Genomic DNA, 237,912 nt, shown 5'->3' on the forward strand with positions numbered 1-237,912 from the left:
GTCAGATGAGCCCAACTACTCTCCACTTTGCATGGGGAAAGATAATTGGTCTTCAATGTAGGATGTGCCATTTACTAACTGTGGAGCCTTAGATAAACCAGTTCATATCGCTGCACCTCCGCTGTCTCAGTTTTCCCACCTTCAAAATGGGATTAGTAGGATTTACAAACGGGGAATGGATAGGGCAGGGCTCACTGGCAAGAAAGGAAGTATCACAGTCAAAGACTGTCTAGAATTCCACAGGTCCCAGTAAATCCTAGGGGGAAAGCTCCACCCCAAACCTACTGACTCCGAGGGGGGTGGACCCCGGAATCTGTATTTTAACAGCTTTCCAGGTGAGTCAGATGTCTAATCAAGAGGACTCTTTCCAGTCCTCCAGCTCTTTGATCCACTTATTAACTTCCTTCTGGTCCCAGCGATTTCCAGTTCCCGCGAAAAAAAAGGAGCCGACGAAAGAGGGGAGAAAAAGCATATCCAGGGTCGGAGTGGCAGATACCGATCACTTGCCAGCTTCCCTCCTTCCCCGGCGCCAGCCGCCAGGTTACATAACGGGTCCCGGGGCGCGCTCTCGCGAGGTTTCCACCGCCCCCGCCTCGCTCCACGTCAGAGGGAACCGGGCGGAGCGGCCAACATGGCGGAACGCAGGCGACACAAGAAGCGGATTCAGGTAGCAAAGCCGAACCCTGGGGTAGGGGGCTTTGGGCGCTCGGAAGTGGAAGATGCTGGGAAAGCTCCCGGGAAGGGCGAGCGAAATCGAGGACGAGGTGGGGTGGGGTTCCACCGCGAGGCCGCAGGTTGTGGGCTGCGTCGTTGTGAGGGGCCTGAGGAAGGGCGGCGTTGGAGACGGCGGAGACAGGCGGAGGTGCTCGGTCTGCGGCGGAAGGCAGAAGGCGCTGCGCTCGGAATCGGCCGTGGAGGCGCGGCCGTCAGTTCAAGGTTCCGATGGAGGCGCCGGCCTGGGCCTGTGCTGGGAGGTCAGCGCCCTCCAAGCGCAGACATCGACCCTCTCGAGCTCCTCCCCTCCCTTCTCCACCCCATCTTTTCGCCTTAGCTGTCCCGAAATTGAGGCCACGGTAACTAGGGTAGAAGAAGGCGGAGGAGTGATCTAAAGCTGCCTGTTCTTTGTGCGCGGAGAGAAGGACCGTAGGAGGTGGGAGTGAGCGGGGTTTGGTCAGCTGCCCCGAGGCCCAGGCGGCGAACTGCGTATCCGGGTGTTCTTTTGCTTGTACCCTTCTTCCTCCTTTTTATTATTAACGTAAGCGTCCAGCTGAAGCTTTGTGGCTTTCTTTCAGCGACACAATGTAAATAAACAAAACTCTGGGTACGGCAACGAGCGGGTCGCGCCCAGGAACCTTTGACATGGCAGGGTGTCATCCTCATAACCTACATAGCATCCCTCCCTCATTCCACAGGCCTGTCATCTGTGTATTTCTTCCCTACAATTTTCCCCTGTTGTTCATGCTCTCTGCTCAGAGGATTAAATATGTGGAACATCTTCGACTCACGATGTGTCTCTCCTTGTTAGTTTATGTGCCTAGAAACCTTCATATGTCATCATAAATTGGGCATGTTGTAAATTGTTAATATGCTAATCACAAATTGTTACACTCATTTTCTTTCTGTTCCTTACTATTTCATTGCTTAGAATGACTTTTCGTCTGATGTTTTATTTCCCCATTTAAAAAAAGTTTATCACTTAACTTACACCACGGGTGATTTAGGTATATGCAAGTTAAAATTATCCTTAAAAGTCTGAAGTACTAGGGGAAAAAAAGATGCCAGTGATCAGTAAATCTGGAATTTTGTAATAGGGCAGAAATAAGAGAGTAGTTTCAAATAGAGTACAGAACGGGACCAGAAAGAGACAAATCCTGCCCCCTGCCCCAAGTTCAGACAGGCCATAAAACCAAAGCTTAAGATTATTGTGAAAGAAGTTTATAATTATACTGTTCCTAGTCTTTCAAAATTTAATGTTATTGGTCAGTCCTGGATACATAATATTTTCATTAGAATTTGTATTGAAGTTGTCAAATTAGTACTTACTGAATTTCTTATATTTACACATATGGTACATTTTATGGCCCTAAGTAAACTTTTTTTTTTTTTTAATTTCAACTGTTCTTTACTGTGGTCACAAAGGTGATCCTAATTTACTTTGAATAGCTGCTCTATTTCAATTGTGATCTCATATTAAGCAAAAAGATAGATTAAAAACTGGTATAGCAGTGTTAGTGACTGGGAGCTAAAACTTGAGCCATACTGTGCCAGTTGGTACCCCAGTGTCAGTAATTATTAGCTGTGTAACTTTGGTCAAATTACTTAGCTTTTTCCCTCTATTACCAAATCCATAAGAAGGAATATTTACCTTGAAAAGGGATCCTCTTTGGGTTGTGGTGGAAAAAAATAGGTGAGTGGATGACTTGTTATTAAAGGTTATAAAAGCTATGAAAATAGTATTTGGCACATAACTCCTTTTTCCACCTCCCGGAGGATGAAGGGTTTAGGATAATTTTTTTTTGGTTTTTGCTCGGCACTGCTGAAGAAAGATTAACAGTTACCTATTCAGTAAATAAACCTTTGAGTTGTGAGTGCTATAAAAAATTTTTAGTTACTATTGTTTAATTGTGGATTAGCTAAGTATGTAAGGATCTGATTGTTAAAAACCAAGTTGTTATACTGCTAAGTGAAAATAAAGGACACTTCTCAAATCCTCTAACTTTTCTATATAGCTATGCTGTGTGGAATGTTGTAGAGCTCTTGGGCGTGCTACTTGGAGTACTACTATGCAGTCTCAACAAATTAATAAAAATATACAGTAGCTTATCAAGCTCCCTTTTTTTTCCCTCCAGGGAATCAGAAACTGTAATATTGACGTTACTTTAGATAAAAAGATCAAATGTAGTGGCCGTGTTTACAGTTGAAGTTACAGAAAAAATCCTATTGTAAGACTTTTGGACAAGAAGTTCTGTAATATCAACTCTGTTTCCTGTTGTTTGTTACTTGATGTTTCATGTTTACAAAAGATTTTTACCTATAATAGAATTAGTGACCTTGAATGTAATTTGTATGTTGGGGGAAAGGATTGCTACATGTAAGTTAAGGGTTTTAAAAAGTAGTTAATTTGTATACTTTTTCTGGGATAGCCTAATTTTAGATTTCTAGTATTCTATCAAAGTTAGAAGCAAGAGGACTGTTTTGTCACATTTCCTTCTTGGACTCACTTTACTGGCCACTGAAAACCAAAAGTGAGCTATGTGTTCATTGACATTACATTGGGAAGTTTTCTTGTTTGAGATTCCCAAGTGAGAGTGTTCTCAATTCACATTAATAAAATACTTGAAAACAAATAATTGTTAGTTTTCTAAGATATGCAACCATGTAAGTTCAAGAACATACAATAAGTGCTTATAGGTTAACAAAGTGCTGTTTACTAGAAAGGTTAGTTTAAAATCCTGGTACCATCAAATTTGAGTTGAAAAGGAATTTCAAATTGGGTTTTTTGGAAACCTCATACTACTATACTACCGTTATCCCTCATCCTTTAAGCTACTATGTGACTTTAAGCAAATGATTTATTCAAGATCTCTGGCTTTCAGATTTTAAGTTGAAACCTATTTGCATTTTCACAAATATTTTACACTGCTTGTGAAAGTGTTCGTCGCTCAGTCGTGTCTGACTATGTGACCCCATGGGCTGTAGCCCACCAGGTTCCTCTGTCCGTGGGATTCTCCAGACAAAAATACTGGAGTGGGTAGCCATTCCCTTCTCCAAGGGATCTTGCTGATCCAGGGATGGAACCCTCGTCTCCCACATAGCAGGCAAATTCTTTACCATCTGAGACAACACTGCTTGTATAAAAATACAAATTGACAATTGGTGCCCTAATCTATTTCTTTTGCTCAGTTTATTCAACAAACTTATTTTTTACCTAAGATTATTTCTGTTGAATAAATCGATTTTAAAAATTTTTCATCATTTTGAGGGTAGGAGAATGAGGGGGCAGAAATTCTAAGTCAAAAATTCTGTAAGATTGAAGCTCATGGCTTACTGACTCTTGATCTAATTTTTTTTTCTCAAAAAGTTTACCTTAAGTACCAGCTAAAATAATATATAGCTAGAAATGGTAACCCCAGTTTCATTGTAGTATTTTTTAATGTTGATATATTCTGAAATAAAAATAGTATTTGTTAAATAATTTAAAAAGAAAGTTCTGCGCTAACTTTCCATTTTTGTAATTTTGGACTGTGAGTTGCAACCGCTGGCGTCTTGCTGTTTGGGTTGGCAGTCCATCCTCAAAATGTATTGGTTCTTTGCTTGCTCATTCTAAGATATTTGGGCTCATTCATTGAGCTACAGAGTTCTCTTCATTTGAGGGTTAATAAACTGGTTTCTCTTTTTTAGTGGGTGATGCTGTTCCCAAACGGCCTTCAATTTTTTCATTAGATTTCTAGAAAAGTTAGGAAAATATTCTGAAGATTTATTTACATCCAAAGGGAACAAAGAGGGGAGTTACTATAGTCTAATGTATATATAGACTGGAAGAGGATAAGACTGTTTTAGCCTGCAGCAGGGGAGCAGTGAGAATGAAGATTCCATGGCAGACTCTTCTGTATTACTAGCTTCCCAAGTCATGTAATCTTGGTATGCTTCAATAACAATCTTTCTGGCTTCAAAGCCCCAGCAGATGGCACAAATCCTGAACTCTCAGAGGCAGCCTACAATATGTATAAGTTATATGTGGTATAATGAACATGTCATATTTCACAGAAGATAATAGAAGTTTTTTAAGGATTTGAACTTGGAGGAGCAAGGAAGATATCAGTTCTGTTGTACAAATATCTTGTTAAGAATGCTAGTCAGATGTTTTAGGGAAGTTACTGATACTTTAAGCAAGTATCAATGAATAAGGAACTCTGTGTCTAGTTGAGAGAGATTATCCAAGTCCATGTTTTCTGGGCCTTTTCTGTTTATTCATGCTTCAGTTCAGTTCAGTCGCTCAGTCGTGTCCGACTCTTTGCGACCCCGTGAATCTCAGCACAGTAGGCCTCTCTGTCCATCACTTGACTCCTGGAGTTTACTCAAACTCATGTCCATCGAGTGGGTGATGCTATCCAGCCATCTCATCCTCTGTCGTCCCGTTCTCCTCCTGCCCCCAATCCTGTTCATGCTTAGTAGTGCCTTTACCAAGGAGGGGAAGGGAAGGAAGATAGAATGCTTGAGTATGTTTTTGCAGTTGTGGAAAAGAGCCTGGTGAACTTGAAGTTAATTGTTAAAATGAGGTTTTTAAACTGTTGTGGATTCATGTAGAAGCAGATTCCCTACTGTATAATAATAGAGTGAACTTTTCAGTTTCTTTTGTATCCTTATAACATATTTTACATGTGGTGCCTGTATCAGCAGTCAGTAGATTGATACCGTGTTTAGTTAATGGTTTGAGTGTTAGTATGAGTGTAGACTTGTCATGCTTAAGGTTGATGTGATTGTTTCCTCCCCAGAATAACCTTCATCCCGAAGTTCTGTTATTGAAAAACTGTCCTTTTAGTTGATCAGACTAGAAATTTGACATTTTTTACTAAGTAATTTCATTCATCCTTTATCTTTGAGTCCTTCCTATCTGTTCTACATTTGAAATGTTTCAGATATCAAAATCCTTCTTAGTCCAGAGTATCACATCACATCTTACTTGAATACTAACTTGTTTCCCTGCCTTATGCATTTATTCTCCAGTTCATTCTACATGTAGGCTCCAAAACAGTATCTCAGTCATTTTTTTTCTCATTATGTCCTCCTCCTAGTCAAAAACTTTCTGTGACTTACAGGGTAAATTTGAAATTTCTCAGAATGCTTTGAATAAATAGTAATTTAGCCCTATTATACTTACACCTACTTAGCCTCACAATGCTTTCTAACTTGTCTCTAATGAAACCAAATTTTATGCTCATTTTCAGCCACAGTTTTTTTATACTATTCATTCAGCTTATCCTAAATTTGTTCATCTTTCAGAATCTAGGTCCCTCTTCCAGGAGATCTTTCATAGCTCCCATTTTGTGCTCCTAAAATATTTTTTCTGCCACTCATTTGAAAAATAACAGTTGTTGTTTTGGATAGTTGTAACATAATCTAGGTATTGTGCCTTAAGAAATTTTTGGTATTAACTGTAGCACCCAGTGGTATTTTAGGGTAAACAACTCAGTAAGTATATGTTTGAACAATTTACGTTTATCACTTCTCCCCCACATATCATTTTTAATCAAGCATATCCCAGTAACAACTTATCAGTCAACTGGATAAATCTTTAGATTGACAACATATGTATTAACTGAGGGAAAAATTAAACATATATGGCTATGATTATAAAGTAGAATTGGTCTCTATAAAGCCAATTATACTATCTTATTATTTCCAACTATTTATATAGTGTGACTTTTTTGGCTGTAAATGAACATACAGGATATTGTTTACTAATAGATGAGGCTTCTAGAAATTCAGTGTGTTACTCAGGCATAATTAAATGCTATTATTTTACATATACTAATGTATTTTAGTGTGATTTCAAAAACCAAAATACAGAATACTTTTTAGCTTGTGAGAACTATATTTTGTGAAAGTGAAAGTTGCTCAGTCTTGTACGGCTCTTTGCAACCCCATGGACTGTATAGTCCATGGGATTTTCCAGGCCAGGATACTGGAGTGGACTGGACCCCAGATTAAATAATTATGAACACTGTAGATGGTAGTGAACTTAGTAGTGTTAAAGTTTGAATTTACAGTTTTTTAAGATTCTGTTTTTCTGTCATACTTGTTTTTACATATAAAACTAAAGGTCTTTTATTCTTATAAATATTTGGTGTTTATTATAGTCTTCATTTGGATTGAATGTTTGGGGTTTTTAGGTTTTTTTTTAATTTTTATTTTATATTGGAGTATAGTTGATTTACAGTGTGTGGGCTTTTAATTATTGTTGTCACAGATAGTAACCCACAAATGAAATAGTATGAGAGTATAAAAATCGTGCACTGTTAATTGGCTGTTTGAAGCAGAGAAGTTGGGAAATGCAAAGGAAGAAATCCGAGAAGTAGCTGCCTGATGACCCAACAACAAGGGTACAGATTTTCACTTCATCTCACAAATTACTCCTCTTCAGGGTAAAGTTAAAGCTGAGACTTTGTTAGTTGTCCCTTATTTTCCACAAACATAACTGAATTCAGACTTATTTGAAATTTTTGGAAAAACTGACTTAAATACAGATAATGTACATAGTTTATTTTCCCTGTTTTGTATTATTAGAATGTCTTGCCTAAAAGATAAATGTCTTCAGCATTATTTGTTCACAGCAGTCTAGATTCTTAGCAGTTAATTCTTCACTATTATTTGGCACTTTATTCATTTCAAGAAATAGACCTTCATGAAATCATTCACATTTAAATTATACGTTGCTAGAAATATTGCTTGAGTTCTGTATGTGTTGTGCTTAAAAATGTGAAGACAATGCTTTTATTTTGATATTAGTAACTTACAGCAGTAAGACAACTTCTAAAGGTAAAAAATAAGATATATACAAATGTAAGTTGCTCTCATTTTCTTCAGTATATGAGTGGGGAGAATAAGTACACTGCTTTTAACTACTCAAAAGTAGTTCAGGAGGTAAGGAAATAAAACCAAGATGGGAAATGATAAACAATGAAGTGGTGGAAAATTTGGAAGAAGGAATGGGAAAATTTTAGAAAACAAGGAAGGATTAAAGCAGCCTTTTCAAAACTCTTTGTTCACTTCCATTAATTAGTTCTTAAAGTGAAAGTCACTCAGCCATGTCCGACTCTTTGCCACCCCCTGGACTATACAGTCCGTGGAATTCTCCAGGTCAGAATACTGGCGTGGCTAGCCATTCTCTTCTCCAGGGGATCTTCCCAACCCAGGGATCCAACCTAGGTCTTTTACATTGCAGGTGGATTCTTTACCAGCTGAGCCACCAGGGAAGCCCAGTTAGTTTTAAATGAGATTATAATTTACTTGTCTATTGCATTTTTATTTTTGCTTTACCTCTGTTCAGAAAGGAAGAAGAAAGGCAAGGTGAGAAAGGGTTCCCCGACAGTATCTAGAATTTGTAACCCTAAAGGGAAAAGGAATACAAATCTTCAGCATCTCAAGTAGTATCTTGTATCTGGGACCACACTGGGACAGCCATCTTTGGTTAATTTGAGAACTCCTCCTGCAATCTCTAGTCTTTTGTTTAGGGTATGTAACTTTGGCTGTTATTTAACATTTATTTATGGCACCTGTTTCTACTTACTTTGACATTTGGGCACTCACTATTGACAACCTCTTAATGTTTTGAATTATTGTCTTGTAGCTTGTAAAAAGAGACCAGGCAAGGGTAAAGATGAACTGGTACAAAGTGGTTACCATGCTGGAAAAACAACTCAAAATAAATGCCTTGTAGCTGAGGCCAAGAGACAAGCAACTTTGGGCCCTGTCAACTTGTATTTGAAAGATGTGTAATTTTTAGAATCTCCATTCTGTCTTTTGTATAGATTACCAAGTCTGATCTAGAAAAAGCTTGAAAGAAAGGCCTGTAGTACACTTTAAAAGATTTTCAGAAAAGATCTTTAATTTATTCTTCAGTGTATGAATGTCTCAAGTAAATGATTACATTAAATTTAATATTGTTACTTTGCAGGAAGTTGGTGAACCATCTAAAGAAGAGAAGGCTGTAGCCAAGTTTCTTCGATTCAACTGTCCAACAAAGTCCACCAATATGATGGGTCACCGGGTTGATTATTTTATTGGTAGGATTTCATATTTTAAATTACGTTAGTGTACATATTTTATAAAGATATCTAATTTGGGGATAGGCAGATGTTTTAAAAGTGCTTTGCAAGAATGATTGGTGAAGCTAGGTTAGGGGCATATGGCACGTGCTTATCCTATTCTTTCCTTTCATGATTAAAAATGTCAATAGTAAAAGTACTTTTTAATGACATTTGAGATATTTTTATAATAGAATAAGATTTATTTTCAGTATTAATTTTTAATCAGATAGTACATGTACTTAATGATAACTTTTTAAAAAAACTCCAGCATAGAATTCAGTGTGAAACCAGTCTGTTGGAACCAAGTTGGGAGCTGCTTTTGTTCTTCATATAATCTGAACAACTTCATTATAAGCTAATATCATCTGTAATATTGCCCCATAACTTATAAGTCATTAGTTGCTGAGTTTGCCTGTCTGATCAATTAAGATTGAATTGCCATTATCAAGAAGAAATTCCTTTATATTGTCTTTAGTGCTATTATTAGTGATTTTGCTAGTCATTAAAAGTTTGAAAAATAGACATGCTATTCTTTTCAGATCTCATCTATTTAGCTTTTTCTAGTGACAGTAGATTGCTCACAGAACTTATTCCTTGGTGGGTAAAGCTTAGAGACAGAATTTCTCTCACTGTGGTAAAGGATGATTTTTGGTTTGTCCTATATTTTGATTGTTTGATAAAAGTGATATTTACATTTATTTTGAACTTTTTAAAGAACATTTCTCATTTATTATTGCTTGAGTTAATATTTTTGATTTATCATTTATTTCACAGCATTACTTTAAAAAGCTGCTTATCAGTATGTTTCACAAATTGAGCTATTTGTCATGATTGTGTCAGACTTAAAATTTTCTGTTGAACTTGGTTTTATTTTCGAATGCCAGAATGTTGAAATTTGCCTTATAGAATATTATTTCGATAGACTGAAGTTCTGCTGTATACTAAATTTAAAACAATTAATCTCTTCTTTAGCTTCAAAAGCAGTGGATTGCCTCTTGGATTCAAAGTGGGCAAAGGCCAAGAAAGGAGAGGAAGCTTTATTTACAACAAGGGAGTCTGTGGTTGACTACTGCAACAGGTACTCTTTCTTTCTTAGTGAAGGATAATGTGAATAGTAATTTTAAAATGGTCTCCATGGTCTTAAAGCTCCTTCCCTGTTTTCATCATTTAGTTCTGTTACAGCATAGCTCAAGCATGACTTTTATGTGTAACTTGGATATCTTCAGTACCTCAGGAACTGTGTTTATTTGGAGTTAAACCATCATATTTTTATAGTTTTTATTTGTGTTCTGTTAAATTTGTACATTTGCAGGCTGACTGAACTGAGGGATCAGCAATAAAAAAGTCATACACCAGTGCCTATCGGGAACATAAAAGTTCTTTTTTTTCTAGAGAAAACAGGCGGGGAGTCTTTTCCAAAACTTTGTCAGGGATTCCTAATTGACCTGTTGTCCCTGTTGTTTGTGTCTACCCACTGAGCCATTAGCTAGGTACACTCTTCTATTTTGTTTGTGATTGCTATTGTATTCCTTGTGAAATCAAGGCAGCTGTGACATCTATCTTTTCTTGATTCCAAGATGAAGTATAGACAGTTTAGTAACATATCCATGTTTTTTATAGGTACTTCTTCTTTGGAAAAAACTTTTCATGGTGAATGGTGTAAAAAAAATCCATTTTTTGGGAGTCCAGTGGTTAGGACTCTGTGTTTCCACTGCAGGAGTCACAGGTTCGGTCCCTGGTGAGGAATCTAAGATCCCTCATGCCACATGATGTGGGCCCCCCCCCCAAAAAAAAATCACTTTTCTCTTGGAAAGAAGTATGCTGGTTTTGTCCCCCTCCCCAACTTTTTCCCCTTGGTTTATTTACTACTTAAACATATTTATTAAGATGTTAGTAAATCAGATTGTTTCTGTGACAGTGAATTTTATAATTGGTTGGAATTTGAAATTTTAGATTATCTTATATATTTAGTGGGGAGATACACATAGCATTTACTAATATATTGATTAATGACATTTAAAGTGGCAGCCACATTTTAAGTCCTCAGTCACTGAGTTGTGTCTTTGTGACCCCAAGGATGATAGCGTGTCAGGTTCCTTCTGTTGTGGAATTTTCCAGGCAAGAATAGTGAAGTGAGTTGCTATTTCCTTCTCCAGGGAATCTTCCTGATCAAGGGCTCAAACCTGAGTATCCTGCATTGGCAGGCAGGTTCTTTACCATTGAGCCACCTGGGAAGCAGCAGCCACATGAGAACCCTCTTAAAAAACACTGTGAAAAAAAATTTCAGTCTGTCTTCTAAAGCTGTAAAGTTGAAGAATTGTTAAATGTTTCTTAAAATTCTTACCTGCCGAAAAAAAAAAATTCTTACCTGCCAGGAATTCCCTGGTGGTTCAGTGGTCAAGACTCCTACTTTCACTGCCATGGGCCTGGGGTTTGATCCCTGATTGGGGAACTGAGATCCCACAAGCTGTGCTGCACAGCCAAAAAAAAAAAAATTCTTAGCTGCCAAAAACTGGAGTCATTAATGGACCTTTCAGAAACAATGAAAATTTCATTGTTGGGGTAGGAATTAGCTAACAGCATGCAATCACTATTTTCCTTTGTAGCCATCTGTGTATTAGAACTCCAAAGTGCAAATTTCCCTACCGCCTCAAAACAGACTTATTTTTTATACATAGTGTAAAAAGTAGAAGATGGTGTAAATGCACAAACAGAGAAGTTAAATCACTTACCAAAGTCACAAAGCTAGTAAGTGGCAAGCCAAAAGTCTAAATCCAGCCATCTAGCTTTGTAGTATAGTCCATGCTCTTAACCACTGCACTATACTATCTCCTCCAAAATAATGATCCATTTAATGAAGCAAAAATTAAGATGAAGGATTAACCTGTCAGTATTATTTGAATATTAGTGCTCGCTTTGGCAGCACATAACGCTAAAATTTAATATAAAATCTGAGCCCAACTTTCCGAGATAAGCAGCCAGTATTAATACATTTCTCTTGGCCTTTTGGGAGACTTGATACTTTGTTATATGAAAAGCAAAAAAAAACTTGAGTACAGAGATGGTTCTAGCAGTACACTCATATTTTATTGTATATGTTATTCCCATTCGTATCAAGCTTTCTGTGTCCTTTTTGCACTAAGATAGAGAAGCATAAATTTTTCGAAACCACTTCTAATGATAACCATAGAGACCTCATGATGACCAGCCCTCATGGGTTCCTGACTGACTACAGGCAAAACCACAGAGAGGCACTAGTCCCATCTCATTCTCTGAAGTGTGCTTGAGGGAGGTTGAGGAAAAACAAAAGAAAACAGGAAACTGTAGTATGATACACAAAACAGTCTTTTCGAATATGTTCCATGCCTCTTCTTGGCCTGTTTCAAGTACAGACTCTTAAATCTTTTATCTAGTGTCATCCTCACCTTCCTGTGACCTTGCATCTCCAACCCCCCAGTCCACTAATGTCCTTTTCACTCTCATTCATTACCACATTCATTCTCTTTTCTGGTCTTTTTTTGGTAATAACTACCACTTTCCCCACATGGTTCTATCCTGCCTGCCGATAAGTCCCCCACAATTCCATCTCTACCATTTAGTATTCCCCAAGTCCTCTAGCTTACATTAATCTAATATTCTATAGAATTTATAAAGGTAATATCATGCAGTTTGGTCCTTAACTGTTTAAATAGATTTGTTACATGTGTTTTTTTTTTTTTTTTTTTTTTTTAATTTCTTGCCTACTAAATCTGAAGGCAGTTGGAGGACAGTTTTATACTTGACTGTAACTCCACAGCAGTTAGCTCAATGTGGGCATTTAATAAAACCTCACCCTTGTTAGATAAGTTAAAGTCCTAAACACATGTCTGGCATTTAATAAACATTTGTTAAACCTGGGAAAAAATTAAGAGGTGAAGAAAAGTAATAAGCAATTTAGTGACATTTTGCAGGCTGCTTTTAATCCATTTATTTATTCTACAAATACTTATCAGGTATCTATTATAGGCCAGGCCTCAGGAATACAAAGATAACTGTGACTTGGTTCTTGCCTCCAAAGCACATATTGTAGTCTGTTAAAGAAGATTTGTGACTAATTACAATACAGTGTGTTCTGTAAGAAAGAAAGGAGAAAACTTTAAGACTAGCCTCACAGAGAAAATGTTTTAATAGAATTTTGAAACATAAAATAGGTGATTACCCAGCAAACAATAGGATAGTGGACATTTGATCCTGGCAGAGGGCATAGAACATCCTGAGTTAGGAAAGTATGAGTAGTCTGTGAAAATGTCAGTTTATGTAGATGATTTATTCTATACAGTGTGTTTAAAAACTAAATAAATTGAGGCACTGATTTTATTACAATAGTAAGTGTCATCTCATTTTTTGAGGCATATGGTGATTTGAAGTAGACATTCTCTATCAAGGACTAAGTCAATGATTCTACTTATTAATGAATGGAATGAGGGTATAATGTAATGATTTATAAACCAAATGTGTTTTCTCTATTAAATGAAATTAATGATTTCACTACAGCACTAGTGATGGCTAACATTGAGAACATGCATTCCAGGCACCATGGTAAAAATCTGTATGCTTCTCATTTAGTTCTAGAAACCCCTATGAAATAGATACCCCATTTTAGAAATATACTAAAATTAAGTAACTTACCCAATACTGTATAGCTAATTAAGTGGTAGAGGTGATATTTGAACCCATCTACCTGAATGTGAATTTCTCATTACCAATTTGATTGGTTAATAATCTTACTTTTCTTCATGGGGTGGAGCAGCTGTGCAGGAGAAGTAACAGAAGCAGATGTTCCTGCTGGTTCTGTCCTCTTCTGTAACTGCTTGTCAAGGGAAGAATTGTTTTTTCTGCTAAAGTTCTATGGTTTATTTTTTAAATTATTTATTTATTGATTAAGAAAATTTTTTTCACTAAAGCAAAGAAAACTTTGAGAAAGCAAAGAAATTTGAGAAAACTGAAAATGATGCAGAAGAAAATCCAAATTACTAATGATGTTGCCTCAGGAATAATTACATTACCATTTGAGACTATATATTCAAGTATCTATATGTATACACATGTACTCTTAATATATGGAGAGCTATAATATGAACTGTAGTATGAAATGCTGCTCTTCAATTAACATACAGTGAGTAAGATATATTTTCATTTTCATACTAAATTGTAATGAATGATGCTGATAGAAAATCTGGAAATTATATAAGTGAAAAATAAAGAAATTAGAATATTTTCATTATAAATTTTTGTAAGAAAGTGATGTAGAATGAAAATTAAAGATTCCCCCCTCATTCAGATACTCACCACTACTCTTAAATCTCACTTTCTACTCATAAGTAGTTAAATATTAAGGGTCTCATTTCAGATTTTTACTTGTTTACATATATGTGTATACGTAAACAGATAATCACATATGTATGTGTAGTAGATATTAATGCTAGATTCTTTGGGGACATTTCAGACAGTTGCACAATTGTATGCTATATAGCTCTTAATAAGACAAAGTCCAAATGAGGAGACCTAGAAATGAGCTTTTTGGCAGTGTTCATGAGATGGTGCTAATTGGGCAGCAGAAAGAAGCCCAGCCAAGCAGGTCAAAACACAGGTAGGCACAACATAAGGATCAGAAATAAGTGATATTTGGTCAGGAAGGAAGCGTCTAGTTAGCAAGTGATATGTGTTGGAGCAGGCACCAGTAGAGGTAGAAAGGTGGATAGTTACCATTAACAGGCCCAGCTGATGGCAGTGAGACCTAGCTTCTAGGTTGTGTTCTGATAGTTATCCTTTATCAAGACAGTAATGAAGGAACAAATGAGGAACTCTGAAACTGGAACATAAGATTTGAAAAGGTTTTCTTTTAGATGATAAAAATAAGTGTAACCAGTTGCTTGAGTAGGATTAGAAAAGATTGAGTCAACCAAGGTTGACTTAATTTGGTCTCAGCTGAGCTTCTAAACTCATCAGATAAGAAAATGAACAACAGCAACAACAAAAGAACAACAACAAAAGAGAACAAAGCAAGCCTCTCACTCTTAAGTTTATAACAAATATAACATGAATTGTATTAGAAGAAAAAAATGCTGTGGATAGGATAACAGAATTTGTTGAGAGAAACACATAGTGCTGTCTTACCAAATATTTTGTACAGTTTTTATCATGATACTGTGAAGAATTATTTTCAGAAATCTCAGCATATTTAGTTATTCATTATTTAATTGAAGATATTTCATTATAGTGGTAGGCTGAATAGTGAGGTACATGGAGAGAAGAAAATAACATCAAGAAAGACATCTGAAGACACAATTTGACTCAACAGATCATGGGCACATTTTTAATCTATCAACATTTAACTGTTTTATTTATTTTCCCCATATATTTATATTCCACTTATGTCCACTCTTGAATTTGAGACTTAACTTTAAATAAGGCAGAATTTTGATTACTCCTTATGAACCTAAAGAAAAACTTAAGGAATCTCATTAAATTATATAGTTGAAAATTAGATTTCATATAATCAAGTTGACTGCACAAGTTTTCGAATAGACTGTTTTTCCATGTTGTAATTTCCAAGTTGTAATTTTTCTTGTGAATTGCCAATGTATGTCTTTCTTTGTTCACTTTATTCAGGTTTTGATATTTTTGCTTTTCTGTCTACATCTACATAATGGATAGGGAATATAATGTCATACCTTTTTTTTTAAAGGCTTTTAAAGAAGCAGTTTTTTCATCGGGCACTAAAAGTAATGAAAATGAAGTATGAGAAAGACATAAAAAAAGAAAAAGAGAAAGGAAAAGCTGAAAGTGGAAAAGAAGAAGATAAAAAGAGCAAGAAAGAAAATCTAAAGGATGAAAAGACAAAAAAGGAAAAAGAAAAAAAAAAAGATGGTGAAAAGGAAGAATCCAAAAAGGTGATTTCAACTAGAATTAAGTAAAAATAAAAAATTTATTACATGCACATTATCACTACTGGCATATCAAGACCTTTAAAATCTTACGCAGCAGCCACTTAAACCATATTAGGGTTTTTATAAATACCGTGATTGAGAATTTTGATTTCTGTGTCTCATATAGTAAAATTTTTGAGTATATGAATGTCATATTCCTTTTTGCTTGTTTGTAAACACTTTTTCTTCTATTCAACTTGTTTTTTAATAGGAGGAAACTCCTGGAACTCCCAAAAAGAAGGAAACCAAGAAAAAATTCAAGCTTGAGCCCCATGATGATCAAGTTTTTCTGGATGGAAATGAGGTGAGAGTATCTACTTTATAAGTAGAAATCCAATTTTCCATAGGAGTTTTTAGAATTATCTTTGATGCCTTCACTAAGAAAAGAAGTAATTTAGATAAATTTAACCGTGTAGATATAAAATCTACCCTTTTTAAAAATGAATTTCTCTGAATTTAAATTTATAAAAAATTTATTAAATCAGTCAGAAGTATATTCAGTTGTCTATGATAGGTAGAAAACATGAAATAACAGTGACTTAAGATGGATACTTACTTCTCTCTCATTAATGAAACCTGATGGTAAGCAGATACAGCAGCTCCATGGTGGATCTGAAGTTTTCTGCCTGTGTGAGGCAATTAGTAAGGATTATCTCATGGTCCAAAATGACTGCCAGCCTTATGTATGCATCCAAAGGAGGGAAGGAAAGTGAGAGACATGCTTCTTTTTTAAGGATACTATCCAGAAAACTGGCAGTTTCATTTCTGCATGGATTCCATTGGCCAGAACTACTCACATGCTCATGCCTTCCTGCAGTAAAGTCTTAGAAACATGATTTTTATACTGGGTGATCCTTTGCCCAGTAAAATATAGGGCTTCTGTTACAATCAAAAGGAAAAGAAGCAGAATGGTTAATGAGAAACACATACTCGTTTCTACCTCTCACAATCAGACACATTACTATAAGGGTCTAAAATTTTCAACATTACTTGATGCTTTACTCAAAATCATTTTAATGTATTTAATAGAATGTTTTGTGTGGTGGTAGTCTTCCATGAAGACTACTTAATTTAGTCGTTTAACCATTACAAAACGTTTAGTTATATACTAGCCATTGAGTTGTGAATTTCTTGCTATGCTTAATACAAAGGTAGTATAAATTTTAAAAGTAGTGGTTCTTAGAGCTGTGAGCTTGAAATTCTGGTAAGGCTTTTCAGAAAACATGTACACTAGGCTCATTCCAGACATACTTGCATGAGGATCTCTAGGATGGAATCTAGAGTGTGTATGTGTGTGTGTGTTGTATTACATTTCCCTGGGTGATTCTGATGTGAAGCCCTGTTTAAGAACCAATGTAATAGAAGACCACAGGTCTTTCTTCATGTGAAAGCTCAAATGCCTTCAGGTAAACATCAGGTTAACTCTATGCCAAGTCATTTTTACAGGTGCTGGGAATAGCATGATGAAAACATAAAATTCTCTTCTTGAAAACTTTTCTTTTAGTCTAGCAAGCATACAAACCAGACATACTTCATTTTGTTGTGCTTCAGAGATAAAGTGTTTTGGGAGGGGGTTTTGTTTTGGTGTGTGTTTGTTTGTTTCACAAGTTGAAGATTTACAGCAGCCCTACATTGCAGTCTATCGATGGAGTCTATCGACTTCATCTTCGTAACAACATTTGCTCACTTTGTATGGGTCACATTTTGGTGTTTCTCACAATATTTCAAATCCTCTTCCAGCAAAAAAAAATACGACTCACTGAAGGCTCTGATGAAGGTTAGCATTTTTTAGCAATAAAGTATTTTTTACTTAGGGTATGTACATTGCTTTCTAAGACATGATGCTATTGTACACTTAATATTGACTATAGTATAACATAAATGTAACTTACATATGCACTGGGAAAACCAAAAAATAAAAAATTGTATTATTGCAGTATTATTGGAGCTAATCTTGCAATATCTGAAGTATGCCTGTACTGTAGTATGACATGGATAGTATTATGATGGGAGAATACCAATCAGGGATGGTTAATCTAGTCAAAAGAGGTTTAAGAATGGTCTGGAGATCCTGGACACTTGAGCTGAGCCATGAAGGATGACTGGCAGATTGCCAGGTGCACTGCAAAGGAGTTAGAGGCCTATTAAACAAAGGAAGCAGCCTGAGCAAAACCTTAGGTGCTTGCATGCCCAAAAAGGCTAAGGTTTTATTCTGTACAAAGAAGTATGCTTTCAAACTTTTTAAAAATTTTTGTCTATTTTTTAGTTGAAGGATAATTGCTTTACAGAATTTTGTTGTTTTCTGTCAAACCTCAACATGAATCAGTCATCGGTATACATATATCCCCTCCCTTTTGAACCTCCCCCATCTCCCTCCCCATCCCACCCCTCTAGGTTGATGCAGAGCCCCTGTTTGAGCTTCCCATAACAGCAAATTCCCGTTAGCTATCTATTTTACATATGGTGATGTAAGTTCCCATGTTACTCTCCCCGTACGTCTCACCCTCTTTTCCCCTCTCCTCATGTCGATAAGTCTGTTCTCTAGTTCTCTTTCTCTATTGCTGCCCTGCAAATAAATTCTTCGGTACCATCTTTCTAGATTCCGTATATATGCATTAGTATACAATATTTATCTTTCTCTTTCTGACTGACTTTCACTCTGTATAATAGGCTCTAGGTTCATCCACTTTATTAGAACAGACTCAAATGCATTCCTTTTTATGGCTGAGTAATACTCCATTGTGTGTATGTACCACAACTTCTTTATCCACTCATCTGTCGATGGACATCTAGGTTGCTTCCATGTTGTAGCTATTGTAAATAGTGCTGCAACAAATATAGGGGTACATATGTCTTTCTCAGTTTTGGTTTCCTCAGGGTATATGCCTAGGAATGGGATTGCTGGGTCATATGGTGGTTTTATTCCTAGTATTTTAAGGAATCTCCATACTGTCTTCCATAGTGGCTGTACCAATTTACATTCCCACCAACAGTGCACAAGGGTTCCCTTTTCGTCACACCCTCTCCAGCATCTATTTTTTGTAGACTTTTTGATTATGGCTATTCTGACTGGTGTGAAGTGATCCCTCACTGTAGTTTTGATTTGCTTTTCCCTAATAATGAGCAATATTGAGCATGTGTTAGCCATCTGTTTGTCTTCTTTGGAGAAATGTCTGTTTAGCTCTTTTTCCCACTTTTTGATTAGGTTGTTTGTTTTTCTGGTATTGAGTTGTATAAGTTGCTTGTATGTTTTGGAGATTAATCCTTTGTCAGTTGTTTCATTTGCTATTATTTTCTCCCATTCTGAGGGTTGTCTTTTCACCTTGCTTATAGTTTCCTTTGCTGTGCAAAAGCTTTTAAGTTTAATCAGGTCCCACTTGTTTACTTTTGTTTTTATTTCCATTATTCTAGGAGGTGGGTCATAGAAGATCTTGCTTTGATTTGTGTCATCGAGTGTTCTGCCTGTGTTTTCCTCTTAAGAGTTTTATGTTTCTGGTCTTACATTTAGGTCTTTAATCCATTTCAAGTTTATCTTTGTGTATGGTGTTAGGAAGTGTTCTAATTTCATTCTTTTACATGTAGCTGTCCAGTTTTCCCAGCACCACTTATTGAAGGGGCTGTCTTTGCCCCATTGTGTATCCTTGCCACCTTTGTCAAAAATAAGGTACCCACAGGTGCATGGGTTTATTTCTGGGCTTTCTATCTTGTTCCATTGGTCTATATTTCTGTTTTTGTGCCAGTACCATACTGTCTTGATGACTGTAGCTTTGTAGTATAATCTGAAGTCAGGAAGCTTGATTCTTCCAGCTCCATTCTTCTTTGTCAAGACTGCTTTGGCTATTCGAAAATTACTAGAGCTAATCAGTGAATTTAGCAAAGTTGCAGGATACAAAATCAATACACAGAAATCACTTGCGTTCCTATATGCTAACAATGAAAAATCAGAAAGAGAAATTAAGGAATCAATCCCATTCACCATTGCAACAAAAGGAAGAAAATATCCAAGAATAAACCTACCTAAGGGAAACAAGAGACCTATATACAGAAAATTATAAGACACTGATGAAAGAAATAAAAGATGACATAAATATATGAAGAGATATTCCATGTACCTGGGTAGGAAGAATCAATATTGTGTGACTCTACTCCCAGATGCAGTCTACAGATTCAGTGCTATCCTTATCAAGTTACCAATGGCATTTTTTACAGAACTAGAAGAAAAAATTCCACAATTCTTATGGAAACACAAAAGACCCTGAATAGCCAAAGCAGTCTTGAGAAAGAATGGAGCTGGAGGAATCACACTTTTAAAGATGGGAAATGTCTTTTAAAATTTGTTTCTTTAGAGTGCTAAGTGGCAGAAGTGACATCTGTAGATCTGATTTCCAGGATAAATATGCAGAGTTAAAAAAGAGGATTGTTGGAACCAGATCAAAAAGACAGTAGCAAAGAGCTTTGGTCAAAATAGAACCAGGAAATGGAAGAGTACTGTTATTTATAAAAACCAAGAGAATAAAACTAAGAGTTTTATGGTTGATGAACAGAATTTAATTATTCTAAATGAAATTTCTGTTGTATAAAGTAAGCTTTAAAGCAGTGGTTCCCAGCTTTGGGGCTGCAGATCCTCTGTAATAATGACATTGCAGAGAGTCATAGAATCTTTTATGTTCACTGAGCATAATCTTTAATAATGGTCCTTTGTGTCTCATCAGTTGGAGAGAACAGGGTGGAATTGAGAGCTGATGGATCTGTCATAGGGCCTGACTGCAATCTGTCTTAACTGTGCTCTTTGATTGAGTCTACTCTGCTCATGCCTATATACATCATTACCATAGGGACAGAAGGCTGTACAATTTAAGTTGAATAAGTAATGGTTAAGTAATGGTTTGCACCCAGGAGTAACTTGTTAAAAACATGCAAGTACATGGAAGTGTACTTAACTGCATTACCTAACTTATAGTTTTAAAAATAATTTTCTAACTGAATATATACCCAAGAAACCACTGCTACTAAAGAAAAAGTCTTTGAAATTTGTTTAATTTTTAAGTAGTTCTTATGTGTTAATAGGTGGGAACTAACTGTTGATCTGATGTGATCTTAGAACTTTAAGCACTGGAGTTTCTTGATTCTTCTAGGTATTTGTGTGGATCTATGACCCAGTTCACTTTAAAACATTTGTCATGGGATTAATTCTTGGTAAGTACACTCTCTAAAATTTAGAAAGGAAAGTAAACAATACAGAAGTCAGAAAGAAAATGTTTAACATAAAATAGCTATTTTTTAAAAGTACATTTTAAATAAAGCCAGAATATAAATGATAAACTGAGGAAAATATTTGCACTACCTTAAAGCAAAGATCTTTAAGAAATTAACAGCCTGCTAGAAAAATGGTAAAGGTAGCTCACAGATAAAGAAACACAGTGACCAATAATTGTAATACTTTATCACCCTCATGTTAAATACAAATTAAAACAATAGCAGTTATCAAGAGGACTATAAAGTGGAATAGTACCTATTATTAGTGAAGGTCCAACACTTAAGAAAAACCACTACTATGCTCCAGTAGCTGTTGGTATGTTCATTGTTTTATTTTTTATGGAGGGAAGTTTGATTATATCTTTCAAATTTTAAGTGTATACACACTGACCCAAGTGTTCTGTTTCTAGGAATTTATCCCATGGCTGTTCATAGTAATACAGTTGCATAAAGTGTCTGTTCAGAAATATGCATTGACATTTAATTCTAATCCGAATCCTTCAGACTGTAGTTAGAAGGATAATTAGCAAATATCTTTTAAGTTTTAAATGCCTTACTTTGTGACCTAATAGTTAAACTTCAAGGAATTTATCCTGTACCTTAATCAGTTGCACACATGGGCATTGGTAATTGTTGCACTCTTGTCAATAATAGGATAAAGCTAGAAACAATTCAAGTCTCTCAATAGGAGGATGGTGAATAAATTACAGTACAAATACATGCCAGAATATCATGCAGCTTTGAAAGAATTAGATAGGGTGTACTTGCAGAAAGATATCTAGAATATATTAAATGAAAATTGTGAAAGAGAATATTGTAAGCTCGTTTTTGGGGAAAAAAATCTGTGTGACTAGTTTTAATTGTATACAGGCAGTTTCTGGGCATACAAATAAGAAACAATAGTAGTTAACCTCTGGGGAGTGGACCAAGAATTGGGTAAAGACTTCACATTATACTTTTTTGTTTATTTTTAATTGTTTTTTACTTTATTGTTTTATTTATTACCATAGGTGTGTGTTATTCCTATGAATTTGGTTGGGGGTAGGGGTAGAGAATGATTTAACAAGTAGAAAAAAATAGATAGCAGTTGAACAAATGTGATCAATATGTTATCATAGGATCCCATTCAAAATAATAAATCCAACCCTTAGCTTGTAAATTAAATAGCTAGAATTTGAATCCTGGTTTCTCTTGCTCTAAACACCTAAATACCAGTCATTCTTTTGGTTATTCCATGTGGTCCTACTGTACTTAGGGGGAAAAAACTGGAGATGCTTGTATACGGTTTCCCTATCACCAAACATTATCTGTATCAGAATCATCTGGTGAGCTTTTCATTCAGTAGATGTCAGTGTTTCACCCCAGAACCAATCTCCAGGGAGGGATCTTTGGAGTCATTTTTGGTTAGTTTCGTTGGTTGATTATTTCTTTAAGCATCCCTTTTTGGTAGACAGATATCTTATAGTTAAAAATGAAGTTGAAAACAGCAGCAGTTGATCATTTAAGGAGCTAACAATTTCACGTTTTTAGACAGCACTTTTCTAATTATATATAATTTATACTAGAGAAATCTTGACCTAATATGAGAATAGTAGTTAAAATGTTAGGTTGAACTATGCATGATTGATAACTGAGCATTTTATATGTTTCAGTAAGTTTATGTTTTATTCTCCCCCTAGGGGTATGTATATTCACTGTCTTGGCAACTGAGCCATTTAACATTTTAATCTAAGGCTTCTATGTGTAACTTTGCGTTTCTTATTGCAGTGATTGCAGTGATAGCAGCCACCCTCTTCCCTCTTTGGCCGGCAGAAATGAGAGTAGGCGTTTATTACCTCAGTGTGGGTGCAGGCTGTTTTGTAGCCAGCATTCTTCTCCTTGCTGTTGGTAAGTATTGTTACTAGCAAGGCTGACCTCAGCAAGAGGTAGCTGTGGAGCAGTTTGGACTGTAATCTGGAGCTTCAGTAAAACTAAATAGCAAAATTAATGTAGGTGAATTAAGAAGTATATGGTCATATCCTAAAATTGACTCAGGCTTCAAGCAGTATATGTGTTTAATTAGATTTACCCTGTTGTGACAAAAGGCTTTAATATGTCTTAATCTGCAAGTGGGCTTCCCTGGTGCCAATGCAGGAGACGCAGGTTCTATTCCTGGGTTGGGAAGATCCCCAGGAGAAGAAAATGGCAACCCACTCCAGGAAATCCCTGGAAATCCCTGCCTGGAAAATCCCATGGACAACCTGGCAGGCTATATAGTCCATGGGCTTGCAAAAGAGTCAGACACGACTTAGCAACTAAACAAGAGTCTGCAAATAGATATGCTTAAAATTTAGCTGCCATAAGGACTTTAATATTTTTACAGTGATTGGTCATTTAATAAACATAATACTTTCAGTAAACATTTTTTTTTACTTAAGACAAGTGAAACATATTAAACATTTACATTTTATATAATAAATGGTTATAAACAATTGATTTTCCATTTTTAGGAAAAATCAGTTTGTACCATGGACCAAAATAAGTTCTTGATGCACTAACAAGTTTTAAAATCCTTTTTGAAAATCAATAAGAAAATACAAATAAAAAAAAAAGAAAATACAAATAATGTTATTTTACCTTTCTGAATGATTAGGGGCTTTCATAGCTAAAAATAAAGCATTATAAAAATAATCCAATTAAATTCAAAAGAGGAAATTAAAAACAAATGATTAATAAATATATGAAAATTGCTTATCACTAGGTGTCAAATAATTAAGATAATGAAGTCTTTTTGGCTTATATAATTAGGAAGATTTTTTTTTTTTTTTTAATTTTTTTATTAGTTGGAGGCTAATTACTTCACAACATTTCAGTGGGTTTTGTCATACATTGATATGAATCAGCCATAGATTTACACTTATTCCCCATCCCGATCCCCCCTCCCATCTCCCTCTCCACCCGATTCCTCTGGGTCTTCCCAGTGCACCAGGCCCGAGCACTTGTCTCATGCATCCCACCTGGGCTGGTGATCTGTTTCACCATAGATAGTATACATGCTGTTCTTTTGAAACATCCCACCCTCACATTCTCCCACAGAGTTCAAAAGTCTGTTCTGTATTTCTGTGTCTCTTTTTCTGTTTTGCATATAGGGTTATCATTACCATCTTTCTAAATTCCATATATATGTGTTAGTATGCTGTAATGTTCTTTATCTTTCTGACTTACTTCACTCTGTATAAGGGGCTCCAGTTTCATCCATCTCATTAGGACTGGTTCAAATGAATTCTTTTTGACGGCTGAGTAATATTCCATGGTGTATATGTACCACAGCTTCCTTATCCATTCATCTGCTGATGGGCATCTAGGTTGCTTCCATGTCCTGGCTATTATAAACAGTGCTGCGATGAACATTGGGGTGTACGTGTCTCTTTCAGATCTGGTTTCCTCAGTGTGTATGCCCAGAAGTGGTATTGCTGGGTCATATGGCAGTTCTATTTCCAGTTTTTTAAGGAATCTCCACACTGTTTTCCATAGTGGCTGTACTAGTTTGCATTCCCACCAACAGTGTAAGAGGGTTCCCTTTTCTCCACACCCTCTCCAGCATTTATTGCTTGTAGACTTTTGGATAGCAGCCATCCTGACTGGCGTGTAATGGTACCTCATTGTGGTTTTGATTTGCATTTCTCTAATAATGAGTGATGTTGAGCACTTTTTCATGTGTTTGTTAGCCATCTGTATGTCTTCTTTGGAGAAATGTCTGTTTAGTTCTCTGGCCCATTTTTTGATTGGGTCATTTATTTTTCTGGAATTGAGCTGCAGGAGTTGCTTGTATATTTTTGAGATTAATCCTTTGTCTGTTGCTTCATTTGCTATTATATTCTCCCAGTCTGACGGCTGTCTTTTCACCTTACTTATAGTTTCCTTTGTAGTGCAAAAGCTTTTAAGTTTCATTAGATCCCATTTGTTTAGTTTTGCTTTTATTTCCAATATTCTGGGAGGTGGGTCATAGAGGATCTTGCTGTGATTTATGTCGGAGAGTGTTTTGCCTATGTTCTCCTCTAGGAGTTTTATAGTTTCTGGTCTTACATTTAGATCTTTAATCCATTTTGAGTTTATTTTTGTGTATGGTGTTAGAAAGTGTTCTAGTTTCATTCTTTTACAAGTGGTTGACCAGTTTTCCCAGCACCACTTGTTAAAGAGGTTGTCTTTTTTCCATTGTATATCCTTGCCTCCTTTGTCAAAGATAAGGTGTCCATAGGTTCGTGGATTTATCTCTGGGCTTTCTGTTCTGTTCCATTGGTCTATATTTCTGTCTTTGTGCCAGTACCACACTTTCTTGATGACTGTGGCTTTGTAGTAGAGTCTGAAGTCAGGCAGGTTGATTCCTCCAGTTCCATTCTTCTTTCTCAAGATTACTTTGGCTATTCGAGGTTTTTTGTATTTCCATACAAATTGTGAAATTATTTGTTCTAGTTCTGTGAAAAATACTGTTGGTAGCTTGATAGGGATTGCGTTGAATCTATAGATTGCTTTGGGTAGAATAGCCATTTTGACAATATTGATTCTTCCAATCCATGAACACGGTATGTTTCTCCATCTGTTTGTGTCCTCTTTGATTTCTTTCATCAGTGTTTTATAGTTTTCTATGTATAGGTCCTTTGTTTCTTTAGGTAGATATACTCCTAAGTATTTTATTCTTTTTGTTGCAATGGTGAATGGTATTGTTTCCTTAATTTCTCTTTCTGTTTTCTCATTGTTAGTATATAGGAATGCAAGGGATTTCTGTGTGTTAATTTTATATCCTGCAACTTTACTATATTCATTGATTAGTTCTAGTAATTTTCTGGTAGAGTCTTTAGGGTTTTCTATGTAGAGGATCATGTCATCTGCAAACAGTGAGAGTTTCACTTCTTCTTTTCCTATCTGGATTCCTTTTACTTCTTTTTCTGCTCTGATTGCTGTGGCCAAAACTTCCAACACTATGTTGAACAGTAGTGGTGAGAGTGGGCACCCTTGTCTTGTTCCTGATTTCAGGGGAAATGCTTTCAATTTTTCACCATTGAGGGTGATGCTTGCTGTGGGTTTGTCATATATAGCTTTTATTATGTTGAGGTATGTTCCTTCTATTCCTGCTTTCTGGAGAGTTTTAATCATAAATGAGTGTTGAATTTTGTCAAAGGCTTTCTCTGCATCTATTGAGATAATCATATGGTTTTTATCTTTCAATTTGTTAATGTGGTGTATTACATTGATTGATTTGCGGATATTGAAGAATCCTTGCATTCCTGGGATAAAGCCCACTTGGTCGTGGTGTATGATTTTTTTAATATGTTGTTGGATTCTGTTTGCTAGAATTTTGTTAAGGATTTTTGCATCTATGTTCATCAGTGATATTGGCCTGTAGTTTTCTTTTTTTGTGGCATCTTTGTCTGGTTTTGGAATTAGGGTGATGGTGGCCTCATAGAATGAGTTTGGAAGTTTACCTTCTTCTGCAATTTTTTTTGAAATGGAAATACTCAGTGCCAAGAAGGATTTGACTAAAAGGAAATACACCTAAATATATACCTAAATATAAATAAATGGTGGTGGTAGTTATGAGTGATTTTAGGATTCTTATTTACACTTGTCTGTATTTTTCACAATGGCCATGTTATTTAATATGAGGAAAAAAACAAGTATTATTTTGCTTAAAATTCTAGTCTTTGAAGATTTTTTTCCTATTTAGGGTGAACTGGTCTGATTTAGTTTTTCATTTGCGAAATAGCAATGTTTTTCTGCTTTTTTAAGCTGTTTAGTGATTTTTTTTTTTCCTATCATATATAATTCTTTGAATCATTGAGAGCTTATGTTGCTATATAATAACTAAGTTCTGGTTATTTTCCTCAATGATAAATCAGCTTTTCTACCAGAACATATAGGAGTACTTATTTATAAAAAATTTTTAAACGACCAGAATACTGATTTAATATCTGTTTTTAGAGGACAGAATTTGACCAAGATTGTCTGAATGAGATGTGTGTTACTCTGAGATTCTATGATATGTAATGTAGTAGATTATTATGTTTATAAAGCATTACTGCTGTAGCCGTAACCAATAGCCTTAAGCAATTTCCCTCCACCCTGGACATCAAGGGGTCCTGATTTGGTGCTACCATCCATGGACCCAGGGATTCATCAAGTATTTTCATTCAGTTCATCATGTTTATTGGCATCCATTTATGGGGGGAATTTCTGACTCTGTGTGAAACCTTATGAATACATCCACCTTTCAGTTTTTCCTTCCTCTAGCCTATTCACCTTAAAAATAGCCCCTGAAGCTTCTGCATGTAACAGCACATTTGCAGGCCAAAAAATAATTGTCTAAGAGCGTGAAGCAGGTAACTAGTGGTAATGTACTACCTGCACCAAGAATGAGAAGCCATAAAATTTTATCTGCCATTAGATACACTAGTCAAGTTGATGTCTTCTGATTCCCAGAACCCTGAAAATTTAGAAGGTTTTTTAAATTTTTCAGCAAAGGTTAATTTCCACTGAATAGAGTTAACCCACTTGCTTATCTTTCATTTAAACTGATATTCACAATAATTTATGGTTATTATCTTGTTTTGCTCTTTAAAGTATTGTTTCTTTAGTAATTCTTTTTATAATTTTTCATTTTAAATATACTGGGAGTTTAAGTAGCAGTGTATGTTAAACAGCCTTGTCAATCAAATCAGAAAATAAATCCTACATTTTTGTTACTTCTCTTAGAAAATGTTGTTTCCCTTAGACAATTCCAAATATACTATTAAATGGTTTGATCTGTATCCTACTTATAAATTGGAGATTTTATTATATTATCTCATGAAGTATTATTTATTGGTCAAATTAAATTTGGTGTTGCTTTGAACATGTATATTTAGTATTGCCTTTTAAAATAAGACCTTTGGCAATTTTCTGAATATGTCACTTTTAGTACAGAAATGATTCAGTTCAGTCAGTTTAATCACTCAGTCGTGTCCAATATCTTTGCGACCCCATGGACTGCAGCACGCCAGGCCATAGAAATGGTATGACAATACATATCACAGTAGTTTTTCCTCATGATTCTTCTCTTTTTGCCCCTAATAATATACTGCCATATAGAGAAAAACTATTGAAAAAAAAAGAATTCTGCTACACCCAAAGGGATGCGATTTTATTTGCCACTTTAATGTTGCTTTTTCTTGGATTTCAGGCAAGATTTCATATTATGAACTGTTGTATAACCCTTCAAAATCTATTGTAACATCATAATTCTATTTGGAGAAAAAAATATGCAGCCTCCCTAAGAGATGTTCATTACTTCTTTTTATCAGTGGGGTTTATTCACTGATTTATTTCATAATTTCAAGCATTTTTGCCTTTTCTGTTTGTACGCACAAAAGATACTGGTGTGTATACAGTCTTTCAGAATATTTATGTTCTTTTGTGAAAACAGAAATTACTGCTTTATAAAAGTCAAGGCAGCTATAACTATTTTACCTGTCTGAATCTAAATAATGGAAGAAACATAGATGAGCTTTTCTCAGACTTTATTAGAAAACAATGATAGGATTATCTGTAAAGAAAACGAAAACTAAAATGAAACCCAAGAAACCTGTCATAATTAATTAGCTCATAACATTCACATAATCATGACCTTTAAAAAAGTAAAATCCAGACAAATCACTCAGCTCTATATATTTGATAAATTAAAAGAAAGCTATATGAAATACTGGGGTTTATGATAGTTCAATACTATAAACTTTAAAATTCTTAGTTACTTCCATTATCTAACCATTGTTGATCCCATGGACTGTAGCCTGCCAGGCTACTCTGTCCATGGAATTCTCCAGGCAAGAATACTGGAGTGAGTAGCAATTCCCTTCTCCAGGAAATCTTCCCGACCCAGGGATCAAACCATGTCTCCTGCATTGCAGGCAGATTATTTACCATTTGAGCCACCAGGGAAGCCCATAGTTATCATAGTGCTCTAAAAGAGTAACTTCAAACCTATTTGTTAAGCCAATCTGGATTTCATTTGCATTGTATGTTACTTAATATTGGGAAAATGTTGTCCTTAAATAAAAAGAAATTGTGCTTAGGAAAATGTTCTCTTATTGTTCAAAAGTATTTTTACTTAGAAGACTTATCCTTTAGGCAGGGTTAGCACGTGCGTTGAACTCATGATACATTTAGGGACCCATGGAAATAATTTCATTTTCATTTCTTCTAAAATCAAAAGTAACAATATATACACTTCTCTATAATAGTGAACCTGTGCAGGGTTATATTTGTGTTTATACCAGAATGGCTGTAAAAAGCATAATTTTTTATATTTTTTAATGGAGGAATTGTCTTACAAAGGCAAAAGTATCGAGGGAAGTCGTAATGCAGCCCTGCTTTCTCCTTTCTAAGGCTTCTTAAGATCTCATTCATCTCTTGCTTGCATTTATTTCCTTTTTTCTTCTACCATGATTTCACGCATACTTCAGGGTCCAACTGGCAGCTGTGCTTATTGAACTGTAACATAGCAAAGTACATAAATTATAAGTATATCCAAGAAACAGTGCCCAGATTAAAAAAACATAAAAGCACTTTTTTGAATGGCATTGTGGCGTTGTGCCCTCAGGTTCAGAGCAGAATGCTGTGTGCCTGGAATACTCTTGATAGCTGCTAAACTAAGATTTAACTGTTTATATTTAAGGTGCATGTAATATGCAAATAGGAAGACTGAATGTTTTCCCTCTTTTTCATTAACAAATATTCCCTGCTGTCTGAGTCAATGCTTGAATTATTCAATTAGAGAAATTTTTCTCCCACAGCTCGTTGCATTCTGTTTCTCATCATTTGGCTCATAACTGGAGGAAGGCACCACTTTTGGTTCTTGCCAAATCTGACTGCTGACGTGGGCTTCATTGACTCCTTCAGACCTCTGTACACACATGAATACAAAGGACCAAAAGCAGACTTAAAGAAAGATGAGAAATCTGAAACCAAAAAGCAACAGAAGTCCGACAGTGAGGAAAAGTCAGACAGTGAGAAAAAGGAAGATGAGGAGGGGAAAGTAGGACCAGGAAATCATGGAACAGAAGGCTCAGGTGGAGAACGGCATTCAGACACAGACAGTGACAGGAGGGAAGATGACCGATCCCAACACAGTAGTGGAAATGGGAATGATTTCGAAATGATCACAAAAGAGGAACTGGAACAGCAAACAGATGGGGATTGTGAAGAGGAGGAGGAAGAAGACAATGATGGAGAAACAACTAAATCTTCACATGAAAAATCATAATCTGACTAATTTGGGGACTAAATATGTGCAAGAGGTTGGATTTTCTATGTTGGCTGATCATCATAATGTACACATGACATTTGTAGCATTCTTTAAATCCATATACTGAAATGGATTTGACATCTAAGCAGTTATATTCAGTCCTTCATTTCATATAATACTATTGTTGGTACAGTCTAAAGCCATTTATAAATTTTATCTATTTGATAATTTTACAGTAAATAGGTCTCATTTATTTTGACAATTATCAAAGATGCACTTTCCACAATGACATTTAGATTAATGGCATTTTTGATAGTTGTATGGCTTTTTACTGTTAGGCTAATCAGAATAACTAAAAGGGATAAAAATAAACACCAGTATTTCAGATTAAGCATAGTTTTGTAGCCATTTCAGAGTTTCTTTGAGATGAAATGCTTAAACTTATTGTTCTTATTAGTTTAGCTTTTGTTGATTATTAAATTATACCAGAAAACTTCTAAGATTCTAATTTAGCAGGGTTCAAAAACATTTTGTGGAAACAAGCCAACTAGTAATAATGCAGCAACACTTTTAGTTTAGCTACAAATTCTCCTTTTCCAACTTAGGAAATCCAAACTGATTTGTACGCCTGATTCAGAGTAAGATGGTCATCTCCAACAGAGGGAGCAAGCAGAACTGGCTGGAAGGTGATGGTTCCTCCCATTTCCTTGTCGTAAAGTAAAATGTATTCTGTACATAATTTACAAATAAACATTTTATTTTAATTGTTACTTATTATTTAGACATTTTCTCAACACTTAAATTTGTACAATTAAGACCATTTAAGGGTATGTTTTTAGAGAGATGGAAGTTTCAGTAACCCACAGAGCATCTGTGATCTTTCTACAGCAGCTTCAGTTTTGTGCCAACATTCCATGTATTTGAATATGAGTTGAAACGATCTTTATTAAATAAGAGCAGACTTAAAGTAGCTGTTTGTACGCCTTAATGTTCATTTTGATTTATCTTAAGTCTCTACATTCAGAAATGGGGTACTATATTATCAGACCAGGAGAACTGCTATGAAAGATAATTTACTGTTCTAAAATATCAATTTAAAATAAAGAGCATAAAAGAAAACATAAGAGTACTATTGGACTCTAATTGCTTTCAACTAGTTTTGCAGTCTGATTTCATGTCTTGCAAACCTTAGTTGCAAATCTTTAGGAATATCGTGTGTTTACTTATGAGCATAATCATTCCTTGAAGTTATACTCTTACAAAATGATAGTGAATATTGAATTATTTTCCTTCAGTCACAGAGCATTTTGTAGTTGAAATAGGTGGTGTGTATAGTTCTTCATTTTTCTTTAGGCTGTTGCCCATCTAAGTGTTAGACTAAAGATTTAAATTTTTCTAAGTGTGAAAAACTACACTTTCTGTATGCTAACACATTTTGTTAAACATGGCTTGTTTGCTTCTTTATAGTATTCCTTGTAAGTGGACAGAAATGTGGCTATTTGATGTTAATGCAGCTCTCTGAAGGCTGCAATCAGTTTAAGTTTCCTCCTAGCAAATATTCATTGATTTAAGTGCCTGGGTGTTTTTCCCTCACATTTCAGAGCTCTCCTACTTTATTTCCACAATAAGGGATGCATAATTATAACTTCTGAGCTTCTTAATCATCAGTAGCATTAATACCTATTTTGGGATATGATAATGGTACCAAAAGTGTCTTTCAGAAATAAAAATGATTTAACCTTTACTGTTGTAACAATGCCCAGGCACTCAACATTCATCCATAAGCTCTTTATAATGTATGTACTATGTCTCATCTTTAAGGCATTTGAAGCCTGGCAAGAAAGTCAGCTTCTTATTGATATGTATGGATTCTTAGAGAATGTTAGTCCAAATTTTTTGAATATTTGAAGGTCCCTGGGGGAAAATGTCATTCTTACTGTGGCTAGGAAGCAAGTTAGAAATTTCAGCTCTTTTACTATTCAAAGTTATTTACTTTAAACAAAAAATCAAAAGACTGCCACTGTTACATTTCTCAAGAATAATAGATGGCTGTCTTTGTTGACTAACATCAAATATTCTTATGCCAGAGCGTGGGAAATTGGTTACATTAGTCAATGGAATGGTGATTGTTTATTTAAAAAAGACTTCAGATTTGCTATGCTACTGTAAATAGAAGCATAACGCCTTTGGATAATGTAGGATTTATTGTGTAGTGGGTATAAATTGGCCTAACTAATACGCAGGATTGAATTAACCAACTGAGTCCAGATAATAATGCATTTGTGATTGTAAAGTCAATATATTAAGTAGATTGTTTTTGCTTTTCCCTCCCACTGATTTCTTTAATTTTCAAGCTATATGGCCTTCTAGACAACTTTAATTGAAATAATTTGGATTTAGCTTAATACTATCAAAAAGTAATAAATTTTAATATATCATATTAAAATTATGTGCAGGTTTTAATGTTTTCCCCCTTCCTGGTTTTGCGTTTTGAGTGCCACTTAGTTGCTAATATAGAAAAATCTTCGGTGTCTTTTGTAAATTGAATTTTCTTTTTTGAATCTTTATTAGGAACTAGAAAACAGCACATATCATCATCATTCATGGTAATTAGGTTCTGTAAAATCACCGTGTTGCATGCTTGCTAAGTCGCTTCAGTCATGTCCAATTCTTTGCGACCCTGTGGACCGTGAGTACTAGAGTGGGTTGCCGTGTCCTTCTCTAGGGTATCTTTCTGACGCAGGGATCAAACCCACATCTCTTAAATCTCCTGCATTGGCGGGCAGGTTCTTTACCACTAGCGCCACCTGGGAAGCCCATAAAGGTACATACAAAATTAGCAACTACGGAACTGTTGCTCCTAGGGGGAATATTGGGGTTATTCTGTGAGTCCCTGGCCACATGTTTACCAACGAATCAACACATGAACTTGTTTCAGGTGTCTTTCTGCTTTGTTAACTAACGTTGAATTCATGGGTCAACAGCACCATAGCTTCATGCCCAAGCCAAGTTTATCTAATACATGGACTTCCTCCATAAGGTCTATCACTGCCATCTAGTACTTAGACACCTCACAGCATTTCAGCACTTCACTTGGGGGCTATTTTAGGGGCCATTTTAAACAGTAAAACCACCAATTAAAAAAACCAAAACACAAAAATGCAAGAAACAGTGTGCTAAATAGAGCAGAGGATGCTTGTTTGAAATATATGAACTGAATCAAGAACAGAGCATGTCATCTTGTCACCCTCAACTGGGAGCATATGCATTGGACAAGGTCAAACTTTTCACCACTCCATGCATGACTCTGAAAGCACCGCGAAAGTTTTAAACCACAGGCAAATTTACAAATAAGAATCCACAAATAAGGAGGATGAACTGTACTGAACTGTATTATAAAACTGTGACATATCTGTCTGATCTACAGAGTAGAATTTATTGCTGATCCATGCTCCAGTATTTCCATAACATCTTAAGTATCCGTTCTGACTGAAAGTAAATACGTAGTTCCTAATTGCAGTTTCCTTTTACTCTATGTTTCAGTAATATTTCAGTTCTTCGTCCATTCATTCAGTAATACCGAACAGTTAACTTGCTGGAATTTTAGTGGTAGCAGTGGGTTTTTTTTTTTGTTTTTTTTTTTTAATTTTTGCCCTCTTAGACCATCAAATAGTTTGAAAATCATTGTGGTAGAAATTTGCCAAGTGTGCTGGATATCTCTACCTCTTTCAGTTCCACTCTGCTCTCTGTCCCCAAAAGGCTGATGAGTGGGCCACAACAGTGGGCCTCTTCACCTCCTGGCTTCTGGGTAGGTTTGGCTAAGGAGCGTCGTGGCTGGAGATCTGAAGATGGTCAGAGATGGTCTCGGCTCTCCCACAATGAGCTACCTCAATACTCAAAGGTAACTGCTTCCTCTAAACTTTGCTTATTTGTTTAGATTTGCCACTGCTTGTTCTCTTCCCTTCTGGCCAAGGGGTGATGCTAGATCTGCTACTAGCCAGGAGTTGTTGAAGCTATTGTGTTTCCTCTTGTGAAGTCCCCTACACCCCACATCTTTGTTAGTATCTCCTCAAAGTATCATCATTTAAGAACTATCTGCTTCCTGTTGGGAACCAAGACCAGTAAACCAAAGAGAAGTTCCTAGAGAACAATTCTGAGGAGTTCACCTCTGATGGGTCCTTATCAACAAACATTGTTAGAAAGTATCTCACAACCTTACAGAGCATGCCCTAACAGTTTGGATAACTGAAATCCTATTCTAGTGGATACCTATGCAGATAACCACACAAAGAAATGAATTTGTCTTTAGCAAGCTCTTGAGCCAGTGTCTGTGGCATTTAGTTAATGTGTTTTTTAGCCAGACATCCTGGAATGTGAAGTCAAGTAGGCCTTAGGAAGCATCAGTACAAACAAAGCTAGTGGAGGTGATGGAATTCCAGTTGAGCTATTTCAAATCCTAAAAGATGATGCTGTGAAAGTGCCACACTCAATATGTCAGCAAATTTGGGAAACTCAGCAGTGGCCACAGGACTGGAAAAGGTCAGTTTTCATTCCAATCCCAAAGAAAGGCAATGCCAAAGAATGCTCAAACTACTGCACAATTGGACTCATCTCACAGGTGAGCGAAGTAATGCTCAAAATTCTCCAAGCCAGGCTTCAAACGTGAACTGTGAACTTCAGATGTTCAAGCTGGTTTCAGAAAAGGCAGAGGAACCAGAGATCAAATTGCCGACATCCACTGGATCATCGAAAAAGCAAGAGAGTTCCAAAAAACCATCTATTTCTGCTTTATTGACTATGCCAAAGCCTTTGACTGTGTGGATCACAATAAACTGTTGAAAATTCTGAAACAGATGGGAATACCAGACCACCTGACCTACCTCTTGAGAAACCTGTATGCAGGTCAGGAAGCAACAATTAGAACTGGACATGGAACAACAGACTGGTTCCAAATAGGAAAAGGAGTACGTCACAGCCATGTGTTGTCACCCTGCTTATTTAACTTATATGCGGAGTACATCATGAGAAGCGCTGGGCTGGATGAAGCACAAGCTGGAATCAAGATTGCTGGGAGAAATATCAATAACCTCAGATATGCAGATGACACCACCCTTATGGCAGAAAGTGAAGAAGAACTAAAGAGCCTCTTGATGAAAGTGAAAGAGGAGAGTGAAAAAGTTGGCTTAAAGCTCAACATTCAGAAGACTAAGTTCATGGCATCAGGTCCCATCACTTCATGGCAAGTAGATGAGGAAACAGTAGAAACAGTGGCTGACTTTATTTTTCTGGGCTCCAAAATCACTGTAGATGGTGATTGCAGCCATGAAATGAAAAGATGTTTACTCCTGGTCGTAACAGGTAAGTTATGACAAACCTAGACAGCATATTAAAAAGCAGAGACATTACCTTGTCAACAAAGGTCTGTCTAGTCAAGGCTATGGTTTTTCCAGTGGTCATGTATGAATGTGAGAGTTGGACTATAAGGAAGGCTCAGCGCCGAAAAATTGGTGCTTTTGAACTATGGTGTTGGAGAAGACTCTTGAGAGTCCCTTGGACTGCAAGGAGATCCAACCAATCCATCCTAAAAGAGATCAGTCCTGGGTGTTCATTGGAAGGACTGATGCTGAAGCTGAAACTCCAGTACTTCTGGCCACCTGATGTGAAGAGCTGAGTCATTGGAAAAGACCCTGATGCTGGGAAAGATTGAGGGCAAGAGAAGAAGGGGACGACAGAGGATGAGATGGTTAGATGGCATCACCGACTCAATGGACATGAGTTTGGGTAAACTCCGGGAGTTAATGATGGACAGGGAGGCCTGGCGTGCTGTGGTTCATGGGGTCGCAGAGTCAGATATGACTGAGCGACTGAACTGAACTAAACTGAAAAGGCTCATAATCTCTTATCTCAGCCCCACCTTAGAGGTTTTCTGGAGTCAGATCATCATACTTTGGTCTCATCTTGTTTCCAGTGAATGCTAGATCACTTCAACATTTTTGTGCCGTGGATCCTGTCTCAGAATGTTGTTTTTAAGTGCAGAAGTAAAATGCATAGCATTACAGACAAAACCAGTTATGTTGAGGTGTAAGTTATCAAAATGTGTGATAGAGTAATGTATGTGTTCATTTAATAATCAGGTCTAGTAGAGAGCTTAATATCTGCTATGACATTGAGGCAGCAAGAACAATATACTGAGATCTCTGCAACTACAATGTGATATGAAAGGACCTGAATCCTATTAACGACAAAGTCACATTACTGCCTAAAATGTCTCTGGATTATATGCATCTATAATCAAAAGGAATACTTTCAGTTATAGCCTAGTGCAAAAAAAATTTTTTTTCCTAACCAAGTTCACATATCTTCCAAATTCTGACAAATCCCCTTAGAGTTCTGTGGACTCCAGGTTAAAAACCCTTTACCTAGATAATCAGATAACACCAATATCAAGTAGAACTATAACATTATATTCAAAGGTCAGTGATACTTAATTTAGCATAGTTTAGTAGTTAATGTAATTCACAGCTCACATCTACTTCAGTAACACATACTTAGCAAGTTCCAAGTTGGGACAGCCTGTAGGACCAGCCAGCTGGCATGCTGCTGCCATGATAATATCTGTGCACTGCTTCACCTGTAGCAAGATTGTTGGCAACAAGTGGGAGGCCTGCCTGGGGCTGCTGCATCCAGGATACCCTGGATGCTGGCCCAGAAGCACTGCTGCAGCGCTGGCCCAATTGGATCTAACCAAGACGCTGCTCAACTTTGCGACCCTGGAGGAATGATGGTTTGCTTAGAATCTCTTCCTTTGGGGACCACTCCTCCTTCTGTAGCCTCCTCATTCCATTCTAGGGTGACTGACCCCATGGAAGAGCACATGACCCAATGCAGACCAAGTCCTCTCTTCATCGTCTATAATAGAGTTCTAAAGACGAAGTGTACCTGGAGATGCCAATGACTGTGTTTGCTTCAGGTGGACTGCGCCTGCCTAGAAATAAAACCAACATGAAAGCAGCAGAACCAAGGAAGAAAAGACATAATGCCATCATGGAACTCCTAGATCTAGCCTTGTCTAAAGCTCACCCTGGATTTTTCATGAGCAAGCAAATTTCTCATTTTTGCTTAAGCTATTTTGTGAGGCTTCTGTCACTTGGAACTGAAACATGACTGACTGATGCAGGATAGTAAGTATGAACAGTGATACTGAAGTACCTTTGGAGGGAATTGATTCAAAGGAAAGTGTCACAGTCACATTTGCATCTTGGGCTATACTAACCACATGGAAATGGACTGATGACAAGCAAGTCTAGATAGAAGATGTGGCTATTGGAGTGACCATATGAACATTTCTTAATAGTTCTTAAATTTACATGTTCTAACCACAACTTCCCTCTTGCTTTAAAATAATTAGAAATTATTGTCTTAGTACAGAAAAGTCAGAAAATACATAAAAGCAAAAAGAAAACCCCCAAATCTACCCTCCAGAAACAACTATTGTTAAAACATACATTTATATTTCCAAACTGTTAAGAGTATAGCTGTGTTCACTGAGGTGGGAAAATGTATTAAATGAATTCAAGAACCTTGCACTTAAAATATGCAAAAATTGCTGATCTGGAAAAAGAACTTGTGTGAAACTACAGACTTAATATTTTTTCCAGGGGAAAAATTAACCAGCTTATGATTTTAAATTGTATTTCTGTTTACCAACTTCAAGTTTCAAAATGTGTACTTAATGTTAACTTGAGACTTAGTATATATCAAATGCATGTTACAAAGATTTCACATTACAGTGTGTTTGATGATTGACACAAGAGGGGATTGGAAGAGGAAGATTTAGTGATTAATATAACCAAATTTTCACCTCTTACAATTATAGCACTTTGTACTGCAAAGAAAAAGTTTTACTAACAAATTAATCTGAAACTGAGGAAAATAGCAATGAGTATGTAGAAACTTGTCTGCATTTGTATAGTCTATACAATATCTGTCTGACTTCACAACTGGAAAGAGTGATTAGATGCTACACAAGACAGAGCCCTTTTCCATCCCTGCTCTCTAGTTGCATATACTCTACAAGGTTTACAAGACTGAAACTCTAATTCTTAATAACTTTATTCTCACTGTTTAATAAAAGAAATCTCAGGGTTCTCCACTTCTCAGATTCCTATGCATTTGCTTCTGCCTTACCTTCCAGCCTGCCCCCAGCTTAATCTCTTTGCAAAAGTCAGATTGCAAATTTTATTTCTTAAAAATGGCATATGCAAAGACTTCGAAGATGTCTAGTGATTCCCTTAGTCGCCAACCAAAGTGACTTATTAAATAGTGTTGGAGGGGAGCACGGAGTGGTAAAGCTAGTGGAGAGGATGGAATTTTAAATTTAAATTAAAAATCCTAATTTAAAATCCTAAAAGGTTAAAGTGCTGCACTCAATATGTCAGCAAATTTGGAAAACCCAGCAGTAGCCACAGAACTGGAAAAAAGCCAGTCCTTACACCAGTTCCCAAGAAGGGCAGTACTAAAGAATGTTCAAACCACCGGACAGTTGCACTCATCTTCCATGCTGATAAGGTTATGCTCAAAATCTTTCAATCTAGGCTTCAGTAGTACATGAACTGAGACCTTCCAGATGTTCAAGCTGGATTTAGAAAAGGCAGAGGAACCAGAGATCAGCTTGCCAACATTCGCTGGATCACAGAGAAAGCAAGGGAATTCCAGAAAAACATCTACTTCTGTTTCAGTGGCTACACTAAAGCCTTTGACAGTGTGGATCATAAACTCTGGAAAACTCTCAAACAGATGGGAATACCAGACAATGTTACCTCTCTCCTGAGAAACCTGTGTGTGGGTCAAGAAGCAATAGTTAACACAACAGACTGATTCAGTATTGAGAAAGGAGTATGGCAAGGCTGTTTATTGTCACCCTGTTTAATTAACTTACATGCAGAGCACATCATACGAAATGCTGGGCTGGATGAGTTACAAGCTGGAATCAAGATTGCCAGGAGAAATATCAGCTACCTCAGATATGCAGATGATACCACTCTAACGGCAAAAAGCGAAGAGGAACTAAAGAACCTCTTGATGAGGGTGAAGACAAAGTGAAAAAGCTGGCTTAAAACTCAGTATTAAAAAACTAAGATCATGGCATCCAGTTCCATCCCTTCATGGCAAATTGAAGGGGAAAGGTGGAAGCAGTGGCAGATTTCCTCTTCTTGGGCTCTAAAATCACTTCAGATGGTGACTGCAGCCATGAAATTAGGAGACAATTGATTCTTGGCAGGAAAGCTATGACAAACCTAGACAGTGTGTTGAAAAGCAAAGACATCACTTTGCCAACAAAGATCCATATAGTCAAGGCTATGTCTTTCCAGTAGTCATGTATGGATGTGAGAGCTGGACAATAAAGAAGGCAGAGCACCGAAGAACTGATGCTTTCAAACTGATGCTGGAGAAGACTCTTGAGAGTCTCTTGGAAAGCAAGGAGATTGAACTAGTCAATCTTAAATCAACCCTCAATACTCATTGGAATCAGTGATGCTGAAGCTAAAGCTCCAGTACTTTGGCCATCTGATGTGAACAGCCAACTCATTGGAAAAGACCCTGATGCTGGAAAAGATTGAAGGCAGGAAGAGAAGGGGATGACAGAGGATGAGATGGTTAGATGGTATCACTGACTTGATGAGTGAGTTTGAGCAAGCTCTGGGAGTTGGTGATGGACAGGGAAGCCTGGCATACTGCAGTCCATGGGGTCTCAAAGAGTCGGACATGACTGAGCAACTGAACTGAAGCGTGAACTTTCAGCCCCATTGCCTACTCACATTCTTTTTCTTTCTTTCCCTGACCTTGTTGCTTGGCTTGTGAAATCTTAGTTCCTCAACCAGGGATTGAACCCAGGCCACAGCAGTATGCACTGAGTCCTAACCACTGGACCACCAGGGAATTTTCCCAACTCACATTCTTTATTCCAGACTATACACAGGGGTGTGGTGACCAGTAGGGACAGAAGGAATGCCATTTACACTTCCAGTATAGACCATAGAATGCTTTTCCACAAAGCAATTACAGTTTTCTGCAGCACTCAGGAGGTCAGGCAACTGTCGAACCTTGAAACTGGGAGAACTGATCCAGCTTCCTTCTTTTGCTTTGTTCAGTCAACACTTACTGAGCCCCTACAATGTACCAAACAAGGGAAATACAACACGAGGAACCTGTAGTCCCAGCCTCCAAGCAGCTCACAGTCCAGGTTAAGGAGCAAGCCACCAGCCTCTGCCCATACAAGAGCAAACAGTGCAGAAGAAGATCCATCTTCTACCCTAAGAGAATGATCTCTGCCACCTGGAAGTTTCCAGCCTTGTGGGGGAAGATAAGTGAAAGTGTTAGTCACTCAGTCTTGTCTAACTTTTTGCGACCCCATACACTGTAGCTCACCAGGCTCCTCTCTCTGTCCATGGAATTCTCCAGACAAGAATACTGGAGTGGGTTGCCATTCAGGCAACTGCAAAGTTGAACCCTGTGTGCCATAGAGACAAAATATTGATGCTGTGGGGCTTACTTAGATCATGAAAGAGAGACTGGGGAGGCAAAAAAGGAAGGTGAATGTGGTAGCCCTCATGCAGCAAGCAAGGATTTTACCACTGCAATCACTCATTCCCTTTTTACTATCAACAGATGCTTTCCAAAATTGGGAATATTGCCCTCTAGGAATTTACAAATCCAAGTGAAAAATAACCACTAACTGTTGGAATAGAAAAGAAAGGAACAAAAGAATAACTCCCTGATCCTCTGTGAGAGAGACTTCCAGTACAGAGCCTTAACATCTGAGACAATGTCAAATAAACATTCTACTTATTTCTTAATTATCTCGTGCTTATTATAGTCAAAGTTAAACCTGCTTAAAATAAAATCCATCAGGATGCTCGTTTTGTTTACCCTGGGCTACACTACAAAGAGGAAGCAACCCAGGACATTGTTCTTTGCTGCTGAGAACAATTCCATTTCCTTCCTGTTGGCTGATTTTATTTTTCTTGTTATAGCATGTAATCATGGAAATTTTTTTCAAGCAGATTTGTACTATAAAATTCAGTCTCTCCTACAGCAACATAAGATCCTCCTGCAGAGCAAGGCAGCCAAGAACAGTACATTTAGAGAAGGGGGTTTGCTTTAATGTGTGTGATAGACTTCCTGTTGCCTTTTAATGCTCTGTTGCTAGAACAGCTTCATTGGATAATTAATTAAATGAGCACACACACAGGAAATATTTTTAAATAAAATTTTGGAATAAAGTGTGATACACATAAAGAAAAATATACAAATCATGAGTGTGTGGCTTGGTGAGTTGTCGCAAAGTGAACACACCCGTGTGACATCAGCCAGACCTAGAAGTAGAACAGCACCCAGAAGCCTCCGGTGCCCACCCAGCTGCCTGACTCCTCCCTCCCCACCATGCTCACTTCTGCCTGTTTGCAACGTCCTGTAAAATGGGACTAGCTTATGTACTCTTTTATGCTGAACTTTTCAATATTGAGGGAATCCATATTGTGTGTAGCAACAGTTCCTTCACTGTCTTTGCACAGATGATTAATCACATCCTGGATGGGAGAGAGAACCACACAGACGCGTGGAGGTTTCCCTCAGACTAGGACTCCGAGTGCTGCACCATTGCCTTGCTCCCTGACCTAACACTGGATGAACAGACGCACCAGTATCCACCGTGATGGACAGAAGAATTCCCTGAGACTCTCTGACCATTAAACCTCAATCCCTGTTAAGAAGCCTTCTGTTGCCTTCCTTGTGAATTCAACTAGTACTTACTGAGCACCTCCAATGTGTGAATCACTGTGCTGTGTGAGTGCTGCAGGAATCACATTCCCAAGAAGGAGCAATGAGATGAGGACAAAAACAACCATTGTTCAAGGGCTCAATCTGATTAGAAGTGATAAGAGAATACAAAATACACTGGAGTTTTGCAGTCAGAGGAAATCACACTCAGGGAATAGAAAAAGACTGCATAAGTCTTGGGGTCCAGTGGGATCATTAGGTTACATGTTGAGTAAAAACAAATAGAAAACAAAGACAGATAAGAGATACTTTGTGCAGAATAGTAAATGACCCAATTGACTTAATCTTAGGGAATATTAAGAATTTTTTTAAAGTATAATTGGTTTACAGTGTTGTATTAATTACTGTTCTACAGCAAAATGATTCAGTTATACACACACATGCACACACACACACACACACACACACACACACATATATATACATTCTTTTTTTTTAATATTCTTTTCCATTATGGTTTATTAGAGTATACTGAATATAGTTCTCTATACTATACTAAAAGGCAAAATGGTTGTCTGAGGAGGCCTTACAAATATCTGAGAAAAGAAGAGAAGCAAAAGGCAAAGGAGAAAAGGAAAAATATACCCATTTGAATGTGGAGTTCCAAAGAACAGCAAGGAGAGATAAGAAAGCCTTCTTCAGTGATCAGTGCAAAGAAATAGAGGAAAACAATAGAATGGGAAAGACTACACATCTCTTCAAGAAAATTAGAGATACCAAGGGAACATTTCAAGCAAAGATGAGCACAATAAAGGAAGAAATGGAATGGACCTAACAGAAGCAGAAGATACTAAGAAGAGGTGGCAACAGTACACGGAACTATATGAAAAAGATCTTCTCGACACAAATAATCACGATGGTGTGATCACTCACCTAGAGCCAGACATCCTGAAATGTGAAGTCAAGTGGGCCTTAGGAAGCATCACTACGAACAAAGCTAGTGGAGGTGATGGAATTCCAGCTGAGCTATTTCAAATCCTAAAAGATAATGCTGTTAAAGTGCTGCACTCAATATACCAGCAAATTTGGAAAACTCAGCAGTGGCCACAGGACTAGAAAAGGTCAGTTTCCATTCCAGTCCCCAAGAAAGGCAATGCCAAAGAATGTTTCAACTATTGCACAATTGCACTCATCTCACACGCTAGCAAAGTAATGCTCAAAATCCTCCAAGCCAGGCTTCAACAGTATGTGAACTGTGAACTTCCAGATATTCAAGCCGGTTTTAGAAAAGCCAGAGGAACCAGAGATCAAATTGCCAACATCTGTTAGATCATCAAAAAAGCAAGAGAGTTCCAGAAAAACATCTGCATTATTGACTACACCAAAGTCTTTGACTGTGTGGATCACAACAAACTATGAAAAGTTCTTCAAGAGATGGGAATACCAGACCACCTGACCTGCCTTCTGAGAAATCTGTATGCAGGTCAAGAAGCAACAGTTAGAACTGGACATGGAACAACAGACAGTTCCAAATTGGGAAAGGAGTACGCCAAGGCTGTATATTGTTACCCTGCTTATTTAACTTATGCAGAGTTAAATGTGAAATGTGAAATGCCAGGCTGGATGAATCACAAGCTGGAATCAAGATTGCCAGGAGAAATATCAATAACCTCAGATATGCAGATGAAAGCCCCCTTATGGCAGAAAGCAAAGAACTAAAAAGCCTCTTGATGAAAGTGAAAGAGGAGAGTGAAAAAGTTGGCTTAAAGCTCAACATTCAGAAAACTAAGATCATGGCATCTGGTCCCATCACTTCATGGCAAGTAGATGGGGAAACAATGGAAGCGGTAACAGACTTTATGTTTTTGGGCTCCAAAATCACTGCAAATGGTGACTGCAGCCATGAAATTAAAAGACACTTGCTCCTTGGAAGAAAAGCTACGACCAACCTAGACAGCATATTAAAAAGCAGAGACATTACTTTGCCAACAAAGGTCCGTCTAGTCAAAGCTTTGGTTTTTCCAGTGGTCATGTATGGATGTGAGAGGTGGACTATAAAGAAAGCTGAGCACCAAAGAATTGATGCTTTTGAACTGTGGTATTGGAGAAGACTCTTGAGAGTCCCTTGGACTGCAAGGAGATCCAACCAGTCCATCCAAAAAGAAATGAGTCCTGAATATTCACTGGAAGGACTGATGCTGAAGTTGAAACTCCAATACTTGGCCACCTGATGTGAAGAACTGACTCATTGGAAAAGACCCTGATGCTGGGGAACGTTGAAGGCAGGAGAAGGGGACGACAGAGGATGAGATGGTTGGATGGCGTCACCAACTCAATGGACATGAGTTTGAGCAAGCTCTAGGTGTTGGTGATGGACAGGGAAGCCTGGCATGCTGCAGTCCATCAGGTTGCAGAGTTGGACATGACTGAGCTACTGAACTGAACTGAACTGATATTATACAGTAAGGCCTTGTTGGCAATTTCCTTGAAAGCCAGATGGAAATCATTTTGCAGGAGACCTTAGATGTCAAGAAAAGGAAGGAATTTATTCCAGTGGCTTTTTCCCACTGGCTTCTGCCCTTTAGCCTACAAATGGACTCAGACCTCCTTTTTCTTCCTTTCTTCCCTACTTTCTTATATATTTTTGCTGTGCTAGGTGCCTGTTGCTGTGCATGGCAAGCTGGGGCTACTCTTCATTACGGTGCGCAGCCTTCTCATCATGGTGGCCTCTCTTGTTGGGGACCATGGGCTCTAGAGCACTCAGCCTTCAGTAGTTGTGGCATATGGATTTAGTTGCCCTGAGGCATGTGGGATCTTCCCAGGGATCAAACCCAAATCCCCTGCACTGGCAGGCAGATTCTCAACCACTTGACCACCAGGGAAGTCCCTCCCTTTTCCAACAACTTCTGTCCACTTTTCCCTCCTAAGTACCTTTATTCTTCCCTTCATTCCTTGTCCTTTTTAAGAGTTTTATTCTCCACTGAAGTTTAACGCACTGGCAGTTGGTCTCTTTACCCAACATTTTTCCAAAATTGCTACTACTGAGAACTCTATATGTCTCGGAGGTCCTGGTTGTAAAGAACTGAACCAGCGCTGGCTTGAGGAAGGAGAAATGGGATTTACAGGGAAGGATACTGAATAGTACCCAAGATTAAGGAGAAAACTGGAAAAGTACACTTAGAAAACAGGAAGGAACCAAGAAATATCTGGCATCCTAGAACCCTGCCCCCAGATCAGGCTACTCAGATCTCCATATCATTGAATCCTCCTATCACACCTCTCCTTGACTGACCTGGCTGCCCCAGCTCTTTGCATTACTCTTTTAAGGGTCAAGGTCCTGGGTGGGAGCATCCTTCTGGCTGACCTTGAGTCAGGGGCCTAGCCTCTCACCTAGGGATCAAGGAGGAGAACTATTTACCTTTATCAGCTTTTTTAGTGATAGGTAGAGTTCCCAACATAGTAAGCTATTTGAATAAGAACAACCTCTCCCAACTGCTAAGTCAAATAACTTCTTTTAAGCAGTCATTGCACTTTATCTCTGGATCATTCATCACCATCTGCCACCAGTCCTCTACCTTCCTGCTTCTTAAACTTTCCTCTTCTCTCAGCATCCAGGATGTGGCTTTTGCTTGGTTCGTCTCTTCTTCTGGCCACCCCTCCAGTTGTCTCTCCAATGTTGGGGCTTCCAAAATTCCTTCTTTGATCCTTGCTCATTATATACTCTCCCTCGGGAGATTACATTTATATCTTTGTTTCCAAATGTGATTCTAAAAGTTCTGCACCACCCTTGATTCCCACTCTGGGCTTAAGTCCCACGGACACCTCAACATCAGAGTGTCCCAAATGGAACTTACTCCCCATCCCTGCAAGGCTGCACCCGCTAGTGACTTCAAGTCACAGCTGGCCCAGTTGGAAATTTGGTCACTCACAGACCCCATGTATAACCAGCCAGCCACCAAATTCTATTAAATCTATTTCATAAGTGTCTGTTTACTTACTGAAGTATTTGAGAGGTCTCTTGACTGCTATTATGCTTCCCGATTTGCCTGAAAGAGAGGGACTGGGTTTGACAGATGGAGCCACAACCTAGAAAGACAGGGAGAAAATTGAGTCCTACATCGGGGCTCATGAGTTTCTATACTTCAAGGTCTTCCAGAGCATCTTTTTCTTCTCTGGTCTTTTTTAAGTTTAATTTTGTATTATATTCACCTGGTTCAAAAATCATAAGTTAGGAGAGGTGTACAAAATCTCCCTTTTAACTTTGCATCTGCTCAGTTTCTCCTCCCACTCCACCCCTCCCCTATAGATATCCTTCCCACATTTCTTTTTGCATATATAATAAAGTACAAGTCAAAGTTCTTATTTTCACTCCCTCCCTCCTACCTTTTGTTTTTACCCCAAAGGCAACGCTATTCTATTCTGTATCTTACTTTTTTTTTACCACTTAACAACATGGGTTAGTAAAACTTTGCATATCATTGAAGAGAGCTGCCTTTTTAAAAAATTTTTTATTTTACATTGGAGTATAATTTATTTACAATGTTATGTTATTGTTATTGTTCAGTCACTCAGTCATTTCCAACTCTGCGACCCTGTGAACTGCAGCACGCCAGGCTTTCCTGTTCTTCACCATCTCCCAGAGCTTGCTCAAACTCATATCCATTGAGTCGGTGATGCCATCCAACCATCTCATCCTCTGGTGTCCCCTTCTCCTCCTGCCTTCAACCTTTCCCAGCATCAGGGTCTTTTCTAATGTTAGTTTTGAGTATGCAGCAAAGTGATTCAGTTATACATGTATCTATTCTTTTTCAGATGATTTTCCCATGTAGCTTATTACAGAGTATTGAGCAGAGTCCCCTGAGCTATATGTTAGGTCCTTGCTGGTTATCTATTTTATATAAAGTTGTGTGTATATGTCAATCCCAATCTCTCAGCGTGTTCCTCCCTCCCACCTTTCCCCTTCAATAACCATAAGTCCATTCTCTAAATATGTGTCTGTTTCTGTTTTGAATTTAAATTGATTTGTATAATTTTTTTTAGATTCCTCATGTAAGCGATATTATATGATATCTGTCTTTTTTTTTTTTATGATATCTGTCTTTTCTGATTTATTTCGCTTGGTATGAAAAGCCAGGCCATCCATGTTGCTACAGGTGACATCATCATTATTATTTTTAAAGGCTGAGTAATATCCCAGACTCAATGGACATGAATCTGAGCAAAGTGCAGGAGATAACTGAAGGACAGGGGAGCTTGGCATGCTGCAGTCCACGGGGCTGCAAAGATTTGGACACTACTTAGTGACTGATCAACAGCAAATATATGTACCTCATCTTCTTTATCCATTCATCTGTCAATGGACATTTAGGTTGTTTGCATATCTTGTTGTTCAGTCATTCAGTCATTCCATGTCTTAGCTATTGTGAATAGTTCTGCTATGAACATTGGGCTGCATGTATCTTTTTAAGTTATGATTTTGTCCAGATATGTGCCCAAGAATAATATTGCTGGATCATATGGTAACTCTAGTTTTGGTTTTTTTAGAAACCTTCACACTGTTTTCCATAGTGGCTGTACCAACTTACATTCCCACCACCAAGTAGAAGTGTTCCTTTTCCTCCACACCCTCTCCAGCATTTGTGATTGGTAGACTTTTTAATGATCACCATTCTGACCAAAGTGTGGTGGTACCTTACTGTACTTTTGATTTGCATTTCTCTAATAACTAAAAGATATTGATGATCTTTTCACGTGCCTGTTGGTCATCTGTATGTCTTCTTTGGAGAAATGTTTATTTAGGTCTTCTACCCATTTTTCTATTGGGTTGTTTTTTTATTGTTGAGTTGTATGAGTTGTTCATATATTAAAATAGCACTTGGTGGTTGCATCCTTTGCAAATATTTTCTCTCATTATATAAGTTGTCTTTTAATTTTGTTTATGGTTTCCTTTGCTGTACAAAAGCTTGTAAGTTTGATTAGGCCCCATTTGTTTATTTTTACTTTTATTTCTATTGCTTTGGGAGACTGAACTAAGAAAACAGTGATATGATTTATGTCAGAGAATGTTTTGTCTATGTTCTCTTCTAATAATTTTATGGTGTCATGTCTTTCATTTAAGTCTTTAAGCCATTTTGAGTTTATGATATGGTATGAGGGTACATTCTAACCTCATTGATTTACATGCACTTGTCCAACTTTCCCAGCACTTCTTGCTGAAGAGATGTCATTTCTCAGTTGTATATCCTTTATTTTATTTTTTTTTTAAGTTTTCTTAATAATAGAGGCTTTTTACAAAGTATGTAGACTTTGGTTCAGTAATTCCAAATCTAAGGTATAATCTAAGGCTGTAGTGTAAATGTTTAACAGTTGGATGTCTGGAGAAAAGTTGTATATCCTTTAACCATTTTATTTTTTGAGTACACCCAGTTTGACAGCAATTTGCTGGAAAAATTAAGCAGTTCTCATCTCTTCTGTATTCCAAATCAGCTATAAGAATAACTGAAATTTAAACACACATCAAAGATTATTACTCCACATGACAAAAAAGGATGCTTCCACTTTTCAGAATAAATGCCTTTGGGGGTAGAGTGGAAAAAGTGTAGAGAAATCTGTTTGGGGGTTAACAGCAGGAAATCAACAGTCGAACAAAGCTGATAGTGGTCAGAAACAGGAATCTGGAGGACTGGGATGGGACAGCCAGTTCAGGGGTAGCAAAAGGAAAATGTCACCACCAGCTGAAGACAATGCAGAGGGGTGTCTGGTGCTCTCCAGAAGTGAAGCACTCTACAGGGTAACTCCCTCTCACCTCCTGGATTGATGACCGGAAGTGACTGACTTGCAATGGAAGAAGCAGAAACAAACTACAAAGAGAAGAAATTTTTCCAAATCTAATAAAGAGTATCTACAAAAATTTATTACAAACATGACATTTAAGGATGAATTACTGAAAACTCTACCACTAGGATTGGGGATGAAACAAGAGGGCGTCCTATTCAATATCATACTAGAAGTACCAGCTGATGCAGTACAGAAAGAAAAAGGAACAAAAAGCATAAGACTTGGAAAGAAATTGTATGACATGATTATATACAGGGAAAATACAGAAGAATTTACAGACAAGTCACTGGAACTAGGAAAGCTATTGGATAAAGGTTAACATATATAAGCTTAAAAACTGAATAGTATTAATATTTCTACATACAAACAACAAACAAGTAGAAATTAAAATACTACCATTTACAATAGCATCAAAAAATATAAAACACCTAGGATTAAGTCTGGCAAAATGTGCAAGCAATGTTACTGTGCTGAAATAACACTCGTCTACACTGAAAACTGAAAAATATTAAGATAAACTAACACATATTAAGACATAAACAAATGGATTAATATATAACATGTTCCTGAATTGTGACAATATTATAAAGATTTCATTTCTCCTCAAATTGATGTATATGTTAAATTAAATTCTAATTAATATCCCAACAGGGATTTCTTTAATGAAAAATGTTAGGCTGATTCTAAAATGTAGATAGAAATATATACAAAAATAAGACCAAAAATAGCCGATAGCCTTGAAAAAGATTAATACTCACATGTTCATATTCACTTGATTTAAAATAAATATGATACTCCAGTCTTGTGGGGAGTGAATGTGAGTATGTGGACAAAAGTACCTATATGGAAAAAAAATCTTGACCTCTACATCCTATCATACACAAAAATGAATTCCAGATGACTAAATATCTAAACATGAAATGTAGAATAATAAAGCTTTATAAAAAAAGAGAGGAGTATATTTTCATGACCATGAGCATGTAAAGATTTCTTAAATGGGTCACCAAAATCATGCAGACCATAAAGGGGGAAAAAATGATAAATTTAGCTATGGTAATAGTAAGAACTTCTGTTTACCAAAAAACACTATTAAGAAGGTGAAAAGATAAGACTTGGAGTAAGTGAAGATATATATAATACTTATATCTGATTTGTATCCAGAACTCTTACAAATCAGTAAGAAAAAAACAGAAACCCAAATAAAGAATAAGCAAAAGATTTGAACCCCCAGCATCCCCCAAGCAAGCATCTGAAATGTTTCTCAAATAAACATGTGCAAACATCCTCAATATCAATAGTCATCAAAGTAAAACCACAGTGTGACACCACTACATAACCACTAGAATGGCTAAAATAAAAGAAAATTCAAGTGTTGGTGAAGATGTGAAGCAAATGGAATTTTCATGCCTTGTCAGCAGGAGAATAAATTGATGTAATAATTTCAGAAAACTGTTTGGTAATATCTACTAAAGCCCAACACATACCAGTTTTATGATCCAACCATTCCACTCCTAGGAATATACCAAACAGAAATGCATTAAAAGATGTTTATAGATTCTTTTTTAAGATGAGTCCAAGCAGCATTAATGTGATAGCTAAACACTGGAACCAACACAAATGCCTATCAACAGTGGATTGCATATACACGTTGTGAAATATTCGTACAGGTGAACACTGTCCAACAGTGAGAATGAATGAACTGAAACTACATGCAACAATATGGGTGAATCTTATGAACATAATGGTTGAGAGAAAGAAACCAGACACAAAAGAGTACGTAAAATATGATTCCATTCGTGTTTCCAAAACAAGCAACACTAAGCTATGCTGTTTGAAGTCAGAATAGCCGTCCCCTTGAGGGACAGTGGCGGAAGGGTGGGGGATTCGAGGAGGTCTTCTTTGGTTCTTGTAGTGTTCTGTTTCTCAAACTGTGTGCTGGTTACCCTAGGGTAATCAGTTTATGCAAATTCATTGATTTGTGCATTTATGGGCTTCCCTGGTGGCTCAGTCAATAAAGAATCTGCCTGCAGTGCAGGAAATGCAGGTTCAATCCCTGGGTTGGCAAGATCCCCTGGAGAAGAAAATGACAACCCACTCCAGTATTCTTGCCTGGAAAATCTCATGAACAGAGGAACATATGTACACTTTTCTACGTGTAGATTATAATTCAATAAAAAGTAAAGCAAAGACAAAAACTGTGGAGTGTTAGAGAATATGAGAAAAGTCTTTTCATTGAAACACAATTGATTTGCCATGTTGTGTTCATTGCTGCTATGCAGCAAAGTGGCTCAGTTATACATGTGTATGCATCCTTTTTTCTTATATTCTTTTCCATTATGGTTTGTCATAGGATACTGAATACAGTTCTCTGTGCTATGCAGTAGGACCTTGTTGTTTATCCATGCCATATGTAATAGCTTACATCTGCTAAACCCAACTTCCCATTCCAGCCCCCTCCCCCTTGGCATCCTCCAGTCCACTCTCTATGCCTGTGAGTCTGCTTCTGTTTCATAGAAAAGTTCATTTGTGTCATATTTTAGATTCCACATGTAAGTGATATTATATGGTATTTGTCTTTCTCTTCCTGACTTACTTAGTATGATGATCTCTAGTTGCATCCATATTGCTGCAAATGACATTATTTCATTCTTTTCTATGGCTAAGTACTCCATTGTATATAACTGAGCCACTTTGCTGCATATGTACCTCATTTTCTTTATCTATTCATCTGTCAGTGGACATTTAGTTTATTTCCATGTATTGTCTATTGTGAATAGTGCTGCCATGAACATAGGGTGCGTGTATCTGAGAAAAGAACGCTTTAGTCAAAGTAGATGTGGGCTATTTACTTTGATATATTTTATGTACTTTGAGATAATTGAGAAAAGACTGGACTGTTCCTTTCTTGAAGGTACTGGGCTCTAGATCATGCATCAGGTGCTGGTAGAAGAGAACATTTGTAGGCCTCCTTATCCTTAAAGATATTCTTGCCTATGGCTTAGACCAGTGTGCTACTCAAAGTATGATCTGAGGAGTGGTGCTGGGCCATGACTGTCTTATTACAAGATCTTATTAAACATCTTATTAAACAAGATCTTATTAAACATCTTATTAAACATTAAAATAAGATTTAAGATCTTATTAAAACAAAGCTTGTACAAGAATGTAATCAACATACTGCTTACTTCATCAAGAAAATCTTGATCTGAAAAAAAAAAATCAGGAACTAAACAATGTGTTTAGTGATACAGTTGATTTACATTCCGTTGGAAACCTCATCTGATTGCAGACCAATAGCAGCCACAACAAAAAGCCATAATATTATTTGAAAGTACACTGTGTTAATTTAAAAATATATATAGTAAATTTTAGGGCAACCACCAAAATTTTTTAAAGATGCATAGTTAATAAGTCTAGTAAAGATTAAATAAAAACATAATAAATACTCAATTGACAGATTAAAAGGCAGGAAAAGAAGGGAAAATGAATTAAAAGATCAAACAAACAGAAAGCCACTAGAAGGATGGTAGATTTAGGGCTAACACTAAGAGTAAATGGTCTAAATACCCCCCGAGTAAAAGGCAGAGGTTGCCAGATTGGATAAAACTAAAAGCATAGATAGGCTAAAAAAAAAAGGATGGAAAAAGATGTACCATGCCAGTGCAATCAAAAGAAAGCTCAAGTGGCTTTGTTGATGTCAAAGTGGACAAAGCAGGACATTGCATGATGATAAAGGCATTAATTCATTAAGAAAACGTAACTGAATATGCATGCACCTAAGAATACAGTTTAAAAATAAAAGAAGCAAAAACTATTAGAACTGATAGGGGAAATAGAGACTGTTCTACAAATATATTAGAGACTTTAATGTTATTGTCTCAGGACAAGTAGACAGAAAAATCAGAAAGGATATAAAAGTGAATTACACTATCAACCTACTTTACCTAATTTCCATTTATAGAACATGCTGCTTAATGACATCAGAATACATATCCTTTTCAAGTACACATGAAACATTCACTAGGATAGACCATATCCTAGGCAATAAGAAATGTTCTACAGAATTGAATTTGTAGAATTTGTTCTACAAAATTTTCTAATCACAACAGAATTAAAACAGAAATATAAAATAGAAGGTATCTGGTAAATCCTCAAATGTTTGGAAATTAGACAACATACTTATAAATAACTGATCAGCCTAAGAGGGTATCAAAAGGACAATTAGCAAATGTTTTGAATCAAATGAAAATAAAGATAAAACATACAGGAGTTTCGGGCATATAACCAAAGTGGTGCTTAGGGAGAAATTTATAGCACTAAATGTTTATATTAGAAAAAGAAGTTTTGAAATCAAGTGCCTAAGCTTCTATTTTAAGAAATAGAAGCAAATAAATTAAATAAATTTATTTTTTGTTTTGTGTAAAGAGAATCACAAATTTTTTGTTTTGAAAAAATACATTTTTCATAAAAACACCTTATTTATGTTAACCTATAATCTGTTTCACTGTTGTTTTTACATTAATGAAGAATAGCTTTTTTTAAAAAAAGAATGGCTTTTTAAAATTTTTACTTTTTTGGTTGCAGTAAAATATTGACAGAAATAATTCACAAAAACAGAAACTTTTAGCATCCTCAATAGTTATTAAAACAGCATTTAGGGAGTCCAGAGATCAAAACATGTAAGAGCAGCTTAGCTTTTAAAAGATCTGGACAAAGGTGAGTGAAAATAAGGAGGGTTTGATGACACAGAGTCCTGTGGTTTAGGAAAAAAGATAAAGGACTTTAGAAACAGAGGCAGACAGAATAAGACCAGAAAACTCAAGTTTGGAGAGTTACACAAAATGGAAGAGGGGTGAAAGCTCTGAGGAGACTGTCTCTGGGGTGTAAATCATTTACCTACTCAGCATGGACCAGCTGCACCTGGCAAACAGAACAGACAGGCAGCTTGGGCGATTAGTTTTTTGAGACGCAGGTATGCATGCAGACTGTGACTGCATTTGATAACAATACCACTTAAACTGCATCTGGCGAATAGGGGCACTGCCCAAGTCCCAGTGGCATCATCATTAGCAGCTACCTTTCTGCCATCCTGTGTCCATTTTCGTTATGAAGAAATTGCAAACTTGCAGAAGGAAGAATAGGGGACTTTGGATTCAGAGGATTCAAATCCTGTCTAATTTAGCCTTCACTTAGAAATTACTGTGTGATCTTAACCATTTCAGGCTTGCTGTGCTGAAGGTGTGTGCCTTGGAAACAAAGCAGAATTGCTGTGACTTCGGCCCTTGCTCTGACATGTGGTTTCTCTGGCTACAGCTCAGTATTTGAACCTGATTCTCCAGCTTCACGCATAAGTCTCAGAGTCACTCAGACTTTAACAATAACTTCATCTTCTTCTTATAAATGAGGGTTCTAGTTTGCCACATCCTCCTTAATACTTGTTACTGTCCATCTTTTTTATTATGGCCATCCTAGCCCAAGTTGGTTGATTTCTATTGTTTGCTGCTAAAATGACTGTGGATAATCTCAAAATGAATTAAATCATAAATACTTCCTAGAAAACCCTCATGTGTAACACTTCATCTTCCAAGTTGAGAGATTACTTTTGACTTGTGTGAGGACAGAGCAGGAAGAAGTCAACACTATATAACCCTGGAAGGCAAGTAGCATTGGTGCATGAGCCCATAGGGAACTTCCCACACTTTTGGAATGAATACTTCCTGAACATCTTTAGGCCCAACTACCAGGTACCAACTCTTGCATAGTTTCTCTCTGGCTCCCAGAGTCCACATATGAGTCAGGCCACAAGTTCCAGGGAATTAATGTATCTCGGGAGCAGCTTTCAACCAATGACTGCTGGGAACTGGCAGATCAACATTCCAGATCCCTCCTTCCTTGAGCAGCAGAGTATTTTTTAATTTTATGTCTCATTTTTTTATTGAGATACAGTTTACATGCCATACAACTCATACTTAAAAAGTATACAATTAACAGTTTTTAGTATATTCATACAGTTGTGCAACCATCACTCCTATTCAATTCCAGAATGTTCTTATTACTCCAAAAAGAAACCCAGTAGTAGTCACTCCCCATCCCACCCTCTCTCCAGCCCCTAGCAACCACTAACCTACTTTTGGTCTCTACAGATGTGTCCTTTGGGGAATTTCATATAAGTGGGATCATACAATGTGTAGCCTTTTGTGACTGTCTTCTTTCACTTATGTTATCAAGATTTCATTCAGGTTATAGTATGTATCAGTACTTCATTCTTTTAATTGCTAAATAATATTCCATTTTATGGGTGTACCACATTTTGTTTATCCATTTATCAACTGATGGATATTTGGGTTGTTTTCACTTTTGCTACTATGGATAATGTTGCATTCATGTTGTTTTTTTTTTTTTACCACGCCTTAATCCTCACTTTCTCCTTTGTTGTTGTTTAGTCGCTAAGTCAGGTCCGACGCTTTTGCGACCCCAAGGACCGAAGGCCACCCGGTTCCTCTGTCCATGGGATTTCTCAGGCAAGAATATTGGAGTGGATTGCCATTTCCTTCTCCATGCATTCATGTTTTTGTGTGGACATATAAATTTGATTTTCTTGAGTAAATATCTAGGATTGGAATTACTGGATCATATGATAACTCTATGCTTAACTTTTTGAAGAACTGGAAAACTGTTTTCCAAAGCAGCTACACCAAAATTTTCACCAGCATTGTATGAGAATTTCAGTTTCTCTAACACTTGTTATTGTCCATCTTTTTTATCATTAGCCATTCTAGTGGGTGTGAAGTGGTATCTCATTGCTATTTTGATTTGCATTTCCTTAATGCCTAATGATGTTGCTATGGACTGAATGTGTTCCCCAGAATCCATATATTGAAGGCTTCATATGATGGTATTTGGAGGTGGGGACTTTGGGATGTAATAAGGTCATGAGCGTGGGGTCCCTTGATGGGCTTAATATCCTTATTGGAAGAGAAAGAGAGATAGCCCTCCCTGTCTCCTTCATATGCGATACAAGAAGAGACTCACCTGTAGATCAGGAAGAGAGTCTTCCCCAAGAATCTGACCATGCTGGCACCCTGATCCTGGGCGTCCAGCCTCTAGACCTATGAAAAATAGATGTCTGTTGTTTAAGCCACCCAGTCAATAGTATTCCGTCAGAGCAGCTGGGACAGACTAAGACAGATGTTAAACATCTTTTCTTGTACTGTACTGGCCCTTTGCATGTATTTTTTGGAGAAATATCTATCCTTGTCCATTTTAAAATCGTGTTGTCCTTTTGTTGTTGGGTTGTATCTGGCAGGATAATTCTGAGTTCTATACTGTCTGCAGAGTTCTCTCTCCATTTGGGATTAAGGTATATTTGGTCACACTGGTAACTTGCTAGATAACACATTTTTATTGGGACTTTCCCTTCTGTGTTAGTCTTCTAGGACTGTAATAAAGTTCCGCAGGTTGGGTGGCTTGAACAGAAATGTATTGCCTCATAGTTCTGGAGGCTAGAAGTGTAACATCAAAATGTCAGCACTGTGGGTTCCTTCTAAAGGCTGTGAGGGGAAAAAAAAATTATGTCCCTTCCCTTTATCCCAGACTCTGGTGGTTTGCTTGCCATCTTTGGTGTTCCTTTACTTATAGAAGTATCACCCCAATCTCTGCTTTCATGTTCACATGGGATTCTACCTGTGTGTGTGTGTGTGTGTTTCTGTGTCCAAATTTCCCCTTTTGATAAGCACATTAGTTATTTTGGTTTAGGGCCCACTCTACTCCATGTAACCTCATCCTAACTTAACTAATACATGTGCAATATCCTAGTCCCAAATAAGGATACATTTTTTTTTAAGTTAGTCAACTTTTTTTTTTTTGGCTGTAGTGGTCTTCATTGTGCTCATGGGATTTCTCTAATTGTGGCAAGCAGGGGCTACTCTTCTTTGTGGTACATGGGCTTCTGATTTCGGAGACTTTTCTTGTCATGGAGCCTGGACTCTAGGAGTGGGGGCTTCAGTAGTTGCAGTGCATGGGCTTTAGAGTGTGGGTTTGGTAGTTGTGGTGATGGCCTTAGTTGCTCCAAAGTATGTGGGATCTTCCAAGACCAGGGATTGAACCTGTGTCCCTTGTATTACAAGGTGATTATCACTGGACTCACCAGGGAAGCCCAAGGGTACATTCTGAGGTATGAGGGGTTAGGACTTCAACGTATGAATTTGGGGGAAATACAATTCAACCCATAGCACCTTCCTTGTCTCACTTTCCTATTCCCCAGTTGGTGTTTCCTGAGATCACTGCCCAGTAAGCTGCTGTGCTGTACTTAGTCGCTCAGTCATGTCCCACCCTTTGTGACCCCATGGACTGTAGCCCACCAGGCTCCTCTGTCCATGGAATTCTCCAGGCAAGAATACTGGAGTGGGTTGCCATGCCTTCCTCCAGGGGATCTTCCCAACCCAGGAATTGAACTGGGGTCTCCTGCATTGCAGGTGGATTCTTTACCAGCTGAGCTCCTGGAGAAGCCCACCCAAAGGCTACATATACTCAAATCCTTATCTCAAGGCCTGATTCCAGGGGAGCCAAAGCCAAGGCAGAAAAACAGTCAGGGCCTTAGTAGGTTTAAAGGCAAACATCTCTCCCAGGTCCAATGGAATGGAAACTTCCATTGACACTCTCCCTTTCAAAAAGGACCAAGGGTTTGGATTAGAAATATGAACCCATCGCCTACTCTTCCTAAAGACTTAGTACAACTTGTTTACCCTGGAGGTGTCAGTCTTTTCCAGTCAAGCTTTTGTAGTTTATTTGGTGACATTTTCAACTCATAAAAAGAATTTAAGTGAGGTATGTAGATAAGAAGGAAAGATTTTTGCCCAAACTGTGGAATTGGGTATGGATGCTATCTAAAATTCTGGATAAAAATTGGGCACATCACTGTTTTCTTCCCATAATGCCCACCGCACATGCTTCTGATGAACTGGAGTTTGGGATTTCCCTAAACACACCAAGCTTTCATCTATTCTCATGTCTTTGAGCTATTTCCTCTGTCCCACCAAAAAACTCATAAGTTCTCACAGTTCCTTTAAGTTCCAGCTGAAATTGTCACTTTTTATTTTAAGACACTCCCCACTGAATCCAATAGGACCTGTGTGGCAGCTATTAGAGCAGATTGGCTAAGGGCCTGGGGCCCCTGGCACCATCTTGGCAGCAAGGAGTGGAGATGAGCAGACCAGAGAGATGGAGAGAAGCTTAGTCCTGGGGACATCACTGAACTCCTGGATCAAACTGTGCCAGCCCCTGCCAATCCCTGGGCATTTCAGTGTCGTGTGCCAAAATATTTCATCTTGCTTAACTCAACTTGAGCTGGTTATTTGATTTTTTTTAATGAATCCAGAGATTTAAGATTTTTTCAATGAATTATACATGAGATATGACTTCCAAGACATGGGCAGGGCAACTATGGGGACTCAGCCCTCTGCTTCACCTTAGCAGGGCTCCTAGAATGACACAATATCTAACTCCTGTGCCAAATCTCTTCTGGGTGGAACACTTTGTTAACTAAGTCACATCATTTGGAAGTCCCTTTTGTATTATAACCTTGCAAACAATATTCCCCACTGGTTTAACCAAGAAATTTGGAGACTCAAACATTTTCACAGTCTCTTGCACTTAGTGGATATTCAATTAAAATCTCCAGATTATGGTTTTTCTACTCCTTAGAAGAATCTAGAATTATAGGACTAGAGGAGATTTTTTTTTTTATTTTAAAATTATTTTATTTTTGGCTCTGTTGGGTCTTCATTGCCGCACAGGCTTTTTCTCCAGTTGCAGTGAGCAGGGGCTACTCTCTAGTTGTGTGCATGGGCTGCTCATTGCTGTGGCTTCTCTTGTCGCGGAGCACAGGCTCTATGCCGCGCAAGCTTCAGTAGTTATGGTTCCCAGACTTTAGAGCGCAGGCTCGATAGTTGTGGCACACAAGCTTAGTTGCTCCTCAGTATGTGGGTCTTCTTGGATCAGATATCACACCCATGTCTCCTGCATTGGCAGGCAGATTCTTTACCATTGAGCCACCAGGGAAGCCCTAGAGAAGATTTTAAACAAACAGAACCTGCTCTTCTCATTTTACACATGAAGAAACATTTGCACAGAGAGGTTACATGACTGCAAAGGTCATTCTACTGACTAATGGGGGAGCCAGACGGATAGTACCCAGGTTGCCCAGCTCCCATTCTAATGCTTTTTCACTATACCTCTACCCAAAGCATCTAGCACAGCCCTGAGCACACAGGAAGTGCCAATTAATGAAGAAATGACTGATCGTCCACAAGGTCTGCCGCTCAATTCAGATGGAAGTCCAAGAACACTAACCATGAAGCTTCTCTGAAATGACAAGATCAGTGTTTGAAGAACTGCCTAGCTGCAGGATTCCTGAGCATAGCTGGCCTGTGTTAGCTGCCTTAGTACTCCGTGAGACAGGAGCTCAGACCTCCTTCTACCAGAAACCAGTTGGTTTCTGGTCAGCTAGAGATGATTCCTCCAGGGTTGCTGCCTGCATAAACAGGTATCCTCGAGGTGACTTGGGCTGAACTGGTGCTGTCCCAGGCCCCTGTCTTTAATTGCTGTTTTGCAGAACCAGGAGATTCAAAGAGCTGAGTTTCTTGCTCTGAAATAGTAACTTCCTGTCTTTGGGAAAAGACCACATAATCACCTTTAGGCTTTGGATGCTCAGGTAGAAGACAAGCTGGCCTACAGCATGTCCCACGTTGAAGGATTTGTTGTTTTTAAGTCACTCTCTCCTTTGAGCAATAGGAGATCACAAGCCTCCTGATTAAACAGTTGTAGCTCACGACTGAAGCAACTTAGCAGGGCAGCAACAGCAGCAGCAGCTCTCAAACCTACAGCATCCTCTTCAGCAATCACATGCTCAGAACCAGCCTAGACTTCTGACATGACAAGGAGCCCCACGACAGAAGCCTTCATGCTTGGCTTTTGGACTCCCCTCTTCTACCCCATGGCTTCCCCGGTGGCTCAGAGGGTAAAGCGTCTGCCTGCAATGCAGGAGACCTGGGTTTGATCCCTGGGTTGGGAAGATCCCCTGGAGAAGGAAATGGTAACGCACTCTAGTACCCTTGCCTGGAAAATCCCATGCACAGAGGAGCCTGGTAGGCTACAGTCCATGGGGTCGCAAAGAGACACGACTGAGCGACTTCACTTGTTTTTCTTTCTTTCTTCTACCCCATTTCTTATCCCAGGGCAAAAATCACAACAATACTGTGAATAGGGAGGAACAAAGTGACCTGGTGCAGACTTAGTCACCAAAACTACCTGGAGCCCAACTCCAAATCCCTCCTTTTTGTTCAAGGGCTCCCTAAGGTCACCCACAAATGCTCCCCAGCGGCCACGGTGGTCCTTCTGTGACCCTTTCGTGCACCCTGCCCCCTCACCCGCACTCAGGGACCACCCATGCTCTATGCCCATCCCTTCCTTGCTATGCCCTCCTCCCCGCCAGGGCTGCTGCCCTGTCATCACCCTCCTGATGTCATGTTGTCTTGTCCCGGCCACCCTTCTGCCGGGCTCCACCTGTCACTGCTCTGCCCCTTGGAGCCTCCTGCTCTCCAGTTCCACCATTTGTCACCAACAGACTGTATTTCATGAGCCATCTCCTTCTTTTTACAGGAAGGTGACACCACGCGCCTGGTAGGTTGGACTGGAAGGTGAGATGAGCAGCATTGGCAGAGACCTGTCCAACACTCTGACACCAGGGTCTGCCCAGGGATCATGTGCATGAATTCCTTGCCCATCAGGTTCCCTCAACCCAGTCACTCACATGAGGATCTTCATCTCTGGTCCAGCTTCGGCCCTACTAGCAATGTATCCATCCATCTATCTGTGCATGCATGCGTGCATGTATGTTAAGTCCCTTCCGTCGTGCCCGACTCTTTGAGAGTCTATGGACTGGAGCCCACCAGGCTCCTCTATCCATGGAATTCTCTAGACAAGAATACTGGAGTGACTTGCTGTGCCCTCCTCCAAGGGATCTTCCCTACCCAGGGATCGAACTTGCATCTCTTGTGTCTCCTACATTGGCAGGTGGATTCTTCACCACCTGGGAAGCACATCCAACTATCCATTATTCAGTAAATACAATGAAGCAGGCAATTTCAGGAACTGTGGATACAGCAAGTACAAGACAGACAAGGCCCCAGACCCTTAGAAGCCTATTTTTCAGTGAGCTGAAATAGACAAGAAGCAAGAGTACAAACAATAAAATTTTAGAGAGTTATGTGTTTTTGAAGAAATTAAGATTGCACAGAGAACAAGAGGAGGGTGATCCAATACTATAGATCAGAATTACAGAAGGTCCCTTGGAGGAAGTGACATTTAAATAGACACCTGCAGTGGTGCAAAGATCCTGGCAAATGGCTCCAGCCAGGGGACCAGCACTGCCAAGGCCCTCAGGCAGGAAGGAACTTTGCCTGCTCAGAATGAGACATTGTGAGTGAGTGATGGGGAGCGTGGTATGGGTAAGAGGGGAGAGGCTGGTGAAAGGCTCTACATGCCAGGTGCAGAGGAGTCTGTGTGCTGAGGGAAAGCAACCCCCTCATCCAAGCTGCTCTGTGGACAGTGGACTAAAGTCAGGAGGCTGTGAAAGAGTAGAGGAGAGTGGTGTGTGTTTAGGGGACCGTGCGGGGATGGGGAAGGGAACAGACACAGAATAAATTTTTAATGTAGAGACAACAGGATTGTTTTAGGAACATGCAGTTCTGGAGGTTGGAGGTCTGACATGGGCCTCTGGGGCTAAAATCGAGTGGTCTACAGGGATATTTTCTGGAGGTTCTGAGGCAGCTGTTTCTTGGCCTTTTTCCAACTTCTAGAGGCTGCCTGTCTCTTCCATATTCAATGTCAGTGCTCGCTTCACTCTGACTTCTGCTCTTGTTGTCACATCTCCTCTGACCCTCTTGCCTCCATCTTGTATTTTAAGGACCCTGGTGTTTACTTTGGTGTTACTTTACTTTAAGGACCCTGGTGTTTACTAGAAAATCCAAGATAAACTCCCCACCTTGAGATTCTTAACTTTTTCACATCCACTCGGTCCCTCTTGTCAAATGAGGCCACATAGTCCCAGGTTCTGGGGATTAGAATGTGGACACCTTTGAGGGGGCCATGATTCTGCCCACCACACTCACCAGAGATTTTTTTTTTTCTCTTGCTGCTTGGTTTATTGTGCCCGTTAGCTATTTCTAGAGCTCTGGCATTCTTTCAGTTAGTTGTTCAGGCCTTCCTTCCCCCTTCCTTTGTTGGACAATCACCTGTGCACTCACTGTGTGCTAAAGGTTCTTCCAGGTGTTGTGGAGAGTGAGCTAGGTATCCACACTGTACCCTCAGGGAGCTTACAGTCGGCCTTCCTGGGTAGACTTGTCACTGGTCTGATTAAAGCGAGCTGGACGGCATGAGAGGACACTGCAGATGAGAAAGATACTTCAAAAGGCAGTCACACTTCCAAAGAACTTGCCACCTCTGCTGAGTTTCTGCCATGGGAGTCATTAAAACATGGTCTAAGACTCAGGAAGAAACACCAATAAAGTCACCAAACATGAAGAGAGCTAACAACGAAGTGGCGGGGTGGGCGAGATCTGAAGACCTGACTCTTCCTGAGTGGGCACCGCTCCCACACTCACCCAAACGTTCTTCTCTGACCTCGGGCCCCACCCCTCCCATTGCAGCTTTCTGGAAAACATCTAAGGCCTTTCTTGGCAAAGGTTCCCACAAATCAGTCTCAGGAAATACCTGATGAAACACTTGGCCCCCAAAGAGTTCTTATGTCTTAAAGATACATACTGAAATATTTATAGATGAAATGATACCAAGTTGGGGGTTTGCTTCTGAACAAACATGTGGGAGGAAGTGGGTGCGTAGAGATGAAACAGGTGTGGCCATGAGTTAACCATTGTTGAAGGTGGGTGACGGGAACATGGGGGTTCATGATACTCTTCTATTTTTTTTTTTTTCATGTTTAAAATTTTCCATAATAAGAAAAGTTAAGGGGAGAAAAGGCCCACAGTTTACCTTATGTCATTGAAACAAACTTAACTTTTGGATGTATTTTACTGCCTAAATAATTGCCTAGACTTAAAAAATAAATAAACACAGGCAAATGAATATTTGACAAACAGTCATTTTGTATGGCGTCTGAAGTCACAGAAGGGAAGAGAAAGTACTAGACATCTTGCCTGCTGCTTGTAACAGTTAACAGCCCTGTCCCCCAGGAAAGAAACACATAAAACTCTGGAACATTATTCAGTAATTGGATTCAAAGGGCTAAAGATATCATCTGGGAAAAGATAGTTTAACTTGATTAAGAGATAATTGCAGTTCTTTATAATGGAGTTGATGAACTGGCTTGACCTGTCTCAGAATTTTTAAATATTAATTTCCAGGCAACATATTAGCATTGTAATCCCTCTAAATCATGAAACTGTACAAGTCGGAGAAAAACAACTGTGATTTTGATAGAACTGTCTTTGGAACATCTCCACCTTCCTTTTCAGCACTTCTGTGAGGCAGTGTCATATACTGGAAAGTTCACAGGCTCTGGAGCCAACTAAGTTGACTTGACTTCCATCTCACACCTGCTGTGACTTTGGGCAAGTTATACAAGCTCTTGGGACCTCAGTTTCCTCATCTATAAAATGGGCCTAATAACCTCTACTCAGCAGGAATGCTGTGAGGATTATGGATAATGTGTGTAAAACCCCTCTCTTATCACAGACATTCAATTAATGGAGGCTTATTGTATTTGTAACTGCAGATTCCACTGTAGCCCACTCCACATCTTCCAATATAGTGCCTAACATATAGAATGCAGTGAACGTTTGTTGAATTACTCTAAACCTTGAGAAGGTAAGTGGAGTTAATGGGAGGAAATATTAAGGCTATACCAGAATCTTCCCTTCGCAGGCCACTCATCCTCAGGAGAGCTTCTCCACCTAATTGCTCAAACCAGTAAATACAGACCCATTCATACCTCACACTTTCTCTCCCTTACATCTAGTCAGTCACCAACTTCCATCTACTTGAGTTCCCAGTTATCACTAGAATCTATTCAGTTCCTTCAAATCCTACTGCTACCACCTTAGTTCAAGACTGTCTTCTTTTTCACCTGGAGTGTAGCAAAGTCAGGTCCCCTCACCACTGTTCTTAATCCTTTCTCTTTTATATATATTTTAAGGCTGTGTGGGGTCTTCGTTGTGGCATGCACGATCTTCAGTCTTGGTGGAGGCATGTGAGCTCTTTAGCTGTGGCATGTGGGATCTAGTTCCCTGACCAGGGATTGAACCCAAGCTTCCTGCATTGGGAGCACAGAGTCTTAGCCACTGGACCATCAGGGAACTCCCTTAATCCTTTCTCTGCATTGTAACTGGAGGGATTTCTTTTTTTATTACAGAAAAATGTAAATATTCAAAAAATACAGTATAATAAACTTCCATGTACTCATCACACAGTTTCAACAATAATCAATGAATGGTGAATTTTGTTTCATATATACTCCACCTACTTTCTCCAATGTTCTTAGGTTATTTGAAGGAATTGCAGAAAGCATAGCTTCTGGGGGGGACCTTTTTATGCATTCAGAATGAAATTCTAAATCTTTTAATGGCTTGCCATGATCTGATCCCTGCTGACTCCACCAACCACAGACCACAATTTGCTATTTGCCCTCCCCAGATTCAGTCAGACCAGCCTTCTCTCGGTTCCTCCAACATTTTATGTTGTCTCTTTACAATCCTGAGACCTTCAGACTGGGCTAGAGTCAGTGACCAGAAAGCCTATCCTTTATCCTCTTTGACCCACTTTGCTCAGCTTCAGCTACTCCTGCTCTGCGCTCACCCTGCACATCACTTTTCTAAGGGGCCCCCAGACAAGGGCTCAGTGCCGCCCGTCAGTCCCCTGTGCTTCTCCTTCAATTATACATAAGTAGTCATGCAAAGGTGTCTTCCCTGTTAAAAATAAACTCTGGGCCTAAGAGTTATGTCTGCCTTATTCCATGATGAGGCCACCAGCATACAATCCCTTCCTTTCAGGAAGCACTTAATAAATATTTGTTGAATGAGGTCCCCAAGAAAGGTAAAGACAAAACCCACATGAACTTCATGCTATAAATTGCTTACAGAACAGTGTCCTAAACGTTTTACAACCTTAAGAACAATGCTCAGACCTTCAGTTGGAAGTGTATTTTGTTATATTCAATGTGACTTCTTTTAAAAATTATAAGCTGCATTATGCTAGACCCTGAGGATTCAAAGTGAATAAATACATGGATCTTCAGAGGCTTCCTGTAGCTCAGTGCATGAAGAATCCACCGGCGATGCAGGAGACACAAGTTCGATCCCTGGGTCAGGAAGATCCCCTGGAGGAGGAAATGGCAATCCACTCTAGTATTCTTGCCTGGAGAATTCCATGGACAGAGACTGATGGGCTACAGTCCATGGGGTCGCAAAGACTCAGACATGACTGAGCGACTAAACTATCACCACCCACTCGGTTTCAGAGAGCTGAGACTAGTGGGAAAGACAGTCATTTAACTAAACAAAAATTGTTAATTTCTCATGTTTTATATATAGGAACTAGAATATTTACTTAGACAATCTGTAAAGCATTAAACAACTAAGGAAAACAGGAATTTGCTTTAAAAACAACAACTACCATTTACTGGGTCCTTACTTTGGGCAGGTAAGGTATCCAGCATATTTCACACATTATTTCATTTAATCCCTTTGAGATATGCCTTATTATCCCCATTTTACAGATGTATCTTAAAAACTACCAAGGCATTAAAAACTTAGATAACTTTCAGTCTGCCAGGATTTGAAACTGGAAAGTCTAACTTCAGAGGGAGCACCCCTGTACTATTCTGGGGCTGAATGTTGCTGCAGGAAAAATATCAATACAATAAAAAACACTTTCCAGAGAAAATACTCGAGGAGATAATAGCTGAAAACTTCCCTAAAATGGGGAAGGAAATAGCCACCCAAGTCCAAGAAACCCAGAGAGTCCCAAACAGGATAAACCCAAGGTGAAACACCCCAAGACACATATTAATCAAATTAACAAAGATCAAACACAAAGAACAAATATTAAAAGCAGCAAGGGAGAAACAACAAATAACACACAAAGGGATTCCCATAAGGATAACAGCTGATCTATCAATAGAAACCCTCCAGGCCAGAAGGGAATGGCAGGACATACTGAAAGTAATGAAAGAGAATAACCTACAACCTAGATTACTGTACCCAGCAAGGATCTCATTCAGATATGAAGGAGAATTCAAAAGCTTTACAGACAAGCAAAAGCTGAGAGAATTCAGCACCACCAAACAAGCTCTTCAACAAATGCTAAAGGATCTTCTCTAGACAGGAAATGCAAAAAGGTTGTATAAACGTGAACCCAAAACAACAAAGTAAATGGCAACGGGACCACACCTATCAATAATTACCTTAAATGTAAATGGGTTGAATGCCCCAACCAAAAGACAAAGATTGGCTGAATGAATACAAAAACAAGACCCCTGTATATGCTGTCTACAAGAGACCCACCTCAAAACAAGAGACACATACAGACTAAAAGTGAAGGGCTGGAAAAAAATATTTCACGCAAACGGAGACCAAAAGAAAGCAGGAGTCGCAATACTCATATCAGATAAAATAGACTTTCAAATAAAGGATGTGAAAAGAGACAAAGAAGGACACTACATAATGATCAAAGGATCAATCCAAGAAGAAGATATAACAATTATAAATATATATGCACCCAACATAGGAGCACCACAATATGAATGGCAAACGCTAACGAGTATGAAAGAGGAAATTAATAGTAACACAATAATAGTGAGAGACTTTAATACCCCACTCACAACTATGGATAGATCAACTAAACAGAAAATTAACAAGGAAACACAAACCTTAAATGACACAATGGACCAGCTAGACCTAATTGATATCTATAGGACATTTCACCCCAAAACAATCAACTTCATCTTTTTCTCAAGTGCACATGGAACCTTCTCCAGAATAGATCACATCCTGGGCCATAAATCTGGTCTTGGAAAATTGAAATCATTCCAGTCATCTTTTCTGACCACAGTGCAGTAAGATTAGATCTCAATTACAGGAAAAAAATTGTTAAAAATTTAAACATATGGAGGCTAAATAACACGCTTCTGAATAACCAACAAATCATAGAAGAAATCAAAATATGCATAGAAATGAATGAAAATGAAAACACAACAACCCCAAACCTATGGGACACTGCAAAAGCAGTGCTAAGGGGAAGGTTCATAGCATTACAGGCTTACATCAAGAAACAAGAAAAAAGCCAAATAAATAACCTAACTCTACACCTAAAGCAATTAGAGAAGGAAGAAATGAAGAACCCCAGGGTTAGTAGAAGGAAAGAAATCTTAAAAATTAGGACAGAAATAAATGCAAAAGAAACTAAAGAGACCATAGCAAAAATCAACAAAGCTAAAAGCTGGTTTTTTGAAAAAATAAACAAAATTGACAAACCATTAGCAAGACTCATTAAGAAACAAAGAAAGAAGAACCAAATTAACAAAATTAGAAATGAAAATGGAGAGATCACAACAGACAACACTGAACTACAAAGGATCATAAGAGACTACTACCAGCAGCTCTATGCCAATAAAATGGAAAACTTGGAAGAAATGGACAAGTTCTTAGAAAAGTATAACTTTCCAAAACTGAACCAGGAAGAAATAGAAGATCTTAACAGACCCATCACAAGCAAGGAAATCGAAACTGTAATCAGAAATCTTCCAGCAAACAAAAGCCCAGGACCAGATGGCTTCACAGCTGCATTCTACCAAAAACTTAGAGAAGAGCTAACACCTATCTTACTCAAACTCTTCCAGAAAATTGCAGAAGAAGGTAAACTTCCAAACTCATTCTATGAGGCCACCATCACCCTAATTCCAAAACCAGACAAAGATGCCACAAAAAAAGAAAACTACAGGCCAATATCACTGATGAACATAGATGCAAAAATCCTCACCAAATTTTAGCAAACAGAATCCAACAACATATTTAAAAAACCATACACCAAGACCAAGTGGGCTTTATCCCCGGAATGCAAGGATTCTTCAATATCCGCAAATCAATCAATGTAATACACCACATTAACAAATTGAAAGATAAAAACCATATGATTATCTCAATAAATGCAGAGAAAGCCTTTGACAAAATTCAACACTCATTTATGATTAAAACTCTCCAGAAAGCAGGAATAGAAGGAACATACCTCAACATAATAAAAGCTATATATGACAAACCCACAGCAAGCGTTACCCTCAATGGTGAAAAATTGAAAGCATTTCCCCTGAAATCAGGAACAAGACAAGGGTGCCCACTCTCACCACTACTATTCAACATAGTTTTGGAAGTTTTGGCCACAGCAATCGGAGCAGAAAAAGAAGTAAAAAGAATCCAGATAGGAAAAGAAGAAGTGAAACTCTCGCTGTTTGCAGATGACATGATCCTCTACATAGAAAGCCCTAAAGACTCTACCAGAAAATTACTACAGCTAATCAATGAATATAGTAAAGTTTCAGGATATAAAATTAACACACAGAAATCCCTTGCATTCCTATACACTAACAATGAGAAAACAGAAAGAGAAATTAAGGAAACAATACCATTCACCATTGCAACAAAAAGAATAAAATACTTGGGAGTATATCTACCTAAAGAAACAAAGGACCTATACATAGAAAACTGTAAAACACTGATGAAAGAAATCAAAGAGGACACAAACAGATGGAGAAACATACCGTGTTCATGGATTGGAAGAATCAATATTGTCAAAATGGCTATTCTACCCAAAGCAATCTATAGATTCAATGCAATCCCTATCAAGCTACCAACGGTATTTTTCACAGAACTAGAACAAAGAATTTCACAATTTGTATGGAAATACTAAAAACCTCAAATAGCCAAAATAATCTTGAGAAAGACGAATGGAACTGGAGGAATCAACCTGCCTGACTTCAGACTCTACTACAAAGCCACAGTCATCAAGACAGTATGGTACTGGCACAAAGACGGAAATATAGATCAGTGGAACAGAATAGGAAGCCCAGAGATAAATCCACGAACTTATGGACACCTTATCTTCAACAAAGGAGGCAAGGATATACAATGGAAAAAAGACAACCTCTTTAACAAGTGGTGCTGGGAAAACTGGTCAACCACTTGTAAAAGAATGAAACTAGAACACTTTCTAACACCATACACAAAAATAAACTCAAAATGGATTAAAGATCTAAATGTCAGACCAGAAACTATAAAACTCCTAGAGGAGAACATAGGCAAAACACTCTCCGACATAATTCACAGCAAGATCCTCTATGACCCACCTCCCAGAATATTGGAAATAAAAGCAAAACTAAACAAATGGGACCTAATGAAACTTAAAAGCTTTTGCACAACAAAGGAAACTATAAGTAAGGTGAAGAGACAGCCCTCAGATTAGGAGAAAATAGTAGCAAATGAAGAAACAGACAAAGGATTAATCTCAAAAATATACAAGTAACTCCTGCAGCTCAACTCCAGAAAAATAAATGACCCAATCAAAAAATGGGCCGATATTGAACTCGAGTTGGAAGAGGCGAGTCCGGTCTCAAAATGGAGGGTCACGATCCCAAGGAACCAGAGCAGTTGAGAAAGCTGTTTATCGGTGGTCTGAGCTTTGAAACTACAGATGATAGCTTAAGAGAACATTTTGAGAAATGGGGCACACTTACAGATTGTGTGGTGATGAGAGACCCCCAAACAAAGCATTCCCGGGGCTTTGGTTTTGTGACTTACTCTTGTGTTGAAGAAGTGGATGCAGCAATGTGTGCTCGACCACACAAGGTTGATGGGCGTGTAGTGGAACCAAAGAGAGCTGTTTCTAGAGAGGATTCTGTAAAGCCTGGTGCCCATCTAACAGTGAAGAAAATTTTTGTTGGTGGTATTAAAGAAGATACAGAAGAATATAATTTGAGAGACTACTTTGAAAAGTATGGCAAGATTGAAACCATAGAAGTTATGGAAGACAGGCAGAGTGGAAAAAAGAGAGGATTTGCTTTTGTAACTTTTGATGATCATGATACAGTTGATAAAATTGTTGTTCAGAAATACCACACTATTAATGGGCATAATTGTGAAGTGAAAAAGGCCCTTTCTAAACAAGAGATGCAATCTGCTGGATCACAAAGAGGTCGTGGAGGTGGATCTGGCAACTTTATGGGTCGTGGCGGAAACTTTGGAGGTGGTGGAGGTAACTTTGGCCGTGGTGGAAACTTTGGTGGAAGAGGAGGCTATGGTGGTGGAGGTGGTGGCAGCCGAGGGAGTTATGGAGGAGGTGATGGTGGATACAATGGATTTGGAGGTGATGGTGGCAACTATGGCGGTGGTCCTGGTTATAGTAGTAGAGGAGGTTACGGTGGTGGTGGACCAGGATATGGAAACCAAGGTGGTGGATATGGTGGCGGTGGTGGAGGATATGATGGTTACAATGAAGGAGGAAATTTTGGAGGTAACTATGGTGGTGGTGGAAACTATAATGATTTTGGAAATTATAGTGGACAACAGCAATCAAATTATGGACCCATGAAAGGGGGTAGTTTTGGTGGAAGAAGCTCGGGCAGTCCCTATGGTGGTGGTTATGGATCTGGTGGTGGAAGTGGTGGATATGGTAGCAGAAGGTTCTAAAAACTCAGAAGAAAAGGGCTACAGTTCTTAGCAGGAGAGAGAGCGAGGAGTTGTCAGGAAAGCTGCAGGTTACTTTGAGACAGTCGTCCCAAATGCGTTAGAGGAACTGTAAAAATCTGCCACAGAAGGAACGATGATCCATAGTCAGAAAAGTTACTGCAGCTTAAACAGGAAACCCTTCTTGTTCAGGACTGTCATAGCCACAGTTTGCAAAAAGTGCAGCTATTGATTAATGCAATGTAGTGTCAATTAGATGTACATTCCTGAGGTCTTTTATCTGTTGTAGCTTTGTCTTTTTCTTTTTCTTTTCATTACATCAGGTATATTGCCCTGTAAATTGTGGTAGTGGTACCAGGAATAAAAAATTAAGGAATTTTTAACTTTTCAAAAAAAAAAAAAAAAATGGGCCAAAGAACTAAACAGACATTTCTCCAAAGAAGACATACAGATGGCTAACAAACACATGAAAAGATGCTCAACATCACTTATTATCAGAGAAATGCAAATCAAAACCACAATGAGGTACCATTACACGCCAGTCAGGATGGCTGCTATCCAAAAGTCTACAAGCAATAAATGCTGGAGAGGGTGTGGAGAAAAGGGAACCCTCTTACACTGTTGGTGGGAATGCAAACCAGTACAGCCACTATGGAGAACAGTGTGGAGATTTCTTAAAAAACTGGAAATAGAACTGCCATATGACCCAGCAATACCACTTCTGGGCATACACACTGAGGAAACCAGATTTGAAAGAGACACGTGCACCCCAATGTTCATCGCAGCACTGTTTATAATAGCCAGGACATGGAAGCAACCTAGATGCCCATCAGCAGACAAATGGATAAGGAAGCTGTGGTACATATACACCATGGAATATTATTCAGCCATTAAAAAGAATTCATTTGAATCAGTTCTAATGAGATGGATGAAACTGGAGCCCATTATACAGAGTGAAGTAAGTCAGAAAGATAAAGAACATTACAGCATACTAACACATATATATGGAATTTAGAAAGATGGTAATGATAACCCGATACGCAAAACAGAAAAAGAGACACAGATGTACAGAACAGACTTTGGGACTCTGTGGGAGAAGGCAAGGGTGGGATGTTTCGAGAGAACAGCATGTATATTATCTATGGTGAAACAGGTCACCAGCCCAGGTGGGATGCATGAGACAAGTGCTCGGGCCTGGTGCACTGGGAAGACCCAGAGGAATCGGGTGGAGAGAGAGGTGGGAGGGGGGATCGGGATGGGGAATACATGTAACTCCATGGCTGATTCATGTCAATGTATGACAAAACCCACTGCAATGTTGTGAAGTAATTAGCCTCCAACTAATAAAAATAAATGAAAATAAAATAAAATACGCATGTTTAAAAAAAAAAAACACTTTCCAATTCATCAGTGCTTTATACTTGGTGTTCTGGTTTCAGAAGCAATGTGTGCAAACTTTCATGGGAAAACAGCAGCTGTTGAAAACCCTGTTACTGATAAGGTCAGCTTCTGTTGGCCCAAGGCACTAGCTACTGAATTTGGACTTTGTACCAAAGCTTTCCTATAAAAAACATAAACAGGAATCTTTCAAGTGCTGAAGCGACTGCCTGTCATGATCTTAGGCTATCTTCTCAGCCAAATTGACAGTTTTGCATTGTTTCCTTCATTGTACACTATCTTGTCTGCTTATCTCCTATAGGTGGGTTCTGACCGGAAGAAAATTTATAGTATTTTAAAGGGAAAAATTCTTAGGGTAAATTAATTTCAGTCATATACCACAGTAGACGGAATAATCTAATAACCCTCATGTATCCATCATCCCACTTCAACAATGATGAGCTCACAGCTAATCTGTTTCACTTATATCACCATCAACTTGCAAACTCTGGGAGATAGTGGAGGATAAGGAAGCCTGGTGTCCTGCAGTCCATGGGATGGCAAAGGGTCAGACATGACTTAGCAACTGAACAGGGTAAGGGAGTCAATAGCTACTTTGTGGTTTTCTTGAAAACAATGCTACTAAACATTTCTGGTAAAGTTGAAGTACACTGTGTACATGCTGAGCTTCTCCAGGAAATCTGCTGAAATGAATGAGAGAAATCAACAATGATAAAAAGCTTGGACAAGGCCATCTATACAAGCATGAAAATAACTGCAACCTTCAAAACCCATGAAGATGAAGAAATGTGGCTCTTCAGATCTTGATCAAAGTTATTGGGTAGAAAGGATGTTAGCAGTTCCTGAGACGGTCTCCATTTACCACTAGTATGACAAAGTATAGTGGCTCTGAGTACTCAAATCCTGGTTCTCTTCTTTACAACCTGTGTGTCTTGGGCAAATTCTTCCATCTCTCTGTGCCTCAGGTTCCTCATCTATATAATGGAGATCATAAGATTTAGGGTGGTGGTAATGATTAAATGAAGTAATACATGCAAAATGCTTAGAACGAGATGGCTGGCCATGTTAACCTCCCCATGTGTTGACCATTAAAAACAAAACTAGGTTAAGACCTGAAAAAAGTGAAAGATTAAGTCATGTGTTATTTGGAAGAAGAGAGTTCCAAGAGTTCTAAAAAGAGATAGCAAGTGTAAAGACTCTGAGGCAGATGTCTACCTGGCATATTCAAATGAACCACCAGAGAACCTTGTGCGCTGGTTGGAGCAGAGAAGGGAGTGTGGAAGGAGATGATACAGAGAGGTAATGGCAAAGGGGGGCCCCATGGAGCTCTACAGACTATTGTAAGGAGTTTGAATGAAAGGGAAGCCACTGGAAAGTTTTCACCAGAGAGGGACATTATCTGACCTACATTCTAAAATAACTAGTCCAGGTAATTCCTTGGTGATCCGGCGGTTAAGACTCTGTGCTTTCACTACTCAGAGCCAGGGTTTGATCCCTGATGGGGGAAATAAGGTCCTGAAAACTGTGCAGCATGGCCGAAAAAAAAAAAAAAAGAAGAAGAAGAAGATTGTTCCAGCTGCTGGGTTGCTGGAGGACAAAAAGGACAAGGACAAAAATAGGGAACCATTCAGGAGGCTATTCCAATAATCCAATCAAGAGATGGATGGTGTCTTGAACCTGGAAAGGAAGCAGTAAAGTGGGGAGATGTGGTCAGATTACACAAATGGGCAAAAGTGTAGGGACAAAGATGTTCAAGGCAATGTTGTTTGTAAGTGAGATAAACTAGAGATGACCTAAGTGTCCATTAATAGTTCAGTTCAGTTCAGTCGTTCAGTCGTGTCTGACTCTTTGTGACCCCATGAACTGCAGCACACCAGGCCTCCCTGTTCATCACCAACTCCCGGAGTTTACCCAAACCCATGTCCATTGAGTTGGTGATGCCATCTAACCATCTCATCCTCTGTTGTCCCCTTCTCCTCCTGCCCTCAATCTTTCCCAGCATCAGGGTCTTTTCAAATGAGTCAACTCTTTGCATGAGGTGGCCAAAGTATTAGAGTTTCAGCTTCAACATCAGTCCTTCCAGTGAACACCCAGAGCTGATCTCCTTTAGGATGGACTGGTTGGATCTCCTTGCAGTCCAAGACTCTCAAGAGTCTTCTCCAACACCGAAGTTCAAAAAGCGCTCAGCTTTCTTTATAGTCCAACTCTCACATCCATACATGACCACTGGAAAAACCATAGCCTTGACTAGATGAACCTTTGTTGGCAAAGTAATGTCTCTGCTTTTTAATATTCTGTCTAGGTTGGTCATAACTTTCCTTCCAAGGAGTAAGCATCTTTTAATTCCATGGCTGCAATCACCATCTACAGTGATTTTGGAGCCCAGAAAAATAAAGTCAGCCACTGTTTCCACTGTTTGCCCATCTATTTGCGATGAAGTGATGGGACCGGATGCCATGATCTTAGTTTTCTGAATGTTGAGCTTTAAGCCAACTTTTTCACTCTCCTCTTTCACTTTCATCAAGAGACTCTTCTTCACTTTCTACCATAAGGGTGGTGTCATCTGATATCTGAGGTTATTAATAGTTCTCCCAGCAATCTTGGTTCCAGCTTGTGCTTTCTCCAACCCAGCATTTCTCATGATGTACTCTGCATATAAGTTAAATAAGTAGAGTGACAATATACAGCCTTGACGTACTCCTTTTCCTATTTGGAATCAGTGTGTTGTTCCATGTCCAGTTCTAACTGTTGCTTCCTGACCTGCATACAGATTTCTCAAGAGGCTGGTCAGGTGGTCTGGTATTCGCATCTCTTTCAGAATTTTCCACAGTTTATTGTGATCCACAGTCAGAGGCTTTGGCATAGTCAATACAGGTTAAATAAATTATGGTACATCTTTTTTTTTAACTTAGCAACTTCTGTAGTGATAGAAAGAATGTATTATTTTTAAAATGAAAAGCCAAAGTGAACAATACTAATTTTTAATATTATTCAACTTCAGCATAGAAGAATATGTTGCAGTTTCAACAAAAGCATGTTTTTGGACTATTAAAACATCTTGTTTGGTAATTAAAAATACAAACCTAGAAGCATTGAAATTAGATGTTCTTATTTTTAAAAAGAGAGAGAGCTAAACAGAAATATACAGGTGTACTTGCTAAATTAGTATACCAATAATTCATGGTTGGACACTACAAAGTCTGTGCTTCTTTTCCTTTTAAAAAATTTTGGTAGAGTGTATATTTTCTAGGAAATGAGGAAGCAAGATGCTAGGCAAGGGCTGGTTTTTACTGAAACTTTAAGACTGACTTTGCTATTACAAGCATCTAAGATCTGAATAGACAAAAGATTTGTCTAAGGAGTGACAATAGTGGATACGTGGATTCTGAATAGTAAGTGGATACGTGATTCTGAATCTACATATTGGCCAGGCATCCACTTAGTGGAGGCTCTAAACTGATCATTTATTAATCACTCACCACGTGCCAGGAAGCACTGTGCTTTGTATTCTAAAGACAATTTCTAATTTTACAGTAAGTAATCTAATTTTACAAAATTGCCAAGGTCATTAGCTAACTAAATGGAAGAGATGAAATTCATAGATTTGTCTCATGCCAAATCCCACCCTCTTTCTGCTATCACACTGTTTTAGGTAGGGTTGACTAGACTGATTTCTGAGACTTTTCTTTGAAAAGAATAGTATATCCATTGGCTTGCAACAGACCAAGAGTGCTTTAAAAAAGGAAAGGGATTATTTTTCTCACGAGATAAGGCTGGCACTTGGCAGTCTGCAGTAGGTGCGGTTCCTCCTTTTGACTTGTGTGTTGTCCTGTGGTCGTAAGACGGTTGCTCACCTTCCAAGCTCACAGCAACCTCACAGCCAGAATGAAACAGAAGGAAAAAAGTGGTGGTGTCCACTTCAGGAAAGCAAAATCCTTCTCAGGAATCTCTGGATACCTTCCCTCTCCACCCCACTGACAGGAATCGAGTCGTGTGGCTGCCCTGCAAGGCCTTCTGGGAAGGTGGGCATTTCAGCTCCGCACATTGCCTTCTGGAACAAAATCTGAGTTCTCTTAGAAAGGAAAAAGGGGGGAATGGATATTGAGGAGGCAGTAAGCAGTGTCTGACCCATGAAAAAAAAAAACTGACAGATACTGGGGAGAAACAGCTGCCTCAGAAGTTCTGCTGGGTTAAGTGGATAATAGGGGCCCTTGGCACCACTGTTGGTGTATTTTGCCGCAAGGGAGGAAGGGAAATGTAGCCTTTGTCCTAAGCATCTCTGGGCTCAGCTTCAATTCTATTATTATGGAAGAAGGAGAGAATGGCTGTTAGGGAACAGGAAAGGGCTCTGCCCCAGTCCCTCCACTGGTCCCTGAAACCCAGTTTCCTTTGGGAAAGAGTCTGGTGTGCACAGCCACATGCTCTGGAATCCGTTCTCGACAGGAGGGGATCTGAGGGCAGTTGTTGATACAGGCTTTGGAATGGGGAGACAGCAGTGGGCATCTGGGGATACTTGAGGATGCTGAGAACGTTTGAAGATAATTCAGCCTCTTGGATTAACCTGGAAAGTATCATTAGGAACGCAGGCTAGCTCCTGAGGGTCACCTCCTCCCAGCTGTGCCACTAGCAAAACACCTCACCATCCTAGACCTTGTTTTTGTCTCCTTTAAAGGGGAGTAATAACCCTATCGAAGAAGGCAATGGCACCCCACTCCAGTACTCTTGCCTGGGAAATCCCATAGACGGAGGAACCTGTTGGGCTGCAGTCCATGGGGTCGCTAAGAGTCAGACAGGACTGAGCGACTTCACTTTCACTTTTCACTTTCATGCATTGGAGAAGGAAATGGCAACCCACTCCAGTATTCTTGCCTGGAGAATCCCAGGGACGGGGGAGCCTGGTGGGCTGCTGTCTATGGGGTCGCACAAAGTCGGACATGACTGAAGTGACTTAGCAGCAATAACCCTATATCATGTAGTTTGAAGTGAGGCATGTCCAGTTCCTGTTTTATACTATACACTCGATAGATAGAGGCTGTTATGTTTGATAGGAGCATGATCTGGCCCCCACACCCCTGCTCTAACTCGGTTCACATCCTCTTCTTCTCAGCTATCCTGACCCATTTGCTATTCCTCTATCAGAACATGCCCTCTCTGGCCAGCTTTTGGCTTCTGAGTTTGCTCAGGGTGGAATGTTGGCTGAAATACTTCAATTCTGGTGAACCCTGTAGTCCTTCAGGACTCAGCACACCTCTCCCCTTCTCCAGAAATTCGTCTCTGACCTCCCCAGTTTGGGTCAAGCTGCTCCTCCGAGCCCCCAGGAGCCCACACTTATTCTGTCACAGTTCAGTTCTTACTGCACCTTTGGGCAGGCCGTTGCTAAGTTCCTTGTAAGACCAGTAAAGTCTGGGAGGTTAAGAAAGGCCCAGGCCACTCCCCTTGTTCAAGGCTCTTCAGGAAAAGCATGAGGAGAAAATTGTGGTTTTCTTTCTTTCTTTTTTGTTCTTACTGGCTGCATGTGACACTTCCTTCTCTCACCAGAGATCCAACCTGTGCTTCTCCGTGGAAGCACAGAGTCCTAAGCACTATGTATTTTAAAGGATAGGAATTTCATATAATATCCTATATATTATATAATTTAATATAATCTAATTATATTAAATTCCCATTCTGTTTAAAGGATTGGCAAGTCGTGGGTACCCAACAAATATTTTGTTGAATAAATATAACAAATTAGTAATGTTGACAGAGAAAAAGGTAATGCAATAAAAAGGTACTACTTGCAAATATGCAATTTGCAGTTTTACTTTAAAATGTGGATTCATATACGTTTGTTTGCATGAAGTTCAGTCACCCTGTGCATACCCTCATCTGGAGGAAACTGATAGTGGCCGCGTGCCCATCCTGCTGAGGACATGGGAGCTCCTTGGGCAGGGGTAGAGGGGTCTGAAGGACCGGCACTCAAAAGGGGGTCTCATCTTCCACCCCACACCCTTGGGGCATCCGCCGTGCCAGCGCCGACCCCAGCCCCTCTCCCGCCGGTCGAGGTGGCTGGCCTCGCACGCCTCTCGCCGCCCCGCCCGCAGGCGGCGCTCTCGGGCCGGTCTCCCGCCGGGGTCGCGACGGGGCGTGCGCGCTCGAAGGGCTGCGTCCGCACTTCCTGGTAGCGGTTTGCGGAGCGACCGCGGGCTTATTGCTGGTACGGCGGGCGGTGCTCGCTGCCCCCACCTGTCCCTGGTCACCTGGGGCCGGGCGCGGCAGGTGTCCAGACGGCGACCTCGTCGCGGGTCTGGTCCGGCGCCAGCGCCTCGGACGCGGGAGCGCGAGCCGGGAGTCGCCGCGCATCGGGTGAGTTGCGGGAATCGGCGCCCGGCGTCTCGCCGCCGCTTCCCCACCGGGGATTCCGGGGCGCCGGCGGCACCGCGTCGCTCCCGGCTTCCCCGGCGGCGCTCTGCGCTTCGGGGAGGGAGAGGAATTTCTTTCCCCGGGATTCAGAGGCTGGGCTTGTCTAGTCCTTGGAGAGGATGGGGGCCCTGAACTGAAAGCCGAGGACGCCCGAGCCTGACCCGTCCGGCGGAGGGGTGGTCGTAGTCTTCGCGCCTGGGGTCGGTCCCGGGTTTGGGGCTCCGGGACTGGGGTGCGGGCATGGAACCGGTGGTCTGGGTTGGTCGTATACTCACACCCAGACGCTCCGCACCCCCTTCGCCGAGGAGAAAACGTAAACATTATGAAACAGTTGATGTTTTAGCAGTAGAGTGACTTTCCTTCCTGGCACACACAGGTGGGCGTATAGTCGCGCACGCCCTCGTGTGTTCGTTGGGGCGGACTTCGTTGGGCGTCCAGTCTCCTGGCCCCCGGGCGCTGGGGACGGTACCCCGCGAGCCCCGGACACTGTGGTTAAGCCCGAGGACTTTTCAGGCTGTTTGTTCCCAGAGACCGTGGTGTTCTGGTTGGTTCATCCGTGACGGCCATAGATGGCTCAAAATTCTCTCAATAACCCTCCGGAATTTGCAGTCTCAGTGAAGCTCCGTTTCTCACCGGGGCAGGTGGCAGCAGGGCCCGCCCACTGCATTCCGGAGGCGGCCTCAAGGACGTGGCCCGCGGAGGAAGGTCCAGCCGGGAGGAAACACGCTGGGTTCACCCCATTATTGCTTTGCTGTGCAAATGACTCAGGTAAGGGCGGGGTTGGGGGGAAGAGTGTTGCTCAAACCCCAGAGATAAACCCAGAGAGACTAGAATTGCAAAGGACTTAGGAATGAGTGTTTGGACCTCAGAATTGCTAACGGCATAAATTCAAATCATTTCACGTGTGCTTTTCAGATTATTCTTAAGCTTCTTCAATGACAAAAATACTAATTAACATATGCATTTTTTTTTTTCCTTGACAGCCTCTAAGACTGGGCTGTCCTTGTGGTATCTCTAGAATTGAATTATTGGGAATTGCAGGTGAGGAGCAGCCTCTCAGCTGTGAGAATCGTTGGGCCAGGGGAACCTGTGGTTTAAAAGCTATTTAAAAGACAAGAGGGCAATGAGAGGTGTAAACCTTGGTGGGTGCTTATTTGATGGAAAAAAGTTTAATTGTGCCAATAGGGGAAATTTGTACTCATTATTTTGTAGTATGAAGAATATTAGTTTTGTTTAGTTGCTTTAGGTAATGGTATACCGATTACAGTTTCTAAAAAAATCCTTGCTGTTAGAAATACATTCTAAATTTGAAATACAGGTTCAGGATTTGCTGCAAAATAATCCAGTTTGGGGGAGGGCTGCCAGTGGAGAAGTGAAGGGGAACAAGATGGAGGGTGGACATGAATTGTTAATAGTTGAAGCTGGATGAAGGGTATTGGGGTAGGGACTGCTTTGTACTGCTGACTCTACTTTTTTATGGCATTTTCCTTGAAAAGTAACACCACCTGTGGAGGTGTGTGTGTGTGTGGTGTGTGTGTGTGTGTGTGTGTGTGTGTAAGACAGACTTGGAGGGTAACACTGGTTGATTCTAGATTCAAAGCCTTCCACAAATGTTCACTGTTAACTTGGTGTAAAGGCGAGGTGTGTGTGTGTGTAAGACAGATTTGGAGGGTAACACTGGTTGATTCTAGATTCAAAGCCTTCCACAAATGTTCACTGTTAACTTGGTGTAAAGGCGAGGTGTGTGTGTGTGTAAGACAGATTTGGAGGGTAACACTGGTTGATTCTAGATTCAAAGCCTTCCACAAATGTTCACTGTTAACTTGGTGTAAAGGCGAGGGGTGTGTGTGTGTGTGTGTGTGTGTGTAAGACAGATTTGGAGGGTAACACTGGTTGATTCTAGATTCAAAGCCTTCCACAAATGTTCACTGTTAACTTGGTGTAAAGGCTGTCTCTCCACTCAACAAGTCTTTTTCTTCCTCTGGGGGTGCCGCTTTGTTTTGCTGTGACGCCTACCCTATTTGCTGAGTGTGACAAAGCTGGGAGGATCAAGCTGATGCAGGTGGATGCTGGGTCAGCCTTTTTTTTTTTTTTTATACAAAGAGTATTAGCAAGCCTGGGGGTTGAGCTGCCTCCAAACGGACAGGTTGTGTAAAATGTGTTAGCAGTTTTTCTGAACTGCCCAAATCCTTTCCAAGTTAACGCTCAACAACAACAAAAAAACAGAGCTCAGAGTAGTGAATAAAATCATACACACTTAGGGTTTGTGTACACTTCTGGAAGCACTAGATACATCAATAGAAAGTCAACATTATGAAAACAAAAGTGAGTGGAGATTTACCTGTTACCTGAAAGAGATCCTATCTGTGTGTGTATCCTTTCTTCCTGTTCTCACCTTGTTTGCTTTAGGTATCATGAAGTGTAAATACTTAGCAAGAAACTGGTTTCTAAAATTTCTGCACTTTCTTTTCCAAGAAGCCTGTTTTCAAGAGGAGGGACGTGGGAAGTCATATCGATACATTCACCCAACTTGCTTATTTTTACCCCCGCTGGATTTCTCCTATAATTCCTACTCATTCTGTCATGCCTGATTAGTAATTTGGAAAAGTACAAGGGAGCTATTAAAGTGGAGGAAAGGGAGGCATAGTCCTCAAAGATAAACCCACATTTCTCAGTAGCTTCTGTGGAACTGACTTTAATGCCTCCTTTCTTTTAAGAGAAAAAGGTCAAGTAAGTTAAATCTGTGATAGCTGAAACTTGAAGTGTTAGATGAATCCCTCAGCATAGGCCTTGCCCATATAGATTCACTAGGATGAAAGTTGTAAAGATGCTTTAAGTCAGGTTCTGTTGAGGAAATGCCAGAGCACCTCCTAGTTTCCATGTAGTGCATGAGAAAATGAAATCCCCTTACTGTTGGAAAATATCGGAGTGAATTCATGATGGTCCTTAAGCGGAATTGCTTAGCTTGTGATTTGGTTTTCTTTGTGTAAATAAAAGAACAATGCAACTGTTAAGTAGCTTTTATTTTCTACCTCAATTCTCTGAAACAAGAGCCGGGAGAGAGAAGAGAAACTCGCCACTCCCTGTGACCAGGGAGTGACCTAACTGCTCTCCTTGGTGAGAGGATGGTGGGTTTGGGTTCTGGAGAGCTGATTGCTAATAGCCATTTTAAGGAATTACCACAAATGTGACACCATCTTCTCCTTGCCTAGTGTTATAAAAGGGTATAAACACACTGAAAAGCAAATTACACACCGCTTTATTGGACTAGAAATGAGAGAGAAGGGTGTTGGCAATCTAGTCAGTAATCATCTTCTAATTTGTAAGCACTCTCCTCTCATCTCCATCACTTCACCCCATTCTGTAAGGAGGAGCAGCCGTGCTGGAGGATTATTTTCATCTGTAACAGATGAGAACGTTGAAAACCTAAAGAAGGGATGGCTTGCCAGGTGGTTTCTTTGGCGATATGGGGGAAGGAAATTTAATATTCGTTAGGAGTTCAAGTCGTCTTCACACATGTGTTTTTAATTCTCACAAAGCTCTTTAATTGGATATTTTCAACCCATTTTGCAGATGAGATTGTAGCTAAGAGGGGTTAGTAGTTCACTTGAGATCTGGCAGCTGAGAGCCAGGATTCAAACTTTGATCGGCTGGATCTTAGAGATTACATTATTTCCAGCCTCTGTGCTGGTCCAAACTCTAGCAAACAGCAAAGCTTCCATCTCTAGAAAGTTGGTTGATTAGTTTTTTTTTTTTAACTTTCTGTTTTATGTTGGAGTACAGCCCATTAACAGTGTTGTGATGGTTTCAGGTGCATAGCAAAGTAACTCAGCCTTACATATACATATATCCATTCTCCGCTAGAGTTCCCTCACATCCAGTCTTGGGCAAGCTGTTTTTTTTGTGCCACACTGGTTAAAACTGGGGGCATGTGCCCATTGAGATGTTTTATCAGTCCAGCGCAGAGTTTGGGGGAAAAAAAATGAAGCTGAGCTAACATCGACAATTGAGAGATTTCAAGTATTCTGCCCCCAAAACTCCCAGAGGCAGTAGTGGGGCAGCCTTCTGGAAAAGGTGGTGTACCCCAGTTGCCCCTGGTCTCCACCACTCCTTACAGTGGCCCCATCCTTGAGGCAGGGGACCATGGCACTTGCCCCACTGTTCTTTTTTTTTTTTTTTTTGCCCCACTGTTCTTAACGTAAGAGGTCTCCCTATGTGTGCATCTACTTCACACGGAGTAACCAAAGACAGCTTGAGGGCTCTTTGCCCCAAGAAAAGGGAAAGAGCATATTCCTTGGAGAGAGTGAAGACTCTTGTGTTTAGTCTGCAGCAATCCTGTGACAGAAAATCCAAGGGATGTCATCACTTTCCTCACATCCTGTCTGCGTTACTCATTTACACAGAATAGTTTACTACCCCTACAGTACAGTAGAAATGGAGAACATATGAGGAAAAGAGAAATGCCTCCAAAATTCCAAACCACTGGCTCTTTGTGGGTGGGAAGATGGGTCTTGGGCACTCTGCGGAGGTGGGCCACGAAGAAGCCCTCCCTCTTTAAGCAGCCTGACTTTGGCATCCACAGGGACTCTGAACTTGTGCGCTGGCTCTTTGTGGCTGCTCTGAGGGGTCCCAGAAGGTACTCACTTCCCCATACTGTGCCCACCCCCTCCAGCTGGTGACAGGTCTGAAAGCTCCACAGGCAGGAGGAACCGAGGCGCCCAAGGGTGGCCTGTAGGGTCAAGGGATGGGTATTCTCCCCTCTGTCTACATTTGGAGTTTGATTTATATCTTGGTTTCCTTCCCCTGAACTCACTGTGTGTGGCTGTGGGAAGGTGTGGGTGTGTGGACGGGGGTGTGGTGGGTGAGGCGGAAATGTGACTGTAAAGAGGAAATGCAGATGGAACCTTGTGGAATGGTTTTGTTTTTTTTCTTTGGAGTGGTTTTTGAAGAAAAGGCAGGTGATGTTTGTTTTGAGACCTTTGTCGCTAGAGCTGTCAGCCTAGGTGTGTGCATGCCCCAGTGTGAGAAGAAACATGGGACGGGGGGTTGCTGCCTCGTGTGGTTGAAAGAAGCGGTTAGAGGCCAGTGGGTTGATCACATCCTTTCTGGAGAGCTCTGGGATTCAGGTGCGTGGGTGTGTCCTCAGAAAGGTGATTTCTACTCCCTGGCCAACCAGAGCAAACAGGTGAGGTGAGGCGTGGCGCCCCTGAGTGTGTACTCTTGCCAGGTCGCTGATGTCTTTCTGCCTCTCCCACCACCTCCCTGTGTGACCTTGACCTGTTCTGTTTTTTTTAACCACTCCGCCCTTCAGCCTTCTTCTGTGTAAAATGTTGGTACTCATAATGCGCATCTCATGGGGCTGCGAGGGTGAGGTTGACTGTTGGTGCCGTTGGAGCCCTGTCTTCTTTGCTTTTGCCTTTACATGGGGGATTTCCCCCAGAATGTTCGAAGGCAGGCCGCAGGGTAGGAACGAGTTCCAGCTCTAACCTCCCTGTTTCCAGAGGGAGCCTGGCCTGCCTCGTGGCCTTGGGAAACGTTCTCCGTGACAGATGTCAACAGAGCTTTGGTGGAGTGGAGCAGCAGCCTTGGAACTGATGATGAGAACAGGACCAGGACCCAGGGCCAAAGCCCTATTGTTTGGGAATTAAATGCTCTCCAATTCTGGAAAGGAGAGGAGTCCCCTGGCTCCCCCCTCACTGAGGAGGAGCAGGCCGGGCAGGGCTCACAGACACCTGAGTTCTGTCCAGTACCTCGTCTGTCAGCTGGGGAAGCGCACTCAGGGGAATGTTTTTCGAGGAACTGACAGAAATGTGATGAAATCTTGACCCAGGCCCAGTGAAGTACTGTGTCTGACTTGCCCTTTTGTGGTGAAATCAAAAGACCAAGCACCCTGGCAGGTTTACTTTTAACCTGGAGAAAGAGATGCTGTTAATCTGTATTTACAGAGCATTTTGTAGTTTTAAAAGGGCTGTCTAATTTGGTCTTTGACCAGTGGTATGGGGTTATTTGTTTGCATTTGTTTCTGTTACCTTTTGCTCTCAGGAGACATACATGAGGGAACTGAAGTTTAGGCCAGAGATGGGAACAGAGGACTGGGCTAAAGTTTTACTTTATCAGAGAAGGTCACCGAATTCATATTCTTTGTGCACTTAAGGAATCCTAGGGAGTGGTGACATCCTGGGGTCGGGAAGGGAGAGGTGGAGAACTGAAGTGCTCCCGGGGAGCTGAAAACATCCTTTGTGTCCAGGAAGGTAGCCAGTCCCTTCAGAGTCCCCTGCAAGCAGAGGAGGCAGAGGTCTCCCTGTCGACAGCTCCTGCCCAGACCCATTCTTGGAAGTGCCGGCAGGCTCTGGGGGGAGGAGGAGGGGCTTTCCTCTCCTGCCGGGGTCTAGACCTTCATGAAACCGTTGCCTTTCCGCTCCTCTGCCCCCAACCAGTTGTTCAGGGGATACTGAAGGGCCTGCACCTCCACCGCCCTCCCCACCCCAGCTGGTGGCCACAGAGCTGCTCCCTTCTCACGCTCTGGAGAGGGTCCCCCCCAGCCCCTGCCATCTCCCCCCACCCACCCCAGTTGGTACCCTTTCCTCCATTCAGCTTTATTCTGAAAAGTTGAAGGGAAAAAAATCCTCTGTGACCCAACTATCCAAGGACCCAAAGACATTATCATTTTGACATATTTCCCTGCAGTTTTGTTTTGCCTTTGTTTGTTTTTCTTTTCTTTAAAAATTTATTTGACTGCCCTGGGCCTTAGTTGCAGCTTGTGAGACCTAGTTCCCTGATCAGGGATCAAACCGCCGGGCCCCCTTCATTGGGAGTGCAGAGTCCTAGCCACTGGACCACCAGGGAAGCCCCTTGCCTTTGTTTTTTAAAATAACTTTAATAAATTGTAACACTTTATAAACATTCATTTTATGTTAGCATTTTAAGAGCTGTCACACCAAGACTAATATTTGTTACAGCATTCTTTCCATGTCTTTCCTATTATTTATAATAACTGCATGCTATTTTAGCCTTTTTAAGCCATTCTCTTAATATTAGAGAGCTAAGTGTTTGCTCATTTTTTAATGTTGTGAATCATTCTAAGTTGAATGTATGTAAACCTTTGATTCTGTGCTGTAAGAAGTAAATATAGTTGTTCTACCTCCGTGGCTCCTGGGCTCTTGAGGAGAGAAGCATCTTTTGTTAGTCTTTATAAGCCCCTTTCTACCACACCTGAGTTTATGTAATGAGCTGATTGCTGAGACTGGGGGTTGATCTGGGGGCTAGTTGCTGGAGGAACCGAGCATGTGATTACAGGGTTGGAATGTTCAGCCCCTGTTCCCCACCCCCAGAAGGGAAGAGGTGCTGGAGAATTGCATTCAGTCACCCCTGGCCAGTGATTTAATCAGTCGTACATGTGTAATGGAATCTCCATAAAACCCCTAAGCAAAGGGGTTTGGAGAACTCCTGAGTTGGCGAACCCATCAAAGTGTTGGGAGGATCATGTGTCCAGAGGGGGCAGGGAGGCTTGGTGCCCCTTCCCCGTACCTTGCCCTGTGCGTCTCTTCGCTTTGGCTGTTCCTGAGTTGTATCATTTGTAGTCAACCAGTAATTGTAAGTAAAGTGTTTCCCTAAATTCTGTGAGCCACTGAAGCAGATTATCGAGCCAGAGGAGGGGGTCATGGGAACCGCTGATTTATAAGCACTTGGTAGAAGGTACAGGTGAGAACCAGGGACTTTGAGCTGCCATCTGAAGAGGAGAGCAGTCTTATGGGACTGAGCCCTCAGTCCACAGGAGTGATCTCTGTCCTCACGCTGGGTAGTTAGTGTCAGAATTGCTCGGTGTGCAAAAACCCACATATTTGGTGTCAGCAGTATTGTGAGTAGAAACAGCATTTTTACCCTTCAGTTTCACTTCCTGTTATTTGGGATGGATTTCTTTCTTTTTTTTTGCTTGTGGGATCTTAGTTCCCACACCAGGGATTGAACCTGGGCCCCTTGCAGTGGATATTCAGAGTCCTAACCACTGGACCATCGGGGAATTACCTGGGATGGATTTTTACAAGAATGATTAGTAAGTCGAAGGTTTTCTTGTTTTTTATTTTGCTGACATATAATTTACAATGTTGTGTTAGATTCAGGTGTACAACACAGTGATTCAGTTATATATATATAATTTCTTTTTCTTATTCTTTTCCATTATGGTTTATTATAGGATGTTGGGTGTAGTTCCTTGTGTTATATAGTAGAACCTTGTTTATACATCCTGTATATACTAGTTTGCACCTGTTAATTCTAATCTTTGAATCCATTGCTCCCCTCCTCTCCTTCCCCTTGGCAGTGAGTCTGTTTCTGCTTCTTAGATAAGTTCATTTGTGTCATATTTTAGCTTCCACATATAAGTGATACCATATGGTATTTGTTTTTGTCTGACTTATTTCATTTAATATGTTAATCTCTAGATCCATCCATGTTGCTGCAAATGGCATTATTTTATTCTTTTTATGACTGAGTAATACTCCATTTTATATGTAGACCACATCTTTATCCATTCACTTGTTGTTGGACATTTAGGTTGCTTCCATGTCTTGGCTGTTCTAAACAGTGCCCCTCTGAACACTGGGGTACATGTATCTTGTTTTAATTATTTAGTTTTGGCTGTGCTGGGTCTTCACTGCTGCCTGGGCTTTTCTCTAGTTGTGGCGAGCGGGGGCCTTTCTCTAGTTCTGGTGTGAGGGCTTCTCCTTGTGGCGGCTTCTCTTGATGCGGAGCACAGGCTCTGGGGTGTGTGGGCTTCATTAGTTGTGACTCCTGGGCTGCAGGGCACAGGCTGAATGGTCGTGGCGTACAGGCTTAGCACAGCATGTAGGATCTTTCTGGATCAGGGATTAAAAAACCACGTCTCCTGCGTTGGCTTGTAGATTCTTTACCACCGAGCCACCAGTGTTTGAATTAAAGTTTTGTCCAGGAGTGGGATGGCTGGATCCTGTGGTAGGTCTGTTTTTAGTTTTTTCAGGTCACTCCATGCTGTTTTCCATAATGGCTGTGCCAATTTACATTCTTAAGGACAGCCTAGGAGGGTTTTCTTTTTTCCACACCCTTCCCAGCGTTTATTGTTAGTGGTGTGAGTCAAAGGTTTTGAATAGTAAAAGGTTTTCTTTCTGATTACAAAAGCAATGAATTTTCATTGTGGAAAACCTAGCAAGCATAGAAGATTCCAAAAAAGTAAACTCACACCCATATACTCACCTAGTTCCTGCAAGCCTGGCTCGGATCTGTCCCTCCAGGAAGTGCAGTCTGCAGGCTAGCTTGTCCCTGTGTGGCCTGTGGACCAGCCACATTGGGAGCTTGTTAGAAGTCCAGAACTTCAGCCCCACCCCAGACATAGTGAACCATAATCCACATTCACATAACCCACATTTCATCCACACATTTCACACCATCCACATTCACGCTTGAGAAGTGTTGGTCTACAAGGCCATGACCTTACCAATCACAGGTTGCCTGGCGTTAATTAGCTCTGATCTGTGTATGTTCGTGTTTTTCCTGTTTGCCCAATATTGGAATAATTCTGTGTGTACCACTGCTGGTCATCTTCCCGTCCCCTACCATCAAGGCTGTCTGATCACAACAGCTCGCTCCCGTCAATAACACTGATGCTCAGGGATCAGCTGAGTGTCTGAGCTGCATGGAGAATCTCACCAGTGTTTCCCATGTGAGAAACCTTGATATATACAGCTTTTATCTTCTGTCATCTAACACTGTATCGTCAGCATTGTCTGGTTCTCTAATCTTTCTGAAGAGCTTATCTTTCGTGGCTAGAGATAGTAGGCCATCTTAGCGCTGTCATAATTCATTTGAGTATGAATTAAGTCGAATGAATTATGACTACTTCTCTATTGTGAGGAACAGGAGGAGAAGGGGAGGACAGAGGATGAGGTGGTTGGATGGCATCACTGACTCTGTGAACATGAGTCTGAGCAAGCTCCAGGAGGTGGTGAAGGACAGGGGAGCCTGGCGCTGCAGTCCACGGGGTCACAGAGAGTCAGACACGACTGAGCGACTGAACTCTGATGAGACATCTGAATTGTTCCGATCCGTTTGGGGCAGGAGTGTTCTGTAGGCTACTGTAAGTATGCCGAAGTGAGCTGCTCAGGCTGTGCTTACTTCCTTCAGCTCTGATTATTTCCTTGTGCTGAATTCCTGGAGTGGAGATCCTGGATCAAAAGGCACAGACCTTCTAAACAGTCTTTCAAAGGCAGCAGGAGTGTAGGAAAGACCCTGACAGATACCCTCCCAGGCACTGGACAGTGTGGTCTGTAGGCACGTTCTCTGGGGAGCAGCAGGCATGCCTTGTTGGTCGTCATGCGCATCAAGGCCCCACTCAGAGCAGGTTCTAAGTGGGACTTCTGGAGGTTTGGGGAGAGAGAGGGGAGTTACCTGAAAGATGGGTGACTACCTATGATGGTTTCTTCCTCCTGGCCAGAGTTCTGAGTTGTAATATCTGCCGCCAAGTAGGCAGCAGCTTCCTTCAGGGTGTGTGTCTGCATGTTTTCACTTGCCTTCCAGTGGAGCAGCAGGACGTGAAGTAAGTTAGTGGAGGCCTGACGTGACAGCCTCACTTACTGGTCCTGGACCTGACTGGTACCAAACTTGTTTTTGCTTCATGAATCTGGGACTGTTGGGTCACCTGACACTTTTCTTCCCAGGAGCGCACCAGGAAATTCATGTTAAACTGTGTGCTGAAAGGTACACTCAGATCCTATCATGAAGAAAAAGTGAAATATCAACATCGTTTTTGTGATTGAGGCACAATTTGAACTTGGATGCCAGGAATATATTTTTGGCCGTTTATAAATATGTTTGGAGTAGGTCAGTGAATAAATATGCAAAGAATGAGTTTGATTATGTTAAATAACATATACATGTTAAATATATGTGTCTATCATTTGACATAATTAAAACATTTTTAAACTGAATATTAAATCATTAGCCACTCATTTATATTCACTACTTGTCATGTTATGATTTCCAGATAGACACACACATACCATATCTTCTGGACATAAGTGTGCTTGATTCAGAGTTTGTCTACAGCAAATAGACTTTTATGAATGGAATACAGTATACGATAGGAAAACCAAAGTGATGTCTTTTGTCAACATAATGCTTGTGAGATTCATGCATATTGTATGTTTCAGTAGTTTGTTATTTATAATAGCTATTATAATAGCTTGTATTCCACTGCTTGATTCAGTTCAGTCGCTCAGTTGTGTCTGACTCTTTGCGACCCCATGAATCGCAGCACGCCAGGCCTCCCTGTCCATCACCAACTCCCAGAGTTTACTCAAACTCATGTCCATCGAGTCTACCACCATTAATTTATCTATTCTTATTGGAAGGCCATTTAGATTGTTTTCAGTTTGGGGTTTAAATGAAGAAAACTGCTATGAACTTTCTTTTACAAGTCCTTTTTAAAAAGCACAGTTTTATTGAGGTGCGATATGCACACCATGAAATCCAGCCATCGTTAAGTGTACGATTCTTTGATTGTTATAGACTTGTACACTGTCATTACCAAAGTTCGCTCATACTGACTTAGTCCCTACTCCTAAACCCAGGCAGCCATTGATCTGCTTTCTGTCTCTTGCCTTTTCTGGATGTTTCCTATAAATAGAATCCTAGTATATGTATGTTTTTGGTGTCTTTTTTCTTTCACTTAGCATAATATTTTTGAAGTTCATCAATTTTAGTTCAGTCAGTAAAGAATCCGTCTGCAATGCAGGAGACCCTGGTTCGATTCCTGGGTCGGGACGATCTGCTGGAGAAAGGGATAGGCTACCCACTCCAGTATTCTTGGGCTTCCCTTGTGGCTCAGCTGGTAAAGATTATCTGCTTGCAATGCAGGAGACCTGAGTTCGATCTCTGGGTTGGGAAGATCCCCTGGAAAAGGGAAAGGCTACCCACTCCAGTATTCTGGCTGGAGAATTCTGTATAGTCCGTGGGGTCCCGAAGAGTCGGACACGACTGAGCGACATTCACTTTCACTTATCAGTAGCTTCTTCCTTTGTATCATTGAATAGTATTCAGTTTTATGGGTGTACCACATTTTATTTCTTCACTGGTTGATGAACATTTAAATTGTTTCTGGTTTTTGGCTATTATAAATAATGTTTCTGTGAACATTCATGTAAGATGTACGGGGGTCTACATTTTTATTTCTCCTGGATAGATTCTTAGGAGTGTAATTACTAGATTCTGTGCTAAGTTTATGTTTAACTTTTAAAGTAAACTGTTTTCCAAAAGTGGCCCTACAATGTTAGAGTCACACCAACAATGTACGATGGTTTTGATTTCTCCATATTCTTGCCAACACTCGATATTGTTAGTTTTTTTTATCATAGCCATTCTCATGGATATGTGAGGGTATCTTATTACAGCTTATGTTTATGGTTGTTTGGCTACACCATTCAGCTTGCTTGCAGGATTAGTTCTCCAAACAGAGATTAAACCCATGCCCCCTGCAGTGGAAGCTCAGAGTCCTAACCGCTGGACCACCAGGGAATTCCCTTATTAAAGTTTAAATTTACATTTCCCTAATGACTAAGGAAAAATCTAGACAGCGTATTAAAAAAAGACATCACTTTGCTGACAAAGGTCCATATAGTCAAAGCTATGGTTTTTCCAGTAGTGATGTTTGGATGTAAGAGTTAGACCATAAAGAAGGCTGAGTGCTAAAGAATTGATGCTTTCAAATTGTGGTGCTGGAGAAGACTCTTGAGGGTCCCTTAGATAGCAGGGAAATCAAACCAGTTGATCTTAAAGGAGATCAACCCTGAATATTCATTGGAAGGACTTCTGCTGAAGTTCTGATACTTTGGTCATGTGATGAGAAGAGCTGACTCATTGGAAAAGATCCTGATGCTGGGAAAGATTGAGGGCAGGAGAAGGGGACGACAGAGGATGAGATTGTTGGATGGCATCACCAACTCAATGGACATGAATTGGACCAACCTCTGGGAGATAGTGAAGAACAGAGAAGCCTGGAGTGCTGCAGTCCATGGGGTCTCAAAGAGTCGGACACGACTTAGGGTCTGAACAACAACAGTGACTAATGATGATTAGCACCTTTCCATGTGCTTTTTTTTTTTTTTAAAGAAAGTGAAAGTGTTAGTTGCTTAGTTGTGTCCAACACTTTGCAACCCCACGGAGTGTAGCCTGCTAGGCTTCTCTGTCTATGGGATTTCCCAGGCAAGAATACTGGAATGAGTAGCCATTACCTTCTCCAGGGGACCTTCAACCCAGGGATTGAACCCAGGTCTTCTGCATTGTAGGCAGATTCGTTACCTTTATTACTAGTCATTTGTGTATCTGCTTTGGTGAAATATCTAGTTAAATCTTTTGCCCATTTTTTAATTGGGTTGTCATCATCATATAGAGTTTCAAAACTTTTTTATATTCTTTAAAAAATTCAAATATCTTTGAATAAAAATATGCAATTTTTTTAAAATTCTAGAGGCAAAGGTTTTATCATAATTATATGACATGCAGATATTTTCTGTAAATCTATGACTTGTTATTTTCTTAATGATACCTTTTAAATAGAAAAGTTTTCAATTTTGATAAAGTCTAAGACAACAATTTCTTTTCTTTTATGGCTTGCACTTTTAATTACATATCTAGGAAGTATTTCCTAACTATGTGCAAGCCTTTTTTTCTTTTTTTAAATAGACTTTATCTTCTAGAACAATTTTAAATTCACAACAAAATTGAGCAAACGTACAATTTCCCAGAGACATATCCCATATATTTCCTGTCTCCTTGTATGCATTGCCTTATTATCAACATCTCCAGCCAGTGGTACATTTGTTACAAAATGAACCTGCGTTGACACATCATAATCACCCAAAGTCCATAGTTTACATCACAGTTCTCTCTTGGTATTGCACATTCTATGGGTTTGGACAGGTGTATAATGACATGTATCCACCATTATAGCATCATACAGAGTAATACTGGAGATACTTTGTGCTCCACCTGTTCATCCCTTCCTCCGCTCTAACCCTTGGCACCTACTCATCTTTTTACCATCTCCATGGTTTTGCCTTTTCCAGAATGTCATATAGTTGGGATCATACAGTATATAACTTTTTCAGATTGGCTTCTTTCACCTAGTAAATGCATTTTTAAGCTTCCGCCATGTCTTTTTATGGCTTGATAGCTTTCTTTTTTTTTTTTTTTAATGCTGAGTCATAAGTTTATCTATGTTCTGAAGGATAGCTTGGTTTCTTCCAACTTTTGGCAATTATGACTAGAGCTGCTGTAACAATTTATCTGTAGGCTTTTGTGTGGACAAAAGTTTTACACTCCTTTTTGCAAATACCATGGAGGGCAACTGCTGGACCTTACAATAAGAATATGTTTAATTTTGTAACAAACTGCCAAGCTAAACTGTCTTAAGTGGCTGTCCCGTATTTCCACCAGCAGTGAGAGTTCCTGTTGCTCCACGTAACTCACTAGCATTTGGTGTTTTCATACCAGTCTCTTTGTGGACATGTATTTTAGTTTCTCCTGGGTAGATATCTAGGAGTAGAAGTACTGGATCACAGGATAGATGTGTATTTAAATGTCAGACTTTTCCAAGGGTTGTACCATTTAATACTCCTGTGTCTTTTCTAATATTTGATATTCGTCTTATTTTAGCCATCTTGATGGGTGTGAAATTGTATGACTACATGCTTTTAATTATCTTTCTCCTGATGACTAATGATGCGGAGCATCTTTTCACATGCTGTTGACCATTTGTTCATTTTCCTTTTGAACTGTCTTTTCAAGTGTTTTGCCACGTTTTTGTTTTGAGTAGTTTGTCTTTTTATTATTGATTTTCAGGCATTATTGATAGGTAGGTAGGTAGACAGCCTGGTAGTCTGAGCACACATTCTTTGTTAGATATTTGTGTAGTGAATATTTTCCCCCAGTGTGTCTCTTGCTTTTTCATTTTCTTATATAAAAGTTTTAACTTTAATGAGTTTTCTTCTTAATTTTTTCTTCTATGGTTGTTGCTTTTGTGTTTGCTTAACAATTCTCTACCTACCCCCAAGGTTGCAAAGATTTTCTTCTTTGTTTTCCTTCTAGAGGCTTTAGAATCTTAGCTTTTATGTTTAGGCCTATGATCAGTCCCAAATTAACTATTGAGCATGGTGTGATTGAGCTCCTTCTTTTTCATACAGTTATGCATTTGATATACATTTGATATAGAACCATCTATTGAAAAGGCTTTCCTCCATTAAATTGCCTTGGTACGTCCTTGTAAATCAAGTGCACTGTTGGAACTCTCTGTTACGTTTGCTCTTAGCTAGTACTACACCGTCTTCAGCTCTGTAGTTTATCAGTCTTGAAATAAAGGTAGTGTAAGCCTTTCAACTTTGTTCTTTTTCAAAAATTTTCAACTATTCTGGCCCTTTGCATTTTCTTTCTTTTTTTTAAATTAATTTTTATCGGAATATAGTTGCTTTACAATGTTGTGTTAGTTTCTGCCGTATAGCAAAGTGAATCTTTTGCATTTTCATATACATTTTAGAGTCAACTTGTCAATTTCTACAAAAAAAAAAAAAACCTGGTTGGATTATGATCAGGACAACACTGAATCTACCAATTTAGGAAGTATTGAGATCTTAAGAGTATCAGTCTTCCGTAGACATGGTATATCTTGCCATTTATTTGCATCTTTAGTTTCTCTCAACAGTGTTTTATACCTTTTAGTATTGATGGTTTGTACATGTTTTAAAAGATTTATCCCTACTTTTTTTTTTTTTTTTTTACATTTTAGAGTCTTTTAAAATCTATTGTGTGGAATTCCCTGGTGGTCCAGTGGTTAAGAATCCCCCTTGCCCTGCAGGGGATGCAGGTTCAGTCCCTGGTCATGGAACTAGGATCCCACATACTGTGGAGTAACTTCGCCAGTGTGCTACAACTACTAAAGACTGAATCCTCCAGAGCCTGTGTGCCGCAGCTGGAGAGCCCACATGCCACAACTAGGGGGTCCGCGCGCTGCAGTGAAGGGTTCTGTGGGCCTCAGCTGAGACCTGATGCAGCCAAATAAATAAATAGGATAAGAGAGTGCTTTTAAAGTCTGTTGTGAATGGCAATTTTTACATTTTCACATTTTGTTGTGTCTGTATCTATCTACACACACATACATACAGTTTTAAAAGTTGATCTGCAGTCTTGCAGAAGTAACTTAGCAATTCCAGTAAGTTTTGGGTGGATGCCTTAGGATTTTCCATATATATTGTTGTTGTTCAGTCACTCAGCCGCGTCCAACTATTTGTGACCCCCATGGACTGCAGTACACCAGGCTTCCCTGTCCTTCACTATCTCCCAGAATTCGCTCAAAATCATGTCCATTGATTTGATGATGCCATCCAATCATCTCACCCTCTGTCACCCCATTCTCCTCCTATCTTTAATCTTTCCCAGCATCAGAGCCTTTTCCAACGAGTTGGCTCTTCGCATCAGGTGGCCAAAGTATTGGAGCTTCAGCTTCAGCATTAGTCCTTCCAATGAATGCTCAGGACTGATTTCCTTTAGGATGGACTGGTTTGATTTCCTTCCTGTTCAAGGGACTCTCAAGCGTCTTCTCCAGCATCACAGTGTGAAAGCATTGCTCAACCTTCTTTATGGTCTACCTCTCAGATCCATACATGACTACCGGAAAAACCATAGCTTTGACTATACAGACCTTTGTAGGCAAAGTGATGTCTCTTCTTTTTAATATGCTGTCTACGTTGGTCGTAGCTTTTCTTTCAAGAAGCAAGCGTGTTTTGTATGTTTTTTACCCCCCACCAGCAAACAAGCGTCTTTTAATTTCATGGCTGCAGTGACCGTCCACAGTGATTTTGGAGCCCAAGAAAATAAAGTCTGTCACTGTTTCCATGTTTTCCCCATCTATTTGCCATGAAGTGATGGGACCAGATGCCATGATCTTTGTTTTTTGAATGTTGACTTTTAGGGCATTTTTTCACTCTTCTCTTCCACCTTCATCAAGAGGGTCTTTAGTTCCTCTTCACTATCTGTCATAACGGTGATGTCATCTGTATATCCGAGGTTATTGATATATTTCCCAGTAGTCTTGATTCCAGCTTGTGCTTCATCCAGTCCAGTATTTCTCATGATGTACTCTGCATATAAATTAAGTAAGCAGGGTGACAATGTACAGCCTTGGCATACTCCTTTCCCAATTTAGAACCAGTCTGTTGTTCCATGTCCAGTTCTAACTGCTGCTTCTTGACCTGCATACAGGTTTCTTAGGAGGCAGGTAAGGTGGTCTGGTATTCCCATTTCTTGAAGAATTTTCTACAGTTTGTTGTGATCTACACAGTCAAAGGCTTTAGCATAGTCAATGAAGCAGAAGTAGATGTTTTTCTGGAATTCCCTTTTTCTATGATCCAGCAGATGTTGGCAATTTGATCTCTGGTTCCTCTTCCTTTTCTAAATGCAGCTTGTACATCTGGAAAGTCTCGGGTCACATATTGTTGAAGCCTGGCTTGAAGGATTTTGAACATTACCTTGCTAGCATGTGAAATGAGTGCAGTTGTGTGGTAGCTTGAACATTCTTTGGCATTGGAATGAAACTGACCTTTTCTAGTCATGTGGCCACTGCTGAGTTTTCTAAATTTGCTGTTATATTGAGTATAGCACTTTAACAGCATCATCTTTTAGGCTTTGTAGTAGCTCAGCTGGAATTCCGTCATCACACTAGATTTGTTTGTAGTGATGCTAAGGCCCACTTGACTTCACACTCCAGGATGTCTGGCTCTAGGTTTGTGATCATACCATCGTGGCATCCAGGTCATTAACAACTATTTGTACAATTCTTCTGTGTATTCTTGCCACCTCTTCTTAATAGCTTCTGCTTCGATTAGTTCCATACCATTTCTGTCCTTTATTGTGCCCATCTTTGCATGAAATGTTCCCTTGGTATCTCTAATTTTCTTGAAGGGATTGCTAATCTCTCCTAGGCTATTGTTTCTTCTATTTCTTTGCATTGTTCACTAAAGGAAGCTTTCTTATCTCTCCTTTGGAACTTATCTCTCTTATCTTTCTTATTATCTTGTCTCTTATCTTTCTTATCTCTCTTATCTATTCTTTGGAGCTCTGTATTCAGAAGAGTATATTTTTCCTTTTCTCCTTTGCCTTTCACTTCTTTTCTTTTCTCAGCTATTTGTAAGGCCTCCTTACACAACCACTTTGCCTTTTTGCATTTCTTTTTTCTTAGGGATGATTTTGATCACCTCCTGTACAGTGTTAGGAACCTCCATCCATAGTTCTTCAGGTACTCTATCAGATATAATCCCTTGACTATGTCACTTCCACTGTGTAATCATAAGGAATTTGATTTGGGTATGCCTGAATGGCCTAGTAGTTTTCCCTCAGCTGTATATGCATGCTAAGTTGCTTCAGTCATGTCCAGCTCTTTGCAACCCTATGGACTGTAGCCCGCCAGGCTCCTCTGTCCATGGGATTCTACAGGCAAGAGTACTAGAGTGGGTTGCCATGCCCTCCTCCAGGGAATCTTCCCAACCCAAGAATCAAACCCAGGTCTCTTTCATCTCCTGCATTGGCAAGCAGGTTCTTTACCACCTGGCCACCTCATAAGCCCCAGTGGTTTTACCTACTTTCTTCAATTTAAGTCTGAATTTTGCCGTAAGGAGTTTATGATCTGAGCCACAGTCAGCTCCTTGTCCTTTTTTGCTGACTGTATACAGCTTCCCCATCTTTGGCTGCAAAGAATATAATCAGTCTGATTTCAGTATTGACCATCTGGTGCTGTTATGTGTAGAGTCATCTCTTGTGTTGTTGGAGGAGGGTGTTTGCTGTGACCAGTGCATTCTCTTGGCAAAATGCTGTTAGGCTTTGCCCTGCTTCACTTTTTACTCCAAGGCCAAACTTGTCTATTACTCCAGGTATCTCTTGACTTTCTACTTTTGCATTCCTGTGATAAAAGGTCATCAGTTTTTGGTGTTATTCTGGAAGGTCTTGTAGGTCTTTGTAGAACTGTCAACTTCAACTTCTTTGGCATAGACTTTGGTTATGTGGTTGAGGCATAGACTTTGATTATGGCGATATTGAATGGCATGCCTTGGAAAGAAACAGAGATCATTCTTTCATTTATGAGATTGCACCCAAGTACTGCATTTCAGGCTTTTTGGTTGACCATGAGGGCTACTCCATTTCTTCTAAGTGATTCTTTCCCACAGTGGTAGATATAATGGTTGTCTGAATTAAATTCACCCATTCTTGTCCATTTTAGTTCTGTTCTGTTTAATCACTCAGTCATGTCCAAATCTGTGACCCCATGGACTGCAGCACACCAGCTTTCCCTGCCCATCAACAACTCCCATAGCTTGCTCAAACTCATATCCATCGAGTCAGTGATGCCATCCAACCATTTCATCCTCTGGCATCCCCTTCTCCTCCTGCCTGCCATCTTGCCCAGCATCAGGGTCTTTTCCAAGGAGTCAGTTCTTCATATCAGGTGGCCAAAGTATTGGAGTTTCAGCTTCAGCATCAGTCCTTCCAATGAATATTCAGGACTGATTTCCGTTAGGATTGACTGGTTTGATCTCCTTGCTGTCCAAGGAACTCTCAAGAGTCTTCTCCAATACCACAGTTCAAAAACATCAATTCTTTGGTGCTCAGCTTTCTTTATAATCCAGCTCTCACATCCATACATGACCATTGGAAAAACCATAGCTTTGACTAGAGGGACCTTTGTCGGCAAAGTAATGTCTCTGCTTTTAATATGCTGTCTAGGTTGGTCATAGCTTTTCTTCCACGGAGCAAGTGTCTTTTAATATCATGGCTGCAGTCACCATCTGCAGTGATTTTGGGCTCAAGAAAATAAAGTCTGTCACTGTTTCCATTGTTTCTCCATCTGTTTGCCATCAAGTGATGGGACCAGATGCCATGATCTTTGTTTTTTGAATGTTGAGTTTTAAGTCAGCTTTTTCACTCTCCTCTTTCACTTTCATGAAGAGGATCTTTAGTTCCTCTTCACTTTCTTCCAGAAGAGTGGTGTCATCTGCATATCCGAAGTTATTGATATTTCTCCCAGCAGTCTTGATTCCAGCCTGTGCTTCATCCAGCCCAGCGTTTCTCATGATGTACTCTGCATATAAGTTAAATAAGCAGGGTGACAATGTACAGCCTTGGCATACTCCTTTCCCAGTTTAGAACCAGTCTGTTGTTCCATGAACGGTTCTAACTGTTGCTTCTTGACCTGCATACAGGTTTCTCAGGAGGCAGGTAAGGTGGTCTGGTATTCTCATCTCTTGAAGAATTTTCTACAGTTTGTTATGATCTACACAGTCAAGGCTTTGGCATAATCAATAAATTAGAAGTAGATGTTTTTCTGGAATTCTGTTGCTTTTTATATGATCCAGTGGATGTTGGTAATATGATCTCTGGTTCCTCTGCCGATTCTAAATCTAGCTTCTAAATATGGCAGCTCACGGTTCACATACTGTTGAAGCCTGGCTTGGAGAATTTTGAGCATTACTTTACTAGCGTGTGAAATGAGTGCAATTGTGCAGTAGTTTGAGCACTCTTTGGCATTGCCCTTCTTTAGGATTGGAATGGAAACTGACCTTTTCCAGTCCTATGGCCAATGCTGCGTTTTCCAAATTTGCTGGCATATTGAGTGTAGCACTTTCACAGCATCACCATTTAGGATTTGAAATAGCTCAACTGGAATTCCATCACCTCCACTAGCTTTGTTCATAGTGATGCTCCCTAAGGCCCACCTGACTTCGAATTCCAGGAAGTCTGGCTCTAGGTGAGTGATCACACCATCATGGTTATTTGAATCATGAAGATCTTTTTTGTACAGTTCTCCTGGGTATTCTTGCCACCTCTTCTTAATATCTTCTGCTTCTGTTAGGTCCAAACCATTTCTGTCCTTTATTGTGTCCATTTTTGCATGAAATGTTCCCTTGGTATCTGTAATTTTCTTGAAGAGTTCTGTAGTCTTTCCCATTCTATTGTTTTCCTCTATTTCTTTGTATTGACCACTGAGGAAGGCTTTCTTGCTCTTCTTTGGAACTCTGCATTCAAATGGGTATATCCTTCCTTTTCTCCTTTGTCTTTAGCTTCTTTTGTTTTCTCAGCTACTTGTAAGGCCTCCTCAGACAACCATTTTGCCTTTTTGCATTTCTGTTTCTTGGGGTGGTCATGATCACTGCCTCCTGTAGAATGTCATGAACCTCTGTCCATAGTTCTTCAGGCACTCTATCAGATCTCATCTCTTGAATCTATTTGTCACTTCTACTATACAATCGTAAGGGATTCGTTTTAGGTCATACCTGAATAGTTTTGTGCTTTTCCCTACTTTCTTCAATTTAAGTCTGAATTTGGCAGTAAGGAGCTCATGATCTGAACCATAGTCAGCATCTGGTCTTGTTTTTGCTGACTATATAGAGCTTCTCCATCTTTGGCTGCAAAGAATATAATCAATCTGATTTTGATATTGACCATCTGGTGATGTCCATGTGTAGAGTCTTCTCTTGTGTTGTTGGAAGGGGGTGTTTGCTGTGACCAGTGTGTTCTCTTGGCAGACCTCTGTTAGCCTTTGCCTGCTTCATTCTGTACTCCAAGACCACATTTGCCTGTTACTCCAGGTATCTCCTGACTTCCTTCTTTTGCATTCCAGTCCCCTATGATGAAAAGGACATCTATTTTGGGTGTTAGTTCTAGAAGGTCTTGTAGGTCTTCTTTGAACTGTTCCGCTTCTTCAGCATTACTGCTTGGGGCATAGACTTGGATTACTGTGATATTGAATGACTTGCCTTGGAAATGAACAGAGATCATTTTGTTGTTTTATGATTGCACCCAAGTACTGCATTATCAATAACCTCAGATATGCAGATGACACCACCCTTGTGGCAGAAAGTGAAGAGGAACTAAAGAGCCTCTTGATGAAAGTGAAAGAGGAGAGTGAAAAAGTTGGCTTAAAGCTCAACATTCAGAAAACTAAGATCATGGCATCTGGTTCCATCACTTCATGGCAAATAGATGGCGAAACAGTGGCTAGAGTGGCTGACTTTATTTTTCTGGGCTCCAAAATCACTGTAGATGGTGATTGCAGCCATGAAATTAAAAGGTGCTTACTCCTTGCAAGGAAAGTTATGACCAACCTAGACAGCATATTAAAAAGCAGAGGGAGGTGGGAGGGGGTTCAGGATGGGGAACACATGTACACACGTGGTGGATTCATGTCAATGTATAGCAAAACCAATACAATATTGTAAAGTAATTAGCCTCCAATTAAAATAAAAAATTTTTTTAAAAAAAGAGACATTACTTTGTCAACAAAGGTCTGTCTAGTCAAGGCTATTTTTTTTCCAATGGTCATGTGTGGATGTGAGAGTTGGACTATGAAGAAGGCTGAGCACTGAAGAATTGATGCTTTTGAACTGTGGTGTTGGAGAAGACTCTTGAGAGTCCCTTGGACTGCAAGGAGATCCAACCAGTCCATCCTAAAGGAGATCAGTCCTGGGTGTTCATTGGAGGGACTGATGTTGAAGCTGAAACTCTAATACTTTGGCCACCTGATGAGAAGAGCTGCCTCATTTAAAAAGACCCTGATGCTGGGAAAGATTGAGGGCAGGAGAAGGGGACGACAGAGGATGAGATGGTTGGATGGCATCACCGACTCAATGGACATGGGTTTAGGTGGACACCGGGAATTGGTGATGGACAGGGAGGCCTGGCGTGCTGTGGTTCATGGGGTCGGAAAGAGTCAGATGTGACTGAGTGACTGAACTGAACTGAACTGAACTGAACTGCATTTTGGACTCTTGTAAACTATGAGGGCTACTCATTTTTTCTAAGGGATTCTTGCCCACAGTAGTAGATATAATGGTCATCTGAATTAAATTTGCCCATCAGTCCCTTTTAGTTCACTGATTGCTAAAATGTCAATGTTCACTCTTGCCATCTCCTGCTTGACCTCTTCTAATTTACTTTGATTCATGGACCTAACATTCCAGGTTCCTATGCAATATTGCTCTTTATAGCATCAGACGTTACTTCCATCACCAGTCACATCCACAGCTGGGCGTTGTTTTCACTTTGGCTCCGTCTCTTCATTCTTTCTGGAGTTAATTTCTCCACTCTTCTCTAGTAGCATATTGGGCACCTACCGACCTGGGGAGTTCATCTGTCAGTGTCCTATCTTTTTGCCTTTTCATACTGTTCATGGGGTTCTCAAGGCAAGAATACTGAAGTGGTTTGCCATTCCCTTCTCCAGTGGACCGTGTTTTGTCAGAACTCTCCACCATGACCCATCCATCTTGGGTGACCCTAGTCGGGATGACTAATAGTTTCATTGAGTTCAACAAGGCTGTGATCCATGCAATCAGTTTGATTAGTTTTCTGTGATTGTGTTTTTCATTCTGTCTGCCCTGTGATGGAGAAGGATAAGAGGCTTATGGAAGCTTCCTGATGGGAGAAACTGACTCAGGGAAGCTGGGTCTTGTTCTGATGGGTGCAGCCATGCTCCGTAAATCTTTAATTCAATTTTCTGTTGATGGGCAGGGCTGTGTTCCCTCCCTGTTGGCTTGATCTGAGACCAAACTATGGTGGAGGTAATGAAGATGATGGTGGCCTCCTTGAAAAGATCCTGTGCACGAACTGCCCCACTCAGTGCCCCTGACCCTGCCGCAGGCCACAGCTGACCCACGCCTCTTCCGGAGACTCTTGGACACTCACAGGCAAGTCTGGGTCAGTCTCTTGTGGGGTCCCTGCTCCTTTCTCTTGGATTGGTGCACACAAGATTTTGTTTGTGCCCTCCAAGAGTCTGTTTCCCCAGTCCTGTGTAAGTTCTGTAATCAAATCCCACTGGCCTCCAAAGTCAAATTCTCTGGGAGTTCTCAGTCCCTTTGCCAGATCCCCAGGTTGGGAAAGCTGTTGTGGGTCCTAGAACTTTCTTAACAGTGCGAGAATTTCTTTGGTATAATTATCCTGCAGTCTGTGGGTCTTCCACTCGGCGGCTCTATGGTGGGGTTAATAGCGACCTCCTCCAAAAGAGAGGGCTTATGCCGTAGGCTGCGTGACCTAGGTAGCTGCACCCAGAGCCTCTGCCCCTGCAGCAGGCCACTGCTGATCAGAGGGTCTGGCTCCGTCCCCGTGGGGTCTCTGGGTCCTGGTGCACACAAGGTGTTGTTTGAGCCCTCCAAACATCTTTGGCGATTGTGAGGTTTGATTCTGAACATGATTTCTCCCCTCCTACCATCTTGCTGGGGCTTCTCCTTTGCGCTTGGACCTGGGGTATCTTTTTTTTTGGTGGGATCGAACATTCTCCTGTCGATGGTTGCTCAGCAGTGAGTTGTAATTTTGGAGTTCTTGCAGGAGAAGATAAACGTCATCTACAAAGAGTTTTATCTTATCCCTTCTAATCTCTATGCCTTTCCCCCCCCTTGCCTTGTTCTTTTAAGGAAAAGGTGGTCAGTTTTTCACAATTAAGTGTGATGACAGCTGTAGATTTTTTAAGAGATAGCCTTTACCAGGTTGAGGAAATTTCCCTCAATTCCTACTTTGCTGAGAGGTTTTTATCATGAATGGATGTTGAATTTTGTCAAAGGCTTTTTTCTGCATTTCTTAAGATGATTATATGATCTGTTTTCCTTTATTCTGTTCATGTGAATATGTCTCTCTTTCATCTTTTGGCCCTTGTTCATCGTGTCTAATTAGGGAAAAGACCACTGTTACTATTTCTAACACTTCAACATCTTGGCATGATTCCTGGAATGTAGGTTCAAGAGCATGATTTAGACAGTTTGAATCCAATAATCTCCATAAAATGCTTTATAAACTGAAAAGCACCATATGTATTTAGATAGAATTATTTGACTTAAGGGGCCTACCTGCTCTCTTAATCTGTGAAACTTCTGCCATTAGTCTCATGCTTAAAAGAATCAATGTGAAGAGAACAGAACTGTGCACAATGAGATTTTTACCTTAAAAGGTCTTGCTTCCTACTTGTTGAGCTGGAGACTTACGGGTATGACAAAGTACTTCCATTTGAGTGTCCAGTAGTATTAATTAAAAACAATTCTCAAAAAAAAAATCTGTATATTCATTGACTCTGTCCCAGTTTTTCATTGACCTGAAAATTCTGGGGGACTGAGAAGTCTATGGTTCTTGGTCTAAGCACTGGAGCAATCAGTGACTTAAAAGGAGTATCAAATAATTTTAGGTGGAGCTGTCACCTTTCTGACTTCATTCAAGCTACACTGCAAAGTTACAGTGATCAAAACAGGATTGTATCAGCACAAGAACAGATTATAGATTAATGGAACATGGATAGAAAACCCAGAAATAAGTTTACACACCTATGGTCAATTGATCTGTGACAAAGTAGTCAAGAATATACAATGGAGAATAGACAGTCTCTTCAATAAATGGTGCTGGGAAAACTGGACAGCTACATGTTAAAGAATGGGATTGAAATATTTCATCTCACCATTTACAAAAGTAAACTTAAAATAGATTAAAGATGTAAATGTAAGACCTGAAACCATAAAGATCCTAGAAGAGAACATTGGCAGAACATTCTTTGACCTAAATTGTAGAATTTTATTTTCTTTTCTTTTTTTTTTTTTTGGATCTGTCTCTTCAGGCAGAGGAATAAAAGCAGAAAGGAACAAATGGGACCTAATTAAACCTAAAAGCTTTTGCATAAAGAAACCATCCACAAAGCAGCTAGAGAACTTACTGAATGAGAGAAAATGTTTGCAAATGATGTGGCTGACAACTGTGGTGCTGCAGAAGACTTTTGAGAGTCCCTTGGACAGCAAGGAGATCAAACTAGTCAATCCTAAAGGAAATCAGTCCTGAATCTTCATTGGAAGGACTGTTGCTGAAGTTACAGTACTTAAAGTGGCCAGCTGACGTGAAGAGCCAACTCATTGGAAAAGATCCTGATGCTGGGAAAGATTGAAGGCAAAAGGAGAAGAGGATGACAGAGGATGAGATGGTTAGATAGCACCACCAACTCAGTGGATGTGAATTTGAGCAAACTCTGGGAGATAGTGAAGGACAGAGAAGCCGGGCCTGCTGAAGTCCATGGGGTCACAAAGAGACAGGACTTAGAGACTGAACAGCAACAAAGGGCTGACAAGGGGTTAATATCCAAAATAAACAGCTCATACAATGCAATATCCAAAAACAAACAAGCCCAATCAAAAATAGGCAGAATACTTGAACAGACATTTTTCCATAGAAGACATACAGAGCTCAACATCACTAATTATTCCAGGAATGCAAATCAAAACCACAGTGAGATATCACCTCACACTTGGATGGCTGAAAAGGAACACAAATAACAGATGTTGGCAAGGGTGTGGAGAAAAGGTAACCCTTGTACACTTTCGGTGAAAATGTAAATTGGTACAACCACTATGAAAACACTATGGTAGTTCCTCAAAAAACTAGGAAGTAAAGTTGCTGAATGATCCAGCAGTCCCACTCCTGGGTGTGTATCTGAAAAGAAAAAAACATGAATTCAAAAAGAAAACACTGCACCCCAGTGGTCATCAATTGAGGTGTCCATCAACAGATGAGTGGGTAAAGAAGATATGGTATATGTATACAGTGGAATAGTACTCAGCCATAAAAATGAAATCCTGCCATTTGCAGCAGTGTGAATGGACCTAGAGAATGTTAATGCTTAGTGAGATAATTCAGAGAAAGACAGATACTGTATGATATAATTTATATGTAGAATCTAAAAAGTAAGACAAATGTATATAGCAAAAGAGAAACATATTCACAGATTATTAAAGCAAACTAGTGGTTACCAGTGGAGAGGGCGGGGGAAGGAGCAGCAAGGTAGGAGTATGGCATTAAAAGAGATACAAGCTACTGTATATAAAATACATAAATGGCAAGAATATATTGTATAGCACTGGAAATTATAGCCATTATCTCATAATAACTTTCAGTGGAGAATAATCTGTAAAAATACTAAATCTCAGCTGTGCACCTGAAACTAATATTGTAAATCAACTCTACTTCAATAAACATAATAAAATTAATCAATGTGAGATGTTTGTTATATTTTCCAAATCCTGAGAGAATGGAAAAAAAGCAGTGGGTGTTTATGGTAGTAGAGTAAGCTGGCATAGGTCTGGAATGCTGTTGTCGATGACTTACAGGACCCAGGTTGATTGGCTAGGCTATCCCAGATTGTATGAAGTTGAAAAAGGGATTTTCCTTAGGTGATTGGCCTAGTTTACTTGCTCAGCAATAACCAACAAAGCCATAGTTTTAGAAACTACAGACAACTGAACTTGAGCTATGTCATCATCTGATTATTGAGTCATCCCAAGAGCTCCGGACTGCTGGTGAGGTCTCATTGAGTGCAGGTTTCTCATTGGTACTTTCCAGATCATTGTATGCTTAAACCCCTTCCTTTGCTTAAGAGCAGAACTAAAGTTGAGGATAATCATTGAGAACTAGGACGCAGTCTCTAGTTCAAATGTCCTTTGAGGACTAAGCCTCTTTATAAACATGTTTACTAAGCATTAGTCCCATATATATTAGGACATTTCTGGTGGTGATGCAAATATTAGCTCCCAAATAACATGTCCTACTTTTGAACAACTCCCAATCTTATAACCCTCTAACTGTTGCTCTTATGAGCTCTTTTCCCAAATATGTCAACTTATTTAGGTATATTCCTATTTATTGATATCATTCTTAAAATTTTGTGGCAGGGAACTCATACAGGGGCTCTGTATCAACCTACAAGGGTGGGATGGGGAGGGAAATGGGAGGGAGGTTCAAGAGGGAGGGGACATATATATACCTATGGCTGATTCATGTTGATGTTTGACAGAAAACAGCCAAAATCTGTAAAGCAATTATCCTTCAATTAAAAAACAAATTAAAAAAAATTTTTTAATTTGGTGTCAAAAGCAATATAAGGTATAGACTCCTTTCTTCTTAATTATGAACATTGCACTTGTATTAATCTATTTGTTCCTACCAAAATGATAAAGAGATGAATATACATGTATGGGGTTTGCAATAAATAAGACATAGTCATATTAGGAGGGAAGGATATGTGAAAATATACATCATTATAATGTTAATTTATAAGCAAACCTAGAGCATTGGGTAAAAATTAATGATAGCCTTATGGAAAACTGAATCTCATCAATGTAACCTAATTTTTTCCAGAACATTGTAAGGATCTGGAGGAAACAGGGCACATACATCTTGACTTTCTCATGCTGTTGATTTAATTATGAATAACATGATCAGCAGCAACCCAGGGAAGCATAGTTTAGCTTGTATGTTACCACAGTCAGAGGGTGGGCAGGGCAGAGACACCAAGGATGTGCTTCTGGTATGGAGTAGCACTTACCAGTTAACCCTTCAGAGGTCAGTCTGTGACGCAGTTCTTTATTAAATAAACTTTAATCTTGTGTATATATTTGTGTGCCAGAAATACTGGAAACAGAAGTCAAAATAACCTGGATAAATTAGGTACTTACAAACTGGACAGTGTCAAATGAAGGCTAATTTTGTAAGCAGGAAGTTCATGTTGGAGAATGGTTGGTTTTGTGTCTGTCACTGGCAGAAAGAGCCCCCTGGGTCAGGGTGAATCACGAGATAGTTTAACCATCAATAACTGTAATATGTGTAAAGCACCACATCTTATAAGCCAGGGCTCTGGCTAAGGATACTTATATGAGGTTGAGAGCAGCCAAAGATACAGTGAAGGCTTACAGTGGATAAAAAATTTGAAATAGAAGCAGGGACATATGCAGCTGGATGGGAAGGATATGAAAAAGAAGCAATTGGAAATATTTTGTATTAAGTAGAATAGGCTAAAATTAGGTAAAATATACAGTGGCTCAAATTCAGTATATACTGTACAATTAGGTAAAAATTACAGTGGCTCAAATTCAGTACGTTTATTTCTCTCATGTAACAGTCCTAGGTGAGTATTTGCAGCCTTCTATGCCCGACTGATACAGCTCTGCTACCTTCACCCTGTGTCCTTCAGAGTTGCTCTGGTTGCTTATAGAAAGAAGGAGGAGTTTTGCCCAGAAATGGCTAACATCACATCTACCCACATCTCATTGGCTAGAAATCAGTCACATGGCCATTGCTAATTGGATGGACGACTGGGAAATATAGGTCAGCTGTGTGCTTCAGAAAAGAAGAGAGCGCAGAATTTGAGAACCAGTAACCATTTCTGTCATACCTCTGAGAAATAGCAATTGAGTTGACAAATTCTTTTTTCAGTTTTCTTTTTTGATATGGACCATTTTTTAACTCTTTATTGAATTTATTACAATATTGCTCCTGTTTTGTATTTTTTTTTTTTTTTTTTTTTGGTCCATGAGGCGTCTTAGCTCCCTGACCAGGGATTAAACCCCACACCCCCTGCCTTGGAAGGCAGAGTCTTAACCACTGGACCACCAGGGAAGTCCCAACAACAGAGAATTTAATACTGGTTAAACCATGATTCACAACTGGTCAGCAGTCCCTGTGGAGGAGAATATGGCAATATCTGACTAAAGTGTATAAGTAAACATTTACCCTTTCACCTGGAAGTCTCATTTATAGTAATTATTCCAGAGGAAACACCTCCACAAATCACTTTTGTAGAAAGTACTTAGTAACTATAAACCAGAAACAAGTGATAAAGGGTGGGTGGATATGGGTGGAGGGAATAACAGTGGAAATGGGACTTTTCTGAGTATCTGTTTTTATATAGTTTTTACTTTTAACCATGTAAACATTTAAATGTTTGAGCTGACTCATTGGAAAAGACCTGGGATGCTGGGAAAGATTGAGGGCAGGAGGAGAAGGGGACAGCAGAGGATGAGATGGTTGGATGGCATCACCAACTCAATGGACATGGGTTTGAGTGGACTCCGGGAGTTGGTGATGGACAGGGAGGCCTGGTGTGCTGCAGTTCATGGGGTCGCAAAGAGTCAGATATGACTGAGCGACTGAACTGAAAGTTAAACAAAAATGAAAAAAATCATGAAATTTAATGTACAAAAAACAACTAATAATCAAAAACAGTATATCAAATTGATTGTTGTTGTTCAGTTGCCCAGTCATGTCCAACACTTTGTGACCCCATGCAGACCCCATGGACTGCAGCATGCCAGGCCTCCCTGTCCTCATCATCACCTAAAGGCATGGCTTATAGCTTCATTGAGTTATACCAGCCCTGTTAACCATGACAAGGCAGTGATTCATGAAAGGGATCAAATTGACTATACAACCATAAATTTTGTTGTTGTTCATTCACTAAGTTGTGTCCAACTCTTTGCAACCCCATGAACTGCAGTGCCTCAGGCTTACCTGTCCTTCACTATCTCCCAGAGTTTGCTCAAACTCATACCCATTGAGTCGGTGATGCTATCTAACCATGTCGTCTTCTGCTGCCCTCTTCTTCTTTTGCCTTCAGTCTTTCCCAACATCAGGATGTTTTCCAATGAGTCAGTGCTTCATATCAGGTGGCCAAAGTATTGGCGCTTCAGCATCAGTCCTTCTAATGAATATTCAAGGTTGATTTCCTTTAGGATTAACTGGTTGATCTCCTTGCAGTTCAAGGGACTCTCAAGAGTCTTCTCCAGCACAACTCAAAAGCATCAATTCTTCAATGCTCAGCCTTTTTTATAGTCCAACTGTCACATCCATACATGGCTACTGGAAAAACCATAGCTTTGACTGTACATAACTTTTTCGGCAAAGTGGTGTGTCTGCTTTTTAATATGCTGCCTAGGTTTGTCATAACTTTCCTTCCAAGGAGCAAGCGTCTTAATTTCATGGCTATAGGCACCATCTACAGTGATTTTGGAGCCTGAGAAAAAAAAAGTCTGCCACTATTTCCATTGTTTCCCCAGCTATTTGCCATGAACTGATTGGACTGGATGCCATGATCTTAGTTTTTTGAATGTTGAGTTTTTCCCATATTTTTACTCTCCTATTTCACCATGAATTTTAAAAAAGAATTAATTAAAGTAACTTTTTAACAAAGTGCTCAGACTCTGTACCCCTAGGAGGATATAGTCAAGGGCAAAAGGAATGGGAGAAGAAGTTGCACTTTATTTATATGTTTAGTTGTTGGCAATGGTATCAGTGTAGTAACTCGAAAACTAGTATGTACTGTAGTTAGTATGAGTAAATCAATATCCTAATGTAACTGGGAGCCAGGTTGTCACTGGGAGAGGGAAATAAAAATAAGGAATGAGGTAAGAAAGAATCCTGTGATGTTAGCCTTGAAGTGGAGGTTATCAGTATCAATTCCTGATTTAAAAAAAAAATTCTAGCCCTGCCCACTGAAAAGGCCTAGACACAAAGACACCTCAGTAATAATCTGCACACCTCTTGCTCAGGCTTTCCTTTCTAAATAATGTGGGGGATTTTGGGGGTTTTTTTTTGTTTTTACAAAAAGAACTAGGGCTTCTTGAAAAAAGTGACTCTGGGTCTGCAAAAGTACATGATGCCTGAAAGCAAATGAATGCTTAAGGACTGAACATGTCGGGAGGAGAGAGTTTCAGATGGAGAGAACTCTGACAGGATGAATGTGGGAAAGTTTAGCTATTCAAAAGAATGATGATGTCAGTGGGTTTTAACACACTGAATAAAAACAAATCCACATATCTATAATAGAAGGCCAGTGGAAAATAATTGCCAGTTTGTAAATGCAGAAAAATCACTGTTTCGCAATTCCCAGTATGGTGATTGATTCAGGCAGTGGATGGTAGAACTAATATCAGGTTAGACTTTGTTAGGAAACAGCATAGTTTTATCAGTCTCAAGGTATTACCACCCTAGAGATCACTTATTGATTACAAAAGGGAACAGGTACCCCAACAGTAGAGAAATATGGCAGACACCTCCTTCATCACATGCTCTAAATTCACATGACCGACAAGGAGACAAACTGACACAATGGGACATATAGTCTAGTGTTCTTACCAAAACTGTTTATCTAATATGGAGGAAACAATTAGACAAACACAGATAGTGCATTCTATAGGATGGTTGGCCTAGAGTCTTCAAAAATAAAGTATCAAAAAGAAAAAAATGGTAGAGAACTATTCTAAATTAAAAGAGACTAAAATGATGTAAGTAAATGCAATCTGTTATCCTTGTCACTTGTTTCATTTGCTTTTATTTTCTCCCATTCTGAGGGTTGTCATTTCACTTTGCTAATATTTTCCTTTGTTGTTTTCCTTCACTTAAAGCTTTTAAGTGGGTCCCATTTGTTTTTGTTTTTATTTCCATTACGCTAGGAGGTAGATCATAGAGGATCTTGCTGTGATTTACATCAGAGTGTTCTGCCTGTGTTTTCCTCTAAGAGTTTCGGGTCTTACATTTAGGTCTTTAATCTCTTTTGAGTTTATTTTTGTGTATAGTGTTAAGAAGTATACTGACTTCATTCTTTTACATGTAGCTGTCCATTTTTCCTAGCACCAGTTGTTGAAGAGACTGTCTCTTCTCTATTGTAAATTTTTGCCTCCTTTTCAAAGACAAGGTGCCCATGGGTGCGTGGATTTATCTTCAGGCTTTCTATCTTGTTCCATTGGCCTGTATTTCTGTTTTTGTGCCAGTGCCATACTGTCTTCATGACTGTGGCTTTGTAGTTTAATCTGAAGTCAAGAAGGTTGATTCCTCTCATTCCATTCTTCTTTCTCAAGATTACTTTGGCTTTTTGGGATCTTTTGTGTTTCCATACAAATTATGAAATTATTTGTTCTAGTTTTGTGAAAAAATACTGTAGGTAGTTTAATAGGGATTGCATTGAATTTGTAGATTGCTTTAGGTATAAGTCATTTTCACTATATTGACTCTTCCAGTCCAGAAATATAGTATATCTCTTCATCTGTTTGCATTGTCTGATTTCTTTCATCAGCGTCTTATAGCTTTCTGCATGTAGGCCTTTTGTCTCTTTAGGTAAATTTATTCCTAAATATTTTATTCCTCATGTTGCCATGGTGAATGGGATTGTTTCCTTAATTTCTCTTTTTGATTTTTCATTGTTAGTGTGTAGGAATGCAATGGATTAATTTAATGTATTAATTTAATATCTGTGACTTTACTGTATTCACTGTATTTACAATACTGTATTTACTGTATTCATTCATACTTTAGTGATTTTCTGGTGGCATCTTTAGGGTTTTCTATATAGAGAATCAAGTCATCTGCAAACAGAGTTTTATTTCTTTTTTTCCAATTTGGATTCCTTTAATTTCTTTTTCTCCTCTGATTGCTGTGGCTAGGACTTCCAAAATTATGTTGAATAATAATGAGGAGAGTGGGCACCCTTGTATTGTTCCTGATTTTAGAGGAAATACTTTCGGTTTTTCACCACCGAGGATAATGTTTGCTTTGGGTTTGTCATATATGGCCTTTATTATGTGAGGTATGTTGCTTCTATGTCTATTTCTGGAGGGTTTTTTTAAATCATAAATGGGTGTTGAATTTTGTCAAAGGCTTTCTCTGCATCTATTGAGACAATCCTATGGTTTTTATTTTTCAATTTGTATCACATTGATTGATTTGCATATATTGGAGAATCCTTACATCCCTGGAATAAAAACCACTTGATCTTAAAAAAAAAACCCACTTGATCATGATGTATGATCTTTTTAATGTGTTGCCGGGTTCTCTTTGTTATAATTTTGTTGAGGATTTTTGCATCTATGTTCATCAGTGATGTTGGCCTATAATTTTCTTTTTTGTGGCATCTTTGTCTGTTTTTTGGTATCAGGGTGATGGTGGCCTCGTAGATGGTTTTGGGAGTTTTCCTTTCTCTGCAATTTTATGAAGAGTTGAGCAGGACAGGTGTTAGCTCTTCTCTAAACTTTTGGTGGAATTTGCCTGTGAAGCCATTTGGCCCTGGGCTTTTGTTTGTTGGAAGATTTTTTTATTATGGTTTCAATTTCTGTGCTTGTGATTGATCTGTTTATATTTTCTGTTTCTTCCTGGTTCAGTTTTGGAAGGTTACACTTTTCTAAGAATTTGTCTATATCTTCCAAGTTGTCCATTTTAGTGGCATATAGTTGTTCATAGTAGTCTTGTATGATCCTTGGTTAGGAGAATTTTAATAGTAGGGAAAGTGTATTAAAGTCTCCATCCCATCATGACCCCATCTGACAAGTTCCTGGCCATGTTATCATTGTTTTTTACTTCTTAAGTGTCATTCCAGGATTTCTTTATGCATATGTGGAACTATGTGTGTTTGTTTGTTTGTTTGTTTTTACCACTTTTACACAAATGGTGGTGTGTTCTGTGCACTGCTCTGTATCTTGATTTTTTCCCTTAATAATGTGTTTCAGAGACATGTCCATGTCAGTATCTGGAGAATTTCTTTTTCTTTTTATTGTTTTTTGTTTTTTTTTTTTGAGAGTTTCTTTTTAAAAAATTAACTGCATAGTATTGCATTGGATGAATTTATTTAACTGTTTCCTTGTTGATGGATATTTAGATTATTTCCATTCCTTTGTTATAATAAGCAGTGCTTCCATGAATAATCTTATAGACATTTTTTCATGCATGAAAGTGAATCTGTAGGATATATCTTTAGGAGTGGAATTGTTGGCTCAAAGGACGTACACATATGTTTGCAACTTTGATAGATATTTTCAAATGGCTTTTCAAAGGAGTTTTTCCAGTTATACTCCTACAGTCTCACAGATATACACTATTGACAAATTTGGGAGGGTGCCTATCTTTTTAAGAAACAGATAGGATAGCTTAAATTTCTGGTTTTCTGTATGAGTGATGTTGATACCTTTTCATATATTTAATAGCTCATTTTCCCTTTTTGTGAATTGTCTCTTCCAGTCCTTCGCTCTTTTTACTATTTCACTGTTGGACTTCTGATCTTTTCTCTGGTTGATTTGTAAGAGATTATATTTTATAATTTTTTTTCCAATTTGTTTTCTTTTGATTTTTCCTATAGTTTTTATGTCAGAAAGTGTTGTTATTATTTGGTTAAATTTAGTAATCCATTAAAGGTACTTCTGGCTTCTTGTTGTTGAAGAGCCTGATCCTAGGCCTTGTTTATCCATCCTTTGTATGCTAGTTTCCATCTGCTAATTCCAAACTCCCACTCCATCGCTTTACCACCTCCCCTCCCCCTTGGCAAACAGAAGTCTGTTCTGTTTGTGAGTCTGTTTCCATTTCATGCATAAATTCATGTATGTCATATTTTAGATGTCATGTATGTGATATCATGTGACATTTGTCTCTTTCTGACTTACTTCACTTAGTATAACCTCTGTGTCCATCCATGTTGCTGCAAATGCCATTCTTGCATTCTTTTTTACACTTGCGTAGGCTTTCTTGCCTTTCTAAAAAGTAGTTTTGTCACCCAAGTGTTTGTTCCTGGAAACTTTAGTCTTACACTTTCTTTGAAAAGTATTTGAGAGGTCTTTCATGCCTCTGTTTTAGTGTATAGATCACGTCTCCATTCCTTCTGTTGAAGAACTGGACCACTTGACCTTTAGCGTTTTCCACTGTGACTTTCGCTGATTGCACACTCATCGTGCAGCTCAGTAGTCCCTCTGTGTTCATTACCTTGTTTAAAAACAGCTTTACTAAAGTATAACTGACATACAGTAACTGTGCATATCTAATGTGTACAGTTTGATACCTTTTGCCATATATCTATACCCATGAAACACCACCAGCATCAGGAGAGTAAACACATTTATTGCCCCAAAAGTTCCCTGTGGCCCTCTGTAATTTCTCCCTTCTCCCCCTCCTATCTCCTCAGCAGCTAATATCTGCTTTCTGTCATTGTAGGTGAGTTTGTGTTTTCTGAGATTTTATGCAAATGGAATCATGAAGCATGCATTCTGGTTTTTGCCTGGCCTCCCCCACTAAGCATAGTTATTTTGAGACTCATCTGTATTTTTGCATGTATTGATAGTTCATCCTTTTTATTGCTCAGCAGTGATCCACTGCATGGGTCTCCCACTCTTGTTTATCCATTCACTCATTGATCGGAATCTGGATTGTTTCCAGTTTTGTGTCCTTCGCATTTCTTGCAAATTGGTAGCTGGATCCAGAGATCTGACAGACTCAGGTTCAGCCTGTAGAAGGCACAGAATGTTTGGTTCCTCTCCCGCTGTGACAGTCATAGCCATAGGTGCTTAATGCCAGCATCTGTTAATTCATGGGTGGAATTTCAGGTCTACAACTTATTTTTCATTTATAAGTTGGAACACTCTAAAGAGCTGCTTCCCCTCATCTACTACTTGGTTACCCAGTGGTACGCCTCATATAAGGCAGCATAAATCCTGTATTTTTTCCCTTAATTTACCTGTTTTCAAGGAATCCATTCTATCTCTTAATTCTTTGTATAAAATTTGTTTTCTCTTGCGAAACTGGTTATCTCTTCTCTTCTGTTATTACTGTTTCGAAATTTCTGATGTATCTCAGCACGGGTCTAGTTTCTTCCATCAAGGTGGAAGGTTTTCAGTCTTGAAAAACTTCCTGTTCTAGAAAATGGTACACCCTTTTCTTCCTTGATTCCCTTCCTCCCAGTTTATTCTCTTTCTGGGACTCCTATTGTTCTGATTTCCCACCTGCTGGGCTGGTTTTCTGTTTTCTTATCCTTCATCTTTTTCTACATTTTCTGGGAAATTTCCTGCACTTTATTTTCTAACTCTACAGTTCAGCTTATCATTTCTGCCGTCAGACTTTATCTTGCAGGAGTGATTTATTTTCTGTGGTGGTGGTTAGAAATAGCTTCCTCTTTTTGTTTCGTGAACACAGTACCTTCTCCCTGAAAACAGTGAGTTTTTAAATAGTGTTTTCTTCTAGCACTGTGTCTCTTTTCTACAAGTTATCTTTTTTTTCTGCTTGTGGGTTTGACTTTTCATTGTAGAGATTTTCTTCGAATGTCTGAGGATCTGTGGATGTCTGGTCATACTTATGAGTAGAGCATAATCCGGGAAGTTTCCTTAGGGGAGAATCAGTGTCAGCATCTTTACTATTTCTTCCTGGATTGATCCCTAGAGAAGGATGTTTGGATCTTTATGTTTTGTGAAAATGGTATTCTTGCAATCTAAGTGAGGAAAAGAAGGCTGGGGAGGTCTCAACTTTGAATGTGCATAGTTTTACTCAGAGTCTGTTTTCAGCCTGGTAGCCCTTCATCTTCAACTCTTGCCAGAGTCATCTTCAACTCTGTGTTCCCCATGCCAGAGAACAGCTCCATTCTTATTCCACAGTTTGGGAGAGACTGTTACCTGTTGCATTGAATTGGGGAAGGAATCTCGGATCTGTTTATTTCATTTGCAGCTAATCCTCTTGTTTTTGGTCCCATCTTTGCATCCCTTTTCAAAGTTACCTGGGCCAACAATTCCTAAGCCTTTTGGGGGCCCTGAGGTATAAATTAGATTGCCACTGTGCTTTCTCTGTTGCTGGCATTCTTCAGTCTATTATCAGTATATATGACTCCTCTGAAGATTTTATTAAAAATGCTGATTGATTCAGCAGCTCCAAGTTGGAGCCTGAGATTCTGTATTTATAATAAGCTCCTTGCTGTGGTGTTTAGTTACTAAGTCATGTCTCTTCGAAACCCCGTGGACTGTAGCCCGCCAGGCTCCTCTGTCCATGGGATTTCCCAGGCAAGAATAGTGGAGTGAGTTGCCATTTTCTTTTCCAAGGGATCTTCCCAACCCAGGGATCGAACCAGAGTGTCCTGCTTGGCGGGCTGATTCTGTTCAATTGAGCCACCTAGGAAGCCCATAGCAAGCTCCAAGGTGATGCTTATGTTCCTGTTCCTATTTTCTTGGAAAGGAAAGAAACAGCTTCATTGGAGGTTGTATCATAGTTTATATAGCCAATTTCCTATTGATGAATATTTAAATTAATTCTAGATTTTTACTTTTAATATTTTGAGATGAAAGCATTAAAAATAAATAAACAAACATACCCATTTCCATGTTCAGTTTGAATTTTGAAAGATATATATTAACTTGTTGAACCACCACCCCAATCCAAATAAATTACATTTTCATCTCTACAAAAAAGTTGCCTAGTGCCTCTGCCCCAGCCTGGCCCTAGGTTTCTACTGATGGTATGTCTGACTCTATAGATTAGTTCTGCTGTTCTATAATTCCATATAATTGGAATTATGCAGTCTGTACTATTTTGTGTTAGGATGTTTTCTTTCAGCATGTTTTTTTAATTTATCCCTGTGTAGCATGTATCAGTGCTTTATTCCTTTTTATTGCTGAAAAGTATTCTACTGTCTATCTGTTCTTCTATTATTATACTTTCTATCCATAAAAAGTATATTCTATGGGTATACTACTGTTTGAAAGTGAAAATGAAGTCGCTCAGTCATGTCTGACTCTTTGCGACCCCATGGACTGTAGCCTACCAGGCTTCTCCGTCCATGGGATTTTCCAGGCAAGAATACTGGAGTGGGTTACCATTTCCTTCTCCAGGAAATCTTCCCAACCCAGGGATTTAACCCGGGTCTCCTGCATTGTAGGCAGACGCTTTACCGTCTGAGCCATCAGGGAAATCCAATACTACTTAGGTGGTGCTAATGGTGAAGAATCCACCTGCCAATGCAGGAGACTAAAAAGACTCGGGTTCAGTCCCTGGGTCTTGCCTGGAGAATCCTGTGAACAGAGGAGCCTGATGGGCTATGGTCTGTAGGGTTGCAAAGAGTCAGACATCACTGGAGCGACTTAACACACAGTTTATTTATCCATTCTCCTGTTGGTGGACATGTGGTGTGGGTTTTGGAGCCATGGTGAATCAAGGTGCCACATACATTTGTGTCCAAGTCCCTTTTTGTGGACATACATCTTCACTTTTCTTGGGTAAATACCTCAGAGGAGGGTTATTGGATAAAATGGTGATCAGATGTCAGTGTTGTTAAGAAATCTGCAAGCTGTTTAAGCACTTTCAGGTCGTTCTACATCCTTGTCAACACACGTATTGTCAGTCTTTAAATTTTAACTCTTCTAGTCTCACTGTGGCCTTTGTTTCCTGAACACGTCTGTTCAGATCTTCCGCCCATTTTTTGAAAGGCTAATTATCTTAGAGTTATAAGAGTCTGTTCTTATTCTGGGTCCAGGTCATTGATAAGATACCCTGTATATCTTCTCACTGTAAAGTCTATAACTTTTGTTTTTCTTAACTATGCTTTTAAAGAGAAGTAAATATTTGCTTTTTAACTGAGTCCAATTTATCAGCCTGTGTGTGTGCGCGAGCACATGTGCCCCTGCTGAGAGAGCTGTGACCACTGCAGTGGAGGCCCAGTTGTTTTTCAGTCACTTAAGTCGTGTCCAGCTCTGCGACCCTGTGAACTGCAGTATCCTAGGCTTCCCTGTCCTTCACTGTCTCCTGGAGTTGGCTCAGACTCATGTCCATTGAGTCAATGATGCCATCCAACCATCTCATCCTCTGGCATCGCCTTCTCCTCCTGCCTTCAGTCTTTCCCAGCATCAGGGTCTTTTCCAGTAAGTCAGCTCTTCACATCAGGTGGCCAAAGTATTGGAGCTTCAGCATCAGACCTTCCAGTGAATATTCAGGGTTGATTTCCTTTAGGATTGACTATTTTGATCTCCTTGCAGTCCAAGGGACTCTCAAGAGTCTTCTCCAACACCACAGTTCAAAAGCATCACTTCTTTGGTGCTCCGCCTCTTTCATGGTCCAGTGCTCACATCCATACATGGTTACTGGAAAAACCGTAGCTTTGACTGTTCAGGACATTTGTTCGCAAAGTGCTGTCTCTGCTATTTAATAAGCTGTCTGGGTTTGTCATAGCTTTTCTTCTAAGGAGCAAGAGTCTTTTAATTTCATGGCTATAATCACCGTCCACAGTGATTTTGGAGCCCAAGAAAATAAAATCAGTCACTGGTTCCACTTTTCCCCCATCTGTTTGCCATGAAGTGATGGGACCAGAGGCCATGATCTTAGTTTTTTGAATGTTGAGTTTTAAGCCAGCTTTTTCACTCTCCTCTTTCACCCTCATCAAGAGGTTCTTTAGTTCCTCTTCTCTTTCTGCCATTAGAGTGATATCATTGTATCTGAGTGTTGGTATTTCTCTCTGCAATCTTGATTCCAGCTTGTCATTCATCCAGCCCAGCATTTCACATGATGTACTCTGCATGTAAGTTAAATAAGCAGGGTGACAATATATAGCCTTGACATACTCCTTTCCCAATTTGAAACTGGTCCATTGTTCCATGTCCAGTTCTAACTGTTGCTTCTCGACCTGCATACAGGTTTCACAGACAGGTAAGGTGGTCTGATATTCCCATCTCTAGGAATTTTCCAGTTTGTTTTGATCTACACAGTCAAAGGCTTTAGTGTAGTCAGTGAAGCAGTAGATATTTTTCTGGAATTCTCTTGCTTCTATGATCTAGCAGATGTTGGCAATTTGATCTCTGATTTCTCTGCTTTTTCTAAATCCAGCTTGAACATCTGGAATTTCTTGGTTCACATACTGTTGAAGCCTAGCTTGAAAGATTTTAAGCATTACCTTGCTAGCATGTGAAATGAGCGCAATTGTATGGTACTTTGAACGTTCTTTGGCATTGCCCTTCTTTGGAATTGGAATGAAAGCTGACCTTTTTCAGTCTTGTGGCTACTGCTGAGTTTTCCAAATTTGCTGGCATATTGAGTGCAGCACTTAACTGCATCATCTTTTAGGATTTCAAATAGCTCAGCTGAAATTCTATCACTTCCACTAGCTTTGGGTCCCTCCCCGCAAATTCTTGTCTATCTGAAATGCAACTTTATTTGGAAATAGGTTTTTGAAGATGTAATGAAGGTAAGGCCATACCAGAATAGGGCGGGCCCTGAATTGCAGATGACACCACCCTTATGGCAGAAAGTGAAGAAGAACTAAACAGCCTCTTGATGAAAGTGAAAGAGGAGAGTGAAAAAGTTGGCTTAAAGCTCAACATTCAGAAAACTAAGATCGTGGCATCTGGTCCCATCACTTCATGGGAAATAGATGGGGAAAAAGTGGAAACAGTGTGAGACTTTATTTTTGGGGGCTCCAAAATCACTGCAGATGGTGATTGCAGCCATGAAATGAAAAGACGCTTACTCCTTGGAAGGAAAGTTATGACCAACCTAGACAGCATATTAAAAAGCAGAGACATTACTTTGCCATCAAAGGTCTGTCTAGTCAAGGCTATTTTTTTTCCAGTGGTCATGTATGGATGTGGAGTTGGACTGTGGAGAAAGCTGAGTGCCGAAGAATTGATGCTTTTGAACTGTGGTGTTGGAGAAGACTCTTGAGAGTCCCTTGGACTGCAAGGAGATCCAACCAGTCCATCCTAAAGGACATCAGTCCTGGGTGTTCACTGGAAGGACTGATGTTGAAGCTGAAACTCCAATATTTTGGCCACCTCATGCAAAGAGTTGACTCATTGGAAAAGACCCTGATGCTGGGAGGGATTGGGGGCAGGAGGAGGAGGGGACGACAGAGGATGAGATGGCTGGATGGCGTCACCGACTCAATGGACACGAGTTTGAGTAAACTCTGGGAGTTGGTTATGGACAGGGAGGCCTGGCGTGCTGCAGTTCATGGGGTCGCAAAGAGTCACAACTGAGCGACTGAACTGAAGCGAATGCAGTGACCAGGGTTCTTGAAAGAGGAGAGGACACACAGAGACAACACAGGGGAGAAGTCTATGTAAAGATGGAGGCAGAGACAGGTGTTCTGCTGGCACAAGCCAAGGAATGCCACAAGTCTCCAGAAACTGGAAGAGGCAAGGAAGGATGCTCCTCTAGAGCCTTAAGGAAGCACAGCTGTGCTGAGACCTTGATTTCAGATTTCTGGCCCCCAGAACTGTGAGAAGATTAATTTCTGTTGTTTTGACTACCCAGATTTGTTTTGGTAATTTTTTATGGCAGCCCTTGGAAACTAATATACCTACTAGGATCACAAAGATCTCCTGTTTTCTTTTACAAATTTCAGCTTCACTTCTACATTTAGTCTTATGGTCCATTTGGAGTTTATTTTTGTGTATGGTGTGAGGTAAGAATTAAGGTTAATTTTTCCCATATGGATATTCATTTTCTAGCACCATTTTTAGAAAATACCATCCTTCCCTTTCTTAATTAACTTGTCCTTTTGTTGAGAATCAACTGACCATAAATATGTGAGTCTACTAGATTCTCTTCTGTTCCATTGATTTATAGGACTATCCTTACGGAAATGCTGCTCAGTTGCGGCCAACTCTATGTGACCCCATGGACTGTAGCCCTCCAGGCTTCTCTGTCCATGGAGTTTTCCAGGGAAGAATACTGGAGTGGGTTGCCATTTCCTACGCCAAGGGATCTTCCCAACCCAGGAATCGAACCTGTGTCTCTTGTGTCTCCTGCGTTGGTGGGTGGATTCTTTACCACTGGAAATCCCATCCTTATGCTAATGCTGATGCTGCTAAGTCGCTTCAGTCGTGTCTGACTCTGTGTGACCCCATAGATATCTGGCAGCCCACCAGGCTCCTCTGTCCCTGGGATTCTCCGTACAAGAATACTGGAGTGGGTTGCCATTTCCTTCTCCAATCCATACATGTGTGCTAAGTCGCTTCAGCTGTGTCCGACTCTGTGTGACCCTATGGACAGCAGCCCACTAGGCTCCTCTGTCCACGGGATTCTCTAGGCAAGAAGACTGGAGTGGGTTGCCATTTCCTTCTCCCCCTTATGCTAATGCTCCCTCTTTATTTCTGTACCTTTTATAACAGTTCTTAAAATCAGGTAATGTAAGTTCACCAACTTTGTTCTTAAAAATTATTTTGGCTCTGTTGGGTCCTTTATATTTCCATATAAGCTGTAGAATCAGCTTGCCAATTTCTACAAAAAACTTGGCTGAGTCTTACAGTCCATCATAAATGTCTTCATTGATTTAGATCTTCTTTAATTTCTTTCTGCAATGTCTTTATAAGTGTAAAGGGCTTTTTAAAACTTATGTGTGACATAGACAAAATTATTTGTCAATGCGTTTTTGAAGAATTTAACATGTTCTGATTCCTTCCACTGCCAGTCACTGTAGTTCCTCTAGTGTTTGAGTCATAATCTTCAAGATAGCCCTTTTAAAAAGAACTTTTGCTCAGTCCACAGTTGTAAGTCCAGAATTCTTTGAGGTCCCCTTCTTTAATCTCCAGTGGGATATGGACACTCTTCAAAAATTCCCCACCTGTAACCTTTAGGATCCAGTTTTCTCAAACAGTTTATCTTAGGCCCATGTTTAGGGTCAGAAGAGACAGATCTGATTGGTTTTTAATTTTTCACACCCTCTAAACATGAATAAAGTTGAAATCATTCACTCCTAGGCTGTCACGTCCTAGGGCAGATCACTGGGCTGTGCCAGTACCTTCTGAAGTACAGACATTGTGTTCTCAAGGTGGAAAGTCTTAAAAAACAAGCCGTCCTTGTTTCATGTCAGCACTAAAATTAGAGCACTGAATCAATATAGTCATTTCCCTCATAGTTTATGCTTTTAAATTGTCAATTCAATAATCCTGGAAGCAACCTTTGTGTGTATTCAGTTCAGTTCAGTCGCTCAGTCGTGTCCGACTCTTTGTGACCCCATGAATCGCAGCACGCCAGGCCTCCCTGTCCATCACCACCTCCCGGAGTTTACTCAAACTGATGCCCATCGAGTCGGTGATGCCATCCAACCATCTCATCCTCTGTCGTCCCCTTCTCCTCCTGCCCCCAATCCCTCCCAGCATCAGGGTCTTTTCCAATGAGTCAACTCTTCGCATGAGGTGACCAAAGTATTGGAGTTTCAGCTTCAACATCAGTCCTTCCAGTGAACACCCAGGACTGATCTCCTTTAGGATGGACTGGTTGGATCTCCTTGCAGTGCAAGGGACTCTACATTACTTGAGTCCATTTTAGGTATCATGTTCCTTCTTATCTGTATCAGAATTGATGCTGAACAGGGAGTTCTCAGTTGCAAAAGAGGATTTTTGTACCTGTCTATAAGTTTTTGTCCACAAATGATACAAAAGCATACACAAGTGCTATTTCTGAGTGTTTAAAATATTCAGAATACTGTGCTTGCATGTTATTTGTTAAACAGCCCTACATCTTTCATATTTTTGATGCTATGGCAAATGTGATTTCATTTTCCAGTATCACTGGTATATAGAAATTGATTTTAAAAAATTAATCTGCAGCCTTGCTAGATTTACTTATTTTAGTCGCTCTTACTGCAGACTTTCTAAGTACTCAATCATATCACTTATGATTAAAGACAGCTTTCCTTGTTTCCTATGTACATGCCTTTTATTTCTTCTTAATGACTTCCTGTGTTAGCTAAGACCTCTAATGAAATGTTGAGGAGGGTTGGAGGGTGGACATCCTTGCATGGCTCCTGATTCAGGGGGAAAAGCACCACTCTTTCAGTATTTGGGTTTTTCATTGATGCTTTTTATCTGCTTGGAAAGTTCCCTTCTCTTTGTTTTTGTGAGTTTTTTTTTTTATCATGTTGGGTTTTGTTAAGTGCTTTTTCTACATCTATTCAGATGATCATATAGTTTTTCTCCTTTATTCTGTTAACATGATGAATCACATCATTCTCTAGTGTTAAACCAAGATTGCATTAGCTATGATGTATTAGGTTGTTATATTATTTTTGTACATTAATGAATTTCATTTCATAGCATATGTTTTGTTAAGGTTTTTTGCCTCGTATTCTTGAGGGATGATGCTTTATAATTTAGTTTTCTTGAAATGTCTATGTTTTTTGTTATAAGGGTAATTCTGGTCTTGTAAAATAAGTTGGAAGGTGTTTCTCTCTTCTCTTCTCTTTGGTATTTCTTCCTTAAGTGTTTGGCAGAATTCATCTGTGCAAACATCTGAGCCTAAAATTTTCTTTGTGGGAAGGTTTTTAAGTACAAAGTCAATTTCTTTAATAGGAATTTTTTTAAAATGTGTTTATATATTTATTTCTGGCTGGGTTGGGTCTTCGTCACTGCACAGGCTTTTCTCTAATTGCAGCACACGGGGGCTATCTCTAGTTGTGCGAGGGCTTCTCATCACATCTTCTCTTGTTGCCACCACCAAGCTCTAGAACACACGGGCTCGGGAGTTGCGGCTGAACGCACCGCTGACCGGGCTTCAGTCACTGCGGCTCCTGTGCCCTGGAGCTTGCTGCTCGGCACATGGGATCTTCCCAGGTCAGGGATTGAACTCGTGTCTCCTGCACTGGCAGGCGAACTCATTACCACTGAGCCACCAGGGAAGCCCCGTGAGCCCTATTTTTTTAAGGGATCTTTTTGAATGAGTTTTGGTAGTTCATGTCTTTCCGGAAATTTGTCTGTTTCATCACAGTTGTCTCATTTATTGGAAGAAAATTATTCTAAATAGTCCCCTATTATCTTTATAATGTTTGTAGGATCTGTACTGAGGCCCTCTCTTTCCTAATTTTCCTAAGTTTTTTTCTCAGTTTGGTTGGAGGTTTATAGTTTTATTGTTTTGTTTTTCAAAGAACCAGCTTTTGACTGTTTTTACTGTTGTGTGTATTTTAGAATGTCTTGTTTTCTGCTCTTTATTATAGCCTTCCCTTGGTTACTTTGGGATTTACTTTACTCTTTTTTTTTTTTTTTTGGCCACACTGTGAACCATGTGAGATCTTAGTTCCCTGACCAGGGATTGAACCTACACCCTCAGCAGTAAGAGTGCAGAGTCCTAATCACTGGACTCCAGGGAATTCCCTTACTTTTCTTTTTCTTAAGGTGAAAATTTGGGTCACTGAATCAAGACCTTCTCTTTCAATATAGGCAAATATAAGAATGCCAGAACAAGACAGTACAAAAACAGTTTAGTGGAAATTTAAAACTGAATTTTTATTTTCTTGATTTTCTTATATTTGCATTGCTGCTTTTCATAATTGTTTTGTCTACTATAGATTTATAAATTTTGATAATATAAATACTACATGCTATTCCTTAAGGAAATGTTAAGAGAATTACAAGGCATTTTTAAGTGTCAGGATAGGCCATAACGTATAATCATGAATCCTCCCAGCTTGATATAACAGACTGTCTTCCTGCTTCCACTGTCCATCCATTCTGAATCCCCGGGGGCTTTGCTGCTCTGCCACATGCAGTCACTCAAGGACCCAGGTTGACAGGTCCCACTGTGTTGAGCTATACCGTCTGGAAGACATGGCATTGATTCCCTGTGGCAGGAAGAGTACCCTGAGAGACTCTGCTCCGCTCCTATGGGTACAAGTAATCTACATAGTCACTCTTACTTGGAAAGCTTGTTCACATAAATTAGATCCCTTTCTACATTTCCAGTTGTGAGCTGAGCCGTAATTGTGGCTTCCTGAAGAGTTTTGAAGTCAGACCCAAGGTTGAACTTCAAGCTTCAGCACTTAACAGTCATGCATCCCAGGGAAATGTGCTGGTTAACCCCCGAGCGTTTCCTCATAGGAAAAAAATGCCTACTTTTCATGATGCTTGTAAGGGTTAGGAAAAAAGTATGTGAAACCGCTGGACAAGGCTTAATACATTATTTCTCCCACAGGCTTTCTTCACTCGGGAGGTTCAGCAAATCCAGCTACAGGCTAATCTCATTTTCTGTGTAACAATAGACCAGAATGTTAACTGTGCTCATCTTCCCATCTTGTTAATGCAGATGGTTTTGTTAAGTTTTTCTGTGATTGCGTAACACAGCCATTTGATTGTAATAATGCTATGAAGTTATATACCTTTTTTGTTTTACTCTCAAACTTTCATTAATATACAGCAGACTTTACAAAAGCTACATGTGTGATATTGCAGCTGATTTTTATAGATGAGAATTCAGCTGCCTGCTACTGAGCCAGATACTTAAGTAATTTGTGAAATGTGAAAGAGTGCAACTGAGCTCACTCAGTTTTTTTGTTTGGGAAAAGAGAGTAGTTTTTCACTTAAAAAAAAAATGTTAACATGGAACAAGTGTCAAAAGGTCCTGAAACAAAACAGTTTGAGAACTGCTAGTTTAGACTCTGAACCTGTGGCTGAAGACTGCCGTGTGAGCAGGGTTCCTGTTATCCGCACTTGTATCTCAGGGTCTTTGGTGACTTCATCCAAGTATCAGGGGCTCCCAGCAGTGATACAGAACCCGCCTGCCAGTGCAGGAGACCCAAGAGACTCAGGTTCAGTTCCTGGGCCAGAAAGGATCCCCTGGAGGAGGAAATGGTAACCCACTCCAGTATTCTTGCCTGGAGAATCCCATGGACGGAGGAGCCTGGCGGGCTACAGTCTGTGGTATCACAAAGAGTTGGACATGCAGAAAGAAAAACACCAATACGGTATATTAATGCATACATATGGAATTTAGAAAGATGGTAACAATCACCCTATATGCGAGACAGCAAAAGAGACACAGATATAAATAACAGAATTTTGGACTCTGGGAGAAGGTGAAGGTGGGATGATTTGAAAGAATAGCACTGAAACATGTATATTACATATGTGAAATAGATTGTCTGTCCAGCTTCGATGCATGAGACAGGGCACTCAAAGCCAGTGCACTGGGATAACCCTGAGGGATGAGATGGGGAGGGAGGTGGGAGGGGGATTCAGGATGGGGGACACATGTACACCCATGGCTGATTCACGTTCATGTATGGCAAAAGCCACCACAATATTGTAATTAGCCTCCAACTAAAATAATTTAAAAAAACATTTAAAAAAGTCAGACATGACTGAGTGCACACACACACACACACAGTCTAAGTATCCCTTTTCTTCCTTTTGCTGGAAAAAAGATTATAAACAATTAGTTACTTGCTCTAATCCCACAAATAGTTTTTCTAAGCAGAGATCTGGAGGCAGTTGCACTGAGCTGCAATTATTTAGATGGCTATTAATGATGGTTATTTTTGTTTTCTTTCACACACAGCTTATTTGCATGGCATTTTGGTATGCCAGGAACCAAAAACAAAATAATTAAAGGCAGTGAAACTGAAGTAAACTAGGAAGATCATCAGCCAAGAAGGGCCTGTTGGAGGAAGCAGAGTAAGTAGAGTGTGCCATTGAGAATTCGTTGGGTTGTATTAATACATGGAAAAGCAGAGACTGGGTCAGTGAAAAGAAATAATGTTTTGTTTCTCTCAGGCCTAGCCTGCTAATACTTCTAAACTGGCCAGATCACACAGCAAGTCCAAAGATGCCTTGAAAAGGACGTGCACGTTAACTTCTTAAGTTGTATAAGAGCATGACTTGATTCATAAGTAGTCTAAAACATCATGCAGGAAAGGATCATATCTTAATAAGTCTCTGACCTAGTAGTCAAGGGAAGACTGGGGACAGGTAGCCTATCAAAGGACTTTTGTCCAACAAAATATTGCAATTTTAAATACTTTTAGTAGTTTCTGGGGGACGTGGGGTGTAACATTTTCACCTAAGAAAGTTTTGGTTTCCATGTCATTTTCCAACATACTTCCCTTTGACTGCTTTTTATTACCTCAGTGGCCTGTCTTCCCTGGGTCTTGTTTTTCTTGCCTCTGAAGTTTGCCCCAGCTCTGTGATCTCCTACATACGCCATTTCAAGCTTGTCTCTCTCTTCCGATCTTCTTTTGAAGAGCCTCCTGGTTTGTGACTCCTTGGCGGGGGCCGCCCCCACCCCCTTCCTCTTCTCTGACCCCCCTTAGCCCCTGGGAGACACTCAGGGTTACTTCCCTCCTCTAGGGACCCTGTCTTTCTCAAGCAGCTCCCCTCAGAGAGTCAGTGGTGAAGGGGAAACTTGGCAAACATTCCTTGGATGTTTCCTACTTAAACACGATTCCTTAGCTTTACTTTTTGAATTTTGGATAGGAGTTATAAAGGACACAGTCATTTTATACTGATGATTCTTTCTTCCTTTTAATCCTAAACATACTTGTAAAAAGTAGGTCTTTATGAACCCATACCATTTCCCTTCCTCCCCTCCCCGCCCCCACCCCACCCCCCCATTCCCAACATCTGCCATTTAAAACTAAGCCAGTTCTTTCCTTGGCACAAGGAGGATTTCTTTTTTTTAATTTTTTTATTTTTTTTTTTTAATTTTTAATTTTTTTTTTTTTTTACAAGGAGGATTTCATATGTTCTTGTCATTCCACCCAGGTTTCCTTACCCAAAGCCAGTAGCAGTCAGGGTGGTAGCCATGATTCTGTGCCCTGGTGTATCAAATCTGAAATGGAACTTTTTTGAGAGGGTAAAGTTTATAGTGTATTTTGAATATAGTTAAAAAAAATTGAGCATATACCCAGAACTTGTTTGATTTGTTCTTTTATAACGTATAGTTATGGAAATAGGTATTGGATGATTTTTATAGTTATCTTTACATATATACATGTGTGTGTAAATAGGTACATTATTTGTGTGCCTTAATGACAAGGTCGATTTATATCCATGAGAGTATGTTAAAGACAAAATTATTCATGATCCTTTTTAAAGAACAGTGAGTTAGATATTAAGACCATTGCAATAGGCACGGGTACCACAATACTGGGATTTTGCAGTCGGGTGTGGAGACTGGACTCAAGCTCAGATGCAATCAAAGTGGGAATTTACAGCCAGGGAAGAAGGTAGGGGTCTGTGAATGGACTATTACCAAGGAAAACATCAGTGGTGAGAGGGGATTCTGGTTAAACTGACTTATCAGAATTCTTGTGAAGGCAGGTCAAGGTGGTTAGACATCACCTGAAGGTTGGTGAGGATGAGGAACCTGATCAGACATAGAGGGGGGGATTCTGGCTAAACCAACTTAGCAATATTCTTGCTAAAACTGGGTAATGTAATGGCAAATATAAAAGCTTAGAAGTCAGCTTAGTTGAGAAGAGTTGAATTCTCTTCTCAACTAGGAAGGACTCCGTCAAATTATAGTTGATTTTGTCAACAGAACTGGTGACCAACCCTCTCCCATACTGATTTCTTTTCTTTAGCCTCAGACAGGATCCTCATAGCTTCCTTGAAATTGTGTTACCTGTTTCTAGGCAATTTCAGGTTTCTTTTACTTCTTAGACTTGATACTCCCCCTTTTTTTTTCCTTAAAGTTTGAGAAATTCAGAAAAACCTGTAAGTGGAATACCATATTAATAACTTGACGTGTACCTTTTTCTGTACATGTATAATATCTTTAAAAAAAACACCAAGAATTGCTAGGTAAGTGCAAAGCAACAGGAATGGAGCTTGAACAGCCTTACAAGCAGGGAAAAGCAATGATGAAGGAGGAAGTTCAAAGAGGAAGAAATCAGGAAAGGGTGGAAGACAAAGAAGGAAATTTAAGAAACACCCTCAAGACAAAACGCACATTTGACCCAAAGTTGTTTCTGCAAGACTGTTCCACCACTTTGTATAACAGCAAGGAAAAAAAACCCAGCCCCAACAGTAACAAAAAACTTCCTCATGAATGTCAGCAATTGGGGACAGGCTAAAAGTGATACCTCCTTATGATGGGCTATTATGCAGCCATTAAAAATATTTCTTCAGATAGGAAGATAGTTTTCACTCTATATTTTCTACACATTAAATGTTGTTATGCCTTGTGAATGTTATATGTTAAAAAAAATGCCATGATAAATTTCAACAGGACTTTTACTTAAGTGAAATGCAGGATAAAAGATTATGCAGCTGCATTCCTATTGCTTTGCACTTACCTAGCAATTCTTGATGTTTTCAGGTAGCCCTGTTCAGTCCCTGCTCCTTCCCCATCTTCTTTCATCTCTCTAGGTGCCGCACTTGACAGGTCACATCCAGAAGTTAAATCTTTCTTTTACCAGTATTCTCGTGATTTTCACCTGAACCATCTGTTTTATATCTTTGAGCTTTGGAAATTTATTTAAATGATGACCCTGCAGCTAAAAAGCTTTGAAAGCAGCTATACTAAAGGGGCATCCTGAGTATTATCTAAATTTCATGGGCAGAAAAACAAAACCGGGTGATGTCTAGAGTCAGAGTGGGACTGAGTCAACAGCTATCAATGGATTGTTCTGAGTATTCTGATCAGGCTGCTGTTTGAAGCCTATATTTTGGCTCTGGTAAATAAAGTGTTTATCTACCTTTTAAAAAATACTTTGAATTTAAACAATTTAAATTGAAATCAGGAAGAGAAGGGCATTCAAGAAATTTATCCTAAAAAAGTAAGCTAACTAATTTAAATAAAGCAGTTTGGTTATAGATGTGAGTTCTGACCATCTGCTTCTCAAAGAATGACCAGAGTATATGCATGAATTCTTCTTGATCATACTCTGTATAAGTGTTCTGTAAGTGTGAGAAATATAAGGTTAATTATTTGGGGAAGTGACTGGATTAAAGTAGATTTTTGAGGTGCTTACTTTGTAAAGTTTTATAATAGTGAGAACATCAAGATGGCATCAAGGTTTTCTTTTCACTTTTCTTTGCAGGGATGAAAAATCAAGTGAAGCACTGTTTTATTGTAGCAGCAGGCCTTTGAAATTTAACTCGAAAAATGAGTGCTCTTAATTCAGAGAACTGCTCTTTTCAGTACCAGCTGCATCAAACACATCAGCTTCTAGATGGTAACTGTCTGTTATTCTTGATTATACTTGGGAAAATACTGTTAAATATCCTTACATTAGGAATGAAAAGGAAAAACACCCATCAAAATTTTTTGGAATATTTTTGCATTTCACTAGCATTTGCTGATCTTCTACTTTTGGTGAATATTTCCATTATATCTTATTTCAGGGATTTTGTGCTTTTAGGCATTAGGTTTACTAAATACCACATCTGCCTATTTATTCAAATTGTTTCTTTTACTTACGGTTTTTTGCATTATCCAGTTTTCCTGATAGCTTGTATAGATTATTACCTGAATTTCTCTAAAGCCACCAAGCTTCCATTTAAGTGTCAAAAAGTATGTTATTTCTTTACAGTTATTTTAATTTGGATTTCTGTCCTTACTTATGTTTTGGGAGATCCAGCTGTCTACCAAAGCCTGAAGGCACAGAATGTGTATTCTCATCAATGCCCTTTCTATATTGGTGCTCAGAGTTACTGGCTGTCATTTTCCATGGTGACAATTTTATTTATGGGTTTTATAACCTCTTGGTCAGAAGTCATTACCTTGGTACAGGCTGTTAGGATAACTTCCTACATGAACGAGACTATCCTGTATTTTCCCTTTTCATCCCACTCTTCTTATACCATGAACTCTAAAAAAACACTCTTGCCCAAGTTGATTATTTGTTTTCTTGGTACCTGGTTACCATTTGTCCTGCTTCAAGTAATTATCCTTTTACTTAAAGTACAGATTCCAGCTTACATTGAAATGAACATTCCATGGTTGTACTTTGTCAATAGTTTTCTCATTGCTACAATTTTTTGGTTTAATTGTCACAAACTTAATTTGAGAGACATGGCATTACCTGTGGATCCATTTGTCAACTGGAAATGCTGCTTCATTCCACTTATACTTCGTAATTTTGAGCAAATTGAAAAGCCTATATCAGTAATAATTTGTTGATATGTTACCATGTTAAAACTAAAACTTACAGCTACAAGACTGGTAATTTTACAAACAGGAAGGAATGAGGCCTTGGGACATACAGTTAACTGAAGCTCTCCGCTGACCCCAAACTTTCGTACCTTTTCAGAATGTGTCTTTTGGGGGCTATATTTATTAGTTTTCAACAAAATACTTCCAAAAACATATTTATACCTGTTGGCCATACTCATGTTTGTGTTACCCAGAAAACTACTGGATACAAACTGTTATGTAAATCTGAGATTCTTCTGCCAACTTTTCAGATTTAAATAAACATTTTTATTAAACTCAGAACAAGAAAATTGTTTTCTTTAGTTTAAATGTTCTCTAACATAAGGAAAAGGATTAGCTCAATTTAGCTAATTTTTAAAAATACATCGTTCTTAATACAAATATTCCTAAGAGCAGAGTTTTTGTTGCTCACCATAAAGAACTGGGAGTGGTGACTGGGTCTCTTCCATGACACACGAGATTTGTTTTCAGTTGTAACTTATCTGTCATAGAATCTGCATGGCAACCCGTAATCACATTGGCAATATACCGTAGTGTGAAAGTAGAATTTCTTATCCTCAGCACTGTTGAGGTTGTAGGTTGGATAATCCTTTGTTGTGGGAGCTGCTCCATGACTATACAGGACGTTCCGGAGCACCTCTGCCTTCCATCCACCAGATGCCAGTAGAACCTCTTTTCCCCAGTCATCACACTCAGTGTCTCCAGAAACTGCCAAACTTGGCTCGGGCAAGTCCTTGCGTGAGAACTACTGAAGTGAAGCAATCTGAATGGCAGAGTAATCTGAAATCACTCTGTGAGTTAAACTACAAAGACACCATCTAATTTGTCAATGTCTAAATATGCTCTGTGTTCCTTTCCTTCTTAATGTATGACTTTCTAACTGACCATACATGGGACTGAGATATTTAAAACTATTTTACTAATTAATTAGTAAAGACTTAAAACTCTCTGCAAATTTCAAATCTGGAAAATGTATAGTTTCTAGCCCCTTGTTAAGCTGTTGGTTTACAAGATGCCCCATTCTTCATAAGCTTAAAAAAAACAAGAAATTTTTCAATAGACCAGCCAAATGGAAGAAGCTTTTATTTGTAAAGAAATGAACTTACAACTGGTCTACAATATATTATTGTAATATAAACAATATAAATAAATGATCCTGTAGGCCCACTAACCTTCCATCCAGACCCACATGAAGCAATGTTACAACAATATTCTATGTGAAAATGTGCAGGTTAACAAAGGTGCAATTACAAGCAAGTTTAAGCAGCAGAGTATAAGGTGCTTTAATTTAACAGTTAATGTTGCCATCAACAAATATCTGAATGTTCAATTTTACTTCACTGAATACAGACACAACAAATATGAAAATCTAAAATTCATACACATGCTACTGTTAATATGAAAGTGCTTTCTCTTTTAAAAAAATACACCAAATGGACAATCTTTTTACATAGATCATGGTGTGCTCTTATAATGCAAAATTAACTTCATTTTCAGGTTATACATTTTAAAACTGGTAGCTACAGACACCAATCTAGGAACGCTAATGCTAAGAGTTCTAGAACTATTTCATTTCCTGTAAGGAGGACTCCAGTACAATATCCAACATAAAGAATACATCTATATATAATCTTAACATTTGCTTTTTGTAAAGATAAAAAATGTTTTCTTTCCCCTTGGTGATGCTTTTTGTTCATCCTGTGTGGATCAGTGTTTTGAGGTTTTAAAATATGAAAATCCTATTTTAGGACAATGGGAGGAACCTGGGAGGAACCAAAAGGAGGAATTTAAAAAATCAGTTAACATGTGCTTGAAGCATCAAAAATAAAGTTTTTTTAAAAAAATTTATCACAATCTGCCTTTGTTAAATCAACAGCAAAAAGCATGCTTTCAACAAGCAAGACGACAAAAAGGACTAATTCAACAAAGAGGCTTGAAATGCCCGACACCCGTGTCAGCCTCCATTTTGCACACTGCTGTCTACAACTCCAACCTTCAGCACAAGCTCACCCCTTACTTTGAGGATAATTTTTAGAGCTTACTTTGACTTTTTTTTCCTATGGAAAAAAACATGCTTTTGAATGAGGTGATTGAGAATCTAGTTAAATGTCTTGGAAATTAGATGTCTAAAATTATTACTATCTTTGAACACTCAAACTGGTTTTTTAAAGTTTAGAATACACATACAAAAAATATTTATGTAATATTTTAACAGCAAAAATATTTGAAAAACTAGGTAAACTAAAATACTTTAAAAGTTTTAACCAGTACCATGGAAAAAATTTTTTAAACCCAGACTATCTGGTTACTTGGATGTTAGTGTTCCTATTTACAAACACTTTACTACAGATTCTATTCTTAACACTTATTTGGACATTTACCTGCTTTAAAAAGCTGTTAACTATGATACAGAAAAGTTTTTTTCATTTTGCATCTTTATGGAGAAATGTATAAAGTTGTGTCAAACGGGAAATTACACCGTAACTCAGAATCCTCTGGTGGCAAGGAAACCTCTACCCAATTAAATCGATCCTCCCATTCTGTTTGCTCCCCAAATATTTGTAAATTCAAGCTCCAAGCACAGAACCGTTTTCTTGTTTACAGGTTCTGCATGTTAAAGGAAACCCTTTTACTATGTAAAAGATGTGTGCTTTCTAAAAAGTAGATATTTGTGATAATTGTAGAACTTTATGTAGTATTTCTTGCTTTAAGAAGAACACAAAAACTAAACCTGTTTAGCAAGCTCCTTTGAGATTTTTCAGTTTTCAGAAGTTACTGCACTGTCAATACTGGGTGTAAAGCTTTCCTAGTACAAAATGTATATAGTAAGCCAGCACCAGCTTCCTTGTAATTGTCGTCACACACCCTGCATATCAACACCCCTGGAACAGACTCAAGTGTCAAAATAATTGAGAAATGTGGGCTGTTAAAATAGTTTCAAAATGTAAATCCTAATATTAAGTACCTTTAATTTTATAACCTAATCAGGTATGTGGATTAATATGCAAAATGTGTTATAGGAATTGTGATATGATTCAGTCAGACCCCTCGGATATCACCTAGCTTAATCCTTTACCCAATGCATAAAGCGGCTCCAACTTTATATTCACTGCATTAAGTAATAATAGTTACATGTTTGTTTATGCCACAATCAAACTGAGGACAAGAGAGGATTTTGTTATTACCAGTTCCTTAAGTCAGGTATACCAACCACACACCACACACTACATAGTAAATGTTCAAATGGTTTGCTAAATGAATGGATAAATGAATGACAGTGTTTAGTGATTTAGCAAGCATTTAGAAAAATCTCAATTAGCTCATCTGTGTGAATTTTCTACCTTAATCCTAAGGAGAACAAAGACTGTGGGTGTCCCAGGAAATGGATCATAATAAATAATTATCTTTTAGCCAAAGCTCTTAAGGCTGAAACAAACCATTAAAGAAAGAGAGAGAGAAATAAGTAGGAGCAACTTTAAAAAATACCCCACTATGTGGTCTGGAATCATAGTTTATACAGCTTAACAATGATTTAAACAAAATCAACATTTTGAGTAGTACAGGCTCCATACTGAATATTCAGAAGAGGGAACAGGTTATAAGCTTAGTAATGGCCTAAGATGTCACACAGCTAATTTATGAACTAGAAGTAAAACTCCAGTCTCCCAGCCAGTATTTTATCTTCACTTACCATGTTCATTCAGTGATTATGTCCACTTATTATTTGCTACTGAAGTAATTATTTAGTACTACCTAAAATAAAATTTTGGTTTTAACATAAGTATTATAAAAGATTTTAGCAATGAATACATCTGGTTTGCTTGAGGCAAGACTAAAGTTCCTTTTCTAAAATAGGTTGATGTTCATTTCACTACCATTCCTCACCACTCTCTTATAATCACCAACTTTTTCACCTCCATCCATTAAAGCGCCACAAAATCAAGGATTTAACACTGATTAATAGTCCCTGAAGTATAACTTTTAAGTCAGTAAGTGACAACTACTATCAATCCTTAAGATTACTGGCGTCGATTTAAATAGGTGGTCTAAAAGGACTTACTTTTATTACTCTTACATTTAAAACTGTACCATGTTAGCATAAGTGTTTAAAGTTTATATTGATTTCTTCTGTCCAAATTAAATTTCATTCACTACTTTTTAAAATATTTTAAAACCCTGGCACAGGTTTTCTTTCTATGGATTCCTACTGATGCCACCAATATCATTGACAGCAACTGCACTTTTCAAAGGCAGTAGAGAAAAATGTTTCAATGTACTTCTTCCCTAATGTCTGAGGCTGAAATAGTCACCTTTAATAACTAGTTAAATGTTCACAAGCTGTTCAAAGGGGGAAAAAATAAAACTGTGGAAAGCATTTCCCAAAGCTTCCATGAACATGGCACTTCAAGAGGTGTGTGTCAGAGTAGAACAGGAAAGCTTTTATTAGAGAAGCTGGGCTTCAGGAGGAGGGCAGGTCTCCCTTCTCATGCAAGTATACTAAAATGCAAGTTCAGAAAAAGCCAGATGTTCTGCTCTGGAATATGATGATGATTATTATTTGAACTAATGCTTTACAACTTTCAAAAACAACTATCATAGTATTATTTTAAAATAGATTAAATAAGCTCTGAAAAATAATATGTAAAAACTTTTAAAAATTCTTAAAAATTTAGGAGTTTTCCAAAGAAGATAATATAATTTTCAACATTTTTTACTGAAGAAATGGCTTGTATTAGTGCTATGAGTAAAACTATATGACACATTTTTTGAACTTCTAACAAAAAAGGAGTATCTTCCCAAAGAATCTTTTTAAAGTGTACAGCTTATAGGTTGAAATTAAATTTTAATAAGATTGCATATTTACTTTCCCTAATACTGCATTTGTGCTTATTTAATTGAATCACAACTGTTAAGATAAAAATCAAATGCTCTAAACAGATTCAGAAATACCAATTTTGATGAAAGTAGATTAAACGGTTTTTTCAAGAACCACACTACTGTGCATCAAAGAAAGAGGTAGGCTTGTAGTTACTGAAATCCACAGTAAGAAAACAGAACCCTACAACTCCAGTCATCCGATTCTTAGACCAAGACACAACCTAACAAAATACTATCCTAAGAATGCCTCTCTTTGTATTAAATCCACTAGGTTGATTGATCTGGAGTATCTGAAAACAGATACTCTCTCCTCTATATAATTCTGATAACTCATAAAACCTTTGAGTTCTTGACAAATACTCTTCCCAACTATACCAGCTGTTAACCTTTCTCAGAAGTCAAAAATCACCGATGTATGTATCACTGGAACTATTAATGTGCTCCTAAGGGCAGGATCATTTGATCAGGAGAGTAAAAGAATGACTCTGATTGCAGGTAAATCTTGACATTAAGAAAAAAAAAACCCAACCCTATATCCTTTTATTGCAGTAAACGGAACCCAGCCATTACAATTCATTTGAACTACGAACGGCCATATCTATACAACACAACCTCACTCAGTTATCTGAATTAACCTCCTGGGTCTGGAATGCTTTTCTTGCTGTCTCTTCCTCCACTTCCCTGTCATTTCCCCTAGAAGGCTGTCCCCAAGGCCCACTGGCAGTGTGCAGAAAACAGCTGAGGATATATCGCGCGGAGTGGCCGGTTTCCGCTGCCCAGAGGCTGCTCAAAGACACGAGTCGAGTGTCAGGTGTTAGAAATTCTGCCCGAAATTAACCCTCCTACAGAGTCATCTGTAGGGCTTCTCAGGCAAAGAAGAAAGTCAGCAGTCTCCTCCAGGCTTGAGGAGGTAAGGGGGAATGAGGCCCTTTCATCCTATTAGGCAACACTGCTCCTCAGTGCCCCTTGCTCAGAGGCAGCATGAGTTCCTGCCATTCAATGAGGGGGGGGATCTTCAAACCACAAAATATAACCAAGCTGTTCTAATTGAAAATACATTTTTGAAATGTTCTAACAGTGTGTCCAGCCAGGGATTTCTTCCACTTGATATGGCTATGAAGACAGCATCTTTCCCATGCATCTGTACTAGTTTCTTCTTTCCAAAATTCTACACACATGTAAACACAGCCTAAAACTACACACAATCTATGCATTGCCTCACTACCATACTTTATGCCATGGTGGTGCCAAAACCTTGCAAATGCAAACAACGGGTCTTCATAACATTTAGCTGAACAAGTCAAGTGACATGAGGCACTAGAACAGATTTCAATCCAAGACTGGTATTTGAATACACTGACTATAATATCACACTGGATATGGGAAAATTAGCTATGTTGAAAATTTAAGTGAGCTACCTAAAAAACTTTTTTTCTATTTAAATCTATTTAAAACTAGGTAAAATGATTATTAACTTCAAAAGTACAGAGATGTGTTCAGTGTTAAGGTGGGATAAACTAAAAGTGGCAGGTCTCTTGTCTGCTTCTCTCCGATCCTCAAGCTCCATCACTAACCTTGCTTTCCTTCTATTCCACATTCTCTGTTCAGAGGGGACAGCCCTTAAACTAGGACTTTAGAAAGGGTCTGTTTAGAGAATGCCCCAGCAAATTAAAAGTACCATCATGGGAAAATAACCAGCCCCATAGAAAGCGACAGGCTGTGGGACAGCACTCTCTCAGTGATCTTCTCAAAGCTGCACCTCTGTGTAAGACACATGCCCACGTAAGGCTTGAGGAAAACATGCATCACGTAAGGAACAATTTTTACAAACCAGCTGTTTACTTTTTTAAGCACACATGGCTTAACGCAAGTAAAATTTCAGACTTGTAGGGATTTCCTTCCTCAGTGGGAGAAGAGTGCCTCAGCATGAAGAAGTCAGAAAATGCAAACTTAGGTAGCAAAAGAAGAACTTCCCATGTCCCCTTTCTGCTTATCACTCCCTCTCAATCAAAATCCTGAAACAGGTAGTAATATGAAGGAAAATAAGAGTAACAGCACTCTCCCCACCTATTTCATATTAAAACTGTGCTTAGAGCTTAGGAGGGAGGTGGGCATCCAGTGTTATCATCTATATCCATTAAATATATAACTGAAATTTTAGAATTCACATGATTAAATCATCCGGAAACAGTTGTGTCGATGGTAAAGCTACTACTTAAAAGTCAATGAGCCATTTCTAAAATAAACTGGAAAAAAAAGCAAGTGTGTTTTTTAAGTATGTTTTGAGTGGGGACAACAGAAGATCTGGACTGTTTTTAACATTATTATAAGATTTAGGATTATAAGGTGCTCTCCAATGGAAACCCCCCCTTGTAAGTGTTCTTGGACACCCAGCACGGTGTGAGACACAGGGGCTCTGGGTAGGTAGATGATGACTGGTATCAGAAGAGCAAGTGAACAGGAGAACCTGTGATGCAGTTCCAAGTCAACACCTTAAAGGCTATGTATCGATAATATAGTTATGGGAGGTGATCATTACTGCTAGAGGGGTCTATCCCCAGAGAATCAATTTTGTGTGAACTGTGCCTATGGATCGTCTATGACAGTTTTAATTCCAGGAGAGATTTTCCTTTGTGCCCTTCAGCCCTCATACAGTGGACCAGCTCCTACTAACGCTTAGCCTTTACTTGTGTCCCGAAGTTGCAAGCTGAGGGGAAAAGTCAAAGCATATGACAACTCTTGTCATAAAGATTAACTGCTAATAAATGAAAACTGACTGTAGAGTACCTACCTTTCCTTGAAACTTTAATCCAGTAATTAAAAATGTGATATAAAAGAAATATGTGACATACACTACAAGCTATTGTAGGTCTGGAACATGAGCCTTATACTATATTACATATTCTAATCCTACACATAACTATCAGTAAACATCTTTTTTTTTAAAAAAAACATTACTACACAAAAGAATCCCACAAAGCATACATTCAAACAAGAGGCATCTAAAGGTTAAAAAAATTACCCGCTGTATTTTTGTATAAAAATAATCAACATTCTCTAATGTACACAAAGCCAAAAGATAAATATCTGTGATGTCTTTAATGACATCTTTAGTCTTCTAATAGCGTAACACAATCTTTCTGAAAAGATCAGTGACAATGACTGAAACCCATGGACTCTTCCTCACTTACTGAACTTCTGCCAAATATCTGTGTATGTTCCTTCAATTACTAAAACATTTCCATTGTATGGTAGAGAGAAGATGATAAGAGTCAAATGTCTTTGATGTCCAGGACTATATATAGCTTACAGGGCTCCCACAACAACTTTTAGTGCCGTAATTCTAACGCAACACTAACTGTTCAATGAAAAGTTTCACTTTAAAGATTTTTTCCCTAAAACATGTACATACAAAATTAGACTCAATTTATCCAAGAGTGCTTTGCAGGAAGCATACAAGGATTTAGTCAAGGAAAAAGGAATGTGCATTCTAGCTAGATCCACCTTGTTCAACACTAGAAAAATCCAAAGACCAACCACATAGCCATTACAAACTAGCACCCTGCCAGCAAAGGCCGAGCCCTGGTTCTTAAGGCATAATCATATTATGCCTTCATCAGTGCAGAGAGAGATGAAAGATTATTATTATGAGTCAATACTGAGAGTCAAATTATTGGTATGTTTGTCCTCATTTTATATGACAACTTAATGGATTTCCCCCCTTTGTCTAGAATGCATAAAGCTGGGACTAATATTCCAGCAGAACATTAATGCTATCTGAAATATTTCCATTACATGATGTATTCCTTACTACGTCCCATCTATTTTTTTTCCCCAAAAATATCCCTCTGGGTGAAAAAGACCAACATTAATCACTCTACATTATGGTTTCTCAACCTTGGCACTACTGACATTCTGGACCAACTAACTCTTTGCTGTAGAGGACCGTCCTGTGCATTTGTAGGATATTTAGTGACATCCCTGTCCTCCACATGCCAGATACCAACAGCAACCCTCCCCACCCCGACCCCGAGGCTATGACAACCAAAGTGTCCCTTGACATTGTCAGATGTCCCCTGGGGAACAAAACTGACCTCCATTTAGAACCACTGCTCTAAATGAACAAAAACTAAGAGGAAAACGAACTTCCTCCGTCACACCAAATTCTTGGTCAAGTTTGGAACAGAAACCAAATCTTCTAACTTCCAGATCAGTATTATTCATGCTAGAATGCAATTCTTTTTATAGATAAAGCAACTGTTTAACAGACTTTTTTTTAAAAAACATACACTGATATCTCATTGCATACAATTCCAGTCACTGGACTCCAAAATTATTCCTAAATTATTCCTAAATTATATCTCTCATGACAACCTATAGAAAACTTATAGGGTAGAAAAATGTATAAGAAAACCAAATCAAAAGAGAAGAAATGTAAATTATTAAATTACTTTCAAAAGGATTTTTATATTAATGATAAACATCACCTTTAAAAAATTATCTAGTAAAACACTTTGAAAAATATCATGACCCTCTGTAACAAGTCTTTCAATGTTGTGTGTAACCTGTAAAATTAATTCACCCATGTTAGCTAATTATGAAAATGTATAATGAATTATTGTATCTGTACAAGAAATGTCAGCCTTTGATGCAGAGATCTCAATGTGCTTGGCTATCCGCCACAGTAAGTGATAATATTTTAGGCCAACTTGAGCCTTTACCCTTACAAGTTTAAGAATACAATTGCTGTTATCTCAAGGCCTCATGATCCTGTTAAGATTCCTTCAGAGAGTTGATGCGCGCACAGATCTTTAGGGCCGGGCCTAGCTTGATATTCATCGCACTCATGAGATGGTCTTCTTTGAGCAGGAGAAGGGCCTGTCCATCAATCTCCTGTGCTCTGAACTCATCTGCGATATCCTGGCAGCCTAGAATTTCATCAGAGGAAGGATGTTAGAATACATACACAACAATCAGACATCACTCCTAACAGTCACAGTTAAGTCAGGCTGAGAAACAAATGAAATTTACTGATGGCAGTCGTGGGCTCACTCTGGAAGAAGGCAGTTATTTCTTGGCATTCTAAAAAGAAAATTAACAATTTGAAATCTAGGTAAAGCAATTTACTTGGAATTCTTGCCTTAAAAATAGTACTGCAGAAATAATTAGTAAGAGTCAGATTAAATGTACAGCTCATTCAGTCCAGACGTAACACACCTTCATAAAAGGACAATGCTGTCACCTGAAAGCACGCCATACCCACGAGCCTGGATTAACTGCTTACACTACCTCAGGAACTCTTCTTTGTATCAATATCCTTCACATACAGGTACAAAAGAATAGAGCATACTGTTCTGCCACTTAATTTAGAAATATTTTCTCAAGTACCACTTTCATTTTCATTGGTAGTTTTATTCTGATTTACAGCCTTCGACTGCCAGGCACATCTGAAACATTTTTATTATTCACTCAGCATAGAACCAATCCATCAAAATTATAGTATCAATCTACTGTTAAATGTATTACAATACTCAACTTGTAATTTCAACTTCAAATCTTAACATCATTGGACTCATCTCCACTTCTGATAAAACAAATTAATGAAATTTTGAGCTTGCTGGGCTAATCTCTTGACAAATAACCAATATTTTACCTTTCAGTGTAAACTGGGTGCTTTAACAAGTAACAGTGAGAACACTCTACTTGACCCTCGAACGTTTTTATTATCCACCACATTTTGCACAGCTAATGAACTTCCCCACTAACGGTAAAGAAACCAGCAGGGAAAGTAATGAATTAAGGAACCATGAGAGGAGAGAATACAAAAATGTGGAAGCTTCCTTATAAAAGAAAATAATTATGAAAGTGAATTTAAGAATAAAAAAACTAAGAGCCTAAAGTCTCTTTTCTTCAAATCAGCATTCTAAGGGAAAACATAAAAAGATAATGCACAATGACAATGGTTACATTATACCTTTGGATATGACTTTGTTGGAGTCATTATTCTTTCTACTGCAAATGTATCATCCTCTTGTTTATGTAAGGTAATAATGTAATTCCTACAACCCCAGTACCAAACACAAAACACTGCAGGTGCTAAACACATGTATTTTTGGGTAAGTGAAGGACTGAATGAATAATGAACAAAAACAGAATCTGCTAAAAAGGAGCCATCTGAAAGAGTAATGCAAAAAAATTTTTTTTTCTGTATTCAGCTGTGTGGCCAGCTTTTCTCTTGCTTATTTCTTTCCCAACTTCTCTGCTGATTGTAACCTGCCTGTCTCCTTATGTGGCAGTCAGCTTTTCAACTCCTCTATTTTAATAATTTCTCAGATTTTTAAAAATTGCTATTTCAAAAGTACCCTCCACAGAATTTGTATGGTTTTGGGTATTTACCATATAAAAGAGACTAAATAGTTAAAATGAGATTACTCACCATAGAAAAGCCCCTTTTCTTTTCCCAGAGGTAGCTCTCAAAACTGAGCAGACAAAACTGACTAATCTTGCATCTAGTTGTGACTTCATCCTTCTTTTTATGAAAGAACTAATGTTCTTCTCTCTTCAGTCTTACTTACAAGAACACAGGAAAGAAAAGAAGAGAAAGACAGGGTAGGACTTACTTAGATTCAGAAAAGAGAAGGAGTGAGAAGTAATGAGGATCGTAAGAGCTACATTTGGGAATAGAAACAAGGAGTTCTCCATGAGGAAATTCATAGTATGTTCTTGTTCCTCAGTATTACCAGATCCCTCTTTAAATGTCTTCTTATAGGTAGACAAAATATGTGTTAGCAAAATAATAAAGAACAAAATGTGAGGAAACCGCATGATCAAACAGGAATGAATTATCTTCAGAATTTTAGATCACAACTTTCTTAAGCCAATCACAAAAAGGGGTGTTTATATGTTAGTATAGAAATGAAAAAATAAGGTGATTTTTAAAAGGGGAGGCAGAAGCAAATATGCTTCCTAAAACTAGAGAAAGATGATTTTTTTAAAAAATGTAGATGCCCACGGTATACTGAGCTAAAATTCTATGAATTTCTGACATATTTAGAATCTACACCTATGCAACAGCTAGTGCTCCAGGGACATTACAGAACATATCCCAACTGCAGCAAGTCGTCAGCTTAGCTGGCTTCACATCACCAGAAGCAGATCAGGATGGGATGGACCTCTGCACACAGACATGGGTCCCAAAGGAACCTCACAAGTGCCCAGTCACATTTCCAGCTAACCCTATAACAAAAACACCCCACACAAAAATTAACCTCGGTAAGGATGAAGAAAGGCTATCACCTACACTCAACACTACAGAACAAACGAGTCCCTATAACAATATTATGAAACGATAGTAAATAGTCATGTTTTTAACCAATACCTACTTTTTACACCTACATAGAAACTAAACCTACTGCAGATTCAAATAAATACAGACTAAGGTGATCTTTGCAAAACGCAGTTCACTGTATCAAGGAAGAGTTAAAGAAGATAACTGCAGTAAACGGAGAGTACAAAGAACCTTTCCTATAGAGAACTTTTTAATGTACGAACATTTAGAAGAAGAGAATATTTTACTCTGGTAACAGCTCTGAGACTTGTCTGCATACCAGCACTAATATGGTCCCACCAAGATGGTTCTCAAGATGACATACAACAAGAAGAGAAAACTCTAGGAATAAATACAGGTGCCCTGATGAAAGAGGGAAACCCAGCCTCAACTAGAAAGAAAAATGCAAGAGATTATAAAATTTACAAGTTTATTCATTCCATGAGAAGAGCTCAGGGGAAAAAAAAAAATACAGCCCTGTATGAGCTGAAAGAGGCTCAAAAGGATTTACAAAGGCCAGATGAACACAGAAATGATGGTAACAGCCTTTTCTGGTTGAGATTTACCTTAAGCCACAGGCATTATTCAGAGAAAAACAGAGAAAGAAGATCTAACACATCACACAAATAAGCTTGTTACTCAGCCTGTCAAAGCAGTTTAGAAATACTCCCATTTAATCAGTAAAAAAGTAGAGTTATATTCAGCACACTTACAATTTAGAATTTCTTCGTATTAAGAAACAGTCTGGGTCTGCCTTATATGTAATTTTCTCTAGAAGGCTGGCAACAAAATTGTCTTAAACTCAATAAGGCAAGCATCTCAAGTTATAAGAAATAATTTTTTTTTTCAACTCAATGAAGGAAGAACAAAACAAAAAAATTAGCCTTTGTCCTAATAAAGCAACCAAGAGTAGCCTTGTGGCAAATGGATGCTGGGGAAAATTAGAAAACTAGCCCTAAAAAAGGCATATGAAGTGATAGAACCATCAGCAGCATCTGTTATTTGTTATCTGTTTGGCCAACTATTTTCCTCCTCCCCAAAGGAAAAGAAATATTTCCCCCTCCAAATGAGAAATCAGGCTAACAAACAGTTCATATATCCCATTTGGAAGACTGAGACTGTCTAAAGGTGACAGAATCAAAGTTCAGCCCCAGGGATTAGCGTCAGTTCCAATGTTAATTCTCAAGATACCTAGACTGGTATAAAACTTAAAATTTATTTCATTAAATATTAAAGCCACACCCTGTGAAGACTCACCATTCTCTAATACATCAGCTTTTTAAAGCAGATTCTAAACCCACCTGGTCAGCACTTGAATCACACCTAAGTTTTCCTAGGTGCATGCTTAAAAATCTTCCCATGAAAAATGTATCCCTTCTTTAAACAATTTCATCTTTCTTTAAAAGTGACCATATCTTGTTTGATAGAAAAAAAAGCTTATTTAACATTTCTAAAATAAGCCATTAAAAAATAATTTAATAAAACTCCAGAGTTCTGTATATTTATCTCCCTCAAACTTGACATCCTGATAAAACCATCAAAAGTTGAAAACATCAAGTCAAAAATGCATTTAATACACCTAAACTTCCAAACATCATAGCCTAGCTTAGCCTACTTTAAACATTCTCAGAACATTAAGAATAGCCTACTGTAAGTAGGGCAAAGTTACCTAACATATAAAGCCTATTTTATAATAAAGTATTGAATATTTCATGTCAGTTATTGAATGAATACTGTACTGAAAGTAAAAAACAGAATGACCACATGAGTCAAGCATGGTTGTGTCAGCTATTCACCCTCATGACAGCATGGCTGATGGAGCTGTCCTGCCCAATTTGCGGCAAGCATCATGCTTCGTATCACCAGCAAAAGATCAAAATCAGAATCTGAAGCACACTTTCTACTTAATGTATATCACTTTTGTACCATCATAAAATCTAAAGTTCATTAAGTCTATCCATCACAAGCCAGGAACCATCTGTGAAGGTAAAATGGCTAACAGATTTTTTTTTTTTTAAAGAATACTTCTGAATATATTTTCTTCACTCATAACATTTTAGCTATAAGTATGCTTCTGAGACAGTGGTCACCTTCATAGAAAGACTGATTACGAAATATAGGTGGATTAGTTTTAGTAAGTCTGTGGACAAGTTCAAAGGGGATGTATTTTTCTGGAAAGCTTATTTCAAGAGAAATGGTATGATTCACCAAAAACCCAAAATGGAACAAATGCTTTTCAAAGTCTTATTTTCCATTATTTATAAGGTTAAAGTGAATGATAAAAGATTTGCTGATTAAAAAAATACATACTGTCTCAACATATAGAGGCAGTGTGGGTCTCATCATTGGCAAAGGCGGTCTTTAGTACCCAGCCCAGTAAAGAAAGTGGATATAAAAGATTACTGTTTAGTAAAGATAAAAGAACATAATGACTTAAGCTGATGGAAAGAATACCAAATGAGAGAGCAGGAAATATAAATAAGAAAGTAACCCTCAATATTGGAATGGAATATCATAACTGAATTTCATTGTCTACTTAATTTCAGAAGTGTTCTTGATGTCTTAAACTTTATGCAAAGAATCAAAGAATGCAGCCTCCTTTAAAAGAAACAGCATTTTTGTTTTGTCTTTTTAAAGAAACAAAAAAATTTTACCACACTCTAAAAGGTCTTGATTAGCTTTCAAAAATGTAAAAAAAATTTTGGTCTGTGTTATTTCATTTAAAAAAGGTTAAATTAGGAAATAAGGAGGAAATATTGATAGACTAGAAAACTGGAAGAGCAGAAGGGAAGAAGTGTCTGACTCAATCTCTCTACTGACCTCTCGAGAGAAATCAGACTGAAGAGAAGAGAGCACCTTTAATATCTTCACCGGCTGAGGTGTCACAGCAGAAGCAGGACTAGTCAGTTTTTATCGACTTGGGGGGTATGAGAAAATACCCAGTTGTGCTGAGGGAATAAGCAAGAGGAAACAGATCACATTTCAATAGCAAATGCCATTTAATGAGTATATATACACAGAACTTCTCTAGCCCTTTTTTGCAACAGGTGTGGATGGATCTAATGTCATTCCTGGGTGTGTGCACAAGGCAAAAATCAAGGTCAAAGTGGTCAATCGCATACCAGGCAAAGAATGGATGAAGGCCCAGACATCATCAACTGTCCATATAGACGGCTCTGTCTGTGAAACTGGTAGCAGGTCACTATTTTCAGGCATCTTCCTCATCCTCACATCCCGAAGCTCACGCTCTCTTTCCCGTTCACTCTGCCTACGCAGGCGTGTTGTCATAGCAGATGGCACAGAATCTTCGTGAGAAGCCAAGTCTTCTTCTGCAGATGGATAAGTAATTGGAAGCTGGAAAATGTAGTACAAGTAAAATACAGCATTGCACTTTCCTTGTATTTCTGAAAAGGGTATTGTACTTTGAATCAAGGTTTCTACAGACCTGCCTAAGGATATGTTCTCTTGCTGCCCCGTCAGGGCCACTTGGACGACGGCCACGATGCCCAAGACTTTGATTATCAGGCTTACGATTCCAACGACTAAGTGCAAATTTTTTAGAACAGCTAACATTGTACCTAAGAAATTCAAGTAAAAAAAAAATATTAAATGATGTATGGGATGCTCCACTTAGTAATTATGACCTTAATTAAAGTGCAGTTGTGAATCAGTAAATGCCATTTATTTCATTATGGATTATAATATCTCAGAAAGTAAACCACAGTGTTCAATAAATTTACTTATGCTAATAGTAAAAAAAAAAATCCCTCGTTATATATAATATAGCTCTCAATGTAATACTGGACACCTATAACAAGGTTACTGGTATCTCCTAATAACAGCATGATAGTGGGAAACTTTCTGCAAAATACAAACAATAACTCATTTTTGCAGTTACAAAATAATTCAAGGTTCCAGGAGAAGAAGAAATTATTAGTTAACTATTTAGATGATCATTCAAATGGTTATTTTCTTGGGTAACCATTTCTGAAGAGATTTTCAAAAAAGAGATTAAAATAGTAGAGAAGAGGAAATCTCAAATGGCTAGTAAAATATTTTTCAAATATAACTAAAATCAAAGACAGAAAGGTAAAGTTGAGTTATCAAAGTTATACAAGGAATTCATGGTTCTTAGGAATTCAGGAAATTCAAATATATTTAATTCTTTAAAACTTGCTGGAAGAGGACCTCCCTGATGGACTAGTAGTTGGGAATCTGCCTGTCAATACAGGGGACACAGGTTGATCCCCAGTCTGGGAAGAGTCCACATGCCCAGGAAGACTCCACGTGCTGCAGAGCAGCTAAGTGTGCACAACTACCAAAGTCCACATACATATAAGCCTGTGCTCCACAACAAGAGAAGCCACCACAAAGAGACCCTCACACACCGCACTAGAGTAGCCCCTGCTCTCCAAACCAGAGAAAGTCCTCGGGCAGCCATGAGGACCCAGCACAGCCAATACATTTATTATTTTTTTTAAAAAACTGGCTGGAAGATTTTATCAAAACCAACTAATATTTTTAAGTGTATATTTTAATATACACATATTTTTTAATGTGGAATACTTTATTAATTTGCATATCATCTTATGCAGGGACCATGCTAATCTCTACAGCGTTCTAATTTTAGCATATGTATTGTCAAAGTGAGCACTCTTAACGATTTTTTTTAACATCGATCTTTATAAGGCCCTGGTGGCTCAGATGGTAGAGTCTGCCTGCAATCCAGGAGACATGGGCTCGATCCCTGGGATGGGAAGATTCCCTTGGAGAAGGGAATGGCAACTCACTCCAGTATTCTTGCCAGGAGAATTCCATGGACAGAGGATCCTGGCAGGCTACAGCCCATAGGGTTCCAATGAGTCAGACACAGCCGAGCAACTAACACTTTCACTTTCTAAGGCATGATGACAGTTTAAAAGAGTTCTGTGAATGGGACTTTCCTGGAGGTCCAATGGTTAAAAATCCACGTTTCACTGCAAAGGGTGCAGGTTCAATCTCTGGTTGGGGAACTAAGATCCTGCACGTTATGCAGTGTAGCCAAAAAAAAAAGACAATCTTTTGACATTTATTGGGTTCCAACGCCCTAAACAGAGGCTGGGCAATTTTTTCTATAAAGGGCCAGATATTAAATGTTTTAGATTTTGTAGGCCACACAAAGGTTCTGCCACAATTATTCAACTCTGTAACATAAAAGCAGCTAGACAGTAATGAATGAGAACAGATGGGTTCCAATAAAACTTTACTTAGTGACACCTGGGGCCTTCCTGGTGGCTCAGATGGTAAAGACTCTGCCGGCAACGCAGGAGAACCAGGTTTAATCCCTGGGTGGGGAAGATCGCCTGGAGAAAGGAAAGGCTGGCTACCCACTCCAATATCCTTGCCTGGGAAGTCCCACGGTAGAGGAGCCTGGCAGTCACAGTCGCACATGACTGAGCAATACATTATACACAGTGACAATTTAATTTTAGATAATTTTCGTATCACAAAATATTCTTCTGATTCTTTTTCAACAACCACCTAAAAATTTAAATAGTATCCTTAGTTCAGGGGCCATACAAAAATAGGCTACACAAAGGACTCAGCCTGGGTATAGTCCGCTGACTCCTTCCCTAGAAAGAAGAGTGAAAAGAGATCATCTAAAAAAATGCACATAGTGCCTCTTTTTTTACACAAAAAATTGCTGTTGTAATTTCTTATTTTCAAAATTCTTTTTGCAACTCTTTTGCTCTAGGATGATTTTTCAGGGAAATGACAAGAATAAATCCCAGTTAACTTTGCTATTGAAAACTGTTTTACCAAAAGAAAATTCCCTCACTTATGTTTATGGAAATATCAATGAGGTGGAAGTAAGGAGTACTATAGAGAAAATTGGCTATTTTTCCCCTAAAAATATAAAACAGAACAGTGTCCTGATGGTCACTTCATTTTACCCTAAAACAATTAAACAAGCTCCTCCTGTGTTCAACATGCTCATCTGTGGGCTCAGCTCTAAAGGTTTCTGATTTCCATTTACATCAACTAACAAACTTCTTCCCCAACTGACTGAAGAAGGGAGAAGAGGGACTAATTTGCTCTTTACTCCCTAAATACTGAGATATCGAAGAAAGACAGCTAGGCACACATGTAAACAGCATTTCTTACCTGACCTAACTTATCCTCTCCTCCTTACTCTTCTCTCCTCTATATTTTCCCACCTTAGGACCTCTAAGCCTCTAAAGAGCTTCACCTAAAGGTATACTAACCTGACACCTCAGCAATCATCTCTGGGAGAAGAGTGATGATAGTGTGCTAACTGTCCTGAAATATTTCTGAACAGTTTAGAAGTTTAAAAGATTCTGAAAGGCAATCCTCCTCCCTCAGTTTTTAATCCCTTTGAATCAGAAAGCCACTACTCTTTCTTGTGGTATATGCAAACAAAATAGGAGTTACATAATTTGATTAGGACTATCAAAATAACATGAAAAAATATCTGAATAACAGATTGACAAATAAAAAACCATTAACCCAAATACTTCTGCTTATTTGACTTAAGTTTTACTAAACATATTTTAGGTACACCATACTAAATAATGTATTCATTTAGGGAGCAAGAAATTCCCTAGATGTATCTTTAAGATCTTAAATTCTTTGAGAAAATAACTTTTGGAATACAGAACAAAGTTCAAAATAAACTGTGCACACACTTTAGCTTCAGTGGGAAATACCTGTATTATGATTTATTAACAGAATTAGAGAGGCTTTCTTTAATGTAAACTAAATTTGTGACTAGATCAAGGAAGATACCAAAAAGGTTTTTGACAGTAGTACTATTTACCCATGATATTACTGAAAAAAACATTTAGAAAAGACAGGCATTTTTGTTATCAAGTAATATAACAATGTGGAGAATTTATGCTACAGATGTCCCACTTAAAACCCTAAAATAAACAGGATATGGTTAAAAGAAATGAAACATTTTAAAATATAACAAAGTAAATCCAGGTATTTCAATATTGTTAAAACAAAGGACTAGCAGTGTATTCACAGGAGGGAGTCTCCTCCATATTCTTAACACCTGGAGATTGATTGCTACTTCAATATTTGATTATGCTATATGTGTTATGAATACAGTTTTCGCCAAGTAAAATTTAACAACTAAATAGCAAAGTAGCTCCAGATAATGTCTATTTGATAGTATTCTTCTACAGTACCTAGTTTTGACCAATGGTAAACTCTACAAGTTTTTTAGTTTTGTTATAGCAGTTTCTGGCTTGTGCTTTAGGAAATTTGAGAACAGAAATACCTTTTGGCACATGACATAGTGCAGAATCGTTTTGACCGAAGAAACTCATTAGCATATCCCATCTTTCCACAAAATTCACACTTGAGCAACTCACTGTCCATTTCTTCTAATGTCTCTAAAAAAGAAAAAAGCAGAAAAAAAATTCCAAAAACTTAATTATGGCAAATTTTCTTTTAGCTTCTACCTTGGTGGGATACTGCCAGTGTTCAGACTCTACAGGAGACTTAAAAGGAATGGTCTTTTAACTTTTCAATCCATAGCCACTTTGGCAAGGCAAAGCCCCCCAAAACCACCACTTCCACCAATTCCCTCTGGCTCCTGCATAAAAATCTTATGGAGTTTTCTCTATATAAATAAATAATACATTTTTAAAGGTTCATTTGCAAAGAATCCAACCTACCTAAAATGTGCAAATAAAGTCACTACCTTCCCAAAAGTATTATGTAGTATATGAATTTTGATACATTGTTCTATGTATAATATACATAGCAAAGAACACAATTCTAACTGGAGAAAATGAGGACTCCAAAGAGAAGACTTTGATTTCAGAGGAGCATTTAAAATAGTTAACACTCTCTAAGATCTGCAGTGTACAACAGAATATATAAAGATGTATTTATCTAATTATAAAAGTCCCTTTTCGTTATATTAAAATAATTTACATTTATTTTCAAAATCATCAATAGTTTTGTAATTTCTAACCTCTGCTCTTTTTTGTCAGGGTCCTCTCTGTTAATTAGAATGTCCTTACTCTACCTCTGTATCCATAACTTTCTTCGAGTCATACCACAGGACCTAAAGAAACTTCCCACCTACATCCTCAAGTATCCAGCAGCAGTCACCTATAAGCAAGCAACTTAATCTTTAGAACCCAACAGTTTTCTCATCTGTAAAAGGGGGCTTATGATACCTTCCCAAAGAAATGCAGTGAAGATTACATGGATGCCTAACAGGAAGCAGACATAGAAGAGTGACAGTTCCATTTCCTATCTTCCACGTAAGAATTAGGAGTACCAAGACCTATAAACAAGTAACTTAAACACTTCAATGAAAACTGTTTAATTCTTAAATCACCATATTTTACCATTTACAGGCATCATCATAATTCCTATGCTGAGTCATATAAAATATACCAAAAAACGGAACTCTAACTAAAGCTTTTAGCTATGAGTTCTTTATGTGCTTTTCTATGTTATTCACTTAACCGAGACTTATTAAGATGAAGAAAGGGACTCTGAAATGTAGACATGAACAACACGCACTCATACATTCAAGGATCATTTTATCCCAGTGTTACTGGAGAAGCAAATGGCAAAGTGCTAAATTAAGTGAAGGCGGCAAAAACACACTGTGAGATATTTGAAGTGTCAAAGGACATCCAAAGACATTGTCATGACCGGTCAAGTCATAAACTAGCAAATGATCATCTCAAAGAAATTCTCAGGACTATCTTCATAAGCAAACTCATCCATTTAGTGGCAATGAGGAAGAAAGAGTCTCAAACCAAGTAAGGTAAAAACTATTTCTTCCAATGACCCAGAGATGGCTCTCACACAGCTCTGCCCACAACACATTCCTGGCACCTAGTGTCCTAACTTCCAGGAGAATTGTTTCTAGTTTGTCATGCTTATAACCAGATATGACCTTGAAAAGCCTGTACTGGATATAGAACCTCTCATTTGACCACCAATCCAGCCCCAAAGAGCCCATTCTTTGGGCTGTTTCATTTTGACTCTACTGAAAGCTTTATTTCAAAACTTTGAATTAATTAACATAAAAATATGCAACACTTGATAATAGGTTAGACAACCTTATGAAGGAGAAGGAAATGTTTCTGCTGACGAGAGAGGCGAGATCCCAAACAGGTATGGTCTAAGGGTTAACAATCTGACAAAAATTCACATCAGTTTTATTTCTCATGAAGAAGAGAGGAACATTAACAGATTCAAAGAAGTCCAGTTCTAATTTTGGTCAGAATTTCAACAAATTTGGTAATGTTACCAAGGCTACTTTTTCACACTTGTAAATAAAAAATTACAGAGCCAAATAAGTTTTTAAAAAACTACTGCTTGAGATAATAAAGATGGGGTTCTATACAGAGACAGCTGGCAGGTCCCTACTATCAGTTCTCCGCTTTTCTCCCCCAGTAACAAAAGCCTAACTTTTAGCTAGGAATATAGCCACTGAGAATAAAAAGCACAACTGCTGCCCTATGTGTGGCCAATTTCTGACCAAATTCCGGGTGATGCCCTTCTTACTGATTGGAACGTGACCATGAAGATTAGCTATCTTGGAAAGCTATCATGTCAGCTATGTGCCCAACATAATGGAGCCCTGAGCTGCTTACCTTTAGACTATGTCAGAGAAAATGAAACTTATTTCTTACTTAACCAGATATTAGTCTGTGTGTCTAATTGAGTGGCCAAACATATATCCTAACTAACAGAGATCCCTAATTTTTTGTGTGCAAAGAGGAATTACTTTTCAATTTTCCTGAAGACTTGAGATCACGTGATGATCAGCAGTAAGACGGCAACGAGATAGAAACCATCATATGCATGATGATTTACCAGGGAAGACGTAAGACACTTTGATAAATCACATTTTAGATGGAGATTCTGGTCCAAACAGAGATACAGTTAATCCTTTAAAAAAAGAATAATCATTACATTAAGTTTTTCATACTGAAACTGCATATACTTGTAAAGCCAAAGCCACTAAATAAATGACCTCATCATTTCACTCTATAGTATTTCCCATAAACACCGAAATAAGTATACAGTAACAGAAATACCTGATAAAATTACCATGGGAAATTACAAAGTATTTTAAAAATTGATATATTTTCAGTAAACATATCTCCACTATGAAATATTCATCTTTTTTAGCCACAGTTAACATATAACACTGTGTAAACTTAAGGTGTACAAGATGTTAATTTGATACATTTATACAAGTGACTGCCTCAGTAGAAATTCTGAACATTTCTATCACATTACATTTTTATCTTTTCATTTTAGTCATTGGGATAATTGTTAGCTTAAGTTAGGCTGATGATTATAGTATAATATTGTCAATATTCATTATACTGCGCATTAGATTTCTATGGCTTATTTATTATTCATTGCAAAGATTAATCTTTAAACGTTCCTTTTCCTTACTGTGGTATCCTGTTCGTTAAAAACTACTCTTTGCCTTGTCTTCCATCAATTCTTTCCTTCCTCTTCCCACCGTGACTACAAGTATCAATCACATGCCAAACCTCTATTATTCATCCAACACGACCAGCAGTTTCAAAAACATTTTTTCATGTCATCTGGCTAAAAATTTTCAGTAACCATCCTCTTGACAGCAAAATAACTCCTCCTTCCATGATCGGATCTCAAGGTCTGCTAGAATCTGACTCTGCCTTATTGCCCACCATCTTCTCTAACCCAACTGCCTACTCTTCACTGCCCCCTCCTGAAGTTACTGAGCACCTGCACATCTGTGCATTTATTCATGGTATGCTAACCTGAGAGGTTCTTTCTGTTATCTATGCTTTATCATCCAAGACCCAAGTCAAACCCCCTCTTCACTGAAAACTCACCAGTCTGGCAATAATATCACCCAGCTTTAAACTGCCATGTTCTTACTGTCTATATAATTCACTTAATACCTAGCATATGCTGCTTCTTAGTTATCTTTCTGTTATAGAGATTGCTACTTATTAGATCAAAAGCTCCCTGACATTCTAGCACAGTCCACCATATGTTTTATATATATTATATTGTAAACCATGAGCATCACAAAGTGTGCTGTGAAGTTTCCTAGACAGTTTTCCATTTTTCTCCAATATGCACACACAAGAGGGCACATTATGTAGCTTATTAGCCTACAAAACTTTTGTTTATACACTTATATAGGCAAGAAAAAAAAATCCCTGTACATTTGTCTTTACTACTCATCTCAAATGAAAAATTCTCAGATAAATAGTATGCATAACTATAATAAAAGCAAGTACTTAGGAATTAAATGTAATTAAATTCCTAACAACAAAAGGCTTCCCCAGTGGCTCAGTTGGTAAAGTACCCTGCCTGCAACGCAGGAGACCCAGTTTCAATCCCTAGGTATAGAAGATCCCCTGCAGAATGGAATGGTAACCCACTCCAATATTCTTGCCTGGAGAATCCCATGGGCAGAGGAGTCTGGACAGACAGTCTGTGGGGTCACAGAGTCAGACACAACTGAGTGATTAACTCTTTACTTACTCCTAAACCACCACCAGGCACTTTTTGAATCCTGATTTGAACAAAATAACTATAAAAGGACATTTATACAATTTAAGTAATTATACAATTGAGGAAACCTGAATATAAACCAGGTACTAGATGACAAAGAATTATTATTAATATTGTTTTGGGTGACACAGCATTAAAATGTACATTTTACAGATGCACACTGAAGTATGTACTAGTAAAATACAACAAGAACTATGATTTGTTTTTAAACAGAGGAAGAAGGGAAGAAAAGGGAAAGAGAAAAAGCAATAGAGAAAAAGAGAAGGAGGAATGTAGGAGGAAAAAAACAAAGGGATGCATGAAGCTAACTTCGCAAAATAATGTTTAAAACTGGGTAATAATACTGAGTCTGTGTGAGCAGACTTCTTCATTATACAGTTCTAATTTTAAGTTATGTTCGAAATTTTTCATGTTTAACTCTTTTAAATAAAAAAAAAATCAAACTGAGCTCAACATAAGTTAGCAGTAAAAAATGTTACACTACTATCAGTTCTTTGCTATTCAGATAACAAGTAAAACAGTGATAAATACACTGCAACAGTCCATATGTTACCAATAATGACAGAGATGCCTTCCTCTTAATTAGGAAAACTGTGAGCCAAGTCAATTATCTATTTTATTTATTTATTTATTTTCATTTTTTTTTTCAATATCTATTTTGCTTACCAGCATGCTACTTTACTTAACTTAGCAAAGTACAGGCTCACAGTATATATTCAGTAAACATTTACAAAGTGAATAAATTTAGATGAAATACACTAATATATTGAGGATAATTACTTAGACACAGATGTTAATTAATTCACAATTGTACAGCCCCAACCATACTACACGCTATATTGAACAGCATCTACTGCAGAGCCATGATGAGAATCAATAAAAAACATCGTTTTTCCATTTGTGTTTGTTTTCCTGAGGTCACTTTGCATACCACTTTAACTTTAATGAAATATTCACTGGTAGAACAAGGCCTATTAAAAAAAAAGATTGTTTGACACTGAGAAGATTTAGTGATATTTTCCTCCTTGAGCAAATTTAATCATCTTCTGATTGAAGACTTAACACAACTGTTAATACCCACCTGATAGCAAACATAAGAATACATAAAATCGAAAACCAAACAACCAGGAAGCTCTAAATTTTTAAACGAGCTCAGTAAAATAGTCATTTACTAAAGTCTGTTTAAAGAAGAAAATTTGTTGTTTTGATCCTAAAATTTTGAACTGCTTTCATATATAATGGAAATTTTCCCACTCACATTCCTTCAAAGGTCAAACTGGTATTACAAAAATTAACACCAATCTTGTTATTTCAATTACATGGCCATTAAGAGTCTGGTTGGAGTTTCCATTATTTTAGTCAAATAATGCATTATATGAGAATAAAAGTAAATACTTCCAAGGGAAAAATCTGTGTATAATAAAAATCCATGTTCTGATTCAAGCAGTAAATGCCAAAGTTAAAGAGTATCTTAAAGAAAAATCCACAAACCTTCAGCAATCATGTCTTCCATCTCTGTGTCAGATGAATTATCTGCATGCTTTGCATTATTCTGCAGCTCTGGCTGAACACACACAGAATTTATCACCTGATTATCCAAAACGGGCCTTCTTTTCACAGGCTGTTCAATCAGCAAAGATGAACGACTCACCTTTAAAAGACAGAACAAAAAATAAACAAATAAATAAAAGACAGAACAAAATGAAATCTTTTTAAAGACCTTCAGAAATAACTTAGTTTAAAAGTCTCTTGAAATCAATAGGATCTGTGATCATTTACCTGTACAACTGATCAGACCCATTCATTTATTTCTTGAGAAAAGGTTATGTTCAGGTTGCCTGAACACTTTACATTACAGCTCATGAGCAATATGACCAAAGTCTCAGTCAAATGGAACCAAGGGTCTTTGTTTAGGTGGGTAGGCTAAAAAATCTTTTAAAAAATCAGTAATAAATTGTGATCATAAGAACCTTTACCTTTTTCTTTTTCTGCAATAACCTTTAAGACTGATTTTTCATGCACAAACTTTTTATTTATAGGATTCTTTCCTCAGGACAGATCATTACTGTATTTTAAAGATAAGGGAACTAATATTCAAAGTGTGCAGGTGATTTCTTTGTAACAGCAGAAACAGGACTAGAACTCAAGTCTCCTGATTCCTAGTTAAGTAACCTATTTTAATCACAAATAAAAATGGAAAATTCCTCAAACATTAACGTCAAAATCAACAAAAATATAGTCACTTATGTTCAGTACACCAATTTAAGTCATGAAAACTACTTACTTTAGAAATGCTTTCAGCAAAAACAATCTACACAAAAAGTATTTACTCATTTACTGTAAGTGAACCCTCAGCTAATCTTAAAAAACAGAACCTTTGATTCTATTTGAGAATGCTGGTCAAGTCTCCAACATTTTCCATACATAGTGAACAACCACTTATTGGAACTTTTTACATGTAACCCTGGAGAATAATCACCCATAAACTGTTTTTTTGGCCTCGCTTGCAGGGATCGAACCCAGCCCCTGCAGTGAAAGCACCAAGTCCTAGCCAGTGGATCACCAGGGAATTCTCAACCCATAACCTTTTAAATTGTGTTTATTTCAGTTTATATATGTAATAATGTCTCAAATAAAATTAGTGGAAATTATTGCTGAAAAAACCAGTATTGAGTGCTTATGATATACACTTAGGGTATACGAATAAATTTAAATAGTCTTCCAGAAAATGATTTGCCAATGTATATCAAGAGTCTTATGAATACATATGTAATGTGAGCTAACACCTATACTCCTGGGAATTTATGCTAAAGAAATAATATTTAAAATGTGGATTTCAAATGTGGATAATTTACATACAAGAATATTCCTTTGAACAGCAAAAAAAAAAAAAATGGAAACCTAAATGTCCAACAGTATAGATGTCCCTCAGTATCTGCAGGGGACTGATTCCAGGACTCCACAGGGTACAAAAAAACACAGATGCTCAAGTCCCTTATGTAAAAATGGAGCATTATTTGCATATAACCTATGCACATTCTGCCATATGGTTTAAATCAGCATACTGATTTGAATACTGGAATGGGTTGCTATTTCCTTCTCCAAGGGGTCTTCCCAACCCAGGGATTGAACCCAAGTCCCCTGCATTGCAGGCAAATTCTTTACCGTATGAGTCACCAGGGAAGCCCTTTAAATCACCTCTAGATTACTGATAATACCAAAAACGATGTAAATATGAAGTAAATAGCTGCCTGTGTATGATCAATTCAAATTTTACTATTTGGAATTTTCTAGATTTCTTTTTTTTTTAGATTTTTGATCTACAGTTGGGTTAACTCCCCAGTGTGAAACCTGTGGATATTGGGGGGGGGGGGGGCAAACTGTAATTGAAGGATTATATAAATTACGACAGTCCAGAAAGTGAAATACTAGGTAACCTTTCAAAATGTTTCCAAAGTACTACTAATCAAATGAGAAAATAAATGTTCAAGATATACTAAGCAAAAGAAGCTGATCTGTAAAGAATTCCCTGGCGGTACAGTGGTTCGGATCCTGCACTTTCAACGCCAAGGACTCAAGTTCAATCTCTGGTTGGGGAACTAAGATCTCACAAGAGGTAAGAAGAAAGGTGTGGTCAAAAAAATTTTTTTTTTAATAAAAAAAGGGAATCTGAACTGTATATACAATTATAGTCCTGATCATATGAAAATATATATATTAAAATACATTTTGTGGTATTACTATTTGCTCTGTACATTTTCCAAATTTTCAGTGAAAAAATAATACACATTACTACACAGAACTGTTACACACATTTAGTCTTCACAATAACCCTAAGAGCAAAATATCGTCTCCATTTGCTGGATGAGCATATGAATTTCAAAAAGGTTGAGAGACCTGACAAAGGTTACACATTCGGTATATGGCAGAGCCAGGACCCAATCTCTGAGATTAGGGAGAAAAGACTGTTTCTCCACTCACTAAATCAGAGGTTCTTAGATCCAAGTTTAATATACACACAGTAAACTGAAAACATAGGCAACTGGCTACAGTCAGCTATCACTGTGCAATCATAATGCCCTACCTATGAATCTGAAAAATCAGATGCTTCAAAGGCCTTCAAAATACATAATTTTGTATTCTCGTGTCTTTGTTTGGGGCTTTGATTTTGGCCACTTGTCTTGGTATATTTCCCTAGGAAAAATGTTCATTTCGAGACATAACATGTAATGTAGCTAACGTAGCTGTAATGTATAGCTAGTCTCAAATCAAATTACTTTTAGTGATAGGATACAGCATCTCAATTCTGATGTGTACATTTTGAAGCATTTTTAAAATCTGATTGAAACCTGAGATTTAAAAAATAATGAGAAAATCTATTTTTAAAAACCATGAACTGGATAATTTCAGATATAAAGATCATTGGGAAGTTACTATTTTCTGTATCCAAGTTAAAGTTCACAAGTATCACATTATACAAGAAACACCTTTTAAAAGAAAATAATACACTTCTGATGTCATTTTGATCCCCTTAAAGGGGAAAAATAGAAAGTTCCCTTCAGAGGGAACATCTAATTGCCTTCTCTAAAAATTATAAAACTAATATCCTTATACCCTGAAACTGTTTGCTTCCATCTTACATATCTAAATAGCTAGCATAAAATTCTAGAACTATTGATAAAAATGGAAATATATAAAGGAAAGACAGAAAGAAATTCTCTAATTTTTTTTTTTGACCCATGGACTGTGGTCCTCCAGGCTCCTATGTCCATGGGATTTCCCAGGCAAGAATACTGGAGTGGACTGCCATTTCCCTCTCCAGGGAAATCAGTAACTTTTGAAGTAAGTTTTTTATTAGAGAAAATATATTAAGAGACCAGTAGATCATACATTTTAAAATTATGCTACGTGAATAATTTTGAAAATGCAAATTTGCCTGCTACTTACAGGAAATGGCTCCAATCCCTCCTGAATCACAAAACCTTCAATAACGTGGGTCAAGATCTGTGGCTTAACAATAGCCTGTGGAGGTTTGTTTTCAACACTAGGTACGCTACTGGGCATAGATGTACTATTACTTCTTGTGGTAGCAGCTGGAAGTAAGAGCGGAGGTGGAGGAACAGAAACATGTGAAGGATCTGAAGGAGATTTAATTACTGAAGCGCTGACTGATGCCACTGCAGGTAATTCCACTTGTTCTGGAAAAAAAAAAAAAAGTCACTTTTTAAATCTGTACCATTCTGCCCAGGCAAATATGAAAGAAAACTGGAGAACATTAATAACAGTAACAGTTAATGTCTTATGTTTTAAAAAAAATTCTGAGACCCTTATATTTATTATCTCATCTCTCCACAATTCATGCTAAGTCACTTCAATAGTATCCGACTCTTTGAGACCCCATGGACTGTAGCCCACCAGGCTTCTCTGTCCATGGGATTCTCCAGCTAAGAATACCAGAGTGGGTTGCCGTTTCCTCCTCCAGGGGTCTTCCCAAGCCAGGGACCGAACCTGCACCTCTTGCATCTCCTGCACTGGCACGTGGGTTCCTTACCAGCAGCACTACCTGGGAATCTCCATGATAAGATGAGATATGAGATATGTACCAATGTCCCCATATACAGTGGAAGGCAGCTACTTGCTCAAAGTTAGCATTCCAACTTTGGTTAAAAAGAACTGTCCCATAAGACATGAACATGTTTTAGAATGTCAACTTAAGAACAATTATTTTTAATTTTTTTTTAATTTTAAGCTACAGTTATTAAATTTCCTATGTTTCTATTCATATATTCCAAATGGTACTAGGGAGGGCAGAATATGCTTAAGAAAAAAAGGATCATGAAACCAACAGAATAAATAGAAGTTATAATGAATTATACAGGGCATTACCTTTATTTCAAGTAATCCACAACCATGCACAAATGTTCTTTGCTGTTCCTATTTTTAACAAATCTTCAATGACACTGTACATGTCAGTTTGTAGGAACACTGTAGTACCAGGCAATTGCAAAATGTTGGGCTAGTTCATTGTGATTTTTCCCAGGCAAGCTCTGGGGACCACAATAAGACAGATCCACAGCCTATGACAGAGACTTTACCTACCCATTTGTTAGCACTGAACCTTTACTAAGCTGTACCAAAGTGGAGAGATGGAACCAAATGATAGCCAGGAATACCAGTGAGTATAAGATGGCTGAGAGAGGTAACAACAACCAAAAACGGGGCATACGGTAAAGATAATACGACTACTTACTGAGCACTTATGTGCCAGCACTTATATGTATAAATGTCTTACACGTTGTAACACATTTAATCCTAACTAGCCTATGGGTGCTGCTGCTGCTGCTAAGTCGCTTCAGTCATGTCTGTTTCTGTGCAACCGCACAGATGGCAGCCCACCAGGCTCCTCTGTCCCTGGGATTCTCCAGGCAAGAATACTGGAGTGGGTTGCCATTTCCTTCTCCAAGCCTATGGGTAAGTACTGTTATCATCTCCATTTTATAGATGTGGAGGAAAAAAAAAAGAGACAAAGATTAACTTGCCTAAAGACATACACTAGTGAGTAGTGGAGCTGGGTTACTAACAGAGACAATGCTTTTAACTCCTACGGTAACTCCTCTCCACCATCAGTATGAAAAGAATTGATATCACTATCAAAGATGCTCAAACATAGCCCAGTCAGGTAGAGAAGAAAGAAAAATCCCTATCAAATAAAAATTTCAGAGACCTCTTTGGTGATCCAGTGGTTAAGAATCCACCTGCCACTGCTGGGGACACAGGTCTGATCCCTGGCCCCACACGCTGCAGGGCAACTAAGCCTGTACACCACAACTACTGAGCCTGCGCATCTTAGTCAATGCTCTGCAATGAGAAGCCACCGCGATGAGAAGGCCTTGTAACGCAACAGAGAGTAGCCCCCACTCGCCACAACTAGAGGAAGCCCACAGGCAGCAACCAAGAACCAGCACAGCCAAAGATAAACAGATAAAAATTTCCACTAGTAAGACAGTGCAGTGATAACTGGTACAGGGTCAGAAAAGGAAAAGCTAATGGTTCACATCTAGTAACTTTGATGTAATTAATATTACTATATAGCTTATTTATCACAGCAATATTATATCCATAAATTAACCTTGTTCCACCAAATAATCCACCAGGATAAACTGTACTAGAAAACCTATTTAAAGTGACACAATCCCTCATTAAAAACTAACAGTCAGCAGGAAATACTGATTTGCTTATTTCCAGGAACAAATACAGATACAAATTGTTTTCCAATTGTACACATGTATTACAAGACTGAGAAACCCCATAAAAATCCTATCCCACATGCCTAATTTTCACATATACTCCTAGAGAAAAAGGGGTAAAAGGTAATTCTGAACAGGAACTGAAAAGCAGTTTTTCTATTGGAAGGGAAATACAAATCTATGGAGAGCTGAAAAAATAAGAAAAATGTAATGTCCCCTTACAGATTTATAGATACCGCATTAAGTATAATGTTGTTTATTCAGAAAACACTGCTTGGTAGATATGTTCTAACTGATTTTTGGATCATATATACAAATAGACCTATGTTTTGTTGAAAACTTATGAGTTACTGACTTTATGAAGAATGTAATAGCTTTTACATGCCGGTTCATAATCAGCTGTTAAAAACACAACACAGTGGAATAAACACAATTATTATCCTCTCTAGATTTAAGACAACTGTGAATCGAGAAACCCCAAGTTAACCGATAAAGACTTTGCCACAAGTTACTCTGCCTATTTGTAGTTTCATTTCCTGAGAGAAACCAATGAGTTTGTTCTACTTTTTTATAGAAGCTTTTCATTTTATTTTTATTTACTTATTTTTGGCTGCGCTGGGTCTTTGCTGCTTTGCATGGCCTTCTCTAGCTGTGCAAGTTTTCATTGCGATGGCGTCTCTTGTTGCAAAGCACATGCTCTAGGTGTGAGGACTTCATTAGCTGTGGCTCACAATCTCTGGAGCCCAGCCTCAGCAGCTGTGGTGCCCAGGCTCAGTTGCTCCACAGTACATGGAATCTTCCTGGGCCAGGGATGGAAACCGTGTCTCTTACATTGGCAGGTGGATTCCTATCCACTGTGCCACCAGGGAAGTCCTTTATGGATGCTTTAAGAATTCTTACAGAACTTATGAAGACTGAATCCTGGTGGAAACAAGTCACTCTATTTTTATAGGTTAGTTTATCATATGATTTGATAAGCAACCTGTATTTGCTTTTCCCTCTCATACACTACAGAAAAGTAGTTAAGCATGAAGAAAATTAAAGGAAGATTCAAAAATTTATAGTTTACTCAGACAATTTAGCCAGAGGAATATGCCTGCCAGGGTCTCAGATTATATTTCTAAGGAAATAATGTGAAGATATTGTCGAGGTTCAATATTTCAAAAGTATTTAAATTTTCTTGAGTACCATTAGTAATGCTTATTAGGTAATTAAATCACAGCCACAATGCAGGGTTAGTATCCAATTAAATATATATTTCTGCCTTTAAATCAAAACTCCCAAGATACCTGCAGCAACATGAATCCCATTTCAGTGTAAAAAAACTACAAAGATTTAATACTATAGGTAAGTTTTTAGATCTTTTGAGGTATTATTTTGAATAAGCAAAGGCAATGATACTGAATTTGTCTTAAATATTTTTCATAATTTTAATGACTAGATGTTTTCTCTTTTTCAGGAAAGAGAAAAGGTTGGAGTAAAATTGGTTTTCTAGCTCCTTGCAATGGAGATTCACACTGGCAGTAAAAAATAAAACCTAGAAAGAAGAGAAGGGTCAGAGAAGTGGCACGCTGAAGGAGAGGCTAAGTCAGTGCCCCATTATAGTTTGTTTCCATGCCTGATAATATTGGTTCCTCTCAACTAAACATGATCCTGAAGGCAATGAGATATTCAATAGGACAGAATACTTACAACAAAGCCTGAATCAAGATTAGCATTATCTGGGAGAGGGGTCAGTAAACATTTTTATAAAAGACATATGGTCTCTGCAATGACCCCTCTTTGCTGTAGTAGTGTAAAGGCAGCCATAGATAATATCTGAACAAACGAATGTGGCCATGTTGCACAGAACTTTATTTATGGACAATGAAATTTGAATTTCATATAATCTTCACATGGCATGAATTACTCTTCCTTTAATTTTTTTTTCCCCAAACATCTAAAATTTTTAGACCTATCCTTGGCTCATTGGCCATACCAAAACATGTAGCAGAAAGATCTGAAGCATGAGCTATTATTTGCCACTCCCTGATCTAAATAAAATACTCAAAATTAAAAAAAAAAAACCAACACCTAATCCAGAACATATCTTTTTTAGGACTTAAGATACTGGGCTATAGATCATAATGTTCCAGTGAAGTACCTAGGATTCACAGTCACTTTGATAATGTGCAGAGGAGAATAGAGAGGATTAACTTGAACTCATAAGTAGTTCTAAAGTAGTGAATAAGAATTTGAAGGTGTTAGCAATTTTTTAATCCATGTCTCTAGTAAGAATCAGTGTGGCTTAATTTAAGTACTGTCCAGGAAGCAATACCTTTAAAAGCGTTTACTCAAACTGGATCACAAGCAATTATGAGGAATGTCAGACATGACTTCAAATGCTTTGTGATTTTTGGACAGTGTAATTGAAATTTTCTAATAGAACTTTGCCTTATTCTAATTTTTATGCTAGAAATAGCTTGACAAATAAATCTGAATAAGCATAAGAAACACATCTGTATAAACTACTAAAACTTCGAAGACTGAAATGTGTTTTTGATTTGGGCAGTTCCTCATCAATTGCTCTGTTTATCATCAAAAAAAACTCTTGAATTCTAATCTATGTTTTGCTGCAATTTATTATATAACAAATTAGTTTAAGATCATCTCCGGTGGGGAAAAAAATGAACTTTTTCCATTACTAACATTTGCCTAATAGAAAGCTCCCCCAAATTTAGGCACCTCCTCACCTAACAAGGGATGCTCAGAAGTCAAATCTTCTCCTCTCCCCACAGTTATAGCTGCTGGAGACAGCGTGGGTGGTGGTGGCGTTCTATCCATCCGGACACACTCTTCTGACTCTTCTGGCATTTCTTCTTCACAGACATCCTCTACTTGATAAACCTACGACGACAAACCACACTGCCTAAAAATGTTTGTAAGATTTTAAAACGTAAAAGACAAAATGACTATTTGATCGATTGAAAGAGAAGCTTTAAAATCATTCAAATGAAGTTTTTCATAATACTTGACGATTCATAATAACTGATGATATTTCACTGGAAGCAAGTTGTGATCAGTTCCTAAGTTATAAATCACTAAGGTTTTCCCAAAAGGTGATAGTTGAATCAGAATTACTTTTAATTTTGTTAATTTTTTTAAATGTTTTGATTTTATACACTCAAATAACTATTTGGGGAGTTTACTAAAGTTTCTATTAACTTTCAATTGTCATAAATCAAAACAGGTACTAATATTTTTCAAAGCATGTTACGTGAATTTCCAAAATGACACATACTATATAAAGAAATGTACTGCCTAAATGACTGTATCCCAAGCTCTTCTTTACCGTATTTATGTAAATTAAAGAGTGAATTTTGAAAAGTAATGCCTGAGAACCTACAAAAAAAAGTATGTGATTACATTTTTAATCTTCTAATCAAGAATCTAATGAATTTTTATAAGCTAATTATCAAGTAAACAGAAAATATCTGTCCCTGGAATCACACACACACACACACACACACACACACAGAGCACCCCCCCCCACACCCATCCTAAACCATTTGACGTATCACTTATAGTTCTTTAACACTGTTCCATACATACAGAAGCAAGTTTTTACATTTCTAACTGCCTTGTTATCCAATGGTAAAGATAACACTTGAGGAAAACAGACTCAAAAGCACTCTGAGAAGGAACTTTATAACTAAAAAATATGTAACCTACTATTGATTTTTATTAAAATTAAGGCTGAATTTTCAAAGTCCGCTTGTACAGACTGACACAGGTATTTTAATTTGTCCTCATTTTTATTGAACCATTGTTTTTGAAAGACAGGTTATTAAAAACAAAGCCACAAAGCAATTTACCCCCTTCTTTTATGTACAAAGCTTATTACTTACGTTTATAAAAGTGAGTTTTTAAGATAACTTACCCGAAGTGATTAATATTTCTAATATCAAAATAAGAAAGTTTCAGTAACATTCACAAAAAAAAATTTAATGATATTGGTATCTAATATATTTTTAATCAAACCACTGAAAAAGTTTGATGATCTGAAATTTAAAATGATCAAGATTTCTGAAACCAGCATAAACCATGTGTGAGAAAAAGGACTATGAAGTTTTACCTACAAAGGCATATCTAACAACAGCAACAGAATTTAAAAACCAAAGCAAACAAAAAAACTAATTTTTCAACTCTACTAAGAAGAAAAAAAAATGTTCCCTTTTGTTTTAAAAATTTTAAATTCCTATTGTTACTGCTAATTTTATTAAAAAATAATATTCAGAGCTGTGGTCTGAATCAGCTACTAAGTAGGCAACATTTTAAAAAAGTTATTTGCTCTCAACCCTGCATCTGAAAACCTGTTTCACCAAGAGAGAGTCCTTGCCTCGTGTTTGGATCCTCAGAAGTGAAAGCAGTCGTTGTTTATTGTACAGTGCAAGAATGATAGCTGCTATTATCTGTTCATGATAAACTTTCCTAAAATGATGATAATGTCCAATATAAGGAAAGTCATCCAAAAAAAAATCCTGGGGGTTAAAGTAAAAACAAAAAAACTTCTAGTGAAGGGCATCTGCTGCAGTGGTCATTACCTTAATTTGGCAGTGGTGGGGACGTTGATGCATAGGTAATTACACAAGTTAACAGTTTTATCAACTACACTAGTTCAGTTCTATCTGTGTAGCATTCCTTTATTAGATAATTACTCTTCTTACAAAGAACATCTTTTCCTTAAGTGCCGAAAACTTTACAATATTAAAGCTGTCACAAGGTTTTCAAACAGCTACTACAATAGCTTTTAAGGAATCAAAGATCATGGAGATCATGCATATAATTCTGATTTTTAAAAAAATAGGAAAAGAGTTTTAAAGGATTAAAAGAGGCAAATACAAATAGCATATTCTGAAATAATCCATCAAACAATCCTGTAAAATACTTTTCATTCTTTACAAGTAAACCTAACTATACATATTTTATTCTAAATCTCCCACGTGAAGGCAAAATAAAGAAAAAAAGAAGTAGTCAAAAACAGACCTGTCACAGACACCGGCACCATCAACATAAAAAACACAAGTACAACAACTAAAAGACTGAATAAAGCAAAGAAGTGAAGATTTTGCTCACAAGATCATTTGGAAACTGTACATTACAATTTCTCCTTAGTTCATAACTATTCTATAACTAACAATGGCTGCCAAACTTACCTCAAAGTACATCAGCCTCATCTGTCTCCCTTCCCTAAATAAACTGTGGAAAACATTTATTAGTTCTAAATTATCTACACTCATCATATCCTATTTATCATACCCAAATATCAATGAAAAATCTTTAAAAAAAATACTGATTTTACTATGAAAATTCACTTATGTTTGAAAATTTCACATCTATTATTTAGAAGTAAATACCTATTATTTCTCTTTAGAAGTAAACATCTCTCTACCTTTAAACATTTGAAACAACCTGGAAACTGAAGGAATGAGTAATTCATGAAGAAATCTGATGGTAAAAAAACAGATTCAATAAAGGTAATAAAAGAAAAATACAGCAATGTAATAAACAGGCTATGGTACTCAAAAGTAAAAGAAAAGTTAACATGGAAACATATGTAACAAATATAACCATACGAGTGATAGCAAAGAAAACTCATGAAAAAATTCCAAAAATTAGGTAACATAAATTTTAAGAAAAAAGCACAAAATTAATAGAGGGCAGAAAATAACAACATCTTAGATATTTTTAGCTTTAATTTAATGCAAGTGTTCTGTTTCTGATATTTCTATCCCCAACAGTCCTCAAGATTTGCCCTAACAAAAATAATTAGAAAAATCAAAGGCATAGAGAGGAACTTTTTAACTTTAAAAGCCAATTCTAAAAATTGAGAACTTAAATTCAAATTAAATTTGATTTCTCTGAAGGTACTGTACACCTTAAAGACTATGTTTTTATGTAACATTATCCATTGTAAACTCTTCAAAAATCCATTGAAAGAAAATATTGAAATGCAAACTTATTTCTAGATGGCCACTGTTACCTTTCCAAAGTTCTGTTCTGAATAAAAGTGGAATTCAACCACTTCACGCTTATCAGTCAGAATAGCAAGAATGAAGAATCTATAAATTTGTATCCTGAGAATCAAAATGTTTTCCATTAAGGAACAGACTTTAAAACTCCTTTCCTTTCTGAGCTAATGGTTATTTTTATTTAAGTGATAAGATCTCTTCAGTGAGGTTTGATATAAATCTCCTTTGGGAATGCTGTTTTCCTCAGTTATAAATTATAAATTTGATCATTCTAACATTTAGAGACCTTATTTCAATTTTATTATAAATTATTTTATAAATTTTTAAAGTCCTTTATAGAATGTTTAAAAGACAAATGTTTTTACAGAATAATTTTGCTTTCTGGGCAATATGTGCCATTTTTAGAGGTTTATTTTGATAAATTTCACCACAGTCTCAGTTATTCAAAACTTTTACTCCTCTCAATGAATTTTTTTATTCTCAGTATTCAACTCATCATTCTTAGCTTTTAAATGAGAAATATTTCAAGTACATGTTTTCCCTTAGTAGAAATTTAAAAATCAGAAGTTACAATTCTAAAAGATGGACTACAGTTAATGTTTGTTTGCAAAGTTGGATTCTTTCCTAGAGTAACTTTTTCTTTTACAAAATTTTAATTATAAAATGTAAGTTTACCAAAAAATTACATCATACAAGCATACCTCCACCTTGACGCAAAAGCCCCATAACGGCCTATAACTGCAGAATGCATACAACCAAAAAGGTTAGCTAGATAAAACCATACGTTTAAGAACATACAAGCCAACAAAGGGATCTATGAAGGATAATCACCTTAAGAGAAAAAACTTTGTGCAGATGACACTGGTTCAAATGCATTCCCTTGGGGAAAAAAAATCAACTCTGTAAAGATAGCAGATGGATTTGTTTAAATAGTAATAAAATTAACGAGGGACTTTAATAACCATCACAAATTATCAAGCATGCAACCATACTACAACAAATGGCTTTTTTTTTTGGCCCATATAGCACGTATGTCAGACACTGACAGATGGAAATTTCAAGCTTTTTAAATTCATAGGCATTTAGATCTAATGATAAAACACAACGTGGGAGAAAACTGTTTACTTTCAGTTCAGCAAGAAAGTCAAAGAGCTTCCAAGGGCTTACCACTGGTGGATCAACAGGTGCTGGTGGTTGTACTTGTAGGTTTACCGCAACAGTCTGTGGAGGAGGAAGAGTCTGAAATGGCAACTGGACCAAAGCTTCTGCAGCTGGAAGCTCCTCTTCAGACACCAAAGCATTCTGCACCAAAACCTGACCCTGGGATAGAATTTCAGGCTGCACTTGTAAAGATTGCATAGATTGCAGGGGCAGTGGTGGAATCTGAGCTGGAGGTGATGTCGACATCTGTGGAGGGGTTGCAATTGGGATTGGAGAGGACTGCAGGGTTGAATATTGCTGGTGTGATGTTGGAGACACAATCTGCTGACCTGGGGACACCAAGGCAGACTGCTGAACTGGACCAATGTGTACAACAGGGGAAGCTGGAAGTGGAAGGTGGGATGGAAGATTCAGCTGTGCTGTAGGTTGCACCTGATTAGCGGTGGACTGCTGCAAGTTTGACCCTGGCTGGAGAGCTGATGACACAAGAGGGTGTGGCTGAATAAGTGCTTGTGGATGAATAATTATAGTAGGAGACTGACTTGGTGAATGAGGTGGAGGAGGAGACACCACTACAGACTGCTGTGCTGACTGTGACTGGCTAGGAGACATTGCCAGAGGAGGGGGATGACTCTGAATTGGTGAGCAATGCTGTGACTGGGAACTGCTGGGGGCTGGAGGCAGGCCGTGGTTTGGGAGTGGCAGACAGTGCTGGGAGGGCGGTGGGTCTTGAGTTGGACTTTGAAGTGTGATTGGCTGAATTTGTTGCTGCTGCTGCTGTAGTATCAGCTGATGATGGGAAACTTTGGGAGGTGGTGAATGAAGAGGAATCTGTTGATGTTTTATTAGAGGATGAGGCTGAATTGGAGGATATGACGCTACGAGAGAAAAAAATGACAATTAGTCTTTATTTCAAAAACATCACATACATTTTAAAATAAATCTAAAGGAGGAAAGTTTTCACATCAGAAATCTATAACGAGTCTTCCTAATAAGAATGATTCAAAAATGTAATGACAAACAACTTTTCCTTGAAAAACTACATGATTTCATAAACGACACTGTGATAAGTTCCAAAAGAAAACTGCCTAAAACAACTGATATAAATCTGAATTTACACATGATTTATTCTTATTAAATTTTAAAGGTCATCAAATATTTCCAATAACTTTTAACAAAGTGTATCCACTTGAATCATTCTTTGGCAAGAAGAACATAACTGAACAAGTATCTTTATATGATACTACAATAACTCTAAAATCATAAAATAAAGATTGCATCCTTTTTAATCCATGTCTAAACATTCTTCCAACTAACAGTCAATTACTTAAAAAGCTTCCAAAATAAGTTCCCAAATTTAAACCAAGATAAACAGTTGGTACTATCCGACCCAGGAAAATTTTTGTATAAAAAGTTAATTCAGTTAAGCAAAACATGTGTGTAACTCCTACAGAATGATTAAATGAAATTTAACGATCGTGAAATGAAATTTCAGAGGCCATTCCAAATCTAGGACAGCACTAGTTCTGTTGCAGAAAAAATAATACCATCAGTCATGCTGTCTAGATAAAGGATCTTGGTTTACTTCTCTTCTTCCCCACACTCACAAAACCCTACAGTAAGTAATAACATCAGTTTTTTCCACAAAGGAGTCACTCATAATAGGAAAAAAAGTATATATATACATACACACATATATATGTAAGAATTAGCAAAATCAAGTACTAAGTGGTTTCCACATCATTATGCCCCTTCTGTATACTGGTGCGTATGTTTACATAGAGGGAGATGCTGCTAAAATCCTATCTAAATAATGGAAACTGGGTTCACTAGAAGATAAACTGAAAAGACTGCTTAATATTAATATCATGTATCAACTGTCACATTTAAAACATACCGAAAGACAGACAAAATTTTTTTCTCAATCTCAGACTGTAACGTCTTTTATTTTTAACACTGAACCCCATTTGTGACAAAAACGTTATAAAAAAATTCTAACAACTTCTTTCAATCTTTTTGCATTTGGTTATTATTTAAAATTCTGGAGATTCTTTAAAGAAATTAACATCTGATTAACATCTCAAGAAAGAAGCATTTAGAAGGTTTAACAAATGCCCAAGCATTGTTGAAATCAAAATGGAAATTAGATAATAATCTTCATATAACTTCATATAACTAGACTAGCATTTCAAACTAAGACTGAAAATTTTACATCACCACCTTATAAATGTGTTGGTAAACACTCTATATTACAGTCAATGAAATCTTGGCTTTGTGTAGAGTACCTTTCCACTGAGGGGCTTAAGATGCTTTCACATAACTTTCCTTTGTACTTACAAAATGTCTGTGGAGTAGGTATTATTATTGCCCTTTTACAGATAAGGAAATAGAGATTTTGTGAGCATAATAGCAAAGGCCCACTTTACTTCAATTTTTTAAGTTATAATTAAGATTTACCAAATTCTTGAAATACAGTGGAGGCTATGGTCACAGGAATAAAAAGTCTCTCTGTGCTCTAGCAAGTAAGCAAACTTTGTTTTCTAGAGCTGGTAATTCACTAGAGAAATAGTTATCCTTTCACCTAAATTAAACTTTTCTTTGATCAGACATCAGAATGTGTCTATATATTTTATATTAGTCCTAAGTCCAACTGACAAGCACATATACTATAGAATAACTGTGAACATATCTTAAACAATACTTCTGTATAAGAAAAGTCTTAGTGCTCTGAAGAATATGACATTTGTTAATTTTTCTTATTTTAACAAACACTTTAGTATTGTCAGGTAGTCTACAAAGTAGAACCTTTCATTATTGCAAATAATTATAAATCATTAAATATATCATTTCATTCCATAGTTACTACAACCCCATGAGGTAAGACAGGTACTCTACTAATCCAATATATTTCAGATGAAGAAACTTTCAATAATCAGGTGACTTGCCTGCCATCACCTGGCTATTAAGGGGCAGCACTGGGCATAAAAGAAGCCACAGTCCCGGCCGAGTCTGGGTTCTGACTACGGTCCACATGTTTGTGTCCCCCAAAATTCACATGTTCAGTTCTTACTGTGACTGTTTTTGGTAATGGGGCCTCTGAGGAAGTAATATACGGTTAAATAAGGTCAACGGGCAAAACCCTGACCCAACAGGAAAACTTGCTATCCTCTTCTCACACTCAGAGGGAAGACCACGTGAGGACATACAAGGTGGCAGCCATCTGCAAGCCTGGAAGAAAGCGCTCACCAAAAACCAAAACACTGCCAGCTTTTGATCCTGAGCTTTCCATCCTCCAGAACTGTGAGAAGATCAATTTCTGTTGTTTAAGATACCTAGTCTATGGTATTTTTTAATGGCAATCTAAGCAGACTAATTAGGCTTTCATTAAGTTCTTCTACATACTGGATTAATATCTGCAAACAAGCATATTTTTTTAATTAGATTAATTTCATAAAAGCTCTAAAAACTGCTATTAAAAAATGAGTTCTAATACAGCTCATGATAATTTCCAGATATTTGATTAAAGTTTGCCTTTATTTTATATATTAAGAAAAGGATTAATAAATATCAAGCGGGAATTTCATTCTCAAGAAGAAATGCTGAAGAAAAGTAAATGATTTTAGCACCCTAGAAATGTATGTAAGGAAATAATAAACATGTCTATTATAATAAATATTAGACTGTACATTATGTTGGAACACAAGTAGATTTTTTAATATTTGAAAGTGACCTGCAAGAGCAAACATTTTTCCCTTTGAAGAAAAGGACAAATTACCAAATCAAGAATCTAAAAAAAACATTTTAGCTTCAAACTAATACCCCACCAGCAAGAGGAGAAAATCTAAAAGGGCAGAAAAATTATAACTGTTGCCTTGCCAACTTAGAACCAGGTATTAGGGGGTTCAAAGGGATTGAAAATCGAAAAATGAATCTCTTTGCTTGAACTAACGCTGACAGACTTTGTACCTTTCTCTTTGGAAGGAAATTAACCTCCCGTTCATTTAAACTATAGAAATCACTAGAAATTTTCCCCTGAGCAGTCATTCCAAGCACAGTGAGTCACTGCCTCCCCACACTAACTCCTTCTATCAACACTGGCCAAGGAATTACCAGGCAGTCCATGGATAGGACTCTGCGCTTTCACTGCTGAAGGCACTGTCCAAGGTTCAACCCTTGGTCAGGGAACTGAAATTCCACAAGCCATGCGGCGTGGCTAAAAATAACCAAAAAACAAAACACTGGCCAGGGGCAGGTATGAGGCTAAGAACGCTCTACACAATACAGTACAAAAAACCTGTTACCAGGCCATACAAACAGCAGGACCTGGCACCGAGATGCTTATTAAGAAGAATTCACATGTAACCACACTATCAATGGATTTATTATTTTTACATTCTAACAAGATCTTGAGATTATATGATATAGAGAAAGTTGGCAATATTAGCACAGAGGAAATATGAAAAAAGAAACAGGTTTAGATGGAGGGAAGGCAAGCTTCAGCAGTGTATTAATAAAATGAAACTTTAAGAAGTAATGCATAGAGGTCAGTTCAAGATGGTGAAACAGAAGGACGTGTGCTCATCTCCTGCGAGAGCACCAAAATCAAACAGCAACTAGCTGTTGAACAAACATCAACAGAAGGACACGTCAAAAAAATATACCTCATGTCCAAAGAAAAAGAAGCCTCAGTAAGATGGTAGGAGGGGCACAATTGCAATCAAATCAAATCGCATAACTGCCGGTGGGTGACCCACAGACTGGAGAACAGAAATACCAAAGACATTCTCACACTATTGTGAAGATTCTGAACCCCATGTCAGGTTTCCCAGCCTGGGGATCCGACAAAGGGACTGGGAATCCCCAGGGAATCTGGCCTTGAGGGCCAGTGGGATTTGATTAGAGGACTTCCAGAGTACTGAGGGAAACAGACTCCAGTCTTGGAGGGCACAAACAAAATTTTGCACGCACCAAGACCCAGAGGAGAGGAGCAGTGACCCCACAGAAGACCAAAATCAAAACTACCTGCTAGTGTTGGAGGGTCTCCTGTGGAGCCGTGGGTCAGCAGGGGCTCATCACAGGCACAGGGGCACTGGAAGGTACTCACTGGCATAAACCCTCTTGGAATTCACCATTAACCCTACCATAGAGCTCACAGACTCCACTGCTGGGTCACCTCAGGCCAAACAACTACCAGGGAGGGAGTGCAACCCCACCCATCAGCAGATAATTGGATTAAAGCTTTACTGAGCAAGGCCCTGCCCACCAGAGTAAGACCCAATTTTTCCCATGCCAGTCCCTCCCATCAAGAAGCTTACACAAGCCTCTTAGCCTCTTCCATCAGAGGGCAGACAGAAGAAGCAGGAAGCAGCAGTCTCATAGCAGCTAACAAAAAAACCATATGACAGAAAGTTAATCAGCATGAAAAAGCAGAAAGTTATGTCTCAGATGACAAGACAAGATAAAACCCCAGAGAAACAACTCAATGAAGTGGAGACAGGCAATCTTTCAGAAAAAAAATTCAGAATAATGGTAATGAAAATGATTCAGGATCTCAGGAAAAGAATGAAGGCAAAGAATGAGAAGATGTAAGAAATGTTTACCAAAGACCTAGAAGAACTAAAGAACAGAGATGAATAACACACTAGAAGGAACCAACAGCAGAATAACTGAGGCAGAAAAAGGGATAAATGATCTGGAGAACAGAATGGTGAAAATCACTGCCACAGAACAAAATATAGAAAAAAGAATGAAAAGAAATGAAGACAGCCTAGAAGACCTCTTCGACAACATTAAATGCACCAACACTCACATTTTAGAGGTCCCAGAAGAAGAGAGAGAAAATATTTGAAGGGATAATAGCTGAAAACTTCCCTAACATGGGAAAGGAAATAGTCAATCAAGTCCAGGAAGCACAGAGCCCCAGGAAGGGTAAACCCAAGGAGAAACACTCCAGGACACATTACTGTCAAACTGACAAGAATTAAACAGAGATAAAATATTAAAAGCAACAAGGGAAAACAACAAATAACATACAAGGGAACTCCCATCAGGCTATCAGCTGATTTCTCAACAGAAACTCTACAAGCCAAAAGGGAATGGCATGATTATTTAAAGTGATGAATGGTAAGAACCTACAACCAAGAAAACTCTACCCAGCAAGACTCGCTTTCAGATTTTATGGAGAAATCAAAAGCTTTCCAGACAGACAAAAGTTAAGACAATTCAGCACCACCAAAACCAGCTTTATAACAAATGTGAAAGGAACTAACTTCTCTAGGCAGGAAACAAAAAACAAGGAAAAGAAACCCAAGACAGAAAATAAACCCAAGACAATTAAGAAAATGGTAATAGGATCATACATATTGATAATTACCCTAAATGTAAATGGATTAAACGTACCAAAAGACACAGATTGGTTGAGTGGATGAAAACATGTACATGTATGCACTTCCACTTACCACATCACTCTACTTGACCCCCCAAATTTTATGTAATTATTTTATATTGTTAAGCTAATCATGTTCCCATTATAGCTTGCAACTGTAATTATCTTTTATTTTTTGTCTGGCTATTGATTATGAAAACTGATAAACATCTTTTCCTATTGTGATTATGTAATGATTATTCACTTAATATCATTGTATCATGATTGGTCAACAGAAAAATAGAACTCTATATCACCAAAACTAGGATCTAATAGAAAAACCTGTAATCACTTTTTAAAATGCAGATGCATTACCAGAATTATCTTGAAATTTTTTGAAAAATACAAATGCTCAGGTATTGCTTTTGTTCTCCAGAGTTCCAGATATGTTTCTAATGAGCAATCATGTTTAAAAACAATTGGACTATATGATGATCTTTTATTTTTATCTAGTCAGTTTCACTTTTTCTATTTCATATTCAATGCTCCCATTCAGTTTATATTCTCCAATTTCGCCATCTCTTTTTTTATGTTGTCTCTCAAGCCTTTATCAAGTGTAATAGAAAAGCTTTTGTATAAATATGTATAATATATATTTTAGAAAACTTATGAATTTTTGTCTAAGTAAAAAATTATGACATTTGATTCCACTTGTTTGACTTAGTATGAATAGAATGCTAGATTTCTAATTTAAAAATAGATATGCAACAAGCAACAAAGGTTTACTGTATAGTCAAGGGAACTATAGTTAATATCTTGTAATAACCTATGATGGAAAATAATTTCAAAAATAATATGTGTATTTGTATAACTGAATCACCTTGCTGTGCACCTAAACATTTTAAGTCAACTATACTTCAATAAAATATAGATGTTATAAAAAGTATTGCATAATTATAAAAGGATAGAAAGAAGATACTTACCTGATGAGGCTGGATCAAAGGAAGATTTTTTTTTTTTTTTTAGGTAACATATATGAGGTGCCTAGCTCAGTGCATGACACACACACACACACTTTCAATAAACAAATTAAACTAGTAAAAACATATGTAGGTATATTAAGAATAGGAGAGATCTAAGTAGGCTTAAAAAGCATAAGAAAGGATCCAGCATGAGGGAGACAAAAGCTGCTTTAACTAGGAGAGAAGGTCAGGAACCAGTTTTTAAAAAATGCATTCAATGACACAAGGAAATAGTGCTAACTTTAAAGCAGAAAGCAGGTAAATTCCTTATCCTACTAGAATTGAAGAAAGCTCAAAACTGAGAAACTCTGAGATGAACAGAAGACATGATAAGGAAACTCACTCTGCACAGCCCTAACACTTTCAGCATAAGAACCATGAAGGAAGATTATCTATAGGTGGCAAAGGGAACAGACATGGGTTTCAAAGGCTGACGAGAATAAAAACAACTTGGTTCTCTGACATCTTCCTCTCAGAGATGAAATCAAAGATGGAAAAAGAGCAACATGGTGAGGAAAATAATTATGCATAATCCTTATTTTTGGAAAGTGATAAATTCCTCCCACTTGTCACAATTTTAAAGAAAAATATATACTTGCTTTTTAAAAAAAGCTTTTAATTTTGGACAAGTAAAGCATATTAAATAAACCACAGGCAAAATTTTTGTAAAGCTAACAGGTTTTATCCATACAACAGGAGACTAGCACACAATGAAGATGTTAATCAAATGTCAACTGACCAAAAAAATCTATTGTAATGCTTTAACTGTTGGGCTCTTCTTTTTTCAAGCTATACTACTGAAACATTCTTTTGTTAACTTATAAAATTCACAGTTTATAATGTTTTAAAAGTATTCTCGTTCAAGTAATATCTTTTGTTTTGCTCTGCCTGCAAAGAAAATGAATAATGCAACTATTTTCAAGAAAGGTTTTTCCCACCTGGTGCTATTAACTGGTGAATACTTGATGTCCGGGTGACAGCTGTGCTTCTCGACTCCAGACCTGGGCTCTCTCCCTTCTTGTTACTTTCTGGAGAAGGATCTCGTTGGCTGATTTTAGAACTGGTCACTGTTGTTTTGTTATGACAAATTGTCAATGACTGAGTTTGACTAGTACTTTTTGGCGGACCATTTTGTGAGCTAGATAATACACCCAACTTCTGGCTGCGTAATGTTAAATTCTGAACCTAAGAACCACACAACAAAAAACAAGGATGAAACAGATGGTATTAATTGATGTGGTAATTGCTACCATTGTAACAGTGACAACATATTTATAGTGCTTTTTTATACATAAAGTTCCAAACATGTAAAACAACTAATTAACCCTGAAGGAAAGGGGAGTTGTTATTCTAATTAATCGTACCTTAAACATTAAATGGCAATTTTTTTTAAAAGACATGAAGGAAAAGAATCATTAAGAACTAAATAGACTATATATACATATGGCAAAAGAACTATGAATAGGAGGAAATTACCCTGTAATTTTACCTGCATTTTACCCTGCATTTTAAAGTTACCAGGTCAGAGACAGTGAAAGGGACGGAGAAACAGGGAAGAGCATTCCAGGCAAAGGGGTAAACTTGAGCCAAGTGGCAGAGGTGGGAGAGCCCAGGACGCAGAGGGAAGAGTGAGCAATTCCCTCAACTTCACTCTTGAGTTCTCCACGTCAGCACTGAGAAACATTTCAAGCCTACAAGCCCCTCATAAACTTGTGAGAAATTACTACACACAATTAGGGGAGTGTGAATACAATATTGCTACCTTAATAAAGATCAGAAAAGATATAACAAAAAAGTTACTAGGTCTACAGAGATTATCTACTATCTCTATAGACCTAAAAACTTTTTTATAATATATATATATATAAAATAATAATAGATAAGAGATTATAAGGGAACACTAATCTTCTAAGATATTCATGAAATAACCAAACCCACTGTGATAATTACTAAAAGCATTTCCATTAACTAACTTTAAAGAGTGAGATTTTGTTGAGATGGTTATGAAACACTCATTTGCCCTCGAGAACCGGATCTCATGAGCTGGAGAGACTGCGCATGGCACTGAAATGCTCTGTTGTGAGGACGCCCATCTGTGTGCACAGATAGATAGTTGTGTCCCACTTTTGGCGACCCCCTTGACTGTAGCCCGCCAGGCTCCTGTCCATGGGATTCTTCAGGCAAGAATACTGGAGTGGGTTGCCATGCCCTCCCTCCTCCAGGGGATCTTTCCAAACCAGGGATCGATCCCAGGTCTCCCACACTGCAGGCCGAGCCACCACGGAAGCCTGACTCCTGTATACACCAGGGCTTCTAAACACTGCCAGTCAGGATGGTGGCAAAGATTATCCCAACTACTCTCATCTGAGGTTTATAACATTTTGAAACAGTAAGAGAAAATGCCTCTTCTGGATGCCTAACTTTTTGCCTCTCTGGAATGAATGCACCAAATATATTAATGCTAGGAAGGGAAACTGAAGTAAAAGAGATTCTAGGGTGACAAATATATTGCTGCTTTATGAATGTTTGGTCTCTACACCAGTACCATTAACTGATGCGCGATACCTTCTCTTTCCAAGTGCCAATGCAGTGTTCAGCCAACAGCAGATGCTAAATAAATGTTTATTACTTCAGCGCAGTTGAAGTTTTAGTCAGTTCTAAGTTACTTGAAAGAATTTTCTAAGTGAGACCATATGGAGCATTTTCTCTGATTTTTCTCAAATATTTCACAGCAATGTAAACACACTGAATCACTGCTGTATTACTGAAATTTAACACAAGAATAAAACATGCTGAAATCCAGATTTCCCAGCTCGCCACTCAAAGTCCCCCAGTGTCTGGGCCCAAACCGCGTCGAGCCCTTTTCCACTATTTCAGTTCACAGTCCTCATTTTCTAGCCAAACTCCTCTGCTCATCCTTCTCCAAAAACACCTTGCACTTTCTTCATTTAGAGCCCTCGTTCAAATTCCCCTTGCCTCAACGTAGTCTCCTGAAGTCCAACACACTGCTCAAAACCAGTTAAATTTCTACTCATTCTCCCAAAGAAACCTCTCCATGTCTCTGGTTAGAAATAATTTATCTTCCTGTCTATACTTTTCCCATAGAATTTGGATCATACTGGCCTATACCACTGACAAGGGTCTAGCTTATTTTAGAATTAGTAATGTCTGTGTCTGTGACATACTGAGGCTCTGACTGGCAGGCTCTCATCTCTGACATTCAGTTTTTTAATCCCCACAGTTCTGGCTGCAGACTTAACAGAAACTACACAAGTCTGAAGCATTCTCCAATATGTGATTCCGAAATATGTATGACATGAATTTTGTTAAGTATCTTGTTCTATTTATAGTTTTCTTAAGCTAACACTAAAATCTGTTCATGTTTAACTAAAAAAAATCTCAACGAATGTCTAGCAGAGGAATATTAAAATCTCTCAGGAAATAAGGGAGAAACAACATAAAATTTAACACATGCCATAAATAATACATAAAGTGGACCACCTCATGATGATATTCAAAGGCTGAATTATAGCCTGAAAAACAAAACTTTTCTTCAAATTAAAAGAATATTCAAAGCAAATGAATATTTGACCCTTAACCTGCAAATGAACCCTTAACCTGCAACAGTCCATTTAATATACTTTTTTCTTCTAGTTTTCCCTTTGTTTTCTGGAGTTCTGAAAGTGTGTGTGTGTATATATATTGTATTTTATTTATATAAATGAATAAACTTCAGAATATGGCTTTACTATCTATGGTCATCTAAGCTTAAATATTTACAATAAATTTCAAACATGTAAACTATACTCCTGAAGTATATACAGAGCTAAACGAGCTGTTAATAGAAAAATCACATGTTCAGATATCCTTGACAGAACTTCACTTTTAAAAAGAACCCACCCTTTCTAAGATAAAGAATATTATGGCATCTAATGTCCAACTTTAATTTCATCTGAACTTTTCCTATGATCACTTTGTAGAAACTTTCTGACTTAAAAGAGTCTACCTTTCCCACAAAATATTCTTGCTAATTTCACACCTCACATTTTTATAGTCGATTACCCAAATACTCACTTGTTTTTTAATTTGGACCTAACTATGTGTGAATTATCGCAGCATCTCTTCTTTGCAGATAAGGAAATTAGAACTATTTCTAGCATCTAAATCTAAAAGACTGTTTTCTCCTCAATTCTTACAATATTTCCCTGATAGCCTTACTAAGATTTCTTACTATTCCATAGCATACTTTTAGTATTATGATAACTTTCTGAAAGATTTTTTTTTCAAGGTAAGGATACGAGATGGAGCATTTAAAACAGTAAATAAGGGTAAGATAGTCCCAATTTCTTATTTTTTACAGTGTGCTATAAATTTTATTACTAAGGAAAAATTAACTTATACTGACGTTTGTCAGTTAAGAATATTAAAACTTCAAATTTGGCATTTCTTAATTTGAATCAAAATATTTAAAAAAAACTGCAAATATATGTTTAAAAATTAACAAAGTGGAACAGAAATTCTTCAAACGAACAGTCCTGAACTTGAGGAAAGTTACCACTGGAATACTCAAAGTCAGATTACTAGAGAGCCACATACCTATAAATATCATATCTGGACCCAAAGAGCTAATTCTATAAATTACTTTAACTATGTTCACATTAAAGATGCTACTAAAGACAATGCAAGATGTTTTCTCCATGAGAACCCACAAAACAGACTGTGCTCTATAGAGAGTTTGTTAATTGTATTTTCCTAATAACTGGTTTATTTTACCTTGGAGACTGCAAATTCTTTAAATGGTTGTATTCTTTCTTCACTATTAGCTACGTAAAAGCTAAGAACCGAATTTGTGACTCATCTTTAGACACTGTATAACAAAAACAGTAATTAGTAGCATGTGATATTTTATGTGCCAGGCACTATGCTGAGTGTCTATTCCTTGTAACAACTCTGAGCTATCACTTCCAGTTTAAAGGGAAGAAATTGAAGCTCAGCATAAGTAATAACAGCAGCTAACATTTAGTGAATGCTAACTAGGTTAACAGAAACTTGTTTTTCATTTTATTAACCTATTTAATTCTCATTACAACCCTATGAGGCATTATAATTATTTTATAGTTATTTTACTTTATACTGTTGAAACTGAAGTGAGAGTTTAAAGATAGAAAATGAGAAGGTGGTAGAACATGCATTTGAACCCAGAGAATCTGGCTCCAGAGTCCAAACTTATAAACACCATGCTATGACCTGTCCAAAATGAATCAACTGGTAAGTGACAAAGCGACTTGCCAAAGTCAGCTTATAAGCCCATGTCTTCCGATTCTTTCCTCTGCAGAGAAAGTACTAATGAGTACCTATAAGATTCTAGGCACTAAACATATATTACTCTTCAGCTTAACCCTACAAGTATGTATAACCACTAGAGATGTTTGGTAACTTGTCTAAAGTCACACAACTAATAAATGACTGCAGTGGAAGTTGAACTTAAGCCCATGCAGGACTTCATGCACTTAAGTTCAATGGCAACCTAACTCTAAGCTCCATGCCACTTTATAATTCTGGAAGCTGATAATGGTCTAGCTCTATTAGGTTTTATTAAAAGACAAAAATAGGAAGATAATTACTTCAATAAATTCACTCCACAAAGAGACATTTAAAGTTTAGAGCCCAAAACATCTTAATGTTAACAAAGGTCTCATTTTGTAAACATGGAAAGTGATGTATACAAATAAGGAACTATAGAGGGTCACATAACAATTAGGAGAAACCAGAGTTTAACTGATCACCACCTTTATATGCTGATATATGAAAACAGACCTTTCTGATGAAAAGAAACAGATTCCATGAAAAATACCAAAGAATATTACTGCTAACTCATTTTGTACCTTTTACCAGATGATTGAGATTATTAAAATTACAAAGCCAAGGATGACCTTATTAGGATATATTAACTTCTGCCATATGCAATCCAAAATACTAACAGTAGAAAAATGCAAAATGATATCATACAATATAAAAGTCTATTCAACAGCTTTAATTAAAAATGTACTCGATTTCATTCATTTTTATTAACCTGAGGTGTAATGTACATACAATAAAATGAATGAACCAATGCATTAAGTTTTGACATATGTATACATGTTACCACCACCCCAATTAAAATATAGAACATTCCCTTCACTCATGCCCCTTCCCAGTCCATCTCCTCCACATTCTGCTCGAGGTTATCACAAATCCGTTTCTTTTTCACTATAGATTAGTTCTGCCTGTTCTGGAATTCATATAAATGAAGTCACAAAGCATGTACTCTCTGATATCTGGCTTCTTTGACTAACTATGTTTCTGAGATGTATCAGTAGTCTGTTCCTTTTTATTTCTGAGCAATATTCCACAATATGCTTATCCATTCACCAGTTAAAGCAGACTGGTAACTTCCAATTTGGGGCTATTCTCAATAGAGCTGCTATGAACACTCATTTAAATATCTTTATGTGGATATATGTTTTCAAATCTCTCAGGGTAAACATCTAGAAGTGGAATTGCTGGGTCACATGTTAAGCATACGTTTAACTTCACATGTGACAGTACGGCTGCTCCACATTCTTGCCAAACATGGTATTTTCAATCTCCTTCATTCCAGCCTTTCTAGTGAGTCTATAGTGATACTCACTGTGGTTTTGGTTTACATTTCTAGAAAGACTAATAATGTTGAGCATTTTTTTCATGTGCTCATTGGCCTTCTGCTTATCCTCTTTTGTCAAGTGTTGAATCTTTTGCCCATTTTTAACTAAACTGTTCAAGATTTCATTGAGTTTTACACCTATTTTATATATTCTCAATATAAGTCCTTTGTCATATATTCTGTGAACATTTTCCCTCAGTCTGTGGCTTGCCTCTTCCTTTTTGTAGCAATGTCTTTTGAAGAACAGTTTTTAAATTTTGATAAAATCCAATTTATCATTATTTTTTTAATGGCTAATTCTTTTTTTTTTTAATGGCTAATTCTTTTTGTGTCCTATCTAAAAGAGCTTTGCCCACCCTAGAGCTATAAAACTATCTCCTTTGTCTTCTTCCAGAGGTTTAATAGTTTCGTCTTTTGTCTTCAGGTCTACATTCTAGTTCTATTTTATTTTTGTGAATGGTGTAAGGTGAAAATTAGCGTTCCAGAGAACCAAACAAAAATAAACAAAAAACTGAGTGATATCCTACTCCATTTTTTAAATTTAAAATTTATCCAACTCTGTTTTTTAAATTAAAAATTTATCATTTTTAAATTCAAGAGCCATCCTGACTTAGTTATTACTTAACTGTTTGCAAAGGAAACTGAAGAATGCATCTCACATAAAAGCAGTTCTGCTTTACAATAGAACTGAACATAAAATGTCACTGCAAAAACACATTAACTTTACTAATGTCAAATAACCTAAATATCCATGTTTCATGGCATTATAATTTCTACAGAACCAAAAAACGTTCTTGAAGTTCTCACTATATTAAATGTTAATCTGAAATGTTTGACAAAAAGCACTGAACCCATCAGTAACTTAAACACAAACGTACGCTTATCTTTAACCTGAAGACCCAGACCTTGGAGTACCAAGTCACGAAGCTGGACAAGCTCACCTGAGTAGCTGCAGACTGACAGGAAGATGACGATGACGACGAGACAACAGGAATGTCAGACTGTACAGCAGCCACAGTGGTAGCGGGTGTGAAAATCAGCTGTACAGACAGAAAAACCAAAAAATACCCTAAGACAAAAGAACATGTCCCACACACAATGTATAGCAGGCAAGAGAGACTGAAATTTGAGACAGAAAGACAATGCAGGTTAGGACTGTCCCCTACGCAAAAGGTTTTACATGACAAGGAGAAGTTTTTGATAATAGAGAACTCAAAAGGAAAAAAAAGAAAAATCATAAACATTTCTCAAACAGTTCATGATTCTGATGAGTAGAAAATAAATCAGTGCTCAAAAAAGAAAATGTATTTTGGCAATATAAAATCCACATACCAAATTTTTCCCCAAGTAAACTATTAAAACTTTTCCTAGCTCAAAACTATTGTGGCAGGATTCCTAAAATGGAAGTTGTAATAGATAACCATTGTCACTGCTCTTGAATGCAAATTAAATTTCAGTAAGAAACATGAAAAGAAACACCAAGAAGTCTTTTCAGTCCTCTTTACCCCCAAAGGATAACTATGCTACATACTATACTATAATATTTCACTCACCTACACAGGATCTGTGTGTAGTACAAACCTAGGTTGCTCTTGATTTTAAAAGTATTTGTAAAGAAATATTCATTCTAAGTGTAAATGCCACAACATGTCAAAATTCAACAATAAAACAGCTTGCAAAAAAAACTTTACATCAAAAAAAAAGATATACTCTATTTAATTATCACCATCTGTTTAATTTTTTAATACTGAAACAAGGCCATTAATTTAAAAAGGCAATACAATCCACTTAGAGATTACCCAATCCAACTTAGTAAATTATGACAATTGTTTCAAAGAACCTGTGAATATCTCAAAATTGCATCAAAAGTTATACAGTTCCTCAAAAACCATTTCTGTTTAAATTATCAATTAAGGGATCTTTTAAACTTCAGTTCTTTAAATACTAAATTTAAGTGAATTAAACAACAAAGTTTAACTTTCACAAGAAGGATTCAATACAAACAGCTAAAAGATGTTCTATCCAGCATGAACCACATGAAACTGCCAGCTTTAAGGTTAAAAACAGCCGAATAGCAATCATTTCAAATAGTTTCCCTAATTGTGAAGTGTGTGTGTGTGCTAAGTCGCTTCAGTCGTGTTTGACTCTGCGACCCTATGGACTGCAGCCCACCAGGCTCCTCTGTCCATGGGATTCTCCAGGCAATAATACTGGAGTGAGTTGCCACGCCCTTCTCCAGAGGATCTTCCCGACCCAGGGATCTAACCCTGTCTCTGACATCTCCTGCATTAGCAGGTGGGTTCTTTACCACTAGAGCTACCTGGGAAGCCCAATTCTGAAGCTTATTGTTGATTACATAAGATCTCATGTTGGGGGGGGGGGGGGCGGGGCGGGGAACAACCAGAAATATGGTCATGTCTACTGAATAGTCTATAAATAGAAAGAGAGTCATTATCACTGCTTCCCATTAGAAATATGATGGAGACTTTCTCTGCAATTTTAGTAAAGAATTGGGAATCCATCTATATGTTTAGTTCACCGGATATAAAAATATAAATAAATTCCTATCAGGGATAAAGATCTTCTCTAGCAATCTGTAACGACATCAAATAAAGTAAATGTCAACCAATTTTACATTCCTTAAAGCTCAACAAATTAGGAAATCAGTAGCCAAATTAACATTCTTATATTAACCAAAGATCAAAGTGATCATAAGAATATAAATCAGCTTGCAGATTTTAAGATGGGAATAACCAAAGTTAAGACTCATCTGGTAAATTATCAAGAACTTCAATCCAGCGTTCAGAAGATTTCCACAATATAAACTGTAATTAATAGTTAAAACCATGTTTTTAATGTTTCTAACAATTTCATCAAATCTAAAATGTCAAAGATACACAGTGATTTTTTATATATCACTCTAAGAACCAACTACAAGATGCCAATCATAAAATGCATCTCAGTTTTGAGATGTTAAAATACGAAAAAAGGTTTGAAATCAAAGAAATTTGATATTAAAAAATAATCATTCATGTTACAGAATGTTAGCTACATCAAGAAGGCCTACTAATTTAAAGTAGAATTTTTCATGGCATAAACGTGTAGAGTTAATCACATACACACAAAAAAATTGTTAAAACATTCCTTAAGTATTAAAAAAAATGCCTCCTACTGCATCAAATCAAGAAACATTTTGATCTCTCTCAAGTTTTTAAACACTGAAAAAATCTGGTAGCTCGTATCTTACCATTTGAGCTCGGAGATACATTTGAGCTTGGCTTGCCGTTAGGGTAGGGGAGGTACTCCCTAGTAACATAGTCTGTTGGGTAATACTGCCACTGGTAGAACTGGAAGCCTGGGAACGGCTTATTAACTGTGCAGGTGTAGGAGAAGTAGAGAGGTTGATCTAAGGAAGAAAACATATCAGGTCATAGGCTTCCATTTCTTGCTTCCATGTCATTGACTTTCACCAAGTTGCAGTTAGGCAATCAATGGTATATATTGTGGCTAAGGAACCTAAGAGAGGGCTTCATCTTTGACAGACCTGTCAGTTCTCAGGTGACTATTTGCACATATGCAAACAACAGCACGTATGGGTTAGTAAGCAGGACAATTTTTAAGGATATTCTCATTGTGTTTCATAAGACTCCAACATCTTAAAATATCATTTCTACTTCCCAAAAATTAGGGCTATTGTTCCATTATTTCAATATTCCACGTAATAATTTAAAACATCTGAATCGACAGTTTATATTATTTTGTCACTTTCTGTCACATTTTGAGGGATTTCTGAAACGAATAAAAGTTAAAACACAGATAATCCATTCACATGTATAAAAACATACACAGAACTAGTATAATCTCTTTCAAAAGTTCTAAGAACAGAATTGTTACTTGTCATACAGATGAAAAACTCCTTAATACTGGTTACAAGATTAAACTATAAAAACTAAAACTGTTGTTAAGAATAAATTAGTGCATGGTCTAACGCTAGGCTATGAGACAGACTAGTAACTAGTTTCATCCATGAAGGCAAACGGGGCAGGACAGACAGGGAGCAGGGCAAAGGGACACATGTAAACCACTACATCATATGTTGTCCATTTAAAAAGTATTTTTAATGATAATTAAAAATCCAGCCTCTGGAGAAGGCAATGGCAACCCACTCCAGTATTCTTGCCTGGAAAATTCATGGACAAAATGAGCCTGGTGCGCTACAGTCTATGGCACTGCGGAGTCGGACACAACTTAGCAACTGAACAACAACCACACACAATCAGGCAGATTGTGATTTGGGGAAATAGTTCTTGATGGAGATGTGACATAAAATGAAGACTGAAGTGACTGAGCAATATGGAATACAGAGTTTTGTAAGAAATTAACATTTGTGTACAGAATAATAACTGCAAATATTCAAACAATAAAGTCCATGGCTAAAGGAAAAAAAAAAAAAACCCAACCTCAAATTCTTTTTATGGACAATGCAGAGAATAAAATTAAGAAATTAAAAAATAAAAAATAGTTTATCAGACTTCTGATTCAAGGAACAAGGCAGATTGAACTAATACATCCATGTGCCCAAATGTACTCACTGAAAAGGAAGATCAACATTAAAAATTATAATAATATGCAGCTGAACCCAAAAAAGGGGAGGGGAAAGGGAAATTCCCAGGAGCCAGAAAGGAAGAAACTCAGATACAAGATCCAAGTAACAGCAAGGCAACCTAGGGATACTGGCCCACAGAGCTAGAAAGACCTGATTTTGAGCCAGAAGTCAGTCTCCTTCTGAGCCAATATCCTCAAAAGGGCTCCTCAATATGTGAAAAGAAGCTGGGAAAGCTCTCCCCATGTGTCCTGAAAAGCAGCAAGAAAGCTTGTTATGTGCCCTGTTCCCAGTGGAAGGAGAGAGGTTCTTATGAGAATCAAAACTCCAGGCTTGTGCCATATAGGGGTACACGACCTGCACAGTTCCATAATCTATCCCAAAACATCAGCATTTGTACTAAAGCAGGACATCTGTTAACCTCAACAAGTGACTGGAGGGAGCTGAGTGAAGGAGTGAAGGTTATACAGGGGATCTCTCTGCACCGATTCTACAACTTCTTGAATCTAATTTTTAAAAGTAAAAAGTTAAGAAAACTGCATAGTGGGCACGTGAGTTGGTTAACTAATTCTTGAAATTTATTTGTATCTTTTAAGTATTTCTTAGTTTTAATAAAATATTGTCCATGGAATTTTCCAGGCAAGAATACTGGAACAAATTGCCATTTCCTACTATAGGGAATCCTCTCGACCCAGGGATATAACTGGCAACTCTTGTGTCTCCTGCTTGGCAGGTGATTCTTTACCACTCACAACACCTGGAGAGCCCAACTTAAATCTGTAATTCAGTGCATAAATACAAGTAATAAAATATAAAAAATTATTCTATAATCTGGCTTTTATTCCTAGCACACCAATAAAATCCCATTAGCAAAAATCACCACTACCTTACGACAAATTCAGTGGATTCTTCTTAGAAATCTTCTTCTCTTTCAATCTTCTTTACCAGCTCTTTCTAGCCCACCTCCAAACTCTTCACCTTTGTTCCCAACACTCTTCCTCTTCAATTCCTAGATTATCCTATCTACTCCCATAGTTCGGAATAATTCAATCCTAAAGATGCTCAATCCTTGATGACAAATCCTTCCTCTCCAGGTCCAAATAAGTAACAATACATCTTTCTGGATGTCTCTTAAACTGACTCAAACCCAACATGTTCAATCACCAAACTCATTATCATTCCTCCTTAAACCAGCTTCTCCTCAAACGGCCACTGACATCTTCTAACAATCGCCCAAGACAGACTATCTGGAAGTCGTCGTAATTCCTCCCTCTCCTATAACTTACACACAGAATCAGTCACATATCTTACTGTTCCTACACCTCTCTCTTCCTCAATTTCATTCTGACTTTGAATTTTTGAATCACTTTGAGTCTCTGAACCCACAGGAATTCCAGCTACTTTACCAGCTGCAAACTGATCTCCCTGCTTGGAATATTATCTCCTCTGACTTGCGAGATAATCCTTCCCTGATTTTAATTAAAAAATATTAATTAACCATTTAAAAATCCCTGATAACATTCAAACTCCCCTGACTACCGCTCTAGTATCATCTCTTCCTACTCCTCCACATGGACCCTTCACATTAGTCATATGAAGCTACTGACAATGTCATAACGTCTCAGGCCTTTGTGGCCTGGCAACAACACTCCGGACTTAATTGAGCATCACCTATGACTATACGCCACACCTCTTCCCCACCCCGTGTAGTAAATAATCCCTCTCAAAAATCACCTGCTAAGCTTTTTAAAGCATCCCTATATCCCACAGTAGAACTGACTATTCCCTCTCCCTTTATGCCTGTTATCTTCTATAACTTCCATATACTTCTGGCACATACTTCTCTCACTCGTCTAAACAATGATTTTTTTAAGAGTGGGGCCCATGTGTTATTTATCTTCATATATTCAATATCTCTAAGAGAGCCTTCAATCAATGTTAATTAACTTAATGAATGCCATGTTATTTTAAGGCATACTTCATACTTTAAATGTAATATCACACAGAGTGAGCATGCGTGTGTTTAAGAAGAAAAAGCAATTCTGGTACAGCCCCTAACAAAACACAGTATAAATGCAGATAGTGAGCTGATACTAGTTTCACCTCTACTTTCGATGTGCTATATAATAAATTATTAATAATCTCCCACAGAAAACATATTCTTTTTCTACACCACTCCACAAATGTTTTTGGATAAACCCTTGCCCCAAAGATTAAATCACTTAGCAGAGTAAAACTGGTCCATGTTTTCCGACTCATTTTGGCATACAGGGTGCTTTCCTATACCCTGAGAGCTTGTTAATTTGGGTCACTCTACAGTAATAATGCCTTGCCACTTTTTTTCAGTCAGTGATTCTTAAAAAATAAAATAAAAAAGGTAGGTAGGTACGTAGGCAGGAAGGAAGATACTCTAATAAAGGACAGACCACACACTCTTAAAGAAAAACATAAGAGTCTTCTTAAAAACTGACTGGTTGATAGCTAAAGTCCCTGAGAATACTCTGTAAGGAAGTAGAACAAAAAGTATTTACAAATAGAAAGCTTTCTTTTTCTTAAAAAAGAAAAAAAAAAAAGGAACTAAGAAACTCAACAGTAACCTCCGAGCCACCTGCATTTCACTTTGTCGAAGTTGTGAGGTCAAAGAATAAATGTTTATTTTAAAGTTCCAGATGGCAAGCACCATTTCACAGCATCTACTAATGAAGGCGTAATCCATAAGGGCAGGATCAGCATCCAACCCTGCAAGAAATCCTTTCCTTTCCAGAACTGACATGCTCTCCTCTATTTTCTGCTCTACTCTGCTCATCTAAACCAGATGCCCTAAACTCTTTGCATCATCTTCTCTGTCACTTCTATCTCAACATCCGTTAATTCCCTTTCATTTTAAAGCCTTGGCCAATCCTGTCACCTCACAACCCATCCCCACACTCCATAAAAGATCTTACTTCTTTAGCCTTAGTACTGGAAGCTCTCCCTCTAATGACACTACAAGTCACCAAAGGAAACCAAATCTGCCAAGAAAAGTCATGTAACTTCCAGCCACTCCTTGGTGCCCCCAATAGGGGGTTACATAGAGTACTCCCTGAAACCAAAGCCTATTTGAGACCCCACTACAGCAATTTGACTGATCAGAATCCATAAGGTGTATCTACAGAGACATAGTACACTGATATTAGAAGGCTGATGTATGTCTATATTCAATAGCATGAAAATATTTTTACGACCTACTGCTAAGTGAAAAAAACTGTAGAACATGTAGAATATAATCCACTTACATAATTATATACCAGTATCTACATGTATAGATATATACATACCATACAAGTAGAAAACATGTTGAGAGAAATGTCTACACTATATATACATACAATAATGCATACTCATAAAACTGTATCTGATTAGATTTGATATCAATATATACACACACACACACATTTGGAAGAATAATCACCAAAATGCTTGAGGTGAATCATGCCTCCTAGGGGTAAAATTCGGGAATTATTTATATTTTCTTTTTCAAAGTTTTTGTCTTTTCTCTATAGGTATTAACTTGAGAATCAGAGAGGAAATGTTTTCCTTTCTTTTATATTTGGTATATTATTTTGTTTTTATCACATTAAAGCAGGATATAAATTTTCTTGCCTCATTCAGTGGGAATTTGTATGTGAGTAATTCAGATACCTGTAAGTATAAAATATTACATAGAAATTTCAAGTAATAATACCTATCCATGAAGGATTTCCTTTGAGACCACATATTTTTAATAATGAAGTAAAATGCCTTCCTATTTATTATAGAAAATCATTATTTCTACTTTCTGCAATACAAGCTGTAAAACAGCAGCAAAACAATCAAACAAAAAACTTCATGACCTCCTAACTGCCCTCAGACTTTGACACCCTAAAAAAGTTGCAACGCTGAAACAATTAAAACACTGGAAACAATGGTCCAGCAACAGAAATGGTTATATAAAGTGCAGCCACACTGTGTGCAACACTACACAGTAGCTCACGCAGCTGAGTTAGAAAGCTCAGAAGGCACACTGTTAAGTATAAAAGCAGAACGCAGAATACCCACCTGTGTTTATGGTATGTTTAAAAAATTGTGTACTAGACACATACGCACGCACTTCTTATACTATTTTTGTTCTTAATGTATAAATAAAGACCTGAAAAGATATCCAGCAAACTGAGGAGACAGAAGGACTGAAGGGGAAAGAAAGAAGGCTGAAGAGGACTTAAGACTTTTTTACTTTATCTGCACTAGTGGAATATTTTATAAGAATCCAGTATAACTGCTCACAACCATACAAAAATATGCAGGCTACAGTTTTATTTTAGACTGCTGTCAAGTTGTGGAGTAGACTTCTAACTATTAGTTAAAATTAAATATTTTCAGAATCCTTGAAAACAATGAGTTTTAAAACTTAAAATACCTTCTAAAATTAATAGAAGTAATCTATGGTTTTAAGCAAGTAATTTTCCCTCAGATAAATTCATAATGAATTCATTTGATATGTAATTGATCTGATTTAGACATTTTTGAGAAAACTGATCATTTATAAGGTTCTTTACAAGGTACATTCTAAAAACAATCTCACCAATAAGTACACTCTTAGGAAATTTTTTAAAAGAGCATTACTAGATAGAAAGACACATAACATTCAATGCAAGTTTACTTGTAACAACAACAAAAGATAATAGAAAGTTAAAATTGCCAGGAAGCGGAAAATAGTTCCATTTTTTTTTTAAGTAGAATATTATGTAGCCACTGAAAGTCATGTTTATAAAACAATAAATACTGAAGATAATGGGCTTCCCTGATAGTTCAGTTGGTAAAGAATTCGCCTGCAATGCAGTAGACCTGGGTTCAATCCCTGGATTGGGGAGATCCCCTTGAGAAGGGAAAAGCTACCCACTCCAATATCTTGTCTGGAGAATTCCATAGACTATACAGCCCATGGGATCGCAAGGAGTCAGACATGACTGAGTGACTTTCACTTCACTGAAGAGAATGGTCTGAGCACACCCATTTGCGTCTCCCTCCTACTAAAACCCACTGAAATAGCAGTTAATACAATAACAAAAATGATCGGGTGAAACAAAAATACAAATTTAGACTGTGGGACAAGTGACCTGAGTTGTTTAAAAAAAAGGAGGGGGGAACAGGAGAGACTTTTTATATTAAAGGAAAACAGGACACTCACATGCAAGATGTAAGCCTTAACTAAATCTTGGGAAAATGTATTTTGGAGACTACTGAGGGAATCCAAATATGGGGCATATACTAGATAGTGTCTCGATATTAAATTTCTTAGGTGTGATATGGGGCTGTGGTTATGTAAGACAATCTCCCTCCTAGATAATACATGCTAAGTACTTGGGACTGAAGTGTCATGACGTCTTCAACTTGTTTTAAAAATGGTCAGGAAAGCAGTGTATAAATAGAGAGGAACTTAACAACTGGTGTAGACAGCTACATTAAGAGTACACGAGGAGGAGAACATAGGCAAAACACCCTCCAACATAAATCACAGCAGGATCCTCTATGACCCACCTCCCAGAATATTGGAAATAAAAGCAAAAATAAACAAATGGGACCTAATGAAACTTAAAAGCTTTGCACAACAAAGGAAATTATAAGCAAGGTGAAAAGACAGCCCTCAGATTGGGAGAAAATAATAGCAAACGAAGCAACAAAGGATTAATCTCAAAAATATACAAGCAGCTCCTGAAGCTCAATTCCAGAAAAATAAATGACCCAATCAAAAAATGGGCCAAAGAACTAAACAGACATTTCTCCAAAGAAGACATACAGATGGCTAACAAACACATGAAAAGATGCTCAACATCACTCATTATCAGAGAAATGCAAATCAAAACCACAACAAGGTACCATTACACGCCAGTCAGGATGGCTGCTATCCAAAAGTCTACAAGCAATAAATGCTGGAGAGGGTGTGGAGAAAAGGGAACCCTCTTACACTGTTGGTGGGAATGCAAACTAGTACAGCCACTATGGAGAACAGTGTGGAGATTCCTTAAAAAACTGGAATTAGAACTGCCATATGACCCAGCAATCCCACTCTTGGGCATACACACTGAGGAAACCAGAATTGAAAGAGACACGTGCACCCCAATGTTCATCGCAGCACTGTTTATAATAGCCAGGACATGGAAGCAACCTAGATGCCCATCAGCAGACGAATGGATAAGGAAGCTATGGTACATATACACCATGGAATATTACTCAGCCATTAAAAAGAATTCATTTGAATCAGTTCTAATGAGATGGGATGAAACTGGAGCCCATTATACAGAGTGAAGTAAGCCAGAAAGATAAAGACCAATACAGTATACTAACGCATATATATGGAATTTAGAAAGATGGTAATGATAACCCAATATGCAAAACAGAAAAAGAGACACAGATGTATAGAACAGACTTTGGGACTCTGTGGGAGAAGGCAAGGGTGGGATATTCTGAGAGAACAGCATCAAAACATATATATTATCAAGGGTGAAACAGATCACCTGCCCAGGTTGGATGCATGAGACAAGTGCTCAGGGCTGGTGCACTGGGAAGACCCAGAGGGATGGGATGGGGAGGGAGGTGGGAGGGGGGATCGGGATGGGGAGTACATGTAAATCCATGGCTGATTCATGTCAATGTATGGCAAAAACCACTACAATATTGTAAAGTAATTAGCCTCCAACTAATAAAAATAAATGAAAAAAAAAAAGAGTACGCAAGGGTCAATGCTTAATCTTACCATTTTTCTGTGGGTTTAAATGTTTTTTCCAAAAAGAACTTGGGGGATTTAAAAAAAACAGTGTCAGAGAAAATACACACACACGGCTGGAGGGTACCATCTGCATTTCTGTAAGACCTAAAGAAGATGGGATCATACTAATGGTTAAAACAGAGAAGGAAGCTATAATCCAGAATACAGGAGGAAACAGATTAGAGTGGATTTAGACTCAGAACTTACACATGAAAGCAGAGGTAAGAAATGGAGCCAAAGACAAGGATTTTATCTACAGGCCTGTCTAGAAAACAGACTTGCTGTACACACCACACCCCTCTCCCGTCAGAACAGGCACCGAGACCTTAGAAAGGAAGGCGGCTTCTCTAAAGTCAGGAGCTGCCAAGGGAAGGCGAGGCTTCTGGAGCGGGCACTCATGCCTGGAAGTAAAACTCTCCTTATTCTGAAACTACTAGCTCACCAGCCTAACAGCCAGCTTCCAATCTGTACACCTTCAATTCTAAATCTGCCAAAGACATATCCTTCCTACTGTGACCACCAATGCCATTTCCACCTGCAAAGACAGAAATCTTAATCGGCCTTTCCACTAAGGAAAGGAAAAGAGGTCTGTTGGGGCAGACCTATCTTCAGAGCAGTGGAAGAAATCCATGCTGATTAATTTATATAATTATCTACTCTTAAATATAAACAGAAAACCAGGCATTTTAAGAGAACCCTACTTTCTAAGAGAAACACCAACAGCATGAAAGGAAAAGACCAAGATAGTTTCTAAGCAATATAAATGATTCAAGAAAAAGAATTTTGAAATCTGATAAGAGATCTAAATATTTCATCCGTAACAGAAAAACAGGATTCTAGGAAAAATAAGAAAATGCTCTTAGAAATTGGAAATACGAAGGCTAAACTAAAATTTTCTTTTAAATGTAAAAAGAAAGGGTTAAAAAAGGGGGGGCAAGGAAATATGTCACAACAGAATAAAAAGATCAAGACAGAAAATAAGTAAAAAGCTAAACAAAGTTAAGGTTCAATCCAGAAAGACCAATATCCAACTAAGGAATTCTAGAAACAGAGGACAGAGAAAAACAGAAGGAAAGAAATTTTTGTTAAGACTTTTTTAGTTTCATACACATGAACACAAAGTTTCACAGTAAGAGGGTCCAAAAAGTGTCCTGAACACAATGACATCTAGACAGCCTTCATAAAACTCCAGAAAAACTAAATCGGCATACCTAAAAGCCTGAAGGGAAGTAGTACCAGTTAGTGATAAGACTTCAATCAGTCTTTTCTTTGGTCATACTAAAAATTTGAAAACAATGGTCCCTGCTTTCAAGTTTCCTAAAAAAATCATTTTCAATATAGAATTTATATACAAATAATTATTAAAAAGGTATAGGGGAGGGAATTTTTAGGCCTGCAAATATTCCAGATTTACAAGCAAGTTTTTAGAATATACTCCAGTAAAACAAAACTCCTATCCGTGCTCTTTGACTCTATGTCTGCAGACTATATCCAACTGAAGGCAAAAGGAGAAGAGGGCAGCAGAGGATGAGATGGTTGGATGGCATCACCAGCTCGATGGACATTGAGTTTGAGCAGGCTCTAGGAGATGGTAAAGGACAGGCAGGCCTGGCGTGCTGCAGTCCATAGGGTCGCAAAGAGTGGGACACAATTTAGCAACTGAACAACAAGACTATATCCACTGTACTCTAAGACCTTCGTTCACTTCAGATCCTTGGCACCTAACACAATGCCAGGCACCAGGTAGGCATTCAGGAAGGAAACACTGGCACAGATTATCCTCCGGAGTCTGGGAGACTAACACAGAATCCCATTCAGGAATGAATCTCCAAAACTAAGCTCTGCTATTTCAGGATCATGAGCTCAGGACTGAGTCCTCTTCTCTCAAATTCCATGTATTTTTTAAAGCTCAGCTTAAGTCCCATACAAAAAGCCTTCTTCAACTACCCAATCCCCAAAGGTCTCTTTTCTGTTAACTCCCACAGAATTTATCACTTGATTATATACTGCTACGTTGTTTACTGTTTGGTACAGTCTAGGCACACTGTGTCTGAGGGAAGCGACTTTGACTCATGTGCACCCCCAGGGCAACTAGCACGGCACAACACAATAAACCTGATAACTGGCTGGCTGCTTAAAACAAGGAATGAAAGAATCTCATCACTGAGGTCAGGACTTAGGCTGTCTTCTACAATGCAATTTCAGGCAGTCAGAATATATCCTAAAATGATTCTCTGAAGATAAACCACTTGCAATAATCAAGAATTAAAATTAATAACAATGTATTACATACTCTAGTTGATGATTAAAATTAAACTTCATCTTTCAACAAATATTTATTACATACCTACTATGTGATATGTATTTTTCATAACACATATAAAACTACTTTAAAAAAAAATCCCTGACTAAACCTTACTTAACATTTAAACCACTGGTTCTCTCTTTTTAAACAGTTCCCTTTCTTCACACAACACTTACTCAGAATCCCCAGATTCAAACAGACCACAGAACTGTTTTGTGGAACAGAAGCTGGAGGGAAGGCTCAGAGCCCCATCTCTCTTAGTCTGCTGGGGCTACCTGAACAGATGCCAGACCAGGTAGCTCAAACAGAAATTTCCCACAGTTCTAGAGGCTAAGGAAGTCCAAGATCAACGTGCCAGCCAATTCAATTTCTGGTGAGACCTCTCTGCTGGCTTGCAGATGGCCACCTTCTCACTGTGTCCTCTCAGCAGAGAGAGGGACACACTATGTGTCCATTTCTCGTGTCTTCCTCTGATAAAGACACCAGGTTCACTGGATCAGAGCTCCACACTTATGACCTCATTTAACCTTAATCACCTCCTTAAATGGAGAAGGGAATGGCAATCCACTCCACTATTCTTGCCTGGACAATTCCATGGACAGAGGAGCCTGGCGGACTATAGTCCATGGGGTTGCAAAAGAGTCAGACACGATTGAGCAACTAAAACGCCTCCTTAAAAGCCCTGTTTCTAATATAGTCACATGTGGGTTTAAAACTTCAACATATCGATTTGGGAGGAACAGAATTCAGTGCACATTCAATTTCATCTCCTGAAACTTCTCCTTGATCTAAACCCAGGAACATATGGATGAAAAGTCTAAAAACCATCTAATTAGACAAGACAACTTAATTTTACATGAAAGAAAAGTGGGGTGTAAGGAGGTTAATGACTTGCCCTAAGTCATGCCACCAGTTAGTCACAAAATTAAGACTAGAAGCTAGGTCCCTCATGTCTTCCATTCTAAACTCTCTCATAATACTCCACAATGGGTAGTAAAGGCATCAGGTACCCTGGTGACTGGAAATGTCAATGAGATGTACAAGACATCACTAAGTCACCAGTCCTGCCAATAGCCATTTGGCTATATGAACTCCAAACTCATATAGCCAGTGTCTACTCAACATGTATGGGTGGGTGTCTAACACACATCATATCTAAAACCGAACTCTTGATTTTCTTTTCCAACACCTTCTTTGGCAGATTGTTCCAGATGCTCAGGCCAAAATGCTACCATTTATCCATGACTGTTTACCTTTCCTCACATCTTTTAGTCAATCCCTCAGCACATACTATTAGCTATTTCCCAAACATCCAAATTTCTGTAATAAAATATTGGTGGAACAAATATTCAGAATCTTTGCTAACCACTTTTTACCACATCTACTGTCACCATCATGGTCCAAGCCTCCAGTATCTCTCAGATTATTGTAGGAACCACTTAACCAGTCTCCCTACTTCTATCACTGCCTCCCTAGAACCTACTCAACAGTGTAGCTGTTAAAACCTATATGAGATCATGTCACATCCCAAATAAAACAACTTTCCAGCAGCTTCCCAACTCACGCTGAGTAAAACCCAAGGGTTTAATAATCTTCTCATGATTAATTTCCTCTCTAAAGTTATCTCTAAACATACTCCCACTTTCCCTCCACACCAGCCACACCACCCTCCTTTCTGTTTCTTTTTTTTTTTTTATTAGTTGGAGGCTAATTACTTCACAACATTTCAGTGGGTTTTGTCATACATTGATATGAGTCAGCCATAGATTTACACGTATTCCCCATCCCGATCCCCCCTCCTACCTCCCTCTCCACCCGATTCCTCTGGGTCTTCCCAGTGCACCAGGCCCGAGCACTTGTCTCACGCATCCCACCTGGGCTGGTGATCTGTTTCACCATGGATAGTATACATGCTGTTCTTTTGAAATATCCCACCCTCACATTCTCCCACAGAGTTCAAAAGTCTGTTCTGTATTTCTGTGTCTCTTTTTCTGTTTTGCATATAGGGTTATCGTTACCATCTTTCTAAATTCCATATATATGTTAGTATGCTGTAATGTTCTTTATCTTTCTGGCTTACTTCACTCTGTATAAGGGGCTCCAGTTTCATCCATCTCATTAGGACTGGTTCAAATGAATTCTTTTTGACGGCTGAGTAATATTCCATGGTGTATATGTACCACAGCTTCCTTATCCATTCATCTGCTGATGGGCATCTAGGTTGCTTCCATGTCCTGGCTATTATAAACAGTGCTGCGATGAACATTGGGGTGCACGTGTCTCTTTCAATTCTGGTTTCCTCAGTGTGTATGCCCAGAAGTGGGATTGCTGGGTCATATGGCAGGTCTATTTCCAGTTTTTTAAGAAATCTCCACACTGTTTTCCATAGCGGCTGTACTAGTTTGCATTCCCACCAACAGCGTAAGAGGGTTCCCTTTTCTCCACACCCTCTCCAGCATTTATTGCTTGTAGACTTTTGGATAGCAGCCATCCTGACTGGCGTGTAATGGTACCTCATTGTGGTTTTGATTTGCATTTCTCTAATAATGAGTGATGTTGAGCATCTTTTCATGTGTTTGTTAGCCATCTGTATTCCTTTCTGTTTCTTAAGCATGTTTGCCTCCCTCACCCTCCTTCACATGTCATTTTTATTAGCAATGCTTTTCCCTGACCACCCTAATTAAAATAGGAGATTCCCTCATCCCACTCCTCTTCATTGTTTTATTTTTCTCTACAGAGCTTACCCCCAACTGACATATTATATACTAGTTTACTTACTATCGATATATCCCTAGCTCCATACAGACATTTTGTCAGCTGTGTCCCAGTACTAGAGGAGTATTTAAATGCTCAATAAACATTTGTTGAATAAATGAGTGAATTATGAATGAAGAGTCATAAAACTAACTGGGCTTCAAAATCTCATCTTGGGACTCCCTGGTGGTCCAGCAGTTAAGACTTTGAGCTCCCAAGTCAGGGGGCACGGGTATGCTCCCTGGTCACAGAATTATGATTCTACATGGTACAGCCAAAAAAAAAAAAAGGCTCATCTTGTCTGGCATCAAAGCTAGAAAGCTATAAAAAATAAGGTTTTTCCTTTTTAATAGAACAGTACAGTGAATTAAAGTCAAAACATCCGGGATTAATGTAGATTCTAAGGCCAAAAAACAACAAAAGCAAAGAGATACAAAGAGCCCTTGAATCATTTAGAGACTTATGATTGCAATTTCCAGCCACATAATCTTTTCCAGCTGAAAATGCCAAGACTTAGAAGAGAAAGAGACAGAATGATGGCACTTCACTTACACTAAAACAAACAAAATTAACCATAGGACTATCTACTTACATTCATGTATAGAAATGCACAGTAATAAGGTAATAAGCTTCACACAAAACTTTGTCAGGGCAAAAGGGACTACTGAAATGAGCTGTCACTTTCACGTATACATTTGTATTGTCTGTATCTAAGACAACAAGACAGCATTTTTTTTTTTAAGACAAAATGAAACTTTTCAACCTAGTTTCTCAAAGATAACCACTGATTAACAGTTTGTTGTGTATTACAGATTTTATTCCTACAAAACCAGACAGATCTAAGTTTTTAAAAATAAGTGGTAGGAATTCTGCTTCCAGGAAAGTGGAATAGACACATACTTTATCCCTAAGTATAACTAAAAACCCCATCGCTGCATAGAAAATAAACATAAGAAAGTCCTAAAAGGTGGAGAAAAGTACACTCCAGGACTCAGTGAATCACGCGGTTGAGAGCTCCCTGGATTTTTTTTTTTTAATCTCACATAATCCAAACATAAAGCTGAACAAATTAGTAACCCAGAAACAGCAATGGGTATAGACAAAAAAAGAAAAGAAAAAGCTCCAATGAGCTGCTCTTTCTAGCTGAGGATCAGAAAAGGGACAGCCTAGCAACACAGAAAACTTTTAGACAATAATTGCTCTACTCCAGCCAAACAACACAGAAACACTGTGGCCACATCCACACTAGCAAAGACCTAGGCCTCTCCCCTCACCAGGCTGTAATGAGGCACCCTAAACACCATCCAATGGGTGAGTGTCAGAGAAGGCCACGTAGAGAGCCAAGACCTTCATATCTGCCAAGCAATAACAGACCACAAATAACAACCCATCCCAACCCTGAAGCAGCAGTGGGACCACACAGGGCGCAATGACTGGGCACTCCTTTCCCTCCTAGCCAGAGAAGCATCAGTAGAGGCCTAGTGAGGAGCCAGAACGCACACTGACTCAGCAATTACAGGGAGCGTCCCTCAGATACCAGTCAAAACCAAACAGGGAACCTGGATTTACTTCCACCCTCAAATGGCAGGGCGGAGGTGGCACATGCTCCCCTTCAGAAGCCAGCCAAAACAGAAAACTGAATTAAGATTCACAATCTCATAATACTCAATATGTCCAGGTTTCAATCAAAAATCACTCATTGTACCAAAAACCAGAAAGACCTCAAGCTGAGTGAAAAAGGTAATAGATGCCAACACCAAGATGGAAAATATTTTAATTATCTGACGAAGATTTTAAAGCAGCAGTCATAAAAATGCTTTGAACAAGCAAGTATGACCCAACTTGAAACAAATGAAAAATAAACTCTCAGCAAAAGAAAAAGAACAAAGTTTTAGAACTAGAATACAGAATAACCTAATAAATAAGCTAAATGAGCTAATACTATATGTTCTTGTTTTCACTTAATAACTAATGAAAATCTGTCTCTATATACATACATATAACATTCTAAAGCAGCCGCAGTGTTTGAATTAACTATCATTTAACTAATCTTCAATTAAAGAACATTTGTATTGTTTATAACTTTCTACCATTACAAACCATGCATATTCGTGTAATTATCTGTCATAATTCTCTCTCATATTTAGTCAGTGACATCATTTCACTAAAAATTAGACTGCTATATGAAAGGGCATGCGGTTCAAATTTTCATACACACTGCCAAATAACCTTCTAGAACAGTTTTACCAATTACATTCCCACCAATAGTGTACGAGTGTACCATACTTGTCAACAGTTTTTGTCTCAATTTTTCCCCCGTTTTCTAATCTGACAAGTGAAAATAAAACATTGATGTTTTTACATTCACTTCTTTATTACCAGTAAAGTAAACATATTTTCATGTGCTTAAAAGCCAAAAGTAGTCTATCTTTTGAAAATTACCAATTCAGGTCTTTTGTGAATTCACATTATTTACCTTACTAATATAATACAGCCCTTGGTATTTCACAAATATAAGCTGTGTGACATACATGGTGCAAATATATTTTCAACCACTCTATTGTTTAACATCGTTGATGCTTTTTTCACATTAGTTCTTAATTACACTACATTTAATAGAAGTACAAAGACATCCAACCTAAAGACTCAGTCCCAACTAATTTTAGAGCCAATCAAACACACACATACAAACCACTCTCACTACTGATTAAGAGTATAGAATTAGCCTTTCTGTTCTAATTACAGGAAAGAAAAGGATGCTGGCACCCACTATACAATCAATTAACAATGGTCTTCACATACATAGTTTCCCCATGTGGTAGACTGGACTTTTTAACCTCATTTTTTAAAATATAATATTCCATTTCCCCTCTGGCATTTCACTCGTACTCTAAATCCCAACCAATTTGGCAGGTGACTTGACAACCTACCTTGTAGCCCTTTTATCTACGAAAGGATTGACCCTTCCCCCTTGGTGTTCACTGTTATCAGGCACCTATCTCAAAACAACCAAAATTCTGAAAACTAGCAGACTGCCAATAGACAATTCATTTTATCACTATCTAGGGATTTTTGCTATTATGCTCTGCTCCTCTTAAAAATTACTAAGCTACCCTAGGTATAATTTGGACTGCCAGTCAACTCACTTGAGCTACTGCTCAGCTGGGACTGAACACAAAACAAATGCAATGTATTATTCTCTTGTTTTTTCTAGGCATCTATTCTCTCTACTTCTTTTCCTCTCACCAGTTATCCAGAGATTCTGGCAATGATTTATGACAAGTAGTAGTAACAATTTCATAAAAAATAAGCACAATCACTGGAACTATGATTCTAAAAGTCACATACACAAAATCATAATGGGACAAAAATAGTTTTAAAGGACACCTTTTTATCATGTGAAGGGAAAAAAATCCAGAACACATGCTGTGCTATGCTTAGTCGCTCAGTTGTGTCCGACTTTTTGTGACCCCATGGACTGTAGCTTGCCAGGTTCCTCTGTCCATGGGGTTTCTCCAGGCAAGAATAATGGAGTGGGTTGCCATGCCCTCCTCCAGAGGATCCTCCCAACTAAGGAACTGAACCCAGGTCTCCCACATTGCAGGTGGATTCTTTACCAACTGAGCCACCAGGGAAGCCCAAGAATACTGGAGTGCTGGAGTGGGTAGCCTACCCCTTCTCCAGGAAATCTTCCTGACCCAGGAATCAAACTGGAGTCTCCTGAATTGCAGGTGAATTCTGTACAAGCTGCGCTACCAGGGAAGCCCTCAGAACACATTTCTGTGTGTTTGTGTGTGCGTATATATATATGTATGTATATACCCTAGTGCTATTCCAGTACGTCATAAAGAATTTATAATTATTTTAACTAGTTTACCAGTATGTTCCATAACTACCAATATATTAATTAAAGATATTATCTGACATCAATAACCATATCACATTACTGCTTAGGGCTAAATACATTACTTAAGATTTTTCATTTTCTTCAGTCTAACATTTTCAAGTCACAAGTAATTTCTTTTGTAAGTAACTGTATTCATAAGTAATTCTTATGCATAAGATAGTTCCATGCTAAAACAATTTTTTAATTAAAAAGATCAAAAGCCCACAAATAACTACGTGCTCATCATACATGTACTTAGTAAAGACCACACCCTTAGCTGAAGAAATACAGCACAAGTTCAACTTTAATTTCTCAGCAATCTATAAACTATATTCCATTGGAGTCTATTTTATCAAAGTATTACCATCCCGGATCAGAAAAAAAAAAGCTACGAAGGACATTATTAGTTTAACTCCATGGTTCTCAACAAGGGGCAATTTGGCCCCTCAGAAAACATCTGGCAGTGCCTGCAGACATTTCTGGCTGTCACACTGGGGAAAGGAGAAGGGCATAGCTACTGCTATCTAAGCTAGGGATGCTGCTAAACAGCCTACACAGCACAGGACAGCCCCTCGTAAGAAAGAATCATCTGGTCCATAAGGTCTCTAGGGATGAGGCTGAGAAATCTGGGAGAACTGATGAAATATGAATATGAACAACAGGGTATCAATGTTAAACTTCCTGAATTTGACCTGTTTCATGTGGCTTCATAAAAGAATGACTTTGTTCCTAGGAAGTACATATCAAAGTATTTAGGAGTAAAGGAACATGTCTCAACTTATCCACAAATGGCTCAGAAAAAGGTAACTGTATATATGTAGACAGAAAGAATCAATGATAAAGCAGTGAGCCAAAATGCTAACAATTGGTGAATCTGAGTAAAGAGTATACAGAAATTTTTATTATTCTTGCAATTTAAAATTACATCAAAATAAAAGGGTAAACAAGTATTACCACACCTGTAAATTTCTTTTTAACTGGATTACTTTGCACAATTTCCCAGTAAGTATGTGCAATATAGTAAATCACCATTTATTCTCATCTCAAAATAAATGACACTAGCTTGAATGGATACTTGTAAATTTGACCCAGGTAACTCAAGTAAGCATAAGCTGGGAAGTAAAATTTCTAAAATGTGAAGTGCACAGAAAAAGCTAGAAACACTTAGATATCTACCAAGGACATGACATTCTCTAGTACTTGTCACAGTAAACGCATGACTGAACTTCCCTGCATTATATATTCCACGCTTTCAATGCACACTGAAAACTGCAACCATTTCCAATCATAGAAGATCTGAACATAATCAAGGGGAAAACATGTATAGGAAATAATACAAAAATATTTTTATGACTCAGATTTTCAGAAGTTTGACATTAGTTCCGAATTCTCGAAATTTACCATTCCTGTTTCTAGCCACTTGTTACTTATAAACAGTACTCAACAGATGAACAGTAAGTTTTGTAGATTTTAACAGTTCACTTGTGGAAAGCAATAATCTAAAATTTTAAAACCAGGAAAAAAATTAGAGCACTTACAGATGTCTGAGACATACTTGACTGTTGTGTGACACTCCCTGTGGGGGATGTAGGTGGTCTTCCACTGGACAAGCTTGCCTAAAATAATAAGATCTTTATGACTATAAGAAGTCTGAAGTTTAAAACTTTCTTATACCAGCATACCACAAAAATCACAATAAAATTCAAAACATCTATTTTATAGTCCACATGTCAAACAAATTAAGAAAAAAAAAAAAAATAACTGCATGGTGAAAACAGAAGACCCAAAGGCTCATCTTATTTTAAGAGCTGTACCCATTTTCAGTTTTCCTGTATAGATCTCTTCTTTGAAGTGAAATTACCAATCCAATGTTATGAAAAATAAATTGGAGCTATATCAAATGCCACTGGGTTTCAGTTTCCTAACTATCATGAACAAGATGTTATTTAAAATTACACTAATGAGAAGAACTAACAGCTGGGATGTGTTTAACAGAAATAAACCTTTTTCAGGTTTAGTCAACTTGAGATCCTACTCTGGTGACGAGATTTAAGTCTTGCATTAGAGTTTTATTTAAATAAACAATGCAATAATAATGAAGATCTGTTTAAAAACATAAACATTTAATCATAAAATCATCCTGATAGCAATAAGAATCACATGACTAGATTTTAGAAAAGTGCACATACATATTTTTATACAGAACATTTCTGGAGGGATGCATATTAAATAGTGGCCACCTTTGAAGAGTGGAAAATACCAGTGGGTGTGGAAAAGGAACACCTCTATACTTTACCTCTTATGAATGATTTTATACTAATGAGTGTAATTACTTATGTAATTTTAAAAAAACCTTTTTTGGTTAAAATGTAAATAAGATTTATGTAACCTTAACTATTCACTGTCATCCCTAGAATTTTATACACACAAGGCTGGTACAGCATTTCTGCAAGGTAGATAAAAAGCAGAGGGACAAAACTCAGCAACAGAGTAACACATTCAACATTCTTTTCTTTTAAACTAACGTTTATTTTGCAGCCTATTATATTTTCTTTAGGGAAAAAAACACAGGACATCTGCAAACTCTGCAATAATACCCAGTGTATTTATTTTCGCTAACTGCCTGCAGGCAATGTCAACGCCGGCCTTGCAAGGTCTTACTCCGTCTTAGCCTCACCTGAACGGCAGCCAGGCTCTGGAGCTGGGAGCTGCTGAGGTGCTGCTGCTGGAGGGCCGCGGTGTGCAGCATCAGGTGCTGCTGCTGCGCGGCGTACATCTGCTGCAGATACTGCGCCGCGGAGCTGGGAGGGCGATGCAGCGCCTGCTGAATTACCTGCGATGAGTCAACGGAACCAACGTGTCAAACCAGAATCTTAACTAGAGAGTATTAGAAAAGCTGTATTAGAAATTTAAAAAGTAAAAGGAACCATAAAGTAGTAGAAATTTAAAATTTCACTCCTTTAATATTCAATGTCCTCACATTTATTAACAGTTCTCTCCTAGTTATACACCACTAGGATTCACTGATCTATATAGATTAAAGTTACCCAGTAGAGCAATTCACAGAAGGAAAAAGGGCTAAGTAAGCATTTGGAAAGATCTTCAATCTCATTAGTAGTCAAAACTTACAAATTAAAACACGGCACTTTTTCAACCTTCCGATGGATAAACATTTAAAAGACTACTACTGGAGAAACAGATACGCTCATACACTGTTAGTAACAATATAAACTGGAATACCCATTTTGGATACAACTTGTTAGAATTCCCAATTTGGGTACAAAAAGAATATGTATACCCTGCATGTATTACAAACAGTAATGTATAACAGATCAGTGCTGTCCAATACAGTAGCCACTAACCCTAAGTATCTACTAAGCACTTACAAGCAGACTAGTGCAACCAAGGAACTAAGTTTTTAATTTTACTGAATTTTAATTTAAATATAAAATAGCCACATGCAGCTCATAGCTACTATATTGAACAGAGCAGATAACAACTATCAACAAAATAATAACTATCAACAAAATAGTTTCCAAATATATCATTAGGTGGAAAAAGCTCACTTAATAGTGTACAGAGTAAGATACCATTTATATTAAAATATTTTAAAGAATATTCAGGAAAACATTAAAAGACTACTGATAGGTAGCTAGATTAGAAGTGATTTTTACCTGATTCTCATTTGCATTTTTTCTAAATGTCTGAAAAAACTTAGCTTCATTATAGTAATAACTACATAAAATTATAAAGCCATTTTTTTTTTTAGAAAATTACTAAGTAACCACTCATGTTTTTTAAATGTCAGGTGCAATTGTTTCAACACAAAATAAAATTATTCTTACTAAAAAAAAATTCTTATAAGTGTTCAAAATAAAATTATTCTTACTAAAAAAAAATTCTTGTAAGTGTTCATTACCGTGACTGTTTATTAGTAAAATGAAAACTCTGAACCCAAACTTTATAAATTGATAAATGTAAAACAGTCAAGAGTTCTAATAAAAGAGAAAAATCCTTTATCTGTGCAAATGGTACACTGGACTACACCAGTCCTCTGCAATCACATCCCAAAGTCATGTCATGCCCATGGGTACTCTCAAACAGCACCCTAAATCCCAGGATCAAACCAGAGTTTTCAAAGAGCTAATGGAGAAAAAGAGACATAATCCTATAGTTTGAGCTTCTGAGTCAGGATACCTTTATCACAAAGCTATGAATGTCTTTATTCAAATTCCAAGAAAGCATGTTTCCTTGCACTTTTTACCTTCCTGCATTCAAGTCGCAATTCGCCAACAACAGACTGCTACACCTGCTGCAGATTCCTGTCACAAAATACAGGCTTTTGACCCCTAGTTGCAGGGGAGTACAGACCAGCATTAAGTGCTTTAGAATCACAACAATATATCTTTTTGGTTAGGTAATCTGTATATGTTGCTCTAATTCCATAACAAAACTCTAAAATCAAACTGAAATTAAAAATGAATAACCTATTTGAATATACTTATTTTTCCTATTGTCAGCACAATTTTTCATTACCATTCAGTGCCATACTCATGGATGAGAGACTCTTTAAATACAAGTTAAAGATACAGCACATTGCTCTTATTTTGTTCCTCCGGAGCAAGGAAGGTGAAAAGGATTCACAAGGGTGGAAAAAAAAAGAAAAGCTGGAAGGTATTAAACTACTTAGGTAGTTCAATAAATATTGATTTGACTACATTTTAAGGGAAGCAATTGTATGATCTTGTAAGAATTACAGTTAGTACTATTCATGAGATATTATCTTCAACTTCAAATCTCAAGTAACTTTTTTTATTAACACATCCAGCTTAGAAAATAGGTGGACAACAAAATGGTATTTAAAATATCATATTATCTTTATGTTCAAGGATCTAAATATTCTTCCCTGTTTCCCTTGCCTCAGGGAAAGGTGAAAAATATTAAAAACACTCTATGTTCCAGTCTGAATTTCTACTGAACTGACGGACGATTCCAACAATCCTGATTCTATTCCACAGTAATTTCAGAATACTAAGCCATATAACAGCTAGACAGTCAGTATACTGGGATCTGCACTCTAGAAAAATGGATCAGAGAGATGACTAAACCAGGTCTGTTTTTTTCAGGGTGGAGTGCAATTATGCAGATTTGAGAAAGAAAAAAAGGTGTAACGGGAAAAAAACTCAGTATTTAAGGGCACAATTCTAAAGTCAAAGAGTCCCAACTAGGTATGTGAATTTAGCAAAGTTACTTAGCCAATTTAAAACATCAATTTTTCCATCTGTTGAATGGAGATAATCCATGTAAAGCATTTATCAAATACTTGGCACATAATTATTCAGTATGTATTAGCTATTATCATTTACTGAGTATATAATGTGCCCCACAAAATTCTAGATCCTTTGTCTAATCCTCATAACTAATTAAGCAGGTGGTCTCATTCTCATTTTATAGTTTCCTGAGGCTCAAGGAGATTATGCCTCTCACTCAAGGCTACAGAGCTACTAACAGTAAAGAAAATGGAATTCCAACAAAAACTGCATCAGCCTGCAATGCCCATGCTTTCTTACGCAATACCATACTGCCTCAACCTCCATTACTATAAAGGTTGCCTTGCTGTATCTCACTGTTTGCTGAAGCCAAGGTGGGCAAGGAGTGAGCGGGGAAGCTGGAAGAAGATGCAAGGAGCCAAAAGAACTGCAGACACATTTCTTCTCTCCTGACTGGCACAGCAGCCGTATGGTAGACACGCTGTATTCTCTTGTGGTTGACCCAGAGGACATGGCCATAATGCTGCCAACAAGGGCTTTTCAGGTGGAGCTTATTTAGGTTTACAGAACAAAAGTGGCCCGTGGTCAAGGGGGTACGTCGTGACACACACGCGCAGTGCTGTAAGTGATCTCAGCTGTTACATAACTATTTACAAAACGTGGGGCGAGAGCAAGAGACTATGGGGCGAGAGAGCCTGACCACCACCATCTTTGCTAATTTGCTCCTTCCCTACAAAGGTTAACCAGCTAAACTTTACTTTCTCAACTAAGTGAACAGCCTAAGACTTTTCCTAATCAAATATTCCCTTTCTCCTCTGCCCCGATAGCTCCTAATGGATCCTCTTGCTTAGGGTTCTTGGGTTTAAAACAAACCTCTTATCTACAGAGCTGAACAGATCCTAAGTCCAAATTTTGGGATCAAATACACAATAATCCAGAAAAACCTAAAGCCATTCTTCACGTTGGGGCTCTTGGTTGAGTTTCCCCACTTGCAGCAGCACCCGGGGACCTTCCAATTATAATTTTCCTGACATTGTTTTCAAAGCTACATGCTGACAAATGTAGGCCCTCCCAATAGGCCTATATTGAATGATTATTAAATAACTCTGCTGGTAGTTCCAAACGTTAACAATTCTAACTGTACTCATTTAGAGGGTTAGCATGTAACTCATTTGAGGATACCAAACAATACATTTACCTGGCCTAAGCAAAAAGCAATGGCTCCTAAGTCTTAGCCTACCCATCACGGTAACTGAAATACCTGTACAGCATGTCGGTCTGAGCCACTGTAGACAGAAATCTGTGGCTGTTGCATTCGAGAGGAGGAAGTAGTGATGGTGGTGGTGGTGGTGCTACTGGTTGTCGTCGACACCGAGGACGTCCCAGGGTTTGGTTCACTATCCATAGCTGTACCGTGGTCCTTAAATCTGGCAGACGGCACAAAGGATTTGTATTGGCAAAAGCGTTACACTGTTTAAAGACTATTTAATTATTCCAAGAAATAATAGAACAGTCTAAATTTTCTAAGAAGAACCTCATAAAATACAGATAGCATACAGTCACCATAAACACGTGAAAGGGAAAAATACTCTACAAAGATAAAGCATAATTAACAATTCATATCTACTAAATTTGAATCCAGAGGACTCAGGATACAGAACTCAGATAAAGCCTGGCCTAAAGTTTACCTTTTTATTGTTGAAGGAAGATGAATGTCTTGAAACCAAAACAGGTGATGACAGAACACTACCTAGGAAAATTAAAACTTAAGCAATATCAGAGTATTAAAATACTTCTTTATATTCTTTTGACCATACTAATTACAAATTAAAATCATTCTTATGTAGACATTAAAAAAGGATGCCTGTGGACTTGTGCTAGCTGAGTTTAGCTTAGTCAATTAACTCAATTTTTGGTTACCATATGTACTTTATTTAAAAATACGTTCTCTAGGAAAGTTAAAAAATAATTTATTAACTCACACTGCTTTCCCTCTAATTACACTACAATTCTGTCCTTACCACATCTAATAGCTCTGAGTAATACTCATAAGCAGATTACTCTGGGTAAATAAGAGAAGCAGCTGAAAAACAATTTCCCCACTTGCTAACAAAAATCTTTTTCACAAAATACAACTCCAAATTTTGAAAATAGCAGAACTATGTCACTTTCCTTATGCATGAAGTGCAGTTTTATACCATTCTGATTATCTTCCCTCAAACATTACAAACTCATTTCACTGTTATTGTACAAATACAGTATTTTTATTTTAATAAATTCAAACAACATATTAAGTCAATTCTGAGTGCCTTAATGTCGTTAGAAACTAGAACTATAACATTTATTGTAGGGATAGAAATGCACCACAAAAAGTAAGCTTAAGAATATATTGGTTTTCTCTGCCTTTCTTTTCTTCTGAGAAACATAATACGACCCACCTCACATGAGCAGTACTGACAAGAAGGAACACTTTCTACTTCAGGAAAAGACAAAGGAATTTGGCACTAACTGTGTATGCGTGCACTATTCCCAAACAGTGTCCTTTTACCTACAAATTTTGTTTTTTATATCACATATGTAAACAGTAATTATATGTATAATCATAAGAGTATGATTGCCCTGTGAGGAATCAAATGTTTTTAAAAGCCCGATTTATAAGAGGAAACGTGATTCAGGGAAAAAAAGTGGGGAGCCAACTCTTACTAATCTTTTTGATTAATAAATGACTCACACACCTTTAGACTTCTCTGGGGTTTTTATTGGCGGGGGGGTTGGGGAGCGGTTTGTTAGTTTTGCAAACTCCTTTCCAGTCATCAAATCACAGCAGCATATGTTAACAATTCAACATCATACAGATATGGTGGTAGATAAACTTTTCACCAAACTGCTACCTGTCATAATACTTCCGAACCACGCATCAATGATATGCAAAAAGCCAGCTTTAATTCTGGTCCTTGTACAGTGCTGTTCTGCTCCACCATCTCCTCAAACCCTGCAGTAAGCGGTTCAGTAACTAAATATGGTCACAGAGAATCCAAAATCTAGACACAAGTCTAAACATCGGTGGGTAGAACTGGCCAAATCATTAAACTGCATCTGGAGACCGGGCACAAAAGAACAATTTTGCTAACTCCACCGACTAGCCTTGTATATTGCCTGCAAAACACAAACGGCAGTTCCGCTGCACAAGCGGCCTACCCAGGAAACACTTAAGTTTGAGTCGCTAACTAAGCATACCATCACACCGCCACACAAGAATGTGGCCCTCTAGGGCGGCAACGACACTGCTGCCAGGGACCCGAGGGAAAGAAAGATCTTTCCTACCAGGGTGTTCTCAGCCTCGCCAAACGCGCCATCGCCCCCGCCGCTGAGACCCCTCCTCCGAGCCTGCGGGGGAGGGAGTGAGCAGCCCCACGTCTCGGGCTCTCCCACTGAGGCGCAGTGGGGTGGCGCCGGGGCGGGAAGGAGGCGAGCGTGAAGGAGGCCTGGTAGTGCCCGCCCAGCCTTACCCAGCCTCCGCGGGCCCCCGGTGCGGGCGGCCGTCCCAACGCCGCCCCCGGGGCCCACTTGCAGGGACGACAGCCTCTGAGGGGCCCACCCGGGCTCATCTTCCGGAAGACCCCGGCGGTAGGGGGCCGAGAACGGACCCTGCGCACAGGGCCCCACGGATCCGGGACCAGACGGCGGAAGGGGCGCTCCCGCCTGGAGGTAACTGGACCCTTACAGTTCGGCTCCGTCCCCCCACAAGGGCCAAGCAGGCTCCTCCACGACAAGGAAGCTCTCGCGTCCCCCTTTCCCCGCACTGCCCGCGAAAGAGCCCTGAGCTTTCCCCTTGGGGGGACTTGTCGCTGCCCCCTCTCGCCCCCCGGTTACGACATCAGTCACCAGCAAGTCACTCACTCCGCTTCCGCCATCTTCTCTCCTCCATCACTAACATGGGCTGCGCATGCGCCCCCCGGCGGCGGCGGCGGCCGCGGCAGAAAAGGGAGGAGGGGCGGGGTCGGCTCAGTCTCGGGCCCCCGAGGTCACGTGGGGCCTTCTTCTTCCAATTCCTCCTCCCACTAGAAGGCTTGCTGGCTCGGGGAAGTGACCGGGTTTTGCCAATTTAGGTATCAGTGTCTCACGTGCACCCCCTCGCTTTCTCTAGGGTCTTCTTCCTACTGGGGAGGGGTCGCCAACCGAGATATGAAAAATTCTGATTAGACTGTTAAATGACAAATTTTATGAATATCTAAAATATACCAAAGCTTGTGCAAACTGCAAAGAGAGAGATGGAAGAGAATGACGCGAGGATTGGATGCTGAGGTCTCAGAGTGAAAGGCAATGCCATGGTAGCTGCAGGGCTTGTTACCTGGGGCGCATGGCACTTTGGGGATAGAACCAGCAGGCCCTCTCTTGGGCTCAAAGATAGAGTTCTGGATGCCCGTGCGGTGGACAGTTAAGGTATTCTCATATTACCCTATGAATATCATCCATTTCTTTGACATGAATTTACTGACCGCTTAGTGGAGATTAAAAGTTTGCATACCGCAGAGAGAACAAGTGGGAATAGCCACCAGTTTGCTAATGTAATTTACTGTGTTCTACACACGTGGCAACTAATCTGAAGCAGGATGAGACAAACGTGTGAAGATGACTGAACCAAGTTCCTGTCTTCCAACAAGTCTTAATCTGGACTTTACAGAGAGAGTCACACAATCTAAGTGTTCTGACATAGATCCATTAAGTGCTTTGGAAATTTAAATTCAAGGAATAATAAATCTTCACTGCCCTTCACCAAATGAAGCACTTTGAACACAAATAATGCCTTCTTTTTGCACTTTTTAAGATGATGGAGTCACATTTCAAAACTGAGAAATGAGGAACCTTGCTGGTGGTCCAAAGGTTAAGACTTGGTCCTTCCAATGCAAGGGGCCAAGGTTTCATCCGTGGTGGTGGAACTAGGGTTCTACATGCTGCACTGCAATGGCAAAAAAAAAACCACCTGAGAAATGATTTACTGATATAAATTCAACACAAAGTGAAAATATGCTTAATCTTACAAATCCTGTAATCAAGATGTCCCTAGGGGAGGGAAGAGACCACTTCGAATGTCTGCTAAATTGTCCCTTTGCCACATCTCCCTGTATGATAACATTGTTTCTTTACCTTATTTTCTTATCTGAAAGCAAAACCCTTCTTCCTACTCCTAGGAGAACTCACTGACAAAATCCCCTTTGAAAATTCCCTGTAGATGCTTAAAAATAAGACATTACTACTTCGTCTTTCTTTTCTGATTTGCTCAGATGATGCCATTGCCATATAATTCCCAAGAATCAACTGTTGGGACTTCCCTGGCAGTACAGTGGTTAAGACTGAGCACTTCCAGTACAAGGGATGCGAATTCAATCCCTCATCATAGCAGAATTAAGATACTGCATGCTGTATGGTCAAAAACCAAGTTGAGTGTCTATTGGTATTGCTGAAATTTTCATTCATCAAAACAAAACTGAAGAAAGTAGTCTCAAGGACTTCCCTGGTGGTCCAATGACTAAGAGTCTGCACTCATAATGCAGGCAGACCAGGTTTGATCCCTGGTCTGGGAACTAGATCCCACATACAGCAACTAAGTTCGCATGCCACAAGTAAAGATCCCCCATGCCACAACTAAGACCTAGTGCAGCCAAATAAATACATAAAATTAAAAAAAAAATTTTTTTTAAGGTTTAGATTTAAACCTAAACATGAAAAATGCATAATCCTAAGGAATATTTGGAGTAAATGTGCCAAAATTGTTCCTTTTCATCCCTCTTTCTTTAACATCCAAGGCCTGTATCTATTATTGTCATCTCATGCAGATTGGCCTTAAAAGTCATAATACATATTGGATAAAGTCAGGCCAGTACTGTGTTTTGGTGTTTTGTTTTTGTTTTTTCGTTTTTTTTTTGGCCACACCCAGTGGCTTGCAGGATCTTAGTTCTCCAACCAGGGATCAAATCTGGGCCCCAGAAGTGAAAGGACCAAGTCTTAACCGCTGGACCACCAGAGAATGCCCAGTACTACTTTTTAGAAATATTTCAAACCCAACATTTATTATAACAACAACTGGGAGAAGGCAGTGGCACCCCACTCCAGTACTCTTGCCTGGAAAAGCCCATGGACAGAGGAGCCTGGTGGGCTGCAGTCCATGAGGTCTCAAAGAGTCGGACAGGACTGAGCGACTTCACTTTCACTTTTCACTTTCGCGCATTGGAGAAGGAAATGGCAACCCACTCCAGTGTTCTTGCCTGGAGAATCCCAGGGACAGGGGAGCCTGGTGGGCTGCCATCTCTGGGGTCGCACAGAGTCGGACACGACTGAAGCGACTTAGCAGCAGCAACAGTGTTTGTCTAGCCTTTTACTGAAGGCAGAGGATTTCCACAAACTCATTTGATCTTCACAACAATACTAGTTATCATTTTCATTTAGCGCAGAAATATAGTGAGGTCAAGGTGATTAAATGACTATGGTGACTGCTAGAATGGGGTTCCAGAATTGGGGTACTAACTTAAGCTTTCTATGGCCAAAGTCAAATTTTTTTCACTGCATCATTCAGAAAACCACTGTGTGAAATGTAAGAGGAGACAAAGTAAGATGCAAGACTACTCTCAAGAAACTTACCATCACTTATCTGATGAAACAGAGGAAGGTGTTTTACCTCTTTGTGGTTTCCTATGGAAAAGATTTATGTGTCATGCTAATAGAACTTGAAACTTTCTAAAGTTTCCAGGAAGTGTTGCTTTGGGGAAGTGCTAGCATCCTATATCATTTTAGAAAAATCCCTCTAGCAAGGATGCTTTGGAGGAAAGTGAAACTGGAGACCCAGAAACTAATTGGAAAACTCTATTAATCCCTAGAGAAATGATAAACGACTCCAGGAATGAAAAGGAGGGATAGATTAAAATTTTGGTTCCTTAGTTGTACTAGTCACACATCAAGTGCTCAATAGCTACATGTGGCTAGTGGCAACTGTATGGTATCATGCAAATATAAAACATTTCTATCATTAAAGAAAGTTCTATTGGATAGTGCTGGTCTGAACACTAGATCAAGCGTTGGCAAACTGCTATTCCTGTCTTAGTTTGGGCTGTCATGACAGAGACCATGCATGGATGACTTAAATGAACTTTTTTTTCCCCACAGTCCCAGAGGCTGAGAAGTCCAGGATCAAGGTGCAAGCAGATTCAGTATCTGGTGAGGGCCATCTTCCTGGTTTACAGGCAGCCACCTTCTCACTGTATCCTCACATGATGGAGGGAGAAGGAGGACTGGGGACTATGGGCAGTCAACCCACTTCATGTAACTCACTTGTGGCTTCAATGCCTGTTCAGCCCTGTTGTTACTGACCAGGGTTCTTGGCCTTCGTCAATCAATAGAAATTGACTAGAGGCCAGACAAGAAAGTCAGGCAAGGCTTTACCGGGGCTCCTGCTGCAGCAGAGGGAAGTGAGAACAAAAAACAGATTCCCTTGCTCCCTGTAAGGGGGGCAAGCTTGTTCCTTATATAGAATAAGAGTAGGGGTGTGTTCAGGAGTCAAGGGCTTAGGTGGTTTGCCTACCCTTTAGGTGGTGTTGTATGCAGGGGTGTGATTTTTCTTCCAACACCATGTTTTTGCTCCAGGCTCTCCAAAAGTGTGGCAATCAGGTTTTTTGGTCTCTTTGTATCTTTTGGTCCAGAATTTATCCTAATGTGCACACAGTTATTTTTAGTCCCCTACGGTTTCTTTGTATTTTGTGGCTTGAAGAGATGTATGTCCAAGTGCGAGCATTGCAGCACTGCAGCAAAGGGTCCCAAGTCCCAGCTTGTCTCACTATCATGTATAATCCACTCCATTTGATGGTAGGATATTGCTCTGCACATTCAGCTTTACAGCCTGATAGACCAGATGATACTCTGTTCTTAATGGGCAGCTCAAATTCTATGGTAATTTGGTGACCCATAATTAAGTGATCAGTCTCTGTGAAGTGAAGTGAAAGTCGCTCAGTCATGTCCGACTCTTTGCGACCGCATGGGCTATACAAGTCCATGGAGTTCTCTAGAACAGAATATGGGAGTGGGTAGCCTTTCCCTTCTCCAGGGGATCTTCCCAACCCAGGGATCGAACCCAGGTCTCCCACATTGCAGGCAGATTCTTTACCAGCTGAACCACAAGGGAAGCCCTGATCAGTCTCTACTAAGGTCAAATAAATTCTTCAACCTAGGCTTCAGCAGTATGTGAACTGAGAACTTCCAGATGTACAAGCTAGATATAGAAAAGACAGAGGAGCCAGAGATCAAATTGCCAACGTATGCTGGATCATAGAAAAAGCAAGGAAATTCCAGAAAAACATCTCCTTCTGCTTCATTGATTATGCTAAAGTCTTTGACTATGTGGATCACAACAAACTGTGGAATATTCTTAAAGAGACGGGAATACCAGACCATCTTCCTACCTCCTGAGAAACCTGAGTGCAGGACAAGAAGCAACAGTTAGAACCAGACATGGAACAACAGACTGGTTCAAAACTGGGAAAGGAGTATATCAAGGCTGTATATTGTCACCCTGCTTATTTAACTTATATGCAGAGAACACCATGCGAAATGCCAGGCTGGATGAATCACAAGCTGGAATCTAGATTGCTGGGAGAAATATCAAAAACCTCAGACGTGCAGATGATTCCACTTTAATGGCATAAAATGAAGAGGAACTAAAGAGCTTCTTGATGGAGATGAAAAAGGAGACTGAAAAAGCTGGCTTAAAACTCAACGTTCAAAAATCTAAGATCATGGCCTCCGGTCTTATCACTTCATGGCAAATAGATGGGGAAAATGTGGAAACAGTGTCAGATTTAATTTTCATGGGCTCCAAAATCACTGTGGATGGTAACTGCAGCCACGAAATTAAAAGACACTTGCTCCTTAGAAGAATACCTATGACAAACATAGACAGCATGTTAAAAAGCAGAGACATCACTTTGCCGATAAAGGTTTATATAGTCAAAGCTACGGTTTTTCCAGTAGTCATGTATGGATGTGAGAGTTGGACCGTAACAAGTCTGAGCGCTGAAGAATTTAAACTCTCAAACTGTGGTGCTGGAGAAGACTCTTGAGAGTCCCTTGGACAGCAAAGAGATCAAGCCAGTCAATCCTACAGAAAATCAACCCTGAAATATTCATTGGAAGGACTGATGCTAAAGCTGAAGCTCCAGTATTTTGGCCACCTGATGTGAAGAGCTGACTCATTAGAAAAGATCCTGATGTTAGGAAAGATTGAAGGCAGGAGGAGAAGGGGGAGACAGAGGATGAAATGGTTGGATGGCATCGCTGACACAATGGACATGAGTTTGAGCCAACTCTGGGAGACAGTGAAGGACAGAGAAGCCTGGTGTGCTGCAGTTCATGGGATCACAAAGAATCAGACACGACTCAGCCACTGAATCAACAACAAAGGTCAAGAAGCAGGCCAAGAGCGGTTTCTCAAAAGGGCAGCTATCTGCAGAGGGTGATAGAGCTTTGTTCCAAAATCCTAATCTCAGCCTGTGCTATGATTTACCCATAGGGGCCTGCTGAAGGCTTGCTTCAGTTATGTCTAACTGTTAACAATCCCATGGACTGTAGCCTTCAAGGCTCCTCTGTCCATGGGATTCTCCAGGCAAGAAGACTGGAGTGGGTTACCAAGCTCTCCTCCAAGCGATCTTCCCAGGGATCGTACTATGTCCCCTGTGGCTCCTGCATTGCAGACAGATTCTTTACCTTTGAGCCACAGAGGGGTGAGGGTGAGGAGCAGATGCAACATTTTATCCTTCACTTTAGAAGGGATATCTCAACATGGTCCACACCACTGGGCCTCCTAGAAATTTCAGTGACATTCAAGAAGAAATGTCACTCAATTTTTGTCAGATTCATTTTCCACCCCCTGACACACAAATGTCTTACCAACAAGTCTCGAGTTGTTGCTACTTTTTGCTCACTACATCCAACCAGCATGGTGTCATCAATGTAAAAGACCAGTGTGATATGATGTGGAAGAAAAAGGTGATCAAGATTCTTGTGAACTGTGGGCTCAGGACTTCCCTGGTCGTCCAGTTGTTAATATTCTGTGGTCCCAATCCAGGGGGTCTAGGTTTGATCCCAGTCAGGGAACTAGATCCCACATGCTGCAATGTGGGAAGATCCAAAAAGATGGAAGATCCTGGCAACAAGACCAGGCACAGCCAAATAAATAAATAAATAAATAAATTTTTTAAAAAAGATTCTTGCAAACTAATTATGACACAGGGTGGAGAATTGGTTTAGTCCTGATGTAGGACTGTGAAGATGTACTGCTGGCCTTTCCAGCTGAAAACAAACTGCTTCTGGTGGTCTTTGCTAACAGGTATCAAGAAAAAACATTTGTCAGATTGATAGCTGCATGTCAGGTACCAGGGGATGTATTAATTTGCTCAACCAATAAAACCACATCTGGCACAGCGGCTGCAATTGGAGTTACCACCTGGTTTAGCTTACAATAATCCACTGTCATTCTCCAAAATCTGTCTGCCTTCTGCACAGGTCAAACAAGCCTGTTGAATGGAAATGTGATGGCACTCATCTCTGCAGTTCCTCCAGGAATTCAGTATTGCTTTTGGTTTGCTATTTTCCTAAGCAGAAGCAGTTCTAGAGGCTTCCACATGATCTTTCCCACCATACTAGCCCTCACTCCACAGGTCAGGGAACCAACGTGGGAACTGTGTGAGGTGCTCAGTGTATCTATTCTAGTTACTAATTCCAGGACTGGAGGATAATCACAGAATGGGCGTGGGGACCCACTGTCTCCACTGTGAGACAGACTTGAGATAAAACTCAATCGATCACCTGACTTCCATAAGCCTCTTCCAAGATAGTGTACCACAGTGATGTTTGATCTCCTGGAATTCAGTTCAGAGCCAGTGTCCATTATTTCCCAAATGGTCTGATTATTTTATTTTTCCCCGGTGCATGGTTTCCCTACTAAAAAGATTTGAAGTCCCTTTGGAGAAGTCTGGAGAAAGATTTTCTGTATACATTTTGATGGTGTACAAGTGTCATCTCTCTGGGGGATGTAGCCTCCCCTTTACTTGAGGGATTCTGAGGTGTGTAAACTGTCTCAAGTCTGGGAAATGATGGAAGGGATAGGACTCTCTATATGATTTGGGTTAGACTTCTCTTTACTTGACCTAGAACTTTTCTACTGATATTGTTTCAGTAGGAATTTAGTGGGTTTTCTGTCTATTTCACTTCTAGGAATACCGTGATCAACTAGCCAATGACTTAGGTCCGCACAAGTCAGATCGTTCTGCTTGCTGCTTTGATTCTGCTGTCCGCCACAGTGACTGTGCCCATCTTTGTCTTTGGCCGTGGAGTGCTGCCACTTGGCCCCTGCTATGCTAGGATCCAATTACTCCTGTTTCATTTAGGTTTCTCAGTTCAGTGGCTGCAGGTCCCACTGGCCTACAGAGAAGAGCAATCACCAAGCACTTCAGGAATGCTGGAGCTCCCCTCACAAATTGCTATAGACTGAATACTTGTGTCCCCCCAACATTCAAATGTTGAAGCCATAACCCCCAGTGTGATAGCATTTGGAGACTTTGGGAGGTAAGTAGGTCATCAGAGTTGAACCTCTATAAATGGGATTTAGTGCTCTTGGAAGAAGAAAGATGAGAGAAATGATCTCTTTCCAGCATGTGAAGATACAGCAACAAGGTGGCCATTGTCTGCAAACCAGGAAGAAGTTTCTCACCAGACACCACATTGAACCTGCCAGCACCTTGAACCTGGACTTCCCACTCTCTGGAACTGTGAGAAAGAATCGTTTGTTGTTTAAACCGCTCAGACTATGGTATTTATCATAGCAGCCCAGACTGACTAACACAAGCCCATGGGCCAAATCCAACCTGCTGCTTGTTTTTGTGCAGCTGTCAAGCTAAGAATGGTTTTTACGTTTTCTAACAATAGAAAAAAAAAATGAATAATATTTTGTGACAAGTGAGAATTATGTGAAATTTGTGTTTCAGTATCCATAAATAAGGTCTTATTGGAACACAGCAGTGCTCATTCATTTATGTACTGTCCACAGCAACTTTTGTGTTGCAAGGGCAGAGGTGAGCAATTGCAATAGACACTATAATGGTTCACTTGGCAGAAAAAGGATGCTGACGTATGTTCTAAATTACTGATCACCTTGTGCTGGGCCCTTCCTCGGTAGTTAATATGGCATATACACTGTCCAACACCCCAACTACACTATGATTGCTTTCCTAATATGAGACAGAAGAGATAGACTGACTCAGATTTAAATACTGGTACAGACCTGAATGTAAAGTACTGAAGGTTTTAGTTTTATAATGTGAAAAAAGAGGAACAACACCTTACAAGATTGTCATACAGTCTTAAAAAAACAAATTTAAAGTCTAAAAAAGTCCTCTTTTTAAAAATTTATTTATTTATTTATTTTTTCCCTGCTCTGGGTCTCCATTGTTGTGTACGGGCTTTCTCTAATTGTGGTGAGCAGACCCTACTTTCTGTGGGAGTGTGGGCTTATTGCAGTGGTTTCTCTTGTTGCGGAGCATGATCTCTAGAGCACATGGGCTCAATATTTGTAACACACAGGCTGTATTGCCCTGCGGCATGAGGAATCTTCCTGGACCAGGAATCGAACCCATGTCCCTTGCGTTGGCACTTGAATTCTTAACCATTGGACCACCAGAGAAGTCCCTCTTTTACTTTTTGAAATTTGTATCAAGATCTTCCTTCACCTGGACTTGCCTAAATACTCAATAGGTTTTAAATGCTTGTTGTGGGACTGAATGCTTCAATATTTGCATGAATAAAGCCTAAAATTCTAGTACATCCTACATTCTAGTAGACTGGAATGGCACAATGTATGGACTTGTTCTCACTTTTCCTTGAAAATAACATCCTAAAACCAAATACTTTCACTAAAGCAAATAGTATTGGAACTGAAAAAAATAGTCTAGTCCAGCCACCTCTCATCTATTCTTACAAAAATTGGTGTATTAATCAATGCTATCAATCTTATCTTGTATACCTATGGGTGACACTGTTCCTAGTCCTCTATATTTCCCTAGATGATAAATTGTAGAGACAGGGACCTTTAAAGCTTGAGGGGACATTAGCTGTCCCGTGCCCCATGGAGGAAGAATCCATGGTAAAAGCAGAATTTGAACTCTGGTCTCCTATCCACCCAGTCCTGGAGTTGCCTACCTTGTGCCAAAAAAGCCTTACTTGAAGCATGTAGGTACTTGATAAGCATTTGAAGCAGCTATTGACTTTCATTTCCATTCTTCTTTTCCAGCTTTTATGCTGTATTTACTTAGCACTGTGACAGCTTGAAATGAAAAGGATGAGGAATACTACACAAATGAAGGAACAAACTAGTAACACAGAAATCCAAATAAATGAAGAGGAAATAGTCAAACTACCTGAAAAAGAATTCAGAATAATGATAGTAAAGATGATCAAAAATTTTGAAAACAAAGTGGAGACAATGCAAGAATCAATTAACAAAGATCTAGAAGAATTAAAGAATAAACATACAGAGACAAACAACAAAATTACTGAAATTAAAAAACTCTAGAAGGAATCAATAGCAGAATATCCGAAGCAGAAGAATGAATCAGTGAGCTGGAAGGTAAAATGGTGGAAATAACTTTTGAAGAGCAGAATAAAGTAAAAAGAATGAAAAGAACTGAGGATAGTCTCAGAGACCTCTGGGACAATATCAAATGCACCAACATTCAAATTATATGGGTCCCAAAAGAAGAAGAGAAAAAGAAAGGGTATGAGAAAAATTTTGAACAGATTATAGTTGAAAATTTCCCCAACATGGAGAAGGAAATAGTCAATCAAGTCCAAGAGGCACAAAGAGTCCCATATAGGATAAACCCAAGGAGAAACACACCAAGACATATACTAATCAAACTAGCAAAGACTAATCACAAAGAAAGAATATTAAAAGCAGCAAGGGAGAAGCAACAAGTAACATACAAGGGAAACCCCATACACTTAACAGCTGATCTTCCAGCAGAAACTCTGCAGACCAGAAGGAAATGGCAAGTCTACAACCAAGGTTACTGTACCTGGCAAGGATCTCATTCAAAATTGATGAAGAAATAAAAAGCTTTTCAGGCAAGCAAAAGTTAAGAGAATTCAGTACCACCAAACCAACTCTACAGCAAATGTTAAAGGGACTTATATTGTCAAGAAATACAAGAGAAGAAAAAAGATCTATAAAATCAACCCCAAACAATTCAGAAAATGGCAATAGGAATATATATATATATATCACTAATTATTTTAAATGTAAATGGATTAAATGCTCCAACCAAAAAAACACAGAATGGCTGAATGGATACAAAAATAAGACCCATATATATGCTGTCTACAAGAAACACACTTCAGACCTCAAGACACATATAGACTGAAAGTGAGAGGATGGAAAAATATATTCCATGCAAATTGGAAGCAAAAGAAAGCTGGAGTAGCAATCCTCATATCAGACAAAATAGACCTTAAAATAAAGAAGATTGCAAGAGATAAGGAAGGACACTACATGATAATCAAGGGATCAATCCAATAGGAAGAGATAACAATTGTAAATATCTATGCACCCAATATAGGAGCACCTCAATACATAAGAGAAACACTAACAGACATAAAAGGAGAAATTGACATTAACACAATAATAGTAGGAGACTTTAACACCCCACTCACACTAATGGCCAGATCATCAAAACAGAAAATTAATAAGGAAACACAAGTCTTAAATGGTACATTAGGGGAGATGGATCTCATTGATATCTTCAGGACATTCCATCCAAATGCAGAAGAATACACCTTCTTCTCGAGTGCACATGGAACATTCTCCAGGATAGACCACATCTTGGGTCACAAATCAAACCTCAGTAAATTGAAGAAACTTGAAATCGTATCAAGCTGCTTCTCCAACCACAACCCTGTGAGACTAGATATCAATTACAAGAAAAAAACTGTAAGAAACACAAACACATGGAGGTTAAACAATACTTTTCTAAATAACCAACAGGTTACTGAAGAAACCAAAAGGAAAGTAAAAATATTTCTAGAAACAAATGACAATGAAAATATGACAACTCAAAACCTGTGGGATGCAGCAAAAGCAGTCCTAAGAGGGAAGTTTATAACAATACAAAGAAACAAGAAAAACACCGAATAGACAACCTAACTTTACACCTAAAACAATTGGAAAAAGAAGAACAAAAGATCCCGAAATTAGTAGAAAGAAAGAAATCATAAAGATCCGAGCAGAAATAAAAAGAAATGAAAGAAATAATAGTAAAGATGAGAAAACTAAAAACTGGTTCTTTGAGAAGATAAACAAATTTGACAAACCTTTAGCCAGACTCATCAAGAAAAAAAGAGAAGAATCAAATCAACAAAATTAGAAATGAAAAAGTAGAGGTTACAACAGACAATGCAGAAATACAAAGGATTATAAGAGACTATTATGAGCAACTATGTGTCAATAAAATGGATAACCTGGGAGAAATGGACAGATTCTTAGAAAAGTTCAATCTTCCAAGACTAAACCAGGAAGAAACAGAAATTATGAACGATTGAAATTTAAGCTGTGATCAAAAATCTCCCCAAAAACAAAAGCCCAGGACCAGATGGCTTCACGGGAGAATTCTGTCAAACATTTAGAGAAGAATTAATGCCTCTCCTTCTAAAACTCTTTCAAACAAATGGCAGAGGAAGGAACACTTCCAAACTCATTCTATGAGGCCACCATCACCCTGATACCAAAACCAAAGACAACACACAAAAAAGAAAACTACAGGTCAATATCACTGATGAACATAGATGCAAAAATCCTCAAGAAAATTTTAGCAAACAGAATTCAGCAACACATGAAAAAGCTCATACACCATGATCAAGTTGGGTTTATTCCAGGAATGCAAGGATTCTTCAGTATATGCAAATCAATCAATGTGATAGACCATATTAAAAAATTGAAAGATAAAAACCATATGACAGCTCAATAGATGCAGAAAAAGCCTTGACAAAATTCAGCACCCATTTATGATTAAAACTCTTCAAAAAATGGGCATAGAAGGAATCTTCCTCAACACAGTAAACATCATATAAAATAAGCCTACAGCAAACATTATTCTCAATGGTGAAAAACTGAAAGCATCCCCCCTAAGATCAGGAACAAGACAAGGGTGTCCACTTTCACCACTATTATTCAACAGTTTTGGAAGTCCTAGCTAGAGCAATCAGAAAAGAAAAAGAAATAAAAGGAATCCAGATGGAAAAAGAAGTAAAGCTCTTACTGCTTGCGGTTGACATGATACTCTAAATAGAAAACCCTAAAGATAGTATCAGAAAATTACTAGATAGAGCTAATCAGTGAATTTAGCAAAGTCACAGGATACAAAATCAATACACAGAAATCACTTGCATTTCTATACACTAACAATGAAAAATCAGAAAGAGAAATTAAGGAACCAATCCCATTCACCATTGCAACAAAAAGAATTAAATATCTAGGAATAAACCTACCTATGGGGACAAAAGAACCATACACAGAAAATTATAAGACAATAATGGAAGAAATCAAAGACGACATAAACAGATGGAGAGATATTCCATGTTCCTGGGTAGGAAGAATCAATATTATGAAAATGAGTATACTACCAAATGCAATCTACAGATTCAATATGCTCTCTGTCAAATTACCAATGGCATTTTTCAAAGAACTAGAACAAAAACTTTCACAATTCATATGGAAACACAAAAGACACCGAATAGCCAAAGCAGTCTTGAGAAAGAAGAATGGAGCTGGAAGAATCAACCTTCCTGACTTCAGGTTATACTACAAAGCTACAGTCGTCAAGTCGTCAAGACAGTATGGTACTGGCACAGAAACAGAAATATAGACCAATAGAACAAGATAGAAAGCCCAGAAATAAACCCATGCACCTATGGGTACCTTATTTTTGACAAAGGAGGCAAGAATATACAATGGGGCAAAGACAGCCTCTTCAATAAATGGTGCTGGGAAAACTGGACAGCTACATGTAAAAGAATGAAATTAGAACACTTCCTAACACCATACACAGAAATAAACTCAAAATAGATTAAAGATCTAAATGTAAGACCAGAAACGATAAAACTCTTAAGAAGAAAACACAGGCAGGACACTTGATGACATAAAGCAAGATCCTCTATGACCCACCTTCTAGAGTAACAGAAATAAAAACAAAAGTAAACAAATGGGACCTGATTAAACTTAAAAGCTTTTGCACAGCAAAGGAAACTATAAGCAAGGTGAAAAGACAACCCTCAGAATTGGAGAAAATAATAGCAAATGAAACAACTGGCAAAGGATTAATCTCCAAAACATACAAGCAGCTCATACAACTCAATGCCAGAAAAACAACCCAATCAAAAAGTGGGGGAAAAAAAAATCAGACATTTCTCCAAAGAAGATATACAGATGACTAACAAACACATGAAGAGATGCTCAACATTGCTCATTATTAGAGAAATGCATATCAAAACTACAGTGAGATACCACCTCACACCAGTCAGACTGGCCCTCATCAAAAAGTCTACAAACAAAAAATGCTGGAGAGGGTGTGGAGAAAAGGGAACACTCTTGCACTGTTGGTGGGAATGTAAATTGATAAAGCCACTATGGAAGGTGGTATGGAGATTCCTTAAAAAACTAGGAATAAAACCACCATAGGAGCCAGCAATTCCACTCGTAGGCATATACCCTGAGGAAACCAAAATTGAAAAAGACACAGGTATCCCATTGTTCATTGCAGCACTACTTATAATAGCTAGAACATGGAAGCAAGCTAGATGTCCATCAACAGATGAATGGATAAAGAAGTTGTGGTACATATACATAATGGAATATTACTCACCCATACAAGTGAATGCATTTGAGTCAGTTCTGATGAGGTGGATGAATCTAGAACCTATTTTACAGAGTGAAGTGAGTTCATAAAGAGAAAGATAAATATTGTATTTTAACACATATATACGGAATCTAGAAGAATGGTACTGAAAAACTTATTTACAGGGCAGCAAAGGAGAAACAGAGAATTTTTTTTTAAAAGCCTCATCAGAGCTGAATCACTTTGCTGTACACTTGAAACTAACACAACATTGTAAATCAATTGTATCTCAATAAAATTTAGATATACATACATACACACATAACCTCATCACTACAACACTAACATGAACATGCATGAAATTATCAAAGTACCAACTACATCAGTCTGACACTTTGCACCTAAGCCAAGCCACCAGCATCTCTGGACCAGTGCCATAGGCTCCTGACAGGTCACTTATGTTCTTGCTCCTCTGTAATCTACTCTCCACAGAGCAGTCTGAGTAAGCTTTTGCAATTATTAATGTACATCAGATCACATCACTGTCCTGCTCAAATCATTCAGTGCCCATCACACTCAGGAGAGAATCCTGAGTGTTGTCTTGCTCACTTTGCTGCAGCCACACTAGCCTCCTTGCTTTTCCTCCTCACACTTGCTACTTCCCCAGCTGGGAAAGCCTTTTACATCGATCTCACCTCCTCACTTATCTGGGACCCATCTTAAGTAGCTCCTCAGAGCTCACGCCTCACCACCTTACACAGCATGGCCTTCTCCCTTCTCATCACTTTCTTTCCCTTGTCCCGCTTTACTTTTCTCATGACACGTCAATGCTCCTGATATTATGGGTTTTTGTTTTGTTTTTGCTATACCACATGGCATGTGGGATCTTAATTCCCTGATCAGGGATGGAACCTGGGTCCCCTGCAGTGCAAGCATGAAGTCTTAACCACCAGACTTGCAGGGAAGTTTCCAGACGTTATGTACATATCTGTTTATTTTTTATTTACTACTCCCATTAGCCGTGAGGTTTTAAACTACACATTTTCTTTACTGCTGGATTCCTAGTTCTTTAAACATTGCATGCATGTGAGCTGAGTTGCTTCAGTCGTGATGGACTCTTTCCTACACCAAGGACTGTAGCCTGCCAGGCTCCTCTCTCCATGGGATTCTCCAGGCAAGAATACTGGAGTGGGTTGCCATGCCCTCCTCCAGGGGATCTTCCTGACCCAGGGATTGAACCCACATCTCCTGCATCTCCCGCATTGCAGGCCGATTGTTTCCCGCTGAGCCACCAGGGAAGCCCCTTTCAACATTAAGATCTCCACATTTTTATGCATTGATTGAGTGAAGTTACTTAACCTCTCTAATCCCCAGTTTTCTAATCTGAAAAATGGGGACAATATTTACCACAGTTATTATAGATGTTAAAAACAGATGAAATAATGTATTTGAACAATAGAGCATAATAAATGCTCACTAAGCATAGTCTTTGTTTCTCACTTTTTAAAAATTTTGCCACTAATTAATTTGCGACATATTGTTATGCTTAAAATAAAGGAAATAATCTGCTTATTATATTTCCAAAAGTCATGCAGTTTTAATGAGACTGTCCTTACTTTTAAAAGTTAGTTAGCATTATACATTTTTTAATGTGCACGTGCTGTATTTTAAAATATTTAGGGAATTCCCTGGAGGTCCAGTGGTTAGGACAGTGCTTTCACTGCCGTGGCCTGGGTTCAATCCCTAGTCAGGGAACTGAGATCCCACAAGTCTCACAGCATAGTCAAAAAAAAAAATTTAGCATCTGTGTCAGAGAATAGATTTTGGCCTGTGTGTTCTTAATGCATTGAAATAAACAGTGTCATATCAGTTTCATACTGAATCTTAATTATAATGTTCTGTTTATGGCAGATAAGCCTCTCATAATTACATAAAATGCCAGAAACAACAGGAGGCAGAACAAAATACATTATAGGAACTAGAAAAGCTAAGAAATAGGGATGAAAAGTTGGGGGAAAAGTTATGTGACAGAAGCATGTAATGATATAGAATTTAATTTTAATATTTATCAAATTGTGAATACAAAATTTCCAAAAATCTAAATAGTGCAGAAATATATATGAAATAGAAAGTGAAAATCCACTGAAATACACTCTTTCCAAAAATAATCATTATTTGCAACCTGTTTTATATTCTTCTTTTCTCTGTCCTGACATGCATATGTGTATATCTCTTTTATCAAAAATGGTATTGGATTATATATACTCTTCTGCACTTAGCAGTATATCCTGCCATGTCCGTGTACACGACTTCTTCCAGTTCCTCAAAGATGCCAAACTTTGCTTAGCTCACAACCTTCCATACAATCCTGGAATGTTCTTTCCCATACTTTGCAAAGCTAATTCCTTGTTTCTCTTTAATTCTCTGCATAAATGTCATTTCCTTGGATAGATTTTTCTAGATCAATTTATAGAGTCCTTCCCACTACACAATATTTGTTTTCCTTGGAGCAGTTACCACAGTTTGTATGTTTGTTTACTTTTTTTTTTTTTTTGGCCTACTTTTTTTCTCTAAATTGAGTCTTACAAGGACAGGGAATAAACCTGTTTTGTTCATTACTATATATTCAGTGCCTTGCACAATGCCAGGCATGTAGTGAGCTCTCAATAAATATATTGAAATAAACATGTAAGTAACACACTGAAAAAAAAAGTGTATTTGTTCTTTCATTTCCTATTCATGATGGATAGAGCATTGTTTTCTCTTTTTCTTGACTTCTTTATTTATTCTTAGTTAAGAAACAATACCATACAGTTGGCCTTTGAACATCATGAGCTTGAACTGTGCAGGTCCACTTATAAATGGATTCTTTTTTTCAGTAAAGGCATACTACAGTTCTTGCATGGTATACAGTTGGCTAAATCTGTGGATGTGGATACAGAAGCCAACTGTAAAGTTATACACAGATTTTCAATAGCCCAAGAGTTAGTGCCCCTAGCTCCCTACATTTTTCAATTGTACTTGTCTGGATTCCCACCTAGGATTTGTTTTAATCAGATATGGTAAGGTGACAGACACAAGGACAACTGCTTTTGAAAGACAAGTTTATGATTTACAGTTTTCAAGAGAAGGCAGCATGCCACACCATGCAGGGCCACATGGGGAAGCACCAGAGTCAGTCTGGGGGCAGAAGGAGTGAAAGAGAAAGCGTAGCCCAGAGACTTTATTCTGGTTTCTGCAGGAACAAATGGGTGAGACAGTGTACAAAAGTCTGAGTAAATTTGGGATTTGATAGTTAGAATAGTTTTGGCAGGCTCTGCTCTATAGGGGTGGTCTCTAACTTTCCAGTACCTAGCCTGGGGGTGATTTGGAGCAGGGGAAATCTTGGCTTCATATATGAGAAATAAAGGAGGATTTGGAGGATATAGGTTTTGGATTGGATGGTTTCCAGAGGAAAGGCACATTCACAAGGGAAGTTGTTTGCTAGCTCTAGGATAATTTCTAGAGATCAAAGCCCTGGGAAGGAAATCCTCCCCTCCATCAGTAAGGCCACCAAGATAGCAAAGCATCATAAAATATGCACAATAAAAACCATGATTAATACATTTCTAACCTAATTTAGATATTATGACTGTTCATTTCCCAATTAAAATTTCCAGATGAAAGATATAAACCACATCTGTGTGTGTGAATTTTTGTAAAGTTTAATGCAAGAAGATGGGCAGAGCCTGAAATTTGGAGTTAAGAAGCTGAGTTTATGCACTGACTCTTCCCGTTTCCAGTTGGATGCTCTTAGCCAATTCATTTAACCTCCCTGAACACCAAGTTCATCATCACTAAAGCAGGGATGACAGTAATATTTACCAGATGAGTTTATTGGGAGAAATAGCTTAATCTAAAAGTGATTATATTCGTCAAAGTGTTTTATAACTGCAAGGCACCACATAATGTTTAAGTTTCACTCTTAATGCCTTATACTGCAGGGACATTTTTCAGAATAAGAATTAAGGTTTTTTGTTGCTGTTGTAGTTGTAGAAATGTTCAAAGGTGTGATTAGAGAGGAAACACTAAAAATTCATTAAGGAAAAGAATAAAAATTCACTGTCTAGTTATTACACAGAATGAAATTTTGGATTTAAAGGATACTTTCCACTGATGTACTTCAAACAGCTTTGAAACGTTTATTTATTTTCATAATATTTTTTTTTAATTTTCATAATATTTTGAAGTCAGTTAGGTTAAAGTTGTCATCATTTACTCTCTGAAAGGGAAATAAACACAGAACAAGTTATATAACGGCTGTCAATTTTGCCATTTATTGCTTAGACTAGTGTGGCACTGCTCCCTACAGAAAACAAGCACCTTCTTTTGCTGGAATCAGCTAAGGTTTGGTTCTGGTGGCGGTTTAGTCGCTAAGTCATGTCTGATTCTTTGCAACCCCATGGACTGTAGCCTGCCAGGCTCCTCTGTCCATGGGATTCTCCAGGCAGGAATACTGAAGTGGGTTGCCATTTCCTTCTCCAGGGGATCTTCCCAATCCAGGGATTGAACCCGGGTCCCTCTGGCAGGCAGATTCTTTACTGACTGAGCCACCAGGGAAGCATTGAAGGTTTGGTTTTATCAAAATGCTTGCTGAATCAAGCAACTGAAAGAGAAAGTCATTGAATAATCGCTAGAAAATCATTTCTGGCAAATATACCACATCAAGTGCCTCTAAGATAGAGACATTGGTTTCACTTAAGGACATTAAAAATCTGTGCCCTTTCCTGAGGTCCCAGAGGTACCATTTTTGTCTCTTCTGGGCCATTCTTCCCTCTGCTTCCATCTTGTCTTCACCTTCCTTTTCTCCCTAAAATTTCAGGTGATTTAAGACTAAATCCCAGGACTAAATCCAAAGCACCTTTCTTGGCTTGCAGGATCTTTATTTTTGGACTCTGAAACACCTTCCCCTGCTGCCAACTGCCTTTACATTTAAGCCTCATTAAATTTTCTGACAGTCAGACTCAAGCTAGGCCTTTTCACTGCCCTACCATGACACTCAACATTAATCCACCTAAAAAAAAAAATATGGGGAGGTTGAAGAAAGAAAGAGAAGGCTCCACTTGTGTTTTGGAGGATTTTTTGTTTGGTTGGTTGGTTGGGTCTTTGTTTTTGGGGTTTTTTTTTTGCCACAATGCATGGCTCCTGGGATTTTAGCTTCCCAGCCAGGAATTGAACCTGGGTCCTCCATAATAGGTGTGTGGATTCCTAACCACTGGACCACTAGGGAATTCTCTACATGTATTAATACAGTTGTTGCTCAGAATCCACGGGGTTCCAGCACCCTCTTGAATACCAAAACCTGTGGATTCTCACCTCTCTTCTATAAAATGGTGTAATATTTCCATATAACCTATGTGCATCCTTCTGTATACTTTAAATCATGTCTAGATTACTTATAATACCTAATGCAATGTAAATGCTATGTAAATAGTTGTAAAGACAGTGTAAATGCTATGAAATAGCTACTAGAGCACAGCAAACTCAAGTTTTGCTTTTTAAAACTTTATATATATATATAAAATCTATAGTTGGTTGAATCTGTGGATGCAGAACCTGAAGATATGGAGGTTCAACTGTCTCTACTAAGAGCTTACATACAGCAAGCACTGTATATATGGGTTTGCTGTACATACCCAATTTGTACAACAAACCCATGAAGTAGGTATTATTATACTCCATTTTGCTGATGAGGATACACATTTTAGTAGGATTAAGTACCTGTCTAAGGTCATACTGCTAGTAAGTGGCAGGATTAGCTTTGGAACTGAAGTCCACCTGTGAGATACTTACTCTGGCCTCTTCCGTGCTGACCCTCTCCACCCACTATTGTCATCAGTGTTCTTCTTCAGATTCTGCTCAGCCTCTTCTTCCTTTGGGCTTCACAGCCTCCCCCGGACTCTCACAGTAGTCTGTTTATCATCCTCTAATTATACTTCTGTGTGCTGTGCTCAGTCACTTCAGTTGTGTCCAACTCTTTGCAGCACCATGGACTGCAGCCTGCCGAGTTCCTCCGTCCCTGGGATTTTCCTGGTAAGAATACTGGAGCGGGTTGCCGTGCCTTCCTCCAGGGCATCTTCCTGGCCCAGGGATCAAATCCGTGTCTCCTGCAATGCAGGTGGATTCTTTACCTGCTGAGCCATTGGGAAAGCCCCTCTAATAATACTTAGCAGGTATTTGCTTTTAATTAATATATAATTCACACAAAATTCATCTGTTTAAAGCATATAACAAAGTGTATGTTCACAATGTCATGTAATCATCACTACTCTTTAATTCCAGGACATTTTCATCACCCCAGAAGAAATTTCAAGACCATTAAGCAATCATTCCCCAACCCCCATTTCCTCCAACTTCTGGCAACCATTAATCTGCTTTCTGTCTGTATAGATTGGTCTATTCTGGACATTTAACATAAATGGAATCATAGAACATGTAGCCTTTTGTGTCTGACCTCATTTTTCTTAGCTTAATGTTTTCAAGGTTTATCCGCATTGTCAGGTGTTTCAGTATTTCATTCCTTTTTATTGTTGTTGTTTAATTGTAAATTACGTCAGACTCTTTTGCAACTATTTTAGGGAAGTACCACATTTTGTTTATCCGTTCTTCAACTATAATGGACATTTGGCCTGGTTTCACTATTTAGCTACTATGAATAATGCTTATATGAACATTTGTGAACTAGTTTTTGTGTAGACATATGTTTTCATGGTTATAATCAAGTTCTCTTGGTTATATAACTAGCCAAGGACTTGCCGGATCTTATGGTAACTTTATGTTTAACATCTTGAGAAAATGTCAAGCTGTTTTCCAAAGTAGTTGCACTTCTTTGCATTCCCACCAGCAATGTATGAGGGTGCCAATTTCTGCACATTCTCTCCAACACTTGTTATCGTCTGTCTTTTGATTACCATCAACCTAGTAAGTATGAGGTGATTGAGCTGCATTTCCTAATGACTAATAGTAAATATTTTTCATGGTTTTATGGCCATTTTTATGTCTTCTTTGCAGAAATGTCTATTTAAATTCTTTGCTCACAAAGAGAAACTGAGTTGTCTTTTTTAGTTGTAAGAGTTAATTACATACCTGAACGTGTGTGTGGTCGTATCTGACTCTTTGCAACGCGATGGACCACCAGGCTCCTCTGTTCATGGAATTTTCCAGGCAAGAATACTGGAGCGGGTTGTTATTTCCTACTCCAGAAGATCTTCCCCAGCCAGGGGTCAAACCCACATCTCTTGAGTCTCCTGCATTAGCAGGCAGATTCTTTACCACTGCACCACTTTATCAGACATCTGATTTGCAAATATCTCCCATTCTGTGGGAAGACTTTTCACTTTCTGGATGTATCCTTAGAAATACCAGCATTTTAAATTTTGATGAAGTTCAATTTACCTTTTCTTTTGCTAGTTGTAGTTTTGGTGACAATCTAAGAATCCATTACCTAATCTTAAGTCACAAAGATTTACTACTGTGTTTCTTTCTAAGAGTTTTATAATTTTAGTTCTTATACTTAAATCTTTGATCTCTTTTGAGCTAAGTTTTCAAAATGGTTTAGATACTTCGTTCTTTCATGTACGGATATTCAATTTTTTCAGCATCATCTGTTAAAACAAATTAACTCCAACCCCCTGCCCCCCAAAACTATTATTTTCCCCACTGAGTTGTCTTGGTCCTTAACATGTGTGGGGTTTTGTTTGGTTTTTGGTTTACACTTTCTAAATTTTTATTTTGAAATAAAATAGATTCACAGGAAGTCGAAGAGATGACAGAGAATGTGTGTTTTTAAGTAAATATTGACACATATTTGTTAAGGTGAGCTCCTTGAGGGCTAGATTTTTTGCATTCCTACCTGCATGTCTCAGAGGGGACCATGACATAGTAAACCCTCAACAAACATGTTCAATGAATGAAAAGCTGATTTGAGAATCCTACTGTCAACTTCCAAATACCAAGCGCCATAGACTTTGTTAGGTGCTGGGAAAGTTTTGTATCAATTCATGATGTCACAGTCTAGTAAGTTTTTCAGGGGTCCCAGAAGTTTCCTAGAGGTCCTAGAATCTTACAGTCCTAGCCTGGAATGGGACTCGGAGATCATGAAGTGAAGTGAAAGTCGCTCAGTCGTGTCGACTCTTTGCGATCCCATGGACTATACAGTCCATGGAATTCTGTATAGAGATCATGAATGCTCTCATTTTCCGTTTTCCACGAAATGCAGAGCTTAAAAGACTACAAGGCCTGTGGCCTATCTCATGTTAATTTTCCAGAGGATCCCAGGTCTCTTTGAAATTACATTATGACTTTACAACTTAACAAAGGATTTTTTTCAGTTAGTCCTCGATAAAGCATTTTTTCAGTTAGGCCTTGATAAAGTCCTCTCCCAATGAAAGACAACGACTTCTGTTTCATACCACTCTTATCTTCTCAGATAACTGCTATCAGAGATTTAAAAAAAATTTTTTTTCCACCCTAGCTGGGCATAATCACTCCTTTCTCTGAATTCTATAGCTATTATTTGCTCTTCCACAAATTAGCAATTTGTTTTGTACTGCCCTATTGCTTTGGATTTTTATGTAATCTTGAATTGTTATTTGTCACAGGTTTACGTGTGAACTTCCTAAGGAGAGTACCCTAGCTAGAGCCAGGGGCAAAATTTTCATTTACATTTATTATATGATATTTAGAGCTTTGTACCTAGTGGACATGCATGCAATGGATGTTTCCTGATATGATTTGTGTTTTTATATAATTCATTTTTAAAATAAGAAGCTATTAGGTTTAAAATTTCATTCTGTTTTTCCCTAGAGGCTCAGGGTGAGAGGCTCAAAGTGGTAAGTACCCTCTCTCCTTTGGACAATTGCTAGTGACCCTCTATTTGTTTTTATAAAGGAATGGAGATATCAGAGAACTAATAATTAGTACACATACATATTTCAGGGCTTCCCTGGTGGCTCAGACAGTAAAGAATCTGCCTGCAACAAAGGAGACCTGGGTTCAATCCCTGGGTCAGGAAGATTCTATGGAGAAAGGAATGGCTACCCACTCCAATATCCTTGCCTGGAGAATTCTATGGACAGATGAGCCTGGCAGGCTACAGTCCATGGGATCACAAAGAGTTGGACATGCCTGAGTGACTAGCTTTCACTTTCAAGGTACATATTTAACTATTTTTTAATATTACTATTGAAAGTTTTAAAATCCTGCTAAAAGGATAAAGAAGATTTGTAGATTTCTTCTGAGAACCCAGTAAATTAAGCTATCCCTCAAGGGAACTTTGAGTTGTAGTTTTTAAATCACTGAGTCAGCAAGTAGAGAAAGAGGGACTTCGCTGGAGCTCCAGTGGTTAAGGCTTCCACTGCCGGGGGCACAGGCTTCAATCCTTGGTGGGCGGACTAAAATCCTGTGCCTCATGCAGCATGGCCAAAAATAAAAGGAGGAAGAAAAAGAAAAAAAAAAAAAGAGAGAGTAGAGAAAGAGATCCTGTTTATTTTATCACAAGCTTGCTTTCCAGTTACTAGGTAGAGGAAGAAGATGCAATAATCTAGCCTCATGTTGAACAGTGTTGCAGAACATAACCATCTCACCTGGAATTGTTTAACAGAGGTAAAACAGAAAAGGTGGCTGAACAGAAGAGTTAGTATGTCTTGATAGGATATTCAGTGCATGGTCTTGCACCTACTAGAAGGCAGTGAGCCTGTTAATGGATTCTAATAAGAACAGATTATGTGTAGATTATAGTGATTCTCTAATAACAATGAATCCAGAAAGCATTTTAGCATGTGATTAGATCATGGAAAACAAAGAGAAAAGAAATCAAAACTAAGAATTTTGTGAAGTTAATTTTCTTTTCCTCCTGGGCCAGAAACCAATCCTTGTTTCAAATTCATGGTATGCTAAAGAATGGAAAGCATTGAAACAATGATACAAATCATTGCCATTTCAGTACTTTGGACTTCATTTGTAAAATGAGGCTTAAATTTTTCCCCGCTCTTCAAGCTGCCCTCAGGGGGACCAGCAGCATCAGACATTTTAAATCAGAATCTGCATTTTAACAAAACCCCTGGCCTAATTTTTATGTTTATCAGAGTTTGAGAAGCCAAAGTAACTCCCAGTTAGTTAATTCTACCATCCCATGATTCTTGTTGGGAGTTTCCACGTTGGTAAAGTTAGGAGTCCTTTTTGACTTGAGTAAACAGATTGCTCAGCAAGTTGAACTAACTTTTCAGGTCATAGCTTTAACAAGGCGAAGCTGAAATAAAGACTTGCTCTGCTTGTTTGGTGTCATCAGCTTCCTTCCTCTGACACTAAGGTTAATCTTAGTATCTAAGTGGACATAAATCAACAGAAAATTATTTCAGTATAATTTAATATTTGTGGAATACCAACAATTTTCTCAGTGCCAAAAAGAACTTAGGTAAGATTCCTGCTCTTGAGGCACCTAGGCAAGATGGTCACTTTGTTTCAAAAGTCTGTGATCTTATTTTCTTGGGCTTAAAAATCACTGTGGATGGTGATTGCAGCCATGAAATTAAAGCTCCTTGGAAGAAAAGCTATGACAAACCTAGACAGCATATTAAAAAGCAGAGACATCGCTTTGCCAACAAAGGTCTATCTAGTCAAAGCTATGGTTTTTTCAGTAGTGATGTACGGATGTGAGAGTTGGACCATAAAAAAGGCTGAGTGCTGAAGAACTGATGCTTTCAAACTGCGGTGCTGGAGAAGACTCTAGAGAATCCCTTGGACAGCGTGGAGATAAAACCAGTCAATCCTAAAGGAAATCAACTCTGAATATTCACTGAAAGGACTGATGCTGAAGCTGAAGCTTGAAGCTCTGATACTTTGTCCACCTGATGTGAAGAGCCAGCTCATTGGAAAAGGCCCTGATGCTGGGAAAGATTGAGAGCAGGAGGAGATGAGGTTGACAGAGGATGAGATGGTTTGAATGCATCACTGACTCAATGGACATGAGTCTGAGCAAACTGCAGGAGATAGTAAAGGACAGAGAAGCCTGGAGTGCTGCAGTCCTTGGGGTCACAAAGAATCGGATACGACTGACTGACTGAAGAATAACATGGGTTGATTCATAATTTGTTATTATCCAGGACGGGAAGCCATACCAATTCAGTAAAATAC

At 38.4% G+C, this 237,912-nt stretch overlaps 4 protein-coding genes, 1 long non-coding RNA gene and 2 other non-coding genes across 18 annotated transcripts; 4 read left to right on the forward strand and 3 right to left on the reverse strand.

Moving 5' to 3' along the window:
* Window positions 1-354: 354 nt before the first annotated feature.
* Window positions 355-32,736, forward strand: SEC62 (SEC62 homolog, preprotein translocation factor). The gene is made up of 8 exons (XM_043874242.1): window positions 355-667; window positions 8,678-8,786; window positions 9,783-9,888; window positions 15,538-15,742; window positions 15,990-16,082; window positions 20,914-20,974; window positions 22,802-22,921; window positions 29,839-32,736. The coding sequence occupies exons 1-8, from the start codon at window positions 632-634 to the stop codon at window positions 30,306-30,308; spliced, it is 1,200 nt and encodes a 399-aa protein (XP_043730177.1). The 5' UTR covers window positions 355-631; the 3' UTR covers window positions 30,309-32,736.
* Window positions 32,737-69,549: 36,813 nt separating this feature from the next.
* On the forward strand, window positions 69,550-71,000 carry LOC122675961 (heterogeneous nuclear ribonucleoprotein A3-like). The gene has a single exon (XM_043875192.1). The coding sequence runs from the start codon at window positions 69,584-69,586 to the stop codon at window positions 70,652-70,654; it is 1,071 nt and encodes a 356-aa protein (XP_043731127.1). The 5' UTR covers window positions 69,550-69,583; the 3' UTR covers window positions 70,655-71,000.
* A 7,174-nt stretch (window positions 71,001-78,174) lies between these two features.
* Window positions 78,175-131,236, forward strand: GPR160 (G protein-coupled receptor 160). Its single transcript, XM_043875430.1, has 4 exons — window positions 78,175-78,394; window positions 79,093-79,219; window positions 126,359-126,474; window positions 129,843-131,236. The coding sequence occupies exon 4, from the start codon at window positions 129,908-129,910 to the stop codon at window positions 130,922-130,924; it is 1,017 nt and encodes a 338-aa protein (XP_043731365.1). The 5' UTR covers window positions 78,175-78,394; window positions 79,093-79,219; window positions 126,359-126,474; window positions 129,843-129,907; the 3' UTR covers window positions 130,925-131,236.
* LOC122676271 lies at window positions 122,364-122,486 on the reverse strand. The gene has a single exon (XR_006335540.1). It is a non-coding gene; the product is annotated as a small nucleolar RNA SNORA40 (small nucleolar RNA).
* A 787-nt stretch (window positions 131,237-132,023) lies between the features above and the next one.
* Window positions 132,024-212,809, reverse strand: PHC3 (polyhomeotic homolog 3). Of its 12 annotated transcripts, XR_006335418.1 has the most exons (18): window positions 212,717-212,734; window positions 210,505-210,562; window positions 210,078-210,243; window positions 206,224-206,379; window positions 205,085-205,162; window positions 186,462-186,620; window positions 184,156-184,254; window positions 177,471-177,717; window positions 169,153-170,024; window positions 168,817-168,864; window positions 164,707-164,860; window positions 159,675-159,925; window positions 156,219-156,378; window positions 150,448-150,562; window positions 146,608-146,740; window positions 146,285-146,516; window positions 145,983-146,110; window positions 140,630-140,763 (listed from the first exon to the last, which is right to left on the reverse strand). XR_006335418.1 is itself a non-coding variant. In XM_043875423.1 (17 exons), exons 3-17 carry the CDS (start codon window positions 210,219-210,221, stop codon window positions 140,609-140,611), a joined length of 3,003 nt encoding a protein of 1,000 aa, XP_043731358.1. In that variant the 5' UTR covers window positions 210,222-210,243; window positions 210,505-210,566; window positions 212,717-212,765; the 3' UTR covers window positions 132,024-140,608. The 12 variants fall into 12 exon arrangements, 11 of the variants coding, with proteins under 11 accessions (XP_043731358.1, XP_043731354.1, XP_043731357.1 ...); XM_043875423.1 differs by lacking the exon at window positions 145,983-146,110 and having other exon boundaries at window positions 132,024-140,763; window positions 210,505-210,566; window positions 212,717-212,765; XM_043875419.1 differs by lacking the exon at window positions 145,983-146,110 and having other exon boundaries at window positions 132,024-140,763.
* On the reverse strand, window positions 147,714-147,816 carry LOC122676238. Its single transcript, XR_006335513.1, has one exon. It is a non-coding gene; the product is annotated as a U6 spliceosomal RNA (small nuclear RNA).
* On the forward strand, window positions 212,388-222,221 carry LOC122676094. The gene is made up of 4 exons (XR_006335419.1): window positions 212,388-212,524; window positions 215,978-216,028; window positions 220,513-220,629; window positions 222,147-222,221. It is a non-coding gene; the product is annotated as an uncharacterized LOC122676094 (long non-coding RNA).
* Window positions 222,222-237,912: the final 15,691 nt, after the last annotated feature.

This window comes from Cervus elaphus, chromosome 19 (genome assembly GCF_910594005.1).
Source record: "Cervus elaphus chromosome 19, mCerEla1.1, whole genome shotgun sequence".
Taxonomy (NCBI): Eukaryota; Metazoa; Chordata; class Mammalia; order Artiodactyla; family Cervidae; genus Cervus; species Cervus elaphus.

Coding starts and splice junctions, on each gene's coding strand:
- SEC62 (XM_043874242.1), top strand. CDS start 632: ATGGCGGAACGCAGGCGACACAAGAAGCGGATTCAG. Junction 8,787..9,782: donor CCGGGTTGATTATTTTATTG/GTAGGATTTCAT, acceptor TCTCTTCTTTAG/CTTCAAAAGCAGTGGATTGC. Junction 20,975..22,801: donor TGTCATGGGATTAATTCTTG/GTAAGTACACTC, acceptor TTCTTATTGCAG/TGATTGCAGTGATAGCAGCC.
- LOC122675961 (XM_043875192.1), top strand. CDS start 69,584: ATGGAGGGTCACGATCCCAAGGAACCAGAGCAGTTGAGAAAGCTGTTT.
- GPR160 (XM_043875430.1), top strand. CDS start 129,908: ATGAGTGCTCTTAATTCAGAGAACTGCTCTTTTCAGTACCAGCTGCAT.
- PHC3 (XM_043875419.1), bottom strand. Junction 210,244..210,504: donor CTTCCTTCAACAATAAAAAG/GTAAACTTTAGG, acceptor GCCGTCTGCCAG/ATTTAAGGACCACGGTACAG. Junction 205,163..206,223: donor AGAGCCTGGCTGCCGTTCAG/GTGAGGCTAAGA, acceptor TTATTATTTTAG/GCAAGCTTGTCCAGTGGAAG.